This window comes from Oreochromis aureus, linkage group 11, assembly GCF_013358895.1.
Source record: "Oreochromis aureus strain Israel breed Guangdong linkage group 11, ZZ_aureus, whole genome shotgun sequence".
NCBI lineage: Eukaryota > Metazoa > Chordata > Actinopteri > Cichliformes > Cichlidae > Oreochromis > Oreochromis aureus.
The window spans coordinates 35,186,282-35,433,053 of record NC_052952.1 but is presented as its reverse complement, the minus strand read 5'-3'; the positions used below and the strand labels follow the sequence as shown (position 1 = coordinate 35,433,053).

The following is a 246,772-nucleotide window of genomic DNA, read 5'->3' as shown; positions in this document are numbered from 1 at the left end:
CACGGGACAAGACTCAGCAGTTCATCTGCATCTAAAGGTCAAAGGTCACTCTTTCGAGGATGCCAAAGTTTACATTTTGGACAGAGAGGACAGATGGTTTGAAAGAGGAGTGAAAGAAGCCATTTATGTCCACTGTGAGCGACCATCTTTGAACAGAGGCGGTGGTTTACGAGACCAACTGTCTGCCATCTATAATCCAGTTTTGAGATCCTTCCCAGACACCTTAACGCCCACTCACATCCTGGGCCATCTGACCTCAGGAAATCACATGATAGGGTGGGGCCAGGTTTCACAATGAGCTCACCTGAAACTTTGGCTGACTGTGACCTACACCCGTTTTCACACCTTGACTCATGTGATTAGGTAGAGGATCATCAGGGGGTCCTTTTGTCCCTCTTAGGGGAATAATCCCACAGGGCTTAAATCTGGGACCCTCCACCATTTGACCCTTGAACTGAAGAAGCTTCTTGAGGTGAAACATCTTCAAGCAACTTAAAGAAGTCCAGACGCTTTTCTTTCTAAACTCCTTAGACTACAATGACCTGGATGACTGAGAACCTTCACAGACAACACTAGTTCTTCCAACATTCGGAAGAAGGGACTCTCACAGAGCTATAGATTGATGAGGTACAACACACATGCTACGGCAAGGGGGAGCCAGGACGACAAGTTGGGGGGGAGATGATATCACCCGCAGATAGAAGAACTGACCTGAAAGATTGAAACCTGGATATATAAAATTTTTATAAATAAACGTCTATCTAAATCTCATGATATTTAGATAGACAATGCCACTTTACAATAGTGGCATTGTAAAGCGCTTTGGGTGCCTTGAAAAGCGCTATATGAAATCCAATCCATTATTATTATTATTATTATTATAAAGTATAAGTATAATAAAAAATTAAAATAAAGACTGAGAAAAATCCTGAAATAAATAAAGGACTAAAAAGAAATAAATGACCTGACTACTCTATAGTTTGCCCACCAGGGGGTGCTGAAGACCTGATGATACTTTTAAATACAAAGACTAGACATAAAAGATGGGTGGAAATTCTAAAGTCAGAAAAGAGAAGTAGCAAAATCATGCATCCCCTATAATCACCAGCAGGGGGCATCTTCTCTGGATGTGTAACTGTACAGAAGTCTGAGACAACACGGATGCTTCCCACATGATCAATGACCTCAATAAAATCCTGATGAGTTTATGGTCCCAATCACTAGTTTCGAGTCTTATCTAATACAACACCGGTTTTATTTTGGAAACGAGTCCCGTTAGAGTCCAAAAGGGTGCCAAGCAGGATGGGAATTAGGTCAGGCTTATCTTGTAAATGAAGACTTGATACTATAGGAGTGTACAGTGTCCTTTAGCAGTCCTGGAGACCAGTCCTTGTTCTGTCAGTCAAAATATGTGTGGTGTTACCAACAAATGATAAAAGCCTTTCCTAATTTAAAATGACTCATTTCCCAATTTTTAAATGGAGCCTTTTGGCCACACCTCATATTTTAGTGTTTCTTCAGCTCTGGTTCCTGCACCAGGTCAGGTTTGAGTTTACTGCAGCTGATCTCAGTAAGCACCAGTGCAGAGAGTACCAGATGACAATGTGATAAATGCTGCCACAACAAGAACCTCGGTGCGGCAGATGCTCCACATTTTCTCAGATGAGAAGACAGTTAAAGGTGAAGGATCTCAGTGAAGTCACAGAGATACGATCGTCATTTGGAGCACTTTTCTTGAATCCACCCTGACAGTATTTCTAGATGAGAAAGTTTAGTTCTGTCCTTTTACACCCCAAACCATCTGTGCTTATTTCATTTAATTTTGTTACTGTTGCATTGAATGAAAATTAACTGCAAAAACAAAATAATCTGACGTTCTTATAATTCAGCCATTAAAAATCATGAGTGACACACTCACCATGTGCTTCCTCCCAGCTTCCTTTAAAATGAACTTTGACCCTGGAAGCATTTCTAATCTTTTCCTGCCCAGAAATGTTGATTTTAGATTTCTCCTCCTTCTTAAGAAAAACATTTCAAACTACTCTTTGTGTGTTGAGATGTAAACTTCTATAAGAAACAGAAAGTCCAGAAAGCAAACGGGTAATTTTTTAATTCAGATATGCTGTAAAACAACCCGTACCGTTCAGACAGAGGTTTGAATTTCATTTTTCACAGTTGCATCAGTGCATTTGAATACAGAGGGCCTTTATTATTTAGTGTGTACACAAAGCATTTTGTTTCACCTGCCAAATCAGCAGCTGAGCTGTTTGAGTTCACAAACATGTTGATGAACAGGCTTGACCGCCTGAGGACTGCAGTTCCTGATCTGCATCCTGTTCAGGGTGAGGAATGAGAGTGAGTCACGTGGCTGAGCAACCTTCACCTCGGCAACAGCACGGTCTGACAAACAAAGCTCTATGACCGTGTCTGTGCCAGCACTTCAGTCCTGCTGCTTGTTTGAAAAATGAAGGAGAGCTGTTTCAATGACCTGGGATGTGCTTTTAAACAGAGGGAGGAAAAAAGTAACAAGTGAAAACAAACGAGTTTTGCCAGGTTCGACTTTAATCTGATCCTAATCTTAATTTGTTAACGCTGCAAACAGCCAAACCCACTGTGTGAAAAACAATTCAGCGTACACGTTCAGCCCGTGGTGTGTCCTCATCCAGCCAGCATTGTGCTATTTGCATAAGGTGTATTGTTTGCTGAGCTCACACAGCTTCTCTCTATTACCGCTTCAAGACGAGACAGAATAATCATTGAGATTCTTAGAGGAAAAGTTCAAGAAGAAGTCTGTTTAACCAGCGACTGGTCAGCGACTGCTTAGCATAAAGAATGGAAACAGGAAGGAAATGTGATAACACTCAAAATGACAAAATCTGAGCAGTTTATTCATCTGTCATTTCCTGTTGGACAAGTCAAACTGTGTGCCAAGAAAGAGAGCTGCAAATATGCTTCATTTGTTTCAGCCAGAGAAAGACGGGAGCACAAACCAGGAGCTTGTAGTTTTCACTGATGGGCTTCTCCATCACATCGAGACCACCTCTCTGCTCCATTACATGTTCAGAGCAGAGGAAGAGTCGCTCACTCAGAGAAACAACATGGGTTACGCGATGAGGACCGGGTATTTCCCCGCCCTTCATTATTAAAAGTAATCATCAGTGCATGCTTAGCTTTACTCTTCTTTACTGCCAGAAAGGCTTGGGTGGCTTTTTTAGGGATAGGCTTGGATTTTGTTTTGGTGACGTGTTAAGTAAGCTTAGCACGTAAGTAAGCTTCAAAAACTAGAAGATATGTTTCAAATGAAGTCTTAAACATTTATTTTGACAGCGTTTTTCCATTAAAAGCTTTCACATTTGGTTTTCCAAAAAACAAACAGGAGACTTTAACTTAACCTAAACCCCAACTCCAACTGTAAGTGAGTCATCAGAGGCCTGATGAGTGTTAAATCAGCTTAACTTGATGATGACTGCCTTCACATAAATACCAGAACCAGTGACTGTTATGGCAGCAACAGCCATGCATCGAAAAAGAAAAGTATATGACTGACCATCCTTCAAAAACATATCATTTTCACGCCCACATTCAACAAGACATTCGACAGAAGCTTGGATTACTAAAATCACAGGACATACGATTATCTTCATTTCAGTAAATAACTACTCATACTTGGTCTTCTTCTTCAACAGAGACATAAGTGAGACAAGAATCCTGACTTCAAATATATCTGTGAGAAAGTGATGACAGAAACATAACAGGAAAAAAACCCCAAAACAGTTCATTTAGAGAAGTGTGAGCAGCAGCATGTTGCTTACGTCGTACTCGAGATCAAAGTTGATTGTAACTCAGTTTTATAGATGAACTCCTGAAAGATCCTGGTGACGTTCTGACAAAGAGAAAAGTCCAACACACGTCAAACAGCACGTGCATGATTAACATGTGTGATTAACACACAGCTGATTAACATGTTTCAGTGAAAGCCAACTTATATACATGAGTCCTATCAATGTTTTCATCCAAGAAATTAAATAAGGAGAAAAGGAATACACAAGTGAAAAAAACAAAACATGCTTCTTCTTATTTTTTTAAGTAGCAGTTATAAAAGAAAGACTGAAACCTTTAAAGATGAAAAAAAATAATTCAATGATGAAGTTGAATTCATAATCACTTTGTGACAATGTCAGTTTACAGAGAGTGAAGCATTGAATAACACAGATGTCTAATAAAATTAAAACCTTGTTTGTAATCGTACTTTTCTAACATTGCACAACATTTTACTGCCTGCACCATTTACACAGGGAGCTTTTATGCCATGTTGATTCACTGTGTCATTAGTAATAAACATGGCAGGGACTCAGTAGTTAAAACTGTTGCCTCACAGTAAGAAGCTCCTGGGCTGAACCACAGCAGGCATCTTTTCTTTCAAATAATATCTAAGGTAAAGCAGGATCCATTATTTTTTCCTCATTTCAAATGTGTACAATTTTAAAAGTGTGGAGATATTAAACAGCCAAAGTTTAGGTAAGGCCAGAGTATGATATGGTGTGCCTATTCTTAAGTGGTTTGAATCATTTGAGCTGTGAGGCTTTGTGCTTTCAAAGGATGCAGGATTTTAATCCCGACTGTGCATCAAAAGTTGCAGACTCATTTTAAAACTCACAAACACAGAGATATTTTTGGTTTACAAAAAAAAAAGAGAAGAAAAATGATTCAGCAGCGCACTTTTGGGTTGATTTACATGCAATCGGTTACAGGAAGGCTCTGGGATTGGATCGAGGATCTTTGAGGTTTCTGTATCTGTGGGTGAGCCAGACTCCAAGGACCTGAAATTAACAACAAATGAGCAGCTGTCAGTTTTCTCAGTACACAAAAACCTCCTCCAACACACATCAGCACCCGTTCACAGCAAACTACAAGTCTTTTAGCTTCACTGCAATGACGTTTTCCCGACCTCTGTGAAACTGAAGAAGAGGCCGATGCCGCCCACAAACTGCAGCACCTGCCCGGCATAATTCTGAAGGATGTCTGCGCAGGCCACACAAGATGAAGAAGTGGAAGTAGCGCACATCTGGGGGGAAAAAAACAAGCAAACAAGCAAACAAAACACAATCTTGACCAAGTTGCTTCTTAGAAGAAAACTGAGGAAATCTTTTCAAAGTGTTTTACTCACAGCAGGACACGAGCTGTTGTTCGCTTGAGAGAAGCCGCAGCAGTTTAGAGTCCTCTCCACGTCCTTCTGAGTGTCTTCAGATTTGTTCCATCCGGCCTCCAGCAGCAAGTTCTGCAGATGAAAATCAGCATCACTGGAGCTCAATTCATGTACACGAGATTTAAAAGTAATCATGAAATGATCCTTTATTTAGACCTTAAATATTCTCATTGATTTGTCTCTCTTTGCTCCACAGTGAATTTTGCATGTGCCCCACAGAGCCACGCAAACATTCTTTAATTAAAGTTCTGCATTCAGTAGCTCCTTAAACAGAAATGACTAACTCTGAATAACGTCGCTCTTCAGAGTACATTCCTAAATTGTTATTATTAAGCTCTACTATTTTTAGGATATTGCAACTGGTAGAGGAGTCTCAACTGTGTTAGTTCAAGCAGGCCACTGTGTTGACCCTGAGTCCAGACATGTTATCCTGTGAGATAGAAAATGTCTTTGAGTGATCAGTAAGCCATTAAAAGCGCTATAAAACATGTAGACTCTTTATATGCAGGAAGGAAAGCCTGCAAAACTGCAGACAACATAATTTAGAAGACTTAGATATCAGTGTGTCACTGTTGCTGTGTCACAGTAAGATCTAACATTAATGTTGCTTAAACTTGGGTTTTTGTTTGGCATGTAAAACAGGTGCAGCCCTGCTCTTAAGTGTCTGAATGTACAAAACTAAATATAATGTAAATAGCCTGAGTGCAAATTTCTGCCTGCTGATTCTACCACTTTGTTTTTTTACATATTCGTATTCACCGTTGTGGAGGTCCCAGAACAGAGACATGAAATCAATTAAATAATGCGTATCCACATAAAACAATCTTGTTTTAACTACAGTCCCTGACACTGAAGCTACCAGCAGTTCTCCAAGTTTGTTCCTGGGACTGAAAGTCCCATTTGTTTTTTTAAAGCCTGAAAAACCTCATTATGATATATATTTTTAATGATTCATCTGAATCTGCACAGTAACTACAATTAAGCACTTATAACCAGGTAAAACCTCAAAGAGTGACTCTCAAAATACAGAAGAACCATAGTGAAAATATTCAAATATAAAAATAATACTGGAATACAGCCTTTAAAGGCATTTGTCCTCCTGTATGTATTAAAAATATAGAACTGTATAAAAGCAAAGCAAAATATTGTTTGGAATAGACAAAATAAACTTACCTGTTGATCTTTATTGAGAGCCAGACATGCACAGGACACTGAAAACTGCAGCACAAACACTATGGAGAGGATCATCATGTACTGGACCAAGTTGAGGAAGTTTAAAGCATGTTGTTGCTATGCCTACGAGCCATTAAAACTCAGGATACACATCCAATAGAGCATAAAATCCTGGATTTGTGTGAAGGATACAAAGAAGAGCAGGACCTGGTGGTGCTTCAGGGCACCACACAGACCCACAAAGGCAACAAAGAACAGGAAGACTCCCACGCCGATGACCCCTGCCACCACCTGGATACTGGAGACCAGGCCAAACCATTTCCCCCAGGCTGCCACACCAATCAGCAGCAGGCTCACCAGCTGAGGGGGGAAAAGTGTGATAACACAAGGAAAAAGAAGGAAAAGTCTCATTTTTTTAAGTCTGGACCAGGAACTGTTTTTGAGGGCAGGAATCAACTTTCAAGGTGCTGATTGCAGAATGAAACTAAGCTCACTAAACAAGCTAAATCTGAAGACGCTCTCCCTTCATTTCTTTCACTACATCCATGAAACTTCCATGAGGTCCTCCTCTTTTCCTCCTGCCTGGCAGCTTCTTTGTCCAGTATATCCTCCATCTGTCGTCTGCACATGCACAAACCATCTGAGCCTCCTAGCCTCTCTAACTTTGTCCAACTGTGGGCTGTCCCAGTCATGTCAGGTCTCACTACCATCTTGCAAACCATCCCTTTCACCCTTGCTGACATCACCCCTGACACTCGTCTCCACCCTGCCTCCTCTCGTACACTAACTCTGCTTCACCTTGCCACCTGTCTTCCTCTCTTTCACACATGTGTGTTCGTTCTTGCTTCCTCATTCCTCTGTTTTGGAATGGCTCCTCTAGAAGAGTCTTTCCAAAACTTGTGAAATGTTGGAGGTCACTTTGAACTCAAATCCACCCAAATACAACTGCCCAACAAAGAGTTCCAGACCAAAAAGATCAGAAATGAAGAATAGATGTCTTGTTTTTAACTATGCTTAAATACATAAATACATTTGACTGATTTATTTCCTTGCACAAAACAGCCGTTCAAGTGGGCGAATCTTGGTGTTTATTTTCATGCATTAAAAATTATTCATATAGTTTAAAAAATACATGCTTTATGTACAAAGTTCAATATAAAACGGTTCTTCTATAATACAAAATAAGAACAAGTCCATCTTTACAGTTATCACAGTGTACCGGACTCATTTAAGTATTCCTGTGTTATATTAATTTCTGCATCAATGTGTTGATAAAAATGTTGTACTTTGGTCTCCACAACATTTACTTTAAAGCTTTAGTTGCTTATTTTTTGCAGATTAGAAAAGTTCTATTTCAGTATGTTCCTGTGAAGGAACATTTCAGCGGCCTGACTATTGAACTGCCAGAGGAAACCTCTTCTGTCACTGCTGCTTGAACTGAGTGGCTGTGGATCATACGTGGAGGATCCTGACCCACGTCTGCATCACTTACTGAGAGAATTGAGCACTTTCTCACACACACTGGTTCAGCTCCACTGCAACAAGGACAGATACTGAAAATCTTTCTTCACTGTGTTTTTTTCTAGGCTGTGATTTGATAAGCCCTTAATTTTGTTCCATTTTATGGAGCTTTAATAATCTATTGAGTTATTTGATCATTGATTCCTTTATTTTTCCTGTCAGAGCTTATCCTAGAAATCTACTATGACATCATGGTGTGTCATTATAAAACTGCTTAGCAACAGCTACAACATTAAAGTCAAAGCCATTGATCATATTGGTCTAGTAAGTGATTATGAGTACTGTTACTCTAAAAACTTTTAGTTTGTACTGTTACTTAAGCAGGATTATAATGTTTACTAAATAAAGACTGCAAATACTTGTTTATGTATGAGGGCACAGGACCCAGTGTATGCTACACTTTTTTAAATTTCTGATGAAATAAACATATTTCCTGTGTGAAGCCCATTTGAGAAATTTCCTTTTATGACATTAACAATATTTGACGCTTCCTGCGTGCTGTTTTAAAGGTTTTATAGCTCATAGGAACGCACTGAATAGCACTCCCTTTGATTACTAAAACTATGAATACAAAACAAAGAAGAAACGGCCACATAAACACTGCTGATATATTAAAGTTGGGCCTAATACTGGATCAGCTTTCAAAACGTCATGTTAAGCACTTCTAATTTTCGCACTGGAAATAAAATTTGAAGTAGAAAAATAATAATAACAATAATAAATAAGCTAAAAATGTAATCATTTACGCCTGCCACCTCGTTTCCATGGCAAACACGCATTTTTTTTTCTCCGCTCTTAGTTGTAAATTAACCGACTTGAGAGGTTTCACGTCAAGTGGCCCTCAAGCAGACATTTTACCCTCCAGCAAACATCAACATATTACAACTCACCACATAAAGGATGTTGAGCGCGCTGAGTGCGTTCTTGGTGCAAACGAATCCGCCGCAAACCATCGCTGCTCTCGGGCCAAAACGTTTAAAAACGAGATTTCTTCTGCTCCAGCTCTCTCGGCGTGCCTCTCTTGACGCTCCGGATGGCTGTACCTGCTGATCTGCAGGTGGAGACCCGACAGGTGCTTCCTGGAGAGATCCTGCGCGCTGATTTGTCAGCTGATGTGACTCACTGATTGTTGTTCAAGTTGATTGCAGAAATTTCTAGATGATCTCACAGGAAGATTTCACAAAGTTGCTTTGGCTCATGGTAACATATTCATTTTTAGGATTAACATCTCATAACGCAGAAGTGAATGTCCTCTCACAGAATGTAATTTAATTTATTAGAATGATTTGGATTGAAATCCTTTACACAGTAGGGACTATGTTACTCTATAGTTCCACCTTGTGGATGAAAAAGATATCACAGATCAACAGTATCAACGTTTTCTTGATTCACGGACCAGCACGTTCAGCACAAACAGCTCATTTAGATCTCAAATGGTCAAGACCAATAAAACCCTCCAAATGGGCCAATTTAGAACTTGCTGCATGTTTGTTTACATCTCTGACTTACATGAATCTGTTTATTTGCATTCATGTTTCAGAGATGAAGCCATAAAACATACAACACAACGCTGCTTCTTTATTTGTGCCAGCAGCAGGAGTCCAATAGCAAAGAGCTTCATTATAAACGATAATATCAATAGATATATAACATCAGTTTGTGTCAAATCCACACGAGTTTCAGAATATCTCAGTATGTGGTTGCCTCCACTTTTTGCTTAAATGACAGCAGCCTCATAGGTCATAGCAGGGGCGATTTTAGCCCATGAATGAATGAATCAAAGCACCCCCAAAGATTTCTTACTTTTTTGACAATATTTGCTGTTTTTGTGACACACTACTAAAAATATAAAAAGCATTCAGTACTTGGTTGAGACGTAACATTTCAACAACAAAAGTATAGATACCCCCCCCTTCCAAAATGGTTTGCTTGCTGCCAGAGCGATGGTAGCTGAGACGCAGCGGAGCGGAGCTGTAAGTGCCTGGCTTAAAACAGGACATGTTAGCTGCATTTTACCTGCAGTTACTCTTTATGTAGTTAGGTAGGAGTCAGACCATGTTTCTTTTTAGCTGAAAAACATTACACCAGGTAACCTGCAGTGTTGAAAACATGTTTTCCGACTATGTTTGCTACCCTACAATCCGTCCTGCTCTGTAGTAAAATCAGCGACATCTGACCGTCCTGTTGCTCCCACTGAAATGTATACAGCCTGTTTAAAATCTAAAACTTAAAATTGTCCGTAGCTTCTGTTGTTACCACTGTCCTGTTTGAAATGGATACTAACTAGCTAACTGACTGAATGCCCTTTAACCTTATAACTCCTGTTGTGTGTGTGTGTGTGTGTGTGTGTGTGTGTGTGTGTGTGTGTGTGTGTGGGGTTGTGTACAGAGAGACAATTCATAATGGATATAAGGAAGTTTTTTTCAAAAACAGGTGCAACATTCAGGTAAAAGTGTAAAATCAAATGATCAGTCAATCAAGGATAATGTTGGATCAGTGTTTCAATATTTATATCTTTTATTAGATGTTCATGTGGTTTGGTTATTTGCCTTTTGGTTGAAAGTACACTGAGAGAGGACTTTTTGTTAGTGATCTTAATAGTATTTTTTTCATATTAATGTAATTTTTTCATCTAATTGAATACAATCTATTTGTGTATGATTGTCAGTCCAAAGAGGGAGAGAGGAAAGAGGGGACATGAGGAGAAAGTAGAAGGTCAGGAAGAAGCAGGTAAGAAAACAGACAGGGAACAGTGACAGGCACAACAGAAACTGTTAAACTGACAAAGAGAAAAAACCTGATTTTACTCACACAGTCTGGAAGTTGTGTCTCCCTGTATTAAAGCTGCTATACAGAATCTGCTAAACAAACTGGGTTGAAACATTTTTGACCCTCTTTAACAACATTCCAACATAACATTATCATTGATTGGGGAGATTAAAATTAATGATATATTTTTATGTGGTTCAGCCACAACTCTACTAAAACCTCAGCCAGTAATAGGTAGGCCAACTTTTGGACCGTCCAGTTGTCTGTATGACTGCTGCAGTACAGTATCAGAAAGTGCCAAACAGCCCTGGTGGAGTGAGGAGCTGTAAAGAGAAGCAGATGCTCTGTTTATATTCTAAAAATGTTTTAAGCTTGTTTCAAAGATTCTGTACTGCAGCTTTAAATGTTTTCCAAAAGCACACATACACTTATCAGTGTTTCTCAAACTTTTTACAGTGTACCACCTGATAAAAATGTCAAGCTCTCCCAAGCACCACTATGAAAGCATGAAACTCATAAATCTTACAACACAAAATCAGTATTATTAAATTAGTCAAATTAGTATCTGCAGTAAAGATTTTTACATACATTGTATACACTGTACCACAGGCAAAGTTGCCTCCATTTTTATATTTTTTAATTAATATTTTGTAATAATTTATATTTGTCCAAAAAATGCACTCAGTTTACGTTTTACTCACTATGAGCATCATTCATTATCCTCCCCCAGGATTTAAGGTTAGGATATGTATTTTTTTATTCCAATCCATTCTTCTTTGGCAGCATTTAAATAACCTTTATCAGATTTGATGGTTTTGTTACAGCCTTTAAAAAAAGTGTTTTGCTTTTCTTTCACAGATGTGTTAAGATGTACAAAACAGTGATGTCATGTTTTGTGACGAGGACCCAGGCACAGAGAGACTTGATGAATTTAAGAATCTTATGATTTAATAAAGAAATTTACAGACTTGCACAGAGAGGGTAAAATTATGATGACTGATAACAGAGACGAAGACAACACACAGCGAGGACAGGGAGGAACAGGGGTTTAAATGCACCAAGGAGACAGTCATAGAGAACTCGGGACAACTGGAGACATTTAAGTATACAGGGACTGACAGAGACGGGGAAGAAGTCTCATCGTGATGTGTAAAGTTTATTTTGCCTGGCTGTGCAGCTCTCTGGGTGCTCAGCACCCCCAAAGCTCTGATCCTAGAATCGCCCCTGGGTCATAGGTCACATTATCCTAATATGTTCTGACATTTTTTTCTTCAGGGCTTCTCTTCAGGTGAGGTCTCCGTCTTCAAGCATCAGCATGCATGAACATGACTGTAATTTCCCCATGGGGATCAATAAAGTATATTATTATTATTATTATTATTATTATTATTATTATTATTATTATTATTATTATTATTATTATTATTATTATTATTATTATTATTATTATTATTATTATTATTATTATTATTATTATTATAATAATATTATTATTATTATTGGGGGTGACCGTGGCTCAGGGGATTGGGAAGCTCATCTGTAACTGGAAGGTTGCTGGTTCGATCCCCCTGCTCTCTCTGTCCTGGTCGTTGTGTCCTTGGGCAAGACACTTTACCCTACCGCCTACTGGTGCTGGTGCGATATGCCAGCCTTGCTTTTGTCAGTCTGCCCCAGGGCAGCTGTGGCCACAACTGTAGCTTGCCTCCACCAGTGTGTGAATGTGGGAGTGAATGAATAGTGGAATTGTAAAGCACTTTGGGTGCCTAGAAAAGCGCTATATAAATGCAATCCATTATTATTATTAAATTGAAGCTTCAATCATATCCCCAGTAACCCCAGTAACAAGCCACTTCACACACAGTTTCAGACTCTGTCATGTTTCCCACTATCACTGTGCTTCTGAATCTTCTGAACCTTGAGGAACACCCATATTTCTAACAGGGGAACAATGACTGCAGGTTGTTTTAGCCAAAAAAGACTGATGCATGATCAAATATAGAGTTTAATGGACAGATCCAAGTCAAAGAAATGTCAGTTAACTTTGTAAATTACTCTAAACTATTTTATTTATTTATTTTTTTTATTTGAAAGATAATAAAGAATATAAAATATTTCTTCTTTTTTTTATTTCTGTTTCAACACAAACTGATCCAAAACTTAAAAGTTAGTTTGTCACTACATTAGTTTAGGTTGACATTTGCCAACAGACAGTGTTGAGGTGAATTGATGAAGTTCATCATTTTTACAATAACATTCATCCTACAGTTACTTAGTTCTGACAGTTGTAAACTAACACACACACACACACACACACACACACACACACACACACACACACACACACACACACACACACACACACACACACACTTCATTCATTGAAGGTAATTGTTTGGTAAACTCAAATGAAAAAAATGACCCCACTAGTAACCTGGAAATATGAGTCTTCCACTCTGTGACAGCTGTCGCTTTGTTCTGACATATTTTTGCACTTATTGCAAAACTATCTAAATAAAAAAAAAGAAAAACATCCCTCTTATAACCACAACCCTCCCTCTTTCTGCCAAAAAGAAGAAGTGCAGCTCTTGTAACGGTCCGCTTCTCTGCTTCCAAACTTCACTTACACTGACCAGTAACACCACAGTCGCGGTTTGACTCCGAGATTAACAAAGTAAGTACTGCTGACAATAAACAGCCCACATAAATAATGGTGGAAGAAGAGAATTATGTGACAGTGATATTTCAGACAAAGGGAGATCCAACATACGGTGAGTGACTTACTTTTTCCCTTTCATCGCCAAGACTGTGACATACGTTGTTTTGGGGAACAATCAATAGCAGTTCCTTCATTCTGGCAATGTTGTTACTCAGCATGTAAATTCTTTCCTAGCACTGCTATTTTTGGTGATCTAAAAAGTAAAGTTGTACATCAGCGTAAATAATCCCCACAAAGAACAACTTACAAATGAGTTTTCATTTCCTTTGAACTCCTTTTGTTTTTTGCAGTGACGCCAAAAGACGCAGAAACAATCTATGACGAGGTGAACACTGAGGAGAGGAAATGGGATGCACCCCTTGTAATAACAGGTTATTTGTGGTTTTCTGAAAAAAGAAATGATATTTTTTAATTAATTATTAAAATAAAAAAAAAAATTCTATTCTTGTAGAGAATAAAGAGGAAGCTCCAGCCCGTACTCGGCTTCTGTTGGTTGTGACAGGTCTGGTGATTATTTGCCTCATCTTGGTGTCAGTCATCATCGCCCTCATCTTCCACTGTAAGTCCACCTGCTGTGTATTTAAGGACTTTAGTGTAATCAGACAATAACACTAACAGTTTCTCACCTGACTGCAGTTAACACAGTCATGAGGGAGCAGAAAAGAGAAATGTCCAACATCACAGCACAGAACCTGCAGCTGATGAAACAGAAGACGTCCTCAGAGCGACGGACAGAGGAGCTGACCAGAGAGAGAGACCAACTCAACTGGACCATCGGAGTCATCATGGAATATCAGGAATTTTCAGTGGAAAAACACTGCCCACAGAAAGGTGAACATGTTTTAGTTTCATATAATATTATGTCACTTTTTACTCACTTTACTCAAACAAGCTTTTATTTGAAGGTTTCATGTTTAAAACGTTTTAAAAATATTTCCTGTGCTTTGTAATGTACTGTAAAGTTGGATTTCTAAAATGATTCTGGTCCCTTTCTTTTTTTGGACAGTGTGTAAACCTTGCCTGGATGGCTGGGTGCTGTTTCAGTCAAGCTGTTATATGTTTTCCCAACATCAGTATTTGAGTCGTTGGAGGACCTGGGATGAAAGTTGTGATTACTGCAAATTGTATCAGGCGGCTCTGGCAGTGATTGAAAGTCAGGAAGAACAGGTGAGCCAGATTTCATTTGTATATATATTTTTAATGTTTGAATGAAGTGAAAGAGCGTTTTCATACACAGAGAGAAAAACAGTGTCAAAGTTCAAGCAATTTAGACATAAGGTTTGAAAAGGAAGTTAATGCAACTATAATTCAAAGAGCCAAGATACCTTCCTTCAGGTCAGTCTTTTCCCACTTCTTTGCCATTTGGCTGGATTTTAAGAAAACGTATTTCTTTCTCAATCAACACTTAAAAATACTGTAAAAAATGGAAAGTGAAATCTCTTATTTTAAAACTATTCAGATTCTTGTTCTCTGAAGTGCACTGAGGTTTGCTTTATATTTGAGTTATGTTTCGATTCAAGCAGGCCTCAACTTGTACTTAAAAGACAAGAGAAATATTCAGGAAAAAAAGGAACTCCAAGCTTTGAGTGTTCCCACTAGCTCACTGCTCTCTTTAAAATAGTCTTTGTGGCCTTCACTTCCAAATTCAGTAAATGACGTGATCTTTGGTCAGAGCTGTGGAAAAGAAAACAGTGATCATTCCTACAGAGTTCCCAAAGTGTTTAAAAAGAGAGCGAGAACAACTCTTCATACATCAGACAAAAGATAGTCGGAGTAAAAGGGACAGGCTGTGAGTGTAAAAGACCAATCTGATTGGACAAACTTAAATGCATTTTGCAGTTTGGAGAGATCATCTGTGGACAGATCTGAAGAAGTCTTAACCAAGGAACCCAGCAGTAAACTGTGTAAACTTTGTCAACATGAGCACTGAGTGTTGATTTCTTGAGGGAACAAAAGCCAGTTTTATCCATTCAAAATGTAAACATAGTGTGCAAAAAGGGAAAACTTTATTTTTTTTTAAACCTGTTTGTTTTGTTTTGTTTGCTGTTATTTAAATGTTTAATAGACGAATCATCGTTCTTTTTATCTCAAAGGAATTTATCAACAACCACACTAAGGACTATCACGCTGATGATAGGCATGGCTACTGGATCGGTTTGAGAGCGGAGAGCCCAAAGGACACGTGGACGTGGGTAGATGGAAGTAATCTCACTGTGACGTAAGTCCCCCCCCCCCGGCCACACACACACACACACACACACACACACACACACACACACACACACACACACACACACACACACACACACACACACACACACACACACACACACACACACACACACACACACACACACACACACACACACACACACACACACACACACACACACACACAAAGTACTTGTCTCTTATATCTTAGTGAACTCATCTAGTAGACATAGTGCTTCATGCCTCCAAACTCGTACAGCCCAGAATTTGGTCTCCATAAGTATAGTAACAGTCGAATTTTTGGTCCTCACAAAGATGTATAAATGCAAAAACACTCATTGTAAATACCCTTTAAAAAATATGGCAGAAGGTGAAAGAAGTAAAAAGCAGAACGAAAAAATTGTTTCAACATATCACTTCCTCTAATAACAAGAAGCTTAAGATTAGTCTGTAGACTGAAATTTACAGACACTCACAGTGTGAATGAATTCTATAGAATTTTGAGCTACTGCCTTAAAAAATCCGAGTTAAAACAACCTTTAGGCTGGAATAGCTCAAGGAAGTGAAGATTAAGTAGAATCAACAAATGTTGATGGCAGACTTTTTTTGTTTGCATTTTCTCTTCATTCGTGAAATGAGAAAACACAAAGTGTTTTCATTTAACATAAAAAGACATCTTGCATGCTCAGTCATCCAGGTAAGATTATTCAATAAAGATTATTTTGTCATATGTTGAAATGATGAGTAGGCATAGAGACTGACACTATGATTTTTTTTAGGTACTGGAAAACGCAACAAGCTGTGAACAGATTTTGCGCTTTAAGTCTACCAAAAGCGCCCCCTCTGGCCAACTGGGGCAAAGAGAGCTGTGACATGAAAAACCGTTGGATCTGTGAAAGAAGAGCGTTAATTAAAGGACATTAGGAATCAGTCCCAGTATTACAATTGTTATTTAATGTGACAGTAATTTCTTTTATTCCTTGTGTTTTTTGAATCAAAGGCAATGAGCTTTTTTCTGTGTCAAACTGATTTTGTAAAAAAATTAATAATAATACTTTCTGTTTTGATTTATTTTAAGATACATTTTTAAACAAATGCTGCAGAATCACACATCACGTTTGAGCTACACTGCAAAGGTATCTGTACATACTAAAGCATTTGTACTTTTCTGTAATCATATGTGCTCTTTTGTCTTTATTATGTGATTTCTAATGTATTAGATGGCAAAAAAAAACATATTCCGATGGATGTAAACACAGAAACAGGCATGAATGTTTTTATGTGACTATTTATTTATACTAAATGTTTGTGGAACTTCCCTTTTTACCGAGGAAGTGACAGTCTGTTCATGCTCATTAGTGTAATTTGTAAACACGTGTATTCCTTTTATAATAGTGGAGAGCAACAATAATAACAATAATAATAATTATTATTATTATTGTTGTTGTGCCTACTGTCTAAGACTAAAACAGTGTGTAGCTGCTTAAGAAATTAACTGGCTTATCCTACAAAATACTCTCATGTTAAAATGTTCGATGTTATTATGAAAAAAGTGTTTACAGCTTAAAGTGACTCGGCCTGTGTGGATTGCTCCCACCGTCATAAAAACTGTGATTTTTTAAAATGTACTCATTCATCTGGACACTTGTAAGGCTTAAACCTAAGAACACAGGCAGCTGGAGCAACAGCTGTGTCTTTGGCCTTGCCTCCATTGAACTGTGCCTGTCGCAGTATTATTGGTGCATTTTAATAAAATTAATTGTTGAATGGTAATCTGTCTGTGTTAGGGGGGTTTGCACATTTTACACGTTTTGTTTTTTGTCTGTTTTACAGTGCTAGTCAATTTCTTTTTTCCTCATCAAGTTTTTGTTTCTGTTCTTTATGCCTGTGAACCCATTTTTTAACGTTACATGAGAGCTAAATAAATTAGCTTGATATAACTTCCTTTAATCCATATCTTGGAGAGACTTTCTTGGGCATTGTCCCTTGATTTTACTTTACTTTTAATTTCCACTGAACTGTCTTTTTGTAAAACATAATAATTTGCTAAAATTTCTCACACTTTTATTGTTGTTGTTGTTTAAAAGTGCAATATAAATAAATATCCAGAATATAAATGATGTAGTAGTTCATCCAGCTCAAGAGCCATCACATCTCAGGTTATTGCAGTGTGTGACGTGCAGAAAGAAAGTGTTAGGGGTAAACTGCACAGACAAATGAGAATCAAAATCCACTGAGAATTAAAAGGGGCTTGCAGTTACTTCCTGGACAAATTCATCACCAAAGAAACTGTTTGTGTTCAAGAGCAAAAAAGCATTAAAACAGGCAGCCCACAGCCGCACCGTCCTCCAACAGGACCACTCCCTGCACGGTCATGACCCACAGGATCATCCCCGTCTACAAGTTATCACATCATTTAGTATTTCATGGAGTTCTTTTGTCATCATTTTGTGTATGCAGACTTGATCAACATGAGGAATGTGACTTAGCTAAATAGTGTGAACTGAATAACAGTGATCCCTGTGCGAAGGTTTGATTCATATTTCTTTATGAGGTGCAGTGATGACAGAGACCTCACCACTGCAGAGTCTCACTGGTCCTTGGGCCAGACGAGTTGCAAAAATTGCGATCACTCGCCTCTTCCTTTTTCGTACTGTGACAGACATTTTTCATCACAGCATTTTCACCTAACACGATTTCTCACAACGGCATCGATCATCAGTTAAGAAACAACGTGGCTGTTGCACCATATGTGACAGGTTGGTTTGTTGGGTTAAACCCCAAATGTGTTAACTGCTCTTAGCGTAACGGTGTGTTACGGAAGCAACATACTACTGAGATCAGTCGTGTATGTTCACACCGAGGAGTAAGAGGAACTGCAGGTTTGTTCTGTGCCAGTTACTGCTGGGATCTCATATTGTTTTTTGGTGTGTGTGTGTGTGTGTGTGTGTGTGTGTGTGGGTGGGTGTGTGGGTGGGGTTTGTCGGTAACATTCTGTAAACAGCAGAGTCCGTTCCTGTTAAGGGCAGTTTTAATTTTCAGTGCACTGAAGGCAACTTGACTTTTAAAGATGGAAGAAGAAGTCAATTATTCCACGATGGTTTTCAAAACTGGTGCTTCACCTCAAAAAGGTAGGTTACTCTCCTCCTTCATTCAAAAATGAATGAAGATTACTCACTGATAAGTCTGACTGTTTACATCTTTGTGAAGTTCCCTGATGAAAGAACGCTGCTCTTTTCACGTCATGTTCTTTCTCTCAGAACAACCAAAAGCTTTTTCAATTAACTGCTGAGACATGAACATCACTGCAAAGCACAACATTTCTATTTTAATACACCAAGTCATGAGCTCAGACCTATCTTTTGAGTTTATCACATTGTTTGACTTTATCACAAATGATGTGATAAAGCTAGTTTGAAAAATAGCACATGGCACAAATGTCGCTGGTATGAATCCATGCATTCAGTCATTTGTGTCTTCTAGAAAAAATCAAGGACTCAACCATTTATTCTGAAGTTAAAACTAAAGTGCCTGCTGGTCCGTCTGCTACACCTGGTAAGTTACAACATTCACAGCAAAGCAAATTCATGCTTTACCTTTCTGTCTTTGACAACGACACAGCCTGAGAAAACAAACCAACACAAGTAAAGCAGAAATGTTGAAATGTTTCTCATATTAATAAGCTGCAACCACCAAATACCTGCAGAGACTCAGGCAAGTCTTGAGTAGTACAAGATCCACAGAGGCTGGGGTCGTCACACCAGGCAAGACCAGGCTGTGTAAAGATGCCCCTGAAACAATCCAGCACATAACAGCAGGGTGCAAGATGCTAGCAGGCAGGGCATACATGGAACACCATAACCAAGTGGTTGGCATAGTATAAGAGATAAGATAGGATGGTATCCCCGGGCGTGTTCTCAGAGCGTGTTCTGGGGAGCTTGCAGGAGTGCTGACAGACATATTCAACCTGTCCTTGGCCCACGCTGTGGTACCGGCCTGCTTCAAATCCACCTCCATCGTCCCGATACCCAAAAACTCCAACCCATCTTGCCTCAATGACTACCGCCCAGTAGCACTCACCCCCATCATCACTAAGTGCTTAGAGCAGCTGGTCCTAGCACACTTCAAATCCTGTCTCCCCCACCCTGGACCCCACCAATTCGCATACCGCCAGAACAGGAGCACAGAGGATGCAGTCTCCATCGCACTGCACTCTGTCCTCTCACACCTGGACAACAACAACACCTACGCCAGAATGCTGTTTATAGACTTCAGTTCAGCATTCAACACAATCCACCCTCACAACTCATCAGGAAACTGACAGACCTGGGCATCAGTTCCCTCATCTGCAAATGGTTACTGGACTTCCTGACCAACCGCCCCAACATGTCCGGCTGGATAACCACTGCTCATCTACCATCACAATGAACACCGGTGTACCACAAGGCTGTGTGATGAGCCCTTTCCTCTACTCCCTCTTCACCCACGACTGCAGACCTGCTGATGGTTCCAACACCATCATTAAGTTTGCAGATGACACCACGGTGATTGGCCTCATCAGTGACAACGATGAGGCCGCCTACAGGGAGGAGGTGGATTGTCTGGCTGAGTGGTGCGACACAAACAACCTGCTGCTTAACACCGAGAAGACCAAGGAGCTCATCGTGGACTACAGGAGGAATGCTGACCCACATCCACCCATCCACATTAAGGGGCGGCTGTGGAGCGTGTGAGCAGCTTCAAGTTCCTGGGAGTCCACATCTCCGAGGATCTCACCTGGACGACCAACTGCTCCAAGCTGGTCAAGAAGGCTCACCAGCGCCTCTTCTTCTTGAGGACTCTGAGGAAGAACCACCTGTCCTCAGACATCCTGGTGAACTTCTATCGCTGCACCATCGAGAGCATCCTGACCAACTGTATAACAGTCTGGTACGGCAACTGCTCTGCCTCGGACCGGAAGGCGTTGCAGAGGGTCGTGAAAACTGCCCAGCGCATCGCCGGAGCACCACTTCCTGCCATAAAAGACATCTACAGGAAGCGGTGTCTGAAAAGGGCTGGGAAAATCATCAGAGACCCCAGTCACCCATCACATGGACTCTTCACCCTCCTGCCCTCTGGGAGGCGCTACAGGAGCCTCCGGACTAAGACCACCAGGTACCGGAACAGCTTCTTCCCCACAGCTGTCAGACTCCTGGGGCGTTTATCAATATGCGTACTTGTGCGTACTTGCGTTCTCGTGTACTCGTGAAACGTCATCAGTCGGAGACCAAGTACTGTTCCAATTCGAAGTACGCATCACGCCGAGAACGCGAAAAAGTCCCGGATGTGTTCTCGATCCGCCCGTTTTATCGAGCATGCATCAGTGTAGACTTGGGACAGCTATATATCCCAGAATGCATTTCGTCCAAAACTCAACAGCGGACTCCCGGCACATCGTCCCCCCCGTCGCGGACTTCTCTCTACTCAGGTTAAAGAAACCCCAGCAGCTGTCTATAGTATTGAGTGTCCACTAAAATAAAAATAAAAGCGTTCTAACATCTCACCTGCTTGTTTTATTAAGGTATGTACACGTATGTACATGTACACTATTTTTATTAATAGAGGTTTCACTACTGAGGTTAAAAATGATATATAAGTCACTTAGATCACTTCTAAATGTTAATGTTTGGTTTATTTCAGTGTTTTATTTGTTCCTGAGTAAACCGGTTTGGCTGTGATTAAAGTTAAGCTTCATAACATGTTACTCACAGTTAAATTAGGAGGGGACGGCAGTAAAACCTCCGGACCTGTGACATCATCACGTACGCAGGTGTTCCGACTGTACAAATCACAGGTCCGTGCTCGCGTACTTGAGAATTGAGAAACATCCCACGAGTCCGTGCTCGTGTTCTCGGCGGGTACGTACTCACCGAGCACGCGAGTACGTACTCGCGTACTTGGGCATTGATAAACGGCCCTGAACTCTGCCTCCTGACATCTGACCCACGTTAACACATGGACTGAACATACACACACCCACAATGGACAACCGTACCCTCAAACACACAATAATAACATGGACTGAACCACCACTCACAACCACTAGCACTTTATATAGCCTCTGTAGAAATTATCCACATATCTCACTTATCTTAACTGCACTACTGTATGGTTCTGTGTAAATAATCATTCTGTACATACGATAATTTTTAATCCTACAACTGTTTACAACTTGCATAGTTCCCATTTCTGTATAGCTGTATATCTCATATTTCTGTAAAGTTATTTATTTCATATTCTGTATAGTTTTTCATATTTATATCCTGTTCATATCCTGTACATAGCCTGTACTCACTACAGCCTGTACATACCTATAGTTATAGAATATTCACAACATACTTCATACCGTGTACATTATAACATACCACAATAGACCCATTTCTGTAATATACTTGCATATCTATATTATTGCTAATATATATTGTAATATATCTATATCACTAAAGCACTTCTGGATGGATGCAAACTGCATTTCGTTGCCCTGTACCTGTGCATGTGCAATGACAATAAAGTTGAATTCTATTCTATTCTATTCTATTCTATTCTATAAGATAAACCTTTATTAGTCCTCACGTGGGATATTTCTTGGGTTACGGCAGAAAGTGGACAGTGCAAAGTTACAAGCAGCAAAAATTAAGAAAAACAATGGAATAGAAGAAGTTAGAATAAAATACTATGTGTTGTTAGAACAGATCCCGTCAGACTTCTACCTACAAACGGGTGAAGGCTAACCTAACGGACGTAGTGGTTCACTTTCAAAAGTGTTCATTTAACAGTCAAAAGAGTGAACACATTTAGACACTATTCTAGTGTTAAGTTTAGCACTCACTGTGTTAATTTAACACTGGTGATTTTGCAGTGTGGTGTGTGAGGGGAAGGAGAAGGAAAGAAAAGGAGAACATAGAGCGACCTAAGAGATCAATGATGTGCACATGACTGCACATTTTGTAATTCTGTGGGTTGTGTTGTAGTCAAACTCATCGCTATGAGGCCATTCATTTAGTTATTTCTGTCTTCCAGAAAAAAACGAGGACCCAACCATTTATTCTGAAATAAAAACTAATGCACCTCCTGCTGCTCCTTCTGCTGCACCAGGTAAGTTATAAGATCCTATTTTCATCTTCATTAATTTAGCAGGAATATGTTTTAGACCAACAGTGGAACAAATGTATACTTTACCTCTATGTCAACATCTGACATGAACGTCTGGTGCCTCAATGGTCCTGAGAGTCTAACACAACAAAGCCTGAGAAAACAGACAACATACTAGCAAAGGAATGAGCTTTCTGCAGCATCAAACAACAGTACGAGTCCATGTGACAGTTTCTCATAATAATGATGTCAACTTTCTCATTAGAAGCAGAAGGCAAAGCAGCTGCATGCTCCCATTTCCCTCTACTGCTGGTGTGTTTGGAGATACTTTGTGTCCTCCTGCTGGCGGGCATCATCGCCATCATCTACAGTAAGTCTGAGTTCAGCACACCAAACTCTTATTACTCATTAGTTTTATTTTAATTGTGTTCTGAATTTTTGCATGTTTCCAGAGAGTGGGTTTGCTTGTTTCAGCTGGTTTTTATTAGTTTCACTGTTTGTTTAGCTTTCTTAATTATTATAATATGAAGGGTCCTTAACGGGGGAAAACATTACAATACAAAGACAACACTGTGTGAAAGCTTCTGAGTCACGAATTGACCAAAAAATAAGAATAATAAAAAAACTGTTTTCATTTTATTTTAGTTAAACTTTATTATTTCATTTAGTTCATGTTCTCCCAAAAGTCTAGCTTTCATTTTTATTTTAAGTAAATAAAATATTTTCGTGCATCGATTTTCTAATTCTAATTTTCTAATTCTCTGTTTAGTGTTGGTTCGTTATACTGCTCACATATTTGGTGTTTTTAAACCAAACATCAAAGCGTTGAAGATTTTGAGTTCAGGGGCGGCTGTTATGCAGTTTGCTTCACTCAGATTACACGGTGTATGTCAGTAAAGATTGTTGAATTTTTCTTGAAGATCTGATGTGTGATTTAAGTGTTAAGTTATTGTTTTCTGAGCAGTCCACAAAAACCTTACAGAACACTGTAAAACTTCAGATTAGATTAGACTAGATGAAACTTTATTAATCCCTCGGGTGGGTTCCTCCAGGAAATTCAGTTATTTCATGTTATTTCTGAAGTTTTATGAACAAAAGGTGTATTATTATTATTATCATTATTATTATTATTATAAGTAGTAGTAGTAGTAGTAGTAGTAGTAGTAGTAGTAGTAGTAGTAGTAGTAGTGGTAGTAGTAGTAGTAGTATTATGCCTGAGTAAATGAAACCTGGCTAATTTGGGATGATTTTTATGCTTGAAGTTACATAGTGAAGCTTTATGAAAAGCTCGACCTGCTGCTGTGAGTAACGACAGTGACATTAAAGAGTAAAAGAAGGAAGTAATGGTTCTGCTTACTCTGGTTCTATATGTCCACCCTAAACAACCATAGGTGTTTTTTTTTTATCCTCCAGCACATTATAGGCATCATGTGTTGTGGCAATGAAAAAAGAAAGGATTGGTTAGCTGCAAAAATGTGATTAGCTTTCAATTAATGTAATATTAATTAATATAATATATAAAATATAAGTTCTTTAGTAAGGCTGGAAAAGCATCACCTTGATTTTTACAATAGCAAACAGGCTGTTAAAGTTTTAGAGGTCACAGTCATGTTAATGTGCAAAAGGAAATAACCAGTTGTGCTAAACTGAAATTCATCAAACCCATCCATCCACCCCATCCTCCTCCCTGTGCAAACCTTGTTGATTTCTAACACATATTTATTCCTATTTAGCTTCTGTCATGATTCTAACGATTGTTTGTGTAACGCTTCCGTTCTTCATGAATCACAGACGCTCAGAAAGGTTGGCTGTTCACGGTTTATTCTGCAGAAGACATAAAACACACTCAACAGGTGTCTTCTGATGGTACCAGCAATTGTAGCTCCCTCACAGAGCAAACGCGCCTTGTGTTGACAGGCGTACAATCTACTTTTTAATAAAGAAAAGATGGAAAATAATCATTTCTTCAATTTTACAGTCTGTCACACTGAAATTGTATACAAAAAGAAATCTTATGACTTATAAAAATACATTTCACAATCGTATAAAACAAAATAACAGGATAACAGGAGTATCACCGGCTAAACATTTCCCTCTAGTGGACAAATTAACGGTAGCGCATTACATTTTCACTTGCTTGTGCTTTACAGACAAGATGACTGTTAACAAGCTCACGTACCTGCAGAAGACATAAAACACACTCAACAGGTGTCTTCTGATGGTACCAGCAATTGTAGCTCCTACAATGTAAAACAACATCACAAAAAGCACAGAAAAACAGTAAATCCAAACACATTTCCTGCTATGCGCAGCAACCACTAAATACGGCAGAAACACTGTTTAACAGCAACCAGCCTTTGTTTCGGTTACACAGTAACATCCTAACATCAATATAAACCTATATACATCGACATGTACAACTTATGTAACAACATTCACACCAGAAACCATAAAAATGCCAGAGCCTTTCATTAAGGAACTGACCCTCACAGTGCAAGCGCGCGCTGTGAGGAGCGGAAGCTTCTAAACGCTAGAGTGAGATCAAAAATGATAAAATTCACACTTAAAATAATAATTAAGACCAGGTAAGTGCATGTTTTTCAGATGTCTTTTTAACTCCGTTACATTTGTGGATGAGTTAGTTAAAAGTACTCATTACATATTCATTGTATGTGGAAAAACCTCCAAAGCTGTTTACAATGGTAGCTTAAAAAAACAGAATTAATTTTTTCCCCATATAACCTGAACCATATTTTTTTTTAATGTCTCTTTCCCACTAAAATACAAAACTGCATTTTATTAATTGTAACTAAAGCTTTTTGTACCTCGAGTGCCGATTTTAATGTGATGCTAATTTTCCTCTTTACTATTTATTACCATCTACTGGTGGTTTAAAAACAAACAAACAACATTTTACTATACATCCATGTTTTAGTGTGTTTGGTGTCTTCAGCTTCGTCCCACAATGAAGAAAGGAAGAGAAGGCTTCTCTGTTAGGACTGGATGTTAACACTCGTTGGTCGGCTGTGATGATGAGCGCTGTGCTGTCTTCTCTCATTCACAGTGAGTTTGTTAATGAACGTACAGGCAGCAAACCTCCGTGACCTCACAGCAGAATATCAGCGGTTGGCCGTGGAGAAGGAAATCTCAGACAATAAAACTGAGGAGCTGAGAAGAGAGAGAGACAATCTCAACTGGACACTGGAAGTCATCCTGAAATTTGATAACTTTCCAGTAAATGATTACTGTCCTAATAAACGTGAGTGCTCCACTGCGCTGGCCTCAGAAGTTTATAAGCTTCCTATGTTAAAACTTATTAGAAGGAGCTGAAGATGATCAACAATATGATAACTCTCCATGACACCCATGAGGGTAAGAGGTGGGAACGTAGAATTTATGTGACAAATTTAAAAAGAAAACAACGAAACAAGTAAGCGTGCAGTTGGGAGAGATGATTTGGACTGGTCACAAAACCCAGGAAAACACAGCAGCCAGCATTTAAATAAACAACAAAATAGGTCCATTATGTATTATCTAAAATTTACAACAATTTATTTTCTCTTTACCTCACATGGACTCTGTTCTCCTTTGAACTGACCTTCAACACCTTTGCATCAGTTGGCAGTATGTCCCACATGTTTCAATTCCCAGGAATGAACGGCTCACCCAACGCGTGATTACACATAGATGCATATTTCCCAAACTAAAAAGAATAAAGCAAATCAGCACCTCACTGTCTTTTGCCTTTCTCTAAAACAGGGGTGCCCAATCCCAGTCCTCGAGAGCTACTGCCCTGCAGCTTTTAGATGCGTCCTTGTTCCAGCACACCTGAATCAAATGAATGGCTCGTTATCAGGCCTTTGCCAGACTTGATGGCATGCCGAATTGGTAATCCAACTATTTGATTCAGCTGTGTTGGAGTAGGGATGCATCTAAAAGCTGCAGGACAGTAGCTCTCGAGGACTGGGATTGGGCACCCCTGCTCTAAAACAAAGGATCTGTCCATTAAGTTTAAGGGAAGCTTAAGAATTTCTCATTAGCAAAATCAAGGAATCTCTATGTGTTCTCATTGTTTCCAGAGAGAGACTCATCAAAGCTGCTTTAAAATGGAAAGTAGAAATGGTTTTTTTGTATGTAAGGAAATTTGATAATGTTGTTAATGAGCCTACATTGAGTCTAGTTTCTAATCTGCTTTTTTTCCTGTTGCAGAGTGCCAGCCATGCCGCAGTGGCTGGATCCCATTTAAGGACAAGTGCTACCTGTTTTACAATGAGCGCTCCCCCTGGAAAACTTGGGGAGAAAGCCAAAAGTATTGCAAAGGCAAAATTGCAGATCTGGTTGTTATTGACGATCTCAAAGAGCAGGTGAGCTCTAACAACAAGACCACAACACAATTACAGCCATGATATTTTCTTACACAACTGTTCATAATTCATAAATGTCACTGAATGACTAATGATATGACCCACAGGAATTTCTCAGTAGTCACATAACATATTACTACGATAAATACCACGGATACTTTATTGGGTTACAGAAGATAGGAAATAACTGGGTCTGGATTGATGGACACAATGACACTCTGAGGTAAGAACACCGTTTTTAAAAAAAAAAAAAAAGTCATTCAGTGACTTTTGATAAATATTATTGTGATATATATCCCAATAATAATAATATTGGATAAAGTGATTTGAGTGAAAGAAGGTGCATTATGAAAAAAACAAATAAGACACATCAATATATATATTTAACCAAAGCAGAGAAAGAGTCTGTTAGCCTTAACTTTGAATTCGATTTAGGTAATTAGCTAATTAGCTAGATAATTGCCTTCCTGACAAGGTGGTGATTTGGATAAGTCCAAGCAGTGTGAGAGTGTGTTTGGAGTGCTCTCACTGCTCTAATAAAAACGTTTAATATTTCGTTCAATTCAGTCAGATGCTCAAATCACCTCAAGCTCAATTCTATTTAAGGTCTCTTCCTGTTAAAAGAGATCTCTTTCTTCCCACAGTTAGCAAATACTTTGTCACAGGAGCTTGTTTGATCATTGAAGTCTTCTATTTCTTCAGTTTATAATCTAAGGAAATTCATTTTAGGGAAAATGAAATGAAAACGTCAACTTTTTAGAAAACCATGATTAAGGAGTTAGTTGAGTTTGTTTTCTGGGTAATGGACTTTTCAAATGGGCTCTCAAAAACACAGCTACCCTCATTTGAGAGGGAGTAGAGACCTGAAGTTTTGTAGAATTCTTTGGAATAATGCATCTTTTCCCTGTATATTTTCTTCGGGAAATACATAATAGTCAAATTGGTTTGGTTTGTCTGTTTTTAATTTCATGAACTGAGAATGATGCAGTCTGTGAGGAGGAGGAAAGGACGGCGAGTCAGAGACTTTAAATCTAAAATAAGTGAAATCATAAATGCTGTGGGTTACAGTTAGATTTTAAAGCAAAGACAACTTCAGCTGCAGAGAGTGAAACCATTCACAAAATACAATTACACAAAATAAAAACCAAAAATCAGTTTATTTCAGTTTAGAGCACTAAGACCATGAAGATTAATTTTTTCTTTGCCACCTTGTTTTTTGAATTAGTTGCAGAAATAAAAAAAAAATTGGGATGTTTTTACATGTGCTGATGTTCATGTCCTGCTTTTATAGTTACTGGATGAATGAGATGTCAGACAGTTCAGGCCCATGTGTGCTGATCATCCCTGAGAAGAATGCCACAAAAAGCTGGGTCGAAGCAAAATATGTCTTTGAGAACAAATTCATCTGTGAGATAGACGCCCTGCTTTTGTCCACTTAGTTAAGCTGCTGTTCTCTGTGTCCTCTCCCATGTTGCCATCCATGCTCCAGATACTGTCTGCATTATTTGTTTCTCATCTTTATAATGGAGGATGGAGAACTTGTAGTTTTTCAGCTGCTGCAACTATTTATGAAAAGACTTTAAGCAGACCAGTGTGTGTCACCAAAAGGCAGAAATAATGCAACACTGTACTTTTACACCGAGCAACATTGCATGTATTTATTACATAATTCATGTTGCAAGTTCCATCCTGTGTCAACCTCAACACTGTCTCCATCTGTCTCTGATGTAAAGTGACAGAGGTTAAAGGTTTGAAAGTTCAACTTTTTGGGTTTTGTTAATCATTTAAAATAACAGCATGATGCAGATGTTTTAAAGCCCTTGTTGATGGAAAGAGTCACTGTACTCCAGATGTTCAACAGTCATATTTGTGTTTTTTACTTTTTGATTCATACAAGTTTTAGGAGGAAATTTCAGATACAGTAACACATTAAGGACCACCGTAACAGTGACAAAGTGTCGACTCAACAAGATTTTTTTTTTTATATTAAAAAAAAAAGCTCCTGACCCTTTTGTTATTATTAATAGCGAAATGAGGATTGTGTTCAGCATTTAAATACCCACTGAGCTGTCAGTTTAAAGAAATATTTAAATCACAACCAACACTGAGTTTGAAAGTCAGGAAAATGAAGGTTGAACATATATATATTTTATTATATATTTAATTAATAAAATGATTCAAAACATCTTCCTCTTAAATACGGTGGAAGTGCGTGCGACTCACCTCGTGGTGCTGAAAAACATTTGAAAAACTCAGTAATATCTCTTTTTAGAAATCACGCCTGGTTACTTAAGGAAAAAAAATCCTTGTTTGGGGCATTTTCCCGTAGAAACTATTTTATTTTCCATCATCTTTGCAAAAAAGCTTACAGCTAACCAACATTACGGCTCAGGAAACAAGAATCCCGGCAAAGTTTATACCTGTCACAAGCGCGTGCGTCTTGTCCCAGGTACATGCTGACACACCTGTCAGGTGACTAAAACTGCAAATGATCTATGTAGATGAATATTTTCTAATTCCTACAAAAGATACAACAATTTTGTATATTTGTTTACTTTGTTGTTAAAAATGTTTATTTACACAAAGATGATTTTAAACAATAAAAGAATCAAAAGTACAAAAGTCTGCAGAGTCTGATCATTTAATTTGCATATAAAACCAGCATGTGTCACAATACTCCACGGCCTACATCAGTATTGTAAAAACACAATGCAGCTGGGGTCTCCGTCAAAGGGAGCTTGTAAAGATTCTTTATATTTCATGTTTACCTCCCAGAACAGCTGTAAACTGACTCCAGCTATCATGACTGTTAGTCTCAGTTTAGAAAAGCCACGTCTGGTTGTGATGGATTATTTAGGCCACATTTCATGTTATAAAGGCAATCTTTAAAAAAAATCATCATCAACTTCTCTAAACAGCGTGTAATGTGCTTCACCTGCTGGATGTAGTTAAAGATGTTTTCCAGTTTTTTGAAAACATCCAAAATTCCTTTACAGTCCATGTTTAGACTGTAACTCACCAAGTTCCTCTAATATCGAGTAAACAAAGCTAAACAGGAAGCATTCACATGAAACCTCAGCTGATTTTTTTTTTTTTTTAACCACAATTTCACTCATTTATTCCGGTCATGTCAAAGGATCATGCTAACATTCCCGCCTTGTGGACTTGTAACCAGAATAAATGCGTGTAAATTTTATCAAAGTGCTTCCTGTTTATGTTTGCTGGTCGACTGATGATTCTGGTTTAGCACCACAGACGAGTACACTGGGAAAGCACGTCGTCTTCAGACATGGAATTAGATTCCCAGTTAATCACACACTAGTCTTTAGACTTCTTCTTCCTCTTCAGAGGAGGAGCCGCCTCCTTATCTGTACATGTTTTGTCCTTTTTGCACTTTTTCCTTTTCTTCACTGTTGACTCTGTGACGTCTGAGTCCTCTAGTCCGGTGTGATTTGATTGGCTAGACTCCTTACAGTCACTCTCATTTTCCTTTAGGGGTTTAGAGGATTTCTTCTTCTTCTTCTTCTTGCCCTCGTCAGCATGCATCTCAGCAGTCACCTCCTCGCTCTCTGCAGCCGGTGAATGCGTCTCTTCGACTCCATTCTCCTCCACTTTGTTCTTCTTCTTATGCTTCTTCTTCTTCTTCTTGTGCGAATCGTCTGCCTCGCAGTTTTCTACATGGATCAAATCCTCATCAGTTCTTTCCTCGGGATCAGCACTATTCTTTTTCTTCTTCTTTTTCTTTTTAGGTTGAACATCTGTTTCGGGGGTTTCACAAACTTCATCACCACTCAACTCATTAATTTTCATCTTTTTTCTGCTTGCCATCGTCTCCTCCTGCGTCTCTAAACAGGAGGCTGGAGGAGGAGCTGGTTGGTTCTTCTTTCCATACTTGGCCATGAACTCTGCCTCCTGCTGCTCCAGCCTGGCTAACTTGGCGCTCATGGTCAAACCGTGCCTGGCTCCCCTAAAAAAAACGGAGCACAGAAAACTGGGTTATGCTCTTTTACAGTTCTTTGATGTGTTTTCCATGTTCAATTTTATAAATCTTATCAGCTTACTTGTGAGCTGTGCGTCCTCCACAAACTTTCATAAGATCAGTGTCAGAAAGCCTGCAGAGAGTCAGAGAAAAACCTCACTTATGGTACTGTTAAAACAATCCGCCATTTCAGCTGTAAACATATTTAAGATACAGTGAAGACAGAAGTTATCACATAAAAGGTCCAAATACAATTCCAAGTCTCAGTTGCTGATGAGATCAGATGCTGTGAATGTCTATTTGCCTTACTTGGTGGTGCTGGAGAGATCCATCCTCTGGTCATCCTCCATGTCTGAGCTGCTGCTGTCATCCGAGCTGGACGCCTTCGGCTCTGGCTGCTCCTGACCCGACAGCAGCGTGGCAGACTGAAAGAAGAGCCAGGCGTTCGTTGGTGTGATCAAAATAAACTACATTTAAAAACACAATAAGCGTCCATGTCATGCACATAAATGCTGTAATGTCCCACTGTAAGGCCTGCTTTGGACTTCTGTGGGCAGAGCCTACGATGTGAACTAAACGTCTTTGACGCCGTTTATGCCGTTTATGCTTTTGCTGTTACTGTGTGGTCATGTCCCACCGTGTTTTACAAGCAGTGCCAGCTGGGTTCCCGCTCTTTGTTGTGGTCAGTTTTTTGAGGGTGCAAACATTTTTACATTTCTTTGTACTTTTCTTCATGTCCTCTCAGTTTCTGCAATCACACACAAACGCTACAACAAAGGTGGAGGTCGAGGCTTTTCGTCAGATTCGGGGACCACGGCGTTGTTTTGTAGCCATTTCTCTTTGTTTCAAAATTGGTGATTTTCAGTAACGCCACTGACCAGTCAATGAGTGCATGAAGTCTGATGACTGAACTGCAGTAAGTACAACAAGAACGAACATGCAGCTGAAAGACACACAAACAATTACCTTGACAAAGCATCCATACAGCTTATCTTTAGCCAGTGTCGCTTTCCTTGGCTTTTTATTGGAGATCATCCCATCCTCTTCTTCTGTAGTCTTCTTCAGCTTGATCCCATTCTGGATCAGAAAACCAGGAAACACGTTAACACTGTGTAACTGAACAAACCAGCTGCTTCCACTCGGAGCCATCAGTGAATGAAAGTGATGTGAACGTTAAACTGAATCTGGGCCTTGTTGCAGCTTCCATCAACTCCTCAGAGGTGGTGCTCTGAAACGTCAAACTGCTCCTAAAGTCCAGAAAATATTCTCACACTGAGCTGCTAAAGCAAAAAAAAAGCTGCACTCAGGTGGACGACCTCAATCTGGAATCTTTTTCCCCGTCATGAAACACATTTAAAAATAACTACGAGCAAAACACCTAACAAAAAAACAAAACAAAAACAAAGAGTGACTTACTTGATCAGACTCCACCTGCAGGCTGGAGGAGGCTTTATTGAACACATGATCCCACCAGTGGAAGGTGAACTGCTCCCCTTCTTTATGGCCAACCTGGCAGAAGAAATGTAAATAGCACTCTCAGGTTAAACCTGTTTTAGCATCAACACCAGCGTCTGCTGCATAAAAACAAACACTTACTCCTCCTTTGTCACACTTCACTTTCACCTTGATGGCCTCTGATATGCCGTTTTCAGCTCGTCCCAGTCCTTTACCTGAGGAGAGAAAGCGCTGATCAGACTCCTGCACCTGACCTCAAACCTTCGCGGCCGCTGCTTTAATGTCTGCATAATGAAGCTCAAAGTATGCTACCTTGCTCCCAGCCGTGTCGAAGGAGCTGCTGCTCCGCAAACTTCAAGCCACGACTTTTCTCTTGAACGACTTCTGCCATCTGCACACAGACACAGTAAAATATCAGCAAACCCATTCAATTCTGTCAAACACATTTCTTCTTTTATTCTTATTCTATTTTCAGTGTGTGGGACACAAACAAACATCTTATGGTGTGACAGACTCATAAATAAACAACATTATACACCGTTAACTGTTTCTGAACTTTTAGATTCATAAATGGTAAATGGACGGATTCTTATACAGCACCTTTCTACCCTCCCGGAGCTGTATACAGCATGCCTCATTCACCCATTCATACAAGCACTTCTAAACACAAGTCCAAACTAATCATTCACACACATTCACACTCCGATGAACGCATCGGAGGGCAACTTGGGGTTAGTATCTTGCCCAAGGATATATGGCTCGCAGACTGGGGAAGCCAAGGATGGAACCACCAACCTTCCAATCAGTAGCTGATCTGCTCTACCACCTGAGCCACAGCCACCCCCGAATGGGAAGAGTTGCTGTGGTTTTATATCTAAATGATCAATCTGATAACTTGCTTTTACCTGATATTTCTGGGGATTTGATAAATAAAAAAAATGTTACACCCGAGTAACTGAAACCCTTAAGAGAAAAACTAGCATTCAAAGAATGAGTGTGTTCTTAGAACAAAGTGAGGTGTTCTTTTATGCGTAACTTGTCTAGTTGATTTCCTGCTGGGCTGAGGATCATGGTTGGATGCTCTTAGCACAGCATCCATGGTGTGATGGTGCAGGACTTGCTAATCAGTGTCCCTCTCCCACACTTCCTAGAATAAAATAAGATTTTCAGCTAATGGTGAAAAAATAAATGGCACTCAGGGAGCCGGTCAGTCACAAACACACATCTGTGCATTCGATCACTTAAGATCAATTTCAGTAAGTGTGTGCAAAACTCTCTGAAACTTTTCCTTGATGTCTGAATAATAAAGATAATGACTTGAAAATCCAAGCTCGCCCTGTGCTTCATCCTGTGCTGGCCTGTATGTATTGTGACTGGTGAGTTTTACAGGGTCCTGTTTACTGTTCTTTCTGTACAACAGTTGCAGTGTTATAAATATACAGACCCATCTATCCCCCTAAAATCTAAAGGACACCAGTCCTTCTCTATTATTGCCCTTCAGTTCTGACTACTCCACCGTCCCTCACAAAGACCAGCAGCTTTTAGTAGAGTCTGATTGTGTTTTTTGTCCACAGTAAACATTTTCTTATTGCTTTTGTTAGTCAGTTCTTGTTTTTATTTGTAGATTTAACTTATGTATTTATTTAATTTTACTTAATTGTTTATTACTTTTCAAATAGCTGTGATTTCTCATTTCCTTTTAATTACACTGATTATCTGTGTTTTTGGAGACTTGGTGTATTGACGTATTTGATGGAGCAGTTGGAGTCAACTCCGGTTTGAAACGTGCAACAGAAATAAAAGTCACGTGACTTTGTGTTTCTGACCGGTAATCTAAAGACTTCAATTTTTTAATACATCCAATATATTTAAAAGGAATCGTTTTAGCCAAGACGTTACGGCATGTCGCGCAGGGTTAGCCTATAAAATCACTCTGCTTCTCTTATAACCTGCCGTGTAACTGCAGAGCTGTTTAAAGCAGATCTCAGGACCTGAGTAGGTTTAAGAGTGAAGTCAAAACTAGTAAATCTGCGTATTTCCCTGCGATGCCAACTGAACCGGCTTCGCTCTTTAAATGTGGACTGGCGGGGTTGATGCTAACAGCTAACGTTAAACACTTCGATGTTCACGGCCGTTTCTAGACCAATGTTTCACGAACCTTAACCAACACAGCAGAAATAAGAAGTCCACAAACCTCCGTTTGACCTTTTTGTTTCAGTCGAACTGTTTCACTGAAAAACGTGAGGACTGGAACCGTGCAGGAGCGTCAGCGTGTAAACATGCGGTGCCAGCAGACCGCTGACATGACACCGGAAACACGTCACGGAAGGAATGCGGGTTTTTTCCTGATAGCTTTATTAACAACTTAAATGAACAAACTCCTTCAGTTCGTTGTATTTTTGTCTGAGAGCTCAGCTCCTGGGGTTTAATAAAACACGTTCCCGGGCCGGGATTTTATTAACACCTAAAATGTAAAAAATATCTCCAAAAACTATTTCCTGATATATTCTGATTATAAATCAGTGGTTGAAATCTTGTTTTTTGAACTTTTGATTATTTTTTGTAAATTCCATGTGCATAAATTCAAGGAACCAAAACAAACCATTGGCTCCCCGTGTGTTTCAGGATCGAGTTTAAAGTTCTTTTATTGGTTTTTAAATGTCTTAATGGTCTTGGGCCTTCTTATCTTTCAGGTCTGCTTTTACCATATGAACCCTCACGGACCCTGAGGTCCTCTGGTACTGGCCTTTTGATTGTCCCTAAAGTCAGGACACATACTCACGGAGAGGCAGCTTTTCAGTGGTATGGTCCTCGACTGTGGAACAGCCTGCCGGAGGAGCTCAGGGCCGCAGAGAACGTTCATGTTTTTAAGAACAGGCTCAAGACCCACCTTATTAATTTAGCTTTTACTTAACCTTTATTTATTTTATGCTTATTTATTCTATCCTGTTATTCTATTTATATTATTAATTTAGGTTTTACCTAATATTTATTGATTTTACTCTTATTCATTTTTTTTATCTTCTTATTCTATTTATATTTATATTTATGTTGTATCCCGTTCTTATTAATTTTATCTCTTTATCCTGTTTATATTCTTATTAGGTCATATCTCCAGTGTTTCCTCGGAGGGGGCTCTCTGCACCGGGGCTGTGATCGACCGTGGCTGCTGGGGCTCTGTGGCTCTTCTCAGCCTGGCTGGGGGGCTTCTTTGCCTCCTTCCTGCTGTGTGCCCAGCCTGGAGGCTGCGGTCTGTGACCGGCTCCCGGTGCAGACGGCTTCCTGTGATAGTGTTTCCTCACTTGGCTAATGCGTATCGATCGTTTATGTTAATGACAGTGTGGGGAGTGAGTGGGAGGGTGGGGTGGGGTGCTTTTAACCATGTAAAGCACTTTGTGCTACATTTTTTTTGTATGAAAAGTGCTTTATAAATAAAGATTGATTGATTGATTGATTGATTGAAACAAACAAAAAAAAACAGTAATTGCTGTATTTCCATCTGTTATATTACAACAGGAAAGACACAGATAATAATGATTTTGTCCTCCATGTTATTATGTATTCATGGCCACTTTGTCCCCTAAACATGTTGTTACACAGTTACTGTAATGTTTGAATGTACTTGTTATCAATAACGTTTTGAAAAATGACAACAGTGTATTTAAATCAGAGTACCAAACTGGGCAGTTCACTGATGAAAATGAAAAGATTAGCCAAATTAATACATTCATAGATAAATAAAACCAGTTCAATGAGGAGGTTCAGAAAACGCCATAATATCAGCATTTCATACATGGAAAAATAACATCAAACGATCCACATGGAAGTACAAATGTAATCATTTTATTACAAAATTAAATCAGTTCAGTGCTTCTAGGATTTTAAATATAATTTACCTGTAGTATTCAGTGTGTGTGTGTGTGTGTGTGTGTGTGTGTGTGTGTGTGTGTGTGTGTGTGTGTGTGTGTGTGTGTGTGTGTGTGTGTGTGTGGCCAAACAACGTTATGCAGGGTTGATGTTTTTTAATGACTGACTCCTTGTCAGTAGATGGCAGCATTACATACATGAAAGAATAAGAAAACAATCAATTGTTAAACCTGGGGTGGTGCAAATGTGTTCTCTTACTGACATAAAAAAAAATGAGCCATATTTAAAAAAATTGGTATTAATACAGATGTTTTTCCAGGTTTATTCCTGCACACAGAGGAAAAAATCACTAATGGCTGCGCTCCTTTCTGATGAATACGTTTTTTAAAGAATTAACAATTCAAGATCTCCCTATATGAGATTACCTTGTCAAAATACCCCAAACCATGCACTGTGCATTTACTATATTACTGATAATAATTTCAGATAGTCCTTTTCTCTCTGGAAGGACTCAAAATACCAAATAAAGATTTTTACTCTAGACAGTGCTTTTGGCCTCCATCTACATAGAAACTGATCAACACTGACTATCTAGATATCATATTTCAATCAGCAGCTGAAACTTCACCATAAAACTGACAGAGATCGTCAGCTGCAGTTGGTAGTAGCATGTTTTTAGGATGAAGAAACCAAATTGACTTGAATGTTGGGAATGATGTTTGCTGGGTGTAACAGGCAGTTACGCCCAGTATTGCTTCACATCAGCAGATGTTTGCGTTCCTCAGATACCTTTTCTGACCTTACCGGGAAAAGCTAAAAGTGAAGCTTAAATGATGTCGGCCATCCCTCAGTGTCCACTCTGTGGGACTGCAGGAAACAATTTTATTTGGCCTCTGCACTGGTTTCCTCGCAGTGAGGATGTTTGTTCCAACAGGCCTCCGTCCATGAGCTGTTTATCTGTGTCAGCACCCGGCAGGAGGGAAACAGCCATCCTGAACAGTCTGGTTATCAGCTGGCCTACTGTTTGGGGAGCAGGAGGCTATTACACAGCTGTCAATATAGTCTGTGAGAGACTGGTGCAGACACACATGAAGAAAGAGAAGATATACGACTAAAAGTCTGTGGACAGTAGCTCTGGTAGTTGACTGGGAGCAAACCCCTGCAGACAGCGATGTGACAAGTGTGGAGTGAATCTGACTGAGAATCATATGAGTCAAGCCCTGCTGGCCATTAGAAAGAGTTCAGGATTAAAACACCTGAAGCCTTTTTTAGATTACTGTGTTTGTGTTTGTTTGCGATGGTACTGCTTCTGCAGAAAGATACACAAAGGTTCTCTAAAATATCAGCAGCAAAGAGAAAGAGCACAGAGAAGATTGATGGTTTTAGTGAAGGAGAGCATGCAGAAGGTTGGTGTGACGGGCAGGATGTCAGGGATTGGGCGAAATCCGCTGTGGTGACCTCCAAAAGACAGAAGTCAAAAGTAGAAGAAAAAGGAAGGACAGAATTCAACTCACCATTTATTGTTTGACTCCAAGCAAAAGAGACTTACTTTTTTATCTGTTTTATACTTTTTTATGCTTTTTACATGTTTATACATTATTTGCAAATTTATCTATTTTGTACATATTTATGTATTTACATGTTTATGCAGATTGTAACTTTACACTATAAGTATAAATTGTTTCTATGTTCACTGTACTACATGTTCAACACATATATAAGAAACAAATCTGTTTATAAATGTTCAGGTGGTTTCTTTTTCATCACATATAACCATTAACAGTAGTTATATGATGTGTACACAAGAATTTATTAACCATCAAATACTGCAGAAGAAAATGATCAGTCACACAGTATTTATAAAGGATGAATGTACATCCTGACTCTGAAAAGTGAAGCCAGTCCTGATGACTAGATTTATTACACTGAAAATCTTATTTATGTTATTTACAAAACATATTGGTCAATGTGTAATTTCTTTCATATACAATTCTAGAGACGTGCACGTACAGCTAAAGGGTTTGTGAAGGTGGTTATCTCACAGCAGACCGAAACTCTCAGACTGATTCTTTTCAAAATGCAAAACAAACAAAGCAGTGACTTCTTGGACTTTCAGTTTATTTACAGGCAGACAGGGATACTGAAGAATATGCCATATGAATGAGTAAATGTCACAAACTGCCTGTTCATCATGTTTTGTGTTGATTTGCAGAGCCTAAGATCAGCTTTGCAGCATGTTGTTTATATGCTGTACCACTAGGGGGCAGTGTGACAAACAGCCAGTCTTGCCTGTGCTGTAGTTGGTCATTCAGTCAGCTGTGGAGAAGAGCAAACTGTAAACTGAAGGTTAAAACAATGAGGTGTGTCCACTGCAGCCACTGTCAGTGCTTTTCATGCTGTCAGTCTGACATCTCCATCATCAGCATCCTCAGTCTAATTTATACATAATCCCTCTTCTGCACATCTGGAAAGCTATCAACTTTATATTAATTATAAAACAAACACTCTTTTTTTTTTCTTTTACAATAGTTGCAAACATTTTGGAGAGCTAGATTTATTACATTGAAAATCTTATTTATGTTATTTATATAACATATTGGTCAATGTGTAATTTCTTTTAAATACAATTCTAGAGACTTGCACGTACAGCTAAAGGGTTTGTGAAGGTGGTTATCTCACAGCAGACAGAAACTCTCAGACTGATTCTCTTCAAAATGCAAAACAAACAAAGCAGTGACTTCTTGGACTTTCAGTTTCACAGGCAGACAGGGATACTGAAGAATATGCCATATGAATGAGTGAATGTCACAAACTCCCTGGTTTCTCTTTCTAGGCTCTTTTGTCCGATCACACCAAGTGTTAGTGATAGTTTTTAACACTTCATACTGTCATCTAACTATAGTGACTTCTGGGGAACCATAAAACAGACATGGCAGCATCATGGGTGACGTCATCGGGCTTAGGTTCATCATCTGTATACAGTCTATGCGTGAAAAGCAAAAACGGCTAATGATCATTTCTATTGTGTGTTTGTGAACAATGAGAAAATCTTGGAGCAGATTTCATGAATAATTGGCACTTGCCCCCGGAGGTTAGATCAGCAGACTCAGCTCCTTCATGGATCAATTCACATATTTTAGACTATTTCTGGATTTTTGTCATCAGTCATGTACCAGCTGAAACTTCATAAAACCCCTGCCCCCGACTTTCCAAGCCTGTGATGTTAATTTTGATCCAGCTGTTTCCACGTTTTCACTATCTTTGCTGCCTGCTGAAACTCTTCTGATTACAACAACGATCTATCTGAGCTGTATTTTCCACCTGCACACTCACGCTAAACTTACTCTTTTTTTCCAGGTATTATCCCTCTGGAGCACTTATTCCTGAAAATTTCCAAAACACACACACTTACACATCAAGGTCTGGAGGCCAACCGAAGGCAAAAACAACTCCCAGTCTCCCTCCAGACCTCCCCCCTCTCTCCCAAACCTCCTCTCTGCCCTATCCCTCCTTCTTTTCCCTCCTCTCTCAGTCCCCTCGCTGTCACAGTTTTTCCACTTTCCTTGGCTCCACTTTACGACCCTCCCTCGTTTGGAAGAAACTGCTCTCCTTATTTTTTCTCTCTCTCACTTGTGAATGTTTATCCGGCTTGAAGATTTTTCTAAGTGTATGGGCTCTCTAAAGCAAACGTCGTTTTTCTTCACAGTTTCGTCCTCGGAAGTCGCTTTTTAGGTGAAATATTTCAGCTGCAGAGAGTCTGCGTGTTCCTGGATGCCAAGGTGAGTAAAAAGCTGTCAGCGAGATAAAAAAAAAAAAAAAAAAAATTAAACTAAACAAATATAATTTATTGCTTATTGATCTGTCAATGAATCCGCTTTTGTTTAATAGCTTACTCGTACACGTAGCGTGTAGGTATGTGCTGTTATTGGCAGTAGCGCAGCATGCATGCGCCCCAGATGGTGAAAACGTCAGTTAGTCTCATGAAATAAAACAAGTATAAATTAAATATAATTCATTGAGTTAAATGCCGAGTATAAATCACTGCAATAATATAAGAATATGCAGTATAATATTCGTGGAGTTTTACTTTTGGTACTTCATTTTCAGACAATGTGCACATACTTTTACTGGTCGTGTTTTCATTTATTCACGTTTCTGAAAGTGTCTTTACATTTCTTTGAATACTTTCATCAGATAATGTGCATCAATATTCAATAAAATCTCCCGTAAATATGCAGATTACCACTTTCATACCGCTACATTACAACATAATACACATTTGAACTTTATTAGTGAGCTTGTTCTCTAAGTGAGATTTCACGTTTGTATGTCCTGAATGTATTTTGTATGTTGAATCATAATCACCAACAGTAAAGTCGTCTGTTGGGTACCATGAAGGTGTTGGAGCTGAATTATGTGGTTGCTTTCTTCTGTTCTAAAAATAATATCTGAAAGCGTGATACAGATTTTGACCTCATTTTGAGCTGCTTCATGAAGCAGCTCAAAATGAGGTCGTTTTTGACAGAAAATGTACGTTTTTGTGTTTTGGCAGATTTGAAATCACATTTTGACGTTTTTGTCTTCATTCATGTGAAATGCATGGTGTACACTGAGCTTTGGAAAAGAGGTCACTAACAAAGAAAGCATACACTCCCTATACTGGAACAATCTACTCAAACTTATGACTGATTATTAGACATAAAATACTTTTGAAGGTCCACATTTGTTGGTCAATATTTGTAACACAAGATAAAATATCAAAATGCACCCTGTGTTTAAACAGATACATAAAGAAAAACTTGGCTTTTAAGGTCTGTGTAATTAAGCTGAATGAAAAGCATTTAATTGATCCTGACGAGTTCTATTCTGTATATTTATTGTGATTGCTGTAACCTCAGGCTGTTAAGGTTCTGGGTTCAAACACCAGGAAATCTCAGGAAGGCTTGAACCCAGAACTGCATGATTTTTCTTTTGGTGTCCAAAAACATCCATGTTAAATGTTGAGACAGATGAAGCTTTGAGTGGACGATAAGATCAGAAAAGCTTTGTGGAAATGTCAGAACAATTAAATTAATTGATAGTCTGCACCTGTAAGGTCTGACTGGTAGAAAAGAAAAGTTGCAAACCACCAACAACATGCTACCTGAAAATAAAAGATAAAATAAGGGAGTTTATTTTCTAAAAGTATGTATTTATAAGTTTGTTCATCAGAAAAGATTATTCTTGTCCTACATACAAACTGTCAATTCAGTTCAATTCAATTTTATTTATACAGCACCAAATCACAGCAACAGTCGCCCCAAGGCGCTTTATATTGTAAGGTAGCCCATACAAAAATACATACAGAGAAAAACCCAACAATCATATGATCCCCTGTGAGCAAGCTCTTTGGTGACAGTGGGAAGGAAAAACGTGTTTTTAACAGGAAGAAACCTCCAGCAGTCATGTCACATAACATCTGCCATATATCAGTCATACTTTTTTCTTTTTAATTAAAGCACTTGTTCAAATGAACTCCTGGCGTTGTGTCACCGCTTCATGCACTTGCACACTTTTCCTCTCGGGTGTGTTTTTTTTTCTTGGCGTCTCTGCCTCTGCTTTGAAAACTCGTCCAACTACTATCAAGAGAGAGCATGACTCAAAAAAAGCTCCGCTCGTCTGGCATGTTTCCTCCATCAATTCATCGCAAAGGAAGTTGCTGGGAGTAGTTCTGCTCTTTTCTCATCTTCCTCTGTTCTGTTTGATCTTCATTAAGTCGTTCAGATTTAATCCCTGTTCTGGAGCACCTCTGGGTCACAGAGGAGCCGTGATTCAAGCCAGTGAAACGTGGCGGCGAGGTGGCTGCAGCCAGTAGTGCTGCGTGTGTGTACAGCGCACACATCCTGATGTGATGGTGTATAAGTCAGCATTCGTGTCCTGTCAGTGAAGTTAATCAGATGAGGCAGATGGAGTGTTTTCTCTGCAGATGTGAGAGGGTGCAGTGGATTGTTTCTCTTTTTTTGGGCATGTGTGAAGTCAGTAACACAATAATGGATGTTTATAGCACTCTGATATGAAAGAGTGCGTTGATTAAAAGGAGTTTGATTACACTGATCATTTCCTCATTTTGACTGATTTAAAAGGAGAGAGTGCAGCACATTTTGGGAGGGAGGGGGACGAGGGGGTCACCAGCTGAGCCACTGGATTAAAGGGAAACCAGTGTAGAAACGTGGCTTGATGACAAATTGACATGTTTATAGTTTAGAGCTTTGAAATGTTGAACTCCTGCACATGCATGTGCACTGTTTTGGAAACAAAATGCACGTTTCTTTTCCTCTGTGGAGATGTAAAATCAGCATAAATCACCATAAATCCAACAGTTATTGTCTGTGACTTGTGAATGAAAAGCTTTTTGATTAAGGGGCCCTGACATCTTTCGACTCATAAACATCTGCATGGAAGGTGAGATATGATTAACTATCAGAGTAAATCTCAGCCACCTGGTCTGGACTCCTGACCTCACATCTGCTCTGGCAACTGAAACACCTCAGGAAGTCTCTGACTGCAGACTGAACTCTGTGTGTCTACAAATACTCCTAAAAGCTCATTTTTAAAGCTCATATTTAATCAATAAGTTATATTCTGCCTGTTAAAAACTCACTGAAATGGGTTGTCTTTGTTTTCTGTCAGTGCCCTCATATGGAATCCTCATTGGCTGACAGAGTGTCTGCCCTCTTGCAGACTGTTTCAGCTATCAGTGGCATATTAGTGACCCATTTTTTCTCTCTGGTCAAGCAACAAAAATCGTCTCCAGTCTGACAGCTGGAGACCCGGCTGATTGAACATCTGTTTGTCCAGGAGAGGACTTGATTTCAGGCAGGCTATTGGATTTGTTTTGGTTAGAGATGACACCAGCTAGAGACACAAAGAGGTGAAGTGGAAATAGAGAAAAAAAGGGCTCAGTTCAAGTTACTGGATGCTTTTCTAAAATTTATTGTGCGACCACATGGGGCAGCCGGAGTGTCTGCACATTGTCTTTTGAAAGTCACTCCTTCCTGATGGCCACTCACCACAATGTAACATCACAGTCTGAAGGCTTTGTTTGCATTAGCCATCGAAGCACGGCTGCTACCATATAGAGTTACGTGCACGCTTGCAGATTAGTCTTTTGCACGTTGATGCTCGGAGCTGCGCTGGTGCCATCTTCGATTAGGAGTTACGCCCTGACTTTACCTGGGCTTATATGAAATATAGCTCAACATCACACAACATAACACAAAATTTGCTGCAGATATTTGTAGGTGTGACTCTCTACACTGGGTGTAGTGGACTCATGAGGTGATTTAATAATATCGTAATGCCTCTCACTGTGATGTATGCCTTAAGCAGAAACCTCTGTGGCTGCGAAATAAAGAAAGTGCTACAAACTAGTTCCTCCTCTAGAGTCTGGCTCCAAAAGTGAGTCAGTCCTCGTAAACCTCCATTGCCCAACTTTACAGTAGAAATAATATGTCTGCAGACTAGTGCAATGTTGTGTTTGCGCATATTAGAAAACCCTCTAAAGCAGTGGGCTGCTCACTTTATTCTTTAGTCCTTTGATAACACTTAGATTACTTTCCATATCTGCAAGTCTTCTTGGGTCAAAGGGATGTAAATGTGACGTTGAGACGTTGTGTATCTGCCTGTCATCTTTGACTGGTCTGCTGAGATTTCAGATTACAATACAACAAATACGCTTGTGGCTGCTGTGCTATCTCCAGCTGCCTGTAACAGATAATCAAGGCTTAGGTCTGCATTTCACTAACAACACTTAGTCTCTAATTTCATAAAGGCAGATGTCAAAGTGAAGGTTTGAAATGGGTGACATCATGGCCATCAGAACATTACAAGTTATGAATTTAACTGTGGATCTGTTAGGCTTAATAAATGATGCCAGTGTAGAACTGAGATGGGTGCTGTGTTGGTGCGGACCGCCAACAATGGGAAACTTTAGTGTCCGGATGTTTTTCTTCCTGGATGATGAGGACCAGTTTCTGTGCTTGTTCAGAACGGATTAATTCAGATTAACTAATTAATTAATTGATTAACTGACTTCTTTTTTTCATGTCTTGCTGAATAATTTCCATTATGCATTATCCTCACATTTTTATTTTAGCCAAAAACAAACTGGGAAGTCAACTCATCCTAGGCAGATCACATAAATGTTAAAATTTGCATTCTTAATATAAAACAACTACTCAGTAAACATGATTTTCTTCTAGGTTTGGTGACTTTTGGTTACAAATAAGTAATACTATATTTTTCACTCAAGCAGTTCCAGAGATTGAGGTTAAATATGTTCACATAAATCATTAAAAGCACCGTCTATGATTACGTTAAATAACTATTCTATGCTCTCCCTTTTACGCACTGGCGACGGAGTCTTCTCTATTAAAGTTCAGAAGATGTAAAAAGTGGCCTGTATGAACTTAAAAAAGTTATTTGATGTAAAAATAGTCGTCAGGACAACGACAAAGAGCAAAGAGAATTCAAAAGAAGGTGACGCTGGTTGAATATTCCTACCACAGGCTTATATAAGGCTTCCAACCCCATGTGCTTTGCAGCCGTGCAAATAATTTGGAGCAGATTGGACTGTGGCCCTCCAGCTCAGGGGGTTTGGGTCGCTCGCTCTGCTCTGGCGCTGGAACAGCTTCATTGGGCCTCGGCTCAAATAACCAATTATAAAAAGTAGAGGTCGAGGGGTTTGGAGCTGGAAATGAAGGAGGAGCCAGGGGCGGGTTGAGTGACCACAGACTACTTGTACTGTGGTGAGGGTCTTTCCTGAAGTTGCTTATGTCGGTGGTTGTTCTGGGTGGTGGGTGGAGCAGCCGTGGAGACATTGTTCATTAAGATTTGGTGGGCTTTCGCTGGTGTCTGTGTCTTTGTAGGATGGCTGGAACCAAGTGAAATTTGAGATGTAGAATTAGAAGAAATATGGTACCAAGTTCACAGCCCAGGAGGCTTCTCGCTCTTTGTCTCCACCACTGTGATGAAAACGAGGTTGTGTTTTTGTTATTGTTTGTTTTCATAGCCGCTGAAATCAGCCGTGCAGATGGCAGACAATGTTTATTTTGTCAGCCATAAGACAAAATATGACTTAACCATGCAAGATGAGAGGTTTGCATGTGAAAAACAAATGGCCTTTATGTCATGCTTGGCACCACGTGGACATGAACTGCTAGAACTCTCGATGTTTTTCTTGAGTTCAAACCCAGATCCACTCCACCATCTGTGTTAAACTCCCAGTCGTCCATCTTGCGCTTTATGAGAGACGTATTTTCTTTTTTTTTCTACTTCGTTTTTTTCAGGCCACTTCTGAAAGACAAACTTAGGCCCCAAAATAGACAAGATGACAGATTATCACTATTTGTCAGCATACCCGTTATTCAAAACAACACAATCTCTGTGTGGAAAAAAAGAGTTCTTTGTGGGGGAAAAAAAGGACACTCTGAAGCCAAGTGGCGCTTGCTGTTGGAAAATGTGAGAGCAGCAGGTCTGATAACACCTTTCAAGGATTCTCTTTTATGTGTCTCACTTTTTTCTAACCTCAATTTATTTTGTTTACATGCCGGAGGAAGCGAACGTTGAGATGCAGACCTGGATGTACATTCAAGATGTTTCCTATCTGCTTCCTATTGTTTGTCCCAGTTTTCATTCCTGTGGTGCTCTGCCATAATGAGTGAAGACAGAGCAGAGGCAGAGTGGACCTGTGGGGCTTGAAAATGAGTTTTTCTTTTGCCCTGTGCATGAAAATCTAAGAGGTAGAGAGCTGGAGTTACGAGCTGCAGACAGATGATAATGAACCAGAGATTTGTAGTCAGTTAAAAAGTAATAAGAAAAGCATGCTATCTTCAAAGACATAATAATCAGTAAAGTGCTGATAAGATACTCAGCGGTAGCTTTTGAGTTTGCAGTGTGTTAACCACAAAATTGCTCTCTTGGGTTGCTTGTTAATTGGTAAATAGTTGAAACTAATTTCCAGCAGTAGTTGAAAAGCCTGGAGAATCCTCACTGTGATGGAAAAAAGAACCTCAGTGACTCACAGATAACCTGCTGTGTTTCCCGCTGCTTCTGTTTGCCTCTGGGCATCCCAAAAAAGAAAAAGTGTTAACAGTTTCCCCTCGACTTGGTTTCCTCCAGTCGTGAACATCATCACAAGATGACAGGCTCCTGCACCCTCTCTCCCTCCTGCCATCCTCAGTGTTTGCCCTCCCATGGTGTTGTTTGCCCAGGATGTCCTGTGCGGTGGCTTGACTCTGGCTCTTCTCTCCTCTTTGCTCCCCGTCTTCCTGCTGTGTTGGACAGATATGAGTGTGTCATTGCAAGAAGCCCCAAGAGACAAATGTGTTGCACAATGCAGATGACCATGCCAGGGCTTTCAATTAACTACAGCACATTCTGCAGAGCCCACTTTCATCTTTCGTTAGCCGCGAGGCAGCCAAACAAAGTGAATTAATGGCACCACCTGTGGGGGCTGAAACAGTTTCAGTCTAGCGACACTGCTGGGAAAAGCACGGAGAAACAGACTAAGTAAAGGAACATCTTGGAGAGTTCACCTTCAGGGTAGCACACGTGGCTCAAGTTTTTCAGTGAAGAAAATAAGGCTCGAACTTCCAGATGCTTGCAGAATGAGGCCCATCTGGAGAGAGGGAGCTTTGGGGCTATATGTGAAAAAATGGCTCTAAAGTGATCACTTTAATAAGTTACAGGTTTCCACCTAGTCCTCCAGAAAGGCAGCACACCATGTGCCAGTGGTAGGACTGTAAATCACACTCTTAACTTTTAGGAATTTACTGTCCTGAGCTGGACTTCCTGAAAATACAGATAGAGGAGCAAAGCCAGAAGAGATAATGACTGAAAATGACTCTGGTGAACTGTACCTGTCCTGGCCTGTTGGTGCTGCTGCGTGTATTAATGTTGGTCCAGGACCTTAGTGTTATCTGGGTACCATAGTAACGTCGGACCACATTGAGAATCCATTGAGATGCACATCTGTCTTCCAGGATGCTACTCTCACTTAACCTCGCGTGATGGCTCTGCCACCCTTCACACACAGGTTTGTTTGGTAAATAACTGATTCACAGCTGGACGTACAAGTGCTGCAGTAACCACGCAGGAGAAAAAAGAACTGAGTGGACCTTATACAGTTTTGAAAAGTTGACATTTATCTAAAAAGATAGATATAAAGTACTGAAATACATAATAACGCTCCAAAGTCGAAAAATTGCCAAAAAGTGTGCATAACAGATGAATGTAGCTTTAAAACTGGTGTTACTCTTAGATTCAAGATTCAAGAAGTTTATTGTCATATACACCGCAAAACACAAGTGGCTACGCAGAGCAATGAAATTCTTCCTTTGCGAGTTCCCTTCACACAAATAAATAAACAACTAACTAAAATAAAGAATAAACTTAATTCTAAGCATAGAAAATAGTAAATAAAGTAAAACAGCTAAAAAGATAAATATAATGCTGCAAATTGTTTGCTGAAGTATGAATAAACAACTGAAACTGCTAGCTCAAGATGTCAGATAAACAAAAAGAAAATGATGATAAAAATTATTAATAAAAGCTTAAAAATTATTGTCTAGAAGTTCTGCGGCTAGGAGTTAAAATTAACAGATAAAGGTATGGATGAAGAAATTTTTGGGTTTAGCAAATATAGCTAAACTAACTAGGCAAAATGATTAATTAAAAGAAGTTTTTTAGCTAAAAGTACGGCCGGCAGTTAAAATTTTTAGCTGAAAATTTGGATGGACAAACAGTTTGCAAAATTTACTGGATAAAAAGTTAAACTTTCAAGTCAAAAATAATAACATATTATAACTGATAAATGAACGAAGTACAGATTTAGTTTTAAATGACTGCAAATGGACACATTTGCAATGTGGCGTAGATAAAAACTCCCTTTGAGGAGTATGTGGTGAACCTTGAAAGCACCAAGTTAAGTCTTATTTCAGGTCAGTCCTTGGAACAAATAGCAGAGAAAAACATCAACAACAACAACAGAAACAGATAGCCACTAGAGCTCAAATCGTTTCCAGCTTGTAGCAGCTGCAAAGAGAAGAAAGCTGCCATCCACTCACATTAGATGTGTTGTCTTAATCAAAACCAGATGTGGCATGGTTAAAATCTGTTACTGTAAATGGCTCGCTGTTTCATACTGCAGTGACTCAAAGACTCGCATAAAAGCTGCTGCATGGGAACGTTATCCGCAGATGAAATATGTTCTTAAATCTACTGTCACAGTGAGGATCATGCTTCCCATGATGTTACTCAGACGCCACAGACATTCAGAGGGATCAGTATAATGCCGTTGGTCACCAGACCCCCCAAGAAGGCCACATTTTACCCGAAATAATAAAAACAAAAGCCTTGTCACAACTGTTTTTATACAGCGGGTCCTGATCTGTATTATCGAGAGCCCTAAAATAATTGTATAATTTTGAAACTTGTTCAGCTTCTGTGCTTGTAGCTGTTGTGGAGATTGATCTCCAAACGAGCTCGGCCACCACGAGGGCGAAGACCGCAAGCCGTAAGCAATCTGCACGCTCTTCAGCCAAAACAAAAGACATAATGGAAAAAAGAGAAAGCCTGTGTCCCTGGGTGCATTGAGATTTACATGGAAGCAGGCCAGGTCTGTGCGTGCACATCTGTGTTTATGACGGTGTTGAATGGTGAGTTTTGTGCTGACTTGGCTCTTTGCGGTGCTTTCAGTGGTTCAGAGTTTTCCGTTAGTGGCTGCGGTGTGATCGCCCGTTTCCCCTTGTAAGAAACTACAAGTCAAACAAGTGATTGGAGAATTGCATGCCAGCGATACATCAGCAGTCAGTAAAACAGATTGAGATTGAGTTTGCATATCTCACCGCACTTGATAAACATCCAGATGTGCACAATGCAAAGACTACAGCTATTATAAAAGAGTCTCGTGTTACAGCCATTATGAAAGCATGTCAATATTTGATGTGCTAGTAAAATATTTGCTAACACCAGCCTCAACATTTCTTGAGGCTGGTGTTATGAAGCTATTTGTCTTAGTCCAAATGAGCATGCCAGAACAAACAGCATGCTAATTCCACTCACAGCACTTTAAGACTTCCTTGTCTTCTAACGCACGGGCACCAGCAGCTACTCAGACCTGATAACTAACGCTATCCCTGCATGGTCTGACTACATTGTGCAGAGCTTCTTATCATGTCAGGAATGTTTGGCTTTTTTGGTGTTTAAATTCCCCAAGAGTGTTTGGGGGATGAATCAAATCATTGTGTGTTTGTCAGGTATAAAACTTAGTACCAGCCAGTACTAATCCCAGCTCTGGAGAAACTGCTACAGCTGTCTTTTTGTTCTTTATTCAGTTTTTTATTTGTTTTCATTTTTTGGCTTGTTTGATTTCTTGTTTGTTTGTAAGTCTGGACAGAGAGTCTGTGATAAAGATTAGTCGACTTATTGTGGAGGACAGTTCAGCCACGACTCTGGTGTCCTCTGTGCTCTTAGTATTTCTTCAGAGCTTTGAGGTATTTGGGGGCTTTTGGTGTGTTTTATCCTCCTGAATCATTCTCCACTAACATGCATGTCTCTGAGGATGTCTCTGTTTCTCACTGAATAATTCATCTTTCTTCTGATTGTGTAATCATTTCTGAGATACCTGATCTTGTGTTGTTGGATCTAAACTTCACAAACCCTCATTCCAGCACTTCTCTGACTCTGGGAAAGCAGCATGGCAGTCAGACGTCTATCATTTTCTTTAAATTATGATGTTTTGAACAAACGAGTTAACATGATCACAGTTTTCGTCTTGGTCAGTTTTACATGTCAGAAATTGTGTTTTGAAATGTTTCTAAACCTGCTAAAACACCCAAACGATTTCTTTTAAAAACAAATTAATGTCATCTCAGAGTCGTGGAGTCTGCTGTTAATAGATTAAATGAAAAAAGAGGACTCAGAACTTCTCTAAACAGCTGGTTGCTAGTTGTCAGCAGATGATATTTAAAACATGAGTAAAAAGGTCATTTGTTTGGGACTGTTTTTGTAGGGCTAAAAACAAACTAGACCTTTGTAATGGAACAGGATGTTATACCAAATACTGCGTCGCATTAAAGTACAGTCTCTGATGAAGGGAGCATGCTGCCCAGTGCAACAGTGTGGCTCAGTGATGGGTTTGTAGTAGTTTTCGGACAACAGGCGGTTTCATAGACTTTGGTTACACATTTAGTAGTAATATTAGCTCATTGTTGGTTTTGGATGTTTTTACATTACAGTAAGAAAATTATTTAACATTGCCAAATGGATCCTTGTCAGATACATTAAGAACACTTATTGATGTTTGCACTGATAGGGAGAAATGAATTTAAACAGTACTGTAATGGAACCACACAAAATTAATTAAGAAGACATCCAGGATATCGTCCAACAGCGACAAAGATCAACACAAGTCCAAATAAGCGTTACAGAGAGGCCTAAACAAGTGATCGTGCACGCATTCAATGGTTGCTTGTTTGTCTGTTTAATCCAATTAGAGACGTTATTCTCTGATAAAGGAGCTACTCAGAGACATCACTAACAACTAGAGTTGGTGAACTCTCTAAGACTTCCCTTGAGGCTTTCTTTGTTTTCATTGGCTCACCCCAAAATTTCAAAGGCGCTCGACCCTGTGCCCTGTTCTATATATACAGCGTGCTAATAAAAATGAATCAAAAGTGTTGGTTGTAGTTTCATGATGGGAAGATCAGCTTAAGACACAGCAGCTGTGTTTCCCACAACTTTCTGACCCTGAACGAAGAGGACAGAAAATTTGTTTGAGGCAATAATTAAGTGAAAAGAAACATCTTAAGATTAAAGAAATCAAATTTCATGGAGGAGAAACAACAATGGAGCAGAGCCTCTGATGTTTAAAGAGAATTAGGACCAAAACATCAGAGGATAGTGTGATTAAATGTTACTGAGATCCTGGAGACAGTGTGAAGTGTCAGGGAGGTGTCACCACAAATCAGATTAAATTCCACATAAAAACCTTTGCAGTGTGGTGACTGTATATGGTAGAGAATGAACACCCGCAAAGACGGGAACCTCCTTGGAAGTAGAAAAAAATCAATGGTTGCTGCTGATTTTGTTGATGTTTTTAATTTGGGGAATAACTGTGAGCGCTGCCCAGGGTTTGAGTGCCTTACAAGGGGATTGCACAGGTTGCCTGGTGGGAGGCAACCTGTCTACAAACAATCCCACTCTGACTCAGACTGGTTGCAGTCACTCTCTTAGAGAAAGTTTTCAAATAGCTGCCATTTAATTTATAAACATGTTGCCGGCACGTTGCAGTCAATCTGAGTCAAGTCAAGTCAGCTTATTTATAAGCTTGTTAAAAAATAACAAGCATTGACAAAAGTGCGGTACAACTAAAAGAATAAGACAGCAAAGGCAATAAAAATAACACAATGCAGACAAACGGACAGACTAATGTCAAGGCTCAGTTTCAATAAAAATGAGTTTTCACATCAGTGCACATCATCTGTGAGCTGCCAGCAGTTAAAGCTGTTTTTGAAAACAGATGCTAGACCTCCACTATGACCAGTTATCTGTAGGGAACTGAAAAAATGACGGTAAGGTTGAAGAGTTCAGAAAATGGGCTTAACTCACCAGAAATATGCCAAGTTTCAGTCACAAGTAAAAAATCCAAGTCCTGGGAGGTGAAGAAAGCCTTGTTAGCTGTTGAGCTGGTGTTAGGCAGAGCCAGCGTGATCGAGACTGACTGGGATCTCTGACCTAGTCGGGAGGTCCGGTGCCACCGGCTTGATCCCTTGGTAGGGAGGTTCAAGGGAGCACCAGGAGGTGAAGCAAACGTGACTTCAGGACAGAGTTCATAAAAAAGGGGACAAGAATACGACATTAGGGAAGTCAGTCAGCCAACTCATCTGCAACACATCTCATTTCAACAGTGGACTCAACTCAAGTGGTTTCTAACTGGTTGTATTGTGTTATATTCATAGACATTAAGAGCAAGGATGCTGAGCACTTGTGTCATTTTACAGTTAAATTTCTTACAGCATCACTGCTTGTAGAGGAACTGCTGAACTTCTGTATGAATTCTACAACCAATAGAGTTTTTGCATTTTTGCAGCTCTATTGGTTATCACTGCCACATTGTCACAAACAGATCTGACTGCATGTAACTGCCACCTTCATCTTGGTGAATTCCAAACTGTTCACAGACCGATGTCGTCTGATTGCATTTTGTTGCTGCTCTTTTTGTTTGTTACAACAAAGTTTCTTCCAAGACGGCAGCTGACTGCGAGTGGTCGCAGATCTGCTGCGTGCCATCCAAGGCAACGAAACGGCAACATGTTTACACATGGCTGTGATCATTTTGTCCATGCCGTGGTAACATCACACAACCAAATGATTACAAAGCATAAATGTAAAAGTTCAAATCTCAGCCTTGGAAATCACCTCCTTTTTGATAAATAACTGAAGAATAATTGAGGCCATTTCAGAGCTGCCACAATTTAAATAATTGCTATTTTTCTAGCTAAAAGGCTCAAATATGAGAATTTACATTATTAAAAAAAATATTTTGGAACATAGGGAGTCTTGAGGATGTCAGCTTACGCTCCAGGATATTGAGTCACTGAGTAATTACAGTGTAAATCTTTTATAATTTCTCTGCTTCTATAAACTAATCAGATATAATTCAGTCGCACTGATATTGATTTATGAAATTAAGTTCGATTAGCCCAGTCATTACAGAGTGGTCTTTTCTCTTGTTGTTTTTTGTGTTTTAGCAGTTTGTTCCTTAAACGTTCAGCAGATATTTGGAGTGTAGAAATAAATAAAATTTGAAGTAAACTAGGAAAAAATAGAAGATTTGATTCAATTCAGGGATGTTGTTTTACAGAACAATGAATTATAGGAAAACACTTAAGAAATACATTCATACTCAGAGTTTAGAGCGTTTCCTGAATAGCTGCGGTGGAGCAGACAGACAGTAGTGAGCAGGAAGAGATGGAGAGGAAGTCCACATCTGAATCAACAACTGGCGTGTGATTCCATCAGATCAGTCAGGTGCCGCAGCCATTAGAAATATCCTGCGCAGATAGTTGCAGCATGAGCCACTGAAGTCTGAAATTACTATTGCTATTATGTGGTCAATGATTGGATTTAGTTCAAGACTCTGTGGTTACAGGGATGGTTCACAGTCAGTCCAAAGTCATCCTCTCCTAATTTATTTGGTGGGGAAAACGAATTGTGCCAATGAAATTACTTTCTATATTTTCTAATTTTAAGGGTTTTAAGGTAGTTTAAACAATCCAACCAGAACACTCGTCTTTGTTGCTCCCACATCTCAGTGAGTACTTTTTATAGTACAGAGATTTTTAATTTTATGTAGAACGGTAGCGTGGAACAAAAGGAAGAAGTGACACAAAACTTGTCATGTTGCTGAATCCAACTTATTTTCCCTTTGACTAAAAAAAGCGAGAGTTGGCCTTTTGACAAACACAGTCACAAACAGCTGTATGTCAAAGGTCAGAGACTCGTGTTTGAATACGTATGAAATCCTCCCCATGGATGCTGATTTCTTATGCAACAAACATCATATTTTCCCACATAAAACAAGTGACTTTTCCAAAGCTTCTCGTGTTCGTTTTTCTTACGAGCAGCCTTGTAATGTTGAGGCTTTTCTCCGTTCTTACTGTGCCCATTTACAATGCAAAGCTATGTTTTTTGGTCACAGTTTGTGTTTTTTTTTACAAGGACTTTGCTCCAGCGTGATCCACAGAGCATTAGAGGACATATAATTACAGCGCTGTATGGTCATGTCCCCCAGAAACCTCAGCTAAGGCCTCCATTTTGGGTTTTCCACCATTTTCACTCACTAAAGTTTGCATAAGACTCTTGTTTTAAACACAGGCCAGACATGACTTCAATCCAAGGTGTTCGAGTCTGTGTTTGTATTTATTTTGGTCCACAGAGGTGAGTCGGGGTATTTGTCACACTGTTTTAGTTTGTCTTTGTCGACCTCTCTGACTTCTCTGACCAATGAAACCACAGTCATCCTGCCTGCGGTTTTGGTCTGGAGTGTGGCGGACCAGGCGGCAGTTTGCACTGTGGCTCTGTGTACGAGTGCACGAGCCTCAAACGTGTTGGAGCAATGCAGCAGGGAGAGCGAAAGGATTTCAACTGGCAAAAAGCCCAGCCCATCACAAAAAACCCGAAACAGAGTTTCAGCATAAACCACATCAGATGGCAGACATCTGCACAAAGTAAACAGTCTAATAGGGCTTATACTGTGATAGTAGAAATGCAAGACCCACACCAGCAAAAATGACTGTTGTCAGATCCCAGATATGCTTCAGATCAAATCCGGTGTCATCATCTAGGTGACATAACTCCTGAGTAAATGTATTCTAATAGGAAAGTTGGAAAAGTGAACGAAAACGGGATTTGTTTTGGTTCTCAGCAAGGTAGCCGTTCATGTTTCAGCAGCAATACAGCAAAATACTTATTTGTTTCATGCTTAAGAACACCGCTGCAGGACTTTCATGGATAGAACCTGGTCAGCGCTCTGTGTATGGCTTATTTAGTTAGTTCCACATACACAACAGTGGCAGGACAGATGAAAGTTTTACAGTTTTACTCATGCTTACGTTTGCTAGCACCATCTTACATTGTTACCTCAGGGTTGGTGGGGCTGCTACGACTTTCAGAGTGTGAAATCCAAGTTTAGGAATCGTTCCAGTTGAAAATTCTGAATCACCAAAACGAGTCTGGTATTTGTTTGGGTCCAGCAGGATTTTTTTCACAATGAGAACATCATTACCTAAATGACCAACCAATCACTTCATGTATGACTTGTATTTACCTCAGATGACAAAAGGATGAAGCCAGATGACATTATCAAAGCCTGCAGGGGAAGGAGCCTGCTGTGGACTGCTGGCTCCACAAAATGTTTCACTTAAAAAAAAAAGGGTGACTCTTGCTTGTGACTTTTACGCTTTAAATTTGCTTTCAAAATAAAGAAAACACGATCAGTTCAGGTTCTTTCAGTGTTGTTGCAGTTGCTGCTGTTTGCTGGTAGAAGTCTGGCCTCCAACTCTGTGTGAACTTGTGTTGATGTGCTCGACAAGTGGGCCAAAACAAAAGCAGCACTATAGTGACCTTATCACACCAACCTCTGTTATCCACTGACTCTGTTCTCTGTCAGCGTGGTGACAGAGGCTGTGACAACAACTGCACCACCTCCTGAGCTCGCTCATGAAGTGGCTGTCCAACAAAAACACACACAAACACTCACAGATAGCATCTAAAAACTAGTTTATTCTGAGGGAATAAAGGGAAAAGGTGTGGTTGTCACATTATATCCATTTAATCCTATCGAGTCTTAAATCTGTTTCTGCTTTATAACACATAAATAGCTTAAACGTTTGTGTCTTTTGTATCCAAGCTTTGAGATTACAAACCTTAGATTTCATTATAATTGTGGAGGTTTTTATTAATGGTTATGTTATTTATGTTTAAATCTAAATGTCTGTGTTTGTGTGATGGAGTTTTCCATGTTTGTCTGGCTTAGAAAGATGTTAAAGTGATATAGGAGTTCAGATTTTGACGAGTAGTAGGCAACAAAAAAACAAGCCTTTTTTGGCAATTAAAAATCCAAGATACCCAAAGTCCAGAAGGCGAAACAGAACAGGAGTCTGACAAGGAGCTCAGTGAACTAATAATAGACACACAGAGAGCAACAGACAATCTGATGAGGACAACGGGAAACACAAAACTATATGTATGTATATGTAGGCATGATTGGAGATGAGATACGCGTAGGAACATACACAAACAGATGAAATTCATGAGGACGGCAGCAATAATAGGATGTAAAACCAAAACAAGGCACGAGAAAACTTTCAAACTAAAGAATAACCAAAAGACTTACATGCAGACATGAAGGTCTGCACCAAACATGAAACCAAGAACACGAAGAAACACAACAAATATAGCAGAGACCACGAGTCTGTAGGGGAGCTGATACAAATGCTTTCTGTCAATGAGTAGATGTGCGCAGAAATAAAGTTTTCCTTCATGATAATAAACTGGTCATGGAGATTATTCTATTCTATTGGCCACCAAGGAGCTGGCAGTATTGTAACGCCTGTGTAGAGTACAGCACTATGACAGACACTGTAAACTTACTCACAAATCCAGCTGCTGTAACGTTACTGTAATTTAACAATAAACCTGCAGTTTATCAAAGAGCTGCATTTCAGAAGTTTGATGTTTTGCTTCTGTGTAGAGTTTCTCTTGAAGGAAAAGCAGTGAAAGAAAGTAAAGTAATGTTCAAGAGACACAATTAACCTCAGCTCTGGGAATCTAAACCTGAATGAATATAACAGGGGGCCAAGAGGAGGGGGTACATAGTGAGTCCTGCTTTTCTCAGTTAAATAAATTACCCCAGACCACAAGCCCGAGGCTGCCAAATGAAAACTGGCCTGATGTTGGCACACAGATGACACAGGGCTGACATGATTACTTTATATTTTCCAGCAGCTCCCCTAATTAAGAGAGCTTTAAAGGGACTCGAACCCGAGGACAGATTGGCAGACGGCGCTGGGCATCTGCCGTTGCATTCAAAGGGCCTGTTGGTAAGAAGAAGTCTTTTGCAGAGGAGGATTCAAATTATTTATTCCCATGTTATTACTGGAAACTCTAGCAAAACTGAGGTTTAAGATCTGCTGACATAATTATAAGATTGAGTTGCAGAGTACGGGGTCAAATGAAGACAATTTAACTGCCTGAGAAAAGCAGACAAAAGAAACAGACTTTGCAAAGGTGTGCAACTTCTACAGTTCAGGAACTCTCCACCCGGTTGCATCAATCTCGCAGATAGCAAACAGCCTAGAGCTCAATCAGCAAAATTCAGACTTCCCAAGATTTCTGCAAGGCCTCAACCCTCCACTCTCCCTCACTAGATCATCCTTTTGTCATGCAACTCCCCCGAGATCCGTCAGCTGCATTTGAGCTGCCAAGAGTTTTCCACTTAAGCACTTTTTTTTTCCAGTGTGGGGGTTCTGCTTTTGTGGCAGGGTACCGACTTTTACCGTATACCGAGGCTTTACAGTAACCAGAGTGAAATGTGTTGATGTAGGCGTTGCATAACATTAATAATGTGGCAGTACTGACAACTACCGCAAAATCTGTGGGTGTGTTTTTAAGCTGTTCTTCTGACACTACATTTTTGGGTGGGGCACTGTGGATTTTTAAGGGTCTCCACCCTCCCCCCCTACACCAACACCCACCCAACATGAGGCATGGCAGCAACTGCAGAGTGTGTGCCAGGCTCGTCGCGGTCGAAGCAATCCTGCGCGCCAAGACGATAACCCAGATGCAAGGGATTATGGGTTTTATATTCAGTTTACAGTAACTCTGGTGTAATGTGAGGGTGGGATTGGGAGCTGGGGGAGAGGGGGCTGTGGCTGCGGTCGGTGTGTCACATCGAGGTTTCTGTCAGTTTCAGCCCTCCAGCAGTTTTCATACATTTGTTATTGCAGGAGCTGAACTGTAAATTTGCAGCGCTGCAGCTTTCGTCTCCTGCAGAGGGTATTTTGTGATACCCGCGATGATCACAATCAGAGGGCGATCATTTAAACCTCCTTAAGACTGCGATACACACCGCAACTTTATTGGCCAACTTTTAAGTGTAATGGCACACAGCAGCCCTTTAATCATGAGCAGTGCGATCAACATGTTGCCAAGAAACATTTGACTTGATTTTTATGCTTTTGGTCTTCGTCTCTTTGTCTTTTGCTGGAGGTTTGGCCAGTTTATAATTCTCAAAAATTGACTTTTTAATGTCAGGGGCCTTTAAAGGGCTTGCATTTAGCCACAGGCTCCCGTAAGTAAGAATTTTTCTCTATGAGCGCAATTTGTGAAGATTTTGACTTTTGGTTCTTTCTGTGTGAGCAGACAAAGAGCTGGGGAAGAAAGTCTGATACAGCACTAATGACTGTTCATTTCTGCTCTCTCATTGTTCTAATGGCATTATAATGGAGTTTAACCACTCCTTATCCCTCCCTTTGGGAACCACTGGTTGATTAAATCACTCCCTAAACTTCAGCTGTATGTAGATGCATCAGCTGCGCCGTGCTTACTTTCAAGCTGTCCACCACTGCAGGGACTTACTGTCTCATTAGAGCTGCAATCAGTTATCCAAAAGATTAGAAACACTCAGAAAACACTCAGATAATTCATTATTTTTCTACTTCTGTATTTCTACTGTGATGACAATGTTACAGAAATCATTTCAGAAAAAAGTAATAAAAAACACCTGCCTTTACTTAAATAGGCTTCCAAGTTTTAGATTTAATTTCTAAAATAAAATTAATAATAATGTTTTCCAAAACTTTCTTAATTAAATGCATCTTTTTTGGTATTATACAGCAACATCTAGTTAGAGTTTTGTTTTCTATTAAAAAAGTCTCCAGAGGATATAAGCTTTCTGCTCTGGTTCTTTTTCCAGCATCGTCAGATGAGCCGGTTTTATTAGTGATCTTATTGTGAACAGTTTTAAATCGAACATTAAACTGTGGTGGGGATCTGCTTTTGATATTACTTACTTTGTACCTGGGTAGCATGAAGCAAGACATAAATTACCTGCAGTTTGATTCATGCGACTCTGCCACACAAAAATGCATCCCACCTGCAGGATTCATGACTCTGGAGGGAAAGTCAGGAAGACAGCCTACAGTATTTCACCGTGCTGCTTTCCTTTTGTAGCCTCGTGGACTTTTTTCAAGAGCTTTAAAATATTGTTCAGAATAGAGTCATGCTAGTTTTTATGCTATTGATTTTGAAGTCTGGAAAACCAGCAGAACCCAGACACAGCTTTAAAAAATAGAAAAAGTCTTGACATATGGAGGCATATTTTGTAGATTCTCTGTCTGAATCTGACATCACAGCACCCCGACAGCTTGTATTTGGCAGCATTGTCTCTCTCTGCTCTCTTTGCTGCGGCCAATGAGTTATATCATCAGCTTTTCTTATTTTTATTTTTTAATTTGCTTTTCCTTTCCTCTTTGACTTTCCCTTCCAGTGCCTGACTAATATTTTCTTCCTCAGTCAGCTCTGCAGCTGTGGAGAAACTAATGCAGAGACAGAAATCTGTGGTTAGATGGAAATCAGTGTCATGTGCTTTGTTTCAGATGTCACTAGAGTCTAGTATTAAACCTAGCATTAATATTAGCACCGCTGCCTGTTGCTCTTACAGTGGTGCAGGAACTCATTTAGAAGATGATTCACTCCCTTATTTGCTGAAATCCAGAGTCATTAAGACCGAGCGCCGTCATTAATCCTGAGATAGACTCACTGAGACCGTCTTCCTGTAAAGGTCATTCAGGCAAGTTGTAGTTATGTTTTAAAATTAGACAGCTGATAGCAGTCATGTGAATAAGTGCATGTAAAATGTGTTCTTCTGTGGTCACCTTTAGCTGCAACATTAACGATATCCACATGAAAACAGCTTTACCTTCTTTTACCTGCGTAACAAACAGAATAGTTCACATACATGCGTTTCATCCAGAGGCTACACAATAACATTACTGACAGACATGCAATGCTGAGCACGCAGGATCACATGTTTGCTTCTTTAGCAATACGTCTTCTTTTATTAAAAGAGGAAAACGTTTTTAATAAACAGTCGAAATCTTGCTGAAACACAAGCTGAAAAAAATTTGCTCACACATTTACAAAAAAAGCTCCCAAATGATGTGTTATGTCCTAAAATCATGAGCTGATTTCTTGTAAAATAGTCATTTTCTTGTAGATTTGTAAGTTTTTTCTCTTTAATTTTTGTTTGCTCTCATAAATTTATGACTTTAATCTAAAACATTCTGATTTTCTGGTAGTTCCACTTTGTTTTTTTTAATCTTACCTTAAACAACCTAAATAGGGCAGTTTCACTTTTACATTCAGGAGCTGATAAATTAAAATTGATAAATATATGTTATTGATGTGACTAGGTGTGACTAGGTTTTTACAGTTTTGCGTACTTTAGGGGTTTAAACAACAGAAGACACAAAAGTAGACTGATTTCACAGTCCAGTCAAACCCAAAAAAGAGTAAAATAAGCTCATTTCTAAACCACACAGAATGCATGAGAACCTCACCGGGTTATAGTCCAGTACATGCTGAACTGGGTCCTAAATTTTGCAACATTTTCACTAATAATTGCTGTAAAAAGGTGTAAATTGCTTCATAAATGTCACCAGAACAATGAAAAAAGGGTTACTCACAAACCCCGCTTAGTGTGTCCCCTCCAGTGCTAGCCCTGTGGGTGCGTTCACTGTCATTACTCTTTATTATCTTGTCAGTCTGATGGGAATATTATCTGTTAATAAAATGGCTTTGTTGCATGAAGTCAAATGAAAATTATTTTAGGGTTGTCAGCACTTACAGATCCTGAAGGGCCTGTGATTGAAACTGAATATGGTAATAACATGAGTACAAATGTCTGGTGAGATTAATATAAAAGCAGTGCATCTGTTTTCATTTGGGCTCTGTTTTCTCTGAAGCCCCTGTGCAGTGGTGGAAGAAGCATCGGTTGGACTTCTCACAGCATTCTGCAGTCGGTGCAACGCGTGTGTGCACGAGCGGGACGCTGTTGACAGTGTGAGTGAAGAGAGGCTGCGTGAATTAGCAAAATATCCTCAGATTCTAAAAATACTTCAGCTTATGGGACTCATTTGATGTGTAATGTCTCCAGAACATGAGAACACACGATCGGCGTTTGAAGCAGTGTGTGTGTGTGTGTGTGTGTGTGTGTGTGTGTGTGTGTGTGTGTGTGTGTGTGTGTGTGTGTGTGTGTGAGCGTACGCTCGTGTATGGCACTTTGCTTATTTTCTATTGGTTTATAGAGCCACATGAAAGTTTCCCTACGCTCAGTAAGATTGTCTGCTTTTTTCATCACAAACACAACCAAAAATATGTTGGCGCAGTCGCTACTATTGTGGGTTTTTTACTGATTCTGGTCCAGATTTTACATTATGTGTCCAGTGGATTTGAACTGTAGAGGTGTGTACATATTACTGCCAGCTAGCTGTTAGCCCAATGCATCAAATAGGAGTGGAAAAAGGTTTATGATACATAATGCACGCTTTTGTGCTGCAGCCAAACTTGTCCAAGTGAAAAGGTTCAGGACTGCAGTCTGGAAAAAGCTCAAGGAAAATAATGGTTGCTCACGGCTGAATGTAATGGAGTAGAAGGTCATTCTGTGAGGAGGAGGAGGAGAGAAGAAGAATCAGTCTGTCCACTGGTCGAGTGGAGGTGCTTTCTCTAAAAGTACCTGCCCTTCTTTGTTTCACTAAAAACAAGCAGGGTTGCCTCCCTGAAGACTTCCAGATGATGATACTACCACCTGGAGCTCTAGGCGTCTCCCTGCTCCACCTTTCCTCTGTAGGTAACTTCAACATGCAACGCAAACAGCGAGCGACTTCCAAACAGCCCCATCTGCGCTCATTACGCGCTCTTTCTCACTGTTTAAGAATTCCCATGCGGTTTGAAGCTTTTCTCTAATGAAGCACAATTAAAATGAAAAGAAGGTAATGAAAAATATTTACCCCCAGTCCAATGAAGTGGCTTGGGAAGCTGATGACTGCTCTTAATAAAAGCCATATGCCTGTTCTTATAAAATCCTGTTTTTGTGGCACACATTTCTTAGGCGTTGCCTGTTGTGCCAGTAAGTGAATTAACTCCTGACAGTGGGTAGGAGAGCAGTAAAAGGCAGTTTATCAGAAGCAGAAGATTTGTGCTGCAGTCGTCACCGTGCCAAATCTCCAGCAGAGATAACCAGTGACTGGACTTTATGGAAAGGAGCTGAGATGTTTATGCTGAAGCGCTTCTATAAACACGTCACATTATCTTTTTTCCTGGTCTTTATTTTTCTATACGTTTGCATATAGAACAATTTGGTAAACATATCTGAGGTGGCTCTGACGGGAAATGAACAGCTGACCTTGGCAGCATAGAGGCATGTATTATTCATCAAGCTGGAGGGAAATATTTTTTTCATTTCAGGAAACTTCCCAAAATTTCCAAAGCAGTGACTTAAAATGCAAACATGCACATGAAAAGTCAGCAAAATGTTTTTCTCCACCACAAATAGGCGACATACAGAAGACAGGATAGAAACTACTGCCAGCCGCCAAGGTCGAATCTGCAAATCAGATTTTTTCCACTGACTTACAGTTTACATTATAAACCTTGACCAACGTTTTAGTTCCTTAAATTACGATTACAGATCTTTTCATGTGACAACGTGTTAAAATATCCATTAAAAATCCAATCTGGGTTGAAAGTTGATACTCATTTCCCAGTACCAGGACCAGTTTGCAGCTGTTATTAAAGCACAACCTGCTGCCACTTTTCAGAGGCGTCCTTGTGGTACAGTGGATACAGCAGTGCTGTGCTCTGTTTATTGTTCCATGTGTATTAGAGCTGACAACTTCTAGAACTTCTAGAAGAAAGAAAAGCCATAGTTTTTAAGATGTCACTGTGGTCATGGTGTTGTTGTATTTTAATGCTCTCCTAAGTGTCTTTGAGTCTCTGAGCCCACGGCTGTCTGCTCTGGCCTTGAAGTTGTTAAGGTGTGATTGTGGTTGGACAGTGGACATCTACAGTATATTTTTTGTTAAGGTAGCTATTTGCATTTAAATGAGGACTCAGTGCAGGAGCATAGAGATGCATAAACCACAGAGAGATGCTGCAGCAGGTGTTAAAGGTGATGGTGATGGTGCTGTGAAAACTTTTGGGAAAGAAATAGGCCCACAGCCCCCTTTTTTTGGGTCTTTTTTTATTCTTATGCCAAGGGGTGAAGGGGTGATATTTTCAGAGTGGTGTGACGCACTTCATGTGACAGCTCTTAAAAACAAATTTTGATGTGACACAATGTTCATAAAATTCTGGAGGGAATTCATGGTTCCCATAGGAAAAATGACTTGATTAGTAGACATCCACTCTGCCAAAGTCACTGGTGGTCATGCTACAGCTATTCACCAAGTTCAGCTTCTTGTCATGAAACTTTAAACAAAGATGCACGACTCCCTCAGGATTTTAAGGGGTTTTGCAGACTATATACAACTCCTGAGAGTGATAGCAAGAACAGTGTGAGCAATCCAGAACAGGACTGAGGATGTGGAAAACATACTGCAACATGCATGAAAAGGAACGTCACGCTCTGTGCTTGCTGTGTGGACCGCCTCCAAGTTCTCAGGTTTAAGGTTGCAGAGAGGCCTGAGTGGATTATGAAATGTGCATGTATGGATACAGCCGTGTTCTTGGAGAACATGGATTCACTTTCACAGCTTTGATGACTGTAAGTGAGGTCTAATCACAAAAGACAGTGAAGAGATTTTGTCCACTAAGAATCTTAAGAAAGAAACTTCTTTCCACTCGTCAGAGTTTTGAAATGTTTCCACACGAGCTGCTTAACTGAAAATACTCTCGGTCTGGGGTTGAATTGTCACCGTCTCAACATATCAGAGCGCTCCCAACGGTCACATGCAGCTGATATGAGAAGCTGTGACCAAAATCCTGCCAGAGGGGGGATTGTTGAGAAAACAGTGAGGACTGGACTGAGTGATCCGATGGCAACACGATGTCCTTGTTTCGCTATATTCCCACGATGCTTTCACCAGAAAGCTCACACAACCAGCCTTCTGAACTTGTGTTCAGGATATTTTTAGGGGAAAAATCGTCTCCCTTTGGCTCCTTGAGAGCCTGACAGGGTCCCCCGAGCCGAGGCGCGCTCTCTCGGGCTGATTCTCTGATCGGATCCAGATGCTGCTGGAGTGTGGAAGGGGACACAGGAGCGTGGAGGCTTCGCAGCAGCACTGATTGATAGGGGTCAGGATGAAGTTAGGAGTCACATTTCTTGACTGTGATCCCTCTTTCTGTCTCATTTTCTTTCCTCCTAATGCTCTAACCCTACCCAGCCATCGCGTCTGCTGTCACGGTGTCTCCCGACGCCTGTGTTTTATGCTCTCGGCTGAGACGGCGTGGAGCTCAGCGGGCAGCGTTACGCTCAAGTCTGGCACTTTGCCTCACCTCTGCTGAGCTTTAATGAAGTCTTTTACTTTTATTTAACTGGAATTTGTGGGTGCCCCAAACCAGTTTTTCAATAAATCTTTCCATCCTCCAAGCTGTGAAGTGTTAATAATAGCAAAGCAAAAACAAAACAACGAGTGTAAAACTCCAGCTGTAGAATATTTTCCACAGTGTGATTGAACAGAAGAGTTTTAAAGCTCAGATTTGTCACTGTTGCTCCCTCCGTCAGCCAGTCACATATACTTTGTATGTTACTGCAGTCTGTTCTGTAAAAACAACAGGGATGCGTTTTGCTCCTGTGACCTGCTGAGGTTTATACAGTCCACTGTAAAAGTCTCTGCTTCTCCTTCCCTTCAGGACCATGCCGACCCTGCAGAGCTCTGCCGTCCTGCTGCTTTTTAGCATCCTGATTGGACTGAGCTGCTCCCTGGACCCAAGAGACTCCAATGTGTGCAGCACGTGGGAGAGGTGAGGCTGCTTAAACACACAAAAAAACCAGCTGTCACTGTTGTGATACAATGTAATCGTCATATTTTCTCATACATTGCATATATGAAAAAATGCAATTTACTGAATTTAAAAAGTTAAAGTGGTCAGACGAGACATTAGGACACAAAAACAGCCAAATAAAAAGAACATTGGTGTTATTTATGGTACCTCCTCTGTGGAGGCTCAAAGTCAACTTTCTAATTAAATTTCAGCATTCACTTTTATTGCTTTAGTAATTTGTGACTAGGATAAAACTATTTGGGTGACTAACAGACCAATCAAATGCAAGAAAACAGAGTTCAGTCAGACAATTTACTGTAAAACAGATACATGACATGCCTTTACTAAACTGAGGCCACAGTATGGCAGAAGTTTACAATGGCATCGAGTGTTGTTGATGTCATCTACACCCAGGGTGTGTGCTTCAATTCTGTCAATTCCATCTTTCTCACAGACTCTGTGAAAAAGTGCATCTAATAGCTGTTTAGATAATTCAGACAGGACCGATGATGATGACGAACAGCGCTGCAGCTCATAAAAAATCTCCTGTGAGTGGGAGTACTGTTTACACTGTTTCTGCTGTTCTGCCTTACAGCTTCACCACCTCAGTAAAGGAGTCCTACTTGCATCCTTATGACCAAGTGGGAGAGGAGCCCTGCTCGGATCCACGGACTTCCTATAAATGCATGCGCCACAGGTAGCGGAAGCAGAATGACTCATTTCCTTCCTGACTTCCTCTTCCTGCCAGGGGAGAGTCAAAACATAATGTGTGCCCTATGTTATTCTTTCAGGATCACCTACAAAACAGCCTACAGGCAGGCGGTGAAGACTGATTACCGCAAGAGATACCAGTGCTGTCCAGGCTACTATGAGAGTCGAGGCAAATGTGTCCGTAAGTAGCTGTGGAAACCTTTACTGCTACTCGTGCATCAGTGTCATGTTACTAAGAGAGACAGCACGAAAGGTGAGACAAATCGGTCTGGAGAACTTTTAGCAAGGACCAAAGCCGACATTAAAGTTCTCGCTACAAGAATGAAACAACATAAATGTGAGTAATGATTACACTGTTACATTTTTCCTTATACTAAAGATGAACAGCCACAGTGATCCTACTCACTGGTTTCACTTAACGAGACAGTGAAGTTTAAAGTTATTAGCTAAGTGCAGCAGGTTACATTTATAAGTGGAACAGGCGCGATGCACGGGCACAGTTATCTTCTAATTAGTGTCTCATAACAGACTGATAAAAATAGAAGGCTGTGTCATAGACAGACATTTATTAGATATTTCTATTGAATGTATTCTATTGCAATTCTATTTAAAAAACAGGAATACAGCGAACGCTGTGCAGAGAACCTCACCAGACAGCTCTCCAGGAAAAACTGCAATTCCTCTTACGGCCACTTGTGACTGGTTTGAAAAACAGCCCAATTCCCTTTGACTTAAAAGGGGATTCCCTTTGTACAGCTGTGTACAGCTGGTGTTAAAAACAGCATCTCCCCTCTCCCAACCCCCGCCATAATAACTCTATTATTGGTTGTATAACTCAAGCTTTAGCCGGCACCCTGCAAGGCCTCATCTTCAGGTTCAAGTCATTGAATCTATCGAGGATGAGACATTAACAGAATTATCTGAAGGCACACAGCTTCTTGTGCAGCTTATTGTGAGGCACAGCCTGTCCAGCAGGTTTCTCAGGGAGAAGATAAGTGTCTGTGCATTGCATCTGTACAGGTGATGGATGCTGCTGAGCACTGCCCTCTCATCCAAATATGTCAAATTTTGTCTTTAAAAAAAGCTGACACGGAAGCAGCCAAAATGCTAATGTTAAGGCACTGAAATGAAGAATACAAAAGGAAACGCATTCTGACACTGGCATAGACAAAAAAAACATCAAGTCAATCAGTACCAACACACTGATTAGTTTGCGAGCAATACCGTGCTACATTTGTGCACCCAGTAACTTACTGACATTACTCAAAGAAAGCTTTTATTTCCTCTTTTTCCATGCAGTGTGCATCGTCAGTATGAGCAGCACGTGGCACACGAATAACCAAAATTGTAGGTTCACTACCCACTGGAGTTTCTCATCCCGCTGGCAGTAATTGCTGGAATTTTTCAGAAAAATATATTTGATGTGTTTTCATTCCAAGATTTCACATCATTTTAGGAACTTTTGTTATAATATTTAAGCTTCTGTTGAGTTCAGACGTGTGGCACTGCTGCCTCTGCAGCTCAAAGCAAAGCATGCTTCATATCAATATCATCATTTGAATGAATTCAGCATTTGGTCAGCTTGTTTTCATGTATCATGATGCAAAAATAAAGTATGTAAGCTCATTTGTTAAATAAGCAACTATTCTATATCCTATATATTAATTTTTTTCTACTCTAGTGAGGGTGGCCTTAAAGTAAGAGGAGCTAAAACAGCTTGTTTCAGGTAGAGGATGAACTGACGGGCTGCTCCGAAACCCATTAAATACTGAATCATACAAAGATTCTTCATCAAAGTCAGACAGTAAAAATATGACACTGGAAATGAGTATAATAAATTCATTTAAAAAATTAGATTATAGAGTAGTAAAGCAATTTTAGCAATCCATTTTACAGCTTTATTTTAATTAAAATTACAAACTTTCATCCACATTGATTTGATTTGTGCCTCAGGTACTGTATAATGATGTTGCTCTTATAATTGCTGTACATCTAATTGACCCCAACTTAAATATACGTGGAGGTATTTGGTGCTGTTTTAAATGCCATCATAATTTGAATTGCAAAATCACCCAAAATCATCACCCACAGCAGCCTCTCCCACCAGGACAGTTTGCTCAACAGTAATGTAAAATGCTCAGAACCAGCTTGAGGAACATGCGAAAGATCCCAATATGCATAATCTGCCTCCAGCCTCTCAAGATCCCTGTCTGACTGAGCATCCAAGGAATAAACTGGTACAAACCCCATTTTCTGCGGCTTCACATTGCAAGCCACGGGACTCTGAAATCCACCATCCATGCCCTGAAGGGTCAGAGTGGTTTTGTTGGTACAAGGGAGACATACACAATATTAACCCCAGTTGTGGAAATAAGACTCTGCAGGTGAAAGTTTGAAGTTATCGGCTCTGTTTTTTCATACAAACATGGGGAGCCTGAGTTTGTCAGTTTATATAAAAAGGCATTTTTAATAATATAAAAGTTGTTCATGATACACTGAAAACAATGATTCTTTGCCCTCATGGACACAAAGCAATAAATGTGAGTGAAATGAAACTGAAATATATTAAATCAAGTAATTAATCATTAAGGAAAATATGATTTGAATGTATACAAATCAAGTCAATTTAATTTGACCAGATTCCATTAAATGTAACATTTTCCATTGTACTTATGTAACAAAATGAAAAATTTGTTAAAGTCTGCATTTTGGGCAAATGTATTTATTTATTTATTCATTTATTTGATTGTATTACCACTGATGAAGAGACCCAACTATCATCCTACAAGGACATGTTTCTATTGGTCCAGACTCTGGCAAAAGGCATCAGTATTATATCAGTATGTCAGCTCTCTGGACATACTGATATAATGGAATTAAGGCATGAAACACATTGAATTTAAAACATGAGTAATTATTACATAAGATTATAGTACTTGTTTATTAAGAAGTATTCTAATGCAAAGGGTTAATATTTGCAAGAAAGCAGTAAATACATGCATATAAACCCTGATCTGCAAAGCAGTTCACCCATTGTGCATCACTTTGATGGTTAGTTAGTGACCAACTGATATTGCAAAGGTGACGCTCTGTAGTGTATTTACCACAGTCAACAGTTTCTTCAGTCCCTTTGTTATTTGCTTCAGTCACTCGCCTGAAACATGACGCAGGTTTAATCGGGAGCTTGCCCACGTTGTGTCTCTCTCCACATGGCTGCTACTCTCTTCTTGGCTGGTTTAAATAATGTGGCCGATCAGTGTAGTCGCATAGGTTGAAACTGTTGCAGCTGTCAGCACCGCACTGACACTCTGTTATTGCTTACAAACAGCAGCGACAGATATAAATAACGCAAAACCGCACATGAGCCTGCATGGTTTGAAGAAGTTCTACTGTAGCTTCACAGACCTTCCCATACATCGCTGGATGATCTTAGGAGTAAAGTATGATAATAAGAAGGCTCGCGTGCTTTGTGCTTGAAAAACTGACATTTTGTAGACGGATGCTTGTCGCCCAGCGGAGATAATATGCGTTTACGGTTGCCTGTTGTGTGCAACCTTTAGCACAAGCCTCTGATTTTCATGACTGACTCGAGAAAGGCCAGAACGGAACCAGATGAGTGTGTTTTGAGCTTTGTAATTGAAATATCCCCCATCGACGTGTCATCTATAACTCTGAACCCAGTTTCTGTACAATGTAGTGTTTTTTTCTAAATATATATAATTACCTATAATTATGTTTACCTTGTTCGTTTGATGACATGTTAGATCCCCAAGTTTCCCTCCCCCAGTATCCGCACGCCTTCAATTAAAGGGGAAAAAGTAATCAGTAAAATTACTGTTTATTGAGTTTGAATTGAAAGAAAAACATGTGCACTCGCAGCACGTTGCTGTCAGCAGAGAAAACGCTTTTGTAACGAAAAAATTAAAGAGATTTGTAGTCTCCAGTCATAAATGCATGTTTGAATTCACTTAATTAACAGCAGAGCCGTTTATGATGTTGGCTTGCGCACAGCTGAGAGACTCTTTTTACAAGGAAGCTCCTTGACAGTCTGAATGGCATCTTAACACTGGAGCTTTCAATTGCATGGTTGAGCCCAGCTGTCGAGCTGGCAGCTCGTGCGCCGCTTACGATGGGTGGAATTCATTTACAGGGAAATAATACAGTTGAATAGATTTTGATTGTATAAACAACTCGAATTTGTTGCTTTGAAATCTATTTCATGGCGTTTAATGATTAAAAAAAACATTTTGAAAGAACAAAATCATGCCGACATGAAGCATAATTAGTAACTCTGGAATCTTACAAAAATGAAAATGGGCAAAAGCTTAGCTGCAAGGATTAATCAATCAATGAGCCAAGCAGTAGAAAATAAATTTGTCATTTTTTGTGATGATTTGTTGCACTTCTGTTTTCTATCATTGCAAACTGAATATCTTTGGAACTGCACAGAAGAAGACCTCTGAAGATGTATTCACGGCTCCTGGAAAGTCTTCCGTTATTTTTTATTTGTTTTACTTTAAAGAGATTTCGCAGACTTTTACACAGTGATTCCAGAAAATAATCTGCAGATTAATTGTTTTCTTTTCTTCATCTTGTTTCTTGCAGTCTGAGTTTTCAGTGGCAGACAGTGACTCTGAGTCAAACTTGATTTGAGTGAAAGTGAGTTTGTTCTTCTTTCAAAGCCAGGAAAAAGCTTATTGCTGCCACTGATTACGATGACGTGTTATTCACCAACATATCACTGCAATGTCTCTGTAAACCAGACTCATCGCAGCGCATCAAGTCTAACTTTTAAACCAATAACTCATCACCGTGTCCTGTAGTCTGCTGTTGGCCGGCCATCTCACTCTTGAGTCATGGGTATGTTTTTATTTACGAGGCCATGCTGGACAAACTACCCTCATATCTTTGGAGTGATTTCATAATCTCCCAAGACACATCTCCCGCTGCCTGTTCCAGCGTATGAAGAGAAAACACTATGTTTGCTACTGCAGCCAGTATGAGTTTGCAGAAACAAATTGAGTTAAATATGTGGTCTCCTTTAGGTACAAAGCTTAACTAACCTAGCAGTAAATTATTCTTTTAGTCTGGACTGTATATAAAAGATGGACATAGGTAATGCAACATCATCCACTGGTTAATGGACTCTTGTTTTGAAGCTTTGAGTTGATCATTTCGATCAACACCATCTCGGTTTAGTGAAACCAAGCATAACGAGGGATGGAGTGCACTGATAAACCAAGGATACTTCTGTGCTACATCAAAGTAAGCCAGCTGAGCTGACGTGAAGGGATTTTGCAGTGATACCAGAATGACTGAAAAAAGCAACATATCAGACTATTAATTAAATAAATGGCTGTTTGCATGTGAATGGCTTCAGTCTGTACCATAAAGAAAGATATTTTTTTAGGTTTTCTTAGGATCAGTTGTTTTGCAATGGTTTGAAAGGTTAAGTTGGAAGGTAACTTATAGGTCAATAATTTTCAAAATAAACCCCAAACCTTCAGTTCAGTTCAGTTTTATTCATATAAAGTCAGTTCACAACAATGGTCACCTCAAGGTGCTGCATATTGTAAGGTAAAGCTCCTACAGGATTAGAAAGAAAACCTCAACAATCAGACAGTTTCACAGAGCAACACTTGGCCACTGTGGGAAAGAAGAACTCCCTCTCAACAGGAAGAGGCTTCCAGCAGAACCAGGCTCAGGGAGGGGCAGGCATCTGCCACCACTGGTTGACATAAAGAGACAGGACAAAACACACACGGTTGGCAGAAGACAAAATCTGATGATATCCAGTAGTAGTAATCTAAACACATGGGGAATGAAATAGGTAAGTGGAGAAGAAGAAGGAGAATCAGAAGTCACTGGGCATGGCTGAATGGATGGCACCATAACTATGGGATGGTCTAGGGTCATTATATCCAGCACTAACTATATGCTTTATCAAACATGGAAAGTTTGAAGGCTATTCTTTAGAAGGCAGACTCTCAGAGAGGGCGTTTGTCTCCTGAAACCAAACCCAAAGCTGATAGCTGAGTGCTCTGCCTCCCATTCCACTTTTAGAAATTCTTGGAAACACAAGCAGTCTGAGAGTGAAGTGTTGTGTTGGGTGATAAATGGGTCTTTAAGATACGATGGGGCCTATTGTATGTGACGAGATGGATTTGAAGTTTACAATGAAATGTAGAATTCAAACCTGCCGCTGAGACCATAATCTGGTGTTTAGTGAGCGTCATTTTCTCTCATTTATAAATGGACTACTTCCTGCACCAGACTGATCACCCCTTGCTTGCAGATAGAAAGAATGCAGGTTTATGCATTGCTTTTTAAAGACTGTGCATGTCCATTTTTCATACACACACTGTCTTTTAGTAAGTTTTGTTTTCTTTGTGCCCTCATACTTTGTAACCTGGTTTTTACAACAGTTTTATTTGCGTGCCTGATGTTGGATTATCCTGATTAAAAGTGCTTGGCGGGTCTCTCTGGAAAAAGAGGTCACCAGCCTCAGTGGAACCTGGTTAAATAAAAAGCTACTGTGCTTTTGTGACATTATCCAATTTTCTGGCCAAAAGCTTGAGATAACGTAAACATTAAAGCTTTTTTAAAACCCTGACCCTTCTCCACAAATCTGTTTCTAATTCTGTTCCTTCTCACCAACAGCTCGCTGCACTAAGGAGTGCGTCCACGGCCGGTGTGTCGCTCCAGATCGCTGCCAGTGCGAGGGAGGCTGGCGAGGAGACGACTGCTCCAGCGGTATGAATCAGCCTTCCTCTCGCTTACAGACATTTCCTCACTCTCTCGTCTCTTCTCTCATTTGCTGTTTCTCCTGTTGCTTTCGTCTCTTTCCCTTTCCCTTCAGCTCCACAGAAAAAATACACTTCACATTCACAACAGGAAATGAGCAATGGCCATTAGTCAAGTGGCTGATCTTCACATACACCTCTCCATCACACACTGAAGCCTCTCCAATGGAAACAGCAAGGGAGCATTATCGCATGCACAGCAGTGACTCATTTATATCAGACTCAGTCCAGAAACCAGTTTACTAGTCCACAAGGACGCTGAGCTGAACCTCCAACGTTCATTCACGGTTACTGACAAAAAAAGAAGAAGCAATGTCAAATCAGCTTTTCTTAAAAAAGCTGACATGTGCTGTCAAAATAAAAGGAATAAAACAATCAATACCTGCAAACACAAGCAGTGTAGAGGTGGTAAGTTACGAGTTAAGTAAGTGAGTTTCTAGCTCATGCTCAGAAAGGAGTCCATAAAGAAGAGTTAAGGCTGATGCTGCTGCACTTTTTGGCTCCTGTTACAGAACTGAAGTCAGCAGAAATAGTTATATAACCGCTGAGAGCCGTGAATCTAACCCCGTTTGTCTTTTTTGAAATCTTTTTAAATTTGATCATCCAAACAGTGGAGTGTGAACCCAGAGCTGCATTTTTAAGGGGCTCCTGTTTCCCCCGTTTTCCACTATATTCAGCCCCATTTCATCGCACTCAGCTGGGTCAACAGTACACAGCCCCCCTCTTCTGTTTTCCCCTATTGCTTTGCAGAGAGCAGGAATTAGCTTTAGCGGGTAGTGGTTGGTGCCTTGACAGCGGGATGATGGGAAGAGGAAATGGAAAATGTTACCCCACTCTCCTTCTTTTGCATGGCTCACTTCTCTCGGTCTCTTCTTACACTTCCCTGCTACCCCAACCCACACTTTAAGTTTCTTCTTTTCTTTGCTCCTCTTCCACTCCTTTTTCTTCTTGGCTCCTGTAATGGAGTCTTTCTTGGCAGAATAAGACCCCACACTTCCTGGATGCCTGTGTGTTGAGCTAGTTAGCTGTGGGAAAGAGGAGAGGGGCCTAATGTTTTCATACTGAAAACTCTTCATTCTGTTTGCTCATGAATATAGAGACTAGATTTAGAGGAGAGATGGCTCAACTTGACAAAAAAATAGAGGAGGGGGTTGGGATGAAATGGACAAAGAGGCAATGAAGCCTCCGGTATTCCTCAGGGACAGATTTTCTAGCTCCCAAAGCAGGTTTTTCAGGGACCCTGAAGGGTGAATTCCAAAAATCACCAGTGAGTGCTGCTTGTTAGGTGTTCAGGAGATTATGTGAACTTTGGATGCAAGCAAAACCCAAGGCGCTGCTTGGACAATACACACGGGAAAAGGAAGAATGTTCCCATCATGTCTGTCTGTATTCTTCATAAAGGACACTGAACACATGCCAGCTCTGAAGCGTGCAGCAGTTAGTGGCTTTACTTGCATGCAGTAATGCAGATTCCAGTTTGAATCACAGTAGTGGTCAAATTAATGACTCGTCCTGTGGGTACATAGTCATATCTTCAACTCAGAAGGGAGGAGGATTTTTTCTTTAACTTTATTTAGAAATTCTTTTTTACAAGATTAACTATTTTTAGTGCTGTACATACTGAGGGACAGAACGCCGATGCCACTGAAATATCAATAAGAACTCAAATTAATTTATAATTTAGGCTTGTTTTGTAGTTTTACTGCCACAAGTTGAGTAGCAAGGTTTGTTTTATAGGATCATTCATACTGTGAAGACAAGATTTCCATTATTAAAGTGTGAGGTGCATAAGAGCTCTGTGATTCTGTGAAAATCCATATTTAAGGTTTGCAGTTTAGAATAATGTCACTTTGATTAAAAAAAACTGTGTGTGTATATATATATATATACATATATACATGTTGTCAACACAATCAGATTTACATGTTCTGTTGTGCAGCTGAATCGCTAACATAGAAGTGGTGTCAACATTTTACTGCTCAGATGAAAAATATTTTTATACACAGCATCATTTTTCTTTTGCCTGCTTCCTTTGATTGGTCACCACAGGGGCTCATCTGCTTCCATCTCACCCTATTATTAGCATCCTCTTCTGTCACACCAAGTCTCTCCATGTCCTCCTTCACTACATCCATGAATCTGTGGTCTTCCTTTTTTCCTCCTGCCTGGAAGCTCTGTCTTTATTATGCTTTGTCCAGCATATCCACTCTCTCTCCTCTGCACGTGTTCAAACTGTCTGACCCTTGGCTGTCTGATACCGGTCTTTTATAATCTTGTCCATCCTGGTCACTCACCTCCAGCTCGGCCTCCTGTTTTTCTGTCAGCGCCACCATCTCCAAACCAAACATTTCAGCAGGTCTCACTGCCATCTTGTAAACCTTCCCTTTCACTCTCGTGGCTGTCCTTCTGTCACACATCACCCCTGACACTCAGCTCCATCCTGCCTGCACTGTCTTCTTCATCTCTCTTGTGGACTGTCTGTTTTTTGGGTGGTTGATCCTAGATATTTAAACTCAACCACCTTTACCAGCTCTCCTCCGTACCAACTTCATCCCAGCCTCCCCCGCCACACTTTTATTCTGTAGGATAAATTTCTCTAATCAAAGCTGAGAAAATGTGTTTCTCAGATATTTCATAGTTCAAAATAGAAGGCCATCATTTCTGCATGTGTTACTGTGATAACCTATCAGGCACAGGGCAGGTTAATGAAGTACTTTCACAGATGCAAGCACTTAGAAAGGAAAATGGGTCTTAAATGCTCCCTTGACATCAACGTTTGGGCAATTTTGACTCTCTATTATAATGATTAAATCAGTGCTGGACATACGTTGGCTAAAGTACGTGCAAACAAACAGATGTGAATAATTAACTGATGAAGGACTCAGCCAGCTGGGTGCTCAGAAACCACATCTCCAATGTGGGAGTGATGATTAGATTTGTTTGATAGTAATTGATTCTTGTTATGTGTCATATTATGGATTGGTCCTTCTATTGATTCATTATCATATTTGTGTCGAGAAGAGCCTGCTAACTCTCAAACTCATAACACTGAGTAGAAACGGAATAAAAATGCTTCCATGTGAATCAGGTAAGCAAAGGCTCTACTGCCATTAGTTTGAAGTCATTGTTTTGCAATGTGCAGCTGTTGGAAAACTATGCCAGCTCTGATAAAAGGAAGTGATAGTCTTGGAGTCATGTAATTCTCATGGAAATCGAGAACTGGTTCCCAACTGGAAGCAGTACTTGATTCCCATCCATAGTACTACTGCAAACTGTTGTCAGCAAATATCCAGTTGTGGATATCTGCAGTTGCAAAATTACTAGGCATAAATCTAAATCATCCATATCCAAACATAGTTTTTTAGTAGTCATGATGTGTTTTAGGACATACAGAATCATGTTTTGGATAACTCTATTGGCTGCTGCAGGTTTGGGAGAGACTTGGTGGTGCGAACATTTAGAGTAATGGAGCCCTGTTTGGGCCTTTTGGCTGTTCTGTTTCCACTGAAATCATGTGTCTTGTGATGTGATGGAGCAATAGTGCAACAGCTTTGACTGTTCAGTTCAGTTTAAAAGAAAGTGAGACAATTTAATAAGCTGTACTGCTGATTATAACATCCAACTACTGTATTTGGCAAATTTTAGATTGTTGACGGCAGTGTTTGATATTACAGCAGCCTGCACTCACTGTTCTTTCACACCAAAGCAAAGAAACATTTTCACATGCTGTGATTACACAGAACCTGGGGAAATCCATATTTGTGCAAATTAAGACATGTCAACATGAGCAAAACATTTGCTACATGTATGTCCTGAGAACCCTTTAGCTAGCAGGGCAGTAAAAGAGAGAGAGAAAAAGAGAGGGTTCGGAGACAGGTGAACAAAGTCATAGCAACTAATGTTAACATGTTAAAATATGTTTCCATAACTTGATTTAAGCTGTACTGGGTTTCCAATGCGACTGCATTCATGTGAGCAACATGAGGAGGATGCGATTACATGAAAGAAAGCTTTTTCTGAGTTTTCATAATCAGCGTTGAGCAAGGCTCAGCAGTTTTGGGTGAAGCTCAGACATGCCTTAAATGGTGACTATGCTTGTTTTCTCTAATGGCAAGAACTCAGAAAGAGGTCCTACAGGCTGGTTTCTGCAGTAAGAGCATGCACAAAGATGCACTAAGATGAAACAGTTTGCTAGTTCCTGCAACAGAAACAAGGCCAATGTCTGCACTGAAGACATTTTTCTTTTTCTTTGAGAGAATGCAGCTGATATACAGTAGCAGCACTATCAAACATGCAGTGGTCTACTGCATGTTTGATACCTGAAACAAAAATAATTGAATTGTGGACATCTTATACAGCTATATCAAGAATAAATTGGCCATATCCGATATTGAAAGCCCAAGTAACAAGAATGGCAAAAGGGATTTGTAATCATTTTATCGAAAGTTTAAATTCACATATATCCAGATGACTTATTCTTTTTCAAAATGTACAATCTTGAAAATCAATTTCCACAGTAAGACTAATAAAAATGGGATTATAGCTTCCTGTTCACGTCCACTCTGGTAAATGTCATCCACTCACTCATACAACTGCTGGTTGTATCAGCAGTCAGCTCTCAGAGCCCTTCAGTAAATCTGCTCCGGTGCCCTGGAGAATGTCTGTGTAAACATAATCGCTGCTCCAGCTGAGTTTCTCATTACTCAACGTGACATACTGCCTTCTCCAATGCCCACACAGAGAACAAGTGAAGTTATGGTTCTTTTAAACAAAAGAGGCTTCGAGTAAGCGCAATAAACACTACAGTCTGTGGCAGCGCGATTTGCTCCACGCCAAATTTGGCTCTACGTGCTGAGAGTAACAGTCAATGCAGTTCCTTGTATTTTTCTAAGCGGTGCTCGGGCATATGTTTAACACAGGCAAAGGTGGGGGTGAGACACGTACACGTATGGAGTGTAGCTCACAGAGCAGAGGATGATTCACTGCAGGTCAGCGTGAAATTGTTGGAAACACTTTTAGCTCGGGAGAAGATAACCGACTCCCATCCATCAGTTACGTCAGTGTTATTGGATATCACGTTTTCTCCGATGTCCAAGATAGTCGAGGTAATTGATGAGAAATTTTAAGAATGCACCCATGACCAATCTGGGTTCTCTCCATGGGCTAAGATCTCTTCATCATGAACTGAAATCCAAACCTTGTGTGAATTTCCTCTGCGTGCAAGCCTCGAGAGCCAATCACCAGGCTTCTGCATTATTTTCCATTAAACTCTTCTCCATGCAGCTCTCCCTGCCAATTCCAAATTATCTGCCAGTAACGTAACACTTGCAAGCTAAAGGGATACATTTGGATGAGGAAGAATGGCATCAGACACTCCCTCTCTTGTTGTTGCACAGGGCACAGAATCTAATCACATTTGTTTCTGTTTGTTTCCCATGACATCATATATTTGAGCGTACATAACAGTGTGTGGGGAGCAAAATCAATTAGGAGAAACAGAACGGACACAAAATCATCCTACTTGCACCGTATGCAAGTTTCAATAATCATGTGTAATTTTATTTTGACTCTGTGTTTTTATTTCATTTCCAGCATCGCAGAGTAGCTTTGACTCACTGTTTAGAGAAGCAGGAGGTTTTACTGGAAAACGACTGGTTTAAATCGCTGGAAAATGTGGGCAATGAAAGTGAGAAGCTCCGTCGTGTGAGTGTGTGGAGTCGTGTGACTGCACGAGCTGTGGGGGTTGTGGAAAAAAAAACAAAACAAAAGGACAACTTTTTTCAGAATAAATACAGTAATGCGATGTCCTGTATAAACACATGCTCAGTCGGATTTTTGGAAAGACGTGTTTGAAAGCTGAGATGAATCCTTTTTAGCTGAGATCAATCAGGACCACTTCAGCTGAAAGAAGATCATCGTTTCCATCTGCTGTAATCTGGCCGCGTGGCTCTGCATCCTGCCAGTTCTTCCTAAAGTCTCTTCCACATATGAAGTGATTCGCTTGTTTCACTTAGACTTTAGAACATCATTATGTATGTTGTGCTTGTATTTCTCACCTCATCACTTGCCAGTCAGTGGTATCAATTTCTCCCGTTGGCAGTCGCTTCAGTCGCTTCCCTCAAAGTTGAGAAGAACATATCTCAGGGTGTGCTCTCTTCTCATTGGTCAGTGTTACTCTGACTCATCTCTGCAAATTGGTGAATTTCAGTGACATTCCAGGGTCTGTGGTCATTGAACAGTTGCTAGTCTTCTTCTTTCTGAACGCCCCTCAATGCACCATTTACGGTCCTGCGTCGGTTTGTCTTTGTCTGCACAAAGGGATTGTGGGAATTCAGCCCATGCAGAGACGAGCTTGGTGGAAGTCCTAAAAAAGCCAACGATGCATCCCCTGATGGTGAGAGAGTTATGTGTGGGTCAAATGCTCATGGCTTGAAAAGGAGAACAAAGATGAAGCATCAAAGCAAATAAACATCAAGGATCAAAAAAAGTTTTTAACACTTGGCTTCACTCCACTACAGATGAGATCTTTTTATATTCCCCATAGCAGGGCGAAGCTAGACACCAACAACAGCACAAACACAAAGAAGAGGAGCCCACATTGCAGGTTCCTGTATTTATTTTGTTACTACCCCCCGGTTACAGTCAAGAGCTATAGAAAAGCTATGGCCGCTGTCTCTCAACGTGGAGAGCTGCAACAGAAGAGCCCCAGTAGATGACAGAGCATGCATGGCAGCAGACGTGACATTAAGTCAGACAATTAAAAGGAGAAGCTGTGCAGCAGGCTGAAACAGGTTACATGTGGCCCATATGAGATTTAAAGGATATGATCTGAACAAGCCAACACCATGGTTGTGGTATATATCTATATACAAACTAACTCTTTCAGTTTGAAACAAAACCAAAAGATATTTAAAGAATGGCAGAAAAGGCTGATGTTTTACATGATTCAGTATACTGAGATTGAGTTTGACCTTTGACCTTTCAGACTGTGACGACAAACACTGGGGAGCGAACTGCAAGCAGCAGTGCAAGTGTGAGAACGGAGCTCTCTGCGACCCTGTGAAGGGAACATGTCGCTGTCCTCCGGGGTTCAATGGACGCTACTGTGAAGAATCGTGTCCAGCAGGCACGTTTGGAAAGCGCTGTCTGCAGAGGTGCAAGTGTGCGACTGGAGGATCCTGCGATAAAGCAACAGGAGAGTGCATTTGTCGGGATGGATTCACAGGGACTTAGTAAGTGCAAACAAACAAAACAGCTCAGCATATCAAATTTCTAAAATCCAACACTAACTTTGTAAAAAGTGATAAAAATTTACAGACAAACATTGGCAATGTTTCTCTATGAAGAATTTACTTTTCAGTTTCATTCAAAATCTGACTCTTGGGCGAGATTTGCATGAAAGATGCAAAATGAACCATCTGTCTCACAGAAACTACAGCTGTGCAAGCACGATGATGACAAAATGACAAATCCAAAGTGCCAACATTAACCATATTTACCAGCTTTCCTTAATCTGTTAATGCTAACATTTTCTTAGCAGCCGAGTCTGTACTTTGTATATATATATATATATGTATTGTATATTTTGACAATTATCTCACAAATTCTGGGCCCATGATGGTGCTGGATTAAAAGTAGAAGGGTAGGCAGTTATTTCACATTTCTGCTCAGGGAGTAAATACTGAAAGCACATTTAAAGTCTGTGAGTAACCTTGTGGTGACACCAGAAGAAATGTTAGTAGATGATTATTAGGAATGTAAGGTACAAAAATCGACTTTCAGCTCCAGGCTATGGAAGAAATTCTGATGGAAAAATATGGTCAGATTCTTGATTAATCCTAAGAGTCGAAGCAGATATTCATCCTAATGTGCTGAAAGCATCTGGTGAGCAAAAGTAAGATCACACTAGGCGTTTGTGGGACTATATTTAGGTTATCAGATGCAAGAAAATATACAGCTTGAAGATTGATACCTTGTTAGCAGTTGTGTTAGCGGTAACCAAAAAGTTAATCAAATCAGAATGATGCCTGACACACTAATTAGAAATGTTGAAGAGATGCACACCAGTTACCCACAAAATTAAAACCACCTTTCATGCCACCAAAATAGCTCCGACCCCTCAGGGCACGGACCTCTGTGAGACGTTGGCAGCAGATTCTTTGGGTCCCGTTTATTATGGAGGTGCGGTGGGATGAATTTAGGATCGGGAAGCCATGAGTGCCTGTATAAAATTAGATTGCAATCCATCTAACAGTTCGGATATTTTAGCAGCCTTCCGCGAGTCGCTCTTGCTAAAAATTAACAGTGTATTTTCCTTTTCATTAGGAGCCATTTTTAGAATATTGTACTTTGTTAGTTATTTCTTTTGGGAGACATTTAATACAGCACTTGATTAGACCCTACTTAATTACCTGAATGTTCTCCGGAGGTATGTTAGACCCTCATCTTCCTCTTTGCTGATCCATCTCTTTATTTGTTTCCATGAGTTAATTTGAAGATTGAAAAGAGACCCCGATGGTCTACTCTGTACTCCATGAGTCATCTGTTACACCCTTTTTTTTAGATGCCCCTGAGGATGAGTAGGCAGTAAAAACACTTCCCCACTACACATTAGTGGAAACTCTCATTCTGCCAATGTGAAAGCACAACACTCCACTTTGAGCTAAATAAAAAAGGCGGCTTGGCAACAGTGATTAGGGGATAAATCTGGGTCAACAACCGTGTATATTTGTAGCATTTTCATATCATCCGTTTTAGAAAACATAATATCCCTGCGTTGGTTGTAATCTCTAATGTGATTGGTTAAAGACACATTCCGACTCCTCTGATGATTCCTTGCAATACTGGAAGAGGAACATCTTGCTTCTTTTTACATATTCAGCCACTTTTAGACATAAAAACTACAGAAAAATTAAAAAAAAAAAAAATCAGTCCAGAAGTTGATCTATTATGTTTTTCTGTATTTTCACCACTTGTTACAACAAAAGTATGCAGAGCAGTATCTCTGAATGCACAACACACTGAGCCTTGAAACAGATTGGCTACAGCAGCAGAAGACCACATGGATGCCTCTCCTGTCAGCTAAAAACAGGAAACTGACCCAACAAAATCAGATGAGAACAGTTTGGGAAATATTACCTGGTCTAATTAGTCTCAGTTTCTGTTGTGACATTTGGATGGCAGGGTCACAGTTTGGTGTAAACAACATGAAAGCATGGATCCATCTTGCTTTGGATCAAAGCTTCAGCTTGTTGTTGATTTTGTAATGATTTGTTGGATATTTTCTTGACACACTTTGAGGCTCTTAGCATCAAGTAAACAGTCTAGCTGAGTATAGATGAATATTTATGAGCACAGTGCAACCTTCTTTTGACGACTGCTTCCAGCAGGACAATGCACCATGTAACAAAGCTCAGGTTATACTGAACAGCTTTTATTTAGCATAACAACGTTTAAATGATCCCCAGATCTGAATCTAATAGAGCATCTTTGGGATGCAGAGAAACAGGAGATTTACATCATGGATGTGCAGCTGACAAATCCACAGTGAAACCACAATATAAATAACATGGCTGCAAATGTTTCTTTTCTTTAAGTTAAAAAAGTTCTGAAATTATTTGCCAAGATTAAAGAAAAAAAAAAGCTGGAACCATAAGTCCAAGTGAAAGACACCCTTTAACCCATTTCCGGTGAAATTTGCCAGACGACAGAAGGTCCTATAGCCTGTGAAATATATATTTCTTCTTTATTGAGCATCAATCAGTTTTTAAAAGGATGAATAAACTAGATGCCTTTTTCATCTCAGTTTTTCCACATTCATGGAGTCTGCAAGTCCACACTGGAAAGTTTAAAGATTGATAAGGTTTATTTTGAACTGCGTAATATTCAACACCGCTCTGCAATTTTTTTTTTTAATGGAGCTGAAAATGAGTACCGCAGGTTTCTGAGTAATATACCAACACAAATGCAGTCTTTTGTGGCTAAAATCGGTTAATTGCAGTCAGACATTAAGCCATCTTCTTTCTTTCCCCCCAGCTGTGAGACCTCGTGTCACAGGAGGAAATGCCAGGCGCGATGCCCGTGCCAGAATGGTGGCATCTGTAAAGGCAAAGGGATCTGCGCTTGCCCACCTGGATGGACGGTATATTTTGAGGGTTTTAGCTCGCACTTTTCTGTTACTCATGCAGGTTGCCAGGTTTTAAATTAGCTCGTGTTTCATGTTCCAGCTGGCTTCGAATTCTGGAAAAACAGTCACTTTTTTGTAACGCTGACATTTTGAAAGGATGCACTTGCATGACTTGCACATGTTGTTCTGATTGCGAGCCCATCTGACAGCACATTATTTTCTCATTGAGTGCAGAAGCCGGTGGCATTTTAGTCCATATTTTTGCAATAATGCATCTATGTCCATTTGTCTTTTTTGTTTTTCTGTGTGCTTAATGATTTTTCCATTCTGCTGTTTAGGGTCCAGTCTGTACTGAGCGATGTCCAGAAGGAAGGTTTGGGCCAAACTGTACTGAGGAGTGTGTTTGCCACAACAACGGAAAATGTGACACTGAAAGTGGACAGTGTCAATGTGCTAAAGGTTTCACTGGTCACAGGTACGCGAGTGAAAGTGGATCTTTGGACGCCATGTGGTTGTTTCTGCCTTTTTTTGCTTTTCCTGTGCAGGTGCCTTTCCAGTATGCTTACCGGTGCCACGTCTAATGTTTTGGCACTGTCATCCATTTTTTTTGTCTTCAGATTAAGAGGCAGCCTGGTTATGATTTCTTGTCAGTGAACGGGAGTAATTTGAGCATGTTTTTCTCCAAAATTCAGGCAAAACCAAACAGCAGAGGCACAGGAATGCAGAACTTTTAGATTTGGTTTGCATACTGTGCTCAAACACACATTTGTATATTTTATCCCATTGCCCCAGCTTTTTTGTGTCTGTGTGTTTTCCTGCATTAAGGTGTAAGGAGGAGTGTGCTGCAGGTAGTTACGGACAGGACTGTAAAGGTGTGTGCGACTGTGCTAACGGTGCGCGCTGCTACAACATCGATGGAGCCTGTCTGTGCGAGCCCGGCTTCAGCGGTCCACACTGCAGGGACAGGATGTGCTCAGACGGCATTTATGGCATGCACTGTGAGCGCACGTGTCTCTGTCAGGACAAACACACACTCAGGTAAGAGCAGCTTTTGCATGAGTCTGGCAAAAGCTTCACTTACTGCTTTGAATAGTGATTCACGCACTGTGAACTGACAATTTTCAAAAAACATTTAAATGAAGTTGAGGGTTTTTTTCTTGTAATTTGAATTTACGTATTCCACGCTACCCTCATTCTACACTTTATGTTGTGCTGTTTAACCAAAGGGTGTTTTTTCTCACTTTTAATAATGTTGTAGGTTTTACAGGACATGCAGTTTTATTAATTATATAGTTTGCATTCACAACACTCTCAGATATTTCTCAAAAAGATTCTAAACTGGTTCATGAATATATGTGTTATTTACTTTATCTGCACAGTATTGTACCATTTTAACTGTGGCTGATGGCACGTTATTTATTTTATCCAACCATCCATCCATCAGTGCTTATATGAAGCCAGAAAGCCATGTTTTCCAAGACCTCCTGAGGGATCCTTCCCAGGCCAAATGAGATCTCCTATAATAATCTTGTCTATTCCGGGATCTTCATCCAGTTAGGCTTACCTGGAAATTCCCAAATATAGGTTAAATTTTATCGTATCATAATGTTGCAGCACTAAATGTAATTAAAGAGCTGCTTTAAGCAGAGTGTGAGCAGACCACACAGCCATGGGTGTTTTCATTTCTTAGGCCTTCGCGGGCATCACTGAGCCTGATTAACATCTTATGCTGCAGTGGCTCCACCAACCCTAAAGTCAACCAGTGAGATTATTCTCCAGCTCAGAACTTTCAAAAATGGCAGCATCAATAATAATTTCTTTAAAGTGGTTACATGCCCCTCTGCAGTATGAAGACAAGTACTGAAGTACATGTAGACCGGCGCTGACTGTTGGTTTTCTTTGGCATTAAGTCTTCTGTTTCTCACTGCTTCATTCATACTTATGTCTGCTTACACTGTCCAGCTGCCATCCAATGAAAGGAGAGTGCACATGCCAACCGGGCTGGGCGGGACTATACTGCAATGAGACCTGCGCTCATGGTTTCTACGGTCATGGGTGCCTGGAGCCGTGTCTTTGTGTGAATGGAGGGGTGTGTGATGGGGCCACAGGACAATGTCATTGCGCCCCGGGCTTCACGGTCAGTGGTAGAATAGATTAAAGACTCATGACTCACTTTCTATACCTGTTGTATCTTCATGTAAACCAAACTTTGGGGGTTACTGCAGGGGCTTCACTGTGAAAATCCCTGCAAAAGTGGCACCTATGGCAAGAACTGCTCCCTGGAGTGCTCCTGTAAAAACTATGTGGACTGCTCACCGATTGATGGAACTTGTTTCTGCAAAGAAGGTAATAGATAAACAAAAACAATTAATCAGAGGATAATAAATACAATCATGAAGAAAAACTGGTCAAAAGGAAAACAAAGACTAAGAGTTGATTGTGGGTCTGCAGGCTGGCGAGGACCGGACTGCTCCATCCCCTGCTCCGAAGGAACCTGGGGTCCGGGATGCAATGCCACGTGTCACTGTGCCAACGGAGCGAAATGTAACCCTGCAGATGGATCCTGCACCTGCACGGCTGGCTGGCAGGGGGTGCGCTGTGACCAACCGTGCCCGGTGAGTATCTGGAGATACTGGGAGGCTTTATATTTAGTATTTACCATTGAAGTTGTAAAAGATGTTGGAAAACCAGGTATTAAAAGATCCATCCTTTTACTAGACAACAGAGAACGCTGTTTTGTGACACGACTGTCCTATGCAGCAGTGTCTTTAGTGTCAGACAGTTTTCTCTGTAGGGAGACAATAAAAACAGCCTTGAACCTTGAATATGGATGTTGTCAGACACCATACCTGCATACAAGTGCACAGAGTAACAGCAATAATGTTTTTATGACTCAGCTCGATGGGTAAACTAGAATGTAAACTAATATATAACATATATCAAATACTGGTTTTGTGTATTTAACAAAAATAACCTGTCACAACAAATCAGTAAAAATGGTAAATGGAGATCTTAATTAATAAGTGTGCAATAACACATTGCATGCATATAAAATATAAACAAAATAAAAGCAATGGTTCAAAAAAGGGATCTGTTTCCAGAGTCCTCCCACCCTGGACTAAAGCCACAGTATTGTAAAGAAACAGATGTCACTTTGTTACATAAATGCTCTCCAAGATAAGAAAACGCCAGTCTATGTTTACTCCATGTCACACTGATGAGAGACGAATGACGTCGTTGATAAGACTAACACTCAAATCATACGGCTGATAATTCTACGGGATGTGTCCGCTTTGTGATTAGGCAGCCTGTAGAAGTGTCCAGCTTTGAATCCCTTACCTCGTCCTCTGTATGCTTTAATCTGCATTTTGGAAAAGTACCCCTCTTGTCTTTGCAATGCCAGCCCACCAGGCTGTCTACACAACAGCACATTGCCAGTGTAGTATTTTGTCTCACTCTGACTGGGCTGACCGAATGTGGAGGAGATTCCCCTGACAGTTCTTTGCCCGTTGGCACTTGTTCATTGTGCAGATGGGCACGTTTGGGCCTGGCTGCCTGAAGAGGTGTGATTGTGTTCATGCCGACGGCTGCCAAGCTAACACCGGGGAGTGCCACTGTCTGCCAGGCTGGTCTGGTAAGTGATGACGTCCTGCTGATGTATCGCTCCCAGCTTGGCTTTGGTATCACAGATGAGTCTGGTCTGATAAACTGTGAGCCACAGGTTTTAAACCATCCTTGCTCTCCTTTATTCTCATTGTTGTGCGACTTAAAGAAAGTCTTGCAACATGAGCTGTAAATAGTAAGCAGTGTCAGAGCCAATCAGATTGATACAATTAATCAAGTTTCTTACTAACAAGTATCATACTAGTTATTAATCTCTCTCTCTCTTCCACAGCATGTCTTTTATCCTGTCTTCCTTCTCTCACCCCAACCGGTCGCAGCAGATGGCCCCGCCCCTCCCTGAGCCTGGTTCTGCCAGAAGTTTCTTCCTGTTAAAAGGGAGTTTTTCCTTCCCACTGTCACCAAAGTGCTTGCTCATAGGGGGTCATATGATTGTTGGGTTTTTCTCTGTATTGTAGGGTCTACCTTACAATGTAAAGCACCTTGAGGTGACTGTTGTTGTGATTTGGTGCTCTATAAATAAAACTGAATTGAACTGAATTACTAAACACCAATTCCTTCCTCCTTCTTTTTCATATATGACATTTTAAAAAGGGAAGGCGATGTTCTTAAACATTTGTTGCTTTACTCAGCTGTCCAGATTCATTTCTTTCAATCTGAAATTCATTTTTCTGATTATTGTGACACCACCTGACTTGACCGTATGCCTGTGAGTAATGATCAGAAATGACTCTGAACTGTAACCCTTTGAAAACAGAGCATTTCATTTGTGAATAAGTTTTTCTCCTGTGTTTTAGCAAATATGGGACAAAACTTAAACCTTCTAACATGCATGAAATATTATTTACATTTGTTCCAACAAGTCATTTTTTTGCTTTCTCTAGGAGATATGATCTGGGTTATGTTTATGACCTCACAGGGTTAAAGTCATACATGCTGCACTCTTACTGACATCCAACATTTCTTCCTGTGACTCTATGAGGCTAATATTTTGGGGTTTTAGAGATGAATCTGTTAACATAACACTTGTGTGTTTCGTGCTAGTGAAGGTGAATATTGACATGCTGATGTTAGCGTTTCACTCTTACCTCCATACCCCACTGCAGCCTCGTAAAAGGCTGCTAGAATGGCCCAGTAGGGAAAGCACTTTTTTTCTGGCTTTGCACCTCCCATCCATGTGAATAAAACAGGCTCTTTGTGTTTCGGGGAAAATGTGTTAGTTACAGTTGTGAAAAATCTTTTTGGTGAGAACACTAAATTACCAAATATTTCAGAGTTGGCTGCTCAGCAGCAACATTTCTGAAACTGTTAACCACCAAAAAAACCCCTCATGTTCCCATTTTCACTCTGTTCTTGCTTATCATTTCAACTAAATTTTTATATAGTTATAACCATGTTTTTATGTATTTAGATCAGTAACTGATCTAAACTTGGGAGAGTGAAAGGCATTCTGCTCTGTACTTTAGAGGATGTAAAACTGTAGGTCCTTTATTAAACTAAATGATGTGATTAGACTCAATAAAAGTTGTAATTTCCTGCTTCATTTATGCGCTCGCTGCTTCATTTCCTTTAGGTCCCCGCTGCAGTGAGCCGTGTTCAGAGGGCCTGTGGGGGCGCCACTGTAACCAGACCTGCTTCAAGCATTGTCCAAACAGCGACACCTGTTTGAGGGAAACTGGATCGTGTGTGTGCCGCCCAGGCTACTGGGGAGTCACCTGCCAAAACAGTGAGCATTGCTACTGATGAGTCAATAAAGAAAAACGACCTAAAGTCTCGCTCGCTGTATGTATTATCTAATATCGGCCCTACTGTTTCCCTCAGAATGCGGAACGGGTACGTACGGTGACCAGTGCAGTATGACCTGTCAGTCCTGTGGCCAATCATACCGCTGCCATCATGTGACAGGAGAGTGTGACTGTTTACCTGGATACACTGGGCCAAACTGTGACCAAGGTGGGCTTTCTCACTAATCAGCAGTCATCACAAAAAGCCACTGATTCTTCATTTACAAGTGAGTGCAGGACATTTAGCAGGTTGCGTTCTGTGGTTACAGTTTGTCCAGCTGGCTACTTTGGAAAACAGTGCTCTGAAGTGTGTGTTCCCTGTGCCAACAACTCCACATGCAACCACCGGAACGGTCACTGTGAATGTTTACCGGGCTGGACTGCTATCGACTGCTCCAAACGTGAGTGCCACGGGATTTCATGCAGAGATGAGAGCGTGGACAGTGTTAGAACAGGGTTAGAACCTGAAGTGGTAATCTGTTGATTAATAACCACTATAACTTCCCAGCAGCCAGGGCCTTGTTTTTATCCATAAACTGACTCTAATCATTGGAAGCAGCCAATGTGAGGCCTTGATCTGAGCATCTTGCTTTTCTTTAGAGCTGGAAGTGACCATATTTAAACTACCAGCTGTTGCCAGTTAGCTTAGTCAGCAAGCAGGAATCATAAACTGTCCAGATGCATCACAGAGAAACAAACACCTGCTAATTAGTGCTCGACTAACAAAATACTAGAATTTTCACCAGAACTGAAACAAAACAGATATTTGCATTAAAAAGCACCAACAGCACAAACAGAGGAACAGCTCAGTGACTCAGATTAGCTGAGTGAGGCCTAACAGAATAATAGGAGCAATCAAGTGAGTCCTGTAAAACTTCAACAGATATATCATACAGATGCTGCTGAAGGGGAAATAAGTCATAGAAATGTACTTTGTTTTCCAGCGTGTGATCCGGGACGTTTCGGCCAGCTCTGTGCTCAGACCTGTTCCTGTCCAGCCAACCTCCTCTGTGACAGATTTACTGGAGACTGTGTGTGTGAAAACGGAGGCGACGACTGCAAGCAAGGTACGGACCTCATGTTAGCAGAAGTATAGGAGCTATAACACTGACATTTACAGTACCTTACAATATAAAGCGCCTTGAGGCGACTGTTGTTGTGATTTGGTGCTATATAAATAAAACTGAATTGAACATTTATTGACTTTGCACAGCAATCTGCTTCATGCGCTGTGGTTCATGGATTTTAGACTAATAATGAATTAATCATGAAAGCTCCTCTGGTTGTTGTACTTGAGCTCTCCTTCCACCCTCTGCTTGTCAGACTCCTTCCAGCAGACGGGGAGCGTCATGAGTCGTCTTAATCCTGGAGAGAGGGAGTCGTGGGGGGCCATCGCCGGCATCGTTGTGCTTGTCATTCTGGTGGTCCTGCTGCTGGCTCTGCTGCTGCTCTACCGCCGCAGGCAGAAGGAAAAGCAGAACAACACACCGACTGTCTCCTTCTCCACCAGCCGCACTGTCAACTCTGAATATGCCGTTCCAGGTACAGTCAGAAGATGTTTCTGTCTGCTCATGCAGAGAAATGGCTCATCCTACTGAGTGCTGTATGTGTAACATAAAACAGACACAGGTTGAAAGTAAAACCTGAAACATCCAGTCAGACAAAATTCAGAAGCTCAACACAGGATTAATCTCCTGTGGATATAAGGTTGAATTACAGCAACAATAATTTAGCTCTCAACTTAAACCTACAATGTGGTAGTAGTGTAGCACCATGCAGTTTCCAGTACGGTTTGGTAAGTACAGACGGAGGGTACGAGAACATCGCTGGATAATGACAAACTGACATGTTCAGTGGGCACAATCACCCAGCGTTTTACTGTCATATCCTGCTGGAGCGTGCACAGCCAGCTGCACCTGAAAATCCAGCCGCCTTAGAAACTGCTTTCATCTTTACTTTCATACGTTTGCTCTTCTTTTTCCATCACTGCTAATAACACACTTTGTGCACTTTGTGGCAAAACAGGAAAAGTAAGGTATTTGTTCATGTAGCCTGTTAGTAAAGCTAACACGTTTCAATGAGAAGAATGTTTTGTGTCTGCATCACGTATGTTGTTGATCCTGTCCAGCTGGAACACGTCACCCTGGCACGCAACAAACCGCCTTTAAAATAAAATGGAGTCATTGTATCTGAACCAAAACCAGGATCTTTTTCTAAATCTTACCCTGTGCATTTCTTCCAAACTCTAACAGTAGTTTTTAATCTCTCGTGAGGGACCAGCACTATGGTTCTAGTGGTTTCCACCAATGTAAGTTACACCACTGCCAATCACTCCACCCTCAAACGTGTGGATTTTTCACTCTTTTGGAAAATATTATATATTTTGTGTACATAGACATAAATTAGTAGATAGGAGAGTCGTCATTGCAGCCAAAAAAAGGAAAATTTGTGTTTGTGGATATAAATTTGACTCTTTGATTAATGTGTTGATGTGACGGCTGATTTTGTTCACTTTTTCAACTTCCCTGCTGGAGATTTAAACTGACACTAAAACACTTTTTAGGCCTTAAAATATAAACCAGGATGTCAGAAATCAACATAACTATATGTTCCTTTGATATGTTTTCTTTTGGTGCCGACCGAATGTGATTTAACTGGACTTAAAGGCCACATGAATAAGGTTTATTATGAAAATAAATCACTGAACAAATTTTTCATATAGAATGTTAGAATTAGAAGAACAAGGTACAGTCGGATATGTTTCAAACTTCTAATTCAGCCAAACGCACGTGATGGTTAACAAACTGGTGCGTTAAACTAGACAGATATCATGCTCAGTGTCAGCCATTTATTAACTGGCAGTAATTGAAGTCATCTTATACATAAGGGATAAATTAAATGTTGTAACAAGTGGGACTGTGGCAGAGTTTGTGGTGTTGTTGAGGATTCTTCTTTAATCCCTGTAAATCTCATAAAAACAGTTTAAGGAAATATTTGTTTTAAACTGAATCACTGCTGACTGCTAACATGCGTTTACAGAAGAAGATTCAGCCGGTCAGCGATCTACGCTGGATATTTAGTATTTTTGAAGAAAATCACTGTGATGTTGATGTCGTTTGTATGCACAGTGCGGTTTCATTTCTGTCTCATTCTGTGTGTTTGTGGAATGCATTTTATTGACCTTGAGGTAATTTAATAGCAGCAGACGTGATGCCATGTGTTTGTTTTGGTCCTGCAGATGTTCCTCACAGTTACCACCATTACTACTCCAACCCCAGCTACCACACACTGAGCCAGAACAGGCCTCCGCTGCCACACCTCCCCAACAACCACGACCGCACCATCAAGGTGAATGTCATCTCTGATATCTAAGGAGAAAGCTTCATGCCTCATTGTAACTGAAGTGCAGCACTGGGAGGAATATGTCATTTGTACAGCCAGCAACAGCTGGCTATGTATTCAGGGGTGTGTGTGAAATCATATGATACCAAAACATGTAGACGCAGTAGGTCATTGGTCTTCAGCGCTTCATTTGGCTTTTGTACATTTGCGACGGTTTATCATTTTTCCTGCCTTACAGAACACCAACAACCAGCTGTTCTGCAGTGTGAAGAACGCAGAGAGGGAGAGACGCGGTCTGTTTGGAGTCGAGACCAATGCCACTCTGCCTGCAGACTGGAAACACCACGAGCCTCACAAAGACTCAGGTCCGTCTAGGTGACTCTCCACTGCGTGATTCACATAAGGATCATTTAGAGGGCACACCTGCAGCTGTAGACTCGAATAAAATGAGCACATTACCATTTACGAGCTTATAAAAGCGAGAAGCTGGTTTCCTGACCTTCTGACCACAGCGGCATTAAAGTAATCAGTAAAACCCGCAACTGCTGGCAGGCGGTGGGGGGGGTTACACAAATAAGACATTACTGTCATCACATTAGCTTTGCCTCTCTCATAGTAATATAATAGAGTGATCAAACTATAGTCAATAATTACACAGTTATTAAGCAACCAAACGTCTTTATTTTCACTGAAGAGCAAGCACGAAGCTGAAGTGCAAAGATCTGATACGTGTCCTTTCTTAGAAGGATTTGTGCAGACTTCTGGTGATACTTAAAGTTTAGTATTATATTACTACGACTAAGTGGTGACCTCTGGCAAAGTGGGAAAGCAAAAAACTGCTGTACCTCTGATGGCTATTTCCACTGTTAAACCTTATCAAACTGTGCAGCAAGCCTCTAGTGGGCGATGGAGGTGCTGCAGGTGGACAGGAAAAGTTTGTTTGCAGTATAAAGTTCTCAATTTTGTATTTTAGTTTGAAATTTCCGTAAAACATTTACAATTAAATATTTATATATGAAGGGGGATGTTATGTCATGCTTTTCTCATTTTCTCTCATGTTCTGATGTTAGATGATCACAATAAACATGATCAAAGTTTTAAATAATGAGGTAAATGTAAAATAATCCCTGAGAGCCAAAAGGTTTTTTAAAATCCAGACATTTTCTTGTAATTATGTGCTGAGCTAACATCAGCTCAGTGTGGACTTTTTTACACAGTCATCTCAGGGACACCAAAGCCACATGAATAGGAAAGCATGGCTTACTGGCACCAGGGTTCTGATTGCAGGAGAGAGGAGGGGCAGCCAATCAGAAGACAGTGGGGTTTTTAGGGAGGGGAGGCCTTTAAAGCGACAGAAACTAAAACAACTTGTTGACAGGACCTGGAAAACTATTGTTTGAACTGTGAAAAGTATTTTATTGGTATCAATAAAATATAAATTGGAATGTAAATGAGAAGAATAAGTCCATATCTATTTTTGATCCAAAAGCTTTTGCTGTAGTTCCTCATTGGTAGTGAAAGAGTTAAAACATTGCAGTGGCTATGAGAAGGAAAACTGATAATGGAGAATCAACCTCGGTAAGCTGAACTTTCAGAGATCAAAGTGACTCTGTGAAATTTCAGTGAAGGAAAAACCTTTCTTAGGGTGGTTCTATGATCAGAGTTGTGGCTAAAGCTTGGAGTGGAGTGCAGAAGTTTAGATTTGAAATATTTCTTAGGCTCTTCTCAGTAACTGTGCCAGCATAGCTGCTTATACAGGTAATAGCTGAAAGCTTCAGGGCAGGAGGAAGCTTAAATAGTTCCTGCTTATAATCTTGAGCAAAGTTTATCGACCATCACATTTCCTAGTCAGCGGGGCACACTCGATATGAGACTATAAAAATTATAAGGACTTCGTAAAAGGTGAGAGTTGCATTGCCAGCACCTATCACTCACCTGGGATTGATTTTTACAGGTTTCCACAGCAGTTTATCTGCTTTTGATTAGCTCGCTGTAAAGCAAAATGAGGACGTCTGATTTGTCTTTTATTGTTAACAGGAGCTTTTGGCATCGATCGGAGCTACAGCTACAGCGCCAGCCTCGGAAAATATTACAACAAAGGTAGTTTATCACCTCATTTTCTCTCTTTTCTTACTTACTGCTGAAGACTGAGGTTAGCTGCGGAAAAGCTGTCCAAAAAGTATGCTTACGGCTCTAAGAATGTCATTCTTTATTTATACAGTCTATGGATGACAGTGTTCGCCATCGTCACACCTTTATCCATCAGATGGCTTTTCATGAATTTCATACAGACATTCATGGTCCACAGAGGATTTAACTGTGGGGACTTTTCTTCTAACACCCGTGTGATTTTTTTCACAGCAAGCTTTGGGTGAATTAGGTGTCCATGTAATTTGGTTTTAAAGCCCCCCTCTGGGGGAACTCTATGTACTTGTGGAAAAATGTAACGTTCGATCTATCACCGCCATGTGATTACATATACTTGTGACATGCTGAATGTTTGTTTTCCACTTTAACATTTTTACTTGCATATTGTTGTTTTAATTTATATTTGATTTTATTCCTGTTTCCGAGTTTTATCACTTCTATTGCTTAAATATTATTTTTTTAATTATATTTTTTTATTTATTAGTTTCTGTTATATCTGATAGTCTGGGTGGAATTGAACTCAGGCCACACAAGAGATCAAGCCTTCTGTCATGATTTGCACACTCAGTCAGATTTTGTCTTCTTGATTGTTTATTTTCTTTACATTTATTAAATTATTTGAATCTCATTCATTTTACATTATGTGTAGGGTTTTTTTTACTTCCACCTCAGCTCAGGCTTGACCTTGAATGCCACATCGAATCAAGTGTGCTACACAAATAAAGTTTGGCTTGCTTGTTTACTGATGACATTCCCATCATCCTCAAATGGACTGTTTGTTTAGTCCCATTTAGCAAACGTTAAAATACATGTTAAACAAAGACGGTAAGCACATAACATCCTCGGCCGTAGACTGTGTATAGTGGTCCTGAGAGCTCCTCGTAGCGCAAACACATTTAAGCAGACTGAGAAAACATTTTGACTGGTTTGAAAACACAGACGCGGCAGACGGCCGAGACGTGCTTGTTGCAAAATTCAGTGACTCATGAAGCGAGCGATAAAACAAAGAAACCATCAGACAAACCGAAAGCTTACATCCATTTTTTTATTGTCCCCTGGAAACATTTCTGTTGTAATTGGTCTTTTTTCAGTGTCTCTGTGTTTGCAGCTCTTTAAATGCTGCACCTCTGCTGTCACTGGGGAATATTTTTTTCTCTTTCTGCAGTTTGTTGCTAACACGGCATCGTTCCATAAAGAGACAAGGAAGTCTGAAGCTGCTTTTTTGATTATTTAAATAACATTATTGAATATTGCTCAGGTAAAAAAACATATTTCATCTCAACAGACCTCTGTTAAAGCTACAAACTCACAAGTGCACAATTAAACTAAAGCTGATTCCTTAATGCTGTAAAAGATCATCAGTACTTTATAAAGAAAGCTGGAACTTCAGAAGCCGTCGTGGTCCTCTACTGTCATGATTTGTCTGCTGAGCCCAGAGGAATTCTCAGGCTTGTAAAACTGCTAGAAATTTCAATTTCCATGTCAGTACTCGACAGTTACTGGAAGTCCTTTGTGCTGCCTACAAATTTACGTCAACAGTCATTAACTCGCAGCTGTACAGCAATTTACAGAGCTGCTTACTGATGAAAATCTCACTTTTCATGCAGTGAATGCTTCATCTAGTAGGCTTAGGCTTTAACCCTCAATCATGTTCCATTCTCGTTCTGCATGGACTTCATATGCAGTTTAATCTCTCAATATTTCTTTCCTGCAGAGCTGAAGGATTCGGCGGCCGTGAGCAGCAGCTCTCTGAACAGCGAGAATCCGTACGCCACCATCAAAGACCTGCCCGGGCTGCCCCTGCCCTTCTGCCCCCCGGAGAGCAGCTACATGGAGATGAAGTCGGCCGTGCCCAGAGAGCGCGCGTACACCGAGATTACGCCCCCGCCGCCGTTCCACACGGCCACCTTACGCAGAGGTAAGCAAAACTTTTGACCTCCTGCGAGTCCAGGGAGTGTTTTACACTTCACCACAACCTTCTTAGTTTTTATTATTTTTAAATGTCCAATATTCCCACCAAAGATTAAGCCCAATAGTTGTAGTTGATTTTACATAATTCTGTGGATTAACTTGAGTTTATTAGGCTACAGTGCCAACCACTGTACCATAGTTCCACCCGCATTGGGAGAAAAAACAAAAAATAGAAACTCTTTTAAGGTCCTTATCAGTCAAACCTTAACACAGGTCTGTGGCCTGTTGGACAGTTGGGCAAGCCAGACTTCCTCAGGTCATGGACTGATGAATCAACATCTGTTTGCAACAAACAAAAGACTAAAGGAAGAGGAAGGGCAGGGGAGAGGAAAAACAGGAAGCCAAAGGATGTTCTTCCTAGCTTTTTATTGTATTGTGGACACTAGTAATGCATCAATATGCTGTCAGACGAATGAAGTGTAGGATCAAATCCGTACATCAACATATTGGATTGAGTCCAGTCTTTTTTTCTTGGAGAAATCACTGCAATTTGCATTCACTCTACCTGAAACAGAAGACTGTGGTTGTAATGACAGCGCCAGCTTTGTGGCCGCTCTGCACAAACTGTTGTTTAAATCACTGATTCTCTTCTCTGTATGACTGCAACATTTGTAGCTGGTTTTTAAGCTCTGAGATCCAGACAAGACTTTTGAAATTAAGAAAATCAGCACAAAGTGCAAACAAATCCAGTCTGGGCTAATTTAACTAAAATTGATGTTGAAAATTAAGCTTGGAAAAACTTTTTGCGTCAGCACATTTTGCAGCTAAATACAAACGATTGTAGATGAGATGGATTCTGAGCAGCAACTTCTTCTGCAGTACAATCTACAATAAGTATGCATGTCATAATAAACAAAATTACCAATCAAATTGTCTTTAATGTCTTTAAATACTCTGGCATGGATCCAGAACACAATGACTAAGAAAATGAGTCATTTAGAGCAAATACACACTTCATGTAATAAACATAAAAAGAACAGTAAAGAGTAAAGAAGACGAGGAGGTGTTTCCACTTCATGGCATGACATTGACAGATTATGCGACACTGCTGTTTGTTACTGATGTTTTTAGTTTATTTGCTAATATCCTCGTTCAGGGTGCCCACATCTGAGAGCTAGACTCTTATTAAACGATTTATAGATGATGTTATTTAAGTTTAAACAGAGGGTGAATGCACACTTTTCCACCCTGGAGTGTGTGGGCTTTTAAAAAGCTTTATTTAGGACCGAGTTCAACAAGTTGAATTAAACACTGAGCACAGAGTAAGCTCAGACTGTAACGCCAAACTAACTCATCCAGTCAAGTCCAAAGCAGCAGGACTGAATGCACAGATGGGTTTTTATTTAAAAAATCGAGTCAGCATATTTTCCAGCACTAAAATAAAGAATGGCAGACTGTTTGGTCCTCACAGCGAGTTCTTTTTTCCCTCAGAGTGTCAGAGCTCCCACGGCCACGCTCCTCACGAGGACCCACAAAGCCACTACGACCTCCCGGTGAACAGCCACATCCCGGGACACTATGACCTGCCACCGGTGCGCCGCCCCCCCTCGCCCTGCCCCTCCCCCAGGAGAAGCCCTCAGTGACAGCGTCAGAGCAGCAGAGCAAATTGTTCCCTTCTGCTCGCTCCGGGGTTGATGAAGAAACGGCGAATTTTATCTCTGACAATCAGAGCTGCAGACCACCCACAGAGCAGGGGCGAGGAGTCTGTCCTGCCAGACAAACCTTTGTTTACAGTGGATGCTTTCCTTTCAACTAAACACCGCCCCCTTGTGTGCACAGAGCGGTACTCGCGTCTCCGTCACAGACCTGTCATCCAGACTGAGGAGCCAGCAGGCTGTGTGGTGACGCCCGCGGGGCTTCAGCTGCTTTTAACTCCCGAGGGCAAAACCCACCAGAGGATTTCATGGCTAAAAACAGCGACTTGGGAATGTTTGTGTGTTTGAACTCTTGTAAACATGCTGAAATATTTGTTTTCCACACTCTTTGCGTGCTGCTGATGCATTTTTAACGGGCCTCTTTTATCAGAGCTCGATTTTCCCTTCGTCTCATACTGCTTTTTAGGGGGGGGTTTCGAGTTGAATTTCAGTGCATTACATTTTCAACATTTTTTAAAAAGGCAGCTTCAGCTGAAAAAAAAGATGTCTTACGACAAACCAAACTTTACAAACAGAAAAAATACCAAAGATTTTTCTTTTTTAAGACCTGGAAGCCAAAGTCAGCAGCATTTTACAAAAGTTCATGTAGTGTTTTTTCTTTAAAAAAAAAAAAATGCCATTTAAGGACTGAAGTGTGTTTCTTTAAAGAAATGTGGCTTATTGCTGCTGTCTAAAGAAAACTGTAAATACAGAAATGAATATATTGTCAGCCTGTCAGTATTGTTGAAGCGCAGCTCTTCTGTTCAAATAAAGATGCTTTTATGGGTCTCATAGGACACCTTATGAACTCCTTTGTCCTGTATATATTAATAGATGTAAAAGGGTCAGTGTGAGTACAGGCACTGATATTATGATTAAGCCATCAGTGCAATGCCACTTTTTGTCATAATTAAAGGGCCATTTCACCCAAAATACAAAGATTTTATTATGTTTCAGTTTGTTTGTTTTTTTAGACCTGGTGCCTTTATTACCCATAATGCAGACTCTCTGAACGGATCGCCTACTGAGGGACTTCCTGTGTAGCCAACAGATATTCAGGCCAGGTCTTCTGCTGCTCAGTGTTTACATATGCAGACAAACAAAGATCATAAAAAAGTAAATGTGTTGCTGGCTGACAGATTTATGAGACTGCATTTTGAGGAATTCGTTCATTGACTGTTTATTGTAAGTGAAGCACAGCTTGCTCAAACATGATTGGTTAATACAACTTCAAAAGGACTAGAAACAGCAACCTCAACACGCTGGGTACCAGAGCTCATCGTCTATGGATTTTACATAGTCATATTTAGGTATCAGTTATAGACATCCCCTACTATGAGTGGATTGTGCATAGTGATTGATGACTTGATGGCTACCTTTGAAGTGAATCCAAAATTTTAGGGACAAGACATTAAAGATTGGGAAGGCTGGGTTACTGAAGATTGTGAGCCAGACAGAAGGCCTGAGCTCCACACCACGTCTCCATCGCTGGACAAAACTGTGGAGACTTTGGGTACAAAATAGTGTTCAGAGATTCAGCTCCACAGCTTCACGTGGCCTCCTCTGCTGCAGCTAAAGGTTTACAGAGTATCTGTCCAAATGTGCAACAGCTCACACCCAGTCTTAAGACGTCTCCCTTCACCCTGACGTCACCACCAACAGGTTTCAGTGGAACTACTTTTTGTCAAAAGTTAGTCCTTATATAAAATCATTTACATTTTTAATGATTGAAAAGAGTGGAAGTGTAATTTGATTGGCTGAAATTAGTGGCGATTATTGGACTCTGTGTGTGTGTGTCTGGGGAACAAACTGTAGTCCCGATTGTGTTGTGGTTCAGAAATACTGAAATTGGTGTATTAATGTAAAAATATGACCTGTGAAGTTCATTTTCCTGTTAACAGAAGCCAAACAGAATGTACGTTGTGCTTTTAGTGCTACGATATTGTGCAGTCATTTATTTTTGAATGTAATCCTGGGAACATGTGTGTGTATATGATGTAAATAAAACTCTCTGCACTTTTCATGGACTCTACATTTTTCAATAACAAAGAAATAATCACAACCGTCACTCACTGGAAAAAATACTTTTTACTCAGCATCGCTTTAGAAAAAAAATTGCATTGCATCAAAGTGTGGCTTTAATGATTTCATGATCTCAAACAACTCCCACTTCAAGAACCTTTAGCATTAATGGCTTTGGGTGATATCTTTAAATCTCAAGCCCTTCAAAGGATTCATGAGATCTCCACCAAGACTCGAGCAGGAAGGCTGGAGTTTACAAAGACCTCAGTGTGTGTGTGCATCTGTGGTTGTAGTGAGTCCTTATTATTCTGGTTCTTAATTACACCCCTGACGTTTCAATGACCTGATCTGAAGCATTATGTTGTGAATATACTGCACAACTACAGTAATCATTTTTCATCACTTTACATGTAGACATTTGACAACTACAATGTTAATACACATCTATGCTGTAGACGTCATTTCTGATTGTCAGTGACTTCATGAGACACTCTGAGCATCAAACTACCTAAAAAGCACAGTTCAAACCATAGTCAGGTTTACTTATTTGTTTGTCGCTTTTCTGTGCATCTAGCCCAGATTTGAAGAGATATTCGACTTCTCTTGAATATGTTGGAATTAAAAGTGCCAAAAAACATTTGAAAATTCAGCATCAATGTTTCCAAAAATCATGACTGGGTCATACTACTGAGCAGGTTGATACAGGAAGTTCTTTCTTTGTACGACACTACATCTGATGGTTTCATTACTCTGCATCTTCCACTGATGAGCAGCTCGTGTCAGCTAGCTGCACGCTACTTTCAGTTGGTGGATGAAGTTAGAAAGTAGTTCCTACAAGAAACTGTTCATAAAAGGTCTGTCGATTTTTTTGAGTAACAAGGTCATGATTTCTGGTTTGTTCAAATGCATTTTCCAGCACTGAGCACCACAACATGAGTTCCATTATATTAAAGAGAAGGCGGACATCTCTGCAGCCGTCTCCAAACCTGGAAACACCAAAACCATCTACATGGATGAAAACAGCATTAAAGGGCAGAGGATACAAGTTTCATTTTAGGGGTGAACTGTCCTTTTGAGGCCAAAAAATAAAACTTTGCAGAAATTGCTTTTTTTTTTTTTTTTTTTTTTTTTTTTTTTTTTTTTTTTTTAAGTATAGTAGAAAAAAACCTCCACATACACAAAACAATGTCAGGACAGCTATCAAGTATCTTCCATAAATGCTTTGATATGCTTTCCACTGGAGTATAAATGAGTTAAGCTGCCAGACTAGACTACAAATCTACCTGCTGTGCATAACTGGCAAAAAGCAGTGCGTGAAGCCAAAGCTACAAAGTCACACTAACCCCTCAGTCTGACCGAGATCCCAAAATCACATCAAGGGATTTGCAGTAAAGCTTAGAGGAAAGAAAGAAAACTCAAAGCCCTTATGACCAGTTTTTTAGGAGCAACACGGATCGGAGGACAGCTGACAGTCACAAGACTGCCGTATGAAGCATGTGAGCAGGAAAAACAAAACAAACTGCAGATGTTGCCTCTGAAGGCACGTCTGTATTTCTAATCTGTTAAACAGTCATGTCCAAAATCTACTGCAAATAGAAACAGAGCCTATTAATATATACTCTCTATATATGACACCCAATTTATCAAAAAACAGTACCTTCTGCTGACATTCCCCCCAGGTAGAAAATAAATTTCTCCCATCATGATTAAACACACTCAAAGCCAAGAAGCACTTAACCAGACACATTACCCAATAATTCCCTTATTTCTTTAAACATTCCAAAAACATAATGAATACATTCGTTGGGGAGCGAGCCGTGTACATATATTCATCTCAAATACTTATTTTCTCTGTGTGCACCACAGCTGCTCGACAGCATCACATAGAAAACATATCAACACCCCGTTTGTTTAAGGCTAAGGTGAAAAAAACAAACAAAAAAACCTGAGCTTACATCGCTTTGGCTTTCTCTGGAGACTTTTCCTACAATATTTTATCCATAAATATAGCACAATACTGCTCCAAAAAATGTTTTAGTTGTAAACATTGGCTTTAAATAACGAATTGATCTGTTTGATGGGAAACAAACATGATTAACCGACTCCAGAGGATCCATCCTCCTCTCGCCTGTACGGCTGTTTTCCTGATAGGGTCCACTAGCTGTGCGTGTTGAGTGTTGACAGCCTGGCCATTAAATGTGAAACCCTGTCTCGGATCGAAGCACAACCCCTGGTCACTGGAGCTGTGTGTGTGTGTGTGTGCGCGCGCATGTGTGTGTGCAAGCAGAGCGGAGAGCAGCACGAGCAAACAGCAAACATGCAGTAAAATAAGCTGAATATACAAACTTGAAAGCTATATGTGAAAATCCTACGCCCTCTGCCGAAACCTGGAAGCAAATCTAACCCGCAGAATAATCTGAATACAAAATAAGAGACAATCGTATAAAAAAATAAAGACAAACATCCCGACGATAGAAAAATCACTCTCCCCTGTGGGCTGCACGAGGTGCTGGGTTCAGGTGAGGTGCTGTCTGGTTTTTACATGATGGAGCAGTTCTCCGGCTTCATACGGCCCTGAGGAGGAGACAACAACAGGAATATTGGATTTTTGTTTGACAAAAACAACTATTTGTGTAATTCGACACCAAATGCTTCATTTGAGGTCCTGATGCTTAGAATACAGATTAATAAAGGCAACTTTTTAATGTTAGTGAGTCTTTATGAGGCGTTAAAATGGGAGCTGTGGGGAAAACGAGCGCTGTGTTTCTGGACTGAAATGTTGCAGCTGAACTTTAGAAATGTCCTTTTTTTAAAAGCCACATGTCTCAGTTTAAATCCGATTTCGGTTTCGCCTCTTGCTAAATTATCTTCTGAAGCTTTTGGGAAATTGGGGGAAACAACCGTTAAAGTTAAGTGAAAGAAGCCGTTTGTTCAGCCCAAAACATTTCACATTTCACACACCAAAACACTGAAGTGGTGGATGACTTGTGTTCATCATTCAGCATATTTAAAGTGTCTAGAGTAACAGAGAGATTGAACATGCACCAATCTGCACAAAGTTTCAATTCAATTTAATTCAATTTTATTTATTTAGCGCCAAATCACAACAACAGTCGCCTTAAGGCGCTTTATATTGCACAGTAGATCGCACAATACTTTAGTTTCCAACAGCTTACTCTGCTCCACCACCAACACCACCTCCTACCTGCATCTAGGATTCTGCTGCTCTTGAAATCTGCTCTGAGCACCATCATGAGCAAATCCACACATATCCTGTTGTTTCTTATCACCTCAGCTTTTTGCATTGTCTTTGTTGTTTCTGTGATCAACATTTATGTTTTTGCACCTAATAATAATTCCCAGTCTGCACAGTGAAAAGTAACTGTTGATGTTGGGGAATCTGTCTAAATGCAGCGCAAACCAAAAACTTTCTGCGACTCGAAACTGCACTTTTTATCATAAAACAGTTCTCAGGAAATAGAGAGAGGAAGTATTTGCGATCTTGGATCCCATTTAAACCCCAATTTTGTTGATTAGTAATTAAATTAACTGCAGATGCCACATGCCAAACGTCTGTTTCAGATGCTTAAACGTCTTACAGTACAGCACTCCAAAACATGTGGAACATCTGGGCATTATTGTGGAACAGGAAACTCTAAATTTATAGATGAAAAAGCAAAAAACCCCACACATGTCGTCTGTTTTCTGCGCATAGTCGGTGCTCTCAGTCTTTATCGCTGCCAACAATTTTAATCACTAATAGAACCAAATATTATAAGCTCTAATCCTAAAACACAGTTATTAATGATGCTGTATGATTACTGCAGGGATGTTTTGGCTGTGCAGTACCTGTCTGGGCTCATTGGTGCCCATGAAGTAGGAATGTCCTGGGAGGCCTTCACCTAGACTGCTGCAACCACCGCTGCGCTCCTTCGGCTGCCCGCAGGAGTCGCAGATCACCTTGCGGCTGCGCAGGTTGTACTCGTTGTCTGCGCCGCTTGTGCTGTGAGCTCCCTGCAGAGTGCAGCACACATCAGTTACTCAACTGCTGCTTGACTGCTTAGTGGTCAGGTTACTATAGACTGTATATAAAAGATGGACAGAGTGTTCAGGTCTGAAAAGTGAAGCGGAAGCCTTAAACCTGCATCCTGCATTTGTACAGCAGGGGGCGCCTCCCCCGGTCGCAAAAGGAAGGCTGATTGTTTTGAGTCTTATTTTATGATCTTGGTATTGTTTAATACATCATTTTTAAAATTAATACAGAATAAAAGAGGGTGGGGTTAAAGGTGTGGTTGCTACTTGAGCAACATGCAGTTCGTGATTCACTACGTAGAACGCTTTCTGACTTTTTCTGGAGTAACACAGGAGGAATTTACCATGTCATCATCTTCATCATCGTCATGGAACAGGGTGCGGGTCACTTTCCTCATGGCCATTTCCTGATGGCAAATCAAATAAACTCAAGTCAGACACTGCAGTTAAAAAGAAGAAAAAAAAAACCTTTATAACGTAAAGTGAGTGAAGTCATACCTCTCCATTAGCACTGATGAGGGAGGTCTGCAGCAGGTCACCAGTACCCCAAGAGTTCTGGCTCTTCCAGACCAGGTCAGTGGGTGGGTTGTGGGTTCCACCACCAGATGCAGCCCAGATCTGTAAAAGTCAAACATCAGAGAATTTATAAACTATACTGAACCAGTGAAGGTAAAACAGGGACTGAAAAAGGAAGCAAAAGGAATATCTGCGAGCTATTTTGTGCTTTTTGAGGTGATCATCTCAGTCAAACTTCTACTTGTCTTGATTTTCCTTTGATACATTTACACTCATTGAAAACTGGAATACAACTTTACTGTTTTGGGGTTTTTATTGATTGTGTTTGCAACAACGACTGCTGGTTGTTTGTAACCATGATGGATTCCACTTGTGTCTCCATTCTGTTCATGCTCCGTATTTTTATTCTTGGGTTCTGCTAAGAGTAGCTTTCAACAATTCCCAGTTTAATACTTATTAAATCTCATATTGGGCTTTTTGGTGCAGACCTTCATTTCATGCATGCACCAGTTTGTCCTTATATCACTTTGTTTTTACTTCATACATAACTGGTCCCTCAAAACTGCTAAAATGTTTGTGAAGGATTAAACAGAAGTTCTTGTGTTTCCCATCTTTCCTTCACAACATTTTGAGCCACTGGCAGGAAAGATGAGAAGTAATTCCTCAAAACGTGACAAAAACAAAAATGGCACCTACTCATCGAAACATCGCAGCATCATTAGTGTACAAAACATGTTCACAGAGTCTTTAAAAAGAGGTAAAGGAAGAAAGCTTGGTGTAACTTACAGTCACAGTCCCGCCGGCCTTTAGAGTGAACTTGTGGGGAAATTTGTAGACGATGGGGGTTGAATTCCCAACCTGTCTCTTCACCTGCCAATTGGCCAGTGATTGGTCCTGCATAAGAGAAAGTTGGAGAATGATGATTGGGCAGAGTCACAAATAATCTGCCTAAAGACACTGGAAATATTTTTTATAGCAGGGGTGGGGAACTCCAGGCCTCAAGGGCCGGCATCCTGCAGGTTTTAGATGTGTCCTTGATCCAACACAGCTGATCTAAATGGCTAAATGACCTCCTCAACATGTCTTGAAGTTCTCCAGAGGCCTGGTAATGAACTAATCATTTGTTTCAGGTGTGCTGACCCAGGGTGAGATCTAAAACCTGCAGGACACCGGCCCTTGAGGCCTGGAGTTCCCCCACCCATTTCGGTGTGCTTGTATAGTAATGCACAATCTCAGCTACCTCATCAGCCTTGTTGCTGAGGCGGATGTATTTTCCCTCCATATCAACCTCGTCCACCGTGATGCGTCCACTGGCCGAGGCTTGCTGACTGATGCGAGTCTTGGTCACAGTGTTTCCTGTCACGCTGGAGGTCTCGCTGTCATTGTCATTGAGGCGGCGCTTCTTTGACATGCTCGTCCCAGAGGAGTTGCGGCTGCTGGAGGCAGCGGCGGAGGAGGAGTGGTGCACCCGGGTGGTCTGGGAGTGGCCTGAGCCAGAGGTCCGTGACACCGTGACTTTTGTGGGTGGAGGACTGGGTGACAGACGCAGCCTGGGGAAAGATGGTGGGAGAGGATACAGACAAGGTGAGTGAGTGTGCAAATGCAACTGCTGGTTAAGTGCCAGGATTACATCCTTACTGCTCTGGTACTCCATCAAACCTCATCAGGTTAAAGACAGTCAACAGCCTTGTGTCATAGTCGCCATATAATTTAATCTCTCACTGATCTGCACCGTGTTCGCCGTTTGTTTTTTATGATATTAACAGACTGTGAATAAAAGATTCACAAGTCAATAATATGTCGCTGGTTGGTCTGTGGACTCCAGATATCACAAGTACCAACACCAACAACACCCTGAACTCACATGCTGCCATATCGTCATTTTTACTTCATATGTTGTATACAATAAGAAATAAATCTTGTGCCCAGCACCATGAAATTATCAGAAAACTGTTTCCCGAGGTCACAGATAAAGTGAGCAGCAGGGTCATTTTTTTATAAACCTCTATACAGTTTGCCTTGTTTTCATAATTGCATGTGCTGCCCCCTGCTGGCCATCAGAAATAATACAGTTTTTCTGCCTGTTATTAATGGGTTTTGTTTTTTATTTCATATTAAGAAAGGCTGTGTTTATGGTGCAGGCTCTTCACATTACTGTTTAAACACAGACTATCTCAGATTTCAGCAGCTGCCACTGCTGCATGCATGTTTGTGTGGCTGTGGAGTCGGAGGCAGCAGTGGTTGGATTGTGATACAAACAGATTTATTCCAGGATGAAATGCGGCTCTAAACTCTCTCTGTTAGCCCCTCTCCACGAGCAACTCATGTCAAGACATTCAGGTCAGCTCTTCATAAGGAGGAGCCGATGGTTGAGCTGTATTGCCTGGATAGCAGTAGGTTATTTACAGTGACATAAAAACCACATTATATTTGATTTGTCATTAGAAAAAAAAAAACAAACAAAAAAAAAAAACAGGCTGTGGTGGCTCAAATCACATTTGAAGAACATTTGAGTTGTGCTCTTCAAACTGTCATTAAAAACAAATCTGAGTCAAAAAAAGATGAAAATGAATAATATATAAACTGAATGAAACAAATTGAGCTCTCATGCAGATATTTGTTACATTTTACTGGCGTTGCTGGCTGCATGCCATTAACTTTCTCTTCTCTTTACCTTAGTTATGTTTTGTCCTGTCTGTCGTCTCTTTGTCCCTTTTTGCTCTTGTGTTTTCTTCTTATCCCAAACAGATGGCCGCCCCTCCCTGAGCCCATTTCTGCTGGAGCTTTCTTCCCTTTGAAAGGAAGCTTTTTTTCCCCCCCCTTCCTACTGTTGCCAAGTGTGCCCTGTGATACGAGTGGCAACCTGTCCAAGGTGTACCCTACGACCCTCCCTCTGTGGGTGTGGATAAGTACTCTGATTCCTGGGTGTCCCTGAAGGTAGCAGGAGAAACTCAGCTGTTGTTGGTAGTTAATTAAAGCCAGTTTGGCATTTTTCTTGGTTTTTGTTTACTTTATATGTCACGTCACGATGCACCTCACAATAGTTACACGCCCGAACTGAATGCACTGATAAACACACCTCATATTTATAATAATATTCTACTTGCATGAGTCCTCGTGATATTTGTTTCCTCTGCACAATCAGCCAACAGTCACGCTGGGTGATGAAGTAAGGCTCACTGTTGGCATTTCAGCTCGACCAAATGCTGCGGTGCATGCCGAAATCATTTTTTATGGACCTGACGAGGTGTTTAAGGGCATGGTTTTAAAATAGAAATAGTACTTTCCTCAAAGTTAGAAGGACTCTATTTACACCCTTGTTATGCTAAAAAAAGAAAAAAAGAAAGACAAACAGCTCCGAAGCAAAAGCACCAAAAACAAAATGAACCAAAGACTGGTCCACAGGTGTCCACCTGCAGGATGGCAGTGACTCTAAATGGTTATTTATTACACTGCTTGGAGCACAGAAGTCCTCACCGAGGTTATGGAGCACTGGGTTCAGTTTTCACTCGTTATCCCCACAAACCAATTTTTCACTGACTTGTTAGTGCTCCCTCTTTTCCCATAACAACTTCTGGCCTTGTGGGCATCTGTGTGGGTGTATTTTACGACAGCTGTTTTACAAACAACCTCACCTCTCCTCCTCTCCCTCCAGCAGCTTCCTGTAAGCATTGATCTCCATGTCCAGGGCCAGTTTGATGTCCAGCAGCTCCTGGTACTCGTCCAGCTGCTGCTGCATCCGGGCTCGGATCTCAGTGATATCCCGATCTTTGTCCTCCAGCCGTCGCCTCATCAGGTCGCGCTCACGTGACAGAGCCTCCTCAAGTTCCCGCGCCTTGGCCTCGCTTGCCGACAGCTGATTCAGAGAGAAGACACACAAAGGTCGCCCAGTTACATTTTCACCACTGCTTTGTTTTGGATTCAGAAATCCACCTGATGGATAACAATCCACTGTCACGCTGTGAGAGGAAGTACCTGTTTCTGCAGCTGGCTCAGCTGGCCTGACAGGCTCTCCATTCGGATCCGGGTCTGCTGCAGCTCTTCATGGGCAGCTCCCACCAAGTTGCTGTTCCTGTCAGCTGACTGACGGGCATTTTCCAACTGACGGGCAGAGAGAAGAGGCAGTCAGCTCACAGCAGGGCTCAACTACAGCAGAAAAACTACACTGCTTCAGTCTGACCTTCTTAATAAAGCTCAAATGAACAAATCCAAATAAAGTTATTTCAAAGCAATGGGGTGAATGAGCATTACTTATAAAAAAAACCAAACCACAAGGCCCGACATAACCACCGTCACAGTAAAAGGACAGTTCACCCTTTGGTCTGTAGTGCTTTAAATCCATCTGGGTTCTTTTTGTACGAGTTGCTCAGTTTTGGAGATATCAGCTGTTACAATGTTGACCTTTCCATCTAATGAAACTGAATAACACTCACCTCGTGGTGCTGAATAGGTAAAAAGAATGAAGTATAATAAAATGTAACAACCAAAAAAATCTTTTTGGTAGAAGTTTCCTTCTATCTACCAACATTCGACAGTTAAAAGCTTGTCACCGTAGCCGCCTGATCTGTGCTGGAAACAAACTGTTCTGAGTATCTGTCCTTCCTCCTTCACACCTGGAGTTCAAAGGGGAATTTTTTTCTCATAGTGTTGCGCTAAACTGTTTCTGACCACATGGATGTTATTTTCATATCAACAGATGTTTTCTACAAACAGGTTTTCTTTCAACTTACTGTAAAGATCAATTTCTCCGACTGCAGAGCCCTCAGTTATCTGTGTGTGTGTGTGTGTGTGTGTGTGTGTGTGTGTGTTACAAAGTTGTAAAGGTAAAGCTTAAAGTTGCAAATTATGTTGATAATTCAAAGTGTGATTTTTTCCAATATCACTAATAACAAATAAGTACAATATATATCCATTAATTAAATTTAATTATAATTTTGCTTCTTTTTTTTAGCCACTTTAACCCTAAACATCCTACTTTTTTGTTCTTGTCAAAGTTCATACAGGAGTGGGAATGTCCTCTTTTTATCTTCATTCACAAAACAGCAAAAACTTCTTCTACCATTTTCTAAAAAACAAAAACGATCTGTTTCATAGCTAATGAAACCAAAGAGATCTAAATCCTACAATCTGTTGTAAACTTCTCTGACACATTTCTCAGATGTTTTATTTAGTTGCAGATCAGCATGAGGACACTCCACCTCTGCCTGTGTACACGTCACACTGTGTCATTTCTTTTAGTGTGAAAAGAAAGAAATGGTAAAGTTTGGCCATAAATGTTTACATCCTGTCATAATGTTACAAGCATGAGCATCTCATCACAGGTAGATATACCCTCCCTTTTCCACAGTGATGCGATTGGTGGGTAAAAAGAATGGTTGGATCATGACAACATGGATGAAAAGCCTTACGGGCCAGAAAAAAAATATTTATGTTTCATTTTGGCTTCGTTTTTCATGAATATACTTGAACACAAAAATGAATGAAGCATTTTTGTACATTGAGATGCTGAGAAAAGAATTCTTTGAATTATATGAAGTGAAAATTATTTCATACTTTGACTCTAGGTGGTGACAGAACCGTGTTTCCCGGGCAGAGCTCAAATTACCTTGGAGTTGTAGGTCTTCTCGATTTCCTCCTTGTAGAGGTGGACCTGCTCCTCGTGCTGGGCTCTAAGGTCAATCAGAGCCTCGGCGAGCTTGCTGTCGAACTCCTGCTGCCGCCCGCTGTCAATCTCCACCATGCGGGACTCAAACCGACGCTTGGACTCACGCAGCTCCTGCAGACAACAGAGGAGACGGTGCAAGATAAAAAACATGCAAACTCAGAGTGGCACTGCCAAGACGACTTGTATGAATGACACTTGAAAAAGACTGATCCGCACTGATGTTTGGTTCATGCACCATAAACAATAATACCATCACCAACTGTAAAAAACTGCCCTTGTCAATTAATTTAATTGTATTAATTAATTAGTTGCTGTGCACAAATTCTTTGTTCAGAGGGCCAGAGCTCCAACAGAAAACAAATCTTCAAGATAGTCCTCATTATCTCTACATTTGGAAAAAGCACAAAGTTGCCAACTTTGGGAAATAAATATTTCAGCTCTATTATGGCATCGTTATATCCGCTCTTTTTGTGCAGACTTCTATCTGTTCTGCATTACTAGAAGGAGAAGAAACAGCTCTGAGACAGATCTGAAGGGAAACATGCAAAAACAACAAGTAGGTGGTTGGAAGCAAATCAATATCCTGTGGAAAAGATGAAAAGTAGGACAGATTACTGAGACAGCACAGTAAAAATAGAAGTGCTGAGGTGAAGAGCAGGAACCTCGTTGTAGATGTTCTTCTGGAACTCCAGCTCCTCCTTCAGGGTCTGCAGGCGGTTCTCAGCGTCCACTCTCCTCAGCATCTCATCCTGCAGCTGCCTCTTGGCATCAGCCAGGTTTACTTCCAACTGGAAAGGAGGCACGAAGAGAGAAACGAGATGAGAGAAATGATTTTTAGCCGAGGCATGTAAGCACGCAAAAAGATATCTAACACAGAACTAGGTCCAATCTGTGCTGCTTGATCTGTGAGCCTCTCTTAAAGAAAAACCTTTAGTTCCTTAGTTTGGCCAGTAGGTGGAGCAAGGCCACAACCTCAGGAGTAACGTTCATTGATAAAACAAATAGCAAAAGATGCAATTTTGTCTGTCTCACCACCACGTCCTCATTCATAATCAGCTGCTGGAGGGTTTACATAAAATTACCAACTCCACTGGGGTATTTCTGCTTTGAGATCAGCACCACACAGACAGCCAAAGTGGCTCTGCACTCCTCTGACTGCTGTTCAGCTGATAAATAGCTTTAAACAATCCGTGCAGGTCTGCAGATATTACAGAGCGACTCCTGCTTTATCAGTGCAAAATGGGCAGTAAATATCCATGCAGCCTACACGGACATCTCTCTTTCATTTGCAAATTCCAGGCTAAGCTTCAAACCACAGTCTGTACTTCTTTGCCTATCAAATCGCAGCTCAAGGGGGCGGGGCAGAACGCACATTGGTGTTTGTGGGATTTTCCCCATTTGAGACCACAAATAAACCACTTCTGAGAGGTAAGCTAAACCAGAGGACCACAAGGCTTTCACTGTCTTTCATTAATTTACAGTGAACTCTTCCTATTGTTAGAAGTGCAGTTTTAATGCTGAAGCATCACAGTAAAAGATGAAAAAAAAAACTAGGCAGTAAATAAACATTTCAGACTCCATATAATGAAATGTGCTCTTCCTGCCCATGTTAACCAGGTAAGACTTAAGTTTGGATAAAAATGTCTTTTACCTTCGCCAGCTGGGCCTTGAGGTCCTTCACCTCTGCCTCCAGGGTTCGCTTCTCCCCCAAGGCAGTGCTGAGGGCAGCATCTTTGGAGTTGAGCAGGGCTTCTAGGTCCCTCAACCTGACCAGAGCTGCCTCCAGGTCAGACTCCTTCTTGGCGTTCCTGTGAAGATAAGGATGACAGGATGTGGACGTTAGTTTGTAGATTCTTTGGTACTTTATGTGTCATCGTTATATATTCTAACTGTGCCCATCATATCCCTGCTGATGAATGTAATTTTTTCCCCACAGACAAACATTTTATCAGCCTTACTGGAGCACTGCAAGTGGCCGCATCCAGTACTGAGAAATGAAGCGAATCAAGAAATGCCAAAAACTGCAGTTCTGCTAACCACCACTTGAGGTTGGCCCTGACAGTGAGTCGATCCCCACAGAAATAAACCCAAGTTAGCTCTCCATCCTCTCATCTAAACACAGTCACATTAGGTCTCTTTAATCTAACAGCCGCTTATAATCTAAATCATTTTTTAAAAGCTGTGGCTGTGTTAGAGGTGCTATATAAAACAAAGCTGTGTTGCCACCACAGAACTGTTTTTATAGAAATAAATGAGAGAACAAACAAAAATGCTTTCTATAAATCATCTTCCATTTAGGCTATTGTTTGTATTTCAGTGGAAAAGGTGAAACAAGGTCCTCACCACAAATCATTCCATGTAACAGAAGGTCACAGGCATAAAATTAAAATTAAATTCAACATATTTTTTTTAAATTAAGCCATTTATTTCTATATGTATTTATTTAACTGTTCACTGGTTTATTACCCTTAAAACTCAATTTTGTCTTGTACATAATTTAATAAAAGTGTAATAAAAGTCTTGTCCATCAGTTCACGTATTTGGTAACTTGCAGTGTAGTTTCCTGTTAGCTTGGATTCAGGTTAAAATCTACAAAGTTATAAAAGAAGAACCTGTTCTTTATCTGTGCCGAGCGATAAGTAGCACCAAAGTACCCGGCAGTGAGAGAAGCTGTGGATGACACACTGTGCTGTGCTGTTATTGGCCTCCCAAACTACACAAGAGCCCATGAACTGCTCTCCAAGACAACCTGTGGCGTTTTAAGAGAACTCGTGTTTGTTCAGAGAACTGTGTGAGGGGAATAAATAAAAGAAATCTTGGAACTGCCTGTGGAAAAACTATATATTTCCAGCACAACATGAAGACGGGGGACGGGTTGGAGAGAGGCTCATGCACGCCTAAGGAGGAAATGGGCTTCCTATTATTCTATTTGGCCCTGTGGGCCAGGCTTCATTGTCACTAATAATGACCATCTGCTGCAGGAGAAGGCTTCCAGGCTGCTCACACAGACCTCAGAGTCCTCTGGTCATGGACTGCCGGGCGTTAGGAGAGCCAGTGTATGGAGAAGCAGGCAAAAAGACACACAGATACCCCACAGCAGGGTGAACTGACGGATATAAACTCCAAAGCGAAAATGCGCTGGTTTATGACACAGCAATCAATATCCTTTACTGCCTTCAATAAAACCCAGAACTTCTTTTCAAGAGGATGAAAGCGAAACTTTGTTTTTCTGAAAAAAAGAGCTAAAACTAACAAGTAAAACAGCAGGTCAACCGAAAAAACTTACATCACAGGCAGAAAGCTGAAAACTGAAGCGGATTTAGGGAAAAAAAAAAAAAAAAAAAAAGAAGGAGCCTACCAGACTGATTATTGTTCAGATTTAAAAAAGGAAAAAGAAAAAGGAGCAGGAGAAGGAGGAGGAGGAGGAGGAGGGCCGCCCAGTTTCTGATGGGCCCAAATCAAATCAGCGTCCTGGCTCGGCCTGCTCACAAACACAGACATACGCAGCTCGGGGAAGAAAACAGAGACTGCATTCACATGCACTTTATCACACGTGCTCTTTAAATAACCCCCTGGAAAAAAAATTAATCAAATTCTACATCAAAACATTTTTTATTATTGTTGCTCATGAACACAGCATTTCATTTTTTATGAAAAGCTGATGAGTCAAAGCAGATTTTTCACTCAGTTTAGAGCCGTTGGTGAACTGGTGTTTTTTTTTAATATTAATAAAGATATTGTTGGATTAAGCACTGAAGTGCCAGATGTCCAGACCGCACATTCTATAAACATCACAAATACTTGCTGGAGTTAAAAGCCTTGCTCATGGGCAGCCTGCCTTTCTGCCTTTCTTTGAATCAGCCTCTGTTTGCTAATAGATACGACTACATGAGAGCAGGAAGGAAGGAAGAACGATATCGGTTCCCACTTATCTGTTGCAACTATTTATCATATTTGACTTGTCAAAGAATGACTTCATGACTCAGGTGTAGTGCAGTAAAAAATGCACTATTAACACCTACAACAGTAGTTGGACCAACAAAGTTGTTGCCTCATTCAGACGTGTCAGTCATCACAGAGCTTCAAGCCTCTCCCACTAGACAGATTAGTAACTCGTGTAAAAAGAGACGTGACACCAACTATAAAATGTTTTAATGGCTTATATTGTTGTGACTGTAATAACAATAATCTAGTTTAACAACCTGAGGAGGTGCCATGCTCCTCGAGGCTAGGTCTCTGCGACGGAAACTCATTTACTAAAGTTGCTGCTTTATGTTATTGTGGGATATTTTAAATTCACCGCGATCCTCATTAACATATACAGTGCACTTCTATAAAAAAGCAAAATAAATCAACCCAAACATGCCTGTAATGGGAGAAGGAGACAATGAGAGGTGTGTTTTTCATTTCACTTGTAAATTCATTTGTTTACAGCTTGAGATAAACACAGCTCTATGTCTGAATGTTAATATTCTCTCCAATGGACCGTTTTAACAGTGTGACTCTGCAGCAGACGAATGCTCTGTGTGTGTGTGTGTGTGTGTGTGTCGTGTGCGTGTGCGTGTGTGCGTGTGTGCGCGTGTGTGTGGCTGCTGTGACATTCATTAAGGCTAATGGGCCCAGTGGATCAGCTTCAGCAGTGAATTAATGGATAGATGTGCCTCTACTGTATCAACATGCTGCTTTCAGTTTGTATTCTCCTTGTATATAAAAGAATAAGAAAAGCTCACAGCTAAAAGACTGAGTGTTTGATATTGTGACTTTATACTATAAGCACATAATATATGAACTGGGGTGATTGTTAAGGTGTTGGGTCACCCGGTTGTCACAAGTCTACTGAAAGTAGTACTCTTGTTTTGCTCTGGTTTTAATCCCTCATAGACACAAATAAAAGCAGGTCAGTGCCGATGTTTAAAAAAAAAAAAAAAAAAAGCAATGATGATTTTTTTTCAGTTTGTTTGTTTTTGAGATCCTCAAAATCAAAAACTTCTTACTTAATGTGAACAAATAATAAAAACAAAAATAATTTGACATGACAGATTAACGTTGGTCCCTCATATCTGTAAATGGCATTTAAATGTTGATATGAGTCAACGAAGCCAATAATGGCTCGGTATATTTTGAAATATATAAAATATATTCAAATAAAATGTTTGATTAAAAAAAAAAGATGGAGTGCAGACGTTACAGAAACAGAAAGCATTTTTAAACTATGTACAGTTTGACTACGTCCATCCCTCCTTCCAAAGAAAGGTTCTTTCTTGCAAACAGCTCAAATTCCTGACATTCATATTCCTTCAAGCAGACACTAAATAGGGCACAGCAGGGGAAAAGGTCAGGAGGTCACGAGCACAGTCCATCCATCATGTCACGTACGGGTCCATGGCTTAACCTCTCGGGACCTTCCTATAAAAAGGGAGACCAGCTCTAACACGGTCTCACATGTGGTGGTGTTGATGTTTTTGTTATTATCACCCTCATTAGGAGTCCTTAAATCATATAGCGGCGACTCATACTATATGGATGCAGGCATAGTCTTGGATCTCTTCTCTTTAACAGGACATATACACCCAAACCAGGCCAAAATGGTTGTTTCTAATCCAAACAGTTAAAATGTATATCGATCACGGTTAAGTTTTGTTTGATTGTTACTGATTTAACGATGGTCCTATTTTATCTCTGATAAGCTGACTACATGTGAATGCAGTGTCCTTTGACTTTCAGTCACATCCAACCAATGTGCTTAACCTTCAAAACGTGACCAATGGCTGATTTCACTGTGTCACCATCTTTTATATACAGGCTGGAGATCAAAGTCTGCAGGCTGAATTTAATCCCATCGACTAGATAATCGAAAGATACCCTTCACAGGCTGAATGAAAATTTCTGCTGGTAGCACTCTGAAGCATTTCTGTACAGAAATTTCACAGTAATCCGATTGCTGCTGAGATACTTCAGTGTGAAGCAAAGTGGTGGAGTGAAAAAACATACAGCCACTCATGAGAATCCCTAATGGCTTGGGAAACCCACTTATTTAATTACTTTATAGCAGCTTCTGTACTGTGCAACGCTTTGAGGGACTAAACCAAAAACTCACAATGGGAATCGCATTCAATAATGGTTTTATTAAATGAGTATTGTCAATGGCTTTGAACAGGGAGGTGCAAAGGTGCACATTTGTCTGCAAAAACTGCAACTACTACTAATTTACTCACATTTCTCTGAACGTAAAAACTTTGAGTTCCAGCTTTAAATAGGCAAAAAAGGCACGCATGTGAGGTAAAGATTGTTTCAGCCGTTTGCACTCTAACTTCACTTCCTATCATGTGAACTACAAAGGAAAAAGGAACTAAATTAAGTAATTAAGTAATTATTTTACTATAAGTCAGGAACATTAGGACGCAGGATTAAATGGCACGACCGATTCATCCTGGCTACAGTTATTGTAGTCAAACTCTAACCTACGTATTACAATTAGATGTAGTTAAGTGAAACATAAAATATATAAATAAAAAAAATAAATAAATAAAATAAGTAGAATGATTTTATGAACTACATAAGTTAATTTGTTTAGTTTTAGTCTTTGTTAGTTTTGCTAAATTTTTTAAAGTAACCTGTATAAGCAGGTTCTCATGGATTCATCCCTGCTTATAAATAATGGTGTGTGTGCGCATTATAACATCAATTCTGAACATTTTGCATCTGCAGAAAAAAAACAAAAAAACAAAAATTATAATTCCATTTAACATTTTCAAAAATGCCAAAACTTCCACTGACATGAATGAAAAGTACAATATTTTAAAAGATAAAAACTGAACTAAAAGGAGAAAACCCATCTGGGAAATTAAGTAAAAAGAAATTGAAGTGAAAATAAAAATTGCAAATTAAATACACTCCAATAACTCTGCTCCTGGGAGGTACGATTGGCACCTTGACTATAAGCAATTTTTTAAACTGAGAAGCTCTGACACACAAAAATAAATGAAAATATTGCAAGAGCAATTTTTCCCCCTGATGTACTCACAAAATCAAAATCACAAACTGGAATTAGAAGATTACCGCATTACAAAACGCATCTCAATGATGCACTTCTCTCACTGGGACATCTCCAGGATGCTGTTCCTGGATGACTGCTTAAAACAGCCAGTGGTCCCTGTGGATAATGGAAGAGCATTGGAAAAGCTCACTTTTTGGAATTTAAGTGTTCTGCAATGCAAAAATTGCAAAAATGACAGAGTAAGTGCATCTGTGGACCGAATGTCTGTATATACAACCTCAGTGTGTGCTAATGTGAAACATGCATGCCGGTCTCGACAGTACACGTTCTCTTCATGCAGCCGTTTGCTCAGAATTACCGGTTCATATATAAATTAGACAGCAAACAAATAAATATTCAACCTCTGAAGCCTCACAAATTGTGCTCAGGACACATGTGGAGAAACTCAGCAGTTATTTTTAGGAAACTTATAATTAATATTTACAACATCATCAGCAGGGGAATAAGCAATGTGGTACTGATCTAACAGATGCAGATTTAATTAAAATTAAAAGTTTTATATTCTGCATAGAAAAAACAAATTAGATCATAAAATGAATTTTGTCAAGCTTTCTTCTTGTCTCTAGACAGTTAAACACTTCTTTTATTTTATTCCACACACTAATAACTACAGCCTAAAAAAAAAGGAGGGGAAAAAATAAAATCGTAAAAATTACATCGTTTACATTTCAGCTCTTCGGAGGAATTTCATTACACATGATTTAAAACTGACACATGCTGAGGCACAGAGACAAAATGGGAGCTTTTGGATGGAGACGGTGTGAGATGGGGGAGAGTAGGAGATGGTGGTGTGAAATGGAAATACGAAAAAGACTGAAACAACAAGAAAAAGAGAAAGAGGGTGAATAATGGAGACAAGAAATCTGAGGAGGAGAAGGAGGAGCAGGAATGTGTTGGCTCTGCTCCGAGCCTCGAGGATGACTCACAGCTATCTTTGTCCACCCCAGTAACAAGAAACGAACTCCGCCTCGCGGAGTGAAAGAGAGAAAAAAGCCTGCCGTCTCTCTCCCTCCTCCCCTGTTTTGCTATGCCGTTACCCCGGCAACCAAGGCCTTGTCATCAGGCCTGCTAGCGTGCACATTTCCAGCATGCTGTGGACGCAGTGGAATAAAAAGGTGGAGAGTTTTCTGTGCAGATTTTCAACACATCTCGGGACGTTGAGTGTGGTGCTTTAATGCGTGCAGCCCCGAAGGAAAGTCTAACCTTCTATTCCTACAAGATATGAAGGAAAAATGACTGTGACCAGAGCCAGAAAAGAGGCTATACAAAGACCTTTATGAGGCCTATAAATCTGGAAACTAAATTTAGACATTTTATAGCAGAAACACATTTAAATATGGAAAGAATTTGGTTTTTCTAGTGCAGTGCGCAAGATTTAGCACAAGCAGTGTTTCTATGTGCTGCTTGCAAATACTAAAAGAAGGCAGAAAGCTCAGGGACCAGAAACTAAAGCAAAAGCAGAACCTGCAGTACCCCCAACAGCCACTTGAGGCTGCTCTGGAGATTTTTTTTTTGTTTTTTTTTTTTAACTAACAAATTATAACCCAGCTGGGGTTAGTCAGGCATTATTGTGGTTGTGAGAGTTAGGTGTCTGCTAGGCTTCATGTCTCATTTGCCTTTTTAAGCATTTCTAAAACATCTTTTTGGTTTATAATTTGGCTCCTTCAGCAGTTACTGCCATTAGCAGTCTATCCAGAGTGAAATTCCAGTATTGAATTCACATTTCTGCTCTTGCCTAATGCAGCACCCAAAATGCTAATGGAAATCCACAAACCAGTGGGTGAGCACCAGCTAACAAACCTAACACCTTTGATTCCATCTTTTATTTACAGTGTAGTAAACAAAAGTCTATCATTTCAAGTTACCCATGTGTGCAGAATGTGCTGCTTTAAGAGACAAAATATTTGAGACTGTACAAATTCATCGTCTGATCTCTCCATGAACTAAGCCGCCTTTGTTTTCCCTTCTTTGCAGTGATCTGGCAGCCTGGATCATTTTCCTGGCTGCGCACAATCAGATGAAAAGGTTAGGGGCCTCCTCATGCAACCCATTCGTCCATCCATACTGACAGTTCTGAATTTGTGGTTTCTGTAGTATTGGAAAAATTTAATGTGGAGTTTAACAAAAAAAAAAAAAAATCCATAACATCCATTTCCAGAAAGCCTGGTTTTCATCTGCTGGTAGCACACAAAATCAAACTGTTACTAAACTCTAAACACAAGATTATTTTATTTTTCTAGAATTTGTGCTGAAGAAAAAAAAAAAAAAAAATCCATAAGCCCTCCAAGTTCCTCGCAGGAAACCTGGCCAACATATTGCTCTCTATGTAAAGTAGCTGCAGGGGCTTTAGACAGCAGCACGCACACACCGACAGCTGGGAGCTGCTCACTACGACTGCAGTGTTTACAGGAGCAGCTCCCCTGCAGGAGTAGGGGCTTCAGCGCTTTGCACACGTGCACATCGGTGGCTGCAGGAGGAAACCCACTGAAAACCCCTGTTTAAACCGCCAAATTGTGCAAGTGTCCACCGAACTATATGGTATGCTACTATATAAACACACGGACACACCCCCTTCTGAAAAGCATGCAAGGTCTGTGTGGGTGGGGTTTCCTGATGACTCACTGCTCAAACACAGAGGAGAAATTGGGGGGCAGGAGGAGGGGGTTCTTCCACATTCCCTATAGGCCGTCTAAAATGTTCCCTTTTCCTTTTATAGCCCAGTGTTTCCTTTTTCCAGCTTCACCACGTTTAGTTTAGCAATTCACAAAGCCACTTTATGTGGAGAGCACTGTGGGGAAAAGGTGACTAAGAGGAAGGCTGGTGAATAATGAGGCACCAGGAAAACATGCCAGAGTACAGCATGATCCTCTGCTAATGGCCTTTAAAATAAAAACACGTTTTATTATAGCGCCTGTATCCAAATGTGCTTTTGGTTACAACTTATTTTCAGAAGTCAAATGTTAAAATAGCAACAAATAAAAATAAATAAATTGTTTTGTTCAGAAAAAACTTACTATGCACAAATTATTCTCCAAAGGCGACTTACTCATCATGACAACCAGTTGAATCCTGGCCAAAGTTAAATCATTTGAGGTTTCCTGCATCACTGAGAAAACAGTTTCTCATATACAGCACAAAACAACACACAGGTAAAAATCAAAATAAAGCCCGATTTCTGCATTTGGCAGACATCAAAGAGTTTTCTTCATTTCTAGTCTTGTGCACAATAACTTAAAGTGTATAAACGATAATTACAGTGAATCCACACACATTTAAGAAGCTGGAATCTATTATTACAAATAATCCATCAAAGTAGCAGCTAAACAATTTCATTCTTTTGCCTTACATCTCTCACTGACTCTCATGATGGCGACCTTCCTGAATGAAGCAGTGTGTGTGAAACCACATCCTGTACTCGTCCTTAAAAGAAATCACAACCTTAAATATGTTGCTCATTCAAATGAAAATACCGATCAACAGAAATGCTGTGGTGGCTGTTACGCGTGCTCCTGAAATGCCCAGCCAGACATGACACGAACTGCTGAGGTAACCGAAAAGAGCTGAACAACAATCACATCACCTCAGATATGGTAAAAATGGCAACAATGCTAACACAGCACCCATCATTTACTGTCACTCATCTGCCACTTTGGGAATGGCTGGCTGTGAGCACTAAAACTATGTGCTGCTACACCTAAATGAGAAATGCACCAGTGCACCCAGTCTAAAAAGTTAGGGCTGGAGGCCTGGGTTATTATACGCTTTTAAATCACGCACTAATTGTGAACACGTAAACGCAACTTTGAACTGGTTCGGCTGCGTGTGTGCCGTGTGTGAGGAACCAGACGGTGTTCTGACACGTTTACACGTGTAGCAGAGGAGTTTCCCTGCAGGCTCCGAGATTAAATCAGGTGCGAAGGTTGTCGAAGAGAACCTCGAGTGTGGCCTGTAAAACAACAAAGAAAAACTCTGCAGACTTCAGCCTGATGGTGCGAGTCAGCTCTGCAGCTTGTTGTGAAACTTTCTTTTGCTGCATTTTTTGGTGAAACAGGCTGGTACTTGACTGTTTCCTGTGTCTCTTCTGGGATGAAGAACACAATGACAGGGATTGTATGTGTGCGTGTGGGATAAATCAGCAGAAACAGTCAACAATGCGGCCTTTGCCAGAGACCGCCCGTTCGCATCCACATGTGGCAGATGGAAACAGCGTTTTTAGTGTTTGCTTTTTCACAGCAAAGCAAATGGTGACCATGGCTAATCGGCTTCAGAGAGCCAAGAGACGTTCTCTCGTATCAAACTCTGTTTTGTTTGAGCTGTCACCAAAGCAAAATTTGCCTGCGGAAATGAGTTCCACGCACTCTTTGTCTGATTCGTGCCCACAGAAATTTGCATTCGTTAAAGCTCAAACACAGCGTCAGTCAACAAATGAAGAAAGAGAACGGAGTCCCGCCCGACGATAGAGCCTGTTAGAAAGTCTGTGTGTGAGACCGCAGACACCGAAGGGCACATGAAACACCTCTTGTTCCCCTTTGCACGATTAGTACATGACTCATCAGTGGGTGAGTCAGATGCTGGTCACTGCTCTTTGTGTTAGCTTTTACGCTAACTCTTCACTGGTGCTGAATCGGAATAACTGACAGGATAAAGAGCAACGCTGGTACACGTCTGCCACTTCTGTCCCTTGTTTTCAGGGGTTTTTGCAGCCATCATTAAACAAAGAGCTAAAGAGATCTTAAGATAAGATTACGAAGAAGCGTTCATGTTCTTTACTATTCAGCGCTTCCTGTTAATCAGACCTGTTAGACGTATGAATTCCAAGTAAAAAAAAAAAAAATAACTGCAGTCCTCTTTTAGGTGCAACCTTGATTAGCTTGCAGACATTAATTTAAGTGCTGACAACAGGTTAAAGTGCTTTGACTAAACAAGACCATCCTGGTGCTTCTTCCAACAAGTCGATCAAAAACGCTTTATTACATCCAGCCTGAACTGTGTGACAGTTATCATCCTGCTGTGTCCCATTTTAAAGAAAAAGAAAAGTCTCAGTTCTTCTTTCAGCCTCATGTAGGCATCAAGTTGTAATAGCAGACTGTTTCGAGTTGCTTTTCCAGCTGCACTGACTTACAGCGAAAACTCCAGAAACCTGAGACGACAGCTATCGTTAGCTTTGAGCTAAATAAAACCCATGTGAAGTTAATGAGTCAGGGTTCTGTAGCTTGTGCTAGCGTTTAAGTGGGTAAAAAAGAAAGAATTTATTCTTGGAGTAAAACCAAGTTGAGGTTGTGGGACGAGTCTAGCGACTGGGTGCTCTCACGCAAAACAGTAAGAGGCTGGTACCGTCGGACAGGAAACACAGGAGTGCTCGCTGTGAGTGTGCAACAGATCAAAGTGACAGAAAAGGAAGAAAAGGCGGGTTTGTTTCAGGAAGACTCAAGTAGTGCCAGGTGAGCTCTAAAACTCTAAAAAAAACAACTTTGCTTTCAGTGATTGTGTAAAGTCTGATGCTAGCAAGCCACACCCATCTGCCACAAGTTAAAAAAACAAACCAAAAACATGCAAACTATTTCCCAGTTTGCCAGAATCATGTTTGTAAAAAAATTTAACGGCAACTTCTGTCACAAGCAACAATGCAAAAGCAGTTCACACATATAGAACACAATTAATGACACTTTTAAATAAAACTGATCAGCTTCTTGAATAATAAGAGCACTGCAAGCTAAGATAAACAAAATCAAGATGGCAAAGCTTGGCTTCCAGTCAGTCCTGCGTCCTAATAAACAAATGCAGCAGTTAATGCAGAACATATGAGCCTGATAGTTGAACGAGATCCCTCACAAACTCTGCCCTGCTTAGATTATACAGCACAACTGCTCCAATTTATGTCAGAGAAAATGAGCTTTTACAGGTCTGGAAGCTGAAGCATTGTTACATAACTAACCAGGTGGGAATGGAATGTTTTAGGATGAAGAGCGGCCACTGAGTCTACTTCCCAACGGGAAAGTCTTTGGACAGTGAGAAAAAGCGAGCTAGAGACACAAAGACACACAGAGAGAGCGAGAGACTCTTTGGTGTCCCACCATCTTAAAGCGATTTAGCCTGTCCATGTGCGAGTGACTCATCGAGGGTTTGGCTGCCTCTGCAGGCTCTGTGGAAACTTCTATAAACTCCACTAAAACACAGAGTACGACAGCCTGCCAAAATCTCAGTTTGGTACCAAGTCCACCGAAGTCCAAGGCCAAGTCTCTCATTACTCACACACCAATAAAGCCAGCAGAGAGCTGTGTGGAGCACCGTTCAGCACATTTACAGGCCTACTGCATCTGTTTTCCATCACAAAGTATTCTGTGAGGGCCCGAGAGAACAAAACACCACCAGCACCCACTGGCTGTACTCTCACAAGCTTCATCTGCAGAATATCTGCAACAGAAAAAAATGCAAATTTGCAAAAAGTTTGTCACTTTTCTGATTTATGTGATTACACATTTATGTGTCCTCAATGGGATTTTCCTACTTCTCAAATGAAAAATTATGAAGCTGCATATCTGAGATTTGGGAGACTAATGATTTCACTGCTAAAGCATAAAATACGGTTTTGTCAAAGTCGCTGGCACTGCGTAGCTGTCCCTTCACTTCAGCCCACAACACACTGGACTTGGCAGTAGTGGGATGCTCATAAATACCCCCGTCAGCATCACGTTTAAATGCAGGACAAAGGGTAATGTTGTAACGGGCCATATTTGAAACCAAACCAAGATCTTTCCGCAAACGAAACCATTCAGTTTTTATTGCCTCAACCAAATCAAAGTGAGTCAAAAAAAAGCAAAACAGGAACTGTGGCTGTAAACAACCACACCTACAAACTCCACTCTGGGCTCTTTAACCCTCTAAAGGTGACTTATTATGCTCATTTTCAGCGATGCGTTTTTACTCTTCTGCTTTGGACCATCAGTTCAAACTAATCGTGTTTATCATAATCCTTGGTGCAGGTCCTGAGCCAAGCCCTTTCAGCTCTCTTCCCCTTTTAAGGGCATGCTTCCTTTATACCAACCTTCATCTGATTGGCTGCCCCTCACAAATAGAAGATCTGAAACGTAAGAGTGAAGCTAATGTGCTCTGTGCCTAATATGACCACATCAGAGATATCCCATCTCTGCTGAAACAGAGCGTTTAGATTATTTCTGGCTCAGCGTTACTCACACATACACTGAGCTCATTATTTGACACTTTGGCCAGTATGTCTATACACCAGTCTAACAGTCGACATCCATATGACAGAAACACAGGATCCCAATTTTTTTCCCAATTTATGAAAAAACAACTTTAGATTAATCAATAAGGAAAAGTGATTATTTACAGGGCTGATGTTTCTCTTGCTGTTTATGATTGACTTTTCCCTGAGCGTGTAAATATGACACAGCTGAATACAGACTTTTAACGTTTATGCCTAAATATAACAAGTAAAACAAACAGGGTTAACCATGATTTAAAATATTCTTGATTAATCACACTAAAAATAAATAAATAAATCTCTTTCTCTTAATCAATAGCAAGTCAAATTAATCAAAAGCTACTCCTGCTGTTTGAAGTCAGCTTAAATGTAAATGCTCCCAAATGACTACATCTCTTTAGGATAGTTCAGGTATAAATGAGTTATGACTCTCGGGCCATGCAGATGATAAGACATTTTTTGGGGCGTCTTCAGAGCTGTGACACAGCGACACAAAGAGCTGCATGATCCAATTTACATCCCTGCTGGAAGACGCCCAAAATCCTGGACTCCTCTCCGAGCTCTTATCTGCCCCGGCATGACTCAGTGTGACAGACGATTGTCCGCTGTCACGTAATACAAGCTGAGATCATCACGAGGGAACGCAGGGCTTCCCCCTCGAGGCAGCCAGAAGAACAGAGGAGGATGTGATCAAACGGCATGAGAAAAGATGTCGAGCAGTAAATCTGCTGCGGGTGCTGGATGGTGGTCTGCTGCCCGCTTCCGGCCTTAATACAGCAGAAAACCTTCAGTTTAAAAAAAAAAGGTTTCTGGAGAGATGGATTTGAGAAATAAATGCATTTAGATGCTTTTATATGAGGAGTTAAAATGTCTGCTGTAACAAAAGGTCCACTGATGCAGTGATTACTGAAGCTCATGATGGAGGTGATTTCTAATGGCAGCTGGGATGGTGTAATGGTGATGCACTCAATTATGAATGAAGAGGTCAGACCTCGTGCTTCTGTCTTTGTGCTCAGACTCGAGTACTCCAAAATGGGTTTTTCCCGAAATTTAAATAGTGACATATGAGCATCAAACCCTTTTTTTTTTTTTTAAATCCTGCTCTAACCTAATAACAGCACATTAATGTCATTAATTATTAACTAGTTTCCATAATCAGTCTTTAAGAGACTGTGAGGGGGAATTCTGGGTCTTATTATAATATGTTTTCAATTTTATCCTTTATGTCTTCTGGTAAAAGCCCAGTTATAAATTACTGCAAACAGAAATTATTAAAGCATTTGATGCTTTTTGTTTTGGGGTTTTTTATAGTACATTATGCATTTTCAAAGCTTGGATAATTTTTTCCCCACATTTTTCTTAGCTGAACATTTTAGAGATTGCAAGGATCATTGAGAAAATATATATAGAGACAAAAATCTGCTGCAACAACCACATTTTTAATATTTAAATGATTTAAAGATAATAAAGATAAAAGAAATAAAAGAGAACTTTCTGTATTTTTAAAAGGATTTGTCATTTTTCTTATTTTTCAAAAATGTTGAGAAAGGAAAACTGCTGTGGTGCTCACATCACTAACTGGCTTCATTCTCTACTTGTTAATGAAAAATATGATTTAATGATGATTTTTCATTAGGTTTGACTATAAAATCAAAATAAATTCAATTTATTCTCCACATTTGAATTTTAATTCTTACAATCAAATTAAAAAAAAAAAAAAACATCTTCCACCTCATGAGCCTCCTGACAGGCTCCTGCTCACTCAGCAAACCAATAGTTTAATGATGGTGTTTCAAGCAGACAACTAAAGAAAGTAAAGGCACTGAAAGGCTGAATGATCTGGAACTGCTTGCTCTTTTCCATTTTAGGGAGGAACTTTTCCAGCAAACATTTTATCTCAACAAAGCTGACAGGAGCAGCTTGAATGAATCCTCCTGTTACACATCACCCATTAATAGAGCGGATGTATAACACGTTACCTTAGCGACAGGTTTAGAATTTACCCCGAGATAAATATAGAAACTTTACTCATGCGAACTCAAGCTATGACTAATATTAGACGGCTTCTTATGACGTCCGATACTTGAGCAGGCTCCCCCTTTCACTTCTTGTTTTCTCCTCACAGGAGAGAGTTTGGTCAGATATTAAAAAGCTTCTGTTTATCACATTGTTGTTGGGTGATGGCATCTACTGTGCAGCTATGTGACCTGTTGCACAGGGGAAAACAACAGCGCCGGATTGCAGTAAATACAGCTTTGTATCTAAATGGAGCGTAACAAGGAAATTTAGTTTATCAGAAAATAAACAAACGCCTAAAACTGACCATAAACATAACAAATGTCTGAAACACGCACAAGTCATAGTTCATAATACAGTAGGCAAATTGTAAAAGAAAGTATTCCCGGTTGAGGAAATGGGATGTGTGATGTGATAAGTGCATTTCCTGCAGTGCAGTCTGATAGCCGTTCATGTCATAGTTGTGCTCAGCGTTGCACATCAGTTCATGAATGCAGTGTTAGTGCATCTGCTGCATCTTTGTATTGTACCGACTTTCAGTCTGCAGCTGCTCCTGGATGTGCTCAGCCACATCTACTACAGCATATTTCATCGATTTTTGTATTGTTTCAACAGTCTGAAGAAGAAAAAAGAAGTCTGAGCGCTTCATCAGTGTCTGCCACACCTTCACACACATCGTTCAGACAGGTGGGGCAAACTCATCCATGGAAAATCCCTGCTTTGTGTCTGATCCCGAAAGAGGACTTAGCTATTTACTTTCAAATGCTGCGCTGGTGTCTGAGCAGCTCACAGTCGAGTGTTTTAAAACGTCTGTTAAAAGTGGCTGCTGGTTATGCTGACATAATACTACAGCTACAATCACAACAATAAAGCCTGTGCATGCAGAGTGCATTTATTTATTATTTTTTTCTAAAGACTAGTTTTTGTTTTTTTTTCCTCCACACTTGGATTTACTTTTCATTTCCATTTCACTCCACACTAAAACCAAAGGACACTCCCAGAGATCCTGTGTTAATGCTATTATGTTGGGACAATATTAGTCAGGTATATCTTCAATGTCGTGGCCGATGGGTGAATATAAACCTTACATCATTACAGTTGGCAGTATTTAAAGTTGCTTCCATATAAACAATGAAAAGCAGTTTTGTTTGCTGTAATAACATCTCCTGCTCTTACAGCAATACAGGAGAAGAGCCCTTCATGCTGTGGCGAGTAATCATTACTCACTGCCCATTAGTAAAAATGAGCTTTATATGAGGTTTCATTCACTTAAGTTTAAATCCACAGTACAAAATTCCCTCTTTGTGTTTTCCTGCAGCAGCCCAAAGACCTGACACTTAGCATGAATTTCAGACTCTGAAAGATATCAACTTAACTCGGAGCCTTGTGTTGTATTAAAATACAATTCGAGTGTTTGTCTTGTCAGTTTCCACTTGAAGGGCATTCTGAAGCAATCTTTTAATGGATAATCAGAGTAAGAACTTCAAGGGGACAGTCATGCATATCTAACCTCAGGATTGATGAATGTATTTTGTTGCCCCTGTGAAACACTTTGTAATGTGGATTTTGAGAGGTTGTCTATAAATAAAGAGCTTATTATATAAATGCTTAGATTAGTGTAGTTTGCATAGCAGCACAAAGCTAAAATAAAGCGTAATATGATGACCAATAATTCATTTATCAGTCTGGTTAAGGGTTAAAAATGACCCTCATACAATCAGCTAGACTGTATACTCTACGCGAGACAACACAGGCGCAGTGCTTTAGGTATTCAATGAAAAAGACCTTGACAATAACGTGTCTCCTCTTTAGTGTAGCTTTGCCTGGTTTTAAATGCTGGGCCATTTCAAGCGGCTCTAGGCTTTAAGTTTAGACCTCTGTTTTAAAGACCATATTCCCCTCACACCTGCTTTTTGCCACAATTTTAAATTATATAGGAGAGAGGTTGTCGTTCTGACCCCTTGGCGCTTCGCCTCAGGGGATGAAAGCATGTGTCCCCTGTGGTCGTTCTGCATACAAAGGCGTGTGTGTGTCTGCCTTTGGGCTGAACAGGCGTGTCCTGCCAGCCAAACTGCACTGAAGGCTCCACCTGTTGCTGTGTCACGTTTGGGGAGCAACAAGCAAGGACACCAGTGAAAAGTCAACATATTGTGAGACTGAACAGCCGCGCGTTCGTTCTGCTGCTGCTGCTGTCGCCGCCTGACGCTCAGCCCAGCAGCGTCACAGCAGCCCGTCAGTGTGTATTAATAAAGCCGACTTCCCGTCACAGAGAGTTCACTCAGCCCATTCCAGAGGCCATGAAAAAAGGGTCTGAGTCACAACCCCGTCACACGGCCGAGCCAAGGCTCCCACGGCGCCATGGAAACCAAACAGCAAACACGCCACTTAAAGTCTAGCAGATAAAGGCAGCTCAAGCCGGACTGAGTGATTCTTTTCCAGCACACATGCATCAAAAGAATCTGCCTCCTTAGGAAAATAAAACTGCTGTGGGAGCCGTGGTTACTCCTGCAGGCAAGAAGCACAGTGACAAGGCAAAGACTGCTGAATGCAACATGTATTAAACTGATGAGCTTAGGAGCACTCAACGAAAGGCAAGCCACACTAAAGACACATTTCCCGCAGAGTTATGGATCTTATATTACCGCTGCTGTGGAGGTTAGGGATTGATTTGTGTGCTTATTTTTCCTTTTAGCAGGATTTTTTTTTAAAACTTAAGAAGGGGCTTGCGTGAAACGTTTTAACAGGACCCAGCCTAGACCAGACGTGCTCCCAAACTTTATGGAGCCGGATTAAAAAAAAACAACTTGCATTTGCAGACATAATATATTTCTACAAACATATATCAAATAAAAATAAGGGAAAAAAGGGAGACACACACCAGAAAATCATTGATGTAGATATTCTCCTGGACTCAAGGACACCAGTCATGCATGGTGTGGAGGAAACTTTCAGCCTTGTTCTCGTTTCTCTTTGTAGTGAGCCAGCAGCTCAGGCCACACCCACAGAGATGTGTATACAGTCACACTGTTTCAGATGCAATAAAATGTCAAGCCTTTGAAAAGGAAGCAATCAGTAAGGAATCAGATCAAAGGAGTCATTAAATTTGTGGTCATACTACACAACCACACACACGCGTGTGAAAACGTAGCTATTTTATTGCTGAAAAAATAATTTAAAAAAATACATTTTTAAAGGTGTGTGGAACAATCAGGAAACAAAGTGCTGACTGTGAAGAATCAGAGTGCAGAGAGTCGATATTTTGCATTTTCTCTTTCTCTAACCTCACATGAACTTTGCTGCCAACACATTCCTGGGAAGCACTGCTGGCTGAGTCTGATCTGCAGACATTCACATGGGATCACAACTAAGGACCAACAGACTCCCCCAACATCTGATGACACGCAGACATTCAGTAAGGCACCGGGGAGACCTACAGGGGGAAAAAATCTGCTCACAATCCTAATAGCTCCTCAGCTAGCTGAAGCTGTTAGAGCTGCTTGATAATGTGGCCTCGGCTCCAACGTTCCTCCAATAACACCAGCCTGCATGCCAAGCTACACACAGGGTTTCCTCTAAATGTTGTTTTCAAATAATGAGTGCAGCGTCAACCACCTACTGTAATGGAACTGTTTCCATTCCACTTTCTAACCTCGTTTAGATGTAGTGACGAATGCTGTAGCCTAGCTTGATTAGTATGCCCTGCTCAATGCATCATTGTAAATATGGAAAAATGCTAAATAATATACCAATATGTACAGAAAACTGTTGATTTTAGTACAGAGTTGTGTAAGTTTTGAAATAAAGACTCCCTCCCATGTGCCTCACAGTGGTTTTGTTCATTGTCCATCATTCCTTAACGCCTGTGCTTTGAAATTTTCAAATAAAGGATGAATGAGAGACATGCATGTTCTTCACTTCCACCACACAACAGAATATTAAAAAACAGAATTAGGCTGCATTTTGTTAGCTCAGTTACTTTGTTGTTCAATCTCATGCATCAGTATGAAGCTCATCTCACAAATGGCAAAACTCTAAAGTCTTTATGCAACTGTGCAAAGTAATCTCGTCGTGTGTAAAGCTGTGAGTTGACATTCTGTCACCGGGACGGTGATTCCAGCTCAGCAGAGCAGGCTGTGTTCAGCCTGTTTGCCTGGGGGTGTGTCCTTTCCTTCAACGGGGACTGAAGTGACATGACTGCACTTGAAAACTGACAAACTCAGGAATGACATTTACAACCCTGATGTTGGGTCTGGCTGCACATTTCACAGCACATTCCACAGACGACAGGGTGTTGCAGCTCAGCTGTTCATGCAACACAGGGTGTGAATTCAAAGTATTGCAGCACAAAAGGTAAAATCACAGCAGCTGCATCCACATGTTCACATCACATTCACTGTAGTTTAACCAGCTGCTAAGAGACACACCGACATGGTTTGAAGACAAATTTTAAAAGAAGACAAACCTGCGCTGGCTGACGCTCAGCAGTAACAACGCCAGGATATCCTTAACGCTTCCCCATATAACAATCTATCTGAGTCATCATTTTTTTACAGCGTCACAAAGTAAAAATTACTGACCTATAATCTGAAAAGTGTCATTCTCATGAAGAAGGAGGAATACGAGAACATATCAAAGTTACTGTGGAATCACTTGGCAAAAAGTCAGGGAATTCCCCCACACAGATCCCACACAACGGCAGATAAATGTTACATCATCAGTGTGCTGCTGCTTGAAAGATTTATGGATCATTCCCAGTGGTTCCCCTGACTCTGAAGCAAAACTGCATCAGTGTTTGTTTTCATCTGTCCTGAAGAGAAATGATACATGCACAAAATCATCAGTGTGTGCTTCTGATATGTTAACTTATTTACACATGAAATCAGGTACAGTGTAGCTTACATCCACAATGGGATGTCAGTACAATAGAAACTGTATGATAGATGGGTGTAGCTATCCCGACCAGCTGGTTTTTGAAGGTTGCATTTCAGCATTTATTTTTTGTCCTTCTTGGATCTGACTAACACGGACTCTGTTACTAACATATGAGCATGCAAAGTAGGCATTTATTCGCACAACGAGCATGATGCTGTCTTAAAATCAGCGACTGGGAGCATAAACAACAGGGAAAAAAGTGAGGTGGTTTTCTCATAGACTTCTATACAACTGGACCAATTCTTGAAACCAGAGCAGTCGCCCCCTCCTGGCCATTAGGAAGAAAGTCCCCGCCCATTTGCTCTTCTTACCTGGCTTTGAGCTCTTTGTGCTCCTCCTTGATCTTGCTGAGCTCCAGCTGCAGGCGTGCTCGCTCCTTGGCCACCTGGTCGAGAGTCTTGCGGGCATCCGCCAGCTCCGTCTCATAGGCCGTCTTGATGCCCGACAGATCGCGAGTGACCGAGGACTCGGACTCACTGATGCGCAACCGCAGCCCGGCGTTCTCCGACTCCAAGGAGCGCACCTTGTCGATGTACACGGCCAGTCGGTCGTTGAGGTTGCACAGCTCTTCCTTCTCCTGCAGCCTGGTGATGCGGGCCGGAGAGACGGCGCTGCGGCTGGTGCGTTTTTGGCTCGGGGTTTCCATGGTAATAATGGCTCAGCAAGAGATGCAGACGGGGTGAGTCACTGGCTGTGGGAGAGGAGGAAGAGTTAATGAGAAGAGTATCGAGGTTGCCTTCCACAGAAACACACTGCACTGCTTTAATGGCTGAATCACAAGTTAAACTTTAACAGAGGTGAAACCAAAGGAACTCGCACCACAGTGATTCTTATCTGTCCGCCTCCAGTCTTCCGTCTGCTCAGATTTGTTTTATTAATTAGTTTTGATTTTTTGGGGAAGCATATGCTAAAAAAGATAATGCTTAAGTTACCACAGCTACCTTTTCACTCGTTTCCTGCTCCTGATTCCATTCATGTCAATATTTTCAAAACAAACTAACCCACTGTGAGAATCTCAACCTTAACGTCCGCTCTGCTTCAGCTTCATTAAACTACTGTAGATGTCGTTAAACCACTTTACGCAGCTCGCTCAACACATTTCCCACAAAGACCAACCCACATACCTTTTGCAAGACTGTAAACACTTATAATTACACTGAAAATATGCAGTTGTAACCAGGGACACTAAAACAAGTAAAGGCATTACCATGCTGCTCTGCCATCCACGGAGACTCTGGTAAAAAATGCTTTTATTTGTTTAGAGATCAGAATGTTCAGAGGTGATCATTTTGCCCACAGCCACTAGCAACAGCGCTCAATATAATACCAAAGTGTTGACTCATAATATAAACGATTGCTGCAGGATGCCCTGATATGGACAAGTATCCATCCTAATATGAGGAGTGTTACATCGAAACCTTAAAAGCTTCAGAGCTTACAGTTCATTGGAAAAGTATACAAAATGAATTCAAATAAAAACGAATGGAAGCAAGCCGTACACACACACACACACACACACACACACACACACACACACACACACACACATAAATAAATACATATATAAGAGAATTTTAAAAACGAAACGTGCAAAGGGAGATGCTCTACAATCGAATTATGAGGCTTCGAGAAGACTTCTCAACGAGATTTACAGTTACTGTTATCAGTAGCTGTGGCCAAACAGGTGAGACTGAAAAACTATTCTACTTGTCAGCAGTTGCTCCACTCATAGCCTAACAAGCCTGTCCCACCAAACGGCGGGAATGGGCTCTCCAGATTGGAGTGGGTGGACACACCAAACTCTGCCATCCATCCCCTCACCGCCCATTACCAAAAGTGCACACGAGAACATGCACGCCCATGTGGGTGGGATGCATGCACACGCCCACAGGAGCACACACTTACGACTACTCTCTCTGGACTGACTTTGAATAAATGAAGCATCCATTTCAGTTCCAAAAGCAGCTCCTGAGCATTAACAGGTGCTGTCTGATGTTCAGCTCTTCAGCCATTGAAACGAGCTACAACTTTGACAAAGTTATGCCTCACGAAAAGGAAAACGAAAACAGCTTTCGGCTAACTGAACGAGTTTAACAAGCTCAAAATGACAAGTATACTAGAAGCACAGACAGCAGCACTGTCAGTGAGACATAAAGAAAAAGCCTCACAGGAGACAAACATGAGGAAACTCTCTGAAGCTTACCTTAGCTGTGTGAGAGCCTTCTGACTGCAGCCTGCTGAAGGGTCTACAAGTGCGAGCACAGGATCTTTCTGGAAGTTTATCTGCTGGTTTCAGTGCCTCGGATGATCGCAGTCCCGGATCTGTTGAAGAATGCTGTCTGCTGGTGGGTGTGTACTCCTTTGGCTCGTGCCCTGGACTGCTTTCGTAGCCGAAGCTCACTGCACATGTACCTACCGCTGGAGAGTGAGATGGGGGCGGGAGCACAAGACAGAAGAGGGTGGGGTAGCAAGGAGGAGTCAGGCTAGGACAGACTGTGTGTGTGTGCATGCAGAAAGCAGCTGCTGAGCTTTATCTCGCTCTGCACTGGCCCTATCTTTTCCTTTCTCTTTTCCCTCAGACTGAGCCCTTGCAGACACCCTGACCTCAGCAGTTGGTGCAAGTGGTCTGTCAATAAAACGCTGCGACACTGATGATACCGAGCAGCTCCCAGGTGGATGAAAGTGTGTGAATGTGCGGATTGCACCCGGCTCCTCCCTGCTGATTTGAAGAACACATTCTTTCCAGCTGAAAGGCCAAAGACATGAATGAAGAATTCCAGTTCCATCAAGAAATCCTGCTGCAGAAGGACGCAGAGGTGACCTTGTAACGCACCATAAACTCAGGCAATGAAACAAATCCAGAGTACATGCATATGATTCATCACCTTTGTGCACAGTTCTCGTTTTACCCATGGCAGAAAAATAGCTTTTCAACAAGGGTATCCAAAGGATTAAAGGAGGAAAAAGTCCAGGGAATTCTCATATTATAACCCCAGATGATAAGAGAATAATTCCCAAAAGGCATCTTGACAGGCTAAAAGTCTGACACTCAATCCGGAGCTCATCTGGACTTATATTTGTTTCGGCGGGGTGGAGTTAATGGTACCACAGGTCCAATCAAGCTCTGATATTTTCTGTGTGTCTCTGTGGGTGCATGCATCTTCTCACCATGGAAATAAACGTTTGTCCATTCATGTGTGTGTCTGTGTATGCGCATGTGGTTAGACGGGGGCAAGACAGCACCTCTGCTTTTGGGCATGGGGCAGGTCCAGTAGCTAAGGGAGTATCCCGGCTACAGCACGGCCTTCCAGTGGAAAGGAGCAGTCAGAGTCTGAGTCACACGTCCCTGCTACAAACAGCTCACATGTTTAGCCCTTCTTTCCTTTAACCCTTTTTCTTTCTCTTTCTGTTCTTCTTCATCTCCACATTTCAAGTTTTTCAGCCCTCATGTTTCCATGGAAGTCACACAAAGATAGGAATGCATGGCTGACAGCCCAGATAGCTTTTCAGTAAGACTCTTTTCTCAAGGGCACAAACAATAATAGCATTTCTCATATAAAATGCCATCACATGGAAACAAGATGATGAAAGCAAATCACCCCAAAGCAGAAAAAGGTCCTAACTGGCATTTTTTCACCATAACAGAACAAATCTGGAGATGGGTGACTGATAAGGCACTTACAATTTCAAAATCTTACAACATTCTCAGCTTGTTGATACTTGAAAACAAACCTAATGTTTTCTAAGTTAAAGTTCACATGTAGCAATTTGATCAACTTCTTTTCAGCTTCTATGAGCAAGTCAAAAATAATTGTGTAATGTGCTCCTTTGCACAGGTACCAGCACTGGATCAGATTAACCCCTGTTTACATACCGTGTGTGAACAAGCCTTAAAACGGGTACAGCGGAGATCGTTAAAGATCTTATTTATGGGGCTATGAGTTAATTTATTAAGTAAATGTGCCATCAGGACCTTTAGGAGGATTTTTAATGCATGAAGAAAAAAAAATATGTGACTCACTTTGCAGTTAATTGTACTCACAGACCACCCTGAAGTCTGAGCTCCATCTCTGGTAATTTAGGGCATTTTATCTGTTTTAGTTATGACACAGTGCCTCCATCTTACATATACAGTCTATGTGATACACACAGGTGACACTTTTCTTTTATAAATGTACTTTGGACAAACCATCATGTTTACGTAAAGCACACCCAAAGCATTAAGCCTTCATCACCTCAGCCGCTGACTGGTGCACAGTTTGATTCCCAGATGCATTCATCAAGTCCAAAAACAGGAGCTAGCATGACAGACCGGGATGCAACACAGCAGCCAAAACAAGTACAGAACAATGTGTTATCAGTCAGCTTTCCCCCCCAGACTTTACTCACTTGCGCTCTCCTTTTCTACTCTCACCGCATTCCATGCGGGCACACATACAAAAAAAAAAAAAAAAGACAGAAAGAAACCCACAAGGCGTGCTGTCCCATTGTGCAATCCTGACATTGTATTTCCCCATCCTGAGCTACTGACTTACTGCTCTACTGGGAGAAAAGAGCAGCAATGAAGAAGAAGAATTTAAGTCAAAGAAAATCTGGTATGCTTCCTAATGCTTCCTGGGTTTTTAATCGCACTACCTCCGCAGCACGTCTTGGATTGTTAATGAAAAATAATCACACACATTTTATATTGTTTGTTTTTTTAGCCAAAAATCCCTCACCCAGAAACATATCCTTGAATATACGCTTAATTGGTGGCAATTTGTATTTCATAACCTGGTTACATATTATTGAAGCTGTAAGTTTGCATTTTCAGGGGCATGTTTGCTACATTTTACAGCATTTTGATTGAAATACTTGAAAAGGTGCCTGTGCTCGTAAAATTCTAGCATTTATTAGCATGTTAGGACTAATTGGCAACTATATGCGCCCACACAGTCTACGATGCACCTCGGTAACTGACCTTGCTGACTCGGCTGATAACGTTACATTCGTTTGTAAATGTGGTCAGACCACATTTGGACACATTAAAAAGAAAACTAAGACAAATTCTCACTCAGTGCTTTAAAACAGGACTCCACAAACCAGCAGGTGACATCATGGTGTCCATCTTTTATATACAGTCTGACATCATCTCTGCTGCTTAAGAGATCATTGTTCATCTTCCCACTTTTGCCTGAATCATTAATAGAAGACTGGTGCCTTATGTTTCTATCCAGTGTAGACGAGCCTGGAAAAAGAATAATATTTATCTAGATTTTAAGGCAAAGCTGAATGTTAGTTTGACATTTTGTTTACAACTACAGTGCAACATCAGCGTAATGTCAAACAGCTGTTGCTGTATGAGCCTCTGTTTTGCTTAGCATGCAAATTATCTGAAAGCCTTCAGTCTTATGTAAATTCACCTTGTGATTTTTCACAGTGTGCTGCAGATGTGAAAAAAATATTGCCGAGACGGGAAACACGATGTGCCATCTCTGATGAGAGAGTATTCTAAACAGAAACCACCAGGAAGATCAAAAGCTTGACTCATTATTTCAATCAGCAACATGAGGAAGTAAAACTCCACCGGGGAAACTCGGGAAACTGTAGATGACACACAAGTCGCTTGGAGGCTGAATAATCCTCAACTACTGCAAACTTAACAACCTGAGGGACTTCATCTGCTCTGCACTACCCGACTCACTGGACCCTCTACAGTTCGCATACCGCCACAACAGGTCCACTGATGATGCCATAGCCCTGACACTCCATGCTGCCCTGTCACACCTGGAGAAGAGAGACACGTATGTGAGAATGCTGTTTGTAGATTACAGCTCAGCATTCAATACCATCGTTCCCTCGAAGCTGGACAGGAAACTGCAGGATCTAGGACTGAGCAGCTCCCTCTGCAGCTGGATCCTTAACTTCCTGTCTGACAGACGCCAAGTGGTCAGACTGGGCAGCACCACCTCATCCCCCATCACACTGAACACTGGTGCTCCACAGGGGTGTGTACTGAGCCCTCTCCTGTACTCACTCTACACCTACGACTGCACGGCCACTAACAACTCCAACATCATTGTGAAGTTTGCGGACGACACTACAGTGGTGGGTCTTATCACCAACGGTGATGAGACAGCCTACAGGGAGGAGGTCAGCGCCTGACCCACTGGTGTCAAGACAACCATCTCACCCTCAACGTCGCAAAGACAAAGGAGCTGATAGTGGACTTCCGGAGGTGCAGAGGAGTACACACCCCATCACCATCAACGGCGCCGCTGTGGAGAGAGTGAGCAGCTTCCGCTTCCTTGGTGTACATCTGGCTGAGGATCTTACGTGGTCAGTACACATAAACAAGACAGTGAAGAAGGCGCAGCAGCGCCTCTTCTTTCTCAGGAGACTGAAAAGATTCGGCATGAGCCCCGCATCCTCAGGACCTTCTATCGCTGTGCCATTGAGAGCATCCTCACTGGATGCATCACCACCTGGTATGGCAACACCACCGCTTACAACCGCAAAGCTCTCCAGAGAGTAGTGCGGTGTGCTGAACGGATAATTGGAGGTGAGCTTCCTCCTCCAAGACATCTACAGGAAGCGGTGCCTGAGGAAAGCGGGGAGGATCATCAAGGACTCCAGTCACCCCAGCCATAAACTCTTCAGACTACTTCCATCAGGAAGGAGGTTCTGCAGCATCCGGTCCCGTACCAGCAGACTGAGAGACAGCTTTTTCCACCAGGCCATCAGACTGCTGAACACGTCATAGACACCTCACCCTCACTACTGGAACTTCAACATTATGCACTCCATACTGTACATTAATGCCACTGTTTTGCACATACCTACCTCTGTATATTTTATATTTTATATATCTTATTTTATTGTTTACTCTATTTCATTTGTAAAACATGTATATACACACTCACACACACACACACACACACACACGAAAAAACATATTTAGTACACACATTCAGTAATGTATATACCTTTATATATGGTACATATATTTATTACTTTTTAGATTAACCATTTTTATATTTTGCTTGTTGCACGTTATTGTATTTTGCACAACTCTGTTGCTTGTGAAGCTTGCACACAAGAATTTCACTCGCATGTACTGTACCAGTGTACCTGCACATGTGACGTGACAATAAAGGTGATTTGATTTGATTTGATTTGATTTGATTTGATGTCTACAATGGACATTTCTGTCACCGTGGGAACAACAACAACAGAAAATCTTGCTATGGATTCACATGTGTTTCCACCAACTTCTTTACAACAGTGTCTCCTGCTACCAACAAAATTAGTCCCATACTTCACTGTTCTTACAGTACAATTGTACCATCATTTCATTTCATTAATTTTATGTGGTCTACACTTTTAACAACGTAGAACACATAAAGTTCTACGTTGTACAAGCTGATGTAAACGTAATCAGACACACTTAAATAATCACAAGCCTGCATGTACAGTAAACTACAAGGGCCATAATCCCCTCCATCCTCCTGCCATGAAAGATCCCATTGTAACATGGTTTCAGTGAAAAAAAAGTGCATGTTCATGATCCAGCAGAAAAGGTGACTGTATGTTCACTGAAAACAGATTCAAATTCAGTTAGACAAATGAAAAAGCTGTTTTCAAAATACACTGCCTTTTTGTCCCTCGGTATATTCATCATGAAATGTGCCCAGAAGGGTTTCCAGAACAGTGTTTTCAGCATTTTATCCTGAATTTGTTCTCTGTTACAAGTGTTTCTCCTACCATCAGTCCAGCCTGCTCCACTCTGTTTGTAGAAGGAAGGACTCATGTAAAAATACAGCTGGGCTTGTTTGACTGCCTCTCAACTCAAGGTTTCACCATCTCATTTAGCTTCCAGAGCCTTATCCCAACCTCAAATATAACCCTAAAATGAAGCGTTAACCCTCAAACAGATGTTTGAATGGATGTGGAAAAACGAGAGCTGGACAAAAAGCTGTCCGTTTACAATATGTAATCTCTCTCACGGTCTAAGACTTAAACTGGCTCTCACAAAGATGACAGAACAAGTTTCTATTTAATTTCACGAAGGAATGATTCTCAAGAAAGCTGCAACACACTCCCTGTGCTGCACAGCCACAAAAACAAGCCCGCTCACTCTCTCTCTCTCTCTCTCTCTCTCTCTCACAAACAGTGTATCTTTTTAGCTGTCTGCTTTTCAAAATAGTCTCTTTGCAACTGCCTGTGTGAGTCATTCAGGAAAAATCTGTAAATTATAGCTGTAACAAAATGTCCTGAGTTAAACTCTCTCTAAACAGACTGTGCAATGAGCTGCTTCTAAAATAGAGTTGATATTTGTCTCTGACAAGCTGTCTTTTTAAAAAACATGAATCGGCCCAGTTCTTCAGCATCAGCCCAAACACAATATCACACATCATGAAGACCCTGCAGAGCCTCATCCTGGACCAGTTCGCCTGCCGACCCTGACTTGGAGTTGACTGGGGTCTTCTTCTCTCCGCTTCCTCTTCAGCCTCTACATTGCAGACTTTAGCTACATCTTCAGGAGTCTCCTGAACTCTGCAGCAGTGTTATGTATCAGAAAGAGTGATGAGGAGCACGGGGCTGTGGCAGGTAACTGTAATACATAGTACGACCAGAACCCTCTTCAGCTGTTTGTGGACATTAGGAGAATTACAGCTCTGTTGGCCCCGTTTCTATGCGCAGACAGCGGAGGCTTTCAAGTACCTCTGTGTTCATCCTGATGCAGAGAACGGCACAGGAACTGATTCCTGCCAGGAGCCATCAAACGTTACAACTACCCTCTACTACAACTGGACTATTTAGACTCGCCACATCTTGTGTACATTATCTGTAGTATCATTAAACTTTAGAGTATTTATTTTAACTAATTGGACCTTATTGGAATGTGGCCCTTTTAAAACGTATTTTCATATATATATTGTTTACATTTTTCTAGCTTCATATTTTATATCATATTGACATTTTAATTTATCCCTCCACCTCCACCCACACACCGTGATTAATAAAGTAGTCTGATTCTGACTGATTTCACAGCGTGGATTTTGGGGGATTTCCCCGGTTCACGTCGAGAGACAAATAACAAAACTGAACAATCAATATTGACTTCGGTTACCGGTAAACCTGTGTGGTTTCTGTTTTCTGAGCATCAGTATGAGTGCAGATTTTCCGGAAATCCGGGGTGATCAACAGGTTCAGTAATACTCAAACCAGGACAGCTGACACAAACCTCACATTTATTCCTATTTTCTGGAGTATGATGTCATCATTGGGCGAAGCGCCTGCTGGGTGTCGCGCACCGCTCTGCTGCCGCGTGATTGGCTCATTCTAATGTGGTTTCTAACAAAGCGCTCACTCGGTGTACATGCATGCTTTCGTCACGAATTATGAGGATGCTCTCACTCTGTGCCTCTCTGGCGCCCCCTGCTACCACTCAGTACATATGACATAAATAGAACCCCACAGTGCACAGCCTTCCACTGAAGTCATTCACAAGCACAGCACATCCACGCCATCCACTGGCTGACACACTGAATGGAAACTGTCAGTGTGGGTCAAAGAGTTCATGAACTGATTCAACTCTCTGCCTGCGCCCTGTTAGAAACTATAAGAAGAAGAATAAATGCATTTCATCTTCCAGCTGAAACACACTCCGCTCTCCGTCCTACCTTCGCCTTCTTCTGCCTTTTCTTCTGCAGCGCTTTAAAACGCGTCTCCCGTCTCTGCGCTCACCGGTGACCTTTCCAAATGTCGGCAGTCCCAGTTAATCACGATATCATCCGCTGGGACGCGTTTCCTTTGAACAAATCGGAGAGCCGCGGAGCTCCGAGTCGAGCCAGCCCGAGTCAGCAGCCACCTGCAGATCCACACACTTGATTAGGCTGCCAATCTCCGCTAATTACAATGCAGCCTGCAGGCGCCACCTGGCGACCATGTTTAACGCTTCGGTAGTGACAGTATTTTTAGCTGGTGAGGGTTTCAGTCGAGCAGGTGATGTTTGGAAAAAATAAACCAAATGTGTGTAAGGGGTGACTATGGAACAGGGGTGTGTCCAGAGGGCCAGTATGAGGGGTGGCACAGCCCCCTCATGGTGCCCCCCACTAAGGTAACTAAAGTAGAGTAGTGTTGAGAGCATGGCTACTTTGTTTCTGTATGTTATGATACTTTCCTCCTCTAATCCAATATATTTTGGATAAATTCCTTGCACTGTGTGCTCCCTGCCACGTATTTTAATGATTTTAAACTATGATTCTGCTAATACATGATGCTAGGTTATTATAGACAAAGCTACCGAGCGTTGTATGTAATTAAAACAGTCAAGCTGCAACAACAAAGTGATATACATGGTTTTATTATAGTACTTTAAGTACATTTTGAAATGATGTGTATACTAGTATTTAAATGAGGACATGACTTTTACTTGAGTCATGTTTCTTGATCCTGGAATAGCCCATGCAAACATCGCTCACAGAGCACGGATGGGTTTTTTCTTCTCCTCCTGCTGAACAGCTGATGATAGCGCCACTGAGTTCAGGTTAGACAGGATGATGTGAGTCTGCAGGATGTTGTGCTTTATGTTTGTGTTTAAGTGCTGTCTTAATCTCTGAATTCATCTCCAACAGTGGCACGAGCAAAATAGAAAGTGCTTGTACTGTAGTTATGCAGTGATATAAGAGTGATGTAAACTCAATTTACTGCAAGAGGCCAGATGGTTGCGGTGCCAGTGAAAAAACAAGTTAACCCTCTGGTTTTCAAATAAATGTACACTTTAAAGTAATCACTTTGCTGCTGTGTATCTGAACATGTTACTTTTTGTGTGGTTCACATTTTTACTGTCAGGCATCATATTAAGCCTGTTCAGACCCAAAAAGCCAAGATTAAGTTGCTGTAAGTTTAAAGCTGCAGTAATTAAAATATTAGATGGCAAATCAAATGTTTAATACCTCAAAATCTTTTTTTTGTTTTTGTTTCAAAACTTGTGCTGCTCTGAAATGACCCTGGTTCTTTTTCCACACAGGATCCCACTGAAGCTTGTTTTGGACTGAAGCTGACGCTGATGCTCAGGTAAAATTATTTCACATCACACCTCATACATCTGTTACTACAGCAGTTAGCAATACACTTTTCAGTCAGTGGCGTTTAATGAATTAAATAACTGTGGTTTTCATTTCACTTGGGACCCCCCCGGAGAGCCCTCAGGGACCCCCCCAGCTCCATGGACCCCACTTTGCTAGTGATTGATACACTGACCTGTGCCGGGCTTTCCATGAATTGATAATTTAATTAAAGTGGCATCCAGGGAGCATCATACAACCCTTCCTCAAGGCAACTATAGCAGCACGACTGCCATTATCAAGCTGTACAGATGGCCCAGTTGAATGATGCAGTCAGCTTAATTCCCTGCGATCCCAAACTCGTTCTATATACAAACAAAAAAATACAAATTAAAAACAACTCAAGTGTGCTGCTGAAAGATATTCTACAGAGGTCTTGGTGGATTTGCTTATCATTATGTAACGGCTGAGCATGAATTTTACATGACCTATGTTACCGAGCTGTAAATGGTTTGTTTACATCCGTAATGTTCATAAATGATGGAATAGGACTCTGGGTCACTTGAACGCATCGTGAGCTTGGAGAAAATAACGCACACTGTGATGTAGACTTCTCTGGTACTGTACCTATGGGGTAGTACATTAATTATATTAATACAAATAAATTCATTATATATAATATATTTGGATCCAGAAAGCACTAAAAATCTCTTTTTAATTAATAAAATATTCAACAGTTTCCAGTTTAAAAGTACTTGTTAGGTTAAATGGAAGTAGAATGGAAGAGTTTTGATTTACTTTAATAAAAGTATTAGTGCTAAAATTTACAGCACTTTTATTAATAAGATTAGCAAGAATTGAGGTGGGGGGGCAAAAGGTGGGTTGCATCCTGGGAAGGTCATCAGTCCATCGCAGACAAAACACACACCTGCACATCCACGTTCGAATCATCAGCAAACCTGAAAAGCACGTCTTTGGACTGAGGAAGGAAACTCCTGCAGCCACAAGGCGAACATGCAAACCGTACACAGAAAGGCCCCACCCGACCGGGAGGTTCACACGAGGACAGACAAGATGACAGCGTTAACCACACCATAATCATACTGCTCCATAATTAAATACGTCCAAAATAAGATCATAAAAAAACTGATCAACAGGAGATCATAAAAAAACTGCCACATATCAAACATCCATAAATGTCTTATGATATAAGAAAGTGTTCAAGTTTCCTCTTTGATTTGCTTGATCACCTCTGTTAACTATCAAAGATCCATAAGAAAAACCAGCATTTAGGGAGATGGAAGCCAGTGAGTTGCTTTGTATGATTCTTTATTTTCTTGGACTGTGCCACTCATGCAGTCACTCGTCTCATTCTGTGTTGCAGCTTCCTTCATGCTTCCTCTAAGCTCATTTTCTTCTGATTGGCTGCCACTCTCAAAAAAATAAAGCAAACATCAGGTGATTTGGGCTTCTGTGCTCACCGCCTGAGCTACCTGCCTGACAGGTCCATATGAGGGGTATTCACTCTCTGAGACCTGAAATGAAAGAATGGAGAAAATATCTGAAAGTGAGTGTGTAGAGCAGTCTGAGCTTTGGGCTCACAGGGATTATTTATCCATACATTTACCTATGCTTCATATCTATTACTGTAGATATGAAACATGGCTTACATACCTTGCAATATAAAGGCAACCGTTGTGATGATTTGGTGCTATATAAATAAAACTGAATATGAGCATCCTCCTTATATCAGTATCTATGCGACAGAAAATAAGGAAATGCATAATAGATCCCCTTTAAATTTCATAGACTTTACATTTTACCCTTGAATAAATGTTAAAGCCATCCGATGTGAGACATTTTATTTGTTCAAACCATCATAATTTTTAATGAAATTTGACCTAGTTTGTGACTCTGCCCTTCTGCAGATTAAAAAGTACAATCTTTCATTGTGAACAGTAAAAGCAATATCCAATTCACCCAGCTGTCTGCAATACATTCAATAAAATGAGACATGAATGCCAAGAATAACGAGAAGGCCAAGCAGGACTCCTGAGTTCAAAGCGCTCTGTGAGATCACTGCCATACGGGAAGCAAGCGGTGAGGTGAGCCTTACTCATCACTAGGCGTGTCACTAGCTGTACAGCATCAATATGATTAGACACACAGATGGGGGGAGGGGAGAGGCAAGAGGGAAGGGGGTGGAAATAGGGAAAAGTGAGGCAGAGAGATGACCTAATACCCGTAAAAAGAAATGAAGTCATACTAACCTGACTCATATTCCCAGCTGACACCAGCTCTCCCAATCACAGCATCCCCAGCATGTTCGTTGACAGAGATGTGTATGTGTGTGCCAGTCAACAGCTTCATTATGCACGTAAGCATTTCACAGCAGGTGAGGCGACTGTACGATACTGTGCGCTTTTGTGATTGCAGATAGAAATAAAGTCCGCTGTGTACACAGGAAGGCTGAAACACTCTTCAGGAAACTGATGATTTTTATAATTGATGATTCATTATCATGCAAAATTTGATGATGTGTTCTTTACTGATTATAAATTGTAACGATCGTTGGGTTCTGGACAATTTGTTGGACAAAACAAACAATTTTAGTGAAGCTGTGGAAGGCTAAATGATTAACTCTTAATAAAAATAACTGACATATGAATCAATAATAATTTTGTTGGCTACTTGTGTGTCACACTGCTCGCTGAATAAATCCCCGAGCACTGCAAAAAATTAAAAATAGCAGAAAAGAACAAATAAAAACTGTCATTTTAACTTGATCCCATTTAAATTAGACTGATTTCAAGTTCAAGTCCTAAGCAACGACCACACAATTTTACGGTTAAATTACCCCAAAGCACCAAAGATGCATCACAGACTTTTTTTTTTTTAAGCGGGAGGGTCATAATATTATTCTATTCCCTACATGACATTCCAACATAACACTAAATAAATTAAAGAAACTAAATAAACCAATATTTATGAACACAAAGCTACTTTTTGTAGTTACCCGCTACAAAATGTTCTATTTCTCACCAACAGGGGGCAGTGTTTCAGTAGTGGGTGCCTTCAGAAGTCTTAGTCTGCGTGATGCTGTTTAATGGTTGACGTTTCCTTTTAGCTACCCCAATTTCATCAACATGCTTTTTCTTTTCCCCGGTGTTAAAAAATAATGTGCTCTTTATGACAGTTTCTGATTTTTTTTTAAAAAGTTTACACTCACTCACTGCGCCATCTTTTGGTACAAAATGGTGTTGAAGGAGTAACGCAGATGTTTCTGAAGTCGCAGCTGTCGCCTCTGTAAATCGGTTTAGTCAATTTTGAAAGGTTTTAAACCATTTCTCTATACAGGAATTTTACAGTAAGTATCTTCAAAGAAGAACTCAAGCCTCCTCAGAGTCGTTTTGGTTGTCTTGGTTTGTTTGGATTTATTGGACATCAGTATTTCAACGCTACACGTACAGAACTGCTGCAGCATTGCCTGCTCTAAAAAAAAAATGCTGGAAAAAACAAACACAAATTAGCAGACGCGTAAAGAAAACTTACAAAAAAAGAATAAAGGAGGGAAGAGTAGCCTCTACATTTAGCATGTTATTTATTCAGCTGATCGTCTTCAGGGCTCTCGTTGGCTTATGAACACAAGATGTGGTATCATTTGCATGAGGTCTTACATCATCCCAGAGTGCCCGTTCACTGTGGCATCAGCACGTGGTGCTTAGCCAACATGTCCCTTTGTGCTCACAGAAGCCTCATTCAAGTGACAGCGGGGCACCAGAAAAGTCTTGAAAAGGACATCTGGCCGTGGAAGTCAAAGGGATGTCCTTTAGGGATTCTCGGACATGTCTTTACAGCCTTTTAAGCTCGTCCTCCGAGAGAGACAGATACTGTCCATAGGTGAAAGCAATATTTGCATGAGCTCTTGGACAAAGAGATGGGTGTGCAGCACACAAAACCACAGCATCTCCCCAAAGATGCCAGTCAGCCTTTCATTAAGCACAGGGAGGAAAAAAGGAAAAGGAGAAACAGCACTACTGTGACGAGCAGATGGTCAAGATCACAGAGTTTTTTATGTGCAAGTAACATGACCTCAGCACTCTGGGTTTCACAAGTATCCTGTAGCAAACGCACGCATGCACACGCAAGCACAAAAGGACAAATGACAATTGTAGCCTACAGCTGAAAGATGTGAATGAAATCTCGACCTGCTGCGGTCCATTCAGAGCCAGAGAAGATTTCGTTTAGGGTCATAAAGATTATGTGATACAACAGCATCACCAGTGGGCAACAGCCAGACTCACACATTCAGGCAGAGACGGGGTGTGTGGATGTTGGGGGGGTGGGAAACACTATCCCAAATCCATGCTTTTTATTGATTGGGGCTCTGGACTCCCAGCAGACCCCTTTTAATGGAGCCAGACGACCTCCTGGACGCTCATTGAAAGGCTGGTCCTCATGTGGGTGCTTTTCTCCATCACAGCCTCGCTCTCATCCAATCCTCAGCGTTCTCCAAAGGGTGGGGATTGGGAGCAGACCCCCTGGGCCTACACTCTGGTCCTTCATGGATCACGCCATCATGCTCTCCTCCTCCTGCTGGTGCTGTTTTTTGTTGTTTTTTTCCCCCTTTTCTCTAACCATGTCGTTGGCTGGAGTGGGGGATGTTTTAATCCTGGCCTCATACCAGGAGTTATCCTGTGAGTTCTCATCTGCAACACGTCCTTAGGGAACAAACCCCTTCCTGATTGGCACCCAGAGAGCGCGTCTAGACTATGATTACACATGTAAATACACCTGCCGTATCAGTGTGACAGCGCCTTATCACGACATTGATATTGTTTCTATTCTCAGACCTTTTGTTTGGATATTTGCGATTATATTATTGCTCTGTTCTATGTGTTATTAAAAGGCAGAAGGCATTCTCACTAGAGATGCAAAAATATTCATGCTGAAGAGTCACATGCCATGCTCAGCTTGTCATTTAAGACTGTTTATTTCATTACAGCTGCAGCCCAGTTGCAGTCTGGGAAAGCACCACGAACGATGGAGAATAATAAAACAGTACATTAATGATTGGGGTTAAATGCAGAATAATCTCCAGAGTGGGAAAACTATTAGACACATCAACACACTTCACTGAAATTTTACCCATCAGCTGTTTCTTGTATTTTCAAGTGCTGAACCTGAACTTGCCATGAACCCACAGGCCAAAGACCTGAATTACAAAAAAATGTATATTTTATTGTGGAGTAGAAATAAAGCAGAAGAGCAAACATCCCCATAGTTTGCTTTGTCATTCAGGTAGCCTTACGCAACATATCCTCACTGTACAGCCCATATATGCACAGATGGTAAAGACAGCCTGAGTTAGACTGACACTCTGAGGAAGCTGAAAACATGGACATCAGTTGCTGCTCAGCACTGTACAGCGATTCAGACACCAACAACTGACCCAACTTAAACAGCAACGTACAACTTTGCAATAAAATAATTATAACTCGCAATAAATCTAAACGGGTTTCCACTCAGCTCTTGTTTACTGTAGATATCTGTAAAAAAAAAAAAAAAAATCCGCTTTCAGCATCAATGAATCGAATTAACTGAAGTTGCAGGTACTTTGCTGAACCTTGAGTGAAACATGAAACCTTCACAAAGGAGGGAGGAAACCGATCACGTGGGCTGTGATTTCAGTTTCATGATAATGATTTGATTTCTTATCGCTGCAGTTGGGATCTTTGTGCTGTACCGAGCTACGAGCGAGCCGTCGGCGTGGCTTCAGTCGAGGACATCTTGGGGAGTCGGCGCGGTTCTTTGTTCGCGGCGGCTCCGTGCTTTTAAAAACAACACAAGGGGAAATGCTGTTCTCATGTTCCCCCCACTGCATAGGGTCTGCAACGCCTGTCTGACAACTCCCTCTCCTCACCCCCCCCCCACAGACGCCGCCCCCCCTTGCCTCCTATATAGCCTACATAACATCCTCATGCGCAACGGCGCCGGAGACAACAGCGCGGTGACCTGCCGCAAAGCACGGCTACACCGAGGTGGGCGGACCCCCCTCCCCCCAAAAAGAAAAGAAAAATGTCACCAACTCCTTAAATTCATCTCAGATGCCGCCGCTTTTCTGAAACCGCCTCATCATAAAGTTGACATCATCCTTTGAGCGCCATGTGCGCACTGTGCCCGCACCTTGTAATACGCAACTGTTTACATCCCGGCTGCCCGTCCTTACATAAGTGGCCAAACAAAAATGCGGCTCTCGGGCTACACTGCGGCTCCGGAGCCGTACCTTTCCGCTCATGTGATTGCAGTGCGGGGATGTGAAGCAGTGAGGAGCCGTGTCTCTTTCTTTCTGCGTGGAACACGAGCTGCCACATGCTCGTGAACCTGAGACGGAATGGTACAACGGGAGGGCGGCTCGTTTTGTCTCGGCGAGGAGGGGAAGCTGTGTAAACCAGACTGGGTGGAGCAACGCATCGCCCAGCCCCATCTGTGTGCAGACGGCCTTGTGTCCCGTTTGCCCGGAGCTCGGAGAGAGACTACTGTACCGAGAGTCTAGCGGATAGAGAGAGAGGGGGCCGGTCTATGGGAGGGGCTAGCGCAAAGGGGGGAATCGAGAGGAGGAGGGGGCGAGGAGGAGGAGGCGGCACGGGTGCTGTTTCTCCAGTCTCTTTCCCCTGTCTTTGTCTCACACACTCTTTTGTTAGCCATGCCTAGCCTGCTGGTTCTAGCAGGGATCATGGAGAAAAATGGGGGCTACGGCAGGGATCTGGCCGGCTCCGGCTTCGGAAGCGAGGGTCTCCTTGTGCCGCCCGACGAGGAGGAAGACGACTCCCGTGCCCTCAGGGTCGCGCTGGGCCAGCTGTCTCTGCTGGGGCTCGGGGAAGGCGAGGACGGCGGCGGAGCCCCAACAACAGGAGTACAGGACCGGAGCAACAATAACAACAACCACCACAACCACACGAACAGCGTCGGCGGCGGCGGGGACACGGCGATTCTGCAAGGCAAGAGCAAGTTGTGCGCCCTGTACGAGAGCTCCTCAAGTGAGACGAAAGGACGAGGCTGCAACATAACAGAATGCGTCCCAGTGCCCAGCTCTGAACATGTGGCCGAGATAGTGGGGAGACAAGGTAAACCGCTGGCTCGCGGGTCATTTTCCCTCCAAACTTGAGCTTTTATCAGACAGCAGTGCATGCGCCCCGCCGTGCGTCCCCGTGTGCTTTGTTGTTTGTTCTCCAACTGTTACCTGGTGTTATTTGACAAAGAAAAGGGAGTGGTGTGTCTGTGTGTGTGTGTGCGTGTGTGTGTTTTTTCCCTACTCCCCCGAGACATCAGCCAGCCTCCCACTTTTCCTGCTTACAATGTTACAAGTTCTCGTGCACTCATGATTAGAGTCGGAAACGAGGCGTTTCGCAGCTTTAGCCTCGTTTTTTGGACTAAATTTGCACGGAGGCACGAGAGGGAGAGAGCAGGAGAGAGACCCGTTCCCTCCCGGGCGAATTATTCTACATCCACGCCATCAATGTCAGCGCACAGACACACACTGGAGCAGGGAGAGCACTTGCTTCCTTTGTCGTCTGAGACGCGCCAGACTGTTCAAAAAGGCAACGTGCGGCTGGTGTACACAAGAATGTCTCTCGGTGCGAGCCGATGGCCAGGAAAATCAGCGAAATTACACATCTGGGCTCAAAAATCGAGTGGATGTTTTTTCCCCCTCTTCCTTTCTAAATTTATTCTGCTCGTTGTTTATGTTGCGCACTGCCCCAGTGACACAATTGGACAATAGAGCGAAGCGTGGTCACCGTTTTTGTTTTTTTGGGGTTTTTTTTTTCCTCAGATGAGGGAGTTGGAAAGTTCAATTCCAGACACGTTGCAGGTTTTTTTTTTCTTACAGTTGGAGGTTTTTTCTTGAACAAAGAGCTGAAGTTGAATGACAGCAGCTGTCAAACAAAGGTGTGAGTCGGGGGATGAGGGGAGGGGCGCATTAACACAGTGTTGCTGCTTGGCACACGGGATCGTCTTAAAGGGGTGACTCAGCGAGAAGTTGCACCCGAAGGTGGGAATCCTTCTTTGTTTTTGGGAGGAGAAAAGAAGCAGAATATTGATATTGTTTGTGGTTATTTGCAGTTAAGCGGCTGTTTGGCTGCATACATGCTTTTTTCATTATGTAGTCGCAAACAAGCCTGAACTTAAGTTTAAAAAACAAAGAAAAAAAAAGAGGGACCCTGGTGTTCATATGGAGCATTCATTGGTAACTGCTGTGATGAACCCATGGGTGAGAGGGGCAGGGAAAAACGGGGGGGCAGTACAGCATCTGAAAGCTGAATGGGAGTCACGCCTTGGAGCTCAACACAAGGGACTCCTCATGAGCCCCACTTCACTGCACACTCTCAATGCCACATGGTTGTCTGTCAGGATAGGGGAGAAATCAGGGGGTTGGACAGAGAGAGGAGCACAATGACTGCAGGGTGGGTGAGGTCCCATCAGCAAATCCCGATTTATCTGCCAACAAAAACAAACAGGAGTTGTGATAGCTCCTTTCAGTGACACTCCCCTTTCTTGCTTCGCTGCTGTAGTAACGTGGCTTTAGTGTGTGCCGCTGAGCCCCCCCACATCTCCCATTGCGGCTCCCGTTCTTTACTCTGAAGTGTAAGTTTTGAATTTTAATGGGCTAACCGAAGACAGACAGAGGGTGGATCCACTGTGCACAAGTGCAGCAAGAGGGCCCTTTAGCCTAGACCAGGAAGAAGTGCTGATTTGGGGTGGGGTGGGGGGAATTTGAGATGAGCTGCTTTTGATCTGGGCCCTTCGTTAGCTGGCACTACATACACACCCCCTTCCGCTCAGAGCCCGTCTGGTGAATCTGGCAAACCAAGCATCCTGTCTTGGAGAAAGGGGTGGGTATGATTGTTTTCTCCTGTCAGAGGCGCAGGCATTGATTCTCCACCTTACGCTGGAGCTCGTCAGATCACGGGTGGCTTTGTTTTGAATCACACTTCATTGCTAACGCAGCTGAAAATTGCATTTCTTCACAGTGACCTTAATTTCTGGGTGTGATTAATTGGCTTTTGCCTTCTTTGTTTACATACGTTTCTTTCATCAAGACATCAATTTCAGCTAATTAAAATTTAAAATCTAGTTTGAGAGAAAGAATCGTTCTTTGAGCCTTCTGTGCCAGGAGCAGGTCTATTAGGCCAACGCCGGGCAATGACCGCAGAGTGCATGTTCAAATTTGGGGCATGAGGAATGTTATCACCACCCTTCTGTGTGTACCAGCGGTTCCTGGGAAGCCAGTGCCCCTGAACAAAGTGGGTCAGTGTAGTAGCATTAGGGAGATACTCTGCTTCACCTTCAGGTGTCTTTAAACCTTTTGATACCTGCTGCTGTGATATTCAGCTGGTTATGACACGCTGCGAGCTCTGAAGCACCTGGACTCTGTTACAATGAGATCAGGGTGATTTTCTTGAATATGATGTTGTCCACACAGCCACAGTGACACAAGGGAAGCACATTTAATGTGTCAATAAAGGAAGAAATCTTAATGAGGAAGCCGGCAGAGTTTGAATACAAACCTGTGTGATGTTAATGAGGTGTAATCCAAACAGAACTGCTGTGTCTTCTCTTACCATTGTCTTCTTGACCTCAGGTGTTCCTGGCAATCCTCCTAAATAATTACTGATTTATTATATGCCTGTATCCTCCTCTGTCCCATTACAATGTCAGGTGATTCGTCCTGAAATGACATTAACCTGCACTCTTTCACATTAAGAGTCTGCCTTAAAAGCATTTAATAGAGTAAACTATTCCACACTGATCAGAAACAGGACCAATGCAGAGCAATAAGTGGCCCAAAAATGAAGCATATGTGGGTTGTCTGTATTGTCTGGCAAGTTCAAGGAGAGGTCAGAAAGTAATTGCTCACCAGTACAGTGAAAACACACGGCATCTGCCACAGCCGTGTCCACGGTGGCCGGTGCCTCTGCACCATGCGTCTTAGTAAGTTTTGATTTAGTGCAAATAAAAAGGCCCTCTCAATAAAGACACTAATGGTTACGCCCTTGAACTCTCATAAATCATGGTAATTACTCAGCTTTTGCTTTGGCCTCCAAGACATTAGGTTAAAGTGGTCATAAGCAGCACAAACATCAGAATTTTCACTGGACAAAGCAGAGACGAGCTTTTCTTTCAGCTCAGGCTGATCAAGTGTGTTCCTGGTTGTAACCCTTTTAACTTGATTTGTGTCCCCGAATTGAGCCGATGTGTCTTATTTACTCATTTTAAAATGTATGTCGGTGTCTCTGCAGGTTGCAAGATCAAAGCCTTGCGGGCCAAGACCAACACCTACATCAAAACCCCCGTCAGAGGAGAGGAACCTGTGTTCTTAATCACTGGCCGCAAGGAGGACGTTGCACTGGCCCGTCGTGAAATCATCTCTGCTGCAGAGCACTTCTCCATGCTGCGGGCGTCCCGCAACAAGCTGGGAGTGTCCTTTAGCGGCTCCCCGCCCACACCTTTGCCAGGTCAGACCACCATTCAGGTGAGAGTGCCATACCGTGTTGTCGGGCTGGTGGTGGGGCCTAAAGGCTCCACTATAAAACGCATCCAGCAGCAGACCTGCACTTACATTGTCACCCCGAGTCGGGACCGCGACCCGGTCTTTGAGATCACAGGCTCCCCGAGTAACGCCGAGCGGGCCCGCGAGGAGATCGAAGCACATATCGCCTTTCGAACGGGAGGCCTGCACGACCACAACAACGAGAATGACTGTCTGGGCCCGAATGGGGGGAGCAGTCCGGCGGGCAGCAGCGGTGGTCTGGAGAGCCGGCTACAGCAGGTGTGGGGGCTGCAGGGGGGCCAGCGCAAGCCTCTCACCAGCAGCTACCGCCAAAACTTCTCAGATGCCATGGTTGGAGGAGGAGGGGGAGGAGGTAGCGAGGGAGGGGGGATCTACAACAAAGGCAACTTCTCCAGTTCTGGAGAGAAGCCCTGCTCTTATTTTGGATCTGACGGTACCCAGAGCTGGGGTGACCCCGACTACCCCAAACAGGTGGCCTTCTACGCCCAGCAGCGCTCCAAAAGCTTCGGAGGCCTCCCGCTGCCCCTAACCAGACTCTCCCCTGGCTTACCCGAGCCCTGTGGAGGCGGAACCACCAACAACTCTTCAGTCACCAGCATTGTGCCCGTATCCGGCTCACCTCACGCCCAGGCCCGCCGCGCCCACAGCGAGCCCACCTCAGCCGGCGAGGGCTTCCCAGGCCGTCTGCCAGTGCCGGACTCGCCGCCGGCCACTGTGCGGGACTGCATGACCTGCTTTGAGAGCAAAGTGACGGCTGCCTTGGTGCCCTGTGGCCACAACCTCTTCTGCATGGAGTGTGCCATCCGAATCTGTGAGCTCAACCACCCGGAGTGCCCAGTGTGCCACACCCAGGTCACACAGGCCATCCGGATATTCTCTTAAGGAACCATGTCAGTTTTTATCATTAGTTTTGTCAGTGTTTGTTCGATAATTATTTACTGTTATTATGATTATTATTATAATACACATTTTGGTTTTTCAGAAAATTTAAAAACAATCAAGCAGATATTTTAGAAGGCACTGCTTGCTTTACTAAAAAGTATAAGAAATATTTTTAAGTTTTTCTTTTATATATATATATGCATATATATTTTATAAAAGTTTTGTTTATAAGAGAAGTATAGTACCTTGCATTTTCAGTTTTTTGACTGCTGCTGTTTTTCATTCATGAATCACAGTGAAGGCAGAGGTAGACAGTAATGTGAACATTTTATTATTCAAATTTTTTATTTTACCGTGAAGTGGGTTTATATTGAAGGAAGAAGATGATTGTTGAGGTACCCAGTCTGCACCTGACTAACCCAGAAACTCACTGTTGTTATTAGAAGGAAAAAAAAAAGATTTCTCATTGCACCTTACAATCATCTTGGTCTAAAATAGGATTGTCAATCATACCTTGAAATTTCAGGAGCAGATGTGAAGGTGAATTCAGCCTCGAACTGTGATTGTGATTTGATATAATTGGTCCAAAATATTTTGGCAAAAATGAAAATGTGAATAGATTGGTTCTAGTCAAAGGAAACAAAAAGCAGCCTTTTATTTTAGAGTCTTAGAAACCAGATAATCCTAAAAAAAAGGGATGGCTCGTTACATGATTTATTTATACTAATTGGTGGAATTTTATCGGCGTCATTAATCACAGAGATGGATGAAGGCTGTACAAAGTATCAGTTAAAGTCTCTTTCCAGTAGCCATTGATTAAACTTTGGCCACTGCAGTTTGTTGAAAAGATTCAGTAATGCTTGCTCCTCGTGGCACTTGAAAAGCATGTGGTTCCTCGGTTGGCTTAAAGCACTGATTTAATTTGTGAGGCGGAAAGCCTTGGAATTCATCCAGTTGGCTGCTTCTCGATATCCGTCTCCCCGATGGACTTGTCTCAAAGCCACCTTAACCGCGCTTTATTGTTTTGTGGTGGTCATTTGGCCACAGTCGCCGAACAATGTAGGACAAAGCACGAGCTCCAGTCAACGAGCGTTTCACTGTAAATAAGGAGGAGAATTAGCATGTGGACAGAAGCCGAGTAAAAATTGTAAAAGTGTTCCCTGAATCAGCAGCAGATTAAAATAGTTGACACTGTAAAATACAGAGTCCCGAGTCAGTAATCCCCACTCTTCGTGCCCACCACTAACAGCATTATGTGCGAGCTCCGAGGGGCCTGCTGTCTCCCCTGTAATTAGCAAAGCTGTACAGGAGCAGGTGTTTCATGACACACTGTGGCTGTGACCCCGAGTTGGAGGTCTCGCCTAGCCCCCTTTTCTTTCTCCTTTTTCTTTGGGAGTGGCTTTCATGTCTCCCCCTTCTTACAGTTCGATCGCTTGCTTTCGAAGGCGTCTCTCAGAGCGAGGTGTATTGTCTGGGCCCGGTAGCAGCGTGGGCTGCAGAAAGCTCGGACACGGCCTGGATCCACTCATTCATAATTAGGCAAATGGGCTGGTCCAGGTGCGGACCGTGTGGCAGGGTCCCTCAGCAAGCCCCTTACCACCCCACCCCGATGTTAGCCAGCACAGAGGGGGCTGGACGGTCTGCGTGCAGCTGGGTGAAGAGGGCCCCCCTTCTTCCACTTCCCCTTGCCCCTTCCGCCCCCCTCTTTTCCTCTCCGTTTCTGCTACTCCGAGCCATCCCCAGTGAGGAAAAGGGGGGACTCTTTTGTCCCAAAACACACACACAAAATTTGAATGCTGAATCTGGCAGCGCCTGTGAAATAAGGGGAGACTAAGGAGCGAAATAAAAAAAATCAACAGTTATCGGGAGACACGACAGTAACGCGTTTTTACCGTTGATGTGACACAATTTGAAAATGTTCACCTGCAAAAGACAGATTTTACCCCCAGCCCTCGTCTTCATTATCCAGCTGCACCACCCTGAATTTTGGATGGGGTCCTGTTTGTGTGACAGCGCCAGTCCAAATCAAAATTTCCACAAAGCTCCCCCGCCCCTCTTTACCTCTGGGCTCCCTCCCCATGTCAGCTCGCTACTGTATGGGACATCCTGCAACTGCCCCTTCACTATGGACACCGAGGTTTCAGCCAATGGCAACCCCCCAACTTGTGTTAAGCTTCCAGAATGAAATCAGACAATTGTAATTGACAGAAAAGCAGAGGAAACGCCCCATTTAACTAGCACTCATGCTGAATCAAATTACACACCCTCTGCGTCTGCCTTAGCCCCAGCCTGGGGATTTCGGAGGGCTAGAGGAGAGCGGATGGGGGGTAGGGATTAAAGCTGCTGAATGATGGGGGTGGAGGGGTTTCGTTTTGGTTGGAGAAGGAGAGAAGTAGGCTCCAAAAAACACGAGACCCTGCAGATCGTGCTGTTTTATTGATCGTTTGACTCTTTCAGCGAGCTGTTGTCACATGTGCGCCATGCGTAGTGACGACGGTGATTCAGCAGGCCTCTCTCAGATCGCACCGGAGAACAATTAAAACTCGGCTTCTGTCTCAAATAAAAAACCCGATTAAAAATATCAAATTGTGTCTTCAGCCCACAGAAGGCCTTTCCTTTAAAAACAAACAAAGAACAACACACAAGGCAGACCACTCGCATGAGGTGTGGACTGCAGGGAAAGCACTGTACTCGGGGGAAACCCTAAAATCTATCAGACGTAGGAACAAAGAATAGTTAGGATTTTATGGATGGATAAGTTGCACAGTGGTTTGGCCTAAGCTTTCAACGTCACATTCAAAGCAGTATGACACTGTTCTTTGAACTTCGTATTCTGTTTTTTAAAAATGTTTTATTTTCTGCCTTAATATTTTTTATGAAATATTGCCATTACTTTGGCGTACAAGGTAGCAACTTTGGCCTTTGATTAGGGGTGTAATAATTCTGAGAGTGCGATACAAACGTCCACAGTATCGCGTCGCAGCTCCATCTTCCCATACTGTGATGCCCACGTGGAGCTGATAACGCCTAGTTTCGTTTTTTTGTGATCCAATGGTCTCTAGCAAAAAGAAAAAAAACAAAACAAAAAAAGATCCCCCTCCCCCCATTTTTTGGCATCTGCCCTCGAACCGAACCCTGATTTTTGAGAATTGTTACACCCCTACATTTGATACTACCGCTACTCCCTAAAACAACCTTTAAAGTACTTATTTTTGGAGAAAAAAATAAGAATGTGAATCAAACTGCTTGGGTGGGGGATTAAAGGGATTCAGGAAATTAGGCTTTTTAAACACATTACATCAAATACAGAGTAAAGCACCTTATTACAAAACACGCGCATCTGATTAATACCAAACCGACCGCTGATGGTGAAATATATTTCATAGAATCTGAAAGACATGCACATAAGGATTCCCTATCATTTTTGTTCATTGTGTTATGGTGGTTCTTGTTATTCTTAATACTACAGTAGTACTTAGTGGCAATTTGGGAGACCTCTCATCCATTCAGTCAATGCTGTTGACTTTTGTTTTGAGTTTTGCACTGGTTTAATGAAGAGAGGGCTTATTGGAGATTCTCCCAGTTTAGACGCTGTACAACTTAATGAGTACTTTTAAATGGGAAGGCGCTCTGAGCATCTATGTAAATACAGTATGTGTATCAGTTACGAACATCCAGACAAAAGCCTGCTTCGAGTGAGCTTTGGATTATTTTTTACAAAGTGTCGATGTTTTAGCGTAAGGAATTCAAAACGTTTGAGTTTAGGGAGAGTAAATCTTTTATATATGCGTTCCATCATCCCATTTACTATAATAGTATATTAGATAGATCCATACATACACGTAAGAATATTATTTAAACTTAGTATTTCATCCAAATATATAGATGAAAAGTTAACCAGACACTACGTTATTATGAAGTCGCTGATGTATAAATCCAATCTTGAATAAAAACTCAAATGAATAGTATGTGTATTAAGCTAACCCCTAATGAAGAAAGAAATCTGTATGTATATTAGGACAAAAAGCAATAATAGGACTATACTGGGACAATAAACAAGAGGAGCCGGCTCAGTTCTTTAAAAAAAAAAAATTAGGATAATAACACTATATTCTGTCTTATATTTGCTTCGATCTCCTTATAGATTAATGCCAGTGTAGAAACATGGGCGTGATGAATTGGTGACAGCTTCGGGATAAGTAATTGCTCTTGTTGTGTTCATCATCAGGGTCATTTGTTATTTGGATAATCAATCAATCCTCAGAAGCACTGAAAACTGTAGATTCTGCAACGTGGAGGAAATCTCACTGTGTGTGAAAATGATAAAAGCGTCCGGAGCACGAGCAGCACGAGGTCTGTCCTGTTTGTGAAAGAGCAGCAGCTGCTGGCTGAACTTGGGACAGACTCGTGTGTTGAGGGCTTTGGTTGCAAACAGAGAGAATGAACAAACAGCAGTGAGACAGGACACGCTGTCTACACGTTTAGATTTTTTACACTTGATGCTCTTTTTTAAAGTCCATACGGGGCAGGCGTATTACTCACAGCATATCCTGAGATTACTTTTGTTTACATTGTAATAAGTTCTGGCTCTGTTTGTTTTGCACCACCCGCTTTTCATTTGCATTATTTTTGAAAGAAAAAAAAAGGGTCAGACATAGCCAAAGAACAAAAATACAAGGAGAGCTAACTTATCATTTAACTTATTTTAGAATAAGAGTTTACTAAATGAAGAATAATCTCTAGTTAGTTTACCCAAAAGCCCAATTAATCGATATCGGTGAAAACGAAGGCATATCGTGTTTCAGTGTCGTTGGATTAATACTACAGAGACACCACTAAGAGACTTACTTCTCCCCAAAGAGAGCAGCTTAAAGCACATCCTGGCACTTCCTCAGTCTTTGTGTAGTTTTTCTATGAGTCTGGTTGTTGGGAAGAGGAAAAAAAAAACCCAGTCCAGGGATTTTCTTAATCTTTCTGAAAAAAACTAAACAAAAACTTTGCCAATCTTGTGACAAAAAGGTAAAAAAGAAAATTCAAGTAGATGGAAAGAATCGTGCAGACACTGACAAACCAGCAGAAATTCACAGCGTACGGGATTACGCGTTCGTTCAGAGAGCCATTCGCCGTATCCTAAAGTTTAACTGCATGCTAGTAAAAATATAGTACAATAGGTAAGATTTATCAGAAAGGAAAAGTTAAGATAAAGCATTCATCAGCCTGATACCTGGAGTGTATAAAAAGCTTTAAGACCTTAAAGTGAGCATTGGTTTAAAGTCTTATATTTACCGTGTAGTTTAACTAAGTGATACATAGTTTAATTATGATTCTTAAGATTATGCTAAAGTGTAAGTTTCATTTGTCCAGCTCACCCAGTATGAAAGACATTTTAGCCAAGCGGAGGTACAGAGGGGTGGGGGCGACTCCCGTGAGATTTGATTCATTAAGTTCTTGTTAGTATTATTTACAATATTGTATTAAGCTTACTATTATAGTAATGGTAGAAACTGTTGATGTTTTTCTTCTCTTGGTATAAAAAGGTCTTTATGCATTTATGTAGAATCCCTTTTAAGGAGTGATAGGAAATCCTTATTTTCAATGGATGCACTTAAACAGTTGTACCAACCTGTCTAAATCACACATTGAGCAAGCAATGCATTTGAATGTAAACGAACAAAAAAAAAAAAAAAAAAAAAAGAAAAAAAAAAAACTTAATGCACTCCTTATCTTTTAGTCAATTTTGCAAGTGAGCTTTAAGTTTGTTTGTTTTTTGGACAGAATTTGCGACAGGTTTTTTTCAACGTAGACTATATTTGAGTTCTTCCACATACATTTATAGAAAGTAACTTAAAATGAATAAAAAAAAACATATTACAGTTTCTCAAATCTATTTTGCTAACATGGGTTATTATTTCATAGAAAGCAGAGGAAAAAAGTCAGTATCTGGATGTTATTTATGGAAAGTTAAAAAAAATGAAGCAACATATTTATGAGTAACCTCAAGACATTTTGTTTTTTAATTAAAATTACAAGAAGTTAATATATTTCTAAACACAGGGAAGTCAGTTTCTACTAATAAGTAAAAATGAGAAAAGATGTTTAGAAGTTTTATTTATGAAAGTTACGGAAACTCGTTTCGTCCGTTTACTTCATGGTGAATGACGTGAATAGAGCGAGAGTTCTCCGTAGCTTAAATTTTAACTTCAGACATGCACTATTTCAACACCAGTGCATTCACAATGGAATAATTACAGAAAATAATATAATATTTTTTAGAATTTGGAGATATTTTAGTCACAGAGCATCAATTTTGTGCCTCAATTCTATATTTTTCCTGCATCAGCATTCTTTGTGTGGTGCTGCTTGCTGTAACCCCCTTCTCCCCTCTTCAACTAACCCCATGTTACTGACTGAAACACATTACTCATTTCCTCTGTAATCTAAACTCGCTTTTACTTATCAAACGTTTAAAAAAAAAGAAAAAAAGAAAAAAAAAAAAAAACACGTTACAACTGCAGCGCTTGGGATGAATGAGCAGCTGTGACCCTCTCGCCAATAGGGCCACGCATAACTTGTACACACTTTCATTCATACTTTTTCTACATCTGCTACTCAGACAGTTTGAGATCAACGACGAAGGAGCAAAGCTTTCTCTTATGGGTTAACTAGGTGAAGTTCAAGTGGTGGCATCTAGGAGGGGACAACAGTGCACTGTGTAGTAGATCTATGTAACTAGATGCACACATATACACACACAACAGATTCATTACCGTACTAGTTTGCATGTATGTTGTATGGTCACTTAGACGGGAGAAATGGTGCAGGCGTGACTAACACTTGGGCCATTTCTCCTCTGTAGATTTTCATAGTTGGAGCCTCTTTGGAAAGTGGAAAGTTGACTTGAGTTTGGAGCCAGACAAAGTCCATTTCAGTCCCCACATCAACGTTCCGGGTTCCCCGCTTAGTGATGAAAGATTGAGTTAATTCCTGCGTGTCGCAAGCAAAGTTCTTGGTTTGTAAAAGACACGATAGTTTTTAAAAACTTGGCAAAAAAGATGCACGTTTTCTGCTGCATGTAAAGGTCGGGGACTGAAGTGGCGCTCGCTGGTGAAACTCGCAACCGTTTCCAGAGAGGCCGATGCAGTCTGACAGTTTGTCTTTGGTAGCGTTTCCAATTTTTCCAGCACAGTAGAAGTGTTTCATACCGGTCTAATAGTGGTTGTAGTGCATTAGTTTTTGGGCCAGCATCAGCTGGCAATAGTTTCTGGTTTCTCTGTGAACAGTGAAGGAGGGCTGCCATTGCGGCCCTCTGTGGCTGACCGTCAACTTTGATGGATGGGAAAATAAAAAAAAATAATAATAATAAAGAAGTCTTTGAACTCTGTTACAGTGTGCCATGCCCTAAAGGCATGTGATATTGCAGGTTTATTTCTTATAGCACATGTTTTTTTGTGAATTACATTTTTTGGAGACATTTTTATTATTATAATTATTATTATTGTATCTGCGCCATGTTAGTTCTGGTTCTTTGTTATTTTTCCAAGATTCAAGATGTATTGTAAATGTTTCTAATAAAACAAAAATGAAATGATCTCCAATCGATAATGGTCGTTTTTTCCCCCCTTTGAAACGGGAGTTCTGATTTGTCACATTTTAATTTCAGCGATCAGAGGAACGTGTCATTCTAGAGCACTGTGCAAATATCGTATTAAATTAGAGCCTACATTAAGGATTAGGTTACTAAAATATAGCCCTGTCAATATATGCACAAAGCAATCACACAGTAGCTAAAATCATGACTCACTCAATTAATTCTGCCTTTCTATCAATAAAGAAGCCAGCTACTTCCACCTGTCCTTGTTTAACAAAATCCTGAAAAGACACGAGAAGACACAGGCTTTAAGAAATGAGATTTATTTATACATATGCGGTCCAAATATACATATTAGAATAAATGTTTTAAAAGCCCTAACCTAACACCACCCAGTTTAAGACCTGTGAAGTCAACAGAAGTCTGTGTTGATGTGGAAACACATCAGCAGGATAAACACCATCTGTGTCCATAACCTTTGGATTTAATCAAACCCCTCCAAACGCTACCGTCCTTTCTCCCTTTTCTCATCTATTAAACTATTAGATACTAACAAACCCAATCCTGACTCCCGATACAACCCCCCGCCCACCCTTCCACAGGAAATAAAGACAAGTGAAAGTGAGGGCAGACCTCGGGGAGATCCCAGAAGGCAGAGTCCTGTTCCAGTTACATACAGTGTACAGGGAGAGACGGAAAGGAGTAGGTGAGCAGGCAGTGGAGGATTTCATTTACAGTAAAACAAGCCATCTCGGGTACATCAGAGACCAAGGGAGCAGGGCAGGGCTGAGTGCCCTCACTACCTCATCCCCTGAAATATTATCCAGCCATCTATCCTAGCTAGCAGGCAGCGGTAGCGCAGGGCTGTACGTGCATTTAAACCCAATTCCTTGATCTCTTCCTCTCCACGGGTTCAGGGCAGGGGTGAAATAGTCACGGGCAGAGCCAGTGCCGTGTGAGGAAGTTAACCCGTCCACTAGCGACGCAGCTATCCCATCTCATTTAGAGTTTACGCTTAGCAAAGCTTGGAGCATGACTCATCTGTGGAGTACAAAGTGTGCACAGAGCAGGAAAGCCTTCCAAACAAAGATCAAAAGCAATCAAAAAAGAAATTGCATGTCAGTGTTGGGAAGGGATGTTATTGCTCTGAGAGGCCCGGTGGAACACAGCTTGAACCAACCAAATTCCAGCGTGTGCACTTAAGGAAAAACGGCCCGAGCCCCTTGACCCTACATCGGCGAGGGAGCATTACCCTTAAACATACACAAATATGATTGTAGGCAAAAGCATTAAAAAAACAAAACAAACAAACATAAAACGAGCGAGCTCCCCGTGCTATGAAGAAATCAGAGTGAAAGCTATAAACCAACTAAACCCTTTGGCCAAACAAGACATCAATCTAGTGTTCAATAAATATTAGAAGGGGACATTCTTTTCGGAAGAATCTACATTTTGCGAAAATGGGAAGGACAGTGGTTGCAATTCAGTCTCTTGGAAGAGGATTTTTACAGCCCAATATCCCGCTAGAGGGAAACTGAAAGGAACCATTTACTAGCTTGTAAAATAGAGCTTTCAAAGGGAGGACACGAAAGGAACCTTAATAAATTTTTTTTCTTAGATTGCAAATCAATTCTGATCATGTGCGTCTTTAATGAACAGTGCAAGTCACCCGTTTTCTTTCCATCGACACCAATCCTCCCTCAGAAAACGTCCCGCTTGCTTATTTAAACTTCTTTACCATCCCCTCCTCTTCACTGTATCGAGTTTTCCCAAACAGACAAATCAGACCCAAGTGTCCTCGTGTGACTCTCTCTACCTGTCTCCATTTTCCCTGTCCATCTGTCTGTCTTTCCTATCTGGCTGTTTCCCCCATTTGCCTGGAGGTAAAGGAGGAGGAGGTCAGCGGGAAAGTCTCAGTTGGACTGGCAGCAAGCGCCCTTATTGGATGAGTTTTGGGTGGGCTCAACGGTGATGGGCACTACGTTGGAGGCTGGTGAGAAGTCTGAGTCGCTGCGTCCTGACATCTGCCTCTGTGACACGATGTTGTAGATGGCTGTGATGAGAGAGGGAGAGAGAGAGAGAGAGAGAGTGTGGGGTGAGAGGGAGTAAGTTACGTGTAGATGCCTATAAATCCAGCCAACAGTGGGACATATTGTGATAAGGACAAGCAGCATGGCAAAACTGAACAACAACTGCTCTATCCAGACTCCTGGCAGCAGTGACGGATTCTTTCCATCCTAAACTGGCATTGTTATGTCATGTGGCAGAATCAATGCTCAATTTAGGCATTCCCCAAAGCTGCAAGATGCAATACATTTTATATTAAAATTGCAAGAACTGTGATCTGCTCCTCTGATCCTGCATGCTCATGCTGAGAAGCAGAGAATGCAACCAAGTTTCACAGGCGATACACAAGAAGCGTTCCAACACACAGCGAGCATCGGTTCTTCTCTTCATCCATCTGCTTCTACTACACTTCAAAACAGGGCAGTGAGAGTAATCAGATTTTAATTTCAGTTACTAATTTGGCTTTATGTGTTTAAGTTAACAGACAATTGATTCATATTTTTTTTTTGTCTGCGTGGGTTCTCTCCAGGTCTTCTGCCTTCTCTCCCACAGTCCAAAGACATGCAGGTAGTGGGGTTAGGTTAAAAGATTAATCTAATTTGTTCATAGGTGTGAATGGTTGCTGGTCTTCCTGTGTTAGCCCTGTGACAGACTGGTAACTTGTCCAGGGTGCGCCCCGACTCTCGCCTCACGGCTGGGATAGGCTCCAGGCCTCCCAGCGACCCTGAATCGGATAAGGGAAGATGATGGATGAATAGTTTAACTAGAAATGGTTTTTTTTTTTTTGGGGGCAGGTTTCCTAAAGAGCAGTAACAAATCTTTAAAAGGATAAATAAACTGTGCCATAAAGGCTCAAGTGGCTCAGTGGTTAGCACCGTCACCTCACCTTCCTGGTTTTAAACCTGCCTACCACCCGGACCCTTTCTGTGTTGCGTTTGTATGTTTTTCTTGTAACTAATGTGCATGTTAGCCAGGGAAATCAGCCACAGGTGTGGGTGTGAGTGGTTTTCTTGTCACTGCATGAGTATGAAGGACTAGTGAACTGTCTTTCACCCTGTGAAGCTGGGTTAGGTCGTTTTCATGCTCGCCTCGTGATGATTTTCACGTCATATCCTGTGTTGTGAGGCACAATCTTTGTGGCGCGCCTCTACAATCAGGTATACATGGCTGAATCTTTGTGACGATGGCGCAGCAACGAGTGAAGTGACCACTGCGGAGGGTATATTGGCACCTTTAGGCTCCCGGGCCAAAAACCTGAATAAGCAGTTAAGAAAATGGATGGAAGGCCTCATTTTGGCGTTTCCTTCCTAAACGCTCACTTTGTTCATCGTGAACGAAGATGACGGAAGGAGAATGTTTGGACAAAAAGATCCTTCTTAAAGAAGTTAATGTTGTTTGTGTGAGTGGTCTTTCAGTCTGGTTTCCATATGTGAAGCTATGGAGAGATCATTAATGGTTGCAGCTTTCTTTGTCTGATTATCAAGGGTTTTTAATGTGGCCCGCTTTCGCCGGTGTGGAACTGAGGTGTTGGTTGGCTCCTGGGTCTCCCCATGTGCGTGGCTCATGGAGGCAGAGGACCGGAAGGGAGTGGCCCTTGCAAGTTTGGATCCAACTTCCTACAGGATTCCCCTCCCATTTTTTTTCCCATACATTTGAATACATACACAGGGTATATAATAGGCTCCACATAGTTTGCTAGCACACGGGCCTCTTGTCCCATTGGTACCCACAGATATCTCTCTACAGAGGCTGCAAGGGAACAGTGAGTGCTCTTACAACACGGGCTTACAGTCAAAACTCACTCCCTACCAGATAATCCCCATATCACGTCCCCCTCATTTTCATTTCCAAGGAAAACTCGTGCAAAAAGTCCCATGCTTTTAAAGTTCAATGAACGTAAGACATTTGTTTAATTTATGAATCACTGTGTTGAATAATCACAATAACAATTATTGACCAAAAGCATCATAATTATGGTTTCTGAACACAATCAATCAAGCCTACGTGAAAATATTTCAACTAAACATTGACTTGGATGTCACTGGAGCGGTCAGGACTTGTGCAAACACCTCTGGCTTGCTGTTGCATACTCCCTCTTTAACTAAACTGCACCCAGATGTGGAACAAAAACGGTCCTGAAATAAAAACTGCCTATGAAGCAAGAACATTTAAAGCAAAACAAGGCTCGGCGCTCTGATGTGACGTGTCAGGTGGTGAAAACACGACTCATTACTACAAACCATACACAGCCCCAGCTGCAGTGCATATATACATGATGACCCTTGATGACCCAAGAACTATCCTCTGCTACATTAGTGATGGCTTCTTTGCTCCAGTGGGTCCAAAGTTCAGTTCTTACTAGCTTGCTGATGCACGGTCACTCTTCTCTCTTAATGAGCCAATTAGCACTGTTAACTAAATTGGGCTTGTTGGTTTGAAGTTTATGTGAACCAGTGTTGCCAACTCCTCAGTAAGGAAAATCGCTATTGGTTGTCCTAAAAGTCGCTAGAAGTCGCTAAATGACGTCATCACCTAATTTGCATAATTGGTCATGCTAATATAATTGTAACCTATGTTGTTGGAGAGAGAAATAACATCGTGGAAGAGACATAAAGTGAGTAAAAAACATCCTAAATGCATTTAGAGTTTATTTAGAACTACAAATTAAATTTCTTTTAGCAATTATTGTTTTTTTTTAATGTCACAATTCCAACCCTGCTCCTTTACCCGGGCTTGGACCGGCAAAAGTGATCCGAAATTGGCACTCTGGTGGAGTTACTTTGTGTGTGTGTGTTTATAAGTAGTTTTAAACCTTGTGATCCACAAAACAGCATAAGAGTAAAAGAGTAAAAGAAGAACTGACTGTGTTACAGCACCCGCTGCTTGTTGAGAGTAAAAGCTATACGTCTTTTTTAGCGACTTTTTAAAGAAAAAAAGTCGCTAGGGGGTCTGAAAACTCGCTAAATATAGCGACAAAGTCGCTAAGTTGGCAACACTGATGTGAACTAGAAATTACTGATAAAGCCGTGGCGTGGACAGAAAGGCTCAAACTACTTGAGCAGAGTAAGAATATAAACTGGAAGAGGCGCATACTTGCAGGCTGATAGCCCTTGGGGCAATTCAAGTGGAAGCACCACTCACTGTTGGATTGTCCCTTTAGGCACTCCAGGGGTTGACTGAGTCACAACAATTGCTGTTTTTCTCCATGTTATCCAATCTTACACTTGTTAGTGTGGCCATATGCCTCCTAGGGAAACGGCTCATAGACATTCACTTAGGAAAACATTTGTGAACCCACATCACATTTTCTTTCTTGAACAAGTTGTAGATGCATCTGGTAAGGCACATTTGTGCCATCTCTCAGGACTGACTGGTCTTTCAGTGTTGCAATTATTCCTGTTTTTGACCTTAAAAAAAGATCAAGGTGGTGTTTCTGCACACAGGGGTGGATGCTGAGGACTGATTAGATGGATTTTGCTTCCATCTAGTGGCAAAGGTAAGGTATTGTTAGATCAACTCAAAGACTAGAGTATTTACGTATATTCTCGTATATTGCATACAAAAACTTTTATTAAACGGTGCTTCTCTTAAGTACCAGAACACATTTCGATATGAAGTAAATGCACTATAGAAAATAACCACAAACGTGACACTCACCTGTGAGGATCGTCTGGAAAGCCAGCTCCACATTAGACGAGTCTAACGCTGACGTTTCCAGGAAAGACAAGCCGTGCTTCTCTGGAAAACAAACATGCACAAAAGACCAAGTAGTGTTAAAGCCAACACCATTCTAGCTTCAACATCGTCACTGAGCTGAGGTTTATTTCACTGGGACTGATTTTTTTTTCCTGCATTATGTGCTCACTCCAGGGCCTCTGTAGTTCTTTCAGCCGCTTCCTGTTTGATGGCTCATGTCATAGTTTGATGTTTTTGATTAGATTTATTAGTTGACAGAATATTAATTTGCTATTTTGATAACCGTTTATCCAACATTTGGTGATACAGAATTTATCTGACATATTCTGTAACTGTAATCCAGCTCGTCTATGACACAAATCTGCTTTCTGTGCGTGAACACACTCCACATTCAGTCCTTTCCAAGTCTTCTTCCAGTTTTCCTTCCAGTTAAGAACAGAGGGTGTTGAATGTTGTACATATGCTAAAATGTTAAGCTCTATAAATAAGTTGAGTTCACATTATAAAAAGTGAAATAAATTATGTCGGCTAACATGCAAAGTGGTTTACTGGGTAAATCAACTGCCAATCTGACCAACTACAGATATAAAACACATAATTAAATAATAATAATAATAATAGGCAACCTAGTCTGAGTGTTGTCTTCTTTTGAGAGAAGCCTTTACTATCACACTTTGCATACATGTGTAAACCACATGGTCTTTATGTAAACGAGGCATCATAAATTATTTCAGAGTTGTATACAAAAGTAGCAGCACTGACTGATAAACCTCTCACAGCAACAATGACACTCTTTACGTGACTACAGACAGGAACAGGAATAGTGTCTTCAGTCAAAGCAGCAACACAGGTTAAAAAAAAAAAATCATCAAGTTCAAGTTCAGTAAGTAAAGAAACCTCCAGCCACTGAAAACCAATCAGCATGTCAAAAGCAAACAGAGGACTTTACATTTTCAGAGTCAGTGTTAACAAATCCTTTTGGTGTTCTTTCATTAAAGTACTTAAACACATTCAAGTAAAATAATTTACAGCATCACAAGCATTGCAGACACGGGCAAAAATAAACGTGTGCACTGAAAGGCGGAGCGGGTTTAAAAAAAAAGAAAGAAAAACACAAAGTGTAAACAGAACTGAAATAAAACCTTTGACAGATGTAAAAATATTAACCGTCAGGAGCACAGACGGCATGTTGAAAAGTACTTAAGGACCCAATTAAAGCAGCTAGAGATCACTTCATCCCATGCATTCATTAGCGCAGCTTTAACCTGATAACAATCTAATGAGGCTGCGTCCTAAAACCTCACAAATCAATACAGCACACATTCTCTATGTGCACACAAGGTGTAACATTTCCACACACAAACACTTCACTTGTGCAGCCTGCCATTTATTAATGACGTCCTAGAAATACTGGAAATGTATTTTTAGCAGCATCATTCAATTACTAGTGGACAAACCTTGCACTCTTATTTTGAAAGTGCAGACACCCAAAGAGGCATATCTTACTGGCCAGATGACTGTTGGAAGTGATGGATATCATTGAGCTGCTTCCCCCAGATGGGATCCTGAGTAAAGTGCCAACAATGCAGATTCTCCTCAACTTTACATTAGAAAAAAAAATATTTAAACTCTGCTACAAAACACTTTTAGCCCCTATGGACAGTCCCCTTCATAACAACTACATGATGGGTGAACTTAGGTGGAGTTACCACCTTGACTGACAGGTGTCCTGACACATGGAGCTGAAGCTGATGTGCATCTGTGAACATCATGTGGATTTCAGCTGGTTCTATTGTTTGAAGTATCCAGGAAAATATTTACAAATGGCTTCTGCAAACAGAGTATGTGAGAAACACTGCAGCGCCGTTACAGTTACGTTACCTGCAAAAGCCTTGGCCTCGTCTGTGGGCACCGCTCTCAGGTGGCGAAGATCACTCTTGTTACCCACTAGCATGATAACTATGTTACTGTCTGCGTGGTCCTGCAGCTCCTTCAGCCAGCGCTCGGCGTTTTCGTACGTCAGGTGCTTGGCAATGTCATAAACCAACAGAGCTCCGACGGCTCCACGGTAGTACCTGGACAATGCGAGATCAGACAAATAAGTTAAAAACTCAGGACGCTACTCGCAGAAGCCTGTAGCTATCAGGATTCACTGTGTGTGTCACACTGACTCAGCCAGCTCTGAACAAAGAAATAAGCTGTGAAGCTACAGCGACTGCACACAAAGCCCATAATGCAAATGAGCACTGACTTCTTGTTTTAAAAGACTCGCTGCGCTCACTTCCTCAGAGCCTGTGGGGTCTTCACAAAGTTCATGCGGGTAAAGCAGCATCAAGGAAGAGAACTTTAAAAACCCCCAGTAGGAACAGAGATGACAAGCTAAAGGCTTCCTGTTTGAAGTCAAACAAAGGTAAATTTTGGAGTTTTGATTACTTCTGATAATCACTTTCTAGCCATTTTAAAATTGATAAACTGACTGAACAGAATTCATGGATGGCCCTGATAACACACTCGTAATGCAGTCCATATCATTCGGCTATAGATGATGGTTTCGAGAAAAGAGCTCAGACACAAGTTAAAACGAGGTTTATATTCTAGAGCCCTGCCCTGCATTTCTGTTGAGGCAAGAAACACTCTTGTCACCATCTCTTTACGACTGTAAAGCCCTTACTCACCACTTTACTTTATATATTTGGGTTCAATGTCCTTCCATAGGCTCAACCACTGCTTTACTCTTATTTAAAAGGCTATTCTTGGTCTGCTCCCGTCTCTCTTACTCTCCTACAGCCATCAAAAGTATGAGAAGTTGTGATCTTTGGTCCCAAGACTTATTCCCTCTGTCCTTACAGGCACCGGGCTCTGTAGTTTGTAATTTATGAAAAAAAAATCTGGAAGTAGCAGCAAAATTAAATAAACTTTAGGGAACTGCTCATTAAATAATTTCAGATTCTGTGTATCACGCTTTCTTTTGCACATGCATTTGCGTGTGTAAAATTAGTTTGTCTGAGTTTGTGTGCCTAAGACACACCCTGCATCAAGCCCAAAATATTAAGGCACACCTGTAGTAACATCTGCCCAAAATAACCTTCACATCACCTGACATGCTGTCAGATTATCATAACACAAAAGCACTTTAGAGCCTAACTGCAGCATCTGGACAAAGGCACAAACATGTGATTGTTTCTGGACTGCTGCAGTTATTCAGTGAGGTTTTCCACACTCCTGTACCGTGCACCTTGCCTCTGTCGCCTTCTCAGACACTTCAAATCACTTAAATGGTCTTCTGCTTCTGATTCAGATCCTACACTCTTTTAAATTAGACAAGTTTCTCTCAGAAGAGCTGCTTTGTTTCCCAGTGCCTATTTAGTTTCCTACTATTCAGCAACTGGTAAGCAGAAATCATTGTTCAAGGGTATAAGATTCTGCCTCTGTATGGCAAACGAGTGTGTACACAGTACCAATAAAATAAATCAACCCTTCAGTTATAATGTTTTGTGCAGTTGTTTATTGCAATAATAAACTACAGGTGTCACAAAATGCTATAGCACATTTAGACTCATCTCAGGACACACCCTTTGGGAGACACTGGTCTAAGTAACCACTTGCTTAAACAGGGAACACTTGCTGTGAAGGGATCATGTTTCCTAGTTAAAAGGAAGGAAACATAACAAAGGCCCTTTTTCTTTCCTGTTCCACATAATTCTATACGATTCTTCTAACTGATGCATGTGGACCTGTTTGTGTACAGGTTAAAAAAAAAGGTTTTTACTTGTGTGAAGTGTGCATCTCTGCATGCGTGTGTGACAAACTCACGCTGAAGTGATAGCCCGGTATCGCTCCTGTCCAGCTGTGTCCCAAATCTGAGCCTTTATGGTCTTGCCCTCTACTTGGATGCTACGTGTGGCAAACTCCACACCAATGGTGCTTTTGCTCTCCAGGTTGAACTCATTTCGGGTGAAGCGGGACAGCAGGTTACTCTTCCCTACGCCCGAATCTCCAATCAGCACCACTGCAGGGAAATAAAGAACAAAGTGGAACAGTCAGCAGAGTCACAATGTGTACTGTTAAGTCTGCCTGCAGGGGGTTGTTTGTGCTCGTCTTAATGCTACAGTTAAAAAAATGCATAAGGAAAATAAACTACACTACTCTATAATTTGCTATTAGGTGGGCGTGTTTTAGCACCACAGCTCACTTTATGGCTGCAGCTGGAAAAGCAAAAGTTCAGAAGACCAACAGTCTATTATGCCATAAAGACGTTAAACTGAACAAGATGGGGAGATTTTTTTTCATTTCTTAATTACATTTGATCCTCATTTCTGTTAGATGGCCTTCCTCGCCAGTGACGCACATGTGTGGCTCCCAGCCAAAGCACAGCAGAAACTCAGGGGACTCCCACTGAGTATACAAAATATCACAACCACCTGCTCTTTTCAGGAAATACACGCAGGCTGAGCACAGAAATCCAGGTGAAACCGCTGACGTGCACTCATCAAATCTAAGTCGGGCACCGCAGTATTAGACTGAAGGGCAGAAGAACATTTTTAAACATACAGAGCTGAAACATACGCTAAACCACATATGTGTAGCATTCACTGCATCGGTAAGCTGATGCAGTTTTTAATAGAATTACTTCAAAATAAATGTTTAGACATAAGAGATTTAGAACACATTTTGGTGGCTGATGCATCTTAAATGGATGAGCAAGAAGATGAGTGCATAACAACAGAAGTTAAACTGACAATTACCACACATAACAAAAGCAAAGAAACGAGCCACTTTAGACAAGAAAGTAGGTTTTCAGTCCTTTACCTTCCCCTCTGTGTCACTGAGCCTTGAAGATGGTGCAAGCGATATCCCAAATAAACCAATGGACACAGCGTGAAGACTAACAACGCTACAAAAACCAAACATTGACATATCAAATCTGTGCCAAACAATCAGAATGAGAACTTGGAGAAAAAAACCTCTTCACTGAGCCACTACAAAACTTATGACTGAAAATATGAAAATCTTCTTAGTAATATAAAAGATAAGATCAGAGTCAAAGAAAACATTTACGATATATGATTTAATGTTTAAATTTAATGGCTCGGTTTCTTTTTAAAGGTAAAGTGTATTTTTGGCGAATGGCTTCTTGAGGCCCACCTGCAGTACCTTCACTGCCCGTACGTTGGGAATCGCTGCTCAAGTCAATCATTATAAACTACAATTAAAGCAAAACTGTCAACAGTTGAACCTAAAGTGTCAAATCTTACAGTCAGCTGAACACCTTTCCGACATTCATTCTTCTTTTTTCAAGGTGAAGCTGAATGTGAAGCTCTCCTCTGTGTCTGCAGTGTTGTAGAGGTGAAAGCAGAGACGAGAGCGCTTGCAGATAATCTATCAGAATTTCCCACAGTGGTCCTTTCTTACATGCCGCACACATCAGTAGACAGAGCGAGCAGAAGGCACCACACATGATGCTAACTTGCTATATGATAACTGCACCACAATATCTGCTCTACTACTCACACATCTGAGACTTTGTACTAGCGAGCTGGCAGGTTATAGAGTGGTTAATGTCAGATCTAGCATTGGTCTCGGGTGATATCTACGAAAGTTCAGAAGTGGTGCAGTGCAGGTGTGAAAACTGCTCTTAATTTCAATGTCTCGTTGGAGAAAATTAGGAACCGAAAACAACAAGTCTCAGTCCTCTCAGGCGGCATGTCTTAATGACATGTTTACACCAAACAAGAACACGAACAGAGGCAAACCAACAAAAGTTTAAAAAAAAAAAATGCTTCATGCTGTGACAGGAAAGCCAAAAAAATAGAAGTTCGTCAAAAAAAAATCATCAAAATTGTAGGAGATGTTGGTGAAAAGTGAAAATCTACTGTAACTCCACTCCAGCTACTGGTCGTACTCTCCTCCTCTTGTTGGCTGTTACGGGTAAATATTTGATCGTCTCCAAAAACCCTCCAGTGACTGTACTTGTGTGAATAACACAAGGCTTTATGTTTGGTGTGAACACACCATTAGGGACACCCTCTCTGTGACATCATGAAGAGTGAAGAGTGTTAAAAAAAAAAAAAAAAAAAAAAACTGTGAGAAACTGAGCGTTTTGAAGCCCGAGCCTTTGGCTCACAAGGATCACTGACTTACAGTTTTCAGACACATGACAGAAAATAAAGAATAAAGGATATTAGATAAACTTTACCACTAAACAGGGTTTGATTTATACTTTAAAAAAGGACACTACTGGATCTTCACGTAAAAAAAGTGGAACCAGGCATTATCAGGATGTTTGTTTGTTTGTCACTTCCACATTTGGCAGGTGCGTCACTGTCAAAAGGAACCTACCACCCCAGCTCGCCACTCCTGCTCTTAGGTAACAGGAACTTGTTTGGAAAGTTGAAACTGCAATAACCAATCAACCGCTGCATCTGCACTCCCATTTAAGCAATGCTGTCCTTTCAAAAATGAAACCGTGTATTCAAGTTTTACCAGCACATGACAGGCAGAAGTAGAAACAGCTCCATGTTTTCCTGGCTCAGTTAGATACTCGGGAATAATGAAAATTTCCGAAGAACATGGGGGCTACGCATCAGAACAGTGCAGGCATCAAAAAAAAAAAAAAAAAAAGATGACGGTGTTACTCCATTTTGTCTTGCACAAAGGATCTTGGGCGGAGGACTAGAAATCATTATGCAACCTTTTCAAGGCCTCTCTCTGCCAACAGACAGGTAATTCCATGGCTGCGTTACACACCCATTCCCTCACCTATTGTTGAGCTCGAATTCCTCACAAAAAAAAAGATATGACAGCCTTCTATTATACTGTACAATCCTGCACCCAGTACATGTGGGAGTGAAGAATGAAGCTAAAATAATACTGAGAACCCGAGTCTATCTGTTCAGTGAGATTAATTAATGTAATGATATCCCCTTGAGTGCCAATACACAGAATAAAATGACTATTATTAGGATTCCCAGGATTGTTCTTGCCATAAAATGATAGTAATAAAAATACTTCTAATTTCTTTGTTGTTGTTGTTGTTGTTTTAAACAGAAGTTAATTTATTGTTTTTTTAAATGCCTGGAAATATTAAAGAAATGCATAAATTTATGATAACAGACCCCAAACGTAACCTTAACATATAAGTGAACTAGTCCTGCTTACATTATCATACGTGAAAAGTCTCATTACGGTTCAGGAAAAACCCTGATTAAATGATGCATTTCTTCAGTTCTATTTAAGTGAAGTTAATGTAGTGTTTAATGCTTGAGGCTAGCAGGATAATTGCTTTTTTCATCAGTACTTTTTAGAAATCAGTGGATGGGATTAGTAAAAAAGAGAGAATACATATGAAACGTGAAAATGATGTGAAGATGTGAAGTGTCACGAGGCGCAAAGAAAAACCCAGAATTCAGACTCATACGTGTCAAAATGTCTGTGAAAGGAAAGAGGTGCAGCAGGACAGCAGGACGACTTCCTGTGCCGATGTCGCCGTCAGTATGAAAATGCTCATGTGACTCACTGCGAGCTCACCCAACCTGACTCACGCTGTCCAGCAACAAGGTGCAACAGGAGCTTGTAAGGGGAAGAAAAAAAAAAAAAAAAAGCAGTGCAGTAAAAACCCTTCCCTGGTTTAAGTGGCGGCTGATAAACTTATCAGTGTTCCCACACTGCTGCTCATTATTCGGATAAATTTGGTCACCAAAAACCGCAGCTACTGTATCTGAGGAGGGTGAGTCAGCCCGCAAGTCTTTGCTTCCCCGTCCACTGAGGAAGAGTTTCTACGAGGCCCACTCGTGCAGGTATTTCCAGTTCGACAACACGTGCATGGTTGGTCTTCTATATTTAAATAAGCCTGCGAGTGCGTCGTTTATCACGGGCGATGATAAGACAACTTTGAACAATTGGTTCCAGTCACAATGTATTTGGCACTTGGTGACATGATCTACGAAAGTGTATACGCTTACAGTTTTATAAGCTGCGAGTATTTTTAACTCTTACGCCTTTTAACAACTCTGCTGGCAATTAAAGCAAGAAATCAAATCTAAAAATGTGACATTTTGCTTCTTATGAGGTGCGAGCAAACATTTTGGTGATTTTAACATAAAGGTTTGTGGCAAAAAGACATTTTTCTACACGGGTCACCCTCACGGATCAATGTTAGTATTGATTTCTTAGTCACGGCCTTGGTGCCTTTCAGGCAGACAACTTCTCCGGCAGAGAAGAAGTTATTTAATTTTAAAAAAATATATGTTTTAAATCCTATGAACAGCAGCATAAGCACACATGCAGGAAGTGAAGGCCATGTCAACAAAACAGGGGTCATATTTCCTCCTCTTCCTAGAGGTTGGCGGACATTTTGTGCCAATATACACACACATATATATGAAAATAAGGATGTGTTTGGTAATCTCTCTGTTTTTAATCAAGTCTTTCAGACATCTGCAGAGCAGTGACATACACTTTAAATATTATCTGTACACCTGCAGGAAATACAGGATCAGCATTTCCTCCTCTTCCTTGGTGGGGTGGGTAGACATTTTGTTCCAGTATACAAAACTAAATTGTACTCTTTAAAATTGAAACTGTCTCAGTCATGTCCTCTGTGCCTAATTAAGGCTTTCAGAAGTCGGACAGAGCAAAACAAATACAATAAATGAAGCAAAGACTTGTAATTTCAAGGTATCCAGGGAGAAACCAGAGCATATTAGCAACTTTTAATGATCACTGAAAGGGTGTGATTGCTACAGAAAGCGGTTTGGTGAGATTTTCTGAAACTTTCTGTACATTCAGACTCCTCAAGTATTCAGTCCTGACTTCCGAGCCTCATCTTACGATCCCCCTGTCGACCAACGCCGCATCCCAAGACGATTGCATCATAGGCCTGCAAGATGTTGACTCCCCGGCAGATGCTGCTCAACGCCATACATGAGAGCTCGGAGCTGCCTCCCAGTCTTCCAATCGCACGGCCACGACTGAGGCTATATGCCCACTTCATAACTTGGGTTATAACTAAAAGCACTCAAAGTCGATGCAGGTGCCGTCGAGTCGACGTGTGGCTTACGTCTCCTTTCACCTTGTTGTTAGGCACGCCGCTCGGCATCAAATGACAGCCGCTCACAGGTGACGCGAAAACGGAGCCAAGAAGCTACAGGTTAGCGGCCGCTTACCTTTGAAGAGGTAGTCATATTCGTCTTCTCTGTTGGTCATAGTGTCTCCTCTGCTGTTTTACTCGAAGTCGAACAAACTTCTGGCGTATTCACTTTTACTTCGACAGCGACCCAGCACCCGCTCACGACTCCGACCTCACACGACCAGCGATTAGTTGTCACTCCGACGACAGCGAGGCTCGACTCGTGTCACACATGAATTACTGCGAACACAACTCTGAGCTCGGAAAGTTTCGCCTCCTCTTCCTCACTCTCTGTCACTTGCCATAACCGAAGCTGCGACGTCACGTCGAGTCAGAAGTCCCGCCCCCCACTCGCTCCCAATGGTCAATAGCTGCTCGACACCTGTCACGGGCGTTGATGTGATTGGTCCGCTGTGCTGTCGTTCACGATTTAGTTGCCGGTCGTTAACTGGGATGACGTCTGCAGCCCCAAGCCTCAACAGGTAATACCGAGCCTCAGACAAAGGTAGCTTTTAAAATATTTGCCGTCCACCTTTTTCGTATCGAACTAAGGTTAAAATCTGACTTTTCTACTGATAAAATCTATACCAAGCTTGCAAAATTTTCACAAGCAGGAACTGACAGTTGAAGTTTTAGCTTGTAAAAATAACCTTTGCCCCATAGGTATTTAAAATGTTAGTTAAATAACAAAAATAAGTTCAGTTAAATCCAGTTTTATTTACATCAGCATCCATCATCTCAAGATGCCTCTATATTGTAAGGTAAAGATGCTATGATACCACAGAAGGACTCCTAACAGTTATATAATCCCCTATGAGCATTCACCTAGCAGTGGTGGGAAGGAAGAAGTCCCTTTTGACAGGAAGAGACATGCATCAGAACCAGGCTGAGGGAGGGGCAGTGTGGATGAGTGGACGAGTGAGAAGAGATGAAGGGGGATCATGGAGAAAGGTTGTTACAGTTCACTAAAACACCTGCAACATACACCATGGCATTATGAAATCTTAAGCCTCTATGCCACTCAACTCTACTCTGCTCGATTTTGATCGTTTTCCCATTACATTTTAGTACCAACTAAGTAATGCGGCCGAAAGTCCAGTGATGTCATTTGTATGCGACAAAAACACAACAGTGGAGGATGTGGAGGTGATGCTCAGTCAATGGCTTTTTTGGTGGCTTTTGTGCAACCATTTCCCTTGTTTCTAGGGTCAAAACTGATGGTTTGGACTTGTGTGAAAGAGTCGCTCTCATGATTCATTCAGTGATTGGCCTATCGGAGGTGTGCAGTCTGTAGACGTAACATTTTCGGATCAACTCAGGTTGCTTGGAACCCAAGCCAAGTAGGTACTAAAAGTCCCTGGTACCAGGTACTAACTCCTAATAAAAAAAAATCCCAGAAAATCAAGCCGAGCAGAGCCGAGTAGATCGTAGTGTAAAAGAGGCATTGGAGAAACTAATTCAGTATTTTTTATATATTGAAGATAATCAAGCCTAATCTTTCAGAGATCCTGTCAGGTAGGGCCTGCCTTTTGGTTGCAAATATTGCAATTTGTTCTCTGTGTAATTCATTTGAAAGCTTTACTTGTTAAATACAAATCTACAGATACCTTATATGGTATCATTATTGATAAAACTACAGAGAAAGTAACTAAAATAATCTCCAGCTGCAATATTAACATGATATGCTGCAAACATAAGTCAAATTAAATGCTAAAATGTTCACGCAATTAGGCTATTTAAGTAGAATCATGACTTTTCTGCTTATTCTCAAGTTTTTATGCTCTTTAAAAAATGCGTTATTTTCCTACTTTGAAAAATGGCTATTCAATAGATAAAAATATTTTTAACTCAATTTTTTCATGTAATTCCTTATATATTAGGGCATGGGCTACTCATTAGACTGAAAGTCACATTTTAAATCTATTTCTGATCAAATATCCTGATTTCATGATGGCCCATCAAACCCCTCAAAAGTCCCAGAAATGTCACTCGCATGAAAATCTAACACAGCTCAATCCTCTCGCAGACAATGTGGAAACATGGGTGTGTAAGATATAAAGATTTGCACCACATTTATTTTCTGTATAAACTTCAGTGCCAAAAGAGACTTGTTAATAATAAACAGGCCACATAGCCTAAGCACATTAACCACCAGTTAAAGAATGAAACACTCAGACTGAGAAAGCTTATGAAATTCCACAGTGTACTAATCAACAATATGTTCAGATAAGATTTCACTGCATTGTTTTTTATTTATACTGTTTCAACATTGTGGTCATGAATCCAGACATGAGTAGCACAGATCCGCTGATACTCAGTGTAAAGAGTCATTGCTCGTTCAGCTCATTGTTTATCAGGCAATCCCCTACCTTCCCATACAACAGCTGATCTAGAAAGAAATCACCTTTTAATTTCCATGCATCATCATCTGACCACCATTGATTGGGCCAGTTAATTATCTGCACCCAGCGAGAGGAAAGACGATGTCATGGTTGAAAAGGTTGCCCTGACCGGCTCTGCTAGACGGACGTGCTGCTGTACATCTAAAATTCATTTGAGTTTTTCCCCCAGAACTTTTTCCACAAGTTAGTGTCTTCAAATGTATTGAAGTTTATGAAATTTTCAGACCTCATTACAGATTTCCTCTGAGGTTATGACCCTTGGTGCGGCTAAGCACTTCATGTGGAGCAATGAGCAAGTCTGAATCGGAAACAGACTTCAGCCAAATGTTTTTAATACTCTAGCTCAAAGAGTTTCCAAGAGAGCTGAGCTCACTACAAGGAATGATCTCACTTTACTGGAGTGTGCTTCTGTGATTTAAAACTACTGTTTTATTGGGAAATGATAAACGTTACTAATACTTTTGCGAGTGGCAACCTTTAGATTTAAAAAATGACCAAAAACTGCAGTTCCTCCGTGTTCAAAAGCAGGTCAGCCCCCACAGTGTCCTGAGTTATTCCTGTTTAAACAGCATTAAAAATCTTGTTGACAAAGCGGTACAAGAAGGAGGTTGGGGTCTCTGTGGATAATTTACTCCTTCACAACAAATGTGGCTGATTTTTTTTACATGTCTCTGTCCAGTTTGGATGACAAAGCTGTAGCAGCATCTGCGAGCCGTCTGCTAGGCGTCTTCTTGCTAAGTGGCATCACCGACATGGACCTCTTCACTAGGGTTGTGCTTTTGGTGTCATTTGGAGCATTTTAATGGAATTATCTAACAAATGATATGGACTGCTGTGACAGGTATCTGTGTCTGTGCACCGCACCCTTATAGTTTATGGATGGAGATTGCTAATCAATCAATCAGATCAGGCTTTAAAATGCAAGGTCCACAACTAGTGGGTGACATCACAGTGGGTACATTCACCTTAGTTTTTTATTTATTTCTTCTTCTTCTTTTTTTTTTACAATAATAAATAAAAGGTAAGTGTTTAAATCCTCTGACTGGCCTGGGCCTTTCTATTTTGATGTTCTCCCCATGACCATGTGGCTTCTCTCCAGCTAGTCCAGCTTTCTCCCACAGCCCAAAGACATGCCTATTCTGTAAACTGATGATGGTAAATTGACCGTAGGTGTTAATATTGTCTGCCTCTGTGTGTTACCTCTGTAATGGACTTGTGACCTGTCCAGGATGTACCCTGACTCATGCCTGGTTGGAATAAGCTCCATTGCCCTGGCAAAGCTGAATTGGATAATCACAATATAGTCCTTAATTTCTGAAGCCATTAGGGAAAACCACAGATGTTACAAACATTTACAAAAAACTGATGTGGCTCAGCATTTAAACAGTGAAGTCAATGTGGAGGGTCCTTAAACCTGCATTTTGTCTAATGGCCAGCAGGAGGCAACTCCTCTGGTTAGAAAACCTTTATGAGAAAATGGGCCTACTGCTCACTTGGGTTATTAGTTCAACATTTTTGTGAAGATTTTATGACCTCAGTCTCTAGCTGGAAGTTGAAATTATACTGAAAACAATGTAAATGTGCTTTCTGTAAATTATTGTTATTTGCTGATTTAAATATACGATAAAGCCCTCAGAGCCACTCCTCACTGATCGTTTCCAGAGCTTAGAGCGTCAGTGGACACATTTTTAGGTGCACCTTGTGAGTATTAGCTTGGACTGCCTCGGTGTGGCAGAGATTCATCAAGGTACTGCAAACATTTCTCAGATTTTGGTCCATATTGACATGATAACATCAAACAGTTGGTGAGGTATTTGGGTACAGTGAATTCCTTTAGTGTTCACGTAACCAGTTTGAGATGGTTTGAGCTTTGTGACATGGCAGGTTATCTTGCTGGAAGCAGACATCAGAAGATGGGTGCACAATACCCACAAAGGGACAGACACAAAAATACAAAGTGGGTAATTTGTCTCCATTTATTTCTTAACAGATATGTAATCAGTCTCATCATAGATAATCAGCTGGAGCACACGCTCAGCAGTGACAGCAACACTCACAATGAATACAAACATTTCCACCAGTCAAGCTGCTGATTATAAGAAAAAACATTGAAACATGTATCCTCATATTTTAGACATCATACACACTATGATGTGTCTTCAATTCCCTGAATGGATTATAAATAATCTGATAGGTAACACAGTTTAGTTTCACCTTTGACCTTTGTTCAGTAGTGAATAAGAAACTTAAAAGACTGCTGGTGGTTTCCAGCTCCATCTGTTCACATTTTCAACTGTTGTTTGAATGCATCTTACCACCATGCCGGCTGTACCACTCTTAAATCAGTCAATTCAAAGTTGCAGCATTCAAGCCAGAAGCTTTTATACTGGTGCCTGAGGTTGCCTCCATCAAATTCCGGCTCGGGGCACAAGGAGGAGTCCCCCACCGTGAGGCCCGAGTCCTGAAGGATGGTGGGGTCAAATGTTCTTGCAGCAGGGCTTCTTCTCTGTGTCTTCTGCTTTTGGGCTGTTCAGGGTAACTGCACTCATGGGGCCTCGGACCACTTCCTTACTGCTTACCTTCTTGTGAATCTCTAATGGCATGAAATTGATAAATATGATGGCACAGAAGGAATGAAAAAGTAGAAATGTTGTTAACAAAATAAAACACATACACCAGTAATACCATGGTTCTGGGCTGCACAAAAGTAATTGAAAAAAAAGCACCAAACCAGTACTTCTAGTAGTACTTCTAGTGATTCCAGTAGACCTAAAGTTTCAATCATAGTTCCATAGGAGGCTATGATTAGAAATTTACCGATAATTGGCACGTCCACAATGAATTTCTATGCTATGTAATAATCAGCGCTCAAACCTTTCAAAAATGTGGCTCCACCACTGTGCTTGACAGTTGGTCGGAGGTGTTTGTGCTGATATATTGGGTTTGATTTGCACCAAACATAGCCAAACATCTCCATCTCCATCCAAAGCACATTTGTCCAGAAAATGTGTGGTTTGTTCAGATGCAAGAGAAGAGGCTTTCTTTTGATTACTGTTCCAAACAAGACACACTTGTCAACTCTTGTTCTAACCTTTAACATGCTAACAGAGCCCCGTAGAGCCTCAGAGGTAGCTTTTAGTCTTTTGTGGTTTCTTTTAGTATTGCATGGTCTGATCTTGGGGTGAATTTGATGGGACATCTCCTCCTGGAATATCTGGTCTTGAATTATTTCAAATGGTGAATAATCTTTCTCACTGCACAATGATGGACTTTAAATTGTTTGTAAATGGGTTTATAACCCTTCTCAGGAGTTGCTTCTCCAAAATGTCTTTCCTCCATGGCACCTGAATGCTCCAGGCCTGCGAGCCTTTTAGACAGGTGGTCACACTCGCTGATGATCAGCTGATAGCTGACAGCTGAAGTGCATTTGAGTAGCAACAACCTCTTAATTCCTATAAAAGCAGTAAAGGTGAAGTTTTGTCAGTTCTGCTTATATTTACACTTTTGTCGTTTAATGCTATCATTGTTCTTCACTGGCTTTTGTTTACTGTGTCCTTTTTCTTCTAATTGGGATCATTTTCATCCTTTTCACTCTATATTTAATGTATTCTTTTAGATTATTTGATCTCTTACCTTCCTGTTTTTCTTTTTCTTTATTTAATTTTTATTGTTTGGGTTTGTCTTCTGTAAAACATTTGTCTGTGAAAAGCATGATATAAATAGATATCACTGGATTTCCTGCTGTTTCTGGAACATATTCTATATTAGAAAGAGGAACTGACCATAGGAGTAGAAAAACTGGTAAGAGTAAGGGTAACAGATACATAATTTATAGTAAATATTCACAAAATGCACATTTTTTTTTGAAAGGATGAGAAATAGTATTCATTTATATCAGGAAAGTAGAAAAACATGAAGCATGTGTAAATATATATATATATATATATATATGTATATGTATATATTACCTGCTAAGACAGTGGTAAATGCTGCTTCTACATTTGTAGAATCCAAGGCTGAGGTTTCCAGGAATAAAAGGCCTTTCTTCTCTGTATTATTAATGATACAAATGGTCATGATTAAATTCACATCTGTGCTTATTTTATTTTTCACTTTTATCAAATTATGTCTCTAGTTTTAACATTGGGGTGTTCGAAATGCGCTCTATAAAAACATTGCATACTGTAGCTTTAATCAACCAATAGGAAATTAGAGCCACAAAGAATAATTGAACAAGAATTTGACTTGATTTCATAGACACAGTAATAGTCTCCATAATTATCAGAAATTAAATTCTGCAGCAGTCGTGGGTGCGAATAAAGCAAGCACAAAAGTGAAAACATAATCATTTTTCACAAAAGTTGATAACATTTGAAAAACATCAAAGATGTTTTGCTTTGGAAATGAAATGCAGGCGCAACATTTCTGAGTAACATGACTGAACAAAAACCAAGTCAGCCAGGAGATTTTTTGATTATTTGGTCAGCTGTGCAGACGTTCCTCAGCTACCAGACCAGTAAGGGAAAAGCATCGCCTCCATAATAATTTCCTGCACAAACTCTCTCGCTTGCTCAGTTTCTCAGTCTTTATAATTCTTTGACATACTTGGGGTTTGAAGCTGCATTTGATCATTATTATATGTCGGAAACATGTAGAATTTCACACTGTATCAACATGTTCTTCTTTAAAATCTCAATCTCCTCTTCTTTCAAACTCAGTTTAAAACCATATTTTTGCTTTTAGTTGTTGTTAAAAACAGGAAATGACATCAAACATACAGCTGACAGGTTCTGTGCAATCACAGAAATCCTTTCTGTACCTTTTCTCTCAAGTGAAATGTTGTGTTTTCAGTTTTGTTGGGGCAACACAAAAAATTCTCATTAACCGGTAAAGAGAACAGAACACATGCACTAATTTCTAGGTTAAGCACTTGTTGACTTTGTACCTGCAAAGTCTTTGGCCTCCTCAGTGGGCACTGATCTCTCTGACTCCAGGTCACTCTTGTTGCCTATGAGCATTACCACAATGTGGGGGTCAGCATGTTCATAAAGCTCCTTTAGCCAGCGCTCCACACTCTCGTAGGTGAGGTGTTTGGTGATGTCATAGACCAGCAGGGCTCCAACAGCACCTCTGTAATACCTGTTAGGATGAGGCAACCTTTACAGTTACACACAGAAATCTTTATGCTTGAACTAAACAGCTAAATGACGGCGATAAATATAAAGTGATTAAAAAAAAATCAGACTAAAAATCATCAGTACTCCATCATGAATTCCTCAAGAGTGACATCGTGTTCATGAGGAGGGAGTAGATGGACATATGTACTCAAGTGCTTATGGTATTAGCTTCAGCTGTCGCCAGTATGGAAGCATAATAGGCAGCTCCTGCCGACGTCCATTGAAAAAAATTAATTAATGACTACTGATTGATCTGAAGTTACGAACCAGTCAATACTTCCCCGACAATTACAATTCTGCTCCCCTCTTCCAGCAGCATAATTAATTCCACTTTAATAGGTTTTAGCTGCTTGTTACAGCACAAATGGGAAATTCCATGGGAGTGAGAATTTGCATACTGGAATAAGTTGGCAAGTAATTACTCAAAAAGCCACGCTGTCAGAAAAGAGCTAATCCAGTGGTGTAGCATATCCTCAGATTTCCCCGTGTCTTAAAAATAAAACGGACATGGTTCTATTGTTTTAAAACCCTTTTCCACACTCTTAATCCTCCTAGTTTAATTAGGGAAGAAAAAAAAAACTGAATCAGTTGGAAGAGAGAAGCACTGAGGGCTGAGTGTTCAAACATCACTGTCCTAACAAGTGGATTTTCAATGTGCCAGTTGGAAAGAGAATGGAGACAAGAATGTGCTTGTGGTTTTTCAGGTAATGCGGGAGGTAACCGAGGATCAGCACCTGTCCTTGTGGGTGTTTTGGCTGATAACAGCACCGCCTTAAGATGTCGACATACAGGTTTGCTCAACAAGTAAGCAGCAGGAAAACAAGCATGTGGACTGCGAAAGGATTGTGTGTGTTGGTTTATAGGTGTGCATAAAAGTCACATATTTTTAAGATGCATTCTTAATGAAAAACACGTATTAGTGACAAAAGAAGATTGCAATGTGAACCATTATCTTATTCCCACCAGTTTAGATTAATAAACTTTTTTTAAGACAAGAGTTGCACATACTGATTGTTGATTTTAACAAACACTGATTCCAGCAGTTTTCTGCATGTGTTAGTCTTCAGATAGAATGGCAACCTGCCCTGACCTATGAAAACTGGAGTCTCTAGTTTCCCCTATCCCATATGGACTGATACACTGACTTAGATAAAATTGGGTCATGCAAGAAGATGAGATAAAACATGACTGTAGGTTACAGCTAACCTTCTAATGTGGACTTTGTAGGGCTATAAAATGGGACTGTTGTATGACAACACTGATGTTGACAGACACCTTGTGCATAATGGTGACACTGTGGTGACACCTGACAAAAAGGCATTATGTGATGTTCTGGAAAAAGAATGTAATGATTTTTCCCCTGGACTGTAGCGCTATTCATTAGTGAATTTAGCTGTTTCAGCCCAACTACGCTGGTCAAGTGGGAAGCAAGCTGTCAATACAGCTCATCTGAGGGAGTTGCCTTTGTGTCCTGTTGTCACAAGCACAGGACTGTTGTCACGCCTCCTCCTGCACAAGGACACAGTTGGTGTGTGTAGTTTAGTAGTAAGTAGTTCCTACAGGAATGTGATCACATCAAGGATTTGTGTTTTTTTGAGTAACTTGGTTATGATTTTTGAAAAGAGACATTCCTGCCAAATTTTCCAAATGTAATTTTTTCCAATTTGAACAACACAATGAAAGTGACATTTTTTTCCCATCAATTTTAAGTAAAGAAAAACAACAGGAGTCTCCACAACTGATATCTCCAAAGATGGGAAACAATTATGAAAATGACGTAAAGCAAACATGAAGCCAGGAGGTCAGAGATAGCCTGGCACAGACTTCAAACCGGCACACCGGATGACTTTGCAAAAATAAACTGTATGTTCATAAATTGTGCAGATTTTCCTACGGATAAAGATCTCCCTTGTAGCCATTTAGGCTACACCAAAGTAATAGAGAAACAATTAAAGAAAGTGCTTTTCACTATCTACTATAGAAATGTATAATTTGTTTTACAAGTCCACAGTTTAAAAAAGGACATTTTCTGTCAATTAACAAATAACAGAACATAACTTGTTCACAGTGAAGGTTTACTAACATGACATCTGCAGACTGGTTCTTGTTGACATTGTATTTTGATAAGCAGGAATGAAAGTTCACATCCTAATTTGAACAATAACCCCTATTATGCATGTGCATGGGCAGTGAGCTACCAGAACTTTCTGTAATAATCAACATTTATTAGTGGGATTTTAGTATTAAATATATATATATATATATATATATATATATATATATATATATATATATATATATATATATATATATATATATATATATATATATATATATATATATATATATATATATATATATATGTATATATACTATATATACTATATATATATATATATATATATATATATATATATATATATATATATATATATATATATATATATATATATATATATATATATATATACATATATACACATATATACATGGGGAACTCAATGGGGATGTGGCGTACAACACTAGAGGCCAATCCCAAGCTCATAGCACAAGTCACCATCAAGTGCGGGATCTACCAAGGAGATGCTCTGTCCCCACTGCTGTTCTGCATAGGCCTGAACCCCCTCAGTGAGATCATTAACAAGACTGGCTACGGATACCGACTACGGAACGGAGCAGTTGTCAGCCACCTCCTGTACATGGATGACATCAAGCTGTATGCCAAGAGTGAACGAGACATCGATTCACTGATACACACTACCAGGCTATACAGCAATGACATTGGAATGTCGTTCGGACTGGAGAAATGTAGTCGGATGGTAACAAAAAGAGGGAAGGTAGTCAGAACTGAGGGGATTGAACTACCAGAAGGCAACATTGCAGACATAGAGGACAGTTACAAGTACCTGGGGATCCCGCAAGCGAATGGGAACCATGAAGAGGCCGCTAGGAAAGCTGCAACCACCAAGTACCTGCAGCGGGTCAGGCAAGTCCTGAGGAGTCAGCTGAACGGTAAGAACAAGATCCGGGCCATCAACACCTACGCCCTGCCCGTGATCAGGTACCCTGCTGGGGTAATAGGCTGGCCAAAGGAGGAGATAGAAGCCACTGACATAAAGACAAGAAAGCTCCTGACCATGGATGGAGGGTTTCACCCCAAGTCCAGCACCCTGAGGCTGTACGCTAAGCGGAAGGAAGGGGGCCGGGGACTGGTGAGTGTCAGCACCACAGTCCAGGATGAGACAAGAAACATCCACGAATACATCACGAAGATGGCCCCAACTGACAGCGTGCTCAGTGAATACCTCAGGCAGCAGAAACCCAAGAAAGAGGAGGAAGGCGAGGAACCATCATGGAAGGACAGGCCCCTACACGGTATGTACCACCGGCAGATAGAGGAGGTGGCTGATATCCAGAAATCCTACCAGTGGCTGGACAAAGCTGGACTGAAAGACAGCACAGAGGCACTAATCATGGCAGCACAAGAACAAGCTCTGAGTACAAGATCCATAGAGGCTGGAGTCTACCACACCAGGCAAGACCCCAGGTGCAGGCTGTGTAAAGATGCCCCAGAGACAATCCAGCACATAACAGCAGGGTGCAAGATGCTAGCAGGCAAGGCATACATGGAACGCCATAACCAAGTGGCCGGCATAGTGTACAGGAACATCTGTGCCGAGTATAACCTGGAAGTCCCAAGGTCAAAATGGGAGATGCCCCCAAGGGTGGTGGAGAATGACCGAGCTAAGATCCTGTGGGACTTCCAGATACAGACGGACAAAATGGTGGTGGCTAACCAACCGGACATAGTGGTGGTAGACAAACAGGAGAAGACGGCTGTAGTGATCGATGTAGCGGTTCCGAATGACAGCAATATCAGGAAGAAGGAACACGAGAAGCTGGAGAAATACCAAGGGCTCAGAGAAGAGCTCGAGAGGATGTGGAGGGTGAAGGTAACGGTGGTCCCCGTGGTAATCGGAGCACTAGGTGCGGTGACTCCCAAGCTAGGCGAGTGGCTCCAGCAGATCCCGGGAACAACATCGGAGATCTCTGTCCAGAAGAGCGCAGTCCTGGGAACAGCTAAGATACTGTGCAGGACCCTCAAGCTCCCAGGCCTCTGGTAGAGGACCCGAGCTTGAAGGATAAACCGCCCGCAGGGGCGTGCTGGGTGTTTTTTTTTGTTTTTTTTTATATATAGATATGTATAGATATATGTAGTGCTGCAAACAAGATAAAATATATGTAAACTGTATTTTACGGTGAACTCTGTCTTTTTAGGGTGCTTGGAAGTGTTACATTCATATTGTGTACAATATTTAAAGCTGTGTTGGGTCTTGATACTCACGCAGATGTGATGGCCCGGTATCGCTCCAGCCCAGCAGTGTCCCAGATCTGAGCTTTGATGGTGAAGTTGTTGAGCTGCACTGTCCGTGTGCTGAACTCCACCCCGATGGTTGTGCGACTGTCATGGTTAAATTCATTTTTGGTGAAGCGGGACAACAAATTGCTCTTTCCTACACCAGACTCTCCTATTAAAACCACTGCAAAAAACAGAGAGCAATTTTAATTAGACATTCATTTTTTTCTTGAAGGCCTGTACTCAGCCATTGCAAAACTAACAAAGCCAATCCCCTGAGATCCACTTCATCCTTTACATGCCTAGGTGTGTCTTCTGTAGTTGCTCCATAAATCCACAGTGTTTGCTGTCTGACATTGGGCTAATTGCACAATCAGGAAATAACTTCATGGTGAAAGAGTTAATTATTTGAGCTAAAGCACGCAGAGGAAAGAATGCAGATAGAGGGCAAACAGAGTTAAACGCCTCTGCTTAGTTATAGTTTGTGGGGTTTGAGTATATCCCAGTGTACACTGGACGAGAGGCTGGCTGTACCATCAGCTGCTTTTTTGATTTATTAACAGCAGTAAATAAGCGTGACAGTTTTTTTTTTCCTTTCACAGTTTTTATCTAATTTTGGCTTTAAGCAGTGTTTTTATTTTTGAGTGAAGCTGTGCAGCACACAGATCTTAAACTTTTTCTGGGCTGTTCCCTGTTCTTGGTGTGACTGATTAATATTTAAAAAAAAATAAAATATATGTTTTTTTAATGCGCTACAGATTGTTTTTTTTTTTTCTCCTTCATTTGTAAATTCTGTGAAACACACGTTTCCCTCCTGGAAAACTGAAAGCCTTTGGGGTCTTTTTTTCTCTTTTCCACGAACAAGCCAATGTTTTTGGAAATAAAACCATCTGCAAAGTTATTCCAAATCAGGTGGAACGAGTTCAGCTGCTACTTCCTTTAATTTTTGCCAGAGCAACCTACCTACTGAGTAAACAGGAGAAGTAACACAGACACCCCCTGTGCACATTTCAGTGACTAATGTTTGGGTTTCAGTTGTTAAGTAGCTGACTCAGAGAGAAAAAAGGGGCTTGGCTTAATTGACAAAGATAAAAAAGTATGACCACACAAAGAAAACAGAAGAAATGAGACCAGTGAATAACTGGATAAGTTGAAGTTACACCTAACTGCTGTAGATTCAGTGAGCCAAGGTGTTATGACATCTCCAAAGCCATTAATTATGACATACTGTTTTTGATATTTGTTAACCCCATCTTGTTTCTAATCTCAGCCTGTTGTCTGCCTGCTTGGTTGTGGCTCTGAAAAAATTTAGTTTTTCTGTATCTTTAACTTTATCTGTAATTTTATCTTTATCTAGATTAGTGTAAAAAAGACCGAAGAGGCAAACAAATAGCAATGTTGTCCCGTAAAACTAAACCTACTCAGTGCATCAAATGTCATTTTGTAAAGAGTTTCTAAAGGGGTTCTAAGGGGTAAATGAGTGAAATGTTAGAGGTGGTAGTAAATAGATTTTTTGGATAGAGTCAGCTGGCAAGCCATTTCTATCCATGCACATTGTGAAGAAACATCAATGCAAGAAGTTATTCAGTGGCTTAGTGAAACTTTTCTTAAGTTTGAGGTGAACTAAATACCCTACCAATGACAGAGATGGTTTACCTGGGCAACCAGAGCCTGGACTGACCGCTATAGTGACCAGCTGTCCACAACAAAGAAATGCGTGATGTCTGGGTGTACACATCTCAAAGAATGAGATGATTCTACAAAAGTATTATTTATTTATTACATATATGACTAGTGAGTCTATGATGTCCCAGTGAATATTAAAGTAAAAGTTACATTGTAATAATGTTTTAAAATTACTGCCCAAATAAGTTTCATGGAGCTCTACAAAGACAGCTGCTGAGTGGTAAGTCTTGCCTTTGCAAACAGGGGTGTGCAGTAAACTGGGACTGTTGTCCCAGGAGGGCCATACCAGTAAGCTTATACAAGTTAAATGTAATAAATTTGGGCAGAATTGAGTTCAGCTTAGTGGTGCGGCCCTCCACAGCAGTCCCAGGCTCTCATATGGCCCGTTGGAAACATTAATTGCCCACCCCCGTTCATCAATCTAACTATTACAAACGTGAACAGCTTATTTCCCCCTGCAACTACATAGAACATTAAATTCCAGAATGTCTCAAAATAACGAAAGATAAACATTAAAAGAGTAAGATTTTGTGTATATGTGCAGTTACTGGGACTCTAAAGTACTTCAAGATTTTTATCAGAAGACTAAATTCAGCGTTTGCCAGTTTAAACATACATATCCTGAAAACTACTTTTTCAGAGACAGACTCTCAGCAGGGTTGAAGATATTTAAAGTAAAGACGTGATCAGTTTTTGAAACTGATCTTCGCCTTGATAGCAGCAAACTGTTGACTGCATGAACACGCTATTGGAGCTGTAGCAATACCCCACTACCACGCTAAATGCTGAGAAAACAATCTCACCATAAGATCTAGTTATTAGTAACTGTTCTTCATCATCAGTGTAGGGTTGCCCAGTCATGCAATGTGTAAATTTCCACCTCCATCTGCTGAAAAAGCTGGTGTGATTTAAAATGCCAGAGCAGTTACTAATTTAACTGCCGAGTGAGACTGTTTTCTTAACTTTTCTTCTTTTCTAAGGCTTGCGAATGAACTTTGAACCTTGTCTAACATGGCCAACAGCTTTCAAAAATGCGAAAAAGAACTCCAACAAAACCCAACAACAACTGAGCAAAACTCCATCTGCTGTTTTGGATTTATTGAAAGCTGCAGAAAAGCTAATAAATTCTGAGAGACTGTTTTCTCCACACTGCTGTTTCCTCATCATTCAGGGTTTGAAAATGATTTGTTTTCTTTTTTTCTTTTTCTTTTTTAACTCTGTGAGCCACAGGACATAAAAAGTGCTATTTTCCGCCCCTTAGCACCTGCTGGGTCCCATAAAATCTAAAAAGACAAATAAGTAAGCACGTGCATATGTTTGACCTGAAGTCTGAGGTCCTGCTGAAGAATATTTTAGGTTATTGTTCACCAAGATAAGTGTGCTGCTTGTGCTCCCCCCCTTTTCTCCTTGACTACTGAGTAACTTCTAATGCAAACAATACCCCATGTTTCCATAGCAACACAGGACAAGCGGCCTTCAAGCGTGTGGCCGGTCTGGTTTGTTGATCCCGAGGAGACCAAAACCTTAAATTTTCACTTGATTGCTTCACTTTGCTTTCATGACCTTCAGGCCTGGAAATGTAGCTGCTGTAATGCACACAGTGCTGCTGCAGGTTGAAACTAAACACCTTTACGAGGTGAATGTAGGGTTCATTTACAGCAGTGGGAGGAGCTTGTGGTCTGCTGGTCGTCCCCTATCACTTCATTTAAGGCATTTTGCTGAAATTTTATTCACCAATTTGGAATTTGTACATGTTTATGGTAGAAATGCTTCTTTTTGTGCGTTTGTTTGTTTCTTTAAGAAAAATAAAAATCAGGCATGAAGTTCTCTGGCATCTGTACCATTTCATGTAATTATTCTCAGCTTTTCTATTTAATATTATCCCTCCTGAGTTAGCACACATGTGGGTATGATTAACTCTTTGGTCCTGTGAGAGTTGAGGCTTCTGTCTGATATCAGTTTTATTTTGTTTGAGCAGCAGCCTGCTTCAATATGCACGTAGAGCCGAACCTGCTGTCATTTATAAACACCTGGACCTTATAACTCAAATATGATTTTGCAAGATTTGTGTCCATGCTCAAAACTCTCTGCAGTTTCAAAATATGTCACAAATGCTTTACATTTCAACTGGTTTTACATCTAAGGAGGAAGGCAACATTATCTTAAGATTAGTCAGCAAACTAGCAAAAACAAAGAGAAAAAACGATTGCATAACTCTGATTCAGTAATAGTCCTTCCACCCTTATTTATTATTTATTATATTTTATTACGATGCCCTTGTACACACCCCCACAATGCTTCCTGTAACCCAAATATCATGTATATAATGTATGTAGTGTTCTTTTCTTGTATATTGTTTTATTTACTTTTGCACCTTTGTAATCATAATTCATAATTTTATTGGGGGACAAATGTGTATGTCCTCTCAACCCTGCCTTCAGATTACAGTTATGCTTCACAATACTAAAACCACACTAAATGTTCATAATGGCATCCAACATATTCATTTTAAAGACTCAATATTAGTATGTACATAAGCCTGTTAATTAATTTTAATATCTAATTACCCAATTTTACTTAAATTTATACAGCAAAGTGTTTTAGGCAAAACGACGAGACAGGAACACTAATACAATACTTCCTTTTCCAAAAATCTGCTCAAACTGATTTCACTGATTAGTTTCTTTGAGCTATCAGTGAATCATTGGATGGATGGAAGCCTGCACACACGCTGAAAAAGGCTACTAGTTTTGGTTTGGTAGATTTGGTTTCCTGGAAAGTTTGTTAACATTTATCAGCCAGAGAAACATCCCTTCACTGTGGCTGTTCCTGAAATTTCTGATGTGAAAATCAATGGTGCAATAACGAGTGTCCATGAGAAGCAAAACTTCCAGGGAAAAAAGATTTTTAAAACCTTCTTTTGGTAAGAGCTCTTTTTATGAACACAAATACTCTCGCTCCTCGTGCATGCAGTAATTTGTCTTTCAGCATGATGCATGATCATTTACAATGACTGGATGGTGACCACTGGTTGCACACTACGTTTCATGAGGCACAGTTAGATACTTTTAGTGCACTATTTAGGGTATAATGATACTCTGTGTATATTTGAAGATACACCCATGTTTGCTAACACCTTAGGCCAATTAACCAACTGGCCAGCATGCCTTTGGCCTTTGGCAGAAATCTGGGGAAGCTGAAAAAGTCTCAATACAGACTAGCAGGTTCAAACCCAGAACAGTGATGCAGTCAGACGGCAGCACAAACCACCACGCTACCCCTTTGTGAGAGTTACTATTTGCATCTCATTGCCTGCAGGCCTTTTTCACAACAGATTATTTGTCTTGTCAAAGCAGGAAAAGCACAGGTATGGATTTCACTACACTAACAATGACCCCAGCTTCATTAAGTGTTTCAGTAAACTGGTCCAGTGAGCCAGCATTCTCAGTGCTGGGACTTTCCTTAAGCAGAAGACAGGAGTCATTAATGTGATGAATTCACTTGTGGCTGTGCACTGATAAATTAAAATGTCTGCTGTGAAAACACTGTGGAAGGAGTAGCCAACACACGCCTGCATGCTTTGGTTAAAATAAATGTTTATTGATTGATGCAGTTGTGCAAAGCCCCCTTTGTCCTCTGAAGTGTTTAAAGATTAAAGCCTTTATTATCCAAACTGAGAGTTTTTATGGCAAAGCTGTGTCATCATTTTTAAGATTCTATTTCGGTCGTTCTGATTTTATCTGGGAATATGGACGCAGAGTGTTAGGACATACACCATAATGCTCTATAATCCATAATAATAAAATTTGCTGGGTGAGTCTGTGTGTGATCCCAGTGCCTTTGGAGGCAAATGTAGACCTGAGGCAGGGGGTCAGTGTGTGGAGGATGAATAGTTGCTGTAGCATCTTAATAAATAAAAAGCTTGCTATTATGACTTGTCCTGCCTATTACACTGAAGTACGAGGTGAAGTATATGGTGCACTGTAGTGTTCTGCAGTCTCGTCCATCTGGCCACAAAAAACTGTCAGGAGCATGGGCGGAGCATGGGCAGAGCATGGGCGTCTGCAGGGCTTCATGTTCACTCGCTACAGCGTTTGAACTCCAGCGGACTCTCACATTTATATGAAAGAGGAAACTTACACTAGCATGATGGTACATTTCAGACTGTTTTTTTTTTTCTTTTCTTGGATATGATGTCACAGAGAGTGGGTTGCTCTCTCTGGCTGTGGATGCAGGAGACCCACTGTGCTGTTCCACCCTTCTCCGAGAGGGGAAGACGTTCAGAAAAAAATTAATACATTCTTAATGAGAGGGAAGCTAAAACTGAGGGGCTGACTCAAGGCCCAAGCATGAATCATGCAAAGCTACTTTAATTCCAAGAATAAAGATGGGGAGCTCGGAATTAACATCATTAACAACACCTCTAATTAAGAGCTCATTAAGAGAAATCCAGTACCTTAAGCAGCAGGATATTAGTTTTTCCATTAACTGGGAGTCTGTGAAAGAAGACGGTACCAAAGTTGGAATAAATGAAGTCAGTGTGTATGGAAATGACTTAAGCAAAAAAAAAAAAAAAAATTCACTGCCCATAGCAACAGCCCCGACTTCCTGAATGTAAATTTTGAATGTAAATGTGAATCTATAGACTGTATATAAAAGATGTCTACAGGCACGGTGAGGTCACCCACTGGTTTTGCATTCTGCTTTTTCAAGCTTCTACATTAACGCTTTGGTCACTGCCAGGCTGTTAGTTGTCTTCATTATTATTAATATTATTATTATTGCCCTGGTTGTGTCCACTCGGTTGAAACATGTGCTGGTCCTTAAATGCCACCAAGTGGGAACTGACTTCGCATTCGAGTGGAAAAGCAGTATAGAGCAAATACGTCCTCTGTTGTGTAGACTGAATTCTAAATAAAATTAATAAAACACGCTATCAAAGCTGAAGCAGGTGATGTTTTTTAATAACAGAACATAGTGAAGGTTTACTAACGTGACATCTGCAGACTGGTTCTTGTTGACACTGTATTTTGACAAGCAGGAATGAAAGTTCACATCCTGATTTGAACAATGGCCCCTATTATGCATGTCCGCTTGCAGAAACAATATGCTGAAAGGATGATATCACTGCAGTACTGCTCGGCTTTGTTGTATTTCACCTGGATCAAATATTTCAAACAGCTGACTGAGCTGCTTACATCCAGAGACGTACTGTACATGCACACTGTCGCGCATCACTGTGTACTGTTTATTACTGATCTGTTGCATTCTGTTGACACACAATCATGCATACTCCTCTGCTCCTGTTCCTGGAAACTACCAAGTTAATCATAAACAAGGAAGTATAATTAAAGTCCGATTGGACATTACTGTGCGATACCTTTCTAACTCTTTGGGAATATGCCTATGATTGACTAAAGCATGCACAAGGATTTGTACTCACCCTTAAAGACAAAGTTGTAAGCCTCATCTGACCCCATGTTTTGTCCATTCAGTGTTGCTGCCTCCCAGTTTACAGCAGTCTGATCACAGGATGTAAGATGACACTGAGCAGAGACCAAAATCAGTTTGACTTCAGGCAAGAAACTGCCAGCAAAAAAGGTTTTAACACGAGTGGCAGTCAACAGCTTTCCTGACCTTCACTAGCCTTCCCCTCCCGTGTGAGTTAAGAGAAAGCTGACTTGTTTAAACAGGACATGTGGAGCGTATCCAGGTCGTTCTCCTGCAGCAGGCGGGGTCTGAGTCAGGGAAAGGCAGAGCAGCAGTGGAGGTGTGTCCAAATAATGGAGTCACTGCACGGCAGGTTGGACAGGTGGGGCCAGTGGCAGGTACAGCTGAGGCGGACTCTCAAACGCCTCCTGGTGGAGGAGACGGCTCCAGGAAGCGAAACTGCCCTGAAACAGAGCTCACATGCTCCTTCAAAAAACCTTACCCTGCATCACCACACCTGTCACTGCACATCCTGTCCGGTCAAGCTCCTGGACATTAACAGACCAAATATGCAGAAATTCCACCCTTTTGGGCTGAATGTCACACTTTCCCCCCCAAACCACAGTGCAGACAACAAAGAGACTTTCTTTAAGTTAAAATCGACTTTCTAAAATCAGTGTAAAAGGTTTAGCTCAGTTTTAGCTTTCACTTTTCATCACAAATGGGTTTCCGAGAGGACAAATTAATGCACAGCTGCTTGTAGATAATGAGAAGTCTGGTAATTACTATTGAACACAACATCATCAAGTCATTACTAAAAGAAATGTAATAGCCCAATATCACTCAGTATTTTTCTTAAATGGTACTTTATAGAAAAACAAAATAACATACTTAAAGAAATGATGATACTCAGCTTGTGTATTCAGTGAAACGTCTCCCTCGTTAAAGAGTTTTGTCTCCTTCGAGCAGCAAATAAATCAGTCGCCTGTTGAGAGTGATAACAGCAAATGGGAGGACGATGTGACTGCTGAGAGCACAGATATGATACCAGTGTATACAATTAAAATATAAAATAATTGTAGGTCGCTAGAAAATAGTCACACGCAGCAAAAGAAACAAATGAAATCCCAATATGTAAAAACCTCTGTTTAAAATGTACATTTAAAGAAAACAGATGAAGTCAATCAAAATAAAATGACTAAGAGTATAAAAACACATTAGAATTAAAGGTTTCAATAAGAAGTTAAAGTTGTTGAATGAACAGCTGTTTCTATGTGCTTCCATGAAAATATGCTGCCTGTGGCCTCACAACTTTTTTTGAAATCTCATAAATACAGATGACCAGACCCACAGTGACCCTGAACTGATAAAACGATAGATGCATGTAACAAGGTAAACGAGATACAGACAGCAGCCTGAGTAACGTGTCAGTGTTGCTGAGATTATTGCCACTTTATGGTACTTTCGTGTTTCCCTGAGTCACTTTACTTAAAGGTTTAATGTCTTACTTTTGTACTTCTGTAATTGTCTCACTGCTTTTGTTTATTTCTTTTTGCGTGGTGTTTTGGACTCTGTGTTCTGAAAGCAAGCACTTTTTTGTGCATCAGAAAGCTTTATTAAAATGTTCTGTTCTTTTGCATTTGGTTCTTTTTAAAATGTAAAACATGATGATTCAGACAAACTGTAACCTTAAAAATGAAAATATAAGCTGAACCAATTTCATTCTTTCAGCAGTTTTTTAGCGCCAACATTTCAGTGTGATCTGTCATGTTTCAATACCTGTGCATAAAGAACAAAAGCAGCCATTTACCCAGCCACTGAGCGCTGGAACAATAAAGTAGTGAAACTTGTGTTTTCTGGATTCTTGTTGTAGGTGGAAGCATACTATGTTACCCTTTCCGCCCCATGTTTCCATCACGTCTTCTTCTGTGGTGCCAGGAAAAATTAAGCAAGGCAGCGCGAGTCCCGGCTCGTCAACCCCGCCTCGTAAGAATTTGTCATTGAAACTAATTCCAGTGATTCTGGGTCAAAATTTTAAAATGCATGTTCAGTTTTTTTTGGCATGTTTATTTCAGGTTGTGACCACATTTTAATTTTTTTTAAGCCCTGTGTACATCACACTGTTAAGTTTTAATATACATCTACTCCTCCATCATTCCTCTCTGTCACGTCAGCGTAAAGAACAAATAAGAATGTGCGAATTTGAATGTACATTTTTTTATTTAACACCTCTGAAATAATACAATCATTCTGAACTGCAGCTCAAGAAAGTTCAAAGTTTCCACATACATTTCTCTTTTCATGAGATTTGAGCTCCTGATAAGTTTCAAAATGCTCAAATTTCTGTGTAACCTTGATCAGCATGCCTGAGCGAAAGCTGCAAATGAACGACTCGACTGTGGGAACGTTTGATAATGGAATCATTTCAGCTGACAAATTTAGCCAAATTTTGAAGGGAATCTATTCACAAGCGAGCGAAAGAGTTACACACCAAACAAGTTGGTAATTTTTTTAGGACAAACACACATAGATACATATATACACACGCACACAAACAAAAGCTTGCCCATTCATTGACATATATGCATTATGCATTTAGTGAACAAGCAGAGTGGCACAGTAGTCCATGAATGGATCACATGGATCACATGACATAAGCATCCAGAGTGTGAGTCACATCTCGACTACGACGCAGCCACTTGAGTTAAAGGTTCCTCCAGATACTGGACCAGAGCTTCTGCCTACAACACAGCACAGTTATGTTTGGAATAAACACATATCTTTTCAGAATAACAAAGTATTATTATAAATAACCAATATAAATTCTACTTGCATAACAACCTTCTGACATGAAACTCTTTAATGTGAACAAGACAAAGTGTATTTTGTTATGACATCTGGATACAACTCCGAGGTGATATTTGACTCGATACATCAAATTTTAATTTTGATCAACATAACTGTTAAATGATGAGTGGGCGACATGTTTTCAGCTCATAAATGTTATTCATTATCATTAAGAATGTGACTGAGACTAAATTTTAAATGTCTCTTGTGACATGTCATGAACTCACAAGAAAATTTTGCTTTCTTGGAAGAAGGAAATTTAGTGATGTAGTATTTATTTATTTTTTTAATAAATCAGCTTGTTTGAATCTATCCACAATGGAAAACAAATAGAACAGAAAGTCTTGCCTTGTTCAGACATCTGTTATCTGTTACCCTGACGTCCTGAATACAACACAAGACTAGTTAGCCTCCGGAGGCTGTGTCAGCAGATTAGCTGAAGGGTATGCTGACTGGGAAAAGTGGCAAAGAAAAACTGGATGCACATTCAAAAAGACGGACACAGAGTCTTAAAAAAACAAACAAAAACAAAGCTCAGTCATACTGAACTCCTCATAAGAAGGACTAGTTCACTGTTACTTCTGAGTCAGATGTTTGTTAAACTAAAAGCATGTTTTGCCAAATTACATCCAACTGCTGAACTTCCTTCATTAGCAGAAATCCTCTGCCTCCGTGAAAGAACTCTGAAGTAAAGTGGAGGTAAAATTAAAAACACAAAAAGCTAAAAAAAAAAAAAAAAAAATCCTCATTGTTTCCTTGTATTTATGTGCAAACAAATAATGAGCCACACTTTACCCTCAGCTGTTTAAATATTAAATCCATTCTCAGCTGGTCTGGAGGCTCAAAATAAGAGTCTTTATTCTTTATTTGGTTTTTGCATGTGAGTGCTTTTATATGATTTAAAGCGACATAAAAGTACAGCGATCATTCATATTCAATCACAGGCACTGACAATAGCAGAAGGTTAATACTTTCAGTAGCTGCTTATTACCATTACAATGTTTACGTTGATTTAAGAAGATTTTTTTAAAACTTTACAGTAAACTGAATTTAAACCTGCCAGTCGGAGAAAATTAAAGTATTTAGTGACATTTCACAGGCTTTCGAAAAGCATGATAGGCAATAATTGTCAGTTACAGAATCAGTATATTAAACTGTTGATTCAATTGCGTCACAGACACCGGCCGGCTGCCAAATTCAAAATGTTAAGGTTTCTATTTTTCCTGTCCATTTAGATTTGACTAGAATACTTAGTGTGCATGTAAAGTCCACTTAAAATAGTTAAAAAACATGATGGGAAATCAGTTATTGTCTCAGATGCTTAATAATATAATTAACTACTTATGGATTTGATAAATATTGTAAATTAATTAAATTTCTTTTTTTTTTTTTTAACTTAAAAAAACAACTCACAAATTGACAACAAAGAGAACTTTTACTTTATATGAGTAAATTTCCAGTATTTTCAAACCTGGCCCTAAATCATTAATAGAAACAGTAACGGTTGTTGATGATCCACATTCAGAATATGAAACATTATCTCATGAAAAGGCAGGAGTTTAAACTCTCACCTTGGCTTTAAGCATCCCGAAGCCCACCGTTTCTTTGGCGTACATGCACAGCAGCAGGTTGGCGACACGAGTAATGGCCACTCTTCCCTCCTGAGAACGACAATGTTAAAGGCAAGAAGACCACAGTATCTCAGTTTATTACTTAATGATGGCTCCACTTTTTCCCACATCACACAAATCTTTCACATATACCTGAAAAAAAAAGTAATAAAAGATGGGGGAACAGCATGTCTTACCATACAATCCATGAGAATGAATTTGAGTTTGTCTTCATTAAAGGCTTGATGGCCGTTCTTGTCATAAGCTGCCCAGATGTTGCTGGCGATAGCAGCTGTCACTCGAGCGTCGGTGTCCCCGTACCCAGAGTACGCCAGGAGTGAGCCTTCATTATTCAGTAAGCTGGTGAGAAACCACATAACCAGCAGATTAATATTAAATTAATATAATAACTTTCAGAGCACAGACAAAGTTATCAACTAAACATAATATATACTCTAACTAAGGTGTATACTACACGAAAATGTATTTTATTTGTATAGGATTTCTTACTACACCATTTTACTAGGCAAGTCTGTTTAAGTAGTTTAGGACTACTTTGAAAGTCAGGACAAAAACACCATATGTACAGTGGTCCCAGTGGTAACAGAGCACTCGGTGCGATTAGGCGAGTGGCTCCAGCAGATCCCAGGAACAACATCGGAGATCTCTGTCCAGAGGAGCACAGTCCTAGGAGCAGCAAAGATACTGTGCAGGACCCTAAAAGCTCCCAGGCCTCTGGTAGAGGTCCGGGAGCTTGAAGGATAAAGAAGCCCTGCAGTGGCAAAAGGTTTTTTGTTTTTTTTTAATTATTATTATTCCCTTTAAAAGCATATATAAGTGGTGTCATATACTAACTCATGACAGAAAATAGTGATGACTACTTGCACAATTTTAATAGCACGAGTTGTTGATTCTAAAGGTGTGATTTTCTTTTTCTTTTTCAAAGAGGAATTTTGGTGACACCAACTCGCGTAAACACAACTGATCAACATATAGTCACAGTCTGTATTATCTTACACACAAAAAAATCGTTTTAGTACATATCTGATGCCCTTTTTCCTCTTTGGTGGAATATACCATTACATAAACACAGTTATTGTAGTTTGTAACTGTATATTATTTTGATATAAAATTAGGACAACATTGTTTACCTACGTACTTATTTTTGGAAATTTGACAAACAACTGTTTATTTTATGTTTAAGGAAATTAAACCCCTGTGGGGGAAAATGCCTGACATGAACCTATATCAATTATTTGGGACATTATACTGAGACTGAGATAATGATCAGACACACTGACTATATAATAAAGTAACTTGAATTTTGTGTTGAACACTTCCAAACAGACTGTGCTGGTTGTGAAACATCAGCAGCTCCTCTATGCAAGATACACACTGTTTGATATAATAACATTTTATTCGTCCCGCAGGGGTTATATTCAGTTTTAGAGAATATTCAGAAGACTTAACATGTGTATTGCCTTTAAATTTATATGTAATCGTCAAAAAATGCACCGCTGAAACTCCAGCAGCAGTTAGCATGTGGCTAGCTTGCGGCTAGCTCGCCGTACTCACAGAGTGCTCTGGACTCCGTTTGTGTTCGCCTGGCTGAGAACCTGCGTCAGCGCCTTCGGCCGTAACATGGCTGTTCACCCTCTGATATAAGAGATCAAATATAATAACACTTATTCAGTTTACGGGACGCGACGAGGAGCTTTAAAGTGCCCAAACTGCTCAGAAACACACAACCAAGTCAGCTGATTCGGTTTTCAGTTCCGGGTCCGATCGCAATGCATCACGGGAAATGTAGGCATTTCAAAACCTTATTTCACCCCTAAATTCTTTTATAAATACCACACACAGACCACAACGCATGCATCAGGGTCAGTGAAGGTTAAAAAAAGGCCTGGGAGAAAGGGAGTGAGTGGATGGACGTCGTGAGGGAGCAAAATCACTAAGAAAATTATTTTTTAATTTTTTTAATACAATTTTTTTTAAAACACATTTTAAACAAAATATCAGATATTCTGATAAATATAAATATCACAAAATATCAGATTTTAGATCAGATGCAAATTTGTGAAAAAACACATGGAAAATTGTGGGTTTTTTTATTTGATGAGCTCGGCAATCTGCCCAAGGGTATCCTGTCATTTGCCCCATGAACCGTCCCCCTGACACTAGACTGAATACCTCAATTCAATTTTCAAAGAAAACAAAATTAGAAGACCATCAATAGTCCTATCCAGTAATATCCTTTATGCTGTCTTTGACCCTCATAAATGTGTATGTGTTTATGGCGTTTTAACCGTTTTTTCTGTTTTCCTTTTCAGTGTCCTGTTACACACTTGTAAAATATGCCCCATAACAGATTTTAAGCATTTTTTTTAACCATGCTTGCTATCCCATGTTTACCAATATTACAATATTAAAGAGACCCTTAATTTGCCTATTTATTACTCACTTTGACATGTAGAGCCTTGATTCTAACAATTTCATGTCTAACACTGATAAGATTACAAAAATCTTGGTATATACATAACATTTTTCTTTTCCTGATTTAAATAATAATACACATTAGAGGTCCAGCTGGTACCTGCTCCTTGAATCTGTATGACTTGGCTTGCATCCAGCAATATACGAGTCTTGGGTTGGTCAGCATCAACAGTGCTCTCAGAATCAGTGTCTGCTAAAAGTTTGGATTTCTGCATATTCATGGAAAATTACAAACACTGGGATCACTCTGAATGTCTTTAGTAACACATTATTTCTCTTCTTGGAGGACAGGAACCGAGCTTCTACCGGTGAAGTATTCTTGGGTGTTCCTGTCACAGTAGTGACCTTCTACACCTGATCTGAAGAACAAAGAAAGCCTGCCCATGTTCTGCTACTACACATTTTACCTAATCAAGTTGTTCTTGGGTTCATTTTCCTATCAACAGAACAAAGAAAGGATGATTAAACTGAAAGAATAAACAGTCGAGTCCAGTCAGAACAACTTTCCTACAACATCAACTCTAAATCAAGGCCAACCTAACGAGTCTGCCACACTACAGCGACCTTTACCATAAGGTCTTAATTTTATTGGTACAAGTTCTCTCTGAAACCTGTAAGAGCTGACATTTATTGTATTTTTCTTCTCTGCCCAAATAGCTACGACATCATTTTCACCCTGATCTTCAACATTCTTGTTTTTTTTCCTGTTAGAATTTTGTTTTTGCTATGGACAATTTACTCTGTATATTCTCACTGAAGATACTGATTTTAGTCATTCAATCTTACTGAATAAACATGTCTTTAAAACAACATGCTTTGAACTGCCAGATATCTATTTAAAGATCATTTAAGCAGCCAAGACCATATAGAGGGACTCACTTACAGTGCAAAAGGTCAGTAAATAGTTCGATATTTTCAAAGCGTGGGTGATCATTATCAACAGATCTGCTCAGTAAGCTCGGTCAACAGCACTACACCCAGTCAGTGATAAGTTTAGTCATCAGCCACCTCCCTCTCTGAACAAAAGACTTGTATCGCTTTTCATTAAACTTTGCAAACACTACCTTCACTGGAGTTACTCAAATCCTCGATCTGCACTAAAATGCCCCGTAATCTTATCAGTTTTAACCCTGTTTTTATGAAGAGAACAATCTGTTCAGATGACTGCTTGGATTTTAGGGAACACCTTCTCAAACACCACAATCTGTACAAACATTTAAAGACCTATCAAGATCAGTCAGTCTGTGGCCTTTACCTAGAATTTTTCTGATAACTGAACCATATAAGTCTCAGGTTTTTGCTGCACTGGATGTTGGCTGTGAAATTTCCCTGGCTACAAGGTACAGTTGAAACCTGCAACATAATAACTGAAATCTTTCGGTTATCTTGCACAATTAATTTGGTTGCATACGAATTTTTTATTTAAAAAAAGGGGATGTTAACATAAAAAATGCATAACTTATTCTTGTATTTTCTGCAATTTTCCAGTTGGCTCACATTTCTTCAAGATGAGTGCTGGTGACAAGCGTCTGCTTTTTCACTGTGTTCTTCTGTCTGCCATGTACGTATCATATGTATCATAAAAACAGGGATACATTCTTTTTAACTTGCATTGGCTTTATTGTAACTTCAACAAATCTTCTAAATCTTCAGGGTTTCATGCCATGGCAACAATCCTTTCTTCAATGACAATAAAAACCTCGTACTTCCGGCGTCCTACAATATTCCGTGGATGGCTGGCATTGAGGATTTCTGCCCTCTGTCTCTTATCACCATCCCTGGCAGTCACAGCAGCATGGCTCGCTATGGAGGCCCTGAGTCAGAATACCAGGTCCTGTCTCTGAGTGACCAGCTCAGAGCTGGGATTCGTTTCCTGGATCTCAAAGTGTTGGAACTGGAAGGCACCCTCTACGTCATGCATGGGGTGATATACGAGCGCAGCACATTCAGAGATGTTCTGGACACTGTTAAAGCTTTCTTGTCTGAGTTTAAGAGTGAGGCTGTGCTCATTAGAGTGGTGCCAGCGATTTTGAACAAGAATAAGGTAAATGAAATGGTGCAGAATCTGATTAGCAATGACCAGCACGTGTGGGTGACCTCTGGCATGCCGAATATAGGCCAGGTGAGGGGGAAATTGGTCTTTTTGCAGAAAAGCACCTTCACACTAGGAATTCCCCTCACAGAGACGGATGAGAATAGCAGCAATAAGGTTAGCAGAGTTAAAGAAGAGGACAACAAACTAATCAAACAGCTGACCCAAGCCACTGAGGCTAGTGGGGGTGATAACATTGTTTTGACTTACACAAGCGGCACTGGCTTTGGGACTTTCCTAGGAATGTTTCTGACCCCAAAAAGAGTGGCAGAAAAGGTGAACCCATGGCTCAATCAGTACCTCAGGCAGTTTTATCCCAATCATCCCAGACCATGCTTTGGGATTATTGCCATGGACTTCCCTGGCTTTGACCTCATTCAAACTGTTATCAATTTGAACTGGTGGTAGAGGTTAAGTAGCTTTGCCTCCTAATCAAAAGAGCTAAAATGACATGCATTACTATGAAATTGTTCCTATGACATTTCTGTCATTCTTCACTGTAAGGCAGTGTTTCCTGAACAGTGTAACAGCACAACAACCTCTGATGTTAACTTTGATGAAAGTGAAATCAATAAAACAATCAATCGTATTTTGTTGCCTGTTCTTCAGTGAAGCCAGTTTCAGGCTGTTTCATCTTAGTGACAGTTGAATATGGTTTAATCTGATTTTCATAGTAGGTAAAAGCAACACTATAAATGTAAAGAAAATACAAGTGCATAGTTCAAAAATGAGTAAAGGTATCTGCAAACTATTGTATATACAAGGATCAAAAGTGCAAAATACATATCTATCTATCTATCTATCTATCTATCTATCTATCTATCTATCTATCTATCTATCTATCTATCTATCTATCTATCTATCTATCTATCTATCTATCTATCTATCTATCTATCTATCTATCTATCTATCTATCTATCTATATATTTTACTTGGCCATTCCTCAATGCAGTTCTTTTTTTATTCTTTGATTTTTGCATTTTTCGTCCTTGATAGTTTACTGCTTACAGTATTACTATAGTACATACATAAGCAAAGAAGCCCCACACACCTACTGTTTAAATCTTTACACCGGCTCAAAGTGCAAATTTGTAGATTTTCTGTCTGAATAACTGAGAGGCTGCACAAAGGTTCATAAGATAAATGAACTTACTTTGCAGAGTCCCCAAAATAAAAAGAAGTTGGAAGCTTAATCGCTCTTCTTTAAAACCATAGGTGAACAAGGTGTAGAATAAAGTACTGTTTGTTGTTCATTTAGTATTTAGTGCTCCCTCTGCAGATTATGGTTGGGCTTCTCAGTATTGGACTTCGAGTTATCCACTCATGTGCCGACTCAGGGTTTTTGTGGCAAATTGGTTGCACAGGCTTCCCATTTTGGTCAGGATCATTAGTAAGCAAGCTAACACTTAATTGGGGATATTATTAAAAAGAATTTCAGAAGCTCTTTTACCATAAACATACAGTCCTTTAACAATGACACACAAAAATACAAACTTTTGATACAGTAGGGAATTTTGGGGGGTTCAGCATCGTACTCTGCCTCTGTAAGTACCTCCTAATGACCCTGCTTAAGCGGCTCTTCACTCAGTAAAAGGAGACGTAAATGACATATTTTACTTTTAATTTAGTGTTTGAGTGAAAGAAAGGAACAAGATGAGGAAAAGGAAAAGCTTGAATTAAAGTTGCAAATCATTTTGATAATTGGAATCTATAATTAAACATAAATATTACTAAAGTGTTCAGTGTGAGTTTTTCAATCAAATGTACAACATATATCCATTACATAAATTAGATTCATAATTTTACTTGTTTTTTGGGGTTTTTTTGGATCATTTTAATTGTAATTTTTTCATGGATGCAAAGTTACCTTCATATAAGAAAGGGAAACTAATGTAGTCTTCTATTTTATTATAGATGTTCACAAAAATAACAAAAACTTATAAACATCGTCTAGGAAACAGAAACAGTTACATTTTTCATAGCTAATAAAACCAAAGAAAAAACTCTATCTAAATCTTCAAATCTGCTTTAAATTTCTCAGAGATATTTTATTTAGGCTCTGATCAGCGACTGAGCAGAGTTCACTCCACTCCTGCCAGAGTGCAGGTCACGCTGTCCTTCATATCAGTGTGAAATGAAAGAACAAGAGAAAGTCTTTTACACATGCATAGAACAGACTGAGCGTCTGATTCAGATCTGGTGACGGGTGTTACCGTAAGCTCTTAATTTTTGGAAATCAAAGCTCTCCAGCAGAGAAGAAACAAGGTAGAAAGTAGACACTGTCATTGCTGTGTCCCTGACATGGCCTGCGGGGATGTAATTAGGTGACCATAACCCAGCTGAGATTCTGTAGCATAACCTGAAGCCAGATCTTCAATCAAGACAGAATAAAAATATTGATGAGGTGAACCATCTTTTTTTTTTTTTTATAAAACAATGGTCCAACATGTATTTTCATTGCGCATCTCTCATAATTAGCAACAGGAAATATCTGGCAGAGGATGTTGCTGCATAAATTCAAGGTATCCGCCTGAAAAGTTCAACAATAACAGAGTGTTATAAGTTTAATCAGACTGAGTTCAAACACATTTATGAATAATCAATGCAGAAACGTATTCACCTTTTTTTGTGTTGAATAAAACTGTAATATTATTTTCCACCAGAGAGCGCTGCTGTTTTTCTTTTCAGCATCCTAAATTTGATGGGACACTAAAAGCTATTATGTGACATTTAATACAGAGATTATAGCTTTCAAATACTGATAGTTGTCAAAAGGAATCTTGTACTTTAGCCTCTAAGCTGTCATCTAATCACACACCAAATGTAACAAATATCAGTGTCCCCATTTTATAATTAAAAGTATTGTAAAACGAATAAAAACTAGTAAAAAATAAAGACTAAATGCATTTTACAGATAGCGTTGGTGGCTCACTTACAACAAGCTACTATTGGAGGAAGTCACCACACATGATCGTGCCACTGCTCTGTGTTCATCAGCATCAGTGATTTCCTGATGAGTGCTGGTCTCGAATTTCTGTAACTTCTTTCAGAGTTTCATAAAAATAAACACATCGCTGGTCTAGTTTTGCTTGTAATTTGCATTCAAATTCAAATACATATTAATACCAAAAAACAGCCAAAAAATATAAAAATTAATAATTTGAAACACAGGGTTTTGGAGAAATCAGAGACTCAAAAAACAAATTCATAAAAGTCATCAGAAGTTTTTGTTACATTCAAGAAATTTGGACTCACCATCTCTAAACTTGTGGTGATGCAAATGCCACATTTTCTCCAGCTTTTATGGGACATTATGCCATGATATTTATTATGTTTACTTTTCTTTGTGTTTAGCTGAGTGTTCAGCTGAACTTGATAAAGTTTCTGTATGACTCCCACAGAGGAGGAGACTTCAGGTAACAGGTTTGGCCTGTTAAGCTCCTTCCTCACTGTGTAATAATCTTCACTTTTATTTTCTCTTGTGGATTGTTGGAGTTTTGTTTCTACTTTAACAGGTAAGTGTTCATATTTACTTTGGGTTACAATGCAAATCAATTAAATAGTAGGCAATCTAAATTACACACATCCCTTCTTGTTGTTCTCTATATCTAAAAGAGTCTGCACTTTGACCAATAACTGAAATTCTTAATTCTAATTGAGTAGATTTTTGTTTGTAAAGTGACCCAGCGAATCAAAATCTACACTTTTTTGCCAAAAGTTGTCACGTCCGCAGTGGCAGAGGCGTGGAGAGCAGATTGGAGCCGAATGCAAGCACTGAAGATGGACATGAACTGAGAGTGAGCCTTTATTACGGCGGAGCAGAATACAAACAAAAGCAAAAGGGGACAGAGACCAAACAAGCAAAACCTAAACTGGGAGAAACCTGAAAAAACAACAACAAAGAAAATAAAGACCTGAGACATGGACCATGAACACCTCAGACATGGGACATGCAGTTGGTGATAAGCAGATGAATCAGCGACAAACAGATGAAGACACGGGGCTTAAATACATTGAGGGATAACGAGGGAATGAGACACAGGAGGAGAGCACAGACATAACGAGACAAAGGGGAAGCAAACCTCAAAACACTGAACACAGGACATAAGACTATCAGAGTAAAACAGGAAAGGACAGAAAGTTAAAGTTTGTGCTGTGCTGACTTTCAAATTGAAATGATTATCACTGTCTTTCAGTTTCAGTCTCCAGGATCTCTATGCAAGATGTCTGTGCCCAAAGCTGATGGGATCACTATGTTTACTTTTACCTCCAAATCCCAAAGTCCCTGGCGTCCTCTGTTCCAGATCCTCAAGAGCCCTTGCTACAGGCCATTGTTCTCCGCTGTGTCCAAGCACCTGAGTGGGTCCCAGAGAGCTTCTGAGACAGTGTTGGGGGTGAGGAAACCTCAAACAATCAAATTATTGTGTAAAACTTTTACTTTTAAAACTTTGAGTGATTCAATGTTACACTTTTTTGTTTTACTTTTGGTCTCGAATAGATTTCACTTATATGGTCATTTCATACACACAGCACTGGCTGTAAGCACAGAAACTGCAGTCACCTGCAGATCTTTATTCTGGCTTAAAGGGAGAGGAGCTAAAATGGTTTGTTTTATACAGCAGATTAACCAATGGGCTGAATAAAGGACCATAAGATGAACATTTTTTACCCTGAACCATGACTCCTGCAACGCTACCCTAGTGGTGTCCCAACAAAGATGGAAGTAATAGGTCCATCTTAACAAACAGCATGGAAACATAAGAAAATGACATGCCATAAGAAGCATGCTTATGTTTGCTGTTCGTTCTGTACGTTTACTAATAGTAGTGCTCATTGTACTATTGTGCCATGTATGACTGTGCAATGACAATAAACAGTTATCTTACTTCCTGTTTCGCAGGTTCTGCAGGTTAGGATTGGGCTGCTCAGTATTGGACTCGGTGCTTTCTTTTCATGTACTGGTCTAAACGTTTTTGGTTTCTCTAGCTTCCCATATTGGTCAGGAGCAATGGTAAGAAAGCTCATGTTTAATTAGTGTTTTATTTATTTCAGAAACTTTGTGTGACCATCAAACCAAACAGCATTTCCTTCCCAGACAGCTTTTTGGGGCTGTTTTGTTAAATCACATCTGACTCCTCCTCTCATGCAGCAACATACAGTACTGACAACATAAAGTGAGGACCATAAGAATGTGGACAGGCACAAAATCAGTAATGTTGCCTCTGTAATCAGTGAAGTGTAGACATTCAATTTTAATTCAAGGGGTGTAAAAATGTATTGTAATGACTTTTTAGAATTTACAACCAGTTGTATAAATCATTCTACATGTCTAGGCTCAGTTTGAAGTGTCAGATGTCATTAAAATCATTTAGATGTCCCTTTATCAAACAAAGGTCAGCCTACCTTGCCAGTGTTCACCTTTAACTGAGCATCTTAATCTTTTAGTTCTCAAGCAATATTAGAGACAAGTGGATAATGAGAACATGGAAGATAATGCATTTACATAGTGTTATCAACTAGTTAAAATTCATATCATTTTACTATATACACACTTAATCACACACAATTAGGGCAGCAGTTGAGGTTCACCATCTGCCTCCATCGGTACCTCCTGGGGGCCATGTTGGTGCGCAAGTTGCTGTTTACTCAGTGAAAAATAAAGGAATTACTTGTATAGAGTCTTTAAACAGAAGTATGTAACTTGATTAAATATTGATTTGTGTGTGTGTGTGTGTGTGTGTGTGTGTTTCTAGTTCATTGTGCTTGGCATCAAAGCCCTCTTGTTTGAGAAGCACCCAACTTGGGTGAGTAATTCAGCTTTATTATATATACATATACTAAGCAGGCATAACATTGTGAAGGCTGGCTGAAGCTCAAACTGTTGACAAATTTAATACTGGTTCTGACAGAAAGGTGTCAGAATACACAGTGCATCACTGTTTGTTGCTTTTGGAGCTTCATGGCTGCACAGGTGGTCTGGTATGATGAATCTTTTTATTTTTTTTTTTACATCACATGGATGACTGGGTGTGTGTGCTTACCTGGGGAATGCTGGCACCAGGATGCACTATGGGAAGAAGGCAATGCTGTGGATGGACTGTGATGTTTTGGGCAATGTTCTGTGTAGGGCCTTGCCATCCATGTGGATGATACTTTGACACAGACCACTTACCTAAGCATTGTTTCAGACCATGTACATGCTTTCATGGAATGGTACTCCCTGGTGGTTGTGGCCACTTTCAGCAGAATAAAGCACCCTGCCACAAAGGAAAAATGGTTGAGGGATGGTTTGGGGAGCACAAATGAATTTGAGGTGTTGGCTTGGTCTCCAAATTCCCCAGATCTCAATCCAATCGAGCATCTGTGGGATTTGTTGGCCAAACAATTCCGATCCATGGAAGCCACACATCACAACTTACAGGACCTTAAGGGACCTGTGGCTAAAATGATGGTGCAAATATCACACCATCATCTTTTCTACATGATACACGTAGCAGTAGATATCTCCAAATATGCACCCACATTGTGTTGAACAGTGTTGAAGAAATTTCCTCCAGTGAACAGCAGTCACCCGCTGACTTCCACTGTGGAGACAAACTGTTAAATTTGAAGCATTTGTTGGCTTTTTAAGTTGTCTGAGTGTTGAATGCATATTTTGTTGTGCATAAAGTGACACAAGTCTTGTATTTTAGGTCATACTCAACATGATTTTGTATCTCACTGGATTTGGTATCGCCATGGTAGCTTTTGTTGTCTACACCATGAATATGATAGTTTTATACACCATCGGGAATTATGGAACAAATTCCCAGGAAAAATATTTGGAAGCCTACCACCTGATACTGGTAAGTGTGGGGAAGAAGAAGCTGCAGAGCTAATCTCTTCTTCCATTATCATCCATGTCTAATTGCAGCCAGAGGAGATGATAAGCCTGTACAAGAAAGATATGTCTCAAAAAATGCATTAAATGTTAAAAGAAGTAAACATTGACATTTCACCAAAAGTCAGTCAAAACTTTCTGAGAGTAACAACAAAGAGTGCGTTTGTGTCCAGATGGTGATTCTGGTGATGAATCTGCTGCTGATTGTCTTGTCTGGCGTGGAGGTCGGCGTCACCCTGACCTCTGCCTTTTGGGAGATCAAAGCTCATCTTCAGCGTCAAAACATGGTAGAATATGGACAAATATAATTTTTTATATTTATCTTAAATCTGTATTTGCACAGGAAATGTTGTGTAAAGATAAAAATATTTATATTGGTAACTTTTTACATTTTGGGTGAAACTTTAAAAATATGATATGAAGTTATCTCTTTAGTTTTGTCTGCATTATTTTATGTGGGGCTTACTGGGAAACACCAAGTCCCTGCAGTGCAGCTTTTATTTAAGCATCACATGAGCTAAAATTCATTGCATTTAAGTCAAAGTAAGCCTTTTCATCTTGATAAAAATACTGGCTTTAGTCTTGCTGCTTTCAGTCTTTGTGCTAGCAGCTTTCTGGTAGCCTCATATTAAATATACAGTCATACAACAGTCATGTAAATAGCTTTTAGGCCACAGTCAGCAGCAACGATGTGAGTTAACTGTTTTATGCATGACTTTATCAAACTTTCACATCATTTGCATGCTCTCGTTTACAACATTGGCTTAGTTCACTGAGTTTTGAATGAATACAGACAGTGGACAACAAATAGTGACGTGTGTATCTCTGCATGAAGTCTGTGTGGTCAGTGCTGTTTGAGATTTGAGTGTGTCAGCACCTTGTCAGGAACTTAGCCCACATTATTTTTCTCTTTTAGAGCACTGATGACCCAGAGCTCCACAAACCAGTGCTGATAGAAGTGACTGCGCTGCCTGTGGTCTGAACATCTTGACTCTGTGTAATGTCACATCAGCAATAAAAAAAATTGTGACTGTACAGCCTCCAACTTCTGAGTGTTTTCAAAATGTTCCTAAAAATAATCCTGTTTATTTTTTTTTTTTTAAAGAAGTCGCCTGTAACTGTTATATAATTCATTTTGCTTGTATTTGTGACATTTTATTTTTAGAGAATTTTATATTAAACTTCAACATTAAGCTTTTTGTGCGAAAACAGGAACATGTCTGAAGATTATCGTTACTAAAATTTTTAGGTGTCATGATGTAGAATATATGAATTATAGCACTGTGTATATTTACTCTGTTACTGACTGCCTGGGCTGAACCAAGTGAATCAACATTCTTGATTGTTCTTGTTCTTCAAGAAAGCGTTAAAAATACAAATGTGTGTCATTATTTGAGTCAGACTGTGTTTGTGTATGAACGTAAATCAAATCAACATCCAAAGATTTGTTTGTGTTGTCTGTGGAGAAGTGGACACGGCTCATAACCTTTTTCTTGTAATTGTACAATAAAGGTGTAGTAACAGTGTCGCTGTGACCACCAGAGAGCGCTGTCGTATTTCTTTCCTGGTTTACTTTTTCCAAACTGTGCAGCAAACACACCAAGTTTGTTAACAGGTGATTCTTTTAGTTATGTTTGACTGATTGACCTAATTAATTATTTGTTATTAAATCATTACCAAGTTACAGTTTTAAACTAGTCAAGTTTGTTATTTAAAGAATGTCTGAAGTTTAAATTTGGCACGTTTGCTGAACATATTTTTTGACTCTTGACATCAATCAATCAATCAATCAATCAATCAATCAATCTTTATTTATAAAGCACTTTTCATACAAAAAAACTGTAGCACAAAGTGCTTTACATGGTTAAAAGCAGCCCACCCCACCCCCCCCCCCACACACACACACACACACACTAAAGAGTAAAATTGGGCTGGGTACGCATTAGCCAAGTGAGGAAACACTATCACAGGGAGCCGTCTGCACCGGGAGCCGGTCACAGACCGCAGCCTCCAGGCTGGGCACACAGCAGGAGGGAGGCAAAGAAGCCCCCCAGCCAGGCTGAGAAGACCCACAGAGCCCCAGCAGCCACGGTCGATCACAGCCCCGGTGCAGAGAGCCCCCTCCGAGGAAACACTGGAGATATAACCTAATAAGAATATAAACAGGATAAAAAGATAAAATAAATAAGAGTGGGATACAATATAAATATAAGTATAAACAGAGTAAGAAGATAAAAAATGAATAAGAATACAATCAATAAATATTAGGTAAAACTAAATTAATAATATAAATAGAACATGAACTGAACTAGACATAAACTTGTGGCTCCTCCCATGTCACCGCTACCTTTTCTGCAGGTGTTACCTTATACATCATATTTTTTACGCTCATTTTTCTTACAATGGAGAGCATAAAGAGGAGGTGCTATTGGTAGCGATGTTGCCCAGTTCCTGGTTTCCTCTTTCCAGTGTACCGCTTACTTGATCAGACTTGTTTGCTTTTCAAACGGAGTTGTTTAAGTTTTTGTTCTTCACTAACAGGTAAGTCTTTCATGTTTGATTCAGTTTGTAATTCAGGCTAATTAAGAGTTATGTATTTATGTAAAAAATGTGGTTTAATCTGATCGTTGTTCATTGATCTGGAGGGTTAAACTGCTTTGGAGTCAAACAGTTTTCTTACCGTGTTTTGGTTCGGTAAATTCCAGACTTTGGAAATAAATGCTTGCGTGTTTGTTTTCAACTACAAGGGGATTTTCAACTGCCTGAGAACACATGTACGGCCTGACTAGCAGCGAGTGCTTCCGCTTCTAATATTCAGCTTGTAATTCAGACTAATTAAGAGTTGTGTCTTTATGTCAAAAGAATTGTGGATTAAGCTAATCATTTTTCATCGATCTCCATGTTGTAAGTTTAAACAACATCAGAAAACACACAGGTTGAAACTGATTTTATGATTTCTGGGAACAAAAATACAAGTGCTAAAGTTAATATTAGTCTAATCATAAATATAAAATATAGTATATTTATCCATTGGTTCAGGTGTTTCATGTTATGGATGTAAAACAACACAAAAGAGGCAACTGGCCAATTTTAACATGACTTCCTTGTTCCTGAACAAGAACGTGCAGTAAATAAAGCTGGGGCTGGCGCTGACATCACTATGTGCTACATGTGGATTTAACTACATTTCTGAAGTTTTTTAAATGTGTTGCATTAAATAGAAAGAAGTTTCTATTATCTAGCTTTGCTGATATAAATGTGGTGAAAATTACTGAGAGAGACAGAGAGAGAGAGATTTTAATTTAAAAACTGAAGGAGCAAGGAGAAACAATTCAGCAAAAAATGAATGATTAAATAAATAATAATGACAATTTTATGTGAGGCAGAGGCAGGAAATGGACCCAAACTCACGACTCAAACACCAAAACGTAACTTAGGACGGCAGGTTTATTGGTGGGGAAATTCTTTCATAAAAATAAACTCGCACAAAAACAAACCAAAAAACCTTGAGAATAAATAAGAACAGAACACTGGAAAAAAAAACTAAATCTTCAGGAAACTAGAAATGTAGGACTGAAACTGGAAACACAGAGAGACTTACACACACAAGAAGGTACAACTGGACAAAAGGCAAAGGAAAACACAGGGTTCAAATATACAAGGGAATAATGAGGAAATGGGGAACCAGAAGGAAACACAGCTGGGATTTATTAGACATAACAAGACAAGGGGAAACAAAACTAGAGAGTGTGCAAATTCATGGCCTGCATCCTCCTGAGGCCACATTTGTAGACCGACTACGTCACAGCTACGCGCTGAAGGCTGTCCAAATTCGTAGACTTCTCCAAATGTGTCCTCCTTTTCCCCGAATTTGAAGGCTGGGTCAGGTGTGTCCTTCGTGGCCCACAGTATCACAGAATTCATAGCGCGGCCCAGCCCATTCCAGTTTTTAACAATGGCCGCCACTACCAAGTTTTAATATTATCCTTATTACTCTTTCTGGGTCACAAAATAAACTTTTAACTATTTTCAGGTGAGAATGTACCTGTGTAAACTTCAAATATCTACTCGGTTTATCAAGACATCGCATATTTGCAAAAGTGCGTTTTTGGAGACGTCTGCTACCCACCAGCTTGATAGCTAGCCAGGAGCTCGAGGGTCACTAGAGCAGCCGAGAACAGCAAAGTCTTGGCACATCATTTTCAGATCACCGCGGTCTTTCACTACTCAGGTTAAATGTAATATATAAGTCACTTAGATAACCTAAAAATGTTATTGTTTGGCTTTTTTCAGTGTTTTATTTGTTCGTGAGACAGGATGTCAGTGACTGTGTCCAAGGCTGATGGGGTCACAGTACTCACTCTGACCTCTGACCCCCAAAGTCCTTGGCCTCCTCTGTGCCAGATCTTCAAGAACCTTTGCTACAGTCCAGTGTGCTGCAGTGTGTCTCAGCACCTGAGAAGCCTCAACAGAGCTTCTCAGACAGTGCTGGGGGTGAGCTACAACCATCTACACATCACATTTTATATTATGCCTATTTTGTAATTTGTAGTTTTTTCTTAAACTGCACAATGTTCACTGTTCATACTGTACTTCATTTTTCACAGACTCTGCAGATAATGATCGGGCTTCTCAACATTGGATTTGGACTTATACTCTATAACACTCGGACCTCCCCTGACATAGACTACTTAGGCTTTCCATTTTGGTTGGCTGCATTGGTAAGGAAATAATGATGGATAATGATGTATATTTATTGTTGTCTAATAAGCAGCACAGTGGTTGTTATTGTTGCCTAATAGCAACAAGGTCCTGGATTGGGTGTGAGTTGTGTGTGAGTTATTTCTGGGTGATCCGGTTTCCTCCCACAGCCCAAAGATGTGTTTCATGTTAACTGGTAATTCTAAATTGGTCTTAGGAGTGGAAATCAGAGTGTGTGGTTGTCTGTTTGTGATAAATTGGTGACCTGTGTCGCTCCCTTGTTAGTGAGATTTGGTTAAGAAAAAGGATGACCACTTCAGGTCATACTGGATACACAAGATGAGAAATAAAATGCCAAAAAGAGCCATGAAAACCAAACCTGTCACAGTAATGGAATGGGAATCATCTGAGTAATCTTTAACAGAAGATCATTTTTGGTTCAAACATATCTTTCCACAGGGTTAAATATGTGACAGAAAGCTTAATTGCCAAGTTTTGTCCAAGATCTATCTAAGAGTGATGACACTAGTGCACATTTACACGCACCAGTTCATAGTTTTGCTAGTTTACATAAAAAATTGGCTATAGTTCAAAATAGCAGTTTACACAAACAAAGTATACAATTGTTCTCTCATTGTCAAAAGCTATCCTGCAAGAAGAGGGGATAAAATGTCCATAAAGACCCCTCCTGTTCTTATAGTGGAGTGTTTTCTCTGTTGCACGCAGTAAAAAGATGGACATGAACTTTATTTATGTATCTATTTAATTTTTCTTTTGTGTAGTTCATCATCTTCGGCATTGTGTGCATTTTGTCTGAGAAGTATCCAAGTCCATGTTTGGTGAGTATTTCAGCTGTAAAACATTTTCATATGATCTCTAAAGGACTTTTTGATGTCATGTCTTGTTCTTATTTGCATTCATGATAAATATATTAAACATGTACAGTATGTCCTACAGCATACATACACTTACATACATACTGGAGGGAAGTTTGCTGAGGGAGGCCTTAACACCCCTCTAGTCTAGATATAACTGCTGCTGCTAAATTATTTTTATCAAATAAAATAGGCTTAGGCAGCACTTGTCCTTCTCTTGTATTCTTTACGGCAAAGAAAGACACAGCTCAAAGTGGTCAAACTCAAAAAATGATCTTTAATTTTACACATTCCGGAATATGGAGACCGAGCAGGCACACAGACATGCCAGCCGAAGTCTCAAACAAAAACAGGAAGCCTGGTTATTTATATTCTTCCTCTAGACGTCACGCACACTTTAAGTTTCGATCAAACACTAGTTAGTTTCACTTTCTGCCTGCACCTAATACGCTCTGCAAAAACATGCAGTTTCCTGTCAGCCTGCAACCTAGTTTTACACTGAAGTCTAGGCCTCTCATAAAACAATCTAATCAGCAAAAAAGCATTAAGATTATATATTTATTTCTTAACACCTGGATCAGCTGGAGCTTTCTTCAGGTGCCTTCCCAGCTTTGACAAATGTCCAGCTGGGATAAGCACATTTACTCGGGGCCTTCTTGATGTGATGTTCTTCTGCTTCCCTGACCGCTTTGTCTGTGGGGATGGTGTTCATTCTGCGTTGTAGTGTGCTGATGAAACCCAGATTGTGCTCCACTGGATAATGAGAGTCAAACCTTAAATACTGATCCGTATGTGTGGTTTTACGGTACACATCAGCATTTAAATGTCTCCCATTACTGATGGAAATCCTACAGTCTAAGAAGGCTAACCTGCAACTTTTCATATCCAGCCATTGATCAATGGTCTTTGATCAGCGGTTGTAGATCAGCAGTCATGAGAATTTGCATACTAATGGTCAAGAAACTGACCTCACAGCCCATTGTTCGTCAGTGGTGCCAGTTTCAGTCATTATGCAAATGAGACTGAAGAGGATGGATGAGTGACCAAACATTTCTCCCACTGAACCAGCTTTCTGGGATTTCCTTACCTGGATGATTGAGCATGCATGAAGACGTCACATTACATTTCCTGAGAGATTACACTGAATAGGGGATGTGATCCAGAACTCGTTCTGTTTCTATTTTTCATCATGTCAAGAAGAATAAAGGAAGAGGAAAATGAAAAAGAGTCAGATCAGCTGGCTAAGGTTAAAAAACTGCTGCCTAAGTTTAAACATAACTTCCGTAAAATTATAATTCACGTCGAAGAAGCTCTCATTTTTTAGAAATCTGGCCAAATTAATGAACCCCCTCCACAAATGTGATTATCTAGACTTGGGACCAGGAGGCAGAGTTGCAGTCTTATTATGTGTCTCTGCAGCTTCTCTCCTCCTGTCACCTCCCATCCTCTGAGAGACTGTGTCAGCTGCCAGACAAAAAACAAAAAATAAACAATCAAAAACATTTTAAAAAAATCACAAAGAATAACAATAAAGTCCACAACGATCCACAACTGCACCAAAGAGTAAAATCTATCCGGTCTAGTGTGGACATAGCCTAAGGGGAGACAATGCTAGGGACACAGATATGAGACAAGGGACCGTCAAAGTAAAAAGACATGAACACAAGGGGAGCACAGAAAAAATAATAAAAAACCAGAAAACTCTAAAAATTGATAAACACAAAACATAAACATGGAGTCACCAGACTGACATCTACGACAGAGATTCAAAATCTGAAGAATCATCAGAATCAGATACTTTATTAATCTGAAGTGAAGAATAAGATTAACAAACCAAAAACAGAAACACAAACTTAACATGAAAATCACAACCATCATATCCTAAAGCAGCAACTAGACAGAAACCAACATTTAGATTATAAAGAATCCAGACACGACTACGTAAACATGCGTACTCACATAGGATATGATACTTTAGTCTAAGAATGCACTAAGTGTCATTTATGGTTTGGATATTTTCTTGTACATTAACTGGTCATTTTTGTTTTTCAGGTCATCCTTACTGTGATTCTGAATCTGACTGGAGTTGCTTTTGCCATCACAGGCATTGCAATGTACGGCATTTCTTTAGTAGAAATTGGTTATTGGAGGAACTATGACTACAATTGCTACAGTCGCTACAATGGCTACAATGGCTACAATGGCTACAATGATTACTGGTATGGAAGGGAAACAATAAGGCCTCCATCTTTGGAGGAAAAACTCCTTCAGGAGAAATGCTTGGAGGGCCAGGCAGTGCTGGTGGTAAGTTAGGGAAAGCAGAAAGAAAAATAGCACATATACACTATATTATACTCTCTTGTATGCTGTAATATATAACATTTTGAGACTTTAGATGAAACACTGTTGTTTGTGTCCCATCAGATGCTCCTGAGAAGCATCAGTGCTGTGATGATCATCTTGTCTGTTCTGGAGCTCTGTGTTGTGATAAGCTCTGCTGTCCTGGGAATCAAGGCTCTGAGGAACAAAGAAAAAGGACAAAACAAGGTAGATAATGGACAACACAGCGGTTCAAGCACATTCTGATAAACATGTTAAATAGTAGAAGATGTTGGCTGAACACATGAAGTGTTCTTGCAGGAATTCGGTTTGTTTGGTCTGAATATCAGTGAAACCAGGTAACAAACAGTGAGCCTGTGCAGTGTTCTCATGCTCTCTACCAGTTTGAGTGAGTCAGTTAAAGTTTATATCTGATGTACAGACAGAGAGCAGAATTACAACATAAAACAAAACAACTGGAACTGGAACTGCTGCAGAGAAAGAGAGAGCCATGAGGAAGAAGAACTGTTGGGACTAATAAAAAAATTTTGAAAAAAAAAAGCTTGAACAGCTGTGCACAACTTTTTGTTAGTGTGAACAACAACCGCTTACCACAGTTTGTTTTAATAACAATAAAATAATTTGTAATTGCACGTTATTTTTAACGTCACCTTAAATGTTGATTCCTTTTTGTATTCCTGCTTGAAAATGTCATCAAAGTGTGTGCAGTCGTGTTTGTTTGTGACTGGATGGAGTTATTACACTTTACAAATATTATTTTCTCTTTTAGAGCACTGACGACCCAGAGCTCTACAAACCTCTGCTGGAGGAAGTCACTGCACAGCCTGTGGCATAAACATCTTGGCTCTGTGCATGGAAGTGTCAGAGATTTACACACATTGTTACTAATAACTCACTGACAATATACGAATTATGACTGTGTGTTGATGTAGTGATTTATATCTTATATTTAGTTAGATCCCAGCACCATCATGTAAAAATTGATTGATAAAGAAAAAAATAATTGTTACAAGTCTCTTGTTCTCTTTCTTTTTTTTACAGAAGTGTTTAAACAGGGAATGTCAGGTGGAGGTTGTTATTGTTAAATAAGGTTTGAAATTTTAAGAAAGTTTTTACTTTTCCCAGCCTGTGTTGTAAATGATTTCTTGGCATGTTCAATAAAGCATGAAAAATTAAGCTGTTCTGCAAATTTTTTTTTATTTTTAATTCAGATTGTTTGCCTGTAATCGTGAATCAGATCGAGACCAAAACACATTCTCATTTCTTCCAAATGCGAGGAGGCACTCCTGGTAACAGGTCTGCATTTAGTTCCTAGTTTCTGTTTTTCTAACTGCGCAGCAAGCAACCAGTCTGAGTTTAGTTTATTTTAGTTTACTTTAGTTTAGGAGCTTTTTATTATAAGTTACATGCTGTGTTCTAAGTTTAATCTCATTAAAAGATTATTGGAAACATACATGAAATACTGGAGAAAGTCACTGCACAGCCTATAACCTAAATGTGTTGCCTCTGTCCTTTAACATCACTGAGTTGAACAAAGTATTCTTAGTATCAGTATTCTTGAAGTGCTGCTTAAAGAGTGCATTCCTGCTGTGTTTTGTATTTTTGACACTTTGTATTAATTGATTCTGACATATTCAGTTTTCCATCATTGTTGTTGTTCTTCTTTAGTGGTACCCATGAGGGGTTTTTTGCAGGTAGCGTTTTCTATTAACTAATTGCGAATGTCACAAATGTTGTGAGTTTTTTGGAATTTGTTTTTATTAAAACTGATTTAATATTGGAACATGTAGCACAAAATTGATGCCATCTTTAGCTGTTGCATGGTGTTATTGTTTAGTATACTGCATAAATTGTTGAGAAGGAAGAAAACTTAAGTTTGGATTTGAATTTGTGTTTAGCTGTAAAAATAGGATTTGAGTGAGTTTGACAAAAGGCCATAACTCACGTCGGTCGCTTACAGTATAATTGATTGATTGATTGATTGATATACCTTTATTAGTCCCACAAGGGGGAAATTTCATAAGGCTGCCGACCTATTGCACGCAATGGCGGCGCCATCAGGTGGAACCAGATAATCTTCACATTTTCTTTTACATCACATTAATGGCTGGGTGTGTGTGCTTACCTGGGGAACACCTGGCACCAGGATGCACTATGGGAAGAAGGCAATGCTGTGGATGGACTGTGATGTTTTGGGCAATGTTCTGTGTAGGGCCTTGCCATCCATGTGGATGATAGTTTGGCACAGACCACTTACCTAAGCATTGTTTCAGACCATGTACACTGTTTCATGGAATGGTACTCCCTGGTGGTTGTGGCCACTTTCAGCAGAATAAAGCACCCTGCCACAAAAGAAAAATGGTTGAGAGATGGTTTGGGGAGCACAAAAGAGTTTGAGATGTTGGCTTGGTCTCCAAATTCCCCAGATCTCAATCCAATCAAGCATCTGTGGGATTTGCTGGCCAAACAATTCCGATCCATGGAAGCCACACCTCACAACCTACAAGACCTTAATGGACTTATTACTAACATATTGGTGCAGATATTACAGCATCATTTGGTACATGCTACATTTAGCAGTACATATCCCTAAACAATATATGCACCCACATTGTGTTGAACAGCATTGAAGAAATTCTTTCCATTGAACAGCAGTCACCCAGTGACTTCCACTGTGGAGACAAACTGTTACATTTGAAGCATTTGTTGGCTTTTAAGTTGTCTGAGTGTATTGTGAAGCTATGACATCTATACATCTATACACCATGGGGGATTATGGAGCAAATCCCCAGGGTAATCAGCTGACAGTGGTAAGTGTGGGGAAGAAGAAGCTGCAAAGTTAATCTCATCCTCCATTATCACTCATCCATCTCTGACTGCAGCCCAGGGAGATGATCAGTATCTATGAGAAAGATATGTCTCAAACATGCATTAAATTTTAAAAGAAGTGAACATTGACATTTCACCAAAAGTCAGCCAACATTTTCTGAGAGTAACAACAAAGAGTACGTTTGTGTCCAGATGGTGATTCTAGGGATCAATCTGCTGCTGGTCATCTTGTCTGGTGTGTCGGTGTCAACATGACCTCTGCCTTTTGGGAGATCAAAGCTCAACTTCAAAACATGGTAGAATATTGACAAAGATCCTTTTTTATATTTATCTTAAACCTGTATTTGCATAGGAAATGTTGTGCGAAGACAAAAGTATTTATATTTATATTTGTAACTTTCTACATTTTGGGTGAAACCTTGTTCTGAGGTCACTTTTGAGGATATGATATGAGGTTATCTCTTTAGTTTTGTCTGCATTATTTTATGTGGAGCCTACTGGGAAACACCAAGGCCCCTTAGTACAGCTTTCATGCATCACATGAGCTAAAATTCATTGCATGTAAGTTTTCATAAAAATGCTGGCTTTAGTCTTTGTGCTAACAGCTTTCTGGGAGACTCACATTAAACATGCAGTCATACAACAGTCATGTAAATAGCTTTCAGAACCACTTTCAGGAGCAATGACATGCGGTAACTGCTTAATGCATGACTTTATCAAACTTTCACATCATTTGCATGCTCTCTTTTACAACATTGGCTTAGTTCATTGAGGTTAGAACGAATACGGACATGTTACGCCCCTAGTCTAGGCATGTAGAGACGTACATAAGATTCTGAGGAGAGAGAAGCAAGTACCCACCCTGGTTCCCAAACCAAACTACAAACCCGGTTATGAGTAAAGGTGATTTTATTGAGTGACAAGAAGCACAACTGCAGGGTGGACCAAGGCCAAAATAATAAACAAAACCAACTAAGTTCCGTCCGAGAAAACAAACTAAACCCTAAAAAAACCCAAAACAAATAAATGACAATAGCTACCCCTAGCTCAGAAACAGGAGAAAACAGTTCAAAAAGAAAAGGCCCCCCAGCCACAAACATGAATCAATTTTATTGGAATTCCAGGTGAAAGACCAACACAAAGTGGTGTACACGTGAGAAGTGGAACGAAAATCAAACATGATTCCAAACATTTTTTACAAATAAATAACTGCAAAGTGGGGTGTGCGTAATTATTCAGCCCCCTTTGGTCTGAGTGCAGTCAGTTGCCCATAGACATTGCCTGATGAGTGCTAATGACTGAATAGAGTGCACCTGTGTGTAATCTAATCTCAGTACAAATACAGCTGCTCTGTGACGGCCTCAGAGGTTGTCTAAGAGAATATTGGGAGCAACAACACCATGAATTCCAAAGAACACACCAGACAGGTCAGGGATAAAGTTATTGAGAAATTTAAAGCAGGCTTAGGCTACAAAAAGATTTCCCAAGCCTTGAACATCCCACGGAGCACTGTTCAAGCCATCATTCAGAAATGGAAGGAGTATGGCACAACTGTAAACCTACCAAGACAAGGCCGTCCACCTAAACTCACAGGCCGAACAAGGAGAGCGCTGATCAGAAATGCAGCCAAGAGGCCCATGGTGACTCTGGACGAGCTGCAGAGATCTACAGCTCAGGTGGGGGAATCGACAACTATTAGTTGTGCACTGCACAAAGTTGGCCTTTATGGAAGAGTGGCAAGAAGAAAGCCATTGTTAACAGAAAACCATAAGAAGTCCCGTTTGCAGTTTGCCACAGGCCATGTGGGGGACACAGCAAACATGTGGAAGAAGGTGCTCTGGTCAGATGAGACCAAATGGAACTTTTGGCCAAAATGCAAAACGCTATGTGTGGCAGAAAACTAACACTGCACATCACTCTGAACACACCATCCCCACTGTCAAATATGGTGGTGGCAGCATCATGCTCTGGGGGTGCTTCTCTTCAGCAGGGACAGGGAAGCTGGTCAGAGTTGATGGGAAGATGGATGGAGCCAAATACAGGGCAATCTTGGAAGAAAACCTCTTGGAGTCTGCAAAAGACTTGAGACTGGGGTGGAGGTTCACCTTCCAGCAGGACAACGACCCTAAACATAAAGCCAGGGCAACAATGGAACGGTTTAAAACAAAACATATCCAAGTGTTAGAATGGCCCAGTCAAAGTCCAGATCTAAATCCAATCGAGAATCTGTGGCAAGATCTGAAAACTGCTGTTCACAAACGCTGTCCCTCTAATCTGACTGAGCTGGAGCTGTTTTGCAAAGAAAAATGGGCAAGGATTTCAGTCTGTAGATGTGCAAAGCTGGTAGAGACATACCCTAAAAGACTGGCAGCTGGAATTGCAGCAAAAGGTGGTTCTACAAAGTATTGACTCAGGGGGCTGAATAATTACGCACACCCCACTTTTCAGTTATTTATTTGTAAAAAATGTTTGGAATCATGTTTGATTTTTGTTCCACTTCTCACGTGTACACCACTTTGTATTGGTCTTTCACCTGGAATTCCAATAAAATTGATTCATGTTTGTGGCTGTAATGTGACAAAATGTGGGAAAGTTCAAGGGGGCCGAATACTTTTGCAAGCCACTGTATATAAACATATTGGTGTCTCTGAAGGAGCACGCTTACACATACACCGAAAACACAAAGACTTTGGAAGCCAGGGCCAGGTGTGAGTCTTGCTGTCAACCGGTTCACTCTTGCACTCACTCGCTTCGCACTCGCTCTCTCCCGGCAGCTCTCAGCGCGGCCTTTTGGACCCAATCACATGGTCCATGGTCCAACCAGCAGCTCACTGCTCTTCATTAGAGGAAGGAGCTGCAGAGATTCTTAAAACACAGTAAAGAAACACAACACAGCAGCTAACACAGATTTCCTATGGCCACAGGCCATAACACTCCCTTCCCAAGCTCAAAGCATCTCCTTTGTAGATGTTTTGACAGTTATGAATAAAGGAAACTTCGAGACAGTGCATCCGCTAGTACATTCTCTGTACCCTTTTTATGGCAAATTTCCAGATTGAAATCTTGCGCTAAGAGAGACCATCTCATAAGTCTTTGGTTCAAGTTCTGCATTCGCAATCATGCTATACCTTTGCTGATGGACATTGAATTTCTTTGAGAAATAGCCGATTGGGTGATCCGCACCTCGTTGATCTTCCTGTAACAATACGGTACCTGCTCCGTTGGCACTGGCATCTCCCTCTAATTTGAAAGGACGTGCAAAGTCAGGGGCAGCCAGCACTGGCGTACTGCAAAGGAGAGTTTTAACAGCCTGGAAAGCACTCTGACACACAGAGGAACACACAAAAGGTTTTAACACACTAGTGAGGCTAGTGAGGGGTGCGACCACTTCTGCAAAATTTCGACAGAAACCCCGGTAGTAGCCCACCATGCAGAGAAAATCAAGTATAGCCTGGATTTTTGCCAAAATAGGACGCACTTGTCCCTGACCCACCTGTTTCCCTAGATACGTCACAGTGAGTTTGCCAAACTCACACTTAGCGATGCTGAGGGTGAGGGTTTAACCTTTCCAGGCGACGGAACACCTCAGTGAGCATTTCCATATGCTCTGACCAGGTGTCTGAATAGACGACAATATCATATAAATACACTTCACAATTGCAAACACTTCGCAGTAGAGCTAGGAACAGCAAGACCATTTTCAGTAGACAAGAAACTTCTGTCTGGAAAAGAGCACATTTAGTGGGATTCACCAGGTAGGCATGCTGTTTGATTGGTAGGTGGTCCTCTACATCAATGTCATGCTCTAGCACAGTGGTACGGTAAGGAGTGTCAGAGAAAAGAGTAGGATGACTCTCAGTCAACCGACACACGTCATTTTGAACAGCATCATCTAGATCCTTCTGGGTCCACACCTTAACACACTGGCTACCCAGCCGTGACATCAGCTGAGTTGTGGTCAGCTGTCCAGCACATCACTTATTCAACAATCAAGTAATCCATATTACAGCATGAGCAGCACTCAGTTAGGTGAAGTGTCTGTGAAGGTTCTCAGTCATCCAGGTCATCGTAGTCAAAGGAGTTTGCAAAGAAAAGTGTCTGGACTTCTTTAAGTTGCTTGAAGACGTTTCACCTCTCATCCGAGAAGCTTCTTCAGTTCTAAGGTCAAATGGCCGAGAGTCCCAGATTTAAACCCAGTGGGAGTATCCCCCCCAATGAGGGACAAAGGACCCCCTGGTGATCCTCTAATCACATGCGCCAAGGTGTGAAAGCGGGTGTGGGACCTAATCAGCCCGGGTTTCGGGTGAGCCCATTGTGAAACCTGGCCCCACCTTGTCATGTGAATTCCTGAGGTCAGATGGCCCAGGATGTGAGTGGGCGTTAAGGCGTCTGGGGAGGGAACTCAAAACTGGATTATAGATGGCAGACAGTTGGTGTCGTAAACCACCGCCTCTGTTCAAAGATGGTCGCTCACAGTGGACATAGATGGCCTCTTTCACTCCTCTTTCAAACCATCTGTCCTCTCTGTCCAATATGTGAACATTGGCATCCTCAAAAGAGTGACCTCTATCCTTAAGATGCAGATGGACTGCTGAGTCTTGTTTTGAGTTCCCTCCCCAGACGCCTTAACGCCCACTCACATCCTGGGCCATCTGACCTCAGGAATTCACATGACAAGGTGGGGCCAGGTTTCACAATGGGCTCACCCGAAACCCTGGCTGATTAGGTCCCACACCCGCTTTCACACCTTGGCGCTTGTGATTAGAGGATCACCAGGGGGTCCTTTGTCCCTCATTGGGGGGGATACTCCCACTGGGTTTAAATCTGGGACTCTCGGCCATTTGACCTTAGAACTGAAGAAGCTTCTCGGATGAGAGGTGAAACGTCTTCAAGCAACTTAAAGAAGTCCAGACGCTTTTCTTTGCAAACTCCTTTGACTCAGTTAGGTGAAGTGAAAAAACTTTAAACTTGCTGGGACTTGCCCTCATGTGGACGATCAGGAAAGGAACTGTTTTTGTTTTATTTTTGGCAATTTTTGCACATTACACTTTATGTAGTCCTGTGTTGACTGTCTGTTATATGTGATTTGTAGCGCCATGGTCTTGGAGGAACGTTGTCTTGTTTCACAACGTACTGTATCACTTTACATGGCTGCAATGACAATAAAGCCACTTGACTTGAAGATGAAGAACGAGTTCGTTATCAGCTGACATTCATAATGAAAACATCAATGAAGACAAAGGATGCTGGTTGTGGTTTGGAAGTTTTTCAGTATCTTTTCTACAAGGCACTGCTGGAGGAAGTCACTGCACAGCCTGTGGCATAAATGTCTTGACTCGGTGAACTGAAATATCAGCAATTTATATTCTTACATTCTGTACAGCCTCCAGCACTCCAACTGAAGTCATCTGTAACTCTTACATAATTCATTAATGCTTGATTTTATTTCCAGTGAACTTTATTGTCAGGGCTCTGTGTGCGGGCAGGTGGAGATGTGGATCCAAGTGCAGGACTCAAACACGGAAATGTAGTTCTAAACCTCAGCTTTATTGCTTGAGAAAACAAAACATGAACTGAACAAAGAATTCTGGCAACAGAACTGAAACACACATGCATAATTCTGAGGGTACGACGCGACACCGAGCAAGGGCAAACACAGGGCTAATATACACAGGGAAGTAATCAGGGAATGGAAAACAGGAGGGAGACACAGCTGGGAGAGATCAGGGCTAATGAGACAGGGGAGCGAAGCTAGACACACTAACATAAGACAAAGACTTTCACAATAAAACAGGAAACATGAATCACTAAACCAGGACACAGACTCGACACTGAGAGACAGAATATAACACCAAGCAGAGAAGACAGTGACTAAAACTAATGGCCAGAACACAGAATAGAGTAAGGAGAACAAAACCCAGAATAATCCTTAATACCAAATCAACCCAGCACAAGTCAAAACCCAAGCAAATCATAATCCAGAGAAATACCAAACATAAGAACTAATCTCTTAACCTAGATTATAATAATAATCAATAAAGCACCAGAGAAACAATCCATAATGCAAAAATAAACCAAAACATGAGAACTTAAAATGCTGAGTCACAATGACCCAGAACCGTGACATTTATATAAAACTTTAAAAGATATGTGCTGGGTATCTAATGAATGGTTGATATTTGGAATGCTGAGGCAAATAGTTCCTGTACTGTGACCAGCCTGGGCTGAACAAAATAATTCAATGTGGAGTATTCAAGAAATCATTAAAAATACAAATGTTTGTCATTATTTGAGTCAGATTGTGTTTGTGTTGTCTTTTTTTTGTTTGTTTGTCTGTCCCGTTTGGTTCTTTAGCCATCAGAATTGTTGTCTGAAGGCCAAAAACCAAGTGGATCATCACGGCTTTGTGTTGGTCCATTTGATCGACTTTTTTTTGTTATTATTATTTACTTTATTTCATTTTTATATTCAGTTGTTACAGACGGAACAGATATGGCTGGGGGATATAAAAGGGAGAAAGAAAAATGAGGGAAAAGAAAAACAGCAGGGAAGAGGGACAGTGAGAAAGGACAATTCACTAGCTGGGCCCACATCCTCATTTTAGGTTTGACAGCGTTTTAGTTAGTAAATGGTTTGACATGAGTTGAGCTGCGGTTTGCAGAAGGCCTCGAAGGGGACTGGCAATGGCTCCCGGGCCTGGCAGATCCCCATGCACTAAATAGAAATGAAGAAGTTAAAGAATTGAGAAAAAGGAGGGAGTGAGGGTGGGGCACGTAAATGAGAATGAACAGCTTGCAGAACTGGGGGAACCTCTATAGATCACAACCAGAGGGAGCGTGTTTGGAGGCGTGGTCCTGCTCCTGAAATTCCAATGCATAATCTCCAATTAAAAAGAAAAAGAAAATCTCCCGGATCACCAGTTGAGAGAAAAATAAGAGAAAACAAGCAAAATAAGTGAGCAGCAGCATAAACACAACTCCATGAAATTACTCCAGCTAAGTGTAAATAACAGTAAATACTAAATATTGAATGTTGTTGTGCAGCACGCAGGACCAACAGCACACAATGTGCTTTGAGGTAGCAGCCAAGAAAGGTGTGCTTTGTGTCTATGAACAGTGAACACCCGTGTGTACACCTGTGTGGATGAGCGTGCTTTTATTCAAATGGTTTCTCCATATAGCAATCTTCTAGGTGGTGTGGGGAGCCATAGCCACGTCCCCCAGGTCATGAAGCAGGCATGGAGGAGATCCAGGCCCGAGACATCCAGAGGCCCCGAGAGCCTAAGGAGGACCACTGGAGGGGCATCCTTGCCACCCTCCTGGGAATAGCTGAGGAGAGCCCCAGACAAGGGGTCAACCAGCAGCCATGGAGCAGAAACCGGAGGGGGCTGCAGTGGCGTGCCGCGGGCTCCACCGGTAGCCAGCTGTGCCCGAGTGAACCGAGCCGCAGGCCCAGAGGCCTGAGGGCCCCCCACCCCCTGGAGGAGGCCCGACCGAGCCTGACCTGTCCAAGCAGCCACTGGGAGTGAGCTGGTACATACCTGAGCGCCCAGCCAGACACCGAAAACCACCAACCGACGCCTGAGGGCATCAGCCACCAGCAGGGAGTGTGGTGAGGGGAGATAGGCCTCCATTTCTGTAGGGCCTGAGATGTTCCCAGAGAAGTGGAGTCTAAGACCCAACCTGACATATAGACACAGACGTACAGGCACACACAGACACAAACATGCATTCCCCCCCTCATCCACACATATACAAATACTCAGCACTCACCCAACGTAAAGGCAGACACTAATGGACACTGTACACACAATCATACTCCCCAAACATACTCTATACCCCAGGTCCAGGTAAACTCACCCCCAGAGGGGGAAACCACACCTAGACCCAGGAGATGTTACCCTCTCCCTCGGGTGGAAGCAAGCAGACCGCCCCCGGCTCCGAGGCAGCAGGGAGGCCCTGCATCCCAGACCCCAGTCGGACGGCCAACATCTCCTCCCAGCCCCTCCACCCCGATGGCTAACAGAGAACGGGGGTGTGTGAAGACCCCATTCCTCCCTCCTCCCACTCATGTGTAGTGTTGCTGTGTGTTGTTCTAAAGTGCATTTAAAACACGGGGGAGCATGGTGCTTCCTGCCAGAGAGCAGCAGGTGCAGCACGGCCCCTCCTGAGAACCCTCAATGTCTACATGCATTTAAAATTGAGAGGTGGGCACTGGCGCCAGAGGTGAGGTTGAATACAAAGACCGTCCTCTGGATGCCGTGTAACGTGCCCACCTCCAAGGCCCTATATGTATGTGTTATGAGAGTGTGAGCAATGTGGATATTTACGTTGTGGAATAAAATTGAGGCACAGGCGGCCGGAAGGGGGGGGGCCTCCCCTGCACCCTGGTGACACACCTGCACCCCAAGGCCCTGCATGTGTGGGTGGGCGTGGTGGAGCTGTTTTGTGTTGTGTTTGTTGTGTTTGTGTTGTCTGCAGTGCTGGGCAAGTTACTTTGAAAAAGTAATTAATTATAGCTACTAGTTACTTCTTCAAAAAAGTAACTGAGTTACAAGACTCTAAAAGTAAGTAATTACTTGAAAAGTAACTATTGTGTTACTTTAAAAGAAAAGTTTAACCATCTGGGCTCCAGGGTATAATTGGCCATTTTAACCACTTTTGATGTTTCCTCTACATTTCACCTTTAAAAACTATTTTCTTTGCCTTGTTTGGTATCATCCTTTTCAGCACAACCTCACGTGTCTGAATTTACAGTTATGTTTTCATTTTGACATACTGTATTAACACAATTGATCTAAAATCAGACAAAAAACATAAAATCCGAGTAGAAAAAGTTATATTTTTTTACTGTAACAACCACAAATGTGTTTATTGAATCATATTTCATAGCTTTAAATGCTAAAATAAATTGTCAATTTTAAATTCATATGCACAAGTTTTGCAAACAACAAAGTTATTTGCATCCATTTAACTTTTACCCTTTTTTTTTTACAACCATTTCAAACTATTTACAGAACAATCAGCTGTTCTGCATTCAATAAGATGCCACACAAACTATTTGTGCCACTCCAAAAAAATAATTTCTGTCCACTATTAAAGAGAACATCACAGCCTGATACCTGCAAGTCTGACAGCAGCAGGTGTATCACTCCTCCTGTTTTCTACCTGGAGACAGCAGTCGCCTCATTGTTCTGACACACAACACAAAACTATCCACAACACTACACACTAACTACACAAGACAACACATTAACTACACACTCCAAACACGCTAAACATCACAAATCTCTCACATCTCAAAACTCGCTCTTTTTCTGCTGTCTCTCTCTCTCTCTCTCTCTCTCACTCTCGCCGTCACTCCTAAATCTTCTCCCTCTTCCTAAACAACCAAATGTCATTTTGCCATATCATCTTTTGATTGGTCGACATGGTGCATTTTTCCATCAACACGAAAGGGCTGTTTTTTGTTTTGTTTTTTTAATTTTTTGGTCATAAGCAGAGAGGTCTCGCTGCGCTGTCCTTAGACAATCGTGACGAAACTATTCAGGAAAAAACGCCGTGTATATATTGTTTAACATGACTTCGGTTTTACGTGGCCTACCAACACAATTTATAAACTGGTATATATCACCTTGTTGCTTTGTCATTTTAAAGTGGTCATGTGATTGGCTTACCACGTGTTGGAGCTTAGACAGTTCAGGCCAATATTTTACTTAGTTACATCATGCCATATTTAAGTATTTGTCATGATCTTTGAGTTTCTAGTTATAATCTTCATTATTTTATGTTATAATGTAATATGCTGTGCTCCATAAATTAATCCTGCTTTGTTAATCTTTTGTGTTGTTGTAAAGTGTTGATAGATGTCGTAAAGGGTGTGTGTATTTTTTGGCCCGCATGTGGGGGGGAAGAAAGGTTAGGCTAGCAAGCAGGACGTGGAGCAACAGTTTTCTGAGCGTCGCCGTTTAATGTTATTTTTCGTTGTAACATAAAGGGAATGTAAACGGAGCTCCCACCAGAGGCATTTGGTTTGTATTTTTTCGGTTTGTATGGAGAATAAATGTTTTGCTCCTTTTTCCTTCGCCTCGTTTTTGCTACCGAAAGGCATACAAGCGATTTAACAAGAGCACGAGTCAGAAACTTTACGTCCTGCAGAAGCGGCAAAGAAGGACCGAAGGTTGCCGCTACATCACGACTACTGTATTCTTCCTCAGTCAAACAGCAGCACTCATGCGATTGTTTTGCCCCCTTAGCTCCAGGTGTTGTGCCAAAAAGTGATCATCTGGCAGAAAGTGATTGCTGTCCATGGGAGCGCGCGCAGCTGCTTAAAGCTGTAGGGCCTGGATTACTTACGTAGACAGCTACTTCTCTGCAACTGATATAAGATGCAGTAAGCTGAAGACAGCTTCAACCATCTGTTTGTTGAAAAATAGGAACGCGACCGCCCCGGATTTTCTTGTTGGTAACGGTCCATTTCACACATTACTCTCTTACACAATTACCTCTAGAAGGGAGATGTGTCTGTTAGGTTTAATGTATGTGTTGTAGGTTGCCATTTAAAAAGCTAGAATGCTTCTGTTTGCTATCTAGGTAACCCACGCATATGACTACGTGCACGACCTTGATAAGGGGAACAAGCAGCCTTGAGAAGAACAGATTCTACTGACAATAATCTGGGAGAGCTGCACTCCCATCATATAACCACACATTGTATAACCATGCTTGCACAGCACAATCACACTTTGTAACCAGTTATAGTAATTTCTCATAGGTATACAGCAACAAGCTTTATGAATATAGTTGAAGTGGGTTGGAGACAACTGCTTCCCTCTCGCGAGTGAAAACTTGAGCTCTGTGTGACCTCGTTCCTGAGTGAGTTTCTGTTTATCCAGCAGCATCAGGGGTAAAACTCTGACAGCATCCTGCATGACACGGTGCCGCGGATCTCAAAATTGTTGGTGTGCCCCTAACAGTTTTATTACAGAAGCTCTCTCATTCTAGTCTAAACAACAGTGTCTCAGTAACTTTCCACTAGAAGATGATCCCCTCTTATCTTTTTCCCAGGCAAGCGTGAGCGAGAGTCTACAGCATTGTACCCTCCAAGGACACGTAGTCTAATGCTTTTATTTTCCAGGGCTGTCTCCACTTAATACTACATTATATGGTTATATGGCATTTTAGTTAGTATAAAGCATAGAATTGAGGCACTTCATTTAATTTAATCCCAACATTAGATTACTCGTTACTGAAAAAAGTAACGCCGTTAGTAACACCGTTACTTCTAACGCTGTTATTCCCATCACTGGTCGCCTGTGGAAAAGTGGACATGGCTCATAACCTTTTTATTGTAATTGTACAATAAAGGTGTAGTAACAGTGTCGCAGTGACCACCAGAGAGCGCTGTCGTATTTCTTTCCTGGTTTACTTTTTCCAAACTGTGCAGCAAACACACCAAGTTTGTTAACAGGTAATTCTTTGAGTTATGTTTGACTGATTGTCCTAATTAATTAATTGTAATAAAATCTTTATTATAAAGTTGCTGATCAAGTTTATTTGATGAATGTTTGAAGTTCAAGTTTGGTATGTTTGTTGAATATTTCTTTGACTCTTGATATGAACTGAACATAAACCTGTGGCTACTCACATGTCACCGCTACCTTTTCTGGAGATGTTACCTCATACATCATATTTTTTATTCTCATCTTTCTTATAATGGAGAGCATAAAGAGGAGGTGCTATTGGTAACAGGTTTGGCCAGCTCTTGGTTTCCTCTTTCCAGTGTACCGCTTACTTGATCAGACTTGTTTGCTTTTCAAACGGAGTTGTTTAAGTTTTTGTTCTTCACTAACAGGTAAGTCTTTCATGTTTGATTCAGTTTGTAATTTAGGCTAATTAAGAGTTATGTATTTATGTAAAAAATGTGGTTTAAGCTAATCGTTGTTCATCGATCTCCATGTTGTAAGTTTTAACAACATCAGAAAACACATCAAGTTGAAACAGATTTTATGATTTCTGGGAGACAAAAATACAACTTATAAAGTAAGAACTCTAATAATAAATATAAAATATATTACATATATTTATCCATTGGTACAGGTGTTTCAGGTTGTGGGTGGAAAACAACACAAAAAGAGGCAACTGGCCAATTTTAACAGGACTTCCTTGTTCCTTGAACAAGAGCGTGTAGTAAATAAAGCTGGGGCTGGTGCTGACATCACTATGTGCTGCACATGTGGATTTAACTACATTTCTGGAGTTTTTGAAATGTGTTGCATTAAATAGAAAAAGTTTCTTTTATTTAGCTTTGTTGATATAAATGTGGCAACGATTAGTGAGAAAAAGATTTTTCATGTAACAACTGAGGGAGGAAGGAGAAACAATTCAGCAGAAATGAAAGATTAAAAAATTAATAATGACAACTTTTTGTCATGTGAGGCGGAGGCAGACAGGAAGTGTGTGTGAACACAGGACTCTAGAGCTAAAACTAGAAAAGTTTTAGTTCTAGAAAACTAGAACTAAAACTCCAGGAAACTAGAAACGTAGGACGGAAACCAGAAACACAGGGAGACTTACACACATGAGGAGGTACAGCAGGACAAAAGGCAAAGGAAAACACAGGGCTTAAATATACAAGGGAATAATGAGGGAATGGGAATCAGGAGGAAAACCAGAGCTGGGATTAATTAGACATAACAAGACAAGGGGAAGGAAAATTAGACACACTGACATTGGACATGGGACTGTCAAAGTAAAATAGGAAATAACACAAACATCGAACCAGGAAAACAAGACACAACAGAAGGAACACAAGGGAGGCACAGAGACAAAACCTAAAGGAAATCACAGCAGTGCTAAAGAATAACTAAGGAACAGAAAATACAAAAAAACAAATCATGAAAAACCCAGAACATTGAATAAACAAAAACCGAAACATGGAGTCACCCGACTACGGACCATCGCACTTTTATTATGAATATGATTGTTATTATGATGATGTTGGTTGTTATGGCGTGCCTCAAGGATCTGTGTTAGGCCCTACTCTTTTCTCACTGTATATGCTCCCTCTAAGTGCAATCTTTGAGAAATACCACACCTCTTTCCACTGCTATGCTGACGATATACAGATCTACTTTGAACTAAATGATGATCTTGCTTTGTCCTTGCACTGTTTCCAAGAGTGCATGCGCGAGGTCAAAGAATGGCTCCTAGCAAACACTCCTATCCTAAATGATAAGAAAACTGAAATTGTGGTATTTGGCAGCAACGTTCCTCATGGCCAACTTCGTGATGCCTTTGGTTCCCTTACCAGCTCCCTTTCTGACACTGTTAGCAATCTGGGCGTGTTGCTTGACAGCTCGTTCAAACTCGATAAACAAGTGTCTGCTGTAGTTAGATCTAGTTTCTACCAACTCCGTCTCATCTCTAAGGCTAGGCAGTATGTTCCCCATAAGGACCTGGAAAAGCTCATCCACGCCTTTGTGACCTCGAGGCTGGATTACTTTATTTCGGTCTTCATTCTGCCCTCCTTCATAGACTGCAGACAGTCCAAAATGCTGCAGCACGCATTCTGACCAGAACTAGGAAGTTTGCCCGTATCACTCCTGTCCTAGCGGATCTGCATTGGCTACCCATAAAATACCGTATCCAATTTAAAATACTGCTGCTTACCTTTAAAATTACCAACAACACAGCACCGAGCTACCTTAAGGAACTCCTTAAATCGTATGTTCCTGCCAGAGCATTAAGATCATCTACTCAGTTACTCTTGGTGCAGCCTAGATCTCGGCTGAAGTCTAGAGGTGACCGGGCGTTTGCCCTGGCTGCACCAAAGTTGTGGAACAACCTTCCGATTGCGATCCGGGCGTCCGATTCTATCCAATCTTTTAAATCACGGTTAAAAACCTATTTGTTTAATCTTGCCTTTCCTGCTTGTTAATGCTTGCACCTGACTTTTAGACTTACTCTCTTTTTTCTATACATATTTTTATGGCTTGTGCTTTTATTATGTTTTTATTTTTTGATATGCATTTTATATTACCCCTGTGTATTAGTGCCATTGACCTGTGAGTATATTTGATATTTTGCTAAGGCCTTATAATACTTGTGTTACTTCTCTGTCTCTTATGTTAAGCACTTTGGTATACCGCTGGTTTTTAAATGTGCTCTATAAATAAAGATTGTTGTTGTTGTTTGTTGTTATTATTATGCCAGAAATTATCTATAGAGACCAAACCAATTTTTTGTAGCAGATGACAAACTTTTTTCTGCTGTGAAGTGAAAATTTTAACATAGAAGTTAATGACAAGTGACCTGCTGTTGTAGCCGACACAGTAAAATGACTGGGCACATCATTGCTGGATTCCATTTTCAGCACCTGGAGGTTGCCTTTCCATGTAAAACATTCTTGTAAACTAGTATTAGCACAGTGAAGAACCAGTGTCACCCATTAAAGCCAACTTGAGAGCGTCCAGTGATGTGACAGCCTCCCGGCATCAAGTCAGTTTAATTTTTATTAACAGATTACTTTTAAAATTCTGTTTAAAGCTCTTTTGGTGGAAAGTGAAGATAAGTGAAGGGAAGTGAGGTGTTTGGGTCAAATTGTTTTTCCGCTAAGACTTTAATCTGATTCAGCTCATTTCAGTTTTATCTTGTCTCTCAGTCTCCAGGATCTCAAGACAGGATGTCAGTGACTATGTCCAAGGCTGATGGGGTCACAGTACTCACTCTGACCTCTGACCCCCAAAGTCCTTGGCCTCCTCTGTGCCAGATCTTCAAGAACCTTTGCTACAGTCCAGTGTGCTGCAGTGTGTCTCAGCACCTGAGAAGTCTCAACAGAGCTTCTCAGACAGTGCTGGGGGTGAGCTACAACCATCTATACATCACATTTTATATTATGCCTATTTTTTTAATTTGTAGTTTTTTCTTAAACTGCACAATGTTCACTGTTCATACTGTACTTCATTTTTCACAGACTCTGCAGATAATGATCGGGCTTCTCAACATTGGATTAGGACTTATACTCTATAGTACTTGGAACTCCCCTTACTTAAACTACTTAGGCTTTCCATTTTGGTTGGCTGCATTGGTAAGGAAATAATGATGAATAATGATATATATATATGTATATATTTGTCTAATAAGCAGCACAGTGGTTGTTATTGTTGCCTAGTAGCAACAAGGTCCTGGATTGGGTGTGAGTTGTGTGTGAGTTATTTCTGGGTGATCCGGTTTCCTCCCACAGCCCAAAGATGTGTTTCATGTTAACTTATAATTCTAAATTGGTCTTAGGAGTGGAAATCAGAGTGTTTGGTTGTCTGTTTGTGATAAATTGGTGACCTGTGTCACTCCCTTGTTAGTGAGATTTGGTTAAGAAAAAAGATGACCAGATCTATTTTTCCATTACACATCAGGCCATACTGGATACAGCAGATGAGAAATGAAATGCTAAAAAAGAACCATGTAAACCAGACCAGTCACAGTAATGGAATAGGAATCAAATGAGTAATCTTTAACAGAAGATCATTTTGGGGGTCAAACGTATCTTTCCACAGTTAAATATGTGACAGAAAGCTTAATTGCCAAGTTTTGTCCAAGATCTATCTAAGAGTGATGACACTAGTGCACATTTACAAACACCAATTCATAGTTTTGCTAGTTTACATAAAAAATTGGCTATAGTTCAAAATAGCAGTTTACACAAACAAAGTATATATTTGTTCTCTCATGGTGAAAAGTTTTATTTACAACATATCCTGCAAGAAGAGGGGATAAAATGTCCATAAAGACCCCTCCTGTTCTTAAAATGGACTGTTTTCTCTGTTCCTCTCAGTAAAAAGATGGACATGAACTTTATTTATGTATCTATTTAATTTTTCTTTTGTGTAGTTCATCATCTTCGGCATTATGTGCATTTTGTCTGAGAAGTATCCAAGTCCATGTTTGGTGAGTATTTCAGCTGTAAAACATTTTCATATGATCTCTAAAGGACTTTTTGATGTCATGTCTTATTCTTATTTGCATTCATGATAAATATATTAAACATGTACAGTATGTCCTACAGCATACATACACTTACATACATACTGGAGGGACGTTTGCTGAGGGAGGACTTAACACCCCTGTAGTCTACATATAACTGCTGCTGCTAAATTATTTTTATCAAATAAAATAGTTCAATTTATTTCCCACTCCTGATCCCACCTCCAACTTTTCGCACTGCATCTTGAAACAGTTTATATTACAAACAACAATCAGGATGTGTACATCCTCATCATGGAAAGAGTGTCCACTGGCCTGTAGGTGTAAATAGACTGCAGAGTCCTGGCCTGACGAGGTAGCTCTTCTGTGTTGTGCCATCCGGCGCAACACAGAAGAGCGGCGCATGTTCAGGGTTTTAAAAGCCACAGAGACGCGGTGTTTAGAAAAAATGCGTCTCAACTGTTCCGATGCTCCTGACACATACAGGATCACTAAGGGTTTTCACTTAGGCAGCACTTGTCCTTCTCTCCTGGATCGGCTGGAGCTTTCTTTAGGCTTTTAGCTTTAACTTTGACAAATGTCCAGCTGGGATAAGCACATTTACTCGGGGCCTTCTTGATGTGATGTTCTTCTGCTTCCCTGACCGCTTTGTCTGTGGGGATGGTGTTCATTCTGCGTTGTATTGTGCTGATGAAACCCAGATTGTGCTCCACTGGATAATGAGAGTCAAACCTTAAATACTGATCCGTATGTGTGGTTTTACGGTACACATCAGCATTTAAATGTCTCCAGTTACTGATGGAAATCCTACAGTCTAAGAAGGCTAACCTGCAACTTTTCATATCCAATGGTACTCATGGCCATTGATCAATGGTCTTTGATCAGTGGTTGTAGATCAGCAGTCATGAGAATTTGCATACTAATGGTCAAGAAACTGACCTCACAGCCCATTGTTCATCAGTGGTGCCAGTTTCAGTCATTATGCAAATGAGACTGAAGAGGATGGATGAGTGACCAAACATTTCTCCCACTGAACCAGCTTTCTGGGATTTCCTTACCTGGATGATTGAGCATGCATGAAGACGTCACATTAGATTTCCTGAGAGATTACACTGAATAGGGGATGTGATCCAGAACTCGTTCTGTTTCTATATTTCATCATGTCAAGAAGAATAAAGGAAGAGGAAAATGAAAAAGAGTCAGATCAGCTGGCTAAGGTTAAAAAACTGCTGCCTAAGTTTAAACATAACTTCCGTAAAATTATAATTCACGTCGAAGAAGCTCTCATTTTTTAGAAATCTGGCCAAATTAATAAACCCCCTCCACAAATGTGATTATCTAGACTTGGGACCAGGAGGCAGGGTTGCAGTTTTATTATGTGTCTCTGCAGCTTCTCTCCTCCTGTCACCTCCCATCCTCTGAGAGACTGTGTCAGCTGCCAGACAAAAAACAAAAAATAAACAATCAAAAACATTTTTAAAAAATCACAAAGAATAACAATAAAGTCCACAACGATCCACAACTGCACCAAAGCGTTTTGAAAATGCTCCCGAAAATGCATACATTTCAAAACGGAGCTGTCCCGTCGCAGTGTGGATGCTTGAAAACGCAGACTTTCTAAAACGATGACGCATTTTGGTCATGTGATGCAGTCATGTGACCAATTAAACAAAGATAGCGGAGGGCATTATACAGTAGTTGTTTTGATTGCTCTCAATTTTGACAGCCCTAAAAAAAAAAGATTAACATCAGTTCGTACATGCTCCAGATAGCTTTTATTCAAATTCTTTAATTTGCACAAATTCACTCGCTTTTGCACATGCGCAAGACTGGAAAGTAAGCGTTTTGGGCCGTTTCAATGTAGACGCACAACTCTGTGAAAATGACTGAAAACGCTAGTGTGGACGCGGAGCGTTTTCAGTTGAAAATGCCATTTTCAAATCTATCCGGTCTACTGTGGACATAGCCTAAGGGGAGACAAGGCTAGGGACACAGATATGAGACAAGGGACTGTCAAAGTAAAAAGACATGAACACAAGGGGAGCACAGAAAAAATAATAAAAAACCAGAAAACTCTAAAAATTGATAAACACAAAACATAAACATGGAGTCACCAGACTGACATCTACGACAGAGATTCAAAATCTGAAGAATCATCAGAATCAGATACTTTATTAATCTGAAGTGAAGAATAAGATTAACAAACCAAAAACAGAAACACAAACTTAACATGAAAATCACAACCATCATATCCTAAAGCAGCAACTAGACAGAAACCAACATTTAGATTAATGAAGAATCCAGACACGACTACGTAAACATGCGTACTCACATAGGATATGATACTTTAGTCTAAGAATGCACTAAGTGTCATTTATGGTTTGGATATTTTCTTGTACATTAACTGGTCATTTTTGTTTTTCAGGTCATCCTTACTGTGATTCTGAATCTGACTGGAGTTGCTTTTGCCATCACAGGCATCGCACTGTATGGCGTTTATTTAGTAGACATTGGTTATTGGAGGAACTATGACTACAATTGCTACAGTCGCTACAATGGCTACAATGGCTACAATGGCTACAATGGCTACAATGATTACTGGTATGGAAGGAAAACAATAAGGCCTCCATCTTTGGAGGAAAAACTCCTTCAGGAGAAATGCTTGGAGGGCCAGGCAGTGCTGGTGGTAAGTTAGGGAAAGGAGAAAGAAAAATAGCACATATACACTATATGATACTCTCTTGTATGCTGTAATATATAACATTTTGAGACTTTAGATGAAACACTGTTGTTTGTGTCCCATCAGATGCTCCTGAGAAGCATCAGTGCTGTGATGATCATCTTGTCTGTTCTGGAGCTCTGTGTTGTGATAAGCTCTGCTGTCCTGGGAATCAAGGCTCTGAGGAACAAAGAAAAAGGACAAAACAAGGTAGATAATGGACAACACAGCGGTTCAAGCACATTCTGATAAACATGTTAAATAGTAGAAGATGTTGGCTGAACACATGAAGTGTTCTTGCAGGAATTCCAAGTATCCGTTTGGTCTGAATATCAGTGAAACCAGGTAACAAACAGTGAGCCTGTGCAGTGTTCTCATGCTCTCTACCAGTTTGAGTGAGTCAGTTAAAGTTTATATCTGATGTACAGACAGAGAGCAGAATTACAACATAAAACAAAACAACAGCCCATCATGACTTTAAGGCATGAAGCTCAGTCAGTCCAGAATATTTGTGGAACTTCAAACACTTTGTAGAAACTGGCTCCCACGTGGACCGACCCAGGACAGCAAGTCCAGAGTTCAGGCTGCAGATTTTAGGGAGAGACTGTGTGAATCAGAGCTTGGTGGAACTGCTGCAGAGAGAGAGAGAGCCATGAGGAAGAAGAACTGTTGGGACTAATAAAACCTACACCTCCAAAAAAGATAGACCAGAGGAAGTTTGAACAGCTGTGCCCAACTTTATCTTAGTGTGGACTTCAACAGCTTACCACAGTTTGTTTTAATAACAATAAAATAAATTGTAATTGCACTTTATTTTTAATGCTGACTTACATTAAATATTTCATTAAACATTGAATCCTTTTTGTATTCCTCTTGAAATTGTCATCAAAGTGTGCGCAGTCGAGCTTGTGACTGGAGGGAGTCGACACTTTATAAATATTATTTTCTCTTTTAGAGCACTGACGACCCAGAGCTCTACAAACCTCTGCTGGAGGAAGTTACTGCACAGCCTGTGGCATAAACATCTTGGCTCTGTGCATGGAAGTGTCAGAGATTTACACACATTCTTACTTATAACTTACTGGTAATATATGAATTATGACTGTGTGTTAATGTAGTGACATATATCTTATATTTAGTTAGATCCCAGCACCGGGTTGGTAAAAGTGATTGATAAACAAAAAATTTATTGTTATAAGTCAGAGTCCTGAGCTCAGACGCTGTGCAATAACCTGAAGTTTATTCAGTCAAAATACAAACTGGTAACTCTTTTCTTTTCTTTCTTTTTTAGTGTTTAAACAGGGAATGTCAGGGGAGGTTCTTACTTTTAAATGAGGCTTGAAATGTTAAGAAACTCAAGAATGTACTTTTCCCAGGCTGTGCTGTAAATGCTTTCGCTTCAGTCGCACCTAACCTCTGGAACAACCTCCTTCATGCTATTCGCGCATCTGACTCAATCTAGACCTTCAAGGCTCGATTGAAATCCGACCTTTTTAGTTTAGCCTTCCCAGCTTCCTGAAGCATGCCCTTTAAGTGTTCTTTGTTGCCCTCCCCTTTTCCACTGTTTTGCTTATATTGTTTTATCAATTTTATTTTTAAGTCTTACTTGCTTATCTGCGTACTTGTATACTTGGTTAATCAATGCCTCCCACTTGCTAGCGTATCTGCTTTTGTATTTTGCTACTGTTTTATTGGATTTTGTGAAGCACTTTGGTGTATCTCTGGTTTTAAATGTGCTATTCAAATAAAGTTGTATTGTATTGTATTTCTTGGCATGTTCAATAAAACATGAAAGGTTCAGCTGTTGTACGTTGTGTGTTTATTCAGATTTCGTAATCGTGAATCAGATGGAGACCAAACCACATTCTCACTTCTGCCAAATACGAGGAAGAACTAATTGTAACAGGTCTGCATTTAGTTCCTGGTTTCTGTTTTCCAAACTGCACAGCAAGCAAGTAGTCTGAGTTTAGGTTTAGTTTAGGACCTTTTTATTATAAGTTACATGCTGTGTTTAAAGTTCAAACTCATTAGAAGATTCATGGAAACATACAATGTCAGTCAACTGAGATAGTGAGAGGTTCATATTCAGTGGATAGAAACCATTTAAATTTCACTCACATAATTATTTTAATATTTAAATAGTTAACAGCAGAAATTGTGAAATGGAAAAAACAGGAATGATTAGGTGGATCTCTGATTCTATGCAGCGGCTGTGACTCTGTCCTGCTCACTGTCTGCTCAGTTTAAAACACCAACAAAAAAACTGGCCACACTTAGTCAGTCTGTGCAGTAGTTGCAGTAGTTAGAGCAGTGGTCACTGTTGTTGTTCATGGTTTGAATGTGTCAGCACCTTTTCATGCACTTTACCCATGCTGTTTTTCACTTTCAGAGTACTGGTGATCGACAGCGCTACAAAGAACTGCTGGAGAAAGTCGCTGCACAGCTTATAACCTAAATGTGTTGCCTCTGTCCTTTAACATCACTGAGTTATACAAAGTTTTCTTCTTGAAGTGCTGCCTAAAGAGTGCATTCCTGCTGTGTGCTTGTATTTTTCACACTTTGCATTTATTGATTCTGACGCAGTCAGTTTTCCACCATTGTTGGTGTTCTTCTTTATTGCTACCAGTGAGGGTTTTTTTGTGTGGTTATTAAAAATGATTTAATTTTGGAACATGTAGAACAAAAATGATGCCATCTATAGCTGTTACATGGTGTTATTGTTTGTAAGTAAACTGGATAAGTGGTTAAGAGGGAAGAAAACTCAAGTTTGGATTTGATGCTTTTGCACAATTTCTCCACCAATCAGCACGGATATTCATCCTTTCACTCATCTGAAGTGTGATCAGGGGAATTTAGAAATCAGAACCTCTCTCCGTCTCTTTATTTATGAACACGTGATGTATTCTCTCCACCTGTCTAAGCGACACACACAGCACACACCCCTAGTTATACACAGACATCTATGGGTGCACTGAGGTTTGTTACATGGAATGTAAATGGAGCTGGCTCCAGAGAAAAGAGGTTAAAAATATTTAACCAACTCAAAAAACTACAGGCAGATGTTGTCCTTTTACAAGAGACCCACAGACCTCTTAGAGGTTCGAATGAACTTAAAACACCCGAGTTTCCTAATGTGTTCTCAGCTTGTTATAATTCTAGACAAAGGGGAGTAGCAATTTTAATACATAAAAATATTAATTTCACAGTACTCAATACAGTTATAGATCCAGAGGGCAGATTCTTAATCATTAAACTATCTATACTTGATAAAAAGCTATGTATTGTAAGTGTATATGGTCCAAATGTTGATGATCCTTCATTCTTTCACGTTTTTTTCAGTGCACTCTCTGAACACTTAGATGGCACACTTGTTCTTGGAGGCGACCTCAACCTTGGACTAAATGAAGAAATGGATAGGCTCAATGTAACAGGGTCATAAATCACATTGTTATAATTACACAAAATGTGTTCTAAACCCCCAAACTCTTCCCTTTATACCTGACTTTTAGGACCTCCAAGCCTGTAGTTATGTTCATTATCGGTTAGAGCCCTCCTCATTCTTTTCTTCTTCTTCTTTGGTGCAACCATATAAATACAGTGTACCCTTTTGCCTCTCCCTTTTCTACAATTCCCCTGTGGGAGAGGTTGGTGTAATTTCTTTCCCAACACTGTAAAACACTCATATAATGCATATTTAGCCACCTGGATGTTTCTGATTGTGATTTTAGTTCAATTATTGTCATTATTAAGCCTGTTTTTTGTTAGATGTTACAAATGTGTAGTATGTGTGTGCCATATGTGTGTTCTAGGGAACGTGAACACTAGCATGAATAGATAATTCTTGCTAGCTTGGAAGTTGTGGTGGGTTAAGCTAACCCTCTTCCCCACTGTTTGTGTTTGGTCATAGGAGCTGGAGTGGGCAAGCTATTTATTTGGAGGTCTTTCTTTCTTTTACCGTTTTTATCAGGTATGTCGGATTTCATGTTGTTGTTTTTGTTTTATCAAATATGTTACGTGTAAATGCATATTTTATGTTTAATGTAATAATAAATGCCAGCCTTTTCTACAATTCCCCTGTGGGAGAGGAGCTGGAGTGGGCAAGCTATTTATTTGGAGGTCTTTCTTTCTTTTACCGTTTTTATCAGACACAACGCAGAAACACACCGGTTACATCAACACAGCAGGAACTCAGTGCAATTGGCAATCCACAAATATAATCAAACAGTATATGAGTGACTTTGGTCTTTGCGATGCATGGCGCTCCCTTCACCCCAACAGTAAGGAATATTCTTTCTTCTCACATGTTCATCACTCCTACTCTCGTCTGGATTATTTTTTGGTCAGCAGCTCACTGCTGAGTGACATTTCAGACACTGAGATTCATCCTATAGCTGTCAGCGATCATGCTCCTGTATCTTTAACACTAATGCACAAGAATAATACTACGCCAAGTAAAAACTGGAGATTTAATACATCACTGCTTAAAGATGAAGACTTTATTAAATATTTTAAAAAAGAGTGGACTTCATATTTAGACTATAATGACACTCCCGGAACATCAGCTTCTGTTCTATGGGAAGCAGGGAAAGCTGTGATGAGAGGTAAAATAATTTCTTTCTCATCACATAAAAAGAAAGAAGAAAAAAATATTCAGGAATTAGAAAAAAAAACATCAAATCCCTAGAAGAAGCCTACGCGTCCCACCAAGATCAGGAGACACTGAACAAAATACGCAAAACAAAAACTAGAATTAAATGAGATAATTGATAAAAAAACAAAATTCTTAGTACAAAGACTACGCTTACAAAATTATGAACATGGTAATAAATCCAGTCAATTTCTAGCAAACCAGCTAAAAATAAATAAATAAAAAACAACTATATGTGCTGTTCAAGATTCATCTGGGAACACAATATATGACCCGAAACAAATAAACATTTTCAGGGATTTCTATAAAAGATTGTATTCACCACAAATAAACCCATTGTGGTGGACCACTGGAGGGCTCCACTCACACCCAGTTCTCAGGAAGTGTTGTTGCTATGTTTTGGAGGGAAAAGTGTTCAGTTGTGTGGTGATGAGGAATAAACGAGGAGTGTTAATCGAGAGCTCTCGTGTCGTCTGTGTTTACCTCCACATTGGTGACCCCTGACTCGAACATGCTGCAGTCCGATGGTGGCACCGACTCCGCTCTGGATGCATCAGCAGCCGCCAGCCCTCTGCTTCCGGCTGCAGCTGCATTTGCTGTGCCACTCGAGCTGCCAGACTTTTGGCTTCACGATCCCCCGTCGTGGTTCGTGCACGTGGAGGCTCAGTTCGCCCTTCGTGGCATCTCGGCTGACGACACGAAATATCACCAGGTGGTGGCCTCTCTCGACCCGCTAGCCACCCGTCGTGCGTTGACTCTCCTCCGGGACCTACCCGCCCGAGGGAAGTACGCCGCCCTTAAAGAGCTGCTTCTTCGGCGCTATGCCCTCTCCGACGCAGAGCGAGCCGAGAAGCTCCTCTCCCTCTCAGGCCTGGGTGGCGGTACGGCTCTCGAACTGATGGAGCGCATGCTGTCCTTTCTCGGTCCGGACGACGGGGGATTCCTGTTCACCCACATCTTCGTCCGACAGCTGCCGGCGGCCGTGAGAGCCGGCCTCGCCAACTCTCCGTTTCTGGGCACAAAGGATTATCGCTCCCTGGCTGAGGACGCAGATCGTATTTTCTTGGCTACCCGCACTTTCCACGATCACGACCTAGTTCCAGCCTCGCCGGCGGCGCCTTCTACTTCCCCGCTGACCTGCCCCAACGTGTCCGCTCCTTCGCTGGCGGCAAAGGTCGCGGCACAGCGACACCGCGGACGGGACCTCTGTTTCTACCATCAGCGTTTTGGCCCCAGAGCGCGCCGCTGCTTGCTGCCTTGTGCTTTTCCGACCCTGGGACACGGGCCCCGACAGCGCGCTGTAGCGGCCGCGACCGCTGGCGACAAAGAAAAACTGCTCTTCATAGAAGACTCGCGCTCCGGGAGACGATTCCTGGTCGACTCCTCAGATAGGGGCCCCCAGTTCGTTTCCGAGCTTTGGTCTGCCATGGCTGACGGCCTGGGCGTCAAGGTCCACCGAACCACTGCGTACCACCTGCAGGCCAATGGGATGTGCGAGCGTTTCCACCGGTCTCTTAAGGCTGCGTTCCGTGCTTCTCTCACAGATGGCAACTGGGTTGACCGCCTTCCATGGGTTTTACTGGGGTTGCGCTGGGCGGTTACAGAAGACCTCGGGGTTTCCCCGGCTGAACTTGTCCTCGGTCAGCCCCTCCGGGTCCCCGGGGAATTCTTACCCGAGAGCCCACCCCCGTGCTTCACTCCCTCTGTGCTGTCTCTCCGTCCCCCGAGAGACTCGTTTTCTCTTCCTGGCCCAGTGCACCATTGTCTGCCCGACACCTTTGTTCCGAGGTCGTTGGACTCTTCGCAGTTTGTTTTCGCCAGGCATGACGCTCATAGGCCTCCGCTGCGTCCACACTGTATGACGGCCCCTTTAGGGTTATTCAACCGGGCGGAAGCATTTCCTTTTGGACTTTGGGGTCGTCAGGAGACTGTTTCTATTGACAGACTCAAGCCGGCACATGTGCTGCAGGATGATCAGTTGGTGCCGGCTCGGGCCCCCCGCCGTGGCCGCCCGCCTTCCACTGGACTGGACAACCCTGCTTCTTCCTCTGGGAGCACCCCCCACCTGGTGGGGCCCGAGCTACCTTCAGCTTCTCCTGGCCGCCCGTGCCAGCCTGGTCCTCAGGCTCGTTTCCCCT

General features: G+C 40.8%; 14 protein-coding genes and 1 long non-coding RNA gene across 20 annotated transcripts; 8 read left to right on the top strand and 7 right to left on the bottom strand.

Moving 5' to 3' along the window:
- Positions 1–3,293: 3,293 nt before the first annotated feature.
- tspan13a (tetraspanin 13a) lies at positions 3,294–8,994 on the bottom strand. Its single transcript, XM_031754292.2, has 6 exons — positions 8,791–8,994; positions 6,572–6,739; positions 6,380–6,460; positions 5,168–5,278; positions 4,949–5,065; positions 3,294–4,820 (listed from the first exon to the last, which is right to left on the bottom strand). The coding sequence occupies exons 1-6, from the start codon at positions 8,851–8,853 to the stop codon at positions 4,746–4,748; spliced, it is 615 nt and encodes a 204-aa protein (XP_031610152.1). The 5' UTR covers positions 8,854–8,994; the 3' UTR covers positions 3,294–4,745.
- A 4,240-nt stretch (positions 8,995–13,234) lies between these two features.
- LOC116331560 (CD209 antigen-like protein C) lies at positions 13,235–17,541 on the top strand. Of its 2 annotated transcripts, none has more exons than XM_039619113.1 (7): positions 13,235–13,340; positions 13,676–13,756; positions 13,837–13,944; positions 14,022–14,216; positions 14,392–14,552; positions 15,479–15,603; positions 16,376–17,541. In XM_039619113.1, coding segments are annotated over exons 1-7 (816 nt in total). In that variant the 5' UTR covers positions 13,235–13,339; the 3' UTR covers positions 16,521–17,541. The 2 variants fall into 2 exon arrangements, with proteins under 2 accessions (XP_039475047.1, XP_039475046.1); XM_039619112.1 differs by having other exon boundaries at positions 13,241–13,437.
- Positions 17,542–18,594: 1,053 nt separating this feature from the next.
- On the top strand, positions 18,595–29,289 carry LOC116327125 (C-type lectin domain family 4 member D-like). 3 transcript variants are annotated; one of them, XM_039619810.1, is made up of 8 exons: positions 18,595–18,727; positions 19,080–19,151; positions 22,656–22,730; positions 22,993–23,097; positions 25,792–25,986; positions 26,937–27,091; positions 27,265–27,314; positions 28,383–29,289. In XM_039619810.1, the coding sequence occupies exons 1-8, from the start codon at positions 18,667–18,669 to the stop codon at positions 28,528–28,530; spliced, it is 861 nt and encodes a 286-aa protein (XP_039475744.1). In that variant the 5' UTR covers positions 18,595–18,666; the 3' UTR covers positions 28,531–29,289. The 3 variants fall into 3 exon arrangements, with proteins under 3 accessions (XP_039475744.1, XP_031604479.1, XP_031604480.1); XM_031748619.2 differs by having other exon boundaries at positions 27,199–27,314; XM_031748620.2 differs by lacking the exon at positions 19,080–19,151 and having other exon boundaries at positions 18,636–18,727; positions 27,199–27,314.
- Positions 24,831–26,534, bottom strand: LOC120442711. 2 transcript variants are annotated; one of them, XR_005614886.1, is made up of 2 exons: positions 26,294–26,534; positions 24,831–25,895 (listed from the first exon to the last, which is right to left on the bottom strand). It is a non-coding gene; the product is annotated as an uncharacterized LOC120442711 (long non-coding RNA). The 2 variants fall into 2 exon arrangements; XR_005614887.1 differs by having other exon boundaries at positions 26,326–26,534.
- Positions 29,290–29,409: 120 nt separating the features above from the next.
- Positions 29,410–34,847, bottom strand: gpatch4 (G patch domain containing 4). 2 transcript variants are annotated; one of them, XM_039619809.1, is made up of 9 exons: positions 34,720–34,839; positions 33,561–33,672; positions 32,838–32,916; positions 32,667–32,740; positions 32,487–32,579; positions 32,037–32,147; positions 31,380–31,495; positions 31,153–31,203; positions 29,410–31,058 (listed from the first exon to the last, which is right to left on the bottom strand). In XM_039619809.1, the coding sequence occupies exons 2-9, from the start codon at positions 33,594–33,596 to the stop codon at positions 30,410–30,412; spliced, it is 1,209 nt and encodes a 402-aa protein (XP_039475743.1). In that variant the 5' UTR covers positions 33,597–33,672; positions 34,720–34,839; the 3' UTR covers positions 29,410–30,409. The 2 variants fall into 2 exon arrangements, with proteins under 2 accessions (XP_039475743.1, XP_031604478.1); XM_031748618.2 differs by lacking the exon at positions 33,561–33,672 and having other exon boundaries at positions 34,720–34,847.
- A 5,066-nt stretch (positions 34,848–39,913) lies between these two features.
- pear1 (platelet endothelial aggregation receptor 1) lies at positions 39,914–100,284 on the top strand. The gene is made up of 23 exons (XM_031748610.2): positions 39,914–40,171; positions 64,845–64,955; positions 65,572–65,673; positions 65,768–65,868; positions 72,348–72,440; positions 79,476–79,722; positions 82,526–82,631; positions 82,955–83,091; positions 83,442–83,654; positions 84,579–84,753; positions 84,842–84,962; positions 85,068–85,231; positions 86,148–86,250; positions 87,811–87,963; positions 88,059–88,190; positions 88,291–88,422; positions 88,966–89,088; positions 89,345–89,563; positions 91,260–91,369; positions 91,602–91,728; positions 93,401–93,463; positions 95,226–95,429; positions 96,914–100,284. The coding sequence occupies exons 1-23, from the start codon at positions 40,164–40,166 to the stop codon at positions 97,063–97,065; spliced, it is 3,096 nt and encodes a 1,031-aa protein (XP_031604470.1). The 5' UTR covers positions 39,914–40,163; the 3' UTR covers positions 97,066–100,284.
- LOC116327123 (lamin-A) lies at positions 99,186–140,452 on the bottom strand. The gene is made up of 14 exons (XM_031748616.2): positions 140,247–140,452; positions 132,785–132,999; positions 130,893–131,272; positions 111,003–111,159; positions 110,014–110,139; positions 109,292–109,462; positions 107,662–107,787; positions 107,322–107,542; positions 104,927–105,236; positions 104,473–104,580; positions 103,669–103,788; positions 103,515–103,577; positions 102,988–103,152; positions 99,186–101,712 (listed from the first exon to the last, which is right to left on the bottom strand). Exons 3-14 carry the CDS (start codon positions 131,225–131,227, stop codon positions 101,677–101,679), a joined length of 1,938 nt encoding a protein of 645 aa, XP_031604476.1. The 5' UTR covers positions 131,228–131,272; positions 132,785–132,999; positions 140,247–140,452; the 3' UTR covers positions 99,186–101,676.
- Positions 140,453–148,266: 7,814 nt separating this feature from the next.
- Positions 148,267–160,682, top strand: mex3a (mex-3 RNA binding family member A). The gene is made up of 2 exons (XM_031748609.2): positions 148,267–148,759; positions 151,934–160,682. The coding sequence occupies exons 1-2, from the start codon at positions 148,339–148,341 to the stop codon at positions 153,085–153,087; spliced, it is 1,575 nt and encodes a 524-aa protein (XP_031604469.1). The 5' UTR covers positions 148,267–148,338; the 3' UTR covers positions 153,088–160,682.
- A 295-nt stretch (positions 160,683–160,977) lies between these two features.
- rab11al (RAB11a, member RAS oncogene family, like) lies at positions 160,978–175,906 on the bottom strand. Its single transcript, XM_031748605.2, has 5 exons — positions 175,603–175,906; positions 170,252–170,447; positions 168,320–168,513; positions 166,400–166,480; positions 160,978–162,728 (listed from the first exon to the last, which is right to left on the bottom strand). The coding sequence occupies exons 1-5, from the start codon at positions 175,640–175,642 to the stop codon at positions 162,589–162,591; spliced, it is 651 nt and encodes a 216-aa protein (XP_031604465.1). The 5' UTR covers positions 175,643–175,906; the 3' UTR covers positions 160,978–162,588.
- Positions 175,907–179,920: 4,014 nt separating this feature from the next.
- On the bottom strand, positions 179,921–194,930 carry rab25b (RAB25, member RAS oncogene family b). The gene is made up of 6 exons (XM_031748625.2): positions 194,825–194,930; positions 194,631–194,733; positions 187,490–187,685; positions 182,913–183,106; positions 181,936–182,016; positions 179,921–180,560 (listed from the first exon to the last, which is right to left on the bottom strand). The coding sequence occupies exons 2-6, from the start codon at positions 194,665–194,667 to the stop codon at positions 180,445–180,447; spliced, it is 624 nt and encodes a 207-aa protein (XP_031604485.1). The 5' UTR covers positions 194,668–194,733; positions 194,825–194,930; the 3' UTR covers positions 179,921–180,444.
- Positions 194,931–196,818: 1,888 nt separating this feature from the next.
- lamtor2 (late endosomal/lysosomal adaptor, MAPK and MTOR activator 2) lies at positions 196,819–200,868 on the bottom strand. The gene is made up of 4 exons (XM_031748626.2): positions 200,650–200,868; positions 199,272–199,434; positions 199,036–199,125; positions 196,819–197,358 (listed from the first exon to the last, which is right to left on the bottom strand). Exons 1-4 carry the CDS (start codon positions 200,715–200,717, stop codon positions 197,302–197,304), a joined length of 378 nt encoding a protein of 125 aa, XP_031604486.1. The 5' UTR covers positions 200,718–200,868; the 3' UTR covers positions 196,819–197,301.
- A 1,984-nt stretch (positions 200,869–202,852) lies between these two features.
- LOC116327118 lies at positions 202,853–204,243 on the top strand. The gene is made up of 3 exons (XM_031748608.2): positions 202,853–202,910; positions 203,059–203,131; positions 203,224–204,243. Exons 1-3 carry the CDS (start codon positions 202,880–202,882, stop codon positions 204,068–204,070), a joined length of 951 nt encoding a protein of 316 aa, XP_031604468.2. The 5' UTR covers positions 202,853–202,879; the 3' UTR covers positions 204,071–204,243.
- A 2,898-nt stretch (positions 204,244–207,141) lies between these two features.
- LOC116327128 lies at positions 207,142–212,085 on the top strand. Its single transcript, XM_039619186.1, has 8 exons — positions 207,142–207,177; positions 207,381–207,459; positions 207,859–208,056; positions 208,563–208,673; positions 209,416–209,466; positions 210,355–210,507; positions 210,716–210,829; positions 211,459–212,085. The coding sequence occupies exons 3-8, from the start codon at positions 207,886–207,888 to the stop codon at positions 211,522–211,524; spliced, it is 666 nt and encodes a 221-aa protein (XP_039475120.1). The 5' UTR covers positions 207,142–207,177; positions 207,381–207,459; positions 207,859–207,885; the 3' UTR covers positions 211,525–212,085.
- An 845-nt stretch (positions 212,086–212,930) lies between these two features.
- LOC116327117 lies at positions 212,931–219,634 on the top strand. The gene is made up of 7 exons (XM_039619665.1): positions 212,931–213,083; positions 214,836–215,036; positions 215,150–215,263; positions 216,026–216,082; positions 218,171–218,422; positions 218,543–218,665; positions 219,228–219,634. Exons 2-7 carry the CDS (start codon positions 214,860–214,862, stop codon positions 219,291–219,293), a joined length of 789 nt encoding a protein of 262 aa, XP_039475599.1. The 5' UTR covers positions 212,931–213,083; positions 214,836–214,859; the 3' UTR covers positions 219,294–219,634.
- Positions 219,635–233,011: 13,377 nt separating this feature from the next.
- LOC116327127 lies at positions 233,012–241,786 on the top strand. The gene is made up of 7 exons (XM_039619664.1): positions 233,012–233,140; positions 235,949–236,146; positions 236,261–236,374; positions 237,175–237,231; positions 239,693–239,953; positions 240,074–240,196; positions 240,942–241,786. The coding sequence occupies exons 2-7, from the start codon at positions 235,970–235,972 to the stop codon at positions 241,005–241,007; spliced, it is 798 nt and encodes a 265-aa protein (XP_039475598.1). The 5' UTR covers positions 233,012–233,140; positions 235,949–235,969; the 3' UTR covers positions 241,008–241,786.
- Positions 241,787–246,772: the final 4,986 nt, after the last annotated feature.

What these genes read in the sequence shown, in the direction of transcription:
- rab11al (XM_031748605.2), bottom strand. Translation starts at nt 175,642, where the DNA reads ATGACCAACAGAGAAGACGAATATGACTACCTCTTCAAAG. An exon ending in TACCGGGCTATCACTTCAGC is followed by an intron (nt 168,514 to 170,251) that starts GTGAGTTTGTCA and finishes CGCATTGTCCAG; the next exon opens with GTACTACCGTGGAGCCGTCG. An exon ending in CGAGGCCAAGGCTTTTGCAG is followed by an intron (nt 166,481 to 168,319) that starts GTAACGTAACTG and finishes TTTGTTTTCCAG; the next exon opens with AGAAGCACGGCTTGTCTTTC.
- rab25b (XM_031748625.2), bottom strand. Translation starts at nt 194,667, where the DNA reads ATGGGGTCAGATGAGGCTTACAACTTTGTCTTTAAGG. An exon ending in GGAGGCCAAAGACTTTGCAG is followed by an intron (nt 182,017 to 182,912) that starts GTACAAAGTCAA and finishes TTAATAATACAG; the next exon opens with AGAAGAAAGGCCTTTTATTC. An exon ending in ATTTACCACTGTCTTAGCAG is followed by an intron (nt 180,561 to 181,935) that starts GTAATATATACA and finishes TCATGCCATTAG; the next exon opens with AGATTCACAAGAAGGTAAGC.
- LOC116327118 (XM_031748608.2), top strand. Translation starts at nt 202,880, where the DNA reads ATGTTGGCTGTGAAATTTCCCTGGCTACAAG. An exon ending in GAAATTTCCCTGGCTACAAG is followed by an intron (nt 202,911 to 203,058) that starts GTACAGTTGAAA and finishes GCAATTTTCCAG; the next exon opens with TTGGCTCACATTTCTTCAAG. An exon ending in TGTGTTCTTCTGTCTGCCAT is followed by an intron (nt 203,132 to 203,223) that starts GTACGTATCATA and finishes CTAAATCTTCAG; the next exon opens with GGTTTCATGCCATGGCAACA.
- LOC116327127 (XM_039619664.1), top strand. Translation starts at nt 235,970, where the DNA reads ATGTCAGTGACTATGTCCAAGGCTGATGGGGTCACAGTACTCACTCTG. An exon ending in CATTTTGGTTGGCTGCATTG is followed by an intron (nt 236,375 to 237,174) that starts GTAAGGAAATAA and finishes TCTTTTGTGTAG; the next exon opens with TTCATCATCTTCGGCATTAT. An exon ending in AGGGCCAGGCAGTGCTGGTG is followed by an intron (nt 239,954 to 240,073) that starts GTAAGTTAGGGA and finishes GTGTCCCATCAG; the next exon opens with ATGCTCCTGAGAAGCATCAG.
- LOC116327128 (XM_039619186.1), top strand. Translation starts at nt 207,886, where the DNA reads ATGTCTGTGCCCAAAGCTGATGGGATCACTATGTTTACTTTTACCTCC. An exon ending in CATATTGGTCAGGAGCAATG is followed by an intron (nt 208,674 to 209,415) that starts GTAAGAAAGCTC and finishes GTGTGTTTCTAG; the next exon opens with TTCATTGTGCTTGGCATCAA. An exon ending in AAGCCTACCACCTGATACTG is followed by an intron (nt 210,508 to 210,715) that starts GTAAGTGTGGGG and finishes GTTTGTGTCCAG; the next exon opens with ATGGTGATTCTGGTGATGAA.
- LOC116327117 (XM_039619665.1), top strand. Translation starts at nt 214,860, where the DNA reads ATGTCAGTGACTGTGTCCAAGGCTGATGGGGTCACAGTACTCACTCTG. An exon ending in CTTCTCAGACAGTGCTGGGG is followed by an intron (nt 215,037 to 215,149) that starts GTGAGCTACAAC and finishes CATTTTTCACAG; the next exon opens with ACTCTGCAGATAATGATCGG. An exon ending in CATTTTGGTTGGCTGCATTG is followed by an intron (nt 215,264 to 216,025) that starts GTAAGGAAATAA and finishes TCTTTTGTGTAG; the next exon opens with TTCATCATCTTCGGCATTGT.
- LOC116327125 (XM_031748619.2), top strand. Translation starts at nt 18,667, where the DNA reads ATGGAAGAAGAAGTCAATTATTCCACGATGGTTTTCAAAACTGGTGCT. An exon ending in TGCTCCTTCTGCTGCACCAG is followed by an intron (nt 22,731 to 22,992) that starts GTAAGTTATAAG and finishes CTTTCTCATTAG; the next exon opens with AAGCAGAAGGCAAAGCAGCT. An exon ending in GGACACAATGACACTCTGAG is followed by an intron (nt 27,315 to 28,382) that starts GTAAGAACACCG and finishes CTGCTTTTATAG; the next exon opens with TTACTGGATGAATGAGATGT.
- gpatch4 (XM_039619809.1), bottom strand. Translation starts at nt 33,596, where the DNA reads ATGATCCTCAGCCCAGCAGGAAATCAACTAGACAAG. An exon ending in CAGGAAATCAACTAGACAAG is followed by an intron (nt 32,917 to 33,560) that starts TTACGCATAAAA and finishes GTCTGTGTGCAG; the next exon opens with ATGGCAGAAGTCGTTCAAGA. An exon ending in TGTATGGATGCTTTGTCAAG is followed by an intron (nt 31,496 to 32,036) that starts GTAATTGTTTGT and finishes CTCTTCTTTCAG; the next exon opens with TCTGCCACGCTGCTGTCGGG.
- pear1 (XM_031748610.2), top strand. An exon ending in GTGTGCAGCACGTGGGAGAG is followed by an intron (nt 64,956 to 65,571) that starts GTGAGGCTGCTT and finishes TCTGCCTTACAG; the next exon opens with CTTCACCACCTCAGTAAAGG. An exon ending in TATAAATGCATGCGCCACAG is followed by an intron (nt 65,674 to 65,767) that starts GTAGCGGAAGCA and finishes TTATTCTTTCAG; the next exon opens with GATCACCTACAAAACAGCCT.
- tspan13a (XM_031754292.2), bottom strand. Translation starts at nt 8,853, where the DNA reads ATGGTTTGCGGCGGATTCGTTTGCACCAAGAACGCACTCAGCGCGCTC. An exon ending in CTCTCAATAAAGATCAACAG is followed by an intron (nt 5,279 to 6,379) that starts GTAAGTTTATTT and finishes TTTCATCTGCAG; the next exon opens with AACTTGCTGCTGGAGGCCGG. An exon ending in ACAACAGCTCGTGTCCTGCT is followed by an intron (nt 5,066 to 5,167) that starts GTGAGTAAAACA and finishes TTTTCCCCCCAG; the next exon opens with ATGTGCGCTACTTCCACTTC.
- LOC116327123 (XM_031748616.2), bottom strand. Translation starts at nt 131,227, where the DNA reads ATGGAAACCCCGAGCCAAAAACGCACCAGCCGCAGCGCCGTCTCTCCG. An exon ending in TCAAGGCCCAGCTGGCGAAG is followed by an intron (nt 110,140 to 111,002) that starts GTAAAAGACATT and finishes CCTCCTTTCCAG; the next exon opens with TTGGAAGTAAACCTGGCTGA. An exon ending in CTGGAGGGAGAGGAGGAGAG is followed by an intron (nt 105,237 to 107,321) that starts GTGAGGTTGTTT and finishes ATCTTTCCCCAG; the next exon opens with GCTGCGTCTGTCACCCAGTC.
- LOC116331560 (XM_039619112.1), top strand. Translation starts at nt 13,377, where the DNA reads ATGGTGGAAGAAGAGAATTATGTGACAGTGATATTTCAGACAAAGGGA. An exon ending in TGCACCCCTTGTAATAACAG is followed by an intron (nt 13,757 to 13,836) that starts GTTATTTGTGGT and finishes CTATTCTTGTAG; the next exon opens with AGAATAAAGAGGAAGCTCCA. An exon ending in TTGAAAGTCAGGAAGAACAG is followed by an intron (nt 14,553 to 15,478) that starts GTGAGCCAGATT and finishes TTTATCTCAAAG; the next exon opens with GAATTTATCAACAACCACAC.
- lamtor2 (XM_031748626.2), bottom strand. Translation starts at nt 200,717, where the DNA reads ATGTTACGGCCGAAGGCGCTGACGCAGGTTCTCAGCCAGGCGAACACA. An exon ending in TCATTCTCATGGATTGTATG is followed by an intron (nt 199,126 to 199,271) that starts GTAAGACATGCT and finishes TGTCGTTCTCAG; the next exon opens with GAGGGAAGAGTGGCCATTAC. An exon ending in TCGGGATGCTTAAAGCCAAG is followed by an intron (nt 197,359 to 199,035) that starts GTGAGAGTTTAA and finishes GCTGTGTTGTAG; the next exon opens with GCAGAAGCTCTGGTCCAGTA.
- mex3a (XM_031748609.2), top strand. Translation starts at nt 148,339, where the DNA reads ATGCCTAGCCTGCTGGTTCTAGCAGGGATCATGGAGAAAAATGGGGGC. An exon ending in CGAGATAGTGGGGAGACAAG is followed by an intron (nt 148,760 to 151,933) that starts GTAAACCGCTGG and finishes GTGTCTCTGCAG; the next exon opens with GTTGCAAGATCAAAGCCTTG.